This window comes from Anticarsia gemmatalis, chromosome Z (genome assembly GCF_050436995.1).
Source record: "Anticarsia gemmatalis isolate Benzon Research Colony breed Stoneville strain chromosome Z, ilAntGemm2 primary, whole genome shotgun sequence".
NCBI lineage: Eukaryota > Metazoa > Arthropoda > Insecta > Lepidoptera > Erebidae > Anticarsia > Anticarsia gemmatalis.
Window position 1 is genome coordinate 16797463 of NC_134776.1, and position 288358 is coordinate 17085820.

Here is a 288358-nt window from a genome sequence, read left to right on the forward strand (position 1 = left end):
ATGCTATCATTATTTTGTGACAAGTGGTTAGTGAATTTTTAGTATTTAGCACATGAACCATGCTTTTCAAACCAACATCAAAGTTCACAGACATTTGAGTCCCATAGCCCGACAATTTCTAATATTATATTCAATTCAGTGGTCAGTTCACTAATACGTAATATCCAAGGGTTCTTTTTGTGACATGAGTATAAGCTATAGGCGCTTTAAGTCTAGGAAAATAGATTCAATGTCCTGAGGCAGACATGAATTTTTCAAGGTAATTGTGTGTCCGAGGTAAATTGTGATTTCATGTCCTTAAGTAGTCTTGGAGAGACCCCTGTATAAGCTATGTACATACATATATATCTAAGACTTAAAATCGTTCTAGGTACCGTAAGAAAAGTTAGTATTCATTACCTCTTTCTTTGATTCGATGTTACTTTTTATATTTTGTCCCAAAGAAATCACTGGAACTTTTCGTTTTATATAAACTAATTGCTTTACCTATTTATTAGAATTTGATTACTAAAGTAACATTAAAAGCACGCGCATCTGCGTGCCCGTATCTAACTTTATACAGAAATCAGATTATCCAAATTAAAAATATCTGTATCCAATTACCGCTTTCCGTGAATGCTTTGTAAAACAATCAAATCATTCGCGTGTCTCGGCGAATATTATAGGAAAGTGTGGTACCGTACCACCCCTTACTCCCCTCCCTTTGCCTTAATGACACCCATCTATCTGTTCATTAATTTGCATATTACAATTTAACTCCTAGTGCTCTAGGCTAGTTCGAAGCAAACCGCAAACAGACGCTGTCACAGACACAATAAAATTATATTAACACAATAAAAAAAAACTACACCTGGTCCCATTAAGGGCTGAGCACGCGAATGAAAAGTTTTCAGTCTGATTTTAATTCTCAGCTGCGTAGCTGGACAATTTTTTTTGTGATTTTCTAATTAAATTCAATTGTGAAAATAAATTTTTAAGATCAAGTCTAAATTAACCAATAAACATGTTTGTTCACGGTATAAAACCGGGATCCAGTGAGGAAGAAGAGGAAGAAGATGTTATGGACATACTAATGGTCAGACACCGATGGAAAACTTAGAAAAACGTTTGGATAATAATTAAAAGTGTTTCACACCATAAAATTGTGGTTCACGCTATTTGTTGTTCGTTCCAGAAAAGAAGGGAAGAATGCGAGCGCAAAGCAAGGAGGGGGGAGATGGACCCCCGGCTGGAGTTCACCTTCCAGCTTTTGATAGATGGCACAGGATTACCTCGACACGCAATTATGGATCACGTATTCGAGGGAAATATGGTACGGATATTTTACGGTTTTGTGATTTGTGCAAGAATTGCAGTGTTAAACTCGTGATATTGGCAAAATAAAACTTTAATGTAATCATCTCATTGGATTTATTATATTTATAAAGTCTTGATACTGTAAAACGTTGTGCTGAGATCAATCACTAATTTTATAATATATGTCTGCAGCTGGATGACATCAACCAGCTTTTCCTGCCACACATGAGAAACAAACTCCTGTGGTACTACCAAGATGTGGAGGAGATAGAACAAAGGCCTCAACCTGAAGGTACTAAGCCTCGGCAGCAAGGGCAAGGGAAACAGCCACCACCTACAGTTACGTGGAAAAAGAAACTTTTTCTGTCAGATGGATGGGACGTCAGATTTACTGGAGTTTGTATCTACATGTTCCGCATCAATGTGAGCAAACAGCTGCCTGAAGAAGGCTTTCACAAAGACTTGTAAGTGTGATACATCTATTTCATTCTCTTAAACGATTGCTGTATTATTAAAAAAGAAGAAATTACATTACTAACAGCAATAATACAGTTTTTCTAACAATAACTATTTCCTATAAAAAATAATATACTCTTAATCAATGATAGGACAAAATACTGTTAGAGTCTTCTACTAACTGCGATTACTAAATCAATAAGCTTGAGGCAAACTCAAAATAATAAGTCGCACTCCTTTCCACAGATTTTGCGGTATCCTGAACGCTCAGCAGGTGGGTCTAGTGACAGCTATAGAACGTGTGATGGAACATGTGTACATGAACGCTCTCGCACATCCCAGCAGTGACGGAGACGAAGATGAGACCAGATTCCCTATTGTGAAAAACCAACTTTTGCCAGGCCTAAGATCATTCTGCAGTGCTTTAAAAGGTCAGTTAGAGTTTAATGCTTGTATTGAGTCATCTCTTAATTGATTAGACATGAGTTTTTGGTTTCGTGCAAAGTTTTTGTATTGTAGAATATAGTAACTTACATTTAGTTGCATTGAAGATATTTCGAGTAAATGTTTAAATATTAAAATAGCTCTAACTTAAGCTAGAAAAATTTTTATTCGTGTGTTTATTGTGCCAGTGTGTGAGGACGTATGCAACCAAGTGAATTTGTTCGATGACGGCCAAGCGCACATGTCAGAACTGAATGATCATACTCAACTGAAAGACATGGCGAAGAACCCCACTACTATCACAATGTTAGAGGAACGTGTCAATGAATGGATCAAGAAAGTCATGGAGGTATCTATTCTTATGTATATAATTACTAACTGACCCCGCACAACTGCTTATGTCACATAAGAGAGAATGCGTCATGGATTTTTCCCGTTTTTGTAACATTTTTTGCTGGTACTCTGATCCTATTGCTCGTAGCGTGATGTTATATAGTCTATAGCCTTCCTCAATAAATAGGCTATGCAACAATAAAATATTATTACAATTCGCACCAGTAGTTCTTGAGATTAACGCGTTCAACCAAACAAACAAACTCTACAATCTATAATATTAGTATAGGTAAGTATCTGATAAAAAACATCACAATATCACAGTATGCTCAAAACCCCTCAATGTAATTGGCATTTTGGTATCTATGTCAAAGTTCAAGTATAGTATCTTTGACCATTAGTCATGAACCTTTTATAGTAAAATATTAAGTAGTTCCTTCCCATGGCCCATTATTTGTTACCAACCTATGTTTACAACGAGACCATCATCTAACGAACTTGAACTTTTGCTAGAAAGTATTTAAACAATTTCAATGAAAATATTAATATTTATCGACACAATATTCTACAATTAAAACGAAATGACTAGCTTTTACCGTTGCTGCTGAGTAAAAACTATTTAGAAAATGATATTATTCAATATTATTTTAGTAGGACAAAGTGTTCGGGAATTCCCGGTGGCAATTTCCCATAATGAATAAAATTAAAGAATATATAGAAAACCTATCAAGTGATATACACATAAAAAAACCTTTCAGGTTATTACCTGGTTATAAGCATTTTCATGTTGCAATTGGTTCTTTGGCTGAAATGTTTTCCTTTACGGTTTATTAATTTCTGGGATTTTAGGTTAGTTAGCTGTAATTAATTACAGTAGTAGTAGTGTAGTTCAATAGTGAAGTTCAAAAATGGTCACTGTTCACTATCATTTAGAAATATGAACATTATAGTGAAAAGAAATTAAGTAATATATAAAGTAATGTTTTTGGCATTCCTACTGAAATGATATTTTTTTATTTAATAATAATATTTTTTCAACATTCTGTCATCTTGGTTTTTTCGCGAATTCGTCTTAGAAGGTTCAATTAATATTTTCCAGATCTTGAGTGAAAGCGAACAGTTGCGGCGAGAGGTAGACTCCAGTGGTCCACAGGATGAACTAGAATACTGGAAGAAAAGAGGCGCTCAGTTTTCACAGCTCGTCTCTTATTTACTGGTATTTTTTAAATGGAACTTAACATTTTTTTTTAAATACAACTCCCGCACTATCAATTGCTCGTGTGTCGCGGGGAATTTTAAAAACATACAATCAACGGACACAAGGCACAACCAGACCCGACGCAATTATTTGTGGATCGCACAAAAAACTGCTTCGGGTCTGGTCTAATTACACTATGCTTCTTAGTATTATAAAGTATTACTCAGAAAGCAATAAAACGAATACTTCATACTAATTTAATTACTCTACAGGACAACGAAGTACAGCTGACACTATCTTGTCTACAAATAGCTAATTCGAAAGTAATCAGACTATGGAGGGAAACCGATCATAAAATAACATTCTGCTACAACGAGGCTAAGGATAACGCGAAATTCATTCAAGCGATGGAGAAGTGTTGTCATTCATTGTACTTGGACGATCCTGTGAAGATAAAGGACTCGATACTCAGTCTATTACAAACTGTAAGATTGATACACAGCGTGTCTCAGTTCTACAATACTTCAGAGAGAATATCGTCTTTGATGGTGAAAGTAAGTCGTGTTAACACTTAATATCTTCTTCTAATATATTAAAATGAATCGATAAATGTGTTGCTAACGGCTCAACCAATTCGACTTAATGTTTTTGTATAATCATTATCTTTAAGACGAGGTAAGGTTTTTATTAAGAGAAAACAAAAAATGCAATGTAAATTCCTAAGCGGAGCTGCGCGGGGCAGCTAGTTGAAGATAAATTATACTTAATTATTTGAGTCTAAGGTTGGTGTTTATAGTGAATTCTGCACAATATAACACAAATATACATTATTTGCTTCCAGATAACCAATCAAATGATCGAAACCTGCAAACAGTACATAACGTGTCGTTTCAAGGAGACAATTTGGTCACAAGAGCGAAGCTTAGTAAGAGACAAATTGATCCACTGCATCAATTTGAACAAGACCTACAGAGAGACCTATTTGTTTGTGAAGAACCAGCCCTTTCTTCCCAACACAGAACAGTTCAGTTTCTCTGAGAATTACGTGTTCGGTAAATTCGATACATTCTGTAAAAGGTTAAACAAAATTATCGCTATGTTTGATCTAATGGATGACTACAACCATCTTTTTGAAAAGAGGATGGAAGGACTTCTCTTGGGCGAAGGTAAATAACTTGTTTGATATAAAAATTGTTTATTAAGAACATTAAATTCGTAAATGATATTTAGAACAAAAATGTATGAACGTGCATCACATCCCATGAATTTAATATATAAAATTCAAAAACATGTCTATCTAATGTGTTACACAAAATTCCGTGCGTAAATCCGGTCATGTGCGTAAAAATCCTTTTATCCTATTAAATAATTAATTTTGATGTCCGCATTCAACTTTCACTCGCACCAGTATTAGGATATCATGTAGTTCAGGAGGTTTGCGTGAAAGAGAAGGTGGGCAATGTAGTATGCGTGCGTAGCGAGCCCCGCCTCTCTGCTACACTTGTGTAGTATCGGAACATAGCAGTGTTGGCTTCCCTCGCACACACTCACCTAGCTGTTTGTAAGTATTTGTGTTGAATCGGAACTATAGAGTACTCGAGTTCAATTTTTTTTTGGTTAAGAATAACATTTGTTATACATAAATACAGAAAAATATTATTTTTTTCTATTCGTACTCTACGTAAATTTTGCTATCTAATTACATTACTTTAAATTGTTTTCAGACTTAGAAGAGGCCATCCATACATTCGAAGAAGCAAAAAAGGCGGTCACAACTTGTCAGTACGACTATTTGGATTACAGAAACAATGAATTTGACAAGGATTATCATATATTTGAGGACAAAACAAATGCTCTCCGAGAATCTATCGGGAATACGATTGAAGCAAATTTTGCTACTGTTTGGGAAACGCCTCAGGGAATCAAGTTCTTGACAAGATTCGAAAAGGTTGTTATATTATGTTGTTGTTCTTTTATAGTATAGACTGTTATTGTTTACGTGTTTCGTTTTTGCAACAGTGAACATTATTATAATACTGTATCGTGTGCAAATTTCAGGTGAGCCTCAAGATCCAAATCACAAAACTCAGTGAAAAATACGACAGAGTGCTGAGGTACTGCGAGAAAGAGGTAGACAAGATAACGAAAATGTTCAAGAGGCAGAGGGAAGATCCGCCACTACCACGAAATTATTCCCCAGTTGCTGGTAATGATTAGCATATAAAAAAATCACTTATACGATATACTTACGTACATTTGATCGATTTTTAGATAAAATATTTCATATCTTCTACCATCCCCGTAATTTGTTGTTAGTACGCCCTGAGTCACCGTACGTTATCGCACGTTGTATTTTCGTTTCTGTTGCCCACAAACGTCACAGATTGCCGTACTTGGTACCAGGTTCACAGCGCTCACAGAAAGTGACTGCGTTGCCTATATTGATCTGTGATGACATCACTCTTACTTTCTCTTAATATAAACGTATACATATATAGTATACGAACGATAATATTATGAGTAATAAAAATACAAACTATACAATATTATAGGTTTTATATCTTGGGTCCTATAAGTAAAATATCTAGGTATTATTCTAAGAGCTAGCGCTAAAAATAGCTCCGACGAATACTAGTTCATCAGGGAGACATAAAAAGTAACGGGTCTCCGAACACTCAGATGACTTAGGTAGTACATTCGTCTATATTTCAATGTTTTGGCGACCTGTTTGAATGTTTTGGATCCATCCTTCTCGAGTCTAAACTAGGCAACGCACAATGTGGCACCGCCTATCTCTATAATGCTCTTAATAGTATCTCAACTTCAAAGTCCACCGAAAGTATACCTCAAAGAAAACTGGGCTATTCCATTGTAGAAAATATACTTTTAATGATCTGATCGACTAACGACTGGTCATAGTGACTCTAACCACGTGTAGAAGTGAGAGCGCTGTCGTACAGCATCTGCTATCCATCTACTAAGCATTAAGCAATGTCAATAGTCCATAGAATTTGTATTAATTCTCAGGTCGAATAAAGTGGTCCCGCTGCTTGATGCACAATATGACGGAGACGGTGGAGAGTGTATGTGCGCACCCCGTGCTCAGAGCCTTGCCGGCGTCTGCCGACATGATGAGGAAGTATAGCAACACCAGATCACTGATACACAATTACGAAGAAACCATGAAAGCGGTTTGGATGAACCAGAATGTGAGTTAATTAATTTTCACATTTTAATCTCTTAGAAAATAACTTGGGTTGTATGAAATCATAATGCACATAAAGGCAAAAAAAGAAAATTAATTATGATAGTAGTTGACTGGGTTAGTGAAAGATTATTAAACTTGTACTCGTAAAGAGTTCATTAAAATTATGCTAATGATATGTCATATTTTTCGTAAATAATGTAGAAATTATAATTATTACGGATTGAAACATTATTTTAGAAACACATTTAATCCCAACGAAACGACGACAACGAAAAACAACATCGTGACGTCACTTCGTAATAATCCCACACTTAATATATGAATTATATTTACGACATTTCATTAAGAAGTGTAATATGACTGGTAGGCAACATCCCTACTAACGATTCTTGATGTTATGAAACACTGTTATGGCATGTACTTTAAAGCCGCGCCAAAACTTTATGTCAGTATAAAGTAAATCAATTTGATATTCTCCATTAGAAATCATAATGTATCAGTTAAAATAAAACACCATAAATCATACTACCTAACGGGTAAGCAAAAATACGAATATTAATTGTTATTCGTTCCAAATAACCAATTCTTCGTAGACACAACGTCCGGCAGATGGCGTAACAGTCGAAATACGCCACCTATCGGACGGAAAATACCCTCTGAACCTCGTTTCATCGACACAAATGGGAAGTTTTTACTCAGATAGGACACGGGCATCATAAGCAACCAGGAGCTTCAATCACTACAAAATCCCCTCGTATTGGGGTGGTGCGGAGTGTCTACCCTTAACTAGAGGGAGGCGTTTTATTCAATTCGAAGAGAGCCTAACAGGTCGCCTTTCGTTTCGTTTTGGCATATACGTACCATATCTTCCTGTTTCGCTCGAACATAGTATGCGTATTTCATTCATAGAAAGGTTGGGTTCTAATAGATAACTTTCTTTGATTTATGATATCCTGGCGTAGGTGCGGGTAAATGCCTGTTGCGGATGCGGATCTCAAAGCCTTACCAAAAGGCAGGAAATAAGTTTATGGAATAATGCGTGAAAGGCGACCCCCGTACATGGTTCGAGAGAGCACTCAAATACGATGAACAAGTATTACTCCTATTTTTGTAATTTAATGGTAATTTTGACACAAAACAAATTGTTTTGGCAATTTATTTAGGGATTTTCTAATGATAATATAATAATTTTACTGTAAGTAGGAACATCAAGTTTTAAAAAGTGTTATTGTTGCATATATTATTTTATTTTTTCCTTTACAATTATCATGAAAGCGTAATCAATAACGTACATATTATGTATATATAATATATATGTATGTATTACTACAATAAATAGACTATAAGTTAAAAGAAAAAGTATAGCAAGTTCGAGAGAGATTTTGAGACAAAAAAAATACACAGAAGATCCAATGTATAATTTAATAAAAACAGTTATGTATGTGGCGCTGTGTTCGTTCGTTATGTTATTAGCCGGCATTTCCGTACGCGGTTTTGTCTAGGGAGTTTCCCGCGTTTCTCGTTTTTGCGCGTCTGGTTAATGACTAGATTAACCAGTCGCGCAAAAACAAGACTCTTCTTTATTAAAAGTCTTAACATACAGTCATTTTTAGATATAATAAGATGTATGAAGAATTTAATCTTCTTTATAAAGTCTTTTGTTTTCTGGTCTCGCACACGAATCCGCCAATAATAAAATAATCATTATTTATCGCAAAATATTTAATTTGTAATCAAACAATCCTATTGCCGGATGAACGAAAACAAAAACAATATTTATTGAGAATTATTTGTTGAGTGCGTTAACCTTCCCACGAAAATGTTTTTTATTTAACACCGGCGTGAATATAGCTGGCGAACTACGTTGCTGAAATACTAGGACGCCATAATAAGACAGGAATATGAACGTTCAAAATAACTACGGCGTCGAAGTACAACTGCATCGTCAGCCTCAGAATATATTCAACTCTAGAGCTATTGTCATAAGGTTGAATATCTTGTACCAGAAATCACTCTTAAAGCTCTTGAATTGCGAATAATATCCAATGATGGCTCCCTTTAACTTGGTTTTCCGGACTGGCAAATCGAAATTCTAATGATTTGTGACATGACTCGCCGCGGAACTTTCACACAAATTAAACTTCAGTAAAAAACCTTTTAAAATGTCTAAATTTTGAGAAAAGATAATTAAATTTTGTGTCATGATTTGTATGAACTGTGAAAACTGTTGATGTCTATCGCAACCTCCCGGTATTAAGCGTGGTGCGGGTAGCGTCCTCTCGTGGAAGTGGGGTGAGGGATGCGTTCGCTACGTAAACTTACACATTAATACATTTACAGAAACAGGATAATTCTTTAGACTAAACTAAAGAATCAAGGCCTACCTGTTTTAGCAATAGACCAGAAATGTATTGGTAAAAATTAGTCCCACCACAATATATTTTATGGCTTCCATATAGTCGAAACTCAGTCTCTGATTTAGCATTCTAAGAGGTAGTTTAACCTATAAATTATTTAGGTAGGTATTCCAAATAGCCGTCGGTTTCTATTATTTTAATATGTAATATACTTACTTACTTTTATCTATAAAATCTGTACTAATTAAATTAAGGAATAAATATTTGATTAAGTTATTTTGAAACAAAATTGAAAGTACTGATATAGCCACGATAAAGTTAAAATAGAATTGGTTTAGTTATTTTGTAAAATTAAGTGAAATCTTTGAGTATTTAGGCAAACCCATTATAAGAAAATATTTGTTTTCTCCTACAAAATATACTCAATATTTTTTTTAATTGTCCTTAATTTGCGTTATCTGATACTTAAAAATATTTCAAATTAACATAGCAAACAATCCCTCAAAAGGTTCTTGCGCAAAATCCGCATTGAATTTTTGCCCGCACGATTACTAGGATAACATAGCTCGGGAAGAGATACCACAAGCCGGCGGCACGCTGTGTGTGGATCGTGCCCAGATAGAGCAACCTGTACATGGCAATCTGTTTGTTTAACAACACTACAGTAGATCGTTATAAACTACCCTAAATAAATGAATTTCCCTTCTTTGATTTGCTTTACGATTTGTTAAGTTAGGTAACTTGCTATCAAATCCTTATTTATTTTTCTGAGATCCATTGTTCTAATTCTATACAGTTTGTAACAGACAAGCAGCAGGATCCGATCGTAGCCTAACGTAGCAACTGGCGGGGTTAGCTCCACCCCCTACAAAATGGCCGCCAATGTTTCACGCTGATCTCGATGTACAGAGAGGGATGAAAACGTAGCCCTGTTTCAGTCAGAGTTTCTCCTGCATGAAAAGCTTTTGGATATTTTTCTCTGTACGAAACCTCTATCAAGCAAAAGTTTAGTTTTAATTTTTCCAAAAAAAAAAACGGTATTATTAAGACGTCCTATTTTAATTAATCCTCTTGCTGAGTATACAGTTACCGTAGATTTCGGGCAGCTTTGGCATATTCTTGTAATTCATCGTCTTAGGTGAATAATAAAATAGTTTTAGGAAAATTAGAATTTAATAAATTTTCTTTAACAGTTTATTTTCATGATATACAGGATTACCCTCTACGAAGCTACGTCGCTCGTAGACGCGCTACGCCGCTGTGCGTGCGTTACCTTTTTCGTTATTCGTGCGTATGTCTCCTGAATATTATTATAATTTAAAATCTTTTTTTGGCGTGCCAAATGTATATTTAAAATATACATGCCATAAATATGTATTAATAATTATTGTAATTTATTATTATAATTCGTCGCCTTTTATACTATTTTAATGTAAAATATTAACCGCCCACGGAGTACGGTTTTTGCCGTACCGCGGAATCGGCACAAAATACCCGCACCTATACCCGGGTGGCATGAATCCAAGGAGATGCTTTTATATTTGGTGTTTGCACGGATTGTGCGTGCCACTGTTAGAAAAACAGTTCTGCAAACGCAAACTTGCCTCGGTTCTTGTGAACAATGTTGTTTTTAGACAACATAAAATTTTCTTATATGCTATATTCAATAAATAATCATTTTTACAATGATTATAATCAGTAAAAATAATTCTACCGAGTGATGTAGAATTGGTCCGAACGATGTTTACTTACGTGTTTAAAAAATATTTGATTTAAATAATAAATTAATTTTCTCTCGGTACGAGAGAGACGTTAAAACTATTTTTATTGCTAAAAAATTAAGAAAGTAGGTAGCGGTTAGTATGTCACTCATTATTTACAAATAGAATATTATTACTCTATGAGAGAACGCGATGAAACTAGTTACGTATATTTTCCATCCAACTTGACCTTAAAAGGATTGTAGCGCGGAATGGCTAGAAATTTTACCCGCACCTGTACCAGGGAATCATATATGAAAAGGGGCTAGTGTGTCTAGCGCGAGTTTATAGGCCACATTTCCATCAGGACATTGTCATTATGAATGTGTGCTGCATAAGGAAGAATCTGATGTTACACAGCTACGCTACGCATATTTTATAATATCTTAGCTGTCCGTAACTTTACGCTCTTTTTAAAATGCTTTTTATGAACTGTATTAAAAAATAAATGTATACAAACCTATTAAATAGAATTTATTTGTACACCTACATACACTACTTATTCAAATGTTTGAAAATAAATATTTTAGAAAGGATCTTTGCTTGCTCATTGTCGTTATAACAAGCACAAAAATATTAGTACTACATAAAATGACACGGCAGAGATTAAAAATCTTGACACCTATAAACTTTTGTCCTCGTACTGCCCTATAAAGTGAACAAAGGCCACTCTCATCAACGCACAATACAAGGCCAACACATGTGTTTATACGTGTGTATGCCATTCAAGTTCATCTAACTTTCACTTTCGAATAATATCGATTCTCGGTGTCCCTGATACTGAGAAGGCTATTTCGGTATTCTGTAGGATTCTCGTACTAGGGTGACATAAAGAGAAGATGTTCTTTTAACATCCTTCTGTGTACTAACCAATTTCAGGAGTTTAAGGACGAGGGGTCTGTCTTAACGTTTCGCTTGTACTTATCACACGTTTTTCTTAAAGTCCGGAATTTCAGAAAGTCTCTCTATTATCACTAAAAAATAAATTATTATACATTTGCAGTTGTGGGACGTAGATGACAGTTTGAACAATACATTGCTGAGGATCGACGATTCCGGTTGCATTGTAGTGAACTTGGACCATACGGTGCGATTATTAATCCGTGAATCAGACTGTTTGGTCAAAATGGGTGTGGATTTACCTATCGTTTGCCACTCTTTGTACGCCAAGAAGAATTACTTCACGCTTGTCAATGATTCATTACAAGTAAGTATATGTAGAATTTTATTCCGGAGTCTTCTGATTGCAATTTAGGAATAAAAAGACATTGTTTTGAGTAATTCATTGCTGTCGACCGCCGGGAAATAAAGATGATATGCTTACAAACACACACGTACAAGGCATAAACAAACAGCAATGAGTTTGTTTTGAAACTAACAGTGTATACTCGCAACTCATCAAGCATGCTTGCGTATTGTGAAATCAGAGGTGTGATTAATTTTGCACAGTTCTTGATATATTTATTTTAATTTCAGTTTCTCTTAGAAGATTACCTCCGCACCGTTCGTCGCGTGAAGCTTGAAGTGCGTCCGTTGTTTCTACCGCAAGTAGTCCGTCTCTCGTCACTCTTATTACCAGGCCTACGCTCTGTGTGTTGGACCAGTGACGACTGGAGGGAATTTATAGACAAAGCCAACGCTGCCATTAACAGTTTCGATGTTTTGGTGACCAGAGTTCATGACATTTACACCAATAGAATTATTTATATGCTGAGTGGCATGCAAGAAGTTACACTCATAACTTTACCGGGTAAGTTGAATCATTATTTTTAAATTTAAATTGAATCAGAATACAGTTACTCTCTTAAAATACGAAAAATATTAAAGTTGTTTAATTATTTTTTACAGAAGAGACGCCGTGGTCCGTTGAAGAATTCATTGAAAATGTTGAAACTGGGTGTCGGTAAGTAACGTAAAATTTAATACGACCATATTGAAATATATACTAGAATGAAACTAACTTTTCCGTAGTTTACTAAAGAGGAACAGAAAAGCAACAAAAAAAGATTGTACATTCTATACTTAGTTTGCATATGTAATAATACAACTTTATTTATAACATAAATTAAAACTAGTATAGTTTAATTTACCCGGCTTGGCGGGAAGTTGCAAATGTGTGTCTGTAGTGAATGCGAACCACGTGGTAGGGAGGCGTAGTTTCAAGGGGTGAATCACCCTTCCCCTGTCATACCTCCCGGAGGAGCGCGCCGTTAGTGACTATTAGCCTTCTGTTCGTTTATGCTAGCCTAGTACTCGACTTTAATAAATAGGCAACTTTGAGCTCCATAGGCAACATTGGATGTCGATTGGAGTTATAGTGGCGTAGAATGTTACGGTTTCGGAATCCAATGGCTTAATGATGAAATATGAAATGTTATAAAAACTGTTGGGATGCGTAGGTGGTTAAGAGCTCAAATAAAAAGTTTAAATATGTTCGATCTGACGTTTATTTTTCCTAAGCAGCACGTTTCATAGAGTTGAACTTTGTCACGAACAAGACAGCGTTCCCTACTGTTCACTCAAAATAAAGAATACACTGCGTTTTGATATAGCTACATATATGCAGAATATGGACAATTCCTGTTAATAAAGTATTTAATTTCCCAATCTTCTATAAAACTTTGTGAATTTTATTTAATGTTTATCTCATTTGGACTTAAACCAACGTTTGACTATAACTTCTGATGGAGTAGATGTGTTTATTATATTAATGTGATAAACACGAGAACCTGTTCTGAGCCCTGGTTGTGAATTATCTCTGTAGGTATGTATATAGAAGTTTATAAGTATGTTATTTGGTTGCCACAATACAAGGTCGGCTTGGTTTGGAATCAAACGGGCGTGTGTGAGTTGTCCAATAATACTTATTCAATTTCAACGGTCTTATTCCAGCACTGCGTGTGTAGAGCTGAACCGCAAGAGTCTCATGGTGGAAGAGGCGGTGGAGGAAGTTCTCGATCTAGTCAAAAAAGCGGCACAACAAATCAAGCCCACAGAGATCAATCCTGACTTCGAGTTTCTTATTGCCGAAGGTATTATATTTATTTTTGTAAATTATATTTAAATGTTAAAGATGCATTTTTAGAAATATCATGACTTTACAATAGCGGTTCGTTATAATGAAAATTACTTGAAGATGTGCTCGATGTGACATAGTAAGAAACGTAGACTTTCTGAATGATCGTAAACAAGGAAAACGCATCGACCTCCTACTACATCCTGGTCACCTAGTACTCACGGTTTCTACAGTTCCGCATTTTTTGAGCAGGTTACGTCTTCCGCCCGTTATAATTATTCACATGAACCTTGTTCTTTTAGCGGTCAGTGTGAAGCTTTTCACTTTTTTAAAAACTATTGCGGCCATCTTTGTTACGTAATTTCATAGAACGGCATTAACAGATTAAGTTTCTTTATTTTGTTACGACGCGGACGCGTGTGTTGCCTATGTGGCCTCAAATGAATAGCAAGTAAAACGTCTAATAAAATAAATATCTGTGATCTGATGACAAATCCGATGTCTTAAATATATACCTAACGCTTTCTACTAAATATTAATAGACCATACACACCAGACATTTAAAACCCGTAAGTTAATTTTAAAACGAAAGATATTTTTTTAATTACCCTTACCAATAATTATATTATGTTTAAAGAGATTGCAAAGACTTCTCAAGTTATAATTATGTTCGCAACATCTGAAATTATTAGGTGTGTACAGTCAGCTCGTGTGAAGTTTTCACGCGACCACATGTTAGTAAATGCATTTCTTGAAACGTATGATATCCTGGTAGTGTAACCACACATGCTACACGTGGATGCGACGTGCGAGAACGCGACCCTAGTTTCACGTCACATGTAGTCGATATCATGGGGGTGAGTTTGTTCATGCACGTGTGTGCGTGGAACTATGCATTGGCGTACTATTCGAATTTCCACTTCCTGCCGTTTATGATGCACTGGTCCTCAAAACTATTTAACCCCGTAGACTAAACCAAAACGCATTTCGAATAGTTTTCTGTAGTTTAAGAAATTAAGTTTTGTGATAGATTGTTTTGTATATTATTTACCCGTTTCTAAAAATAAGTGTAGTGTGTAATAAATTAGTTAATTAGACCTTTTACAGTTTTATTGTACATATGCACCATTAATGTTTGCATGATTATAGGTACTTTTAGGAATATATTAGTAACAAAAATGTTTTAAATTAAAAATAAACAGTCACATTTTTTAGTAAATTAGTTTTTCTATCCCGACATTTTCTCCTTGTTTTCGTCAGATGAAAGTCACGCGGGCAGCGGTGCTGCGTCAACGATTAATGATTCGACTTCAAGTGGTCAGCAGGACTGGTCCGCGGTGTGGGAATGTTTCGAGAGCCCCCACAGGCTGCTATCTATGCCAGCTGGAGGACTGTCTAAGAGTATGCAGGTGAGAAATATACGTTCCCAAACTTTTTTATTACTGTATAAACATTATTGTGACCTGTGATTAATGTCTACCATGAAGCAGTCTTTGTTGAGAGGTATACAACATTCTTATTGAATACTTACTAGAGGCCGCCCGCGACTTCGTCCGTGTGGAAACCCTTCCCGTATAAATCCCTCGGGAACTCCGGTATAAAAAGTAGCCTATGTGTTAGCTATCGATTCCGTAGTATTGGCGTGAAAGAGTAACATACATCCATACTTACTCACAAACTTGCGCATTTATAACATTAGTAGGATGAAAATACTCATAAGTTTAGTGGTTTAGTAATGTTTTTTTAAATATATTAGGAAATGGTGAAGAACGCAGTGAGTGAGATGCGTCGGTATTACAGCAGGAAAGTAGTGGATGTCCTGATAAAAGTGACTCGCCGTACTCTCGACGTTATTATCAAGCAGTTTGCTAACGACGCTGTTTTTGAAGGTAAGTAAACCTTGCCTCGAACAGAAATTATCTCGTAAAATATTATTACAACCTTGATGAAGTGCTAAAATTTTATTTCCCAAGCTTTGATTTTTACATTTGTATTTTAGAAATAAAAATCATACCCAATATACAAATGACACTAAAATATTTATGCAACAGCAATAATCCTAAAATCGTAACCCATAAAAAACATACATCAAAGTTGTTTTAAAAATTTGTATGACAACTAGCGACATCTCTTGAAGGGTAATACAGCGTGCGTCTGGAAATTATACACGTGCCCGAATTAAATTGATAATAATGTAGTTAATAAAGAGATACTTCGCTGGAAAATACTGCTAAAAGGCTCTTCCTTTTGATAATGTTTCGATTGATGTATACAACCTTGCCATTTTATGTCATTTTCTTTGAGAAAATCTCTGGAGAAAATCTAAACAAGCATTTTACTACGGGAAACTTGGAAACCTGCTAGAATTTATAATGACAAATGAGCAGTAATTGAAAAGCAAAAGTACACCTTATAACTCGTGACAGTAAGTCGAATGTAGTCTGGTATCGAATTGTTATTTTCAGCCGTAAAACCTTCGCTGAAATTCATTCTCGACCTTTTTGGATGCTATGGGTTCCTAGTAGTAAAGCAACGTATTCACGTTGTTTGCAATTTACGGAAAACGGGACAGGAGGCGTGGCTTGCTGCACAACCCTCTACCCCTGTTTGTTTCGTCTCACTCTCAACACGAGAGGTCCGAACACGTGGTTTTTGGAGGAGTTTGAGTAAAAGCTCATCTTGTTGGGTGCTGATATCCTGGTGTATGTTGCGGACGCGTCCACGTGGTCCGTCCGCTTGTTACTTTTCAGACAACTATTACCGTACCGAACTGGTGCAGTCACCGGTCAATTTGCAATGACTAAAAACTCGCTATGGTGATAATTATTATTTTATTCATAAATGTAGTTATTATTAATGTTTTGAATAATTTGATGAACATTATAATTTAAAAATAAAACCAAACAGTAAATCGCAAAAAAAATTAAATCAGTTATTTGTTTTAACTTGTTCGCTTCGTACTTTTGTTATTTTCAAAGTATTGACCGCTATTCGTATTTTATGTTGACGTATTATTTTTTTTGCGCAGATTCAACGCGTCTAGTTTTCCTTGCTATAAAAAAGAGATAATGTTAGAAAAGATCTAACTATAATATACCAAGGCTACGGATTGTTTAAAAATGACACTTCAACACTTGTTTTATTTTTTTTTTAAATTGGGCTAGCCTAGCCGAAGTATGACTTTGCAGCGGAATTTTCTTCTTCCATTGCTGCTACCCATTTGCACATGCGCACTATTAAGGAAACCACGTGGCCAGAAACGACACTCTTAGCGCGTTTGGAATAAGGCTCTAAATGTTCCCTAACTTTGTGGGAACGATTTCGTTCTTGGTACTTCTTCTAGGCAATGCTCTCCTGGTAAAGGTGCGGCAAAACCTCGAGGTTCTGCAGTACGAGCTGACATAACCTCAAACAGATAAAAACTACTTTACTTTAATTTTACTTCAATTTATTTTAAGTTGGTAGTTTTATACTTAATATGTTCTTTTAAAAAATAATCTTTTTTTACCATAATGTATAAATATGGTAAAAGATACAAGGGAAAATCCACTTACAATCGAAGATGTTTATTATTTATTTATCAAGTAATTTCAAAACGAAGAAGGCTAGAATTAGCTGGCATTGATTTTTTTTTACTAAATTTTATTTGTCGTAACGAGAAAAATGATGATTTGGCAAACATAGCTGTCGCATCGATCGGTGGTTTCGGCTTGATACCATGCTCCACATCGTTTGAGTCCCGCGGAGGTCATTCTGGTTCGTTCTGCCTTACGGAACGGACGAGACTACGAGTTGTCTCTGCTAATATAATACTGTAGCCATTTAAACACGCCTACAAAAGTTTTAGTAAGAGAGATGGATGAAAGACGAATTATGGAAAGTTATCGAGTGGATGTGAGTGAGAGTTTATGTTGTGAACGCTTGAGGACTCAATTAACCCAAATCAGTGACGTACTTCATATAACCAGGTGCGTAGTGCTAGCGAAACATGCTCGGCGGGCACTCGCGATTTATAACAATGTTATCATTCAACTGGCATATTATTAAATAATTGTATGTGATGTTGTTACTATAATGACTGCATTGGATATATTAAGAAATGAACTTGTATCACTAACGGCTACTGTATTTGTATGGCTTCGTATACATAACCAGCTGACCCTGAGTTTTTCTTGCGTTACAAACATTTTTATAGTTTCTAATTTACATGGATGTAACAAAATCGAATTTCACGGACATGCGCAAATTGAAATTCTTAGGTCGGCCTTGAATTTAGGGTAACATGTTCTTACAATAGGTGCCGTTTCTCTACAACTTACAGCGTTGCTCAGCAGACAAATCACCCCTCGCTATAATGCATCGTTCCATCTCTTTCTTTCCTCTGTTAACCCCAGAGCAGCACGGTTGCGAGTTGTGTTAAAATGTTGTTGCTTTAGGATGGTGAAAACAAATTCTCACGATCTCACGATTCGAATTTGGTTTCAGCATTGAATTCAACAATTTTGTTTTTGTTAGTAAAATAAAATGCATCCCGTTAAGAATGAATAAATAAGTTACTGAATATGAAAAATAGATGAAAACACTTATGTATTTTGGTTCGCACATTGTCACACACCAACATTTAAAGACAAAGGTCCTACATTAGTAGCTCGTCCAATCTGAATACATTTAGTATCCTTATAGGTATAGATGAAAAACCTGGTAGGAAAATCTCAGTTACATCAGAATTTATCATGTAATGGCTGTCTGGAGCAGATACACGTAAACGATTGGCAGAAGATAACATATGTACGAAAACATAAATCCATTATTATTTTTGAATACCTTTCTATATCAGTAACTATCTTGACATTAGAGTACATGGGTTAAATTTGTCATCAAGCCACTATCATTGTGCGCGGAGTCGAGGGTCAAACTCTCATTTAAGCATTTGTGTGATCAACGAATGTCCAATTGTCGTATTTGTACTTGGTGTCTCTTGCTTATTTCTTTTTAAAACTTAATATACATCTTTGTTTAAAACTTAATGCCAGGGGCATTTTCTGCCAGTCTTCTGACCGACTTATGAGTCTGGATACACATGTCATTAGTCAAATGTTATTTGGATGCAAATGTCATTTTAATTATTTTCATTCATTTTCATTTCATTCATTTCATTAGTTGCTTCCCTATCAAAGTTAGTTAGTTCACACCTTTATTAGTTCCTTCGGAGGAAATATCGTTACTTTTTCGTATCAATCGTTCCTTCTTAAGGACAAAACAGCTAATGAGATAATTAAGCTTTAGTTTTTCTTTCTAGATATTCCGCCGTAATGCTTTTTGTCTTAATACAAAAAATATTAAACTATTTTGTATAAATTAAAGTTGTTATCAGAAATTAAGAGCGATGGCTTTTCATGCTATCTGTAGCACTCAGGTATACGAGCTTAACTTCCTAGCTATAGGAAATCGCTGTAAAAACAAACTGATTGTTTTCATAACACTGTGGAAATATTGATGCCTAAATATTTTTCTTAAATGGGTTCACTTTATTCATGCAATTAATGGTTTGAAGTCGTCGGCACATAGTTCTTGAGACCGCTAGCTTGCAACATCCTTAACCGATGTTCTCCCTATTCAGTATCTAGTAATCCTCTATCCAGTAGATAATTATGAGATATGATGTCGTCCTGGCCGATTTCGACAACAGCGGCCAGTTTCATTGAAACCAGCCAACTGTGCAGGACTTTGTTTATAGTGGCCAAATGTGTGCACAATACACAGGTACACTCTCTCTTCCTTTACTCTATAACCCGGTGGGACGGCTAAACCGACACGACCAGAGTGAAGCACGGTGAAAATACTTTTTGGTCCGACCCAGGATTCTAACCCTGCCTCTGCACCTCTTACGCGGTAGTCGCATACACTACCGACCGCGCCACAGAGGCAGTCAAATCCAGTAGATATGTATGTACTTGGGCCCATAGTAAAAGAGCCTGCCGGGCTCTGTTCTTTATTTACTTCGGATGGTTTTAGAAATTTTTCATTTCATTTAGCCTAAGGTTAAAGGTCATTTATCAGGAAAAAATATTTAGGGTAAAGTATTATTTGTATTTAAAACAAACAATATTTTGCTAATCTAGAACTTTAAACCGTGATCTATCTGTTTCAAAAAACGTACTTAAAAGAAGGTAATCTTCAGAATATTATGAAAACCATATATTTTTAGTGACATTAAAAATATCAATATTACGCATCCTAGGAGATAACGGTAGTACGTGTCATTTGATAAAAAATATGCATTTTAGTGTCTCGCCCGGTAATTGTTCAATGCCGACTATTTTTAAGTTAAGTTTGTGGGTTAACTGCTCGTGTTCATGAAACTTTTGTTCAATAACTTGTCTAAAATAGCTTTATTCGTTCCCGCCGATTTGATCAAATTTTTCATTTTTAGATTTTTAGTGTTCGCAGTCTTGTAACGATCAAACGTGCTTGTTCAGCAATTCAGCAATGTTTATCGTCTCTTCCTCTCTCAATGCGTTTTGCACTGCTAGTTGTAAAGAGTGTGCATTTTCCCTTTGGCCACGTACGAAACTGGAAGTTTATAACTGGTTACGATGGAACAATAAAGTCTCTTTCTTCGTTACCTATTACGAAGGAATGGGTATTTTCCTTTTATTATTATTTTTTTTTGGTTACGTAGTTACCAATAAAACAAAATTTTCTTTGTACAATACCAGTTACGTAGGAATATTAATAAACCTATTCCTGCGTAACTGGGGTCGTACAAAGAAAAAGTAACTGTTTCTTGATATACAGCCTGGTGTCAGATGAATGACAGACAAAAAGACGGACAATAAATATGAAACCAAATATCAAATAATTCCCATATATTTTCATTGCAATGCTGGCAATTAGAACAAAATATAAAATAAGTACACCTTCTTAAGCATATTTACGAAAAAATCTTAAAAGTCCCGTCCTTGCCAATCTTAATGTAATGTTTTTCTAAATTAAATCTTATAAGAGAACGGAGTCATAATCTCGATACAATGACCAATAGATATGTGGTTTTCATTTAGTTGAGAAATTGTGTATTTAATTTAATTATCAATTTCCATATAATTTGTCGATATTTTGGTATTCTTTTTGTACATGTCTTCTATTTTGTTTTCTTTGCTCAAAATATCTGATAAAGCCACAGTCTTTCTTGGCATATTTGTCATCGTATCAAAAGAGAAAAGTATTTCCACTGCTGCGGAAGCTGGTAAAGGTGTGTTGTATTTTATAAATGCTCTTTTTATTTCAGGGTATCTGTTGTGTTTCAGTAGATTTAGTTCTTCACTTTCTTCAGCAAAGAAGTGTAACATCAATAATTCAGCCTTTGTTTCTGGGTTGTTAGTATTAGTAGACGCTGTAAGTGCTAAATAATAACTGTTGTCTGAATCAGAATCAGAATCGAATTCAAACAATATATTTTCTTTGTTCCTTGTTTTTGGTATATTTTGCTGGGGTTCTTTTGAAATAACGGTTTTAAAAAGATTCTGTACTTTGTTCGGTCTTGACTGGTAAAACAAAATAGCCACTTATTCTTAAAACGAGTATAAGAAAGAGCAGCTGTTGCTTCTTGTTCTGCCTCCGCAGTGTAAAGATCAAAATACTGTTTAATCTAGTTTTAATGCTTATTCTGTAGTGTAAACTAAAACACCCTTTTTTGTATATTTCGTATATTTCTTCTTAATGCTAAAAGACATGGCAGTACAATAGGTACCAAAATAGATATTGTTTTCACTTTGCATGATGTCCAATGCTTATGCTACTGGTGCATCACAGAACAAATATTCTTCTAATCGGAGCCGCGCGTCGTCGCGCGGTAAGAGCATTCACATAACATGAGCATTTCTCTTCTTCGGTGATACTTTTTTAACCGACTTCAAAAAAAGGAGGAGGTTCTTATTTCGTCGCGATATTTTTTTTATGTATGTTCAGCGATCATTACTAAACGGCTGAACTAATTTGCAAAATTCTTTTTTTATTTGACAGAGTAACTTCACAGGTGGTCGTATAGGAATGCACTCAGGATCTGACGATCAGATCCTGGAGAAATCGAGGCCATTTCTGAAAAAATGTATGTAACAGAATTTTTTTTAACTTTTTAACAATTGAGAGGGATTTTACGTATAAACATCGTATTTTTATGATGATGAGCTGATGATGAAGAGCATCCCTAATGATGAACATTTCCAGCGATTACTCGAAAACAGCTTGTCCGATTTGGAAAATTCTTTTTTGTTTGAAAGGGTAGTGTGATGGCAAGGAAGTCAGGATCTGATGAAGGGATTCTGGAGAAACCAAAGAAACTAATGAAAAAATGGACAAGCTTAGTGCTCATTCACGTTGACTCGCGGGCGCGGTCGCGAAATATCAAACATATGGCGTAGTTCCCAAGTGTTCACGTACAAACCGTTCGCGCGGTCTAATGTCGGCTCCACATTATTGCCGTGAAGCTCCGTGAACAGACGCGAACGTGAATGTGGACGGTTTTCACGGGGTCCACGCGCGTACACGCCTGTTCCCCGATCAGAGTCGGTATTAAAGTCCCGTGACAAAGGGTTCGCGCGGCGTTCACGCATACACATACACATTCACGGCCCCGGCGCAGTTTACTGTGGACTATAATTATTTATTATATAATTACGATGTATTTCTGTCATCCACCATCTTCTTTTCGAACGTTTTCTTTTAATAACTTTCTTGTTTTTGACATCTATGTAGTGGTATAGGGACTCAGCAAATAAAGTTATCGCAGCAGCAGCTTCTACGTCCATTTCGCGGAGGGCTTCGAACTATTGTGAGCATTCCGTGAATGTGGAGGACATGGAGTCGGTCCGTGAATTCACGGCGAGAATACGCGCGTGAATTCACGGCAATAATGTGGAGCCGCCATAAGTAGCGGGCGAGCTAGCGGAGCCGCGCGCGGCCCGCGCGGCGCGCTCGCGCCTTTATCAAACGCGTGAAGATGTTCGTGTGTGTTCACGTCGAACTAGCGGTGGCGGGCGCGATTCACTCGCGACGTCAAGTAAGTTCAACCAGTTTGAGCCAAACGCCCGCCTGGCGGCCAACGTGAACACAAAACGCCACGTCCCCGCGCTCGCGACCGCTACCGCGCCCGCGAGTTCCAACGTGAACAAGCACTTATGCCGGCTCCAGATTATTGCCGTGAAGCTCCGTGAACAGACGCGAACGTGAATGTGGACGGTTTTCACGGGGTCCACGCGCGTTCACGCCTGTTCCCCGATCAGAGTCGGTATTAAAGTCCCGTGACAAAGGGTTCGCGCGGCGTTCACGCATACACATACACATTCACGGCCCCGGCGCAGTTTACTCTGGACTATAAAGGGGTACGGACCGTATAATGCGCTCAGCTTTTCAGATTATAGAAAAATGGTGTGAGGAACAACAACTTTCTTGTTTTTGACATCTATATAGTGGTATAGGGACACAGCAAATAAAGTTATGGCAGCAGCAGCTTCTACGTCCACTTCGCGGAGGGCTTCGAACTATTGTGAGCATTCCGTGAATGTGGAGGGCATGGAGTCGGTCCGTGAATTCACGGCGAGAATACGCCCGTGAATTCACGGCAATAATGTGGAGCCGGCATTAGGGTTTCTATTGACTTTGAAAAATGTTAGTAGTGCTTAAATTGCAGTATAATCCAAGTAGTGCTCTCTCTGTGTAGATTCAAAACTTAAACATACATAAATATACCCAACGATGAACGAGTATTAGATTTCTTCTTCAACGGAAATAAGATTTCTTAAACGTAGCATTTCTGCTAAGTCTCGTTCATCGTGGGGTTTCGTCAACAGCTTGGAGGCTTCCAAATCCGACAAAGCTATTCCATCTAAAGTTTGGACTTTACTGAGAGCGACGTACACTTGGCCCTTCGCGAAGTTTCTTTTTCCTAATTCTATCACAGCTCTATCGAGGGTAGTCTTCTGTAGCTTGTGCACTTTTACAGCCCAGCACAAAATCAGAGGTAGCATTCGACGCTCAACGTCACCATAACCTCTAGTTGCTTGGAGTGTAGCACACATTGTTGGAATGAATACAAAGCCATCAGAATTTTTTAATCTGCTACCTATTGTGTCGTCGTCGAACTTAATGAGCACAGCGTCAGGCATTTCGCCTTCTTCCAACTGATCTCTGCGTAGTGCTGGCCATTTAAATCCTTTCACAACACCCATAGTCCCATTAACGAGCCGATCAGAAACAGCGATATTCCGCCTCAACATGACGCGTAAACTGACACCTAAAAGTATGGTTGGTAATTAAAGACCACCACAGCTATTAACGTCACTGGGAATAACATTATCCGGAGGTTGTCTTCCATATGTGTCCGGTTCTCGCGATTCGTCAGTTGCGTCTATTTTGTACATACGGTTTGATACAGCATTGGCGGCAGTCATTTTGTTACTATAGTTGTCGACTTGTTTTACTGTGGGATAGATATGAACCACGGCACCATCCGCAAAGTCTCCCGTTAATGGGATCCGTCGTCGTTCACACAAAAGCTCTAGGTCTGCTGTTGTCAGCTCTCCAAATCTAAGATGATTCAGAAGATCTATAAAAACTTGATCATTTCGCTGACGCATGTTGATTGTTAATTCGCAGAAACTAAATTGATGCCACAAGTTGATCTCTGCCGAGCATCATGCAGGTTGCATGAAGCACGAATATCCTTTAACGGGGGGCAACTGCATTATGTCTCCAAAAACAAGCATGTTTAGCCCTCCAAATAATAATGTATTGTTCATCAATTATTCTAGTCTGAGATGGATCATCCGGAGGTTCTCGTACGAGAGACCATCGAGATCTCGTCGATGATCAGCCAACGGATGTGGCGCCACTTCCGTCTCTCTATCTCCAATTTATTTTCGCTCATACGACTGTATGACCTTTTGTATTGGCAAATAGATAATTGAGTGTAAAGTCTTCCCGAAGACTTGTCGAGCGGCCACTCCAGTTAAGGACGCTACTTCTACGAAGGTTGGTTTCAACAATACGTCCACCTTAAAATGCCTAACGTTTCGGCGAGTGCATTTTGAGTAACTGGATACAGGCAGTACCGGATACTTGTAATGTACGAATGAATGTTAAATATTTTTCAGGCGGTCCGAAACTTCACAAAAATTTTGTATTTTTTCGTTTATGAAAAAATTAAAAGCATCGTCAAAGAAGGGAGTCCCAGGGCGAAGAGAATACTTTTTAACAATTTTGATATTAGGAGCTAAAATATTAAATTTTGAGAGGGCCAAATCTTTCTCTACTGACTCAGAAAGATACATTTCGCATTTGCTCTTGTTAAGTTCTAAACCAATTTTTGAAAAATTGATTTTCAGAAATTCCAAATCCTTTCAAACTGTTTCTAAATCTCCTCCAAGAGTTCCGTCATCTAAATACCAAACGTTGAATTTTGAATTTAGCTGCCGAATGATTGGTTGTATTGCCAAATTGAAAATGGCTGGTCCAAGTGGGTCATCTTGTTGACATCCCAGTGCTGATTCTAAAAGGTGGTCTTTATACAGTACTTTTGATGGTTTTCGGTAACATTGACAAAGAAAACTGAACATTTTGGGGCTTCCTCTTTAATTTCGGTCAAAAAGGTATCCCGGTTAACCGAATTAAAAGCGTTTTTAACGTCGACCTTCAGGATGACCTGTCCTTCCTCGCGGTCAAGGTATGTCGCTAAAGCGTGGATGGCAGCCTCACAGCCCCCTCTGGATCCATAGCCGAGCTGCAGGGGCTGTAGTTTATCTGTAAAAGCGTCACGATAACAAAAACAAGCTACTTTGGCTGCCATCCGCCGATATGTGCAACCTACGGCGATGGGACGGATGCCACCATCGCTCTTGCGTAGGGCACACAGATTGGCACCATTCAAGATATCGTGATGCCATCAGTTACACCGCCGCAGAGAAATAAATTAATTAATGCTGTTAACTCCTTCAACAGCGTATCGCCGGCCACCCCGGCGGTTGAACACAGCAGGTCTTTTAAATCCTGTGGCGTTAAACGTCGAGGCCACCGGCGAAGCCACTCCTGAAAGAGTCAACAGCCATAATTACGTCTTTGGCTACAACACTTATATAATCTGAATTAGTGTCTGGTGGGTCTGGGAAGAAAAGGCCATCCCCTGGCAAAGGGTATTTGCTCTCCACACCAGCAAGTATTTCAAAAAAGCAAGGCGCCACCACGTCTTCATCGCTAAATAAAAGTCTAGCTGTCCCCCTTATATCACCTTACCTCAATTATTATTTTGACTCCACGTAAGTAAACATTGATTTACTGCTGAAGGTTGAAAATTTTGGTTCAAAATCACGGTCCGAAAAAATAGAGTTTTCTTTAATTAGGGATGTTAAATATTTTTGGTTGGACCGAATATTTGGAATATGGAATATTCTATAAGGGAAAGTGAGAAGCTGCTTTCAAACTGTGACAGAATTGTCCCGAACGACGAGGCCAATACATTGTGCCAAATTTTTCACCACCGAAGGCCTCGCGCCACTTCGCGTCACGGGAATTCTAACAGAAACGGACACAACACAACTAACTAACAACTTCTAAACAGGAACGGAGTTTTTTAGTTTTGTTTTTGTTTACTAAAAGGGAATTTGGATAATGTCTGTATCAGATTGGCTGTGCTGCAAGGTGGAAGAGTTTGAAGGCACATTCTGGAATTTATTCATTCGACCCAAATGTATCTTCAAACCCCTCACACTCTTAAAGGAGCGAGCTTGGGGGCAGAAAGGGAAAACAGCTAGGCCTTCATCCGATGTGAAAGGTTGACTTGTACTTACCTCCGAGTTGCTGTCATTGTCAGTACACTTAAAACTGAACATACAACTGAAATAAATACAAATTTACAACAAAATATACAACAACACTATCGAAAACTGATGGACTATCAGCAGTTGACAGAGACGTCGCACTCGCGAAGCCCGAGCGTTGCCGAGGGATACGAGAGCGTCCTGTCAGCTTCGTTTACGGTCTTCATTATTCATATTAGGTTCTTTACATTATTGTCGCCCGGGATGAGTGTATCCAAGTAGAAGTTCAAGTAATAGCGAGGATCGTCACGGTTGATACGACCACTTGTAACCGAGATGTTATTGAAAAATAAGGAATTATACAAATGAATGACTAATTGGGTACTTATTGTCACACGACCATAATCACGAATCATTAATTACATTTAGCAATTATTTAAAGAAGAGAAAGTTGTTGCTGTGGCAGTAGCTGTCTTTGTTCTTATTATTATGTCTTTAAGATTCTTTTTTATTATTTTTCTATTTCGTTTTACATCAATACAATGTAAGTTATTTCTTTTTAATTTTATACTTTGAAGTTTGGCTTAATTTTCAGTACAGTTACATGCAAAGTATAGATGGAATTCTAGACATAGACATATAAGTATTTATTGCATCATAGAAACTGTGTACATAAGTTGTTACAATATAATAATAGTTCCGACTAGGGTTTCTCATTTCTCGACCTTTTTTATTTCTCGGAGCACGAGAATTCTCGACAATTATTTCCCGGGAATTCTCGAGTTTTTTTTTATGTGTGGGATTTAACAATAAAACTACACTTTTTACGCAATGTAAAACAACATTTATTAATCAAAAACATTAACTATAAAAAACTTTAATCAAGCGAACAAAATTAACTCTAGTGAGATCTTTTAATCATTAGGTCTACAAGCAATTAGTCTTTTTTTATGAAAAATAAAATATCTTCTAAAAACAATGTCGTCCATCATGGCACCATAATAAAACTTCGTACTTTACATTACGTACTAAATAACTTACTTTAGACTCTCTCTTACTACAAACTTTCTTTTTAATTAGGTATAAAAAATAACAATCATTCTAACTCAATTCTAACCATGTCAATACAATAAAACTTAGAACTTTACATACTAAATAATTTACTTAAGTCTCTTTCTGTACCACAAATTTTTCAATTATCTATACTATAATATTATAAAGCTGAAGAGTTTGTTTGTTTGTTTGTTTGAACGCGCTAATCTCAGGAACTACTGGTCCGATTTGAAAAATTATTTCAGTGTTAGTTAGCCCATTTATCGAGGAAGGCTATAGGCTATATAACATCACGCACGGTCATTAGGAGCGGAGTAGTAACGAAAAATGTTACAAAAACGGGAAAAATTTTGACCCTGTCTCTCTTAAGTGACGCAAGCGAAGTTGCGCGGGTCAGCTAGTGTAACATAAAAGGATAATGTTTTAATTATATATAAAAATAACAATCAGACTAGCTTAATAGTTAGGAGTAAGGAACCTTAGTTAAGTCTTTGTAACAAATATTCAATATAGCTGACCCGCGCAACTTCGCTTGCGTCACATAAGAGAGAATGGTGAAATTTTTCCCCGTTTTTGTAACATTTTTTACTCGTACTCTGCTCCTATTGGTCGTAGCGTGATGATATATAGCCTATAACCTTCCTCGATAAATCGGCTATCTAACACTGAAAGAATTTTTCAAATCGGATCAGTAGTTCCTGAGATTAGCGCGTTCAAACAAACAAACAAACAAACAAACAAACAAACAAACAAACAAACAAACAATCAAACAAACAAACTCTTCAGCTTTATAATATTAGTATAGATTTGTTATAAATAGACAGACAGTCTTTTCGTTACGTATATCAAAATATCAAATTAACAATACTCTTAGTCTTAGACTAATTATAATCACAATATTTAAAGCGGATACTGCTTCAAAAGCCAGCCCACTAACTATATATTTTTATTAAGGAAATAAGCCTTTAAAAATACAAGAGCATTTAAAGCATCATCTGAAAATCGGTTTCGTATTTTTGCCGCAAGGTTTCCAGACAAGGAGAAAACTCGTTCGTTTTCTGTCGACGTAAGCTTTGCTGTTATAACAGCTTTATACAAATTTTCAAGATTTGGTGTTCCTTTGCCAGTGGATTCATATAACTGAAACTCTTTTTCAATCAAGCTTTTCGTTAAAATAGTTCCAATGTTGCTCGTAGTGTCTATGGCTGTCATTTCAATAGCCTGTTTTAGTTTTAGCTCAAAGGATGTGGCTTGCTCGAGTTGGTCGTTTTCTGATGTCTGTATTAGAGTGTCATCTTCATCTACATCTAAATTAGAGCTGCTAGGAAATAAACTATTGTATAATTCTTCTGTAAATCGTATCAAAGCTGTTTTGGTGCAATTACGTGTACTACTTTCATTATGGTTCTGAAATATTGTTGGGTTGTGAAGGTATTTAATAACTGTAATCAAGTTGGTATTGCGTCTATTTTCAATTTTGCTTATCAGATAATCCGCAAACGTGGTTGCTAAATTGTTTTCAATGGGCTTTAAGTTATTTATCAAAACATCTATTATTGCCTCCGATGTCAAAATAGTGGCATCTTTCCGTGATAATGCGTCAACAGACAACTTAACCGGACGTAAAATTGCCAAAAATGACTCTAAAACATCAATGTTGTCGTCTTGCCACATTAAGGACATAGTCAAATCGATCAAATCGGTTTTTGTTGCAGAATGTAGCCAACACAGATAAATGGATAGCGTGATTTAAGCAGAGTACCATTTCAGCTGGGCTTTCACGTCCGAACTTTACCATGACCTTTGGTCCATCACTAGTCACAGCTACAACGCATGCTCCGAACTCTTTTAAGCGATCTTCTACGATTTGCCTCGTCCTCGTTCATTGGTAAATTAATCACTACTCTGTACGTGCAATTTTTGAAAAAATGTGTCTAGACCTTTTTACAAATATAACTGAAATATTCAAGTGATGAAAGTTTGGACATGACAATAAAATATCAATTCATCAATTCTCACATCTTTTATTATTTCCGCACAGTAAACAGATTTGTATACTGAAAAAGTGAGGCTACCTACACACATATTCGGATTAATTGGTCGGCATTAATCGGACTAGCCGGGCGGCAAAACCGAACAAATGTGTAGTTGAGCCTGAACAGCCAAGCCGAATAAGTAATTGAATCGGTTTTGTTGTTCCGAATATGTGTGTGGCAAGCCTGAGACGGACACAAACTTTCATATGATAGATATTTCAATTCAAAACGCTACCAGTACGATATAATTAACCACTAGAGTCTGGAGATTCATAAACATCTTAATTGTCACAATACTACACTGAGATTTTTTAAAACCGTTGCAAAACGATCAAGAGCTTGGTTATATATGAGATTCTCCGTAATTTGAGTCCAGGGTGTTCCACCTTCCTCTCATAGGTGTTTTTCTCACGTGTCTCCTCTTCATAAAGATGACGGTGCTTAACTACAACGACGTACTCATTTGTAGCCCGCTCCAATTTAATTTGTGCTCCGCACTCGAAAGGCAAGAAGCCAAAATACTTATAATATTATTTTATTATAATTTTAAACCATATTCTTATCACTTAGGTAGGTTCTTTTATCGTGTTATTTAATGGCAATCCGGGTATTTAGTCGAGTTTCGCCAATTCCAGAATAATCTAATAATATTTCAAACATAATTTAGACTGCCCAATTTGAGACTGTCACCTTTGACAACTGTCACCTTTATAGAATATAAAAACGTGTTCTTTTTTTAAAGAGATTAAGGTTTGAGTAACTACCTACTTAACTTTATTAGCCCCTTGCTAGGCGGTGCTTGTCCATTGTATATAGGAGACATAGAAAACAATGTAGTAGCTACATACTCTCTGGAATGAGTGAACCCCTACTTTTAAGGTGCTTCAATATTCAAACTAGAGCTATTATACTTGAGTGTCTCTGGCTGGATGAGATGTGCAAGCCATAAACAATAACAAAAAGTGTTTTCGTATTGAGCGACAATCCTCGATAATTTGTACACTTGGCTAGCACATCTCGTTTTCGTTAGTCACATCACTATTCGTCATTGTTTAACAAATGACACTTCCATACATTTTGACAGATTTTTTTCTCCTTTCTCCAGGAGAGAATGTAACATGGCAAGGCCCCCAGATTCCTCAAGATTTAATTTTTTGCTCATTTTGTACATAGCATTGCAAAATGATAGTAGCAATCTTTTACCGTTACATAAGGGAAAACCTCTTTTAGTCCTTTTATTACTGCTAACTCATAATCGCGTTTGTACATATTTATTTTCAACCCAAATTGTTGTTTGAGTATCAAAAACGAACTCTTGTTAGCAAAATTAACCATCATTTCTGGCTACATCTACATGTAAACTAAACATTTAAATATAAGGAGCTGGCACACTTTTAAAAGTAGGTACCATCGCCATACAAGCTTTCGACTGAATTGAAATATTGTTTTAACTCTAAACGTGTAAATACTGAAAATATTAATATTCTTTCGGACAAACTATACTAACTACACTTTGGACTCGTCATATAAAAAAATCATGCACCAAACTATCTGGTAGTTTTTCATTTTAAAAGTTAAAACAAAACGAATGATTTACTAAGTACATATAAGCTTTGTTCGTTTTACGGTCTGAAAGACCTTCGTTTCACACACGATGTGATGCTGATAGGTACGAAGGCCGGCAAAAATCGATGCTGTGGTAAAAAATGGACTGGTGGACTGTTCTGGATTAATATTAAAGTGGTCGGTATCTATAATTTATTAATTTATATACCTATTTATTACCACCTTACACTAACAGTACTTACTACAGATGTAAGTTATAGGTAATAAAATATTAATAGAACATCGTAATCATAAAATAATAATAATCGTAATGATGGATTAACAACGAATAGCGCTAGGGGTTGCGATTGAATGAAGGTAATGCCAATATCTTGTCATGAAATAAATCAAGCTTGACATCAGATAGAAGAATATTATTAATATTGTTAAAGCTAGGTTTAACGGACTATTTAAGTGCAGAGTAGAACTGAAACGAGGGCCGTCCAATAAATGGACGCTTACGTGGCTGAAGTGAGTTTCTAGCTGGTAATGGTACGATGAAAGATAATATTTTTTTCACGAAATTAAAACCATGAGACGGAAATAAAATCAACGGACAAGCCTGAATTAAAATTATTGTCCTCATTTTATTATTATATTCTCTCAACTCTTTTATTTTCTTTAGTACTAACTCTGTTCCTTCTTTTAGTTATGATAAGGCGTGGCTTTTGGAAATGCCAGTTCGCTAAGTTCGCTTGGCACACTCGTGCTTGGAACAGATAAAATTTCAAAGGCCAGTTTAGTTAAGTTGGGCAATGTAGTTCGCTTATTTTTCCGCCACAACATCACATCTGTGTTCTCAGGTTCAATGGATAAATTTAAATAACTATCAATCTCATCTACTGAGGTTCTATCGGATTGTTGTTTATATATTGAAGAAAAATATGATTTTCTGGTCTGCACAAGAGTTTTCGTATTACATTTAATATTCAGACGCGGATCTAATATGGTAGCTATTTCTGCAAGATCAGTTTTTATCAGTGAAGAGTATTCATTTAATTTCGTAATCATAGCATTTACGGATTATTTTAATAAATATTTGTTACTGTAAAAGCCCGAACTGTGGTAAATCCTAAGATTGTCCGGTAAAACCTAAGATTTACCAACTCTCAATGGTAAAAGCCCGAACAAGCCGGAGTTTTAAAACTATGTTACGGTCTTACGGTGCCTATTTAAAAAACTTCTTCTTCATAACTATGTTACGGTATAATTATACACCGTAACATAGTTATAAAGAGGAGTTTTGGGCAAAGCGACATGGGTAGGTTAGGTTAGAAGGCTGAGCCATCGTGGTTTTTTCTTTTAACCACCCAGAAGGAGGAGCCCCGCGAAGCGGGGCTCCGGCGACATCTCGACATCATCAAGTGAATTGAGGTAAAAGTTCGAAATAAAATAATTACTCGGACTTTTACCATTGAGAGTTGGTAAATCTTAGGTTTTACCGGAAAATCTTAGGAGTTACCACAGTTCTGGCTTTTACAGTTACATATCCATTTCAAAATTGTTGCATGTGATCCAACAACGAGTCCATGATGGGAATAACAGAATATACGCTAGGATATTAATATACATTTAACATCACCGTGGCTTCATAGAATTATGAGTTTAAAAATTATAACGCTTGAACGCTTGAGCGCATAACTCGAGCATGAAAGTCTAAACTTTTAACGCTCGCATGCGCTCAAGCGTTTAACGCTCGAGTCTAAAACGCTTATTTTTACAACACTATGTATCCAACTTTGAGCTTCTAGTAAGCTCAAAGTTGGATACATCAGAGAACAAAATGGGTATACTCCATAAGATTATATTTAAGACATAAGATTATATTTAATTTCACGTGGAGCCCAGCTTACTGCGTTAAATTGTAATTGACTCCAAATTAACGCATATATTGCTATGATAGCTCCAATATTTGTAAAGTTTTGAACTGTATGTAAAACTAAACATAATTTCTGAATTCGTTTGGACATTATTATCTTATAGCTATGTGATCCTTAAACTTTAAATCTGATGTGAGAAAAAATCCTAAATCTCTAACTTCAGATGTTCTCGACACAAGTATCTTGTAAATTTCATAGGAGTTGTGAATTGGAGAGTGTGAGCGAGTAAAACTAATAGTAACACATTTTGAGGTGTTAAATTGTAAGCGATTTCCTTGCTCCAGTTATAGTATGGTTGATTGACTTCTTCGTGTGTTCCAAAAGTCCCATGATTTTTCTGCAACGGGGCAATTATAAACAGTGTCCGGCATTTGTCGGGCCACGGACAAGTGGGATAAAATAGTGCCAGTTGTTCTTTCACAACTCAACGTAATTAATGGGAAAGACCCGATATTTTACGCACTTACAAATAGTTTCATAGAAAATTACTATCGAATTTGGAATATACCTGGTTACTCTTAACTCTTTTTTTTACACTATTGTTATTGTTTTAGATTTTCGATTAGTTGTAATAATATATTGAGTAGGTAATATTGGTCAATAAAAAATACGTGCCTCTGATGCTAACAACATTTTTAGAGACATAAGCTAGAAGTAAACCTAAATATAATTTGATTTTGTGTTCATAACCAATATATTTAGACAATAATATGTGAATCAGACACTAAGCAGGTATATTTGTATCTTTCTAGATTCACAAAAAAGACCTATATTTCTGCTGAATGCTGCACTTATGATACCGAACGTGTCAGTCACGCCTACTTTAGATGATATCCAAGAAGTATTGATTCTTGCGGGAAAGCAAATATCTGGTCTTTCAAAGGGAGTGGCGCAGTGGACAGGAGGGAAGACATCTAGGGTATGGAATAGAAATATACTAATGAATGTATTAAAAAATTTTATGCTACTAACCACTTACACACTTTTGTGTTGTTAAATACAGCCGGAAAATACCTAGTGTTTCCAGTCATAAGCTGTATAATCTTATTACTAAGTTCAATTTGGGCTACATGTATAGTTAATAAAAATATAGTTAGTTAAAGTGTAAAAACATATGAGGTTTTGTTGCATATAATCAGAAATATTTTATATGTACTTATCTTCTCTAACTGCAATAAATTATCTACTAAATATTTGCCTTATGTTACGTAAATATTGATTCAAGAAATTAATCAAAAGTTTCTTTCTCTTTCCAACGTGTTGTGTGTTAATTGTATTGTGATGTTTTGTCGCACCTACACCTTGTGAACTTGACTTTGTTCTCGTCTGCGACTGTGTGCTTCTGCCTTATCCAATTTGTTTGCGTTCACTCGATGTGGCTTCTTATATTTGTTGTGGGCTTCGCGTTCTCGCTTCAATGTATCTAGGTTAGCTGGAAGAAAATCGCGAAGCCGCAGTCCAACCAGCTATTAGATGTTGTTACCAAAGTTGACGAACAGGTTCAATCTGTGACGGTGCCGGTGAACCCGGCGCAGAAATCTATGAAAGTGGTGGAAGCGGCCAAGGTCAAGAGGAAGAAACATTACAGATTGGAGTCCGAGGAGAAACCTCAGTTTCCCTTCCAACCAAAGAACTTTTATAATCATGTCATGGAAAACAAGGAGATTGTTAAGACTTTATCTCTGTTGTCAATGTGCACTCAAAATGTAAAAACGGTAATAAATATTACATTTAATTTTCTATTTATCAGTGTAATTGGTCAGTTTAGGTATTAGTTATGCCTGATGAGTATCTTATGAGAACATCTAAATAGGTACTAGATAAATACTACACTGTATTAGCAGGTACCTAGATATTATTTCCTATGTATTTATACTTATTGATAAATAATGTAATTGATTAATGTTTTAGGAACTTAATACTTTAGTAAAACGTTGGCGTCCGTACCATTACTTATGGAAATGCGAGAAAACGCTGCGACAATTATTGGCTTGGAACTTGAACGACTTTGAATCGGCTCTAAAGAGACATAGTGAGCTTGAAGCAAAGCTTGAGTCAGAACCAGATTTTCTATTTATAGGCAATTGTCTTGCGGTGTCCACTGAAAAGTTGAAGTTGGGACTTACGACCGAACTTAAAAGTAAGTTAAATGTACTGTTGAACCACGTATATTTCTTTGAAACTACCGATTTGAAGTATATTAATAAACCTATAGATACTAACGGTTATGTCATGTGATTTTACTGAAAGATTTTTTTTTTCTTCATTTTTGGTTTTAGACGGGACTCACAGGATAAGTCAAGCAATGCGCAAGAAATATAAACGAGAAATGGATTATGTGTATGCCATTATGAATGACTTGGAACGTAAGCTGGAAAGGCCCATAAGAGACCTAGATGACGTTAGAACCGTTATGGAAACCCTTAAGAAAATAAGGGAGCAAGAAGTCGACATGGAGCTTAGAATCGATCCCGTAGAGGTAAAAATGTCGTAGAAAAAAGAATGCAGTATCATTTTACTGCTTTGTTATTATTATCTCAATGTTTTTATAGGAAGCTTTCAACATAATAACTCGCTATGAATTGCCAGTCAGTAAAGAGGATTTAGAACAAGTGGACAACCTTCGGTACACATGGCAGCAGCTTCAGGCTACGGCTTTGGCTTCTCATGTCCAACTGTTGAGGATGCAGCCGCAGTTTGAAGAAGATCTGAGGAATAATCTTGACCGATTCAGAGAAGATAATTCTGAATACGTGCATGAATACCGACACGCTGGACCTATGCAAGCTGGATTGACTCCTCGCGAAGCATCAGATCGGCTCATACTCTTTCAAGTAAAATTAACCCATATTTTTTATTGCATGTTTATTTCATCATTTGCGTTATTTCAATTATATGAAGATTTAATAAAAATAGGTATTACATAAAATTTCTAAAAGTAACAAATTACAACTTATAACGCAGGCATGACAACAGTATAACTGCGTTAATTTTTGTGGGTATATCTAAAAAACTGACTTGATAAAAATATGCGACATTGGTAAATATTTGTATTAAGAGGGTAGGCAGCAATCGTATCCAGTATGAATTATATTATCTTAGGGTAGAAAAAAATGATTTTTTTTTGGTAAAGTAGTGTTATCAAGTAAGTATAAGTAATTGAAAAAACCTTAGTTATTTTATTTTCTTTTCAGAATCGTTTTGATGGCATGTGGAGAAAACTTCAAACGTATCAAAACGGCGAAGAACTGTTCGGCCTTCCACATACTGAATATCCAGAACTAGCGCAAATAAGAAAAGAACTTAATCTTCTCCAGAAACTGTACAAATTGTATAACGACGTCATTGACAGAGTCAGCAGCTATTACGACATTCCCTGGGGTGAGGTCAACATTGAAGAAATTAATAACGAACTGATGGAGTTCCAAAACCGATGCAGAAAACTGCCAAAAGGGTAAGAAAACATTTCGGGAAGTTTATATCTTTCACTACTTCGAAATATATACCTTTCGCGTCGCCTTTTACGCCATAATGTATTTGTATATAATTGTTGTCAAAACTTTAATGACGCCTGTTTATTTGTTTTGTGAAATACTAACTGACAATTTTATGCTTCAGTCTAAAAGAGTGGCCGGCATTCTTCGCACTAAAGAAAACTATTGATGACTTCAATGACATGTGTCCACTGTTGGAGCTGATGGCGAACAAAGCGATGAAACCGAGACATTGGCAACGTATTATGGAAGTTACCAAATACAATTTCGAGCTAGACAACGAAGATTTTTGCTTGAAGAATATTTTAGAAGCGCCGCTGCTTCCAAATAAAGAAGATATTGAGGTAAGCGAATTGTAACGGTAATGCCCCCCTTTACACACACACTATCGAGAACGTTCGCGCGTGAAAGAGTGCGCGTTGAAAAGGTTTGCAAGGAGAAAGGAAAGAGCGCGCACCACGCTTATCTGTCAAGCCCGCGAGGGAACTGTGCGCCATCTTTCCCGTGCGTAATCCTGTACGCTTCTTAAAACGCGCGATAAAGCGTGTTTGTAGAGGTGCCTATTACGTACTCGCCAAAGAACTCACTTAGTATTAGACATTTACACAGACCACCGCTCTGTCTTAGTTTTTATTAAAAGCTGTAAGTCTTTCCCAACTAGCACACAAGCTGCTTATACAGTCGTTATACAGCCTGATAGTTGCATAAGAGTCGTTCAAATGCTGTACAATTCTCTATAAGTTGTATACTAGCTATTTAAAAAACCCTTTAACAGCTAGGCGGGACAGTAGCCGTTTAGTAGGAAACTAATGACTTATAGTGATATATGAGCATGTAATTGCATCGCTAGACAGCCTAGGGAAGTATAGCTGAGTTAAGGGAACTTTCTATAACACCGTTAACTGTATAAGGGGACTTTAGGAGATAAAGGAGTTTAAACGGAGTTATGCGTTGCGCTTATAGCGCTCAAGAGCGTAAATAAGCTTTTTGTAATGCCTTAGGTTCTATAACAGATTTTTTTAGGGCTAGTGTATTACTCATCTATAAAAGAGTTGCGTAGGTCTTTAATAGCGCCTTGAGCGTTATATCAGATATTTATATGGCTTCTGTACGGCAAATAGATGTATAAGGTATCATTCGAAACATTTTTACAGCCATGGGGATTACAGAATTATGTTAAGCACCTAAAGCGCTATAACCGAGTAATATACCTTTATACTAAAGCTTAAAATTATTATCATAATATATTTACATTGGTGCAGTGGTGGTTCAGTCTGTCAACTGTTTTTAAAGAATAAATAAAATAAAATAAAATAAAATAAAATAAAATAAAATAAAATAAAATAAAAAATAAATTTAAAAAAAAAGAAAAAAAAATTTCAAACTATTTTAATATTCAACGACTAACCCCTAAAAGTACGAGTAAAATGCTGGTGTGCGACCAAAACAATTATATTGAAGCACTCCTATACCACAACTGCAGAACCTTGAGGTCTACAACAGCAAACACTAGAGCCTTTGTACAGCTTAAGCCGCTAGAGCAGATGTAACCAACTCTGAGAGGTGCTTGATCGAGACGCCATTACAGCATTTGGTAAACATATTTTTTGAGGTTATTACGATCTTTTGAAGATCATATAAATCTATAGCCTGGTAACGTTAACATAATTAAAATCATTTTTTATTACCTATAACCCTAATTAAACTATCTGTAACACTCAAAGTCTTATTTATGTTCAAAATACAATTTTCAAATCCACATATCTATATAATTTTTGCATTTAAAACTGAATATTTTGAGGGCGCATGAAAATATTGACGATAATATACATATATATTGACAGCAAACTGGAACTCGCACTTTCATATCACGTACACAAAGAAATAAAAGCGATAGACTACTTGTTATTTTTATAATCCAATCCGTAAAAATAAAATGTCTCCTCATTTGTCACTGATGATTCATTTTAATACAATATATTTAGTTTACACCACAATAAACCGACCATATTACTAATTTAGAGCGTTAGCATTTATAACCGTTACACAGTAGCGCTAAAATAAGGTAAAGGTGGTATAATCGCGCTGCAAGAGCTTTTTCGAACGCTCGTGGCGCTAACCACCTCTGTACAACAGCTGGTAAGCGCCACGAAGCTGCGAAAAAGCTCTTGTAGCGCGATTATACCACCTTCATCTTATTTTAGCGCTCCTGTATTACTACTATACTACGTTCTATTATAATTACTATTTACGACCACTGTAGAGCTATAAGCTGGACAGTATGGGCCTATTTGACGCTACAAGAGATCTGTAGCCGCTTATAGAACCACTATACTTCTTACTAAGGAGCCTAAGGCGTTATAAAAATCCTTTAACCGGCCATTGTGCAGCTTGTTATAGCGCTTGTGTGCTAGTTGGGTTTTACCTTGTTCCTAGTGCATCGGACTATCGCTTTGTTATTATCTGTTCACTGGAAACAGATAAACGATGAGACGCGAATGGTATCATCAGAACCCCTCATTTGATATAACTTCACTTGAACAAACTTCAGACGGCAAAATGCGCTGCCTATCTTAAGTTGTATATTTTACCTACTACCATTCATACACTCTAATCGGTCAATTTGGTTTAGCTCCAAGAACCATATTGACCGAAAAGAGCGTCTGTTATTATTATAACGTTTTTAGTACAGTTGTTCATTAGCGGATGATTTACCTATAAGTCGTTTATTTTATGAAAAATATTATACAGCAATCCTAGTTTGTCAAATAGCCTGCAGCCGCAATCCAAAAGCCTGGTCATAAATCCGCTATTGGCTATTGGCCAAGTCTCCTAAATGCATGCGCGTAGCTTTTGTATGTAGCGACTATAAAACATTTTCAATAAGAGTTTATAAAGTTTAGATCTATCGTTTATAGAACTCTATCTTTGCGGCGGATGTGGCTTGAAGAAACAACATTAAAATTTTGTGACAATGTTTATGACAAACTTGGGGCTACACATGTCAGTTCGGCAATATTTATAGAACAACAATTAAATCGACTAACTTATTCGGCTTGTGCCGATCGGGTTCATCTACACATAATGAGGTTTGCCGCCTAGCTAGGCCGATGAATGGCAAACCGTTATGACATGTGTGTGGCTGACTTATTAAGAATTCGTTCTCATATCTGGCGATGAAATGTGTGTACAAGAAGGGCAGCAAACTGTTTGACATAGGACGTGCCACACTTCATACCAAAGACCTGCACATGCGCATTGCATTCTGCGTATTCAGAACTGTTCGGAACACAGCAGCATTCTCCGCGTTTATACCAAGAGCTCATAAGCTATTAGGAGTTGTAACCTTACGTAGTTTGGTTGATGCTTACTTCGTGATGGTTTTCTGCACATGCGCATTTCAGAGAAATACCTTACACCACACTCAGCTCTCTGAACGTAGTTCCGCTCGTGCATTTACACTAGGTTAACGTTCTGTTGCTGCGTGAATGCCAGCCGTAAAGTTAACCCTAACAATGTTAATTTAATGTAAAGGAATGCCACTGTTACGTTATAGTTTAAGGTTCGATGGGATTCAAGATATCAATATTTTTACAATTTATTCACTGGCCAATAAGATTAGTTTTGAAGTTTTATTAATGCTGTATTAATTCATTTCTGGCTACTTTGGAGTCGTAAAACTGCACATGTTTTTGTTTTCACAATATAATTCTACAAATTATCATAAAGAGTCTGCTACTGTTATATTGTTTAATATGGTTGGACGGGAAGTAGTATATTATTTCAACTAGAATACTGCAGATATTATAAGGAAACCGAAACGAAAGCCCAAACACTTTAAATGCCGAAAACTCTATTAGGCAGTTTTAATACGAATTTGTTATTTTTCTTATCAGAAATAAGATCCTCTTCGTTGTTTTGGGGTATTTGAAAATGGCGCCAAATTAATAGCTGTCAGTCTCTTCGGAATAAGTTCAGCATGTTCAGACTGTCATTACAAAGTACGCATGCGTAGATTTTCATTTACAATATGAAGTTTGGCTCTGAAACACTTCTAACTCATGGCTCCCTAGTACTCGCGCGGTGATAAAAACACTGTTCAGGTTTGTTAGCGGCATGGCTCCGCACATGCGCAATAATCTGGGGCCCTAGCACGGGGTACTGTATAGGAAATACGCACGAAACAGTCGAGGCGACTGTGCCTCTTTTGGGCAAGGCCTAAGACCATGGATTTCACTATACTCCATGCTATTAGGATAATAACCTCGATCCTTGACATTAATTACAGAAGATGAAATATAAGTCTTATTTTAAATGAATCAGAGTTTTTAAACGTTGCTCCTTTCTGCGCATTCGACAAACGCTATTTATTAATTTCATGCCGAGAATGTCTAATTAACAACAACTCAAAATATTATTTGTTGATATGCATTTTAACTAACAATTTTTGGATTTTAATATTTTATTTTTTGGAAATAACTGTTACGTTGTAATTTTTACATGAAATCTTTTAAGATTAGAAAGATGCTTCTTCTGGCACAATTATTTAAAATAAAGTCGACGATTAAGTATTTGGGATTTGGGTTAAGTCTTAAATCAAAAGTTTTATTTATGGAGGAACCTATCTATTACTTATAAAATAAACACGCACGTTTTATTGAGAGGCCCGATGCATTGGTTCCATTTGTGTGCGGTAGGGGCGCTGTGCGTTTTCAACGCTGTGCAGTTATAGGGACTATGTTGTCACAAATAATTTGTTGGTACTGGTACCCACCACCATGGTGAAATTCGACATTGACTTTAGCTCCCATGGCACTACATTGTCTGAAAAGTATGGGAAAATTGAAGCAACAGGTGGTTTTGGCACATAGACTACCAGGCGAACATAAACGTGCAGAGGTTTTGGAGTCGAGGGTGATTTCGGGGGAAACCGTTGTGGAACGAGTGGTGTGAGGAAGGGGCGGGTTTAAAGCATGATAACCATCTTCAATACAAATACCGGACAAGGTCCCGGTTTGCTAAATTTATTAAAACGTCAGCTATTTTGACTGCCGTAAAAATTGATACGGTATTCCCATTTGCCATTATATGGGTACAAAGATAATATTTTGTTCTGTTCTCATTACACTATCAGTAAAACACTTTTGTAAGAACGACATCACGTCGTCGTTAAGTTTAACGGCGCAGCTATAAGCCGAAATGTACCAATACGGGCGAAGATTTGTTGTGAAAATACTGTAAAGAAAGTCACTGTACACTTTTTAATGTTAGGAAATTCAAATGTCTAAAATAATTTAAATGTATGGTTAACCTATCATAAGAGAGGGAGAAGAGTATAGCGGATACTTATTTGGTAAAGAGGGAGGGCGAGGCGACAAATTTAAAGTTGTGTTGATGTTTTACAACTGTTAATGAAAGTAAATGTATAAATTAAAGTTAATTGAAGTTATTTAATGTCACATTTCTTAAAACCATGCAAAGTCCTTAACCCGCACTTGGCCAGGTTGGTAGACTCAAGGCCTAAACCCTCCCTTCTTCTTGAGAAGACCCTTACCCAGCAGTGGGACAGTAGTGGTTTAAAATCTAACTTCTCGTGATTTGAATACAAATAAAACTTATTAAATATCGTGCGGAGTGTATCTTTCGTATGCCTCCTGTAGTGCTACATACAGTTTTCATAAAATTAGCAATCACACCAAAGGTTAACGTAGCCAAAAAGTATTAAATAAAGTTATGCATGTATTGAATAAGAATTGTGTAAGAAAATAAAATTAAACCATTACTTTCCCAATATTTCTTGTCCCTTCAATCGTTTGCCGACGTAAACTACGTGCAAATTTTTCAAAAAATCATCCGTAACTGTACCAGGCAATCACGAGTTCATAGGAACATCATTGTTCTTTGGGCGAGTCCATTTGCCGTTCACCCCTCGTATTTAAATTCACGCCCCAGCAACCGGTAGTTTAAGAGACGTAATTAACGAATGTTTCTCTATGTTGCATATAATCATTAGGGAACACAATTTTTTTATCAATGTAGTGTTAACGTGAATAAATAATATCTGAAAAGGGCAGTCATAAGAACAAAGGAGAGTGATTACAGCCAAGAGAATAATAATTTTGAAACGCAAGCAATGGAGCCACATTATTATCATGATTTATAAAATTACATTTTGATAGCGAAGTATAAATTATTTATTCTGTATATAAATTATTATTATTGAATTTCGACACATTCGATAATTTCGACATTAAAGCAGATTAATAGAAATAACATTACTTAAATATGAGGGCATATCTCTTGGACTATAAATGTGTCAGGGGTAAAGGGATCGATGCGCGGAGGCGGAGCTTTGAAAATATCACTACTCCTTTATGCTCATGATATCCTAGTATATTGTGAACGAAACTAGCCTAAACTCGGAGCGTTAGTAGCTCCACCTATACTCCGGGATCGTTTTGCGATATGGTTGCCGTGCATTGGTTGCAGTAAGAATTATTGTTTTATGTTATATAAATATTATCAGCTTAATTTAAAAATCTGTATTTCATAATCGATATCCCAGTAGCTGTAGACAAAGCTGTTGAACCCCGAACACATTTTTTCGAACCGCTTGTTGCGCCATCTGTTCCACGCTCGTAATACATTGCAAACCCAGATGAAGGTTTGCGTTTCTTCTGAAGAGTACTTTTTAGACCTATTTTCATTGTCTTATTGCTCAAAAGTGAAAAACTGGTATTGTAAGACTTAAATTATCATGTATGTGAATATTCGAACCCGAACCAGCTTATATTAATGTTACTAGTGTATATGTTTGTTATTAGGGGCAAAATAATTCAACGATTTATAAAATAAACTTACATGCCTAACTTTAGATTTTTACACAATGTAAGTATTATTGTTCACATCGTTTGTTCTTTTTTATAGGACATCTGTATATCAGCTATGAAAGAAAAGGATATTGAAGCAAAGCTACGTCAAGTAACAAATGAATGGTCAGTACATGAGCTGACGTTCCAAACTTTTAACAACAGGGGTGAACTGCTACTGAGAGGTGATACCACTGCCGAGACCATCGGGCAACTGGAAGACAGTTTAATGATATTGGGCTCATTGCTTTCTAATCGGTAAGGAATCGTACATAATAGGGAAAATATACGAATATAAATTTCTTAATAAGCGCCGGATTTTACTCTTATACAAGTTATATTTTTTTAGCTACAATGCACCATTTAGAAAGCAGATCCAACAATGGTTATACGATCTGCAAAGTACGAACGAAATTTTAGAGAGATGGCTTTTAGTTCAAAATATGTGGGTGTATCTTGAAGCCGTATTTGTCGGCGGTGACATTGCTAAGCAATTGCCTAAAGAAGCTAAAAGGTTCTCTAAAATTGACAAATCCTGGCAGAAAATTATGCAAAGAGCACACGAAACCCCAGGCGTTGTTTCATGCTGTGTCGGAGATGATTTGTTGAGACAATTACTACCACATCTTCAAGAACAATTGGAATTATGCCAGAAAAGTCTCAGCGGCTACTTGGAAAGGAAAAGAACCATGTTTCCGAGATTTTTCTTTGTATCAGATCCCGCGTTGTTAGAAATCCTCGGTCAAGCTTCGGATTCACACACAATTCAGAACCATTTATTATCAATATTTGATAACATAAGATACGTTAAGTTCCATGACATAGGTGAGCATGTTTCTTAAACTTTCAGTTCATGACACATAGCATCAAAGATAAACAAGAAATGCATATCATGATTTTATAATGTTTATTTAGAAGAAGTCTAGTGAAAGTGGTTTTATATTAATTTAAACCATTGCAACAATTCTATTATATTTCATCGGGTTCCAGAGAGTAACTATAGAATGCCCGTAGAAAATATTATAATTTTGGTCGAATACTAGTATTAATAGTTTAAACAACTCACAAATTTTCCAGAATATAATAAAATGATAGCAATCGTATCATCCGAGGGCGAAGAAATTAAACTGGAGCGTCCAGTGAGAGCCGAAGGGTCGGTAGAGACTTGGCTTACATCTTTGTTGCAATCAGCTCAGGGCAGCTTGCACTCCATCATAAGAAACGCGGTGGCCGTCATCAACGACCCTGGCTTCAACTTACTGCTTTTTCTTGACAAGATGCCTGCTCAGGTACGTTCAAAATGAAAGAAGTTCTCATTAAAGGTTAATCTCGTGCGTCTAAAACTAACTCATTTGTGCTCACAGATAGGATTGCTCGGAATACAAATCATTTGGACAAGAGATGCTGAATTGGCTCTCATGCAGGCTCGCCAGGACAAGAAAATAATGATGGAGACTAATAACAAATTTTTAGAGCTACTTAACACGTTAATTGATCAAACTACTCGAGATCTGTTGAAGATAGAGAGGATTAAATTTGAAACGCTCATTACTATACATGTACACCAAAGAGATATCTTTGATATGTTGGTAAGTGCGTAATACGCTTAAGGCCCATTTAGACGGGGAGAGTTTCTCGTCTCGAAGATACGATTATCGAAAGAATATATATCATTTTTTTCGTCTAAACATTCGCTCTCCTCGCTAGTTGCTTTGGGCGAGAATTGCCTTGCAATGGAATATTGTTATGTCCGTGTAAACATAATTTCAAAGCAATAATCGTATTTCGAGATTTTATGCCAGTTGCTACCATGAGTGCAGTGCGCGAGGGTGTTTTAATTATATCTGCTCTTCTAAGGCAAGAATTAGTTAAACGGAAAAAGAAGAAAACGTGTTGGGTTAAAAATGGATAGCTAGATGAAATGATTTGGGAGCATCTAACAGACATTAGGAGACATTCAAAAATATGTTTCGGCTTACGAAAACTCAACTCATATATTTAGTTCAAGAAATTGGACCATCTATACAAAAAACTAACACAAATATGCGTCAAGCTATACCCGCTCGTACAAAATTGGAAATAACTTTAAAATATTTGGCTACAGGAGATTCATTTCAAACATTATCAGAAATATTTAGAGTACCATCAAAAGATCAAAAATAAAGAAAAAAAAAAGATTACCTAAGTATATATTCAAAATCAGTCTTGCTTTAATAAGGTAGATTACAAAACAAATAAATGCCAATTAGCTTATAATAAATCAACTTAATATAGAGATATTTGGAAAAAAATAATTATTGTGCATTGGTTGAATCATTTGGAAAATCATCTTGCATGCTTGAATTCCACCTCTGTGTGTCGCTATCAGTTCTCGAAAATGGAGAATCGGGCATCGGAGTTCACATCGGAGTTCATCGGATCACTAAACTCGAATGACAAATCTCGCACTAAAAACGATTCAAACTGATTTGTACGATACTCGTATCAACTTGAAAATATGTCACACGAGATCGTGTTAATACAAGTTAAGATTCTCGTAAGCAACAATCTGCTTACTATACCTTCGTTGTGTAAACAGACATAGGCAATTATCGCCTAGCGATAAGTCATAAGCGAATCTCGTATGACATAATCGTAGGCGAGATTTTAATTCTTGCCTGTATGTAAACATTTTGATACGATTGTGTTATGGTGATTATTGCTTGTGATAGTAGCGTATAGTTTCTCGCTCGGAACCGTACGAGAAACTCTCCCCGTCTAAATGGGCCTTTAGTCTTATTGTGCTTGCCCACTTCTCGGTTTCAAATGCCATGAACAACATATAACAAATGACAATATTAGTAGCAAAAAACTTAACAATTAAATAAGATCCTAAGTTAAGTTCTTAATAATTTAAAGTTAATAAACTGAACATTTTGTAGTGTCGCCTGAACATACGTTCTGCTAACGACTTCGAGTGGCTGAAGCAATGTCGGTTCTACTTCAAGGAAGACGCGGATAAAACTTGGATATCGGTCACTGACGTCACATTTACTTATCAAAATGAATACTTAGGTTGCACAGAACGGCTGGTCATCACCCCATTAACTGACAGGTAAATTAAATATTCACAAACAACACCTTGCAAAGTGACTGCCTCCATGGAGCCGTGGTTTAGGTCGCCACGCCGCTACCATTGCGTCGGGAGGTCGTGGGTTCGATTCCCACAGGGAACAAATATTTGTGCCATCCACGAATAATTGCTTCGCCTCTGGTTGTGCTTTGTGTCCGTTGTTTGTAAGTTTGTAAAAGCCCCTTGATGCAAGAGCAATTCTTAGTGCGGGAGTTGTATTTTCTAAAGAAAAGAGAATATTATGTAGCTAAATCTCAGTTTTACCGAAAAGCGTAAAATAAGTGGTAATATTTCGTCGTTAATTGACTCTATTGTTGCTTATCATCTTCTTGCTCTCCTTCTCTACATAATTCCGCCAAAACTTACACTTTTTCCTGTCAGCTACGAGGTTAAAAAGGTTTATGAAGAGTTTTATATCCACTTTATATTAGTATGTGAAGAGATTTTAATCGCGAGATAACTCTAAGTCTCGTTTTCAGATGTTATATAACACTTGCCCAAGCTTTGGCCATGAGTATGGGTGGCGCCCCTTGCGGCCCTGCTGGTACTGGCAAGACGGAGACAGTCAAAGACATGGGCAAGACTCTCGCGAAGTACGTCGTGGTATTCAATTGTTCCGACCAAATGGACTATCGGTTCGTAATATGCCTAAATTTTATATTTAGCTTAGAGTTTAATCTTAGATGAATAGTTATGTTGCTCGTGAACTTATTTAATCAACCCAATAAGTGATTATGTAATTGTGCCTAATACGTATTGCCAAAGCTGTACCTGTCGAGGACCTCAAGCGACGCAAATATAAAAGTCTAGTTGGTTACTATATGACTAGGCCCGAGCGCCTAACATACTTAGTACAGAAACTAAGCAATACAACGTAGCAACGTTAAAATTAAATAACACCATTATAATATACTAGATTTGAGGAGTTCAGCAGTTTTTTGTTTCGTAAAAACACTAATCATCTTGCGCTTATTTGGAGTGCATAAAAGACAACGTGCACAACACGTTTTCCACTAATCTATTGAAAAATGCCCCCCCGTTCCAGCGTGAACGAAACCAGTAGGTACAGCGGTTTCGAACTACTAGGAGATTATAAAATGAGAGAAGCCTCTGTGACGTAGAGTTAGTCGATAAACAACCGTATCCGTCTAGGTATTTCAGAAACAGTTATAAGGGAGATATAACTCAGTGGTAGAGTACTCGACTGCAGATCGAGAGGTCCCCGGTTCAAACCCGGGTATCCCCTGTTTGACTGCAAAAAATACCTTTTTGTGATGTTTTAAAAGTTTTAAAATTATTTTTACCCGACTTCGGTACTGTAAAAGTGCATTTTTAAGTTGACAACTATTTATGAGACATATTGTAGATTTTTATCTTATTGTACAACATATATCAAAACATACTACAACTACTTATGTACCTAATTCAATTTTGAAATAGTTATTATGTTATATTTAAATTGATATTATTAACTAAACTATGATTAACTAACAAAAACTAGTTGTATTTTTATTATTGTATTTATTTAATATTGTAGTTGTATTTTTATTATTAACATTGCAGAGGTCTCGGTCGTATTTACAAGGGTCTAGCGCAATCTGGTTCTTGGGGATGCTTTGATGAGTTCAACCGTATAGAGTTGCCGGTGTTGTCGGTAGCCGCACAGCAGGTCGCCGTGGTGTTGGCAGCTAAGAAGGAGAAGAAAAAGACCTTTCTATTTACCGACGGTGACATGTCAGAAATGTGCCCTGAGTTCGGTATTTTCATCACTATGGTGAGTTTTGCAAATAATTTTATTTTTAATCAAGCCAAGGTTTTATAGAACGTTAAGAAGGAGTTCTTGTATTTATATAGTTACGCTAAAACATGTTAGGTTTGCGTTCTTATATAACAATTAACTAACAAAACTAATTTTCAAAATTATTAATTATTCAATTAAGTGGTACATGACTTAAGCTGTAATGAATCCCATTACTTCAAATACATGATTGTAATAGTTACGATTGTTAAAATTGATTTAAGATCGCACGCTCATTTAGAGCAGCCAAACTAAAACATTTCGAAAACACTCCTTAAGTTATGGTTATGTAACCATAGACTACAGAACTTCAGTCCTGAAATATAAATAGTAAATAAGGTTTGTCTTTTCTTTGTTGTAGAATCCCGGGTACGCAGGTCGTAAGGAGTTGCCCGAAAACTTGAAAGTCCAATTTCGGACAGTAGCCATGATGGTGCCAGACAGACAGATCATTATAAGAGTCAAACTTGCTTCCTGTGGCTTTTTAGAAAATATTACTTTAGCCAGGAAGTTCTACACGCTATACAAACTTTGTGAAGAGCAGTTGACTAAACAGGTGGGTAATATTGATTTTTGCTAAAAACTTTGGCATTTTTTCACTTCTGCTTACACTTTCGTCGACAACAAGCTGATATTAAAAAAGACAACTACTTATATTGATAATTCTTGTGTAAGAAATTAAAAAAACATACGGGACAGTTAAGTTAATCTGCATATTTGTAGATGCTTACACCTTTCTGATATGATATATTAAAAACATAAACATGTGTTTTAATAAATTTGGAAAAATAGTTGAGTATTTACAAAAAAAGTGTTGGTAACACCCCTGACGGGACTCGAACCCGTAATCCTCGACTTAGGAGGCCGATGCCTTATCCATTAGGCCACAGGGGCTCCATTTATCAAGCTGGAAATTTTTGTTAGCTTTCAGGAATACTCGTAAATATTTGTTATTATCCTGACAGTCAGAGCTTATTAAAGTTTAGTAAAGCTTTAGCTTATTATAGTTATTTAGGAAATTAGTAGTAAAGTTGATTTTGATAGAAAGAAATTGGCTATGTGTGATTTATTTAGACGCAAACAGAGTAAAATTCTGATGAAACAGAGATATTGATGTTTGCCGATTAATTCAGACAGTTAGCGATTAAGGATGGTTAGATTCGGGCCCACGCCATGGGTAATGCTCCGCCATGTTTTCGCAAACGCGCAGTATTGATCTATTCTGACGAAGCGAATAGTCTGCAACGATGCATAAGTATTGATTATACTCTTAAAATAAGGATTTGTTGTGGTTTCCTTATAAGCTATATCACTTTGGTAACACTTTATAAATATTTTATTTTTATATTGTATTTTAGGTAGGGACTACATCTTTTGTGATAATAATTTAGAAAAATATTAAACATTAATTTTGTAAGAGCGATTCGAATGAATTAAATTAAAAAATATTTATAGGGCATGCTTTTCGTCAAAAGATCATAGATCTACAAGATTGGTCTGAAATATTTTACTTGTAAAGTGTATAAAAAAAGATAGAACAAAAAAGTTTTTTTTTTAATACAAATCTGACTTTTTTGCTTATAACTTCTATAATTTCAAGTTTAGGGCAAAAAGCTATAGAAACATATTTGTAGCCAAAACAATTTGCTGCAAATTATGATCTTACAATTTTTTTTGTAAGACGCATAGTTTTCGAGGTATCGCGAAAAAAGTGTTTTCGCCCCTGTTTCCAAAATGGCGGCCAGGGGATAAGAGTGGCGATCCCTCAAACTTGAGGTTAGGTTTAAATTGACACGTCATGTCCCAAAAATAAAATTGCGTCATCGAAAAAAATTATGCAATCTCTCGTACCATATTTTCTGCAAATAAATAATATTTGGATTTCAATCATGAATATAAGTGTGTGATGATAAATAAATAAATATTACATAACTTAACTTAAATATACTTCATTCGTTTAGATTTCATTGTTTCAATTTAGCTCCACGTTGACCAAACCAAATAAACTGCACTAATATTTACAGAATATTTCACAACCATATAGATCACTGAATTGAATAAAAAAGTAAGCGTAGAACTAGTTATATGTAAATTACAATAATTTAACTGGCAATGATTTTTAGGTTCATTATGACTTTGGTCTCCGTAACATTTTATCTGTTCTTCGTACACTGGGTGCTGTAAAACGTGTCAACTCGAAAGATAACGAAAGTACAATCGTAATGAGAGTTTTAAGAGACATGAATCTTTCAAAACTGATTGATGAAGATGAACCGCTGTTCATATCACTCGTAGCTGATCTTTTCCCAAACCAGGCATTGGAAAAGACCACATATACTGATTTGGAGGAGGCAATTAAGACCGAAGTTGATAAAATTGGGCTGATTAGCCATCCACCATGGTTGCTCAAGATTATTCAGGTACATATCTTTAATCGCATATAATATTGTTAAAGTTTGTATCCCTGTAACTTATTGTTAATTGATGGTTCAGTTGTACGAAACACAACGAGTTCGCCACGGTATTATGACCCTGGGACCGCCAGGCGCTGGAAAGACAGCCTGCATTCATACACTTATGAACGCACTTACGGAAACCGAGAACCCTCATAGGTCAGTTTTATTAAAGTTATATTATTATTACCCATTAGACCAACCTATTAGTAGGAGTGATAAGAAGTCAAGGCAACATTTAAAATTTTCAGGGAAATGAGAATGAATCCTAAAGCTATAACAGCGGCTCAGATGTTTGGGCGGCTGGACGTTGCTACAAACGACTGGACTGACGGTATATTCTCAGCTTTGTGGCGCAAGACTCTAAAGATTAAGACTGGAGAACATATTTGGTTAGTCTTAGATGGTCCGGTTGACAGTATATGGATAGAAAACTTGAACTCCGTACTCGATGACAATAAGACATTGACACTAGCCAATGGTGATCGTTTGACAATGTCACCTACATCGAAGATTATATTCGAACCGGAGAATATTGATAACGCGTCTCCAGCTACTGTGTCCCGTAATGGTATGGTGTACATGAGCTCCTCAGGATTAGATTGGGACCCAGGTATAGCAATTTTCTATTGAGCTTCTTCTCTATAAATTTTACTTCATATTTTGAATACATTTTGTTATTATTCTGTTCCAGTTCTGCGAGCTTGGCTTAAAACCCGGTCTCCGCGTGAAATAGAAGTATTCACTCCATTATTTGAGCAAACTTTTCCTATCATTTATACCTGGTGCACTCAGAATCTTACTTTCAGTATGCGAGTGTTACAAAGTAATATTATATTTCAAATGCTCAATCTTTTAGAAGGACTAGTACCTCCCCAAGTTGTGGAAACTGAAGACCCATCAGCTAGCAAGTCCGTCAATGGTGATATTGATGATGAAGAAGAAAAAGAAAAGGGAGAGGAAATAATACTTTTTACTCATGAACACTTGCATAAGATTTATGTGTTTAGCCTTATTTGGGGCTTCGGATCTCTCTTAGAAACTGGAGATAGAAAACGATTCGATGCATATATGAAGAAAACTTTCACAGAAATTTTGGATTTTCCTAAGCACCCGAACAACAAACCCTGTATATTTTTTGACTTTTACGTCAAACACCCAGGGAAATGGGAACTCTGGGACGATCTCATGATGCACTATCAATACCCTGACACAGCTACACCAGACTATTCAAGTATATTAGTACCTATCGTAGACAACGTAAGAATCAATTATTTAATTCACTGTATTGCAAAACAAGGTAAGGCAGTGTTGCTGCTTGGTGAACAGGGATCAGCAAAGACAGTGATGATGAAGGCCTATATGAAAAATGCTAATCCAGAGCAATTTATAGGTCGTTCATTTAACTTTTCTTCGGCAACTAGCCCGTATCAATTTCAAAAGACAATCGAAAGCTACGTCGAAAAACGTAGTGGCATGACATTTGGACCTCCTGGTGGAAAGAAAATGCTTGTCTTCATTGATGATATAAATCTACCACAAATTAACGAGTGGGGTGATCAAATCACTAACGAAATAGTACGCCAGACCATGAGCATGGGAGGATTTTACAGTCTAGAAAAGCCTGGCGACTTCACAACAGTGGTTGACATTCTGTTTTTAGCTGCTATGGGGCAACCAGGTAAGTGATATATTGCTTACAAAAAAAAAAACGTTTGTAATTTAGTAAAGCAGCCGTAATCATTATTTATAATGCTTTTTAGTATAACTGATTCAACTGATTCAAATTTCATATTTATTTTATAGGTGGTGGTAGGAATGATATCCCTGCACGCTTGAAACGGCGATTCTCCATTTTCAATTGTCCTTTACCCAACAACGACTCTATCGACAAAATCTTTAAAGTGATTGGAGAGGGCCACTACAATGCCAAGCGAGGATTTGCATCTGATGTTAGATCCCTTATAAAAAAAATGATACCACTTACAAGAGAACTGTGGTCGAGGACAAGGGCGAATTTGTTGCCGACACCGGCAAAGTTCCACTATGTTTTTTCTTTGAGAGATCTTTCAAGACTTTGGCAAGGAATGGTAGGGACATTACCTACTGTCATAGAGTCAGAGAAGTGTATGATGCTCTTATGGAAACATGAATGCTCGAGGGTATTTTCCGATAGATTTACTCATCAAGCTGACAAGGATTGGTTCAACAAAGCACTATTCGATATAGCTGAGGAGATACTGGGAGTGGAGTATAGAAAGATGATGGACAAGGAACCGGTCTTCGTTGATTTTATGAGGTAAGTTATTTTCTGGTCATTATATTATCTCCGTAGGGTTTAGTACCTATTGTTTAAATGTATTACGGGATCCTGTTTTCATTTTTATGATCTACGCAAAGGATTGTATGTAGTAAATAGGTAAAAATATTATTCTATGATAAGAACCTGCTTTTGATACACGTTACCATTTTAAAACATAAAATAGCTCTATCTATTGAACTTAGAATAAATTACTCAAGCGTTTGTACTCCGTACGATGTTGTGAGCTATAAGTCACTATGGGGTTGAATAGATGGCGCTTAAAAGGAACTCCTGTATGGACATGTGTTCCTGGTGCGTTCCCTCTAAATTCGAGCACGTGGTATGGCATCGTCATACATCTATAAATATCCAGTATGTGTTAGTTTCAATATGTAGTAGACAAAGGACAAAAGTCAGCCACCAACAGTTCTTATTTAACTTTTACGTTTTTGATGGAATATTAAGTAGGTATCATTTTTTACGGTCTTGTCTTGATCTTTTTTTGGTTTTTCATTGACGTTTTATTTTGCGCTGCAAAGAATATATTTGTTAAAGAAATGAGACGTTGTAGTTACTGTTTTTCTTCCATGAACAAATAGGTGAATATTGATCCACATTAGGGTATATTTTTTTGAATTATGGTTCTTCTCATTCCGTCATGTCCTTTGTATTTACTTGTAGTCGCCCAGTGGTCGACCACTTATACATTCATCTAAATTCATACAACATGAATTGAATGCAGTTCGGTCGCCTAAAGTCACTTCAGATTCAAAATGTTTCGCATTGCAAAACCTGCACTCCAAATCCATTAATCATAACTTAAAAACACATTTGGAATGACATTTACTAAAATGTATCTCGCAAAATCATATTACTATCGAATACTACTGATGGGAAAAAAAAACAGAAAAAGGTCCTACTGATGGGGAACCGTCTGAATTTTTTTAGACACCCTTTCGCAAAACATATTTTGTAATACTTTATTTGATGAAAAATATATTTCATCTATAACCAGCTCGGTGAAGGTTGTTGTATAGCAGGATCTGACTAGATAACTTATTATTTGAAAAGTCTGAGTTGAATATAACGCCATCTATTAAACATTAACGGCAGTACTTAACCACCCCCGTGCAGTCGCGTTGTTGCGGGTCAGTAGTCGCCTGGAACTTGAGTAGATAGCGCTGAAAAGAACTCCAATATATTTATGAGAGCCTGGTATGTTGGCTCGGAATTTGTATGGAGCACCGTCAGAAATGGCAAAAGCGGAATTTCGCATATGTATACAAATATCAGTATCTATATGTTGAATCACGTGACTTTCAGGGCAATCTGAAATCTTCGAAAATTACACCAGGGCAGCATAAACCTGCAGGAGTTCTCTGTTAGCGCCATCTCTTCAGCTACATGGTTACCAATAAGCCCAGTAGCCTTAGCAACTTACACGAAGCCAGGTGGTGCCGGTAGTAGCTCAGAGATGGTGGTAGTTTTAAGTGTCAATACAATTTATTTAATGTTATTTTGCAATTAATAATAATATAAGAAATAGTTTTATGGACGACAATTACCGTCTTTATTTAAAATAATAAATCGTTGGGCTTCGTGTATAAACATTTTTGTATCCACAAGAGAATAAGTGCTTGTTCACGTTGGAACTAGCGGGCGCGGTGGCGGTCGCGAGCGCGGGGACGTGGCGATTTGTGTTCACGTTGGCCGCCAGGCGGGCGTTTGGCTCAAACTGGTTCAAACTGGTTAATCTTACTTGACAGCGCGAGTGAATCGCGCCCGCCACCGCTAGTTCGACGTGAACACACACGAACATCTTCAAGCGTTTGATATTGGCGCGAGCGCGCCACGCGGGCCGCGCGCGACGCCACTAGCTCGCCCGCGACTTAGACCGCGCGAACGGTTTGTACGTGAACACTTCGGTACATCGCCATATGTTTGATATTTCGCGACCGCGCCCGCCACCGCGCCCGCGAGTCAACGTGAATGAGCACTATGTATTATCGTCTGCAATAGTCACGGAGTGAGGGCGCGCTGAGCGTATTTTTCCCTAGCGCCATTCTTGTAATTTTGAACGAAGATAATAAAACGCTTATTAAAGTAATACATAAAAGTAAAGAGAGGTTTAGTATTATAAATGTAGGCTAGTAGCAATGTTTCAAAGTGGGGAAGAGTGCGGCAATATAGTGAAAGGCATTATTCATGTTATAATAATACCTGACACACATTTAATTTTGATTTGGATACTGCCTTCTCTAACCATACCTGTCTATGCAATAGCGTTTTTTTTGTATGAGTTTTAACGCTATTAAATAGATGAACTGCCGCTAAATGTACATCAGAAACCGAGGGTAAGTCACCTAAATTATTGTGCGAGCAGAGAAATTGCGTTCTTATTTGTAACCGTTAACCCAAAGCTCTACGACGTGGCCGTAGCGCCCGTACCGCCCGTAGCACTGTCTACGAAGAACGAGTTCTTTCGTAATTGACATGAAAGTTACATTACAGCCTAATGGAGTAAACACTATAGGATTCGTTTAGACGTGATGAATATTGGTAAAAGACGGATAATTTAACCTATTATAGCCACTGTTGCCACAATTCGAACTGCTTAGAAGAATTTTTGAGATTAATTATCTGGTGATTTATATCAATCGAGAAAGAAGTTGACTCGTTTTATTTGAGCCATGTAATTCAAACCATGTTTATTTGTGAGTCATAGGTTGATCATTTAAGTGATCTTACAATAAGGTTAGTTTGCCATTTCTTTAAGGTTTTTGTCTATTTGTACCTGCTGTGGAACATCCACGTGTACGGGTCGGATTTGAATGGAAATTACTTTGTTGTATACGTATGTATTTATTAAACCTAGGCAATGCATCGGATATGGTGTGTTGCCATCTGAAAGTATTCCTTCGGCCACGTACGAAACCGGAAGTTCGTAACTGGTTTTAATGGAATAATAAAGTCTCTCTCTACGATACCAGTTACGAAGGATTAGGTTTGTCCCCAATACGATACTTGGTTACGTAGTTACGAATAAAACATAATTTTCTTTTTACGATACCAGTTACGTAAGAATAGGAATAAACCTATTCCTGCGTAACTGGTGGCGTACAAAGAAAAAGTAACTGTTTCTTGATATACAGCCTGGAGACAGATGACTGACAGACAAAATCCAGACCAAATATATCAAATAATTCCCCTATATTTTCATTGCAACGCTGGTAATTAGAACAAAAGATAAAATAAATACACATATTAACGAAAAAAAATTTAAAGTCCCATCCTTACCAATCTTAATGTTTGATGTTTTTCTAAATTAAATCTTATAAGAGAACGGAGTCATAATCTCGATACAACGACCAATAGATATGTAGTTTTCATTTAGTTGAGAAATTGTGTATTTAATTTCATTATTAATTTCCATATATCTTTTCGACATTTTGGTATTATTTTTGTACATGTCTGCTATTTTGATTTTTTTGCTTAATATATCTAATAAATGGGCCACAGTCGGGTTATTTTTTCCTATAAATCGATTCAACCTACTATGCCAGCCTTAGAGGTTATTTGTTGTTCGAATCCTTTCAAAACAACAGCAGATCTTTTGAAAATTCGCTCTTTTAGTCCACTATATTGATTCAATTTGGATATTTCTTTGCTTTGTGGACTCTTATTCATTACGTACTTTAGACCACTGGCCAAGTATTGTTTGGGCAATCGTACAAGGCCTACACACCTTGCCACGTGTCTATTTTTCACTGCAGTTGAAATTTTTAAATGTTTGGCTTTTGGGAATAAACAGCGATTCAAATGTTAAAAACATCCCTTTATATGGAATTTTCGATGCACTTTTCATTTTGATGATGATTTTTTTCATCTGCCAATCAGGGAATACAGCTTTTATTAACCTTAAAACAATTTCATAGATGTTTTGTCTTTAATCTGGGAGTAAACAATAAATCAGAGGTATAATTGTTTGCGTATTTCCGTCATAGCCATGAATCGTGTACGCTGTTGCTTGAATGCTAGGGGATAGATAGGGGACGATTTGAATGTGCCATCTCCTATATAGTATATGCTCAAATTCTTGTATAATTGCTCTGACATTTTTATTACAAATTAGAAAAATTTGTTTGCCTTCAAGCTCATACTCTGCTAATTTAAAATTGTGATATTCAAACGAACTCTGCATTTTAATGAGCCCCTGGTATTTCATATCGGAGCGATTCTAACTTCACTGTGCTGGCCGCCTCTAACTTAACCAAATTTAACACTGGTAGTTTTTATCACAAAAATGTAAGAAAGTTTAACTGACATTAAAAAACAACCATTAGATGTAAATAATATTTTATCAGAATTAGTTTCTTTATTCTATACGCGCATAACTTTACAACAACTAAACTAAATTGGAAATTTATTTTTTAATATGTTTGTAACTGTTAGGACAAGGTTTGTATGGGATCAAAATTCTCTCACAAATGGAAACAACATTATAAAATTGTGATATATCCGGACGAAGTAGGGCCAGTTCGCTAGTAATAACTATAAAAATGTTCTGATTAATACAAACCACTTTGCAGAAAGCAAGCACATTACTTTAGTCAAACCAATACCTTTTGGTAGTTTTTTCTTTTTTTAACAATGCTATATTTAATATTCTTTTAAAACCTTAAAAAAAGTAATCTCTGTACATGTTAAACCAAAATAACTCAATTCTATCAAATTTAGTGTAATATTGCAAATACAATCTAAAAATATATTTATAAAAAACTCAAAAAGGCGGCTAAGTCGGATAATGAAGTGAGGGCACTCGGATTCGAACCGAGGTCTTCCGACTCGTGGTCGGATGCTCTACCGCTGAGCTACGCCCCCGCTACGAGAGCCATGCGAAATAATGAAACCCTTTACGCGGCAGACAGTGATCGTTTTTGATAGGATTAATTAAAAAATATAATCTCTGATTGTTATCCGAGATGTAAAATTAAAACCGTGTAATAGTTTAAAATGAATAATTTTATTTAAAAAAAAATGCATGTCTGCTTTTTACTTCGTCGTCTCGTTTAGCATTTAATATTTAAAAAAATTGTCTAGTAATATAATCAGAAATCAATACATCGTATTTTAGAACCATGTTACTAAACTAAACAAGAAAAGTCTGCATTGCATTAGCCAAGAGTTTAACCTTCATCTAGCCAAGATTGGAAAATCATTAGCCGAAATTTTGTAGGAAATTAAATTTCTTTTACATTTCTGGCACCTATTGTTATTTGTTTTATAGTTTCAGTAAACTTGTAAAAATATAGTAAAAAGAAATCAATTAATAATATATGTATAGTTATATTTAGAGTGCATCGAATACATAATTCGCGTAAACCCATCTTAATTTTTTGCCTGTCATACTTAATGCTGACTTTTCTTGTTTAGTTTAGTAACATGGTTTTAATATACGATCTATTGATTTCTCCCTCCCGTCGCCTCGTGAAACTAAAACACACACACATACACAGACGAAGCAACAGGTGATTGAGCGAACGTACACAATCGTATCCTGCATTTTTATGAGCCCCTGGTATTTCATATCGGTGCGATTGTAACTTCACTGTGCTGGCCGCCTCTAAATCAATTCAGATTTAACACTGTTGCCAATCTTCGCTAGATGAAGGTTAAACTCTTGGCTAATATCTTGGCGACAACATTCCGCAATACATTGCGAAGTTTATACATACAATTTAAAATAAAAACACGGTTCTCCGTCGTAGCACGTAGACTCAAGTCCTACGACGTAGCAATTTCATGAAAAGGCAGCAGAAATCAAAGTGTCCGTCATCGATACTGATATAATAATATAATAAACTACACAAGAATGTCAGTTGATCTAATCACTGAAAACATGATTTAAGATTATATTACTAGACAATTTTTTTTAAATATTAAATGCTAAACGAGACGACGAAGTAAAAAGCAGACATGTATTTTTTTTTAAATAAAATTATTCATTTTAAACTATTACACGGTTTTAATTTTACATCTCGGATAACAATCAGAGATTATATTTTTTAATTAATCCTATCAAAAACGATCACTGTCTGCCGCGTAAAGGGTTTCATTATTTCGCATGGCTCTCGTAGCGGGGGCGTAGCTCAGCGGTAGAGCATCCGACCACGAGTCGGAAGACCTCGGTTCGAATCCGAGTGCCCTCACTTCATTATCCGACTTAGCCGCCTTTTTGAGTTTTTTATAAATATATTTTTAGATTGTATTTGCAATATTACACTAAATTTGATAGAATTGAGTTATTTTGGTTTAACATGTACAGAGATTACTTTTTTTAAGGTTTTAAAAGAATATTAAATATAGCATTGTTAAAAAAAGAAAAAACTACCATAAGGTATTGGTTTGACTAAAGTAATGTGCTTGCTTTCTGCAAAGTGGTTTGTATTAATCAGAACATTTTTATAGTTATTACTAGCGAACTGGCCCTACTTCGTCCGGATATATCACAATTTTATAATGTTGTTTCCATTTGTGAGAGAATTTTGATCCCATACAAACCTTGTCCTAACAGTTACAAACATATTAAAAAATAAATTTCCAATTTAGTTTAGTTGTTGTAAAGTTATGCGCGTATAGAATAAAGAAACTAATTCTGATAAAATATTATTTACATCTAATGGTTGTTTTTTAATGTCAGTTAAACTTTCTTACATTTTTGTGATAAAAACTACCAGTGTTAAATTTGGTTAAGTTAGAGGCGGCCAGCACAGTGAAGTTAGAATCGCTCCGATATGAAATACCAGGGGCTCATTAAAATGCAGAGTTCGTTTGAATATCACAATTTTAAATTAGCAGAGTATGAGCTTGAAGGCAAACAAATTTTTCTAATTTGTAATAAAAATGTCAGAGCAATTATACAAGAATTTGAGCATATACTATATAGGAGATGGCACATTCAAATCGTCCCCTATCTATCCCCTAGCATTCAAGCAACAGCGTACACGATTCATGGCTATGACGGAAATACGCAAACAATTATACCTCTGATTTATTGTTTACTCCCAGATTAAAGACAAAACATCTATGAAATTGTTTCAAGGTTAATAAAAGCTGTATTCCCTGATTGGCAGATGAAAAAAATCATCATCAAAATGAAAAGTGCATCGAAAATTCCATATAAAGGGATGTTTTTAACATTTGAATCGCTGTTTATTCCCAAAAGCCAAACATTTAAAAATTTCAACTGCAGTGAAAAATAGACACGTGGCGAGGTGTGTAGGCCTTGTACGATTGCCCAAACAATACTTGGCCAGTGGTCTAAAGTACGTAATGAATAAGAGTCCACAAAGCAAAGAAATATCCAAATTGAATCAATATAGTGGACTAAAAGAGCGAATTTTCAAAAGATCTGCTGTTGTTTTGAAAGGATTCGAACAACAAATAACCTCTAAGGCTGGCATAGTAGGTTGAATCGATTTATAGGAAAAAATAACCCGACTGTGGCCCATTTATTAGATATATTAAGCAAAAAAATCAAAATAGCAGACATGTACAAAAATAATACCAAAATGTCGAAAAGATATATGGAAATTAATAATGAAATTAAATACACAATTTCTCAACTAAATGAAAACTACATATCTATTGGTCGTTGTATCGAGATTATGACTCCGTTCTCTTATAAGATTTAATTTAGAAAAACATCAAACATTAAGATTGGTAAGGATGGGACTTTAAATTTTTTTTCGTTAATATGTGTATTTATTTTATCTTTTGTTCTAATTACCAGCGTTGCAATGAAAATATAGGGGAATTATTTGATATATTTGGTCTGGATTTTGTCTGTCAGTCATCTGTCTCCAGGCTGTATATCAAGAAACAGTTACTTTTTCTTTGTACGCCACCAGTTACGCAGGAATAGGTTTATTCCTATTCTTACGTAACTGGTATCGTAAAAAGAAAATTATGTTTTATTCGTAACTACGTAACCAAGTATCGTATTGGGGACAAACCTAATCCTTCGTAACTGGTATCGTAGAGAGAGACTTTATTATTCCATTAAAACCAGTTACGAACTTCCGGTTTCGTACGTGGCCGAAGGAATACTTTCAGATGGCAACACACCATATCCGATGCATTGCCTAGGTTTAATAAATACATACGTATACAACAAAGTAATTTCCATTCAAATCCGACCCGTACACGTGGATGTTCCACAGCAGGTACAAATAGACAAAAACCTTAAAGAAATGGCAAACTAACCTTATTGTAAGATCACTTAAATGATCAACCTATGACTCACAAATAAACATGGTTTGAATTACATGGCTCAAATAAAACGAGTCAACTTCTTTCTCGATTGATATAAATCACCAGATAATTAATCTCAAAAATTCTTCTAATCCATACGAGTACAATAGGATTGAGCTCGCAATGATAAGGTGGCAGTCTTAGGACTTCCACCTTATTTTTTTTTTGTGAGCTCATCCACAGCGTAATTTTGGTAGTTCGCCTTTACGTCATTAACTTTCTTTAAAAGTTTGGCCGTTACGTCTTTTTCATCGTAGCTGAGTTCTTTATTACGCAGCCATTCTTGAATACTTGCTTTTCCCTATGCTGTGGTGGGTGTTTTTTCTTGGCGTCTTGAGTGGTAAGGAGCATTGTCCAGTACCACTACCGAATTTTCACCAAGTTTTTGTAAAATATTCTCAAACCGCTGCTCAAAGCGGTTCCTTGCAACTTATGTGCTGTAACCGCCCAACATAAAATTATAGGAAACATTGTTCTTTCAATATTTCCATATCCTCTAAGACCTTGAAAAGTTACATTATCTGGCCTTATCAGAATCCACCCATTCTCGTCAACACACTCACACACTCCGGCCGAAAGTAGCATCATCAAATTTACTTGATATAGTTTTTGGAAGCTCCCCATCTTCCAATAGGTCACGGCGAAGTCCATTCCATTATTTTTTTTAGTAACGCCCATACTGCCATTGTCTAGCCCTTCAGAAACGTTTTTGCTCTCAACATGTTGTCCACCTCCATTTGTGTGTGTCCAACGGATTATGTCATCTTTTAAGATGTCTACATAATATATACCGGTCATATGACCGGTGACTTCGCATATTTCTGGAGGTTCAGCTGAGTTCATCCACCCCCAAAAAGTGCAAGAGATACGCCCACTGCGTCTGTTAGGAAGATTGTTTTCTTCATTGTATCTAGTGTTAGTACGATAAAGTGACATGTGCCCATCTTTATCCGACACAAAAATTTTTTCGTCCATAAACGTCACGTTATCATAATTGTGCTGTAAATATCTGTTGGTGAAATTTAGCCGTATCATTTTATGTCGATCATTGAGAAAAGGTTTCCCGGCAGGTTCGCGATAACGGAGTCCAGCTTGAAATAATAAGTTTGATTGTCATCGGTTATTGTAGGTTTAGTTAATACATTTTAAGAAGAAGATAAGTTACTGCAATACGTTTTTATAAACGACGTTTTTTGTTTTTCCTTCCTTGGCCAGAACGTAAAGATTTTGTGGGTTTGAGACTCGTGAACACGCAATTGTCCAGGGGAAAATCAGTTTTTTTCCAAATTTACACCTGCAACTTTAAGCGTTTGCCCCTGAGCTTTATTTATTTGTTGTTGCAAATGCTGTTTTCAGAGGAAACTGCACTATTTTAAACTGAAACGAAAAACGGTTGAAATTATCGAAATACCGCCCCCGCCGCCTGCCTCGTTTACCTCGTGCGCCCCCCGCCCGCGCACTCTCTTTGCGCCTCAGCCGAAGCCCTTCCGGTAACATAGTTCGATTGTACAGTTCAATTGATCGCACAAAAAGGATTTAAAAATACACATCGTTCGATAGATCTGTCGTACCATCAAATGTCAATGATTTTAATCACACGCTCTAACGATCAATCGAACGAACAGTATTTTTCAAACATAATTGTTCGATACATCAGTCGAACTACGAGCAGGCATGATGTAAAGGTGCTTGTTGTTTGATGACAGCTAGAATGAAATACTAAATAAGTCTCAGTAGTAGAGGCAGTTTAAATATTTTATTGAAAGAATGTTTGTTAACACCAACAATCTTCGCCTTTCTCCATAAGGCAGTTGTCCCACCGCCAACGATGAACGAGTAACGAGTAGAGCTAGAATTCGAAACGAGTTGGCGAATCGCGGGGACCGACTTGCACTCACGAATTAAATCAATCGACAAATGCGATGAAAGGTTGTCGCCAATAAGGATCTTGGGGCCATTTTTATCTTTAAAATATCGAAGCATGGTTGTCTTGACCCAATCATTAAATGTAATTGAATCAAACCAGCCAGAGGTGGTACAATTGTATCGACAACCCGCGGGACCGTTCAACCTCCACGTGTCATAAACATGTTGGGATTTATATACAACATAAGGGGGTAAAATCGTCCCATCGGCAACAGCAGCCAGCATGAGAGAAGTAGAACCTATTGTGTGGTTTACGATTCTCTCAGGATATTTCGTGCTCCTTCTCACCAATACTTTTTTTCGGCCAGGATCGTCAGTAGCTATGTATACTGTTTCTGGCCGCCAATATTTCCCTTTGACACATCAATTGATGTGTCAAAGGTATTGATTATTTTCTATTTCGCTGATTTCAGGGTAAATTTTCTCTTTCTCCTAAATCACGATCAACTTCAATTCTATTTTCCTAACCCCACATTTTGAAAATTATGCTTGCAAAATTAGTGTTGTGTTGGCGTCAATGATGAATCGGTGCTATTTTAAAATTGTAATATGTTCTAAGGTGTTCATTGAAATTAGGCGAGGTGTCAAAGACGATTATTTTTGCATAATATTAATAATTATTATTACGTTGATACAACTCTTTTTTTTGCTTAGCTTCGTGGCGATTCAGGCTTTATGCCTAATTCCGCCAATAACACAATATTACATAAAATATATCAAAAAATATTTTATTTATAGTCGAATTTTTTCGACTGCTAAGTAACCATCTTGAAACATATGTCTTAGAGGAATAATTCTTTCAAATATATATTTTTTGAATCTTGAACCGTTTTCACTACGGAAGCCCTCAAGAATGTAATAATTTTCAACGTTTTTCCACATTTTTCATTATTTCTTCGCTCCTAATTGTTCTAGCCTGATGTTATATAGCCGAAAGCCTACCTCGTTAAATGGTCTATTTAACACAAAAATATTTTTCAATCCGAACCAATATCTAGTTCCTGAGATTAGCGAGTTCAAACAAACAAACTCTTCAGCTTTATGATATGTATATTTAGCTTTATAATATTAGTATAGATAGTCGATATAGGAGGATCGACGATCTGGCGAGGTGCAATTGGATGTTGTTGGATGTAGACGATACTAGCTGTTTACTTCGATCTTGTACCGCTCGGTTGATAGTTCCGCGCGATTATATGAACTTAGCCTTAAAGCTTACGATAATTAATCACTATTAAGAGCAAAATATGGTTTTGCAACTGTCAAGTACGAGTCACTGTCAAAGAATGAATCGAATGACGGCTGAAATTTCATTCGGATGTCCCCGCTCTTAAAAAATAAATCATCATGCCAATGTCAACATCAATTTCAAGTAACCTCATGTTAATTTGATTGTAAAGAAATTGACGATCAAACAAAGTGTGCGCCGTTATACAGGGTGTCCCGAAACTCAACGATAATTCGAGACAGGATGAAAGGCCAAGTCATACCGGTTCTAGGAAAAATAAAAAAAAAATTCCATGTCACTTAGTTCAGCAATAATAGACACTTTTCGAAAAAGTTGAAATTCCACACCCTTGATCGCATTTTCAAGTCCTGTGATCAGCAATGTAACAATTTCGCTGTGTATTTTTGAATTTCGTGATCTTCATTAAATATGCTATTAATCGTAATACAAATTTATGCACAAAACATTGTTAATTTCATAAAAAAAGTAAAGTTTTAGTGAGTCATGGTTCACAAAAATATCGTAAGTTAACTTTGACGCTTCATATTGAAAAAAAAATGTACTACACTACCCTTGGCAAGTTATTTCAAAAGTTGGCGCATTTAATCAAGATTTCAAAATGGTGCAACAATTGCCACTATTCTTGCCATTAAAAATGTTATTTTTAATTGAACGACGAGTATCCTCGAAAATGTATCGGACGCAGTGGTACAATTGTATGGCGTCCTCGTTCCCCCGATCTAAATCCAGTAGATATTTTTTACTGGGAATGCATAAAAGAAAAAGTCTATTCGAAATCAATAGAAAATCTATCAGAACTTCGCCAGAAAATTGACACAGCGTCAGAGGAAATAAATGCAAGGAATTTTGTTTGACTGGTGCAAAGGTCTTTTGTAAGGCGTTGCAGAGCCTGTATTCGTGCCAGAGGAAAACAATTCGGAATTACTTTAGTTTAAGGAGAACAATTAAATAAGAACGATGGTTCGTTCATTCTTTTTTTTTATTATTATTACCTATTATGTTTATTACATTAAATATTGGTTAGGGACTGACTCAATTACCTCTTTACTAAAAATAATTGCTTTCCTCTGGCACGAATACAGGCTCTGCAACGGCGTACAAAAGATCTTTTTACCAGTCAAGCAAAATTCCTTGCATTTAATTCTTCTGACGCTGTGTCAATTTTCTGGTGAAGTTCTGATAGGTTTTCTATTGATTTTGAATAGACTTTTTATTTTATGCATTCCCAGTAAAAAATATCTACTGGATTTAGATCGGGGGAACGAGGAGGCCATACAATTGTACCACTGCGTCCGATACATTTTCGAGGATACTCGTCGTTCAATTAAAAATAACATTTTTAATGGCAAGAAAAGTGGCAAGTGTTGCACCATTTTGAAATCTTGATTAAATGCGCCAACTTTTGAAATAACTTGCCAAGGGTAGTGTAGTACATTTTTTTTTCAATATGAAGCGTCAAAGTTAACTTACGATATTTTTGTGAACCATGACTCACTAAAACTTTACTTTTTTATGAAATTAACAATGTTTTGTGCATAAATTTGTATTACGATTAATAGCATATTTAATGAAGATCACGAAATTCATAAAAACACAGCGAAATTGTTACATTGCTGATCACAGGACTTGAAAATGCGATCAAGGGTGTGGAATTTCAACTTTTTCGAAAAGTGTCTATTATTGCTGAACTAAGTGACATGGAATTTTTTTTTTATTTTTCCTAGAACCGGTATGACTTGGCCTTTCATCCTGTCTCGAATTATCGTTGAGTTTCGGGACACCCTGTATACATATTGCTCGACTTGCGGATATAAAACTCAAAGGTGACTGATTGACTGACCTCGTGTGAAATATCAACGCACAGCCCAGACAGACCACTGGACGGATCGGGTTGAAATTTGGCACGCTGGTAGATGTTATAACATAGGCATCCACTAAAAAAGGACTTCCTTTATAATAATATATTAAATGGTTACGAAAACGACAAATTGATTCTGTTTTCATAACTAGTTATGAAGCACGAAAAAAGAATCTTACGCCTAGTTATCAAATATCAGTTACAAACGTAGACTGAAGGGACTTGTCGTGGGCACTGCCTTGCCCCCCCCACATATGTATATAGATTAGATATATTGCATATTATGCAAATCTTCGAAAAAAAACTGAGTTGAAAATAACGCCATCTATAAAACATTAACGGCAGTACCTAACCTCCCCTGTACAGTCGCGTTGTTGCGGGCCAGTAGCCGCCTGGAACTTGAGTAGATAGCGCTGAAAATAATCTCCTATATATTTATGAGAGCCTGGTACTTTCGCTCGAAATTTGTATGGAGCACCGTTAGAAATGGCAAAAGCAGAATTTCACATATACATACAAATATCAGTATCTATATGTAAAATCACGTGACTTTTAGGGCAATCTGAAATCTTCGAAAATTACACCAGGACATCATAAACCTGCAGGAGTTCTCCGTTAGCGCCATCTCTTCAACTACATGGTTACCAATAGCTCAGTAGCCTTAGAAACTTACAAGAAGCCAGGTGGTGTCTGAAATAGTTCAGAGATGGTGACAGTGTATGTTTCAATCACTAGTACAATTTTATTGAATGTTTAGCAATTAATATTAGCAGTTGAACGCCGACAATTACTGTCTATATTTACAACCTTTTCATATATCATTGTCTCTCATCACGGATCCAGGGCACGCTGAGCGATTTTTTTTATTTGGACACTGACTTGCCCGAGCCATTATTGTGCGAGTAGTGAAAATTTGTTTTTACTTGTAACCGTTAACCTAATGTTCTATGACGTAGCCGTAGCGCCCGTAGCACTATCTACGAGGTACGAGTTCTTTCGTATAATTGAAATAAATGTAAAATTACAGTCTGAGTTAAAAAAAAAGGATCCTTTCCAATCAAGTTAATTAAAAGTAACGTCACGTTCCTTTAAAAGTTACAGAAATTATAATAATAAAGATGAAGAAAGCTTATATTTTTTAATATTATTGCTTATAAAGTACATTAGATCAATAAATAGAACATTACCACGCATTTGACATTTGTCTACATACATAGAGCACTGACATAGACATAGAGTACCGTCTTATATGTTTACTGTGGTCTTACTGAATGTCATAAATTTTACTAAAGTAGAATTTCGGGTGCTGGGCGACCACTAGTAATTTTAAAATTACATCAAAGTAAAAAACAATATTTACTAGGTGGTAGGTTTCAAGCCAACTGCGAACTAATAAGAGACACACAAGTTTTCCTAATCGATAACAAATCACAGTTTTAGTTTTGAGAAACTTTAATTAGTCAGCCTAGATATTTTTTTCAGATATACAACTTTTTTACAATTTAATAATTAAGTTTGAGAACTTTCACCAGTGAACTCGCCTGTAGAGCAGTGTTGGGCAAAATGTAAATAACTATAAATGAACAATGACAATTACAAATTTGTAATTAGAAACTTCAATTACAAATTACTTGAATTTATTGAAAAGTAATTCAATTAACAACTACAGTTAGTATTTGTAATTTGCAATAAAATGACTAATAATTCAATATATATGTTCATTTATTAAAGAAGTGATTTATTTTTAATTACACTTTAATACTACTCATTGTTCAAACATTTGATCAGAAAGATTGTGAGATTTTTTAAAATTAATAATTGAAGCATATGAGAATAATCTCTCAACAGGGCCTGAAGATGGCATTAATAAGAAAGGTATTCAGTTTTCCCACACATAAAATGATAGTAGATAGTCATAACGGTTTTTGACAAACCCTGGCATGTCTTTTACGGATCTCAAACATTTTATTTTTTGCTAACCGACTCCCCATTCTCTGCTACAGTCGTATTTTTTATCATGTTTGAAGCTAACAATTTTACGTCTAGCATATCTATGTTCGTAAACTCTGACACTTTGTATAGAGTAGTGTTCTTGTTCTGTCCTTTCGACGGCGTTTTATGTATGATGTCTTTTCATATTTTTTTCTATTCTAATTACAGAATTTGCGTCTTTGTCGTTTTTCTTTTTCGATGGCGCTATGCAATGCATCGAGTCTACCTCCATAAAGCTGTGACCACTTTCTAATATTTTTGATCGCAATTTGTTGGATGTGGTTTATATATTATGCAAAGGTTAGATAGAAGGCTAATCATCAAAAATAAATCAGCTGGTTAATAATTATGACCTTATTTATGATACGTGTTGGAGAGGTACCCGAACTCTTTGAAAAAATCTTATGTTTGTAAGACAATATTTTTCATATCATAAGATAATTATCTCGTTACTTAACAAAAAAGCACATGACAAGCCACGCAACAGTGTTGCGAAATTTAATTGCATGGTAGAACTAAAAATAACAATTGATTAATTGTCAACTGTAAAGTAACAAGTAACAACGAAGGATGTTAATTAATTTTGACTATTGGCACTCCATATTCTCTGTTAAAAATAAAAAAATACTAGTCAAAGAATTACTTCCATACGTTTATTAGTTGTTTTTACAGTTCCAAATTACTTGAACATAACCAATTGCATCATCGCCATATCTGCCTCTTGCCAATCTATAATAAATATAAAATAAATATAAAATAAATGGCCTTACGTATCTTGTTAGTTAACAAACACATAAATAAAAAAGGTTTAGTACATCTGTTCAAAAATCTATACTTGCAATAAAAATAAAATATTTTGGCCTCACGTATTTAGTTAGTAAAAAAATACAAATAAAAAGAGGTTCAAAGAGCGGTACCTTTAAATACATACGTTACCTACCTACCTAAAGCTACAAAACTTTAACACATATTTGTTGTTTTTAACGTACAAAATTAATGTTAAATAGATAGGTACTTTTACTATTTGAGTGTTGCATTCTTCCATTACGACATTAGTTGGCAGTTATTTTGTTTTGATAAAACAATTTAGAACAAATAAACTACATATATTAAGCAGGAAAGTTTACTTACCTTTGCATTTTTATTTCTCGCATTTAGGAGGCAACCAAATCTCTGTTCGTTGATAAACAAATCGTTACCATTATTCCATCTATTTCAGGTGGATTATCCGATTGCACTTTTTCAAATCCTTCATCTATTTAATTAATGATTTAATTAATCGAATAATATTACACTATAAATGCAATAAGCGAACGAAGACACAACAAAATACTGCACAAGCTATTACACCTACTATAACGGCTGGCGACTTGATAATCGTTACGATTAATAAAATGAATTAATTGTAAACTGTTAGTTTTACAATTAATCATTAATTGTTCCTGCAATTAAAGTTTATGTACAACAGTGAATGTCTTTTGGCTGATCTGATTATGTTTCTCGTAAATAAAATAGAAACCAGTTAAAAGTAAATAGATAATATTTTTATTTAGTCAGTCTAACAATACGCAATATAACTAAGTAGATAACGAAATACACACATTTTAGTTACATAATATATTAAATCACAAGTATTATATGTTTTAATAATTCAGATTGAACTTTAAAGCAACTCTTTTTTCAAACATACTGTCAGACAATTAGTGATTTTAAATTGGTCATGGTTGCGAAGGAAAACAGACGCTCCGCGGAGGCAGACGATGGCAATGGTGTATTCAATTTAATACAAACAGCTTTTATCTCTGGATATTGAACTAAAAGCTGAATTTCCTGACTTTCTTCGGCAAAAAAAAATAACGTTCACAACTCGGCTTTAGTCAAAGACGCAGCAGGAGATATAATGTCCGTCATAGGATATGTGTCGGAGTCATATGTGGCTCCATCAAAATTATGATTAATTGTTAGTTTTAATTATTTCGTAAAACAATAAAAAAATTTAGTTTCATTATTTTAATTGTATCTTGCAATTAACATGAGTAAATTAAAATAAATTAATTGCAATATGCAACAAACAGAAAAAATAAATTAATTGCAATGTTTTTTTGATACAATTACTAAGGTGATTAAAATATTTATTGATTAATGCCCAACACTGCCACGCAATTTGTAGGACAATGTGCGTGGTGAACTATGCAAAACTGAAACACGAAGGACAAAGTTGGCGCCATTCCAATACGCTCGTTTAATACTAGGCTGTGATAACTCAGAGGAGCATAGATAACAGAATTCATGAAACCAGAAAGTTCAAACTATTGCGAGTGATTTAAAAATACGTCGTCGTATCCTACTAGTAATAAGGTCGAAATCGTATCAAAACAGGAATAACCTACGCTAGCGAAGCATTGGTAGTGATTGAGCCTCAACCCTGTTAAATCGGGTTTGCGTACTTTCCAGTCAATTTTCTCAATATTTATAACACGAAGGAAAACGATAAATTATGGCAAATAAAACGTTGTTGATTGGTTTTACTGAATGTATAAACTAAAAGTAGAAAATTGATAGTTTAATGTCATAATTTCCAGTTTTAAACAAATGTGGTAACTACAGACGAACTGAGATGGGCGTGTCTCTACCCCTGCCAGTATGATTGCGAGTGTGTGTATTCGTAACGTAATGTAAGCAACTCACACTACCATCGCTGTTGTAGTGTACGGTTATTTCAGTCTCAGGAATGAAAGGACGTGGTGTCATCGGTCTATCGCTTGCTCATCTTCTTACGTAAAAAAACGAATTGTCAAATATGTTAAAACTATCCCGCCTAAAATCTCTATCTAGCCTATCCTGGCAAATATTCACAATATTATTAGGTAATTGCATGATCTACAATTTTTGCTGACATAATTTCACCGTTGGAATTATTGCAAGAGTACTTACCCCTATTTTTAAGCTAAATTGAATCAAAATTCAATATTGATTTTATTGACAATAAATGTCGTTTTTAAAAAGCTTTTTTCGGCCTTCTAACAATTCGACAACTAATAAAACACAATACAACAACAGAGTCAAGCTGAATGTATAATAGAATACGGGAATTAACGCGAACACGCATTTTACCTTAAAATGCCTAACGTTTCGGCGCAGGTTGCACTCGCCGTGGTCCCAGGCAGACTGGGAGACGGCGAGTGCAACCTGCGCCGAAACGTTAGGCATTTTAAGGTAAAATGCGTGTTCGCGTTAATTCCCGTATTCTATTATACATTAAACATGCAACGCGAGAGTTTAAAAGTTATGAGAGTCAAGCTGAGTTAAGAGGCATTTAATTTACAAAGTGGGAGCTACTGACGTGACATTGTAGTACATTTTATACTATAACTTGACGTCATGCGACTTTTCAATTATATGAATCGCCATAATTATATACAACATTAAAAATAGTCGTCATCCCTGTTACATTATTTATTATGCTCATCTTTGGAATTATAGATAACATTGTAATATAATGCTGTTTATTTTTGATCAGTATGTAGTGATAGATTTATAAAATATGTATTCACATATTTTAATTCCTTTTGCATGGTATAAATTACCTTGTTTAAAAAATGAAATAACTTAGCCTAGTTTAATTGCTATATTTTGTCATTGAATATATTTTATTTTTATAAACTAAGTACAGGTTTATAAATCACACCGTATTTATTATCGTTTTAAGAGATTCTTGGAGTAAAATGATAAATAGGAACGTAATGTTTCACATTGCTAACAAGTTGTGTACAGTTGCATACTATGTTTGTATCTTGTGAAAGGGTTGTTACTGAGTGGAAGGAGTACATTATGAATGAAACTGTACTCGACTCTCTCTAGCGTAAGCGTTTTCACTAAAGAGGGTTGAGACTCCTCCCACCCTTCGATTTCGTGCTAAAAGTATCCTTTCTCTTTCCTTCGTGTGGAGCCCATCGTTTTTAATTTATGCATTCCTGGTGCCAGCAACTAAATCCGTAGGCTTCTTTCACGTGAGCACTGGCTTCTTTCAATCGATTTTATTCTATCTACGTCACGTAGGTTCATAATTTACTCCGCCGTTTTATGATCTCCTAGTAATTCAGAACTGTTCCACTGGCTTCTTTCAACCCGGCACAGGCTTCTTTCAATCGATTTTACGAATGGAATACGCATTGCTCTTTCGTTTCGTGGTCCCCTAGTATTTTAAAACTGTTTGACTGGCTTCTTTCATCCTGGCACTGGCTTCTTTCAATCGATTTTATGATGCTATTTCTCTGTCTCTTTATGCATTCCTGATAATTGCAGAAAGTTTTTTTTTTCAATAACCAGCCAGCCCATCAAACCGCCATGTTTTATGGCAACATGATGAAGACTGCATTTTTCGTTTCATTCCGGAGGGAGAAACAACTGTTTAGGTTTATCCGCAAACTTAATGACTGACACTGCGATTTATTAATTCATTATTGCGAATACAAAATATAAAAATATAAAATAATTAATAACTATAATTGTGCTGTAATATTTAATTTGATTATTTTATACTTCTTTGAAGTTATACAAATACAAATTTCGTAAACACTGAACTCTGAAACATTCTACCACAGTCTGTTACTATTAATTCTGGTGTATCGAATAAAGAAACAACATTTGTAAAGAGTAACTTTAACTCATTAGTGTCTTGACCAACCACAGGACACAACGAAAAATATTTTTGAAGAACCGGCTATATACAAGTCGGAATCGCGCAAGAAGGTTTCCATACCACCATCCTACTAATATTATAAACGCGAAAATTTGTGAGAATGCATGAATGTATGTACGTATGAACGTATGTACTCTTTCACGCAAATACTACTGATCTGATGACGAGATACTGCCTGGAGACAAACAGACAGCGCAGGCTTAGCAATAGGGTCCCGTTTTACCCTTTGGGTATGGAACCCTAAAAAGCATCTATTACAATCAGAACATATCGATAACCATTTGATTGAGGTAGAGGGCTTAATACATCTGCATGAACTATACATATATGTCTAAGAGACATAAGGTTTATCCCAAGAGTGCATTGGTTGTTGTGGAGCTCTTGGTACCTTTTTATGCGTTCAACAAATAAGACAATGATTTATGTACTTCTGCACAAATGATCTTAAGCAATAAATAATCAAAAATGATTTCTAACAATCTCTAAAGTCCATGTACATCGTGGAAGATTCAATTAACTGGATTACGATTAAATAGTCTGCGCGTGACATTCATGTCCTTTACCTTACGGTATTCCAGGGTAAAGTTAAAATCATGTATATATAGTATTTTCAATTTACTACGGAAAAAAATAATTCCGAATCGTAATATTTAAAGAAAAACTTTTTAAATATGTACTTCTAACATTAATAAAATATTATACTAAACTAATTTATTTTTTTTTTTTATTTTTTTTACCCATTACTGTCCCACAGCAGGGCAAGGGTCTCCTCCCAAACTAGGGGAAAGGGTTAGGCCTTGAGTCCACCACGCTGGCCAAGTGCGGCCAATACTAAACTAAACTATAAATAATTACCAAAAAACAAATATTTACAATTATACAATATATTTACAATATATACTATGCATACAAAAGATGTGCGTCAAACGTCGTAAAATTTTTCCTCACCATCGTCGACTGGTAACGTAATTTTCTCAATTGTTAAGAAATCATTGTCCTCGTATTGATTCAGGTGTGTATGCGAAGCCTAAATAGGCACCAGTTGCTCTTGCTGAAAGTTCAATGACAAAAAATCCTGGCAACCTGATTTTGCACACACGACGTATTTCACTGAGGCCTAATTATTTATTCTTTATTTATTTATTTATTGTCTAAATATTATAAATATCGATCGTTATTTTAAGAGAAAAGAATAATCAGCTGTTGGTTTGACATTAGCTGTCCTGCTTTTTCCTGTAAAACGAATAATTTTATTTTATTTTAATGAACTTTTACAATACCAACGTTTATCACAATTATTGTAACATAACGTTGACCACTAACCATACAATAAGAAGAAGAAGACACTTATTGTATTGTTTTCCTTCGTTCCACGAATGAATGAAAACATTAGTTGCAGAACTCCGGAAGTAAACTATTGTTAAAGAACTACATGAGGTAATTACAAAAATACTGCCATATCGAGCAATTTATTTTCTTATTATGGTTTGAAACGTAATTAATCTTTCACTACATGATTTAACTCAGCCGGAATTCTTCGTTCTCATTATTTTTCTGTAATGAAAAACACTGTCGATACAAGTACTTCATGTATCACAGACGTCGTTTATTGCGAAATAACCGAAGTGAACTTCGCGCAATCACGAATCGACACTCACCAGGAGCTCATAGCTCGCAAGAGAAACATAGTTCGTATGAGGCTCAATGGATACAAACACCCTTCAAAACACTATCCCTCTCTAGTGTTTGCTCTTTCGCACCCGTACATTGTAGTCTCCACCCCTGTAGAGTAAACGTACGACCTTGAACTTTGAACATTGACCCGAATGGCGGGAGAATAGTATTGACACTGACAGTGCACTATCTTATAAAACTTTTTTAAGTAAAAGGAACACCGATTTTATTAATAAAAACATTTAATGCTTAAAATCTAAAGCTAAAAGTAGGTATTGGGGGATCAATCTGAGAGCGAATTAAACGAAAATACCTCCTTTTGACACACATAATGATTAATAAATTTTCCCAGCTTCCGACAGCTTTTCTACCTGTTCGTCATCCTTCGTTTGTCAACTTGGGATTACTTTAATTTTAGGGCGCGTTCTCACTATGTCGTAACTATTAATTTATCATTGGACGACTGTCCTCTCTAGCTGTTCCCATTAAAACGATTGTTTGTCGTGCTAGCCGTCCCCACTGTCATCATAATCTGTCGTCACTTCAAAAAATGTGGTAGACAGTAAATCGTGTCGTTCGTTCACGACACTTAAAACTACACGATTATCTGTCGTCACGACAAAGTGGGATTGCGCCCTTAGTTTACATTTTCAACGTATAAGTCGCAAAAAATCGAAAAATTTATTAGAAAAATATTCGAAATAAATGCATTAAAAAGGCGAGTAAGTAGCACACTCTATGGAAAGTATGCTATTGCTTAATATTTTAGTTGTACTATTTGAAAATGAAATTACAAGCTAAAAACGTTTTGATAAATAATTCCTAAATAATACTAGCAGCATTACCACGTTGGATGACAATGCTTATCCTTTTACCTCAGTTAAAGCCGACATCCTGGTCACGTGTAGCGGCAACGAGACGATAAGCGATCTCTCGGTAGAGACTACAAACGCTCGGGCATACTTATAGTATCAAAGTTTTAACCCCAAGCGGTGCAAATTCACAAATACCAATAATGTAACTTTATTTGCGCCGTTCGAGATTTTCGGATAATGCGGAAGCAGCGCCAGCACTACGCACCGTGCCTGGAACATTTCCATATTCCAGGCACGTTGCGTAGTGTGTGAATCGCAACTTCGAACTAAAACTTTGGGTATAAAGTTCTCTCACAATTTATGCTGCACTGGTAGTAGTATCCCATTGAATATCGAACTGCGCCGCTGCCGTCCGTAAGCTCCGCCCATATTTAATATATACATATGTGTGCGTGCGTATATGCAACGATCTGCACTGGAACTGTTGAAAGGGGAGCGCGAACCTGTGAGTGCAAAAAACTCTCCTGCACATTCATGATTGCCGTATAGCAGATGCACTTAAATTCAACACTGAGAACCATTCATGTCGGCCCGGAGTGCTAGCTTTTTCAATCGTAATTAATTCATTTTCTATTGGGTACTTAACTTCGTAGAGAAATTGCATAATAAATACGAGTATAAACAAAGTAAGAAAATAAAAAGGAACGCCGTATCGGAAAAATCTCAAAGGAAGTTCAAAGTCGTCACCAGTGCTTATAATATATTATCTTCATTTACAATATCCATATAAAAGATCTAGTAGGATTTTTGTGATTTATTTATGCGTAACACTGACCCTTCCCTTTAAATAAGAATATAAGAATATATTTTTTAAATAAATATCATTGGACAACTCACACACGGTCATTTGATTCCAAACTAAGCAGAGCTTGTACTATGGTAACCAAATAACTGATAAACATACTTATATATTTCTAAATACATACTTATATAGATAAATTGACATCCAGGCTGAGGACAAATACTCGTGCTCATCACACAAAGATTTGCCCCGGGTGGGATTCGAACCCACCACACGCGGCGCTACGGTTGTTGCGGCGAGGTGACCGCTTAAACCACTGCGCCAAACGTGCAGTTGAAAACCTTTGTCTAGCTTAATTAAATGAACTTATCGAGCTATACGTTATTGATATAAATACTCTACAATGTACACAGGTACTCTTTAATATATGTAGTGAAAGCCTTTATCTCTGATTATGTCGACCCACAAACCACTTATTCATATATTTCTTAAGATTTTTATGATTAACTACTTGGTTAATTTATCTGAAAAAATCAGTTGCACCAAAGAGAAGGCCGCCGTTGAAGGACGGATCTTAATAATTAAAATCTACTAATGGTAGACTATTATAACGCCAATTCGCATAAAAGCGACATGGTGCCCTTTTTCACCTGGATATTTGTTGAAACAAATTATACAAACATTTTGAACAAGTTTGTGCATAATAATATGTGATGGCTGAAGTTTTCGACTTTTAGAGTAATGTTTTGGTTAATAAAATGGCCTTCGAAAGTACATATATATCTGTATCAGTAATCATTTAATCATTGTTTTTGTCAAGTCATGTAATTAATCTCGTTTTCTTTAATAACTTATTTACTAATCATGATTGTAGATCTTATTGTTGCTACGTATATGTTGCTACACTCGTAGCTAGAATGTAGCAACATATACGTAGCAACGTAGCGGTTTGCACGTAGCAAATGTTGAAGTTACAATCTCTTCACGTTTATCTTCTCCTGGTTGAATTGGTAACTGTTATTGAACGGGTTCCAAGAAGCATGTTAGTAGCTGTACATTACTTTATTGAGCCTCTCACTTCGGTGACCAGTGAGTGAGAGTAACAGAACATCTAGTTGTTTGGGGGCAATACAGAATACAGACCACTCCCATTTCATTGATGCATCCATTCATATAAACTTTCTCTAGTTGATGCTCGTAACTTCTTTAGTGATTTTTCGGAATGAATCCCTTAGTAACTGTTGCGTTATTGTCGACACTTTTTGGGTTCACTATTAATTTCTTGTAAGTTGTTTCTTGTCTTACCTTTTTTATGAGGTTAACTGTCGTTTTTATCGTAAATTCACGAATGTGACAAATGAAACGAAGCCATATTTTATTTTCCTTTAACTTTTGTTCTTATTGTAAATCATTATTTATTTATTTAGTTAATAATAAAATGTACATAATATATCTAGGAAAGTTTGATTTCGGAAACAATTCACTCTAACAATCTAATATGCAAGAGATTAAAATATGCGAAATCGTTGCCGATGTTGCCATGGTAACCGACTGGCTTCATAGTACTAGGGCAACATTAAAGTCAAGTAGTATCAGTTCGCTCGGATGTTCAATCAGATGATGCGGTGTATAACACGTCATTAATATTTTATGGTGTATGTGTGGTATGTATATATAAAGTTTAGTAGTTAGGTATAGTTTTAGTCATCGTCGCTCCACTCCTCAAAAGCGAAGTGCGCTCACGAAGCCACAATAATTATTTTAAAACATGATTTTTCGAAATGGATTTCGAAAAGACCATCGTTGCCTTGAACTTAATAGTTAAGACCCACACTCAAGAGATATAAGATACAAAAACAATATTGGGTACACCTCTTTTTGGAGCGACCGACCTTGAAGTAAAAAGTGTTCCACCAATTTTTATAGGCTTAGAGAACACCCAAAGATTTTTTTCGAATATTTTTGAATGAATGTGCAAAGTTTTGATTAGGTTTTTATATTTCTACATCTAGGTTACTCTCCTACGAAACTGTTTTTGACAATAGCACCAAAGTCAGCTCAAATTGGTTTTCTCGACCATTCTAAACACAATTACATTTATTATTCCTCATACAATGTACCTATAGTCTAAACGTGTTCCATTTTAAATAATATAAATAATAATAGAGTATTGCATCAAAATCTTCTGATAGAACAATTCAGCAGCAAATATGTCCAATTATTTCGCCCGTAGTTTTACACTACGAAGGGCTGTGACGTGCCCTCATCATGACGACAAAGTCAGGATTTCAATTCTTCTGTACTTAAGTGAAAAGTCTGAGACAATAAAATTTCCCGCGGTCAAAACACTATTTAAACAAATTTAATAACTACGTAATCAATCACTCTTTAGTCTTTTTCGTGGCAACATGTTCACCCAATTGCGAGAAATTATTAAAATTTTCATATACGTTCTTCATATTATGGAAGTTTTCCAAAGTTTCATCTTCATTATTATAGTTTTTTTCACTTTGTATTGACTCATAATATACCTAAATCCTTATGTTATATATGATTACAGAGATGCACCAGAGCCTACAGGTGAAGAAGGTGAAGACACAGATATGGAGTTGCCTAAAGTATATGAGCCGGTGTTTGATTACGCCGAGCTGCGCGAACGTTTAGATATGTTCCTTGCACAGTTTAATGAGATGGTGCGAGGCTCCGGCATGGACCTTGTTTTCTTTCCCGACGCGATGCTGCATCTTGTCAAAATATCCAGAGTTATACGGCATCCTAGAGGAAACGTCATGCTTGTGGGTGTAGGTGGCTCAGGAAAACAATCTCTGACCAAATTATCAACATTCATAGCTGGTTATCGTTCTTTCCAAATCGCACTCACGAGGTCTTACAACGTGGCAAATTTTCTTGAAGACCTCAAACTGCTTTATAGATCTTGTGGTGTACAGGGAAAAGGTACTACTTTCATATTCACAGACCTCGATATCAAAGAGGAGGGTTTTCTGGAATATCTCAACAACATACTATCGTCGGGAGTGATATCGAATTTATTTACTAAGGATGAGCAACAAGAAATAATTTCAGAATTGACACCCATTATGAAACGTGAAAATCAAAAAAGAACCTTAACCAATGAATTGGTGATGGAATATTTCTTAAATAGAACATGTCAGAACTTACACGTAGTATTGTGCTTTTCACCAGTAAGTATACTAAATTAGCGTCTTTTCGATATAATTAATTTAAAAACATTATTTGGTATCACTGAAACATAATGCCTTGTCTGTTTCTATATTTACTGTAACAATTGTTTGGAGGTAAAATACAAAAACAATATAATAGCAATAAATATAATTTTGTGAACTTGTTTTTGAGATAAATAATATATAATGTTTTTACAGGTAAGTGAAGCATTCAGATACCGTGCAATGCGGTTTCCGGCACTTATATCAGGTTGCACAATTGATTGGTTCCAACCTTGGCCCAAAGATGCACTTGTATCAGTAGCTGATCACTTTTTGGCAGAATTCGAAATCGAATGTACTAAAGAAGTTAAGAAAGAATTGGTGACAGTTTTAGGAACTATACAAGATGTTGTGTCTCAAGTATCAGCTGAATATTTTCAAAGATTCCGTAGGTCATCACACGTTACCCCTAAATCTTATCTCAATTTTATTGGCGGCTACAAAACAATTTATCAGATGAAACAAAAAGAATTAGGCGACGGAGCGCTAAGAATGGATACTGGTCTTGAGAAACTACGCGAGGCGTCTATATCTGTAGAGGTTTTGAAAAAAGACTTGGCTGTTATGGAACAAGATTTAGCTTTGGCTTCTGAAAAAGCAGACCGAGTGTTAACTGAGGTGACAGATAGGGCTATGCAAGCAGAAATAGTAAAGAATCAAGTGCAAATTGTAAAGGAGAAAGCTGAGGCTCTTGTAGCTTACATTGCCGAAGAAAAAGAGAAAGCTGAATTGAAACTGGAAGCTGCTAAGCCCGCTTTAGAAGAAGCAGAGTCTGCCTTGAATACTATAAAGCCAGCACATATAGCGACGGTTAGGAAATTAGGAAGACCACCACATCTTATCATGAGGATCATGGACTGTGTACTTATCTTATTCCAGAGAAGATTACACCCTGTTATATCCGACACAGCTGCCCCTTGCCCAAAACCGTCCTGGGCAGAATCGCTGAAGGCAAGTTTTCAAAACCATTTATGTCAAGTATTGAATACCTAATTAAAATCAGCTGTTTCTGAAAACAAACATACGAACTATTGGTTGACTGTTAAAATGAAAATGTTATATAAGTTGATACCATTATGTATCAACTTAAATGTAAAAAACCTTTTATATGATGCATAAATGTTTATTTGTAATAAACATTAAGTAGTTTAAATCAATCGAAACAAAGCACTACTCTTCATAATATTATCGCGGCGTCGCGAGTACTTTCGACTAACTCGCGTAGACAAAATATGAGCAATATGGCCGCTTATCTACGGTCTCATCACATTCCAGACATTTCTACACTGTCCTCGCAGTGTCTTTTCGCTGGGCACACATCCAACAGCGACTTTGACTTTAGGCCTCGCCGTGGTTGAAACTATCTTCGTCATAAGTCCAGTTTTTGAATTAAGTAGTCTCGGTTCTGTCTTGAGGTCAATATTTCTATGTAATTTAAGTAAGTCTTCCGTCAAAGTTGTCCTGAACTGCCTGTGTGATATGGATTTATTGGCAGATTTAAATATAATAAACGTATTAAATACTAGCTGACCCGCGCAACTTCGCTTGCGGCACATAAGAGAGAATGGTAAAATTTTTCCCCGTTTTTGTAACATTTTTTACTCGTACTCTGCTCCTATTGGTCGTAGCGTGATGATATATAGCCTATAACCTTCCTCGATAAATGGGCTATCTAACACTGAAAGAATTTTTCAAATCGGATCAGTAATTCCTGAGATTAGCGCGTTCAAACAAACAAACAAACAAACATACTCTTCAGCTTTATAATATTAGTATAGATAGCAGTGTTAAAAAGTCGTCGAAACACTTTTTTGTATCATATTTTATTGCGCGAACTTTCCATGGGCTGAGCAGATAGGATTTGATCTTTTCTGTCCACTTTTCCCATGGACTTGTTGTAGTTCAGGACAGCGCTTGGCTTATAAGTCAGCCTGACATATTTTTGTCGCGTACCGATTTGGACGGAATGGTATGTCGAGAGCATGCCTACTGGGCTAGCGTCTCGGCATACCATTATCGACGAATCGGAGCAGTAGCTGGCCAAAACTTCACCTTGTCTTAGTTCTGTCTTAGTTACTTTCTTCAATGAATCGGGAACGAATTCCGATTCAGTCGTAAGGTCCCGTAACAGTCAGTCTGTTGTCTTTTTAGACACCGTGCTAATAATGGACTATTTTAAATATTTACCATTATTAGCGTGTGTCCGCGGTGAAGTAGAGGCTCTACTAAGTCGTATACAATCTTAGCAGTAGCATTGCTGGGACGTATCGTTACTGCCGGTTGTAACATCTTCAGTCGTGTCTGTGTCATCAGGTCTCTCGTCAATGTTAGTAGGATTAACCTCGTCAGATGTTTTCTCGTTAGACTTTTCCTTTCGCACATAAATATGAAACTTCCACAGAAACCCAGAGAAAGGTTCTCACAAGTTCTTAAGTCTTTCACTCCAACTTTCGCAGCATTTGACGAAATCGGCTGAGCGAAGCTCAGTCGATTTTTTATCGATTTAGGATTCATCAATTACCACTTCTTGGGAAGGATGATGTAATGTGAGAATTTGCATAGTTTGTTTGGTTCCGATTCTAATTCTGTTCTTTATTTTGTCGGTGTCGACGAATTGGATCAGTGATTTAATTAATAAAAATCTATTTTAAGACTTTATTTTCCGAAAGAAGTACACAATATAGTACTAAAACCATTAAAACTAAAATAGGACTCCTCTTCCAACCGGAAGAGGCGGGTACAGCCCTTGAAGAATTAATATGGCTAATAAACTGACCATTGCGTCTCTGTCAATTGGTGTCCATCAGTGCAGTCTCAATGTCCGGTAAGATGTTTTTCTGGTCTTTTAATAATTTGATTTTCTGATCGGCGTATCTATTCGTTTCTGTGCAAATACTGTCTATGAAGTCAGTGTCAATCATTTTGTAAAAAATATCGACGATAGTTGTCTGGTCTGTGATTGGAAATGTCGGTCCTGGCCACCCAGTAAAAAATTCACGACGTCCTGTAAAAGTCGGTCTGTCTCTCTTCTAGTCAAAATTGTAGCAATTAGTCGGTGTAATTAGTCTAACGGCCAAGTTATTTTGTCGGCATTCTGCCTCAAGTATACGAGTCTCGTATACAGTCATGTCAGTGTAAGTTGCAGGCTCCGCTGTAGCGCCACGTAATGTAATTATAGGTAAACAGCAGTTATCGTTTTCTGTCTCTATGTCACAGTCACTTAAGTCATCTGTTAATAGTTTCTGTAAAATTCTTGTCTGGAAAAAAGGACTCATGGTAAACAACGTCCTGGTTTTCTATATTTGAATTACCTAAATGAATATACTTTTAGTGCATACCAATTAAAGTATCCTGTTTACTTGTGGAAGGGTCACAGTAACGACCAGATCAGATTTGCCTACCATGTTGTTTCCTGAAATAAAATTATGCTATTTACTTCATTTTAAAATTAACCCTAACTTTTACTATAATTTACCTCATCAGAACGCGATTAGAATTAATAAAGAAGAAGTACCTCAGAAAAGGTAGAATACCATAAAAACAAAAAGATTTATAAGAAATAAAACATACTGAAGGCATCAAATGTTTTATCTTCCATCGCCAACCCCTATTTTTTTATTGACTTTTTAGTATAATTTATATGGCATAACAACGTTTGCCGAGTCAGCTAGTCATACTAAAAGTAACATAGAAAGTTTTGTCTGAAGGCTGACGCGTTAGAGAACGTAAACAGAAGACATCCTGCAGATTTATTATATCCTGGTACCATTACCTATTGCGTTGCCAAGTTTGTTTGCTATAGCTAGTTAGCTATTAACTCTTCTCACCCTTCTCCTACTATGTTTGTTACTCGTTGATTGAGGGAGACAGCAATAGCACAGTATTGATTTATAGCGGTAGTGCAAAAGCTATCTGGTAAATAAATGTACATCCTTGATTTTATACTAACCTGGTAGTACGAACTCGCAAATTGCCTACTTCAGTTTGGTTAACCAACTTCAGACAGTTGAATAAATATTCATTTTTATCGACAACGCCATGTTGTGGTTACTTTGTAATGAATTAATTTAGCATCATTACTTATGTTTTTGTTATTCTACGAGGTGTATGATAGAGATTTTTTTACAATACTAAATAAACAACTAAACTAGCCTAAATAGAAATTCAGTGTGCCAAGGTATTTGGTATTTACAAAAGCACACTAACCATTTTTTTTTGAGGTAACTATCTCTTCTTGAGTTTTGTAATTTTTTATTTCATTTTAAAAATACAACTCCCGCACTAAAAATTGCTCTTGTTTCACGGGGACTTTAACAAGCATATAAAGAACGATCAGACCCGAAACAATTAATTTTTATTATTTGTGGATCGCACAAATAATTGTTTCGTGTGGGAATCGAACCCACGATCTCCCGACGCAATGGTAGCGACGTGGCGACCTTAACCACTATGACACGGAGGCTGTCAAAAATAGTAATATGAAGTTAATTTAGTTTAATTTGTAATGTCACCATTCTGAGAGCTGAGTTTTACGCCAACATATATTACGAATGTTGTACTAATATTAGGTAGGACTCTTATGTATTTTTAATTACTTGAAATCTTCGGTCTTTTTCGGGAGCCGGGGACAAGCATAGGATATTTTTTTTTAAATTCAAATTGTATAATAGAAGATTCGCGATAAAGTAGAGAATATAGACTTTCGCAGACAGGCAAACTAAAATTCCCGTTTAAGGAAGTATGTCCACGAAATACTAAGATAATATTGAATTTTCTAGGCTGTCAGTTTCTAGCAATTAACTTTACACTTTTCAGATGATGGCCAGTACAACCTTCTTGTTACAACTTCAAAACTACCCAAAAGATATAATAAACAATGAGATGGTGGAACACTTGGTCCCTTATTTTGAAATGGAGGATTATAACATGGATACAGCTAAACGTGTGTGCGGTGACGTCGCTGGGCTGCTGTCTTGGACGAAGGCTATGGCTTTCTTCCACAGTGTCAATAAAGAAGTCCTTCCTTTGAAAGCTAACTTGATGCTACAAGAAGCCAGACTAAAGGTTTGTCTAACATTTATAGGAGTACACAAACTCAGTAATGAATTGGAACGCCATGTAATATGCCTTTATTTATTTTGTAGGTAGCCATGGATGACTTGGCGTCTGCAGAAAGACAGTTGGAAGAAAGAGAAATGTCATTGAGGAAAGTTAAAGAACAGTATGAATCTGCAGTGTCTGAAAAGCAGCAATTGACTGACGCTGCTAATGTATGCTTAAGAAAAATGACTGCAGCAACAGCCTTAATTAATGGATTGGGTGGTGAGAAAATAAGATGGACTCAGCAAAGTAAAGACTTTAAAGAGCAACTTGGTAGATTGGTGGGAGATGTAGTTTTAGCTACAGGATTTCTCTCGTATTGCGGTCCTTATAACCAAGAATTTAGAAACAGTCTTCTCAGCACGTGGATGGGAATTTTAACAAATAAACAAATACCTGTCACACAAGATTTAAACATTACCAATATGTTAATTGAAAATTCGACTATTTCGGAATGGACACTTCAGGGCCTTCCTAATGATGACCTGTCAGTTCAAAATGCATTGATTGTGACAAAATCTAGTTCCTATCCACTTTTAGTTGACCCACAAAGTCAGGGAAAGAATTGGATAAAAAATAAAGAGAGTTCAAATGAGCTGCAAATAACTTCATTAAATCATAAATACTTCAGGACCCATTTGGAAGACAGCTTGTCTCTCGGCAGACCATTGTTAATTGAAGACGTTGGTGTTGAATTAGATCCTGTCATTGATAATGTGCTTGAGAAAAACTTTATAAAATCAGGCTCTATAGAAAAGGTAATCGTAGGAGACAAAGAATGTGACGTAATGCCTGGGTTTATGCTGTACATAACAACTAAACTTCCCAATCCCGCTTATTCACCAGAAATAAGTGCAAAGACATCTATTATAGACTTTACTGTTACTATGCAAGGTTTAGAAGATCAGTTATTAGGCAGGGTTATATTAATGGAGAAGTCAGACTTGGAAGAGGAAAGAGTAGCGCTATTTGAATCTGTCATGAAAAATCAAAGAAGCATGAAAGAGCTAGAAAGCAACTTGCTTTGTCGTCTAACGTCTTCCGAAGGTTCTCTTGTAGATGACGAGGCTCTAATTCAAGTCTTACAGATAACAAAGACAACTGCAGAAGAGGTAAACGAGAAACTAAAAGTAGCAGAAGTAACTGAAAAGAAAATAGTCAAAGCGCGAGAAGAGTTTCGAGCGGTGGCCGCGAGGGGATCAATATTGTACTTTTTGATTGTAGAAATGAGCAATGTTAATATTATGTACCAAAATTCCTTGAAACAGTTTTTAAATATTTTCGACAGCTCGATTACAAAATCTACAAAAAGTAACGTAACAGAAGAACGCATAAATATAATTTTGAAGTATTTGACGCATGAAGTTTGGGCGTTCACGTTACGCAGCTTGTATGAGAGGCATAAAGCTTTATTCACACTTATGTTAGCCATGAAAATAGACTATCAACAGGGTTTGATGTCCCACGATGAATTCATGGCTTTTATCAAAGGTGGCGCCTCATTGGATTTAAACGCGGTAACTCCGAAACCATTCAGGTGGATCTTGGACATAACTTGGTTGAATCTGGTGGAAATCAGTAAATTAAAGACGTTTAGCGACGTTCTCAGTAGGGTAAGTCATTATTTAAATATTGCAGTTTTTTGGTAAGTACTTCATTTTATTAATTTGTGTTTCCTATACAGATAACTTCGACTGAGAAAGAATGGCGGGTGTGGTACGAGAAAGCAAAACCGGAAGAGGAGCCATTTCCGAGCGGTTATCATGAAAGTCTAGATGTGTTTAGAAAACTTCTGCTCATACGATCATGGAGTCCCGATAGAACCCTGTCGCAAGCCAGAAAATATATTGTTGGTAAGTCTTTTTTTAAATATTTAATTAATGTGATCTATGAGTGTGTCCAGCGAATTGTTTTCCAGGACATAGAAATAAGTATAATGATTGAATGTGTATTAAGTATAGAGATGGCGTTTTCATAATTTTATGAAGAAAAAATTACATCTGATGCTCGTGTCATTATTTCAAGCGTTTTATCAAGATTAGGTGTCAGCTGAATCGTCGTCAACATCTTACCGTGGCAAAATGTCATCTCCTAAGCACAACCGCATCTTTCATCAAAAAACAGCGCCATTTTTCATTTCAAAAATAAGGAAAGACGAAATGTCTTTTTTAGTTTAATTTCGCTAGTTAGTTAAGTTAGTTATTTTAAATACCCACTTATTTTATTAAATATTTCATTTTCCCTGTGCTGTTATGATAATTAAGCAACATTTTATCAAGCCTGACAATATTTGTTGGCAAAATAGGTTATCCGCATTTGCCTAAGTTTCGCGTTGAACAGATTTTACGAACCAAAAAAATCGAAGCAGATTAAGTATACGTGTGTACGTGAGTGCTGGTCTTCATGTGTGTGTTGGTTTTCATTTAGTTACCACCCCCGAGTAAAAGAGAGGGAGAATATCAATCGACGTTTCCCGACTCCCTCTCACAAATACACGAGCCGCGAATTTGTGTGAAGTTGGCGTTTAGCTAATCCGTAGTACCAGAGGAGCATAACATTTAGAATATGTTCGTCTAGACTGTTTATGCGTGTTTATATGATATTTCTCTAGGTCACTAGGCTAGAAATTGAAGGTTGATGTTGAACTTGTCGTAGGTGTCGTTTGTGGAACCAGCTATGATTGTAGAAATGAAAGAAATAAAATATGTATCTTCGCTTTACTTTGTTATTTTTTTTTAGTTATCTTCTGTAATATAAAAATGAATCGCTAAGTGTGTTGCTTAGCGCAAATCTCGAGACCAGCTGAACCGATTGCGCTATTATTTTTATTGTATACTAGCTGACCCGCGCAACTTCGCTTGCGTTACATAAGCGTTAAAAATTTTCCCCATTTTTGTAACATTTTTCACTGGTACTCTGCTCCTAATGGTAGTAGCGTGATGATATATAGCCTATAACCTTCCTCGATAAATGGACTATCTAACACTGAAAGAATTTTTAAAATCGGACCAGTAGTTCCTGAGGTTAGCGCGTTCAAACAAACAAACAAACAAACAAACAATCAAACAAACAAACAAACTCTTCAGCTTTATAATATTAGTATAGATTCCATGTGTGCAAGTATAGATTTTATGGAGAGAATAAATTTAACATTGCCTGAATAAGTCTAGTAGCAACACTTTTCTATATTCTCATATAAAAGACTAGCTGACTGGCGCAACTTCGCTTGCGTCACATAAGAGAGAATGGGTCAAAATTTTACCCGTTTTTGTAACATTTTTTACTGCTGCTCTGCTCCTATTGGTCGTAGCGTGATGATATATAGCCGAAAGCCTTCCTCGATAAATGGGCTATCTAACTATGAAAGAATTTTTCAAATCGGACCAGTAGTTCCTGAGATTAGCGCGTTCAAACAAACAAACAAACAAACTCTTCAGCTTTATAATATTAGTATAGATTCGTAATAGTACTCTTACTCTACTTTATGATAAGATATTAAAGTCAATTTAGAACTTTAATACCTTATCATAAACTTTAAGTGTTAGCGGGCGGGTTCCTGGATGACAAAACAATTGTGTGACGTTAGCAGGCGTTTGGTGAGTCATTGTTTTGTTTTATTTTTGGGAGGAAGAAGAATAATAAACTGTGTGTGATCCGGTAAACTTCGTTTCACTGACATTTACATGCCTATATTATTCTAAGCAATAAGTACATATATGTAATCTACATTAAATTCAACACGGTTACTGTTACACACTTCATAAATAAATCCTTCCTGATTACTCTTTATTTCTTTAAAGCCTTATTTTCGGGTCATAGTGAAGTGTTTCTCGTTTTACAATTAAAGGAATATTGTGTCGACAAAGTCGCACTATAACATTGCTTCGTGCTTGCTGTTGTTAAATGTGGTTTTCTCGTTTTATTCAAATCCTATCATTCATTATTATTTACTATGGAACGTAATTTAGCCATATTGATACGAATGTTATCATTATTTGACTTGATGATCTAAGTTAGGACCTGTTCTCGTTTGCATTTAAAATAATACCGATAAAATAAAGTTAAGCTCTGTCACAGTGATGAACTGATCGTAGATTTTATTAATTGACGGTGTACGTGGCGCAGTGGTTAAGGTTGTGATCACGCCACTACCGATGTATCGAGAGGTCGATTCCCACACGAAAGAAATATTTGTGATCCACAGATGTGTCGGTTCTGGTTGTACTTCCTGTTCGTTGTTTGTATGTTTGCGACTCAAGTGCAATTCTTAGTGCGGGAAGCCTTTCCTTAAAAACGAAAAAAAAACTTAACATTTTAAATTTGTTTTATTATTTATTTAATTTGTTATATAATCCAACAAAACAAACTAAAATTATTGAAAAAACATCTCTGTTGAATGTCTTTTTTTTCTAATGGTTGCTCTATAATATTGGTCAATGTATTCGACAATGTTGTCGTCAAGACATTAGGCAAGAATTTGTTAAGGTGCTTGTGTTCATAGGTTGGATAGACGTTTAGTAACCTTCATCTTGCCTACATTGGCAAATCATTAGCCGAGATTTTGTAAAAATATAATTTTCGTTTACATTTCTGGCACCTATTGTTTATTTGTCTTAGTAGATTATAGTTTCAGTGGGCTTGTATGAATATAGTCAAAAAATAATTAATAATTTATAGTTATATTTGGAGTGCATCAAATGCATAAGTCGTGTAAACCCATCTTAATTTCCTGCCTGTCATACTTAATGCAGACTTTTCTTGTTTATTTTAGTAACATGGTTTTAAAATACGATCTATTGATTTCTCCCTCCCGTCGCCTCGTGAAACTAAAACACACACACAAATACACAGACGAAGCAACAGGTGATTGAGCGAACGTACGCAAACTCATCCTGCATTTTTATGAGCCCCTGGTATTTCATATCGGTGCGATTAACTTCACTGTGCTGGCACAGTGAAGTTAATCGCACCGATAAGAATGATATCGCGCTAAATCAGATTTGACACTGGTAGGTTTTATTACAAAAATGTAAGAAAGTTTAACAGTCATTAAAAAACAAACATTAGGTGTAAATAATTATTTTTAATTCTAATTCAGTCCTAGTTTTTTTAAGTTATATATGTAAATAAAAATGAATCACTGAAATATATGTACGCGCATAACTTTACAACAACTAAACTAAATCGAAAAAAATTTTTTTTAATGTGTTTGTAACTGTTGGGACAACGATTTTATGGGATCAAAATTCCCATGCAAATGGAAACAATGTTGTAAAATTGTGCGATGCCCGGACGAAGTAGGGCCAGTTCGCTAGTACCAAATATAAAAATGTTCTGATTAATACAAACCACTTTGCAGAAAGCAAGCACATTACTTTAGTCAAACCAATACCTTATGGTAGTTTTTTATTTTTTTTAATAATGCTATATTGTATATATTATTCTTTTAAAACTTTAAAAAAAATGTAATCTCTGTACATGTTGAACCAAAATAACTCAATTCTATCAAATTTTGTGTAATATTGCAAATACAATCTTAAAATATATTCACAAAAAACTCAAAAAGGCGGCTAAGTCGGATAATGAAGTGAGGGCACTCGGATTGGAACCGAGGTCTTCCGACTCGTGGTCGGTTGCTCTACCGCTGAGCTACACCCCCGCTACGAATGTCATGCGAAATAATGAAACCCTTTACGCGGCAGACAGTGATCGTTTTGAGACGGCTCATTCAGAATTGTTATCTCTGATTGCTATCCGAGATGTTAAATTAAAACCATGTAATAGTTTAAACAAAGACCGCCTGTATTCTACCTCGCCGTCTCGAAATTTAACAAATCTTGTTGAATTCAAAAGACAGTTTTTAAAATAATATGATCTATAATGAAACAATTATTTGCTTTCCTTACCCCGTGTGTGTCAAACACCTTTAGATTATACCTATTAAGAGTGAGAGATTTGATTATTACCTATAGCTGACATTTATGTATAATAAAATGTGGCCATCATAAGACTCCTGACAATATTTTCTTCGTCACACTTACGCCTTATGGTCTATGACTTAACAAATGCTATATTGTATATTCTTGTAAAATCTTTAAAAAAATGTAATCTCTGTACATGATGAGCCAAAATAATTCTTTAAAATGTTGTGTAATATTGCAAAAACAATCTTATGTTATAAAAAACTCAAAAAGACTACACCTCAGTGGCAGGGGGGCACTCGGATTCGAACCGAGGTCTTCCGACTCGTGGTCGGGTGCTCTACCGCTGAGCTACACCCCCGCTACGAGGGTGATGCGAAATAATGAAACCCTTTACGCGGCAGACAGTGATAGTAGTTTTGATAGGGCTAATTCATAATTACAATCTCTGATTGCTCTCCGAGATGTGAATGAATGAATATGAATAATGAATATGTAAAATGAAAACCAATATTTTAAAATGAATAATAATAATAATATTATTTTATTAAAACAAATACATGCCTGTCTTACGTAGTTACGAATAAAACAAAGTTTTCTTTGTACGATACCTGTTACGTAGGAATAGGATAAAACCCATTCCTGCGTAACTGGTGGCGTACAAAGAAAAAAGTAACTGTTTCTTGATATACAGCCTGGAGACAGATGACTGACAGACAAAAAGACGGACAATAAATATGAAATATTCAATAATTCTATTCCATTGTGAATATTTTAATTGCAATTCTGGTAATTAGAACAAAAGATAAATTAAGTACTCCTTCTTAAGCATGTTAACGAAAAAAAAAGTCCCGTCCTTGCCAATCATAATGTTTAATGTTTTTCTAAATTAAATCTCAGACGAAAACGGAGTTATTATCTCGATACAATGATCAATAGATATGTATGTATTATTATTATTTCATTATCAATTTCTAGTTTATCCATATCATTCCATATTTCCATATTATTATCACAAACCGCAGTACTAAGACGAATGCTCATTAAACAAAGGATATAAGACTGTGAGCGATTATTATAAAAATGAGAGTTGGAAATAGCGCCACCTATGAAACTTTAGCGGCTGTACTTAACCAACCCCGTACGGTGTACACTGTTGCGGGTCAGTAGTCTCCTCGAACTTGAATAGATAGCGCTAAAAAGAACATCCAACATATTTCTGGGAGCCTGGTTTGTTGGCTCGGAATTTGTATGGAGCACCGTTAGAAATGGCAAAAGCGGAATTTCATTTGTATATACAAACATCAGTATCTATATGATGAATCACGTGACTTTCAGGGCAATCTGAAATCTTCGAAAATTACACCAGGACATTATAAACCTGCAAGAGTTCTTCGTTAGCGCCATCTCTTCAACTACATGGTTACCAATAGCCCAGTAGCCTTACACGAACACAACTTACACGAAGCCAGGTGGTGCCGGTAGTAGTTCAGAGATGGTGGTAGTTTAAGTGTCAATCACTAGTACAATTTAATGTTATTTTGCAATTAATATTGACAGTTGTTTTAGAGACGAAAATTTAAATTGATATTTACAATTAAAATTGATAGACCCCGTGTATAAACCTTTTCGTATCCACAAGAGTAGATATATATTATCGCCTCAATAGTCACGGAGTGAGGGCGCGCTGAGCGTAAATTTTATTTTTCTATTGCCATTCTTGTAATTTCGATCGTAGTTAATAAAATTCTTATTACAGAAATACATAAAACAATAGAAAGGTTAAGTATATAAATGTAGGCTAGTAACAATGTTTTACAGTGGGGAAGAGTGCGGCAAGACAGTTGAAGGCACTATTCATGTTATAATAATACCTGATACATGTTTCATTTTGATTCAGAAATTGACTTGCCCAAGTCACCTTCATTATTGTGCGAGCAGTTCTACGACGTAGCTGTAGCGCCCGTAGCACTATCTTAGAGGAACTAGTTCGTTAAATTACAGCCTAATAAAGTAAACTGGTTTTTATTTCATAAATTTTAAACAATAATTATTAAAACTATACATTAAATAATAATTTTATATGTACAAACTTTAAAAAAGGGTATTAAATGAAATAAAATTAAAATAAGGCATCATAAAATATCTCCGCATCGCCGTCCTCGGGTAACGTGCCCAGAAGGCTGGCAGCATTGCCACGTTGAATGGCAACGCTTTTTCTTTGCCCTAAGTAAAGGCCAGCCCTCTGGTCACGTGTCGTGCCGACGATTCGACGGGAAATTTCAGAGAAAAAAATGATACCATGAGTCACACCGCCGGAGAGCATTAAATTAATTAAGGCCGTTAACTCCTTCAACAGCGTATCGCCGGCCTACCCGGCGGAAGGACACAGCAGGTCTTTTAAATGATGCGGTGTTAAACCGAGGCCACCGGCAGAGCCACTCCTGAAAGAATTAACAGCCATAATGACGTCCTTGGCTACAACTTATATAATCAGAATAATTAGTGTCTGGTGGGTCTGGGAAGGAAAGGCCATCTCCTGGCACCGGGTGTCTCCTCTCCAGACCAGCAAGTGTTTCAGGAGAGCAAGGCGCCACCACATCATCGCTAAATAAAAGTCTAGCTGCCCACCTTATATCACCTTCCCTTGATTTTGATTCCACAACTCAAAATTGTTTTATTGCTGAAGGTTGAAAGATTTGGTTTAAAATCATGGGCCGAATAAATAGACTTTTCTTTAATTAGGGATGTTAAAGATTTTTGGTTGGGTCGAAAATTGGGAATATGGAGTACTTATTCTATAAGGGAAAGTGAGAAGCTGCTTCCAAGCTGTGACAGAATTCTCCCGAACGACGAGGCCAATGCATTGTGCAAATTTTTTTGCCACGGTAGGCCTCGCGCCACGGGGAGGCGCTCATAGCCAGGTGTGCTCACTGGTCGGTCAACGATCAGTGGGTTAAGCAACCCTTGGCGCGGTCATTCTATAGATGGGTGACCGCACAGTGGTATTTGAACTGAGCGTCGCCGTGCTTCGGAGGGCACGTATAAAGGCGGTCCCGGGTGTTGTCAATTAAGATAACAGTCGTTAAGCCATGTCAAAGGCCTTTCGGGCGGCTTAAATAACTTTGACACTAGGTTGACCACCAACCATACGTTAGATAGATAGACGGAGAATTCTTATTAAAACCGGAACGTAATTTTTTAGTTTTGTTAATGTTTGCCAAAAGGGAATTAGGATAATATCTGTATCAGATTGGCTAAACTGCAAAGTGGAGGAGCATGAAGGCACATTCTGGGATTTATGCATTCGACCCAAATGTATCTTCAAACCCCTCACACCCTTAAAGGAGCGAGCTTGGGGGCAGAAAGGGCAAACAGCTAGGCCTTCATCCGATGTTGAAGGTTGACTTGTACTTACCTCCGAGTTGCTGCCATTGTAAGTACACCTAAAACTAGACATACAACTAAAAAAAATACAAATTTACAATAAATTTACAACAAAATATACAAAAACACTATAGAAAAATGACGGGCTGTCAGCAGTTGACAAAGACGTCACGGCGGCGCACTCCCGAAGCCCGAGCGTTGCTGAGGGATACGAGCGCGTTCTGTCAGCTTCGATTGGGGTCTTCATGATTATTCATAATATTATTAATATTATACCAATATACAGCGTTACATTGGAGAATAGGGTTTCGCCTCAGGGCTGCCACACGAGAGTTATTAATTTGTATGTTTTTGAAAAATACCGTATTTTTCCATTAGCTTTTGTGATGTCTTGTACTGGCTATATTTATATTATTTATTAATATTTGGCATTTGTCATCATATGTCATCGTTTGTTCTTAAATAAATATATTTTTTAGTCCTAGTTTCTTTACCTATTTAAATGAAAATGTATCACTGAAATGTATGTACTTACGCGCATAACTTTACAACAACTAAACTAAATTGGAAATTTATTTTTTAATATGTTTGTAACTGTTAGGACAAGGTTTGTATGGGATCGAAATTCTCACACAAATGGAAACAACATTATAAAATTGTGATATACCCGGACGAAGTAGGGCCAGTTCGCTAGTAATAACTATAAAAATGTTCTGATTAATACAAACCACTTTGCAAAAAGCAAGCACTTTACTTTAATCAAACCAATACCTTTGGTCGTTTTTAACAATGCAATTAAACAATGCTATATTGTATATTCTTTTAAAACCCTAAAAAATTTAATCTCTGTACATGTTGAACCAAAATAACTCAATTCTATCAAATTTTGTGTAATATTGCAAATACAATCTTAAAATATATTCACAAAAAACTCAAAAAGGCGGCTAAGTCGGATAATGAAGTGAGGGCACTCGGATTCGAACCGAGGTCTTCCGACTCGTGGTCGGATGCTCTACCGCTGAGCTACGCCCCCGCTACGAGAGCCATGCGAAATAATGAAACCCTTTACGCGGCAGACAGTGATCGTTTTTGATATCATTAATTAAAAATTATAATCTCTGATTGTTATCCGAGATGTAAAATTAAATCCGTGTAATAGTTTTAATATTTTTTTAAAAATTGTCTAGTAATATATAATCAGAAATCATGTTTTCAGTGATTAGATCAACTGACATTCTTGTGTAGTTTATTATATTATTATGTCAGTATCGATGACGGACACTTTGATTTCTGCTGCCTTTTCATGAAATTACTACGTCGTAGGACTTGTGTCTACGTGGTGCGACGGAAAACCGTTATTAATAATTAATGCTACTTAAACAATTGTTCGGTTACCTGTATGTTTTTATTTTATATTGTGTCTTATAGATGTAACCTAACCTAACAATACACTAAAAATGCATACTGATAATAAGAACTCCCAAATAAACTTTGCATAGCCGAAATTATCAGCTGAAGAATATCTTAACAGATTTATTTTATTCTAATTCAAATCTTAATTACAGGTCTTTAAAAACACTTAAAACTGTATATTATTATTATATTCTAAAACCGTGTATGGAAGTGTTGAAATAGTTTTTGTCTCTTTTTCACGTAGAACTCGTAGCGATTGAAGTGAATCGGATATCTGTGAAGTATTTTACACCGCGTAGAGGCGTGGCTAGTGCAGTGATTGTTGCCTAGCAACGACGATAGATAAGGATGCAACGTGTCACTCATACTGTACCCCTTACCCTTCTGCGTGTTCATGATATCCTAGTGTCCTACAGTGTTCAATTCACCTTCATTGGCATTTCCTCATAGAAATGACATTGATTAAGGTCATTTTACGTACCTACCGCAGTATATATAATATAACATGTTTGCTATGTTTTTCATCAAAAATAATGTAAAACAGCTGCTTTAGCTACTAAATGCTTGCAACAACATTAATTAGAAATCTACAATAATCTTTCGAATCGTTTTTATATTGTATAAAATAGAATTTTTCAGCACCAAATCATATAATTAGAGCTCTTTCCTTTTTCCGGTTACTATTTCATGAGCCTTAAATTTCGTGTTGAATTTATTAAAATTAGAGTTGTATTCATTTAATGACGCATATCATTAGAGGATGAATAAACATTTATTCGTAAGCGGCCATCCATATTATTATACACTTTGTTGCTTTGACATGCTACTACGGATTTTAACTTTCATTGGCCCAGAATATGTCCAAGAATGAAGCATGAATAAAAACCTCTCACTTTTGATAATTACATTAGTGTAACAAGCTCGCCTAACCACGAGTCGGCCGCTCTTAATGTAAGTTTTACTCACATAATCGATACTACCATTAGAAACCTTTCCCAATAAAATCATGGAGCTAAGTGTTATCTTCAATGATTTTAAAAATTTGTCGTCTAAAGCACAAATGGTTTTCATTTAAATCTCAAGTTTTAATTAACTGTACCTACAATTAAAACATAGGCAGGTTAAACAACCTGTCATGTTCAAGGTTTACCATCCTCTCAGCCGGTCAATTAGGACCCGTTCCGGCCCGAGTGACCGGAGAGAGGATGCATGGAGCGCCGTTGCATCGCCTTTTATACCCTCTGATGCGACGTCAGCGACACCTATGCACGTTTGGCACGCACACACAGGCAAAGGCCTAGAGTCGTGGCTTAATTTTTGTGACACTTCTATTGCAGTGAATTTGGTAGATAAAATTTAATTATCAACCATTTATTTAAAATAACAAAATATCTTTTCATTTTCTGTTTTCTACAGTAAAAAGAGATGTTTTTAAAATCATAACCAATATATTTAGCCCTTCCACTACACACCTTGCAGTTTCACTCACACATTAACAGATAGAGAGCCAATAGCAGTTTATCTGGACTGAAATGTCTCCTGAATGGTTGGATGCTATTGCGCGCCAGTTTTAATTTACATTTGTCCTTTCTTAACTAAGCATGCAGGAGATAGATTTTTGCATCAATTGAAAAAAAATCTTTGAACATGAAATATGAGTAAGGTCTTGTAAATACTAGATATTCATCTTGGCCCTGAAAGGTCGCATAGTAAGCCCTAGAAGCATTGCGCATGCCCAAAACGTACCCAATATCGTATCAAGTGAGCCTAATATCATGTCAACCTGAATTAACAAAAAAGTGTACGTATCTAAAATAAAGTTTATTTTAACAATTCGAGATATTTTTAAATATAAAATTAATAACAAATGAGTATTAAAGCATGTATAAAGACGCCATACCCATCAACAGGGCTGCAAATACAATGTTAATATTAGTATGCATTTAGATTGTGTTGGGGTCTTCCATATTTCATTCAAACATTAGTACTTATTTTTCTTTATTCACATAAAATGTACAGTCCTTCATGCTGGGCTCACAATATTATAAACATTGGAAGGCACGCCCACCAGCACGGACTCTTCTACCTTAGTGTGAATTTAAATCTCGAAATGATAACATAAAACTCTATTTATATTCGTTAAAATCTATACTATTATATAGAACGTGTCAAGATGCTCCATTTGTAAGCTAAATTCGAAATCCAACCAGTCGTAATTCTTGAAAAAAAACACTTTCAAAGTTCACATAACCCATGACACAGGGGCGAGTCGAAATAACTACTCGTATATCAACAACGTAACTGTTTCTCTTGTCTGTATGCGAATTTAAACTCTATTACGTTTGTAATACGGCATTAAGTGTTTTACGATAGTAGAATTACTTTAGACTTTTTACATTTATTGATTTATCGATGTAAAACTCTCTGATGTTATCGTATCCTAGTCTTTGTAAATCGTAATAAACTCGCCTGTGCGATTCAATTGAGGCTCGCAATTATTTAACGCTTTTACCATTACACATTACTTACCTATTTATTTTGTAGCAATATTTTTGTTTTTGTTTACTTCAGTTTAAATACTTACCTACATTTGATTTGCCTGCTATTTCAAAAAAATCAATCAATATATTCTTAAATGTCATGTTTACTTATTTAAATAATATGCTTGCCCAAAGTGTTATTTAAAGCAATAGAAAGACCAGTAATGGGCTTAAGTATTCAGTTTTTTTGTAGTGATCTGGTTAATAACTCTAAAAAAAATGTTTTAAGCGTCCTTTAAAACCTTATGAAACTTCCAGTGATTCTTTGAAGCTTCACGAGATACAAAAGTGGAAGTCTAAGTTGTTTTAATATTTTTACTATTAAAGTAATAAACATTGAAAATTACTAAAATTTACTTAAGTTAAATGTAATTTTTTTTAACGATACTGCTCTACACATTACAGTCAATATATAGCCTTCTCTCATCCCACGTCCAATTTCGGGACGTTGGTCACTCCCATCAAGCACAAGTTCCTCTAGTGTTTTGTTATAAACATTCAACATTATGACATAAAACATTTATATCTTTTCAAAAAGTTTAGATAAACGTATAGACTCGTTCAAAGTCCATTATCTCCAATTAATTATAGTAGACATTCGTGTTATAAATCATGACTATTACGATTTTTAAATTGAGGGAAACCATTTTGCAAGATCTGTTGCTGATAATCTGCTGCAAATAAAAGCATTAACTACACTTTTTTGCACACGATAGTAGTCTTTATCACAGTAACTGTAAGGCTGAATATTTGCTGAAGCTGTTCAATAGTTGTTTCTGCCTCATATTCGCCAGTTTAGTTCATCTCACTCCTGAAACTCATATTTTCCTAGTATTCAACGAACGTGCTGTTATCGGTAGCTATGTTCAAGTCGGTTCAACAAGTTCACTAAACCAAAAATGTTTTTTTTCCGTTCGAGAGGTTTGATGTAATTTGATCATGTAGGTTTGATGTAATTTGATCATGTAGGTTTGTTGCAATCACTCTTGTTTTCAATGGTTTTTATAAGAAAATTCGGGTTATGCCACTTAACTCCAAATCCATTGTTCTCAAAACTATAACATCCCATACATTATTTCCACTTTGACTCCAAAGAAATAAGTTTTTTAACATCCTATATTCTTATTTTAAATGTATTAACACAACTTCTAATCAGATTTTTTTACTTAGCTTAAGTAATATAAATTACGGGTTTTAATATTTCATATGTTTTTTAAGTTATAAATGATCTCAATCAAATTCGAATTACCCGTTTCGTATTTTTGAATTTCAATTTTTAATTCCAAGTCTCTATTTATTGATTGGCGCTTACGAAGGAGTGGTTTGCGATAATTATCGAAGTATTGTGCTTCTTCCATTAATTTGTACAGTAGCTCTAGCAGCCTAGGTTTCTTTTTTATTTCATTAATGAAGCGCTCGCAGTGGTGCCATTGTCGGAGTACACGCGCTGTTCGCTTCGATGTTCTTATAATTTTTGTCAAGTGATGTTTGCTACATAATAAGATTGGATGTTCAACATTATAATTATTCAGGGCCTGACCATCAAAGAGTGGAGGCGCTGTTGCAATCAGCCTTCACCCACCAAGAAGTGAGGTCAGCAAGTTTGCATTTAGAAGGCACGTAGCTCCACGTCTGGTGGACTGTAGTTTCTTGTATCTCATTACTGTTGTAATATAAATTTAGCCTGAACAAAACATAATAAGTATAAGGTATTAAGTTCTGTATAATATAATAAATTGTAAATACTATTTTATTAATGCACTAGAGGCCGCCACGACTTCGTCCGCGTGGAAAATTAATTTTAGGCAGACGAAGGAAGTCGTGTTTGCAGTCAGATCGTCCATCGTCGTGGGAGACAGGAGACGCGAGCGCCGGCAAGGAAGAACGCACGGTGGCGAGGAATGCCCTCGCGCGCCCCACCTGCGCTTGGTACAACTGGTTGGACTCGAACTGCTCCCTCTGCATCCATGTCGTCCGTATTATGAATATTTTAAGCTACTGACTCTACTTCTGCTGATTTCTTGGAGTTAAAGTGGAATGAATTATATTTAAATAAAATATTTATTAAAACAGTTTTGGAGTTAAAGTGGAACGCTTTTTTGGAGTTAAGTGGAATAACCCGAAAATTCCCGTAATTTTTTATTCATTGCTTGCAAACGAACTATTCGGCCATAGTGAAGTTACAAGAAGTCTTACAAGAGGAGTAATTTTTTTCAAAAAGTTTTTTTTTTACTATGAGAGCTTAGAAAAGCTACGTACCTATATAGTATATATTACTATCGTAAAAGTAAAGTATAACTATAATATTTTATAGCATTCTGTTTCTAATTTGTTTAAAAATAAAATTACCGAGAATATAAACAAAATCAGTAAAAAAATAAGATAAAAGAAAACTAAAATTAACGCGGAGAGGGATACAAGGTGAAAGGTGGTCTAATGATGAATCATAAAAAATGTGTTCAGGTGAATTGTTGTCCAACCCATACTCATATAATGAGGTAAATTACTCTAGCCCAAGGTGCGGAATTTGTATTCTATTCGTATGATACCTACCTTTTAATTTTGACGAATTACGATTTACGTTGAAAACGAGACTCCTTTATGAGAAAAATTAAAGGAAGTAATTATTAATTTAAACCAATTTGCTTTAAACGCCATAGACAACTCAAACTATCCGAAATAGTAACCACTTTGCTAATATTAAGCGAAGTGGAAATTCATTACACAGTGTCTTAAAAATTGTAATCTTACTTTCAATTTTGGTATTCAAACAGTCGCACGCAAAAAAACGACCAATTCGATTCTTTTGCGGTTTTGGAATATTTTATTGCAAAAGATAAAGATAATAAAGCTCGTAATAAATATAGCTACTAAATATACTCATATCTAGAAGACAAATGTTGGGAGGAAAACTGTTGGGACCCTCCTACTTCAGCACTGGTTCGCGCTTCGTGAAATATATACTCAAAATCATAACATAAAACTCGATTGAAATTCACTAAAATATGCACCATTATGTAATTCGTTTCAAGATGCTCCGTTTGTTAAGTAAATTTTAAACCCCAGCAGTCATTATTTTTGAGAAAAACACCTTTAAAGTTCACATAGCCTCTAACACAGGGGCGAGGCCAAATAAGTTCTCGCATTTCAATGACCTAACTCTTTGTCTTTCCTGTATGCGAATTTCAGCTTTATTACGTTTGTGACACGACTTAATATGTTTTACGTAAGTAGCATTACTTCTGACATTTTAGATTTATGAATTTTTGATGTTCGACTCTTTGAAGTTATAATATCCTAGTATTTGTGAATCGTAATAAACTCGCCCGCACGATCCAATTTAGGGTCGCAATAGATTCGATGAAATTGTGATAGGCTAGAAAGTTTACCGTTTATCCTATACAGAGTTCGTTCGTTCGTTTTTAGTAATTCGTTTCTAATTTCATATGTTTTGGGATGTTACTTTGATTTATATTTCAAAATCCACAGGTAATCGATTACCCAACATATTAATCATCGACCCAAACATATTAATTTTTAATAATATAAATCTCTTCAAAACAATAAAACATGTGCTGCTAACATCAAATGACAATAATGTTTTCGCCAATGTTGTTGGCAAAATACTCTCGGAATCGAACAATTGATATTATTAATATGTGTACATTATCTACTAGTGTCCCAAAATAAAAGTTTGTAAAATAGCACTAGCATTAACACTTCCTCTTGTATTGCTGTCTTCTGTTATTTCCACATCAATGCTGACACGACCATCATCCTCTATTGTGGGCTTCATTGTATTTTTTTTCCTGTGATTTTGAGGTCTTAATTCTGGAGTAAAAAGGTATGGTTCTAATTTATATCTTGAGTCACCCAAGAGTTTCCCTCCGAAGAGTCTTCGAATTTGAATTTTCTAAGATTTTTTAGATCTCACCTCCAGCTTTAAAAGATGCGAGGTGCAAAATGTCACGTTTCTAATCCTATAGTTTCGGCTGTGCGTTGATATGTCAATCAGTCGGTAATATAAGTAAAAATGTATTATTCCTTGTTTCGTTTAAAAAATATTGAATGCGTGAATTACTTGAACATTCATGGAGTAAAATCTCTTCCTATTGATAGACATTTACGTAGTTTTATGTGTGTGTAGTCAATACAAACAATAACGGTAGGGAGATTTCTGATAGAATGAAACTCTCTAATTATGTGCATTTTTTGGCAAAGGTTGAAGGCATTTTAATGAACGAATGCTAATGTCGCGTCGAGAGCGCGTGCAACTCTTGCACGAATTCGGCTTGTGGTTGCCTGAGACAATCCATGGAGGTCTCCAGCGTCTTTTTGGACCTGTAATGTAAACAGATCACTTAGATAGATGTTTAGAAGAACACGTTAGGTGCGTGTTATAAGAATTTAATATTCGATATAAAGTCGTTTCTCAAAGTGTCGTAGTCCCAGGAAACGTTGACGAAGGATTTAGGTTTTTAAAGATTTTATGAGCTGTCCAACTTTTCCCGCCATTTGGGACAATATTCAAGGTCGAGGGGCGTATTTCCTCTGCGAGGGCGGATCTTTTCCGGTTTACGTGGGAAAGAGAAAGTTGAAAGCTAGCACTAGTGTGCTAGAGGGTGAGAGATATCGACTTGCATTCGAAATAAACACCTCTTGTCAGCTATCAATTCCTGGTGCTTGATGGTTCGTGCTTGCGAAGTTAACGCTTGTCGGACCATTTACAATCAGCGCCATCTGTTGTTCACTTGGTGAAAATACATTACCACACGATCACATATTTTGTTCTGAATTACATTTTGGGATATAGACAGATATACAGTTTGCAAATCATTTAACTTTTGCTATAATTATGTTAAATAATTTGCAATCTGTAAATACATGACGTCAAAAAAAGGCTTTTTAAATCAATTTGAGACATTTGTCATTTCTGCTACGTCGTAGCAGCGACCATCTACGTGCTACGGCGTAGAACCACAGAATCCACAGATAGATTCACATTCACGTACACACCACTCTAATAGAAAGGAGAGCGTCTACCAATTTTGTATTATGTAATAGACGGTTACATGGAAAATTGGGAATACTTGAGCGCATCATTTAGAGATTCCTAATGTGTTTTTTTTTCCTCTAAACTGTGTCCTGTTTGAATTACTAACGAAATTGTGACAAGTTCAGCAATAATATAATAAAAAGCAGAATAGACGCATCAACATTCGGGACCCAATCCTTTTTGACGAATGGAGCCCGGTAAAACTTTATTGGGTACCAACACAAACAAAATGTCAACGATTTAAATAAATAATGCACGCGTGCGTTCGAAAAGTGGTCTATTTTACATGCAGTGTTTTTTAGTGGGGAATTTTGTTACGCGATTTTTTTTTACGTTCAAATTGGCCGCATAATAAAAAATTGCCGCATTGTTTATATGAGCATATATTCAAAGCTCAAGCCAGCTTCAAATGAACATTCACAGTGAACTGATCCAGACGGCGGCTACAGTGTAGTTGAAGTTGCATCGATCCAAAGTACTAGGGGACAATAAAATGGAAGATGTGTTTGTTTACGGTTGTCGATTTTAACCACCTGTTGCTTCGTCAAATACATATTTAAGTATGTATACAGGTCTGGTTTGCCGCGTTGGTCAGTTGTACAGCTCATGGTTAAGTTTTAGATTAACTATCTGTGATAGCAAAAATGTTGTGGAAAGTACTGACAAAAGCGGGTCTTTTGTCTCAGACTATTATTTACCGTTTCATATTATGTCATACACGTCACGTCGAATTACGAATCATCTAGGTGAATACTTTGTAAATTATTTTGCAACTTCTAAAGAGCCTACTACATAAATACACTTCGCGTCAAAAAAAGCAAAACGTGCCTACTTTTTGTTACGAGCTTTTTATGAAAATGCACATGGCACTTTATGCGCTTAAAGATATTCTCAGATGTAACGATGACTGTTTTGTGTAGGGAATTGTGTTGTTACAAAAACTAGGTCAGCTTTGTCAACAGTGCTGATTCCTCCCAAACCATTCACGAGTCGCCACCACTACTTCCTCTTTCTTTAATGTAGCACTTTGCATAAGTTTTTGTTGTCTTTCTGCATAGTTTATTCCTCCCATCATTGGATAACATTAAATATTATTTATTACCTTACATTCTTCGCAAGTCAACTTTGCTTCATTGAAGGTTTCGACCAAATAAATGTTGACGGGCCAACAAAAGGTTTCCGAAAGACTATTGTCAATTTGGGCCCGTACGGTTTTAGAAAGGATTCTTTGCTTTCATTCCTTGCACGTTCGCTTTTCCATTAAGTATCTTAAAATAGCATTAGTTTTCACCAGTGTTGGGCAAATTTTAATTACAAGAACAATTAAAGCTTAACAATTAATTAATTGTTAATTGTTACTAATACAATTAACAATTAATCAATTGTAATTGTGAAAAATTACAATTAACAATTATTTAATTTCTAACTGTATTAGTAACAATTAACAATTAAATAATTGTTGACTGTATTAGTAACAATTAACAATTAATTAATTTTCAATTGTTTTGTTAATTTTAATTAAAAATAACAATTATAAAAATACTGCTGTATAATATAAAGCCGGTATATATAAATATAAAATATACCCGTGTGGTTCCGGGTAGAAGAATAGTGCTCCCCCATCTTTTCATGTAGTTAAAAAATATGTTGGCAACAAATAAAAGACCGATCCAAATAATAATCTTTAATTCAACCTTTAATTGAACATGATTAGACAGACAATAACAAATAAAAATTTCTTGTAATAATTTAAATTACACTTTAGTATCACTCTCTTCTCGAACATGCTGTATGACAGTTTGTGAATCTTTGGAGGATTTGTCATTGTCGCTGAAGAAAAAAGGCGTTCCACTGCAGCCGACGATGGCAAAGGCGTGTTGTATTTAATAAAAACACTTTTTATCTCAGGATATCTATTGAGAAGTTGCAAATCTTGGCTATCCTCGGCAAAAAAATGCAGCATCAAAAGTTCTGCTTTAGTCATGGGGGCATTGGAGGAGCATTCGTTTTTATCTGAGATTGAAATATCCGAGTCTAAGTCAGAGTCAAACTTAAAAAAAATGTTTTCTTGGGTACTTTTTGTTGTTGCTACTGTTGCTATTTTCACTAATTTGTTTAGAAATGCAGGTCTTGAAAATTTTCAGAAATTTAGTACGATCGTTGGGCTCAAAACAAATCAACCATTTATTTTTGAATCTTGGGTAAGATAATGCCGCAATACCCGCATTTTCTGCTTCAGGAGTGCTGACGTCAAACATTTTTTCAAATCTCTTCTCAACACTCTCTGTATGCTTTGATCAACGGGTTGAAAAAGGAAAAGTTGTTTTTCTTTTAAATTTTTTGCAATTTTTTTCTCAGCGCAAGTAGGCACGGCAGAGTTATCTCATAATAAGTGTTAGTCGCACTTTGCAGTATATCGAGTGCTTCTGCAACTGGCGAACTACACATCAAATATTCTTGCAAGTAATCAAATTCATTATCTTTGATAGTATTTTTTATGTTCAATGATCTATGTAAAAGCAAGCTTTTTTCTTTAATGTTGAAAATTTGCTGGAGGGCATCAAACAAGCTATTCCACCTGGTCTCACTAAAAAAAAAAAAAAAAAAAAAAAAAAAGGGGCTACAAAACTGAACTTCGACAAATTTTTGTACGACACTACTCTACTCCGACAAAATGGCACTCCGATGCGTTTTAATTTAGACAATACTAGAGTTCGATATACCTAGTCTCAGACACTATTGTACACCGACAAACCGTTTCTTCGACATAACTTACATAAGAAACAATGCGACTTCGACGACATACTCCTTCGACAATAATGCTAGGTCGATAGCAGTAAACTTCGAAGTACTCTTCTCAGAAATGTTGTGCTTCGACAATATCGTAAATCGACGTGACACATCTAAGCCACCAATATAATATATTACATTTTAAAAAAATGTATTTTAATGAACTATTTTTACAGCATATTTTTGAGCAGTGATAGCCGAGTAGTATATAAGTTGACATCTCCCACGCAAGTGGTCGCAGGTTCGAATCCGAGGCAACACACCAATGACTTTTCGAAGTTATGTGTGTATTAGAAATAATTATCACATGCTCCAACGGTGAAACGGTGAAGATAAATCTTATTTCTTTTTAATGAACATAATATAGACGATGCCTTCTAAGAAATCAATCGTTACTAACGAAGTTTTCATTTTTAAATGATCTTTTAATCTCATGTCTTGTTGTTGTTGTCGGCGGTAAGTCGGTTTTTGGATTTGTGCTCTTATGCGTGTTATTTCGTTTTCTGTATTTCTTTGTTCTTTTTTCAATTCAGTGATAGTCTTAAATATGTTTAATTTTTTTCGATTTAAAAGTGTGTTCCACCTGGAATGCCAGCTTTCGCAAGCGTTCTGTGTAGTTGGAACATTACAGCTAATCGAGTCCGAGATGGACCTCTTTTGTGGTGGAAATCTGGGCGGAAGGTTTTGTTTTGCTATGATTTTATTTGATTTCCATTACAATTATGATCTTTAAACTTTAGTTAATACATCTCTTGGACATTTCATACAAAGCGCTGTGATTTTATTAGGTACCCTTACACTCTTCAGGCAAGTATTTGAAAAATGTTCCATCCAGTAAGAGAAGCCGCGATTGCGACAATGATGAACTCTCGGCAGTGTCGGTTGGTGGCACAGGTGAAACCGTTTCTAATGAATCATTTATGTCCGAAAGAGTCATTGAAATGTTACTGTCTTCGTCCAATTCGTTTATCGACGCCATTTTATGTAAAAAGTCTAGGCGAAAACAATGTATTTTTAACTAAAACACAAACATTTATGTATTCAAAAAGCTTAAACGACACGAGTAAAGAGATTAGTTCACGTGCGAGCGAGCAATGAGCACTGAACGAACGACGCCCCACGCACGCCCGGCGCGAGTGTTACAAAGATTGTATAACTGACGTGTGAGAGCCAGAGACGAGAGCAATGTACACGTTCGGGCCGGAAAAATGAACATGTTACGACTTGAAATGTTTTTGTTGAATACCTACGCTGTAGAAATATTTGACGGCGCTTCACAAAGTTGTCAATGCCAAGAGTGATTTGACTTGTCAAATGTCACACTAGCGGAGCGTCGTGTCGATGGTAGCGGGGCGGTCATCCTAACGTCACTTCACAACGGATGGCGGCCAGCGCACCACGTTTGCGACGAATAATAATAAATAATAATAATAAATTAATAAATATTAGTGGACAACTCACACACGGTCATTTGATTCCAAACTAAGCAGAGCTTGTACTATGGTAACCAAATAACTGATAGACATACTTATATACTTCTAAATACATACTTATATAGATACATTAACATCCAGGCTCAGAACAAATACTCGTGCTCATCACACAAAGATTTGTCCCGGGTGGGATTCGAACCCACCACACGCGGCGCTACGGTTGTTGCGGCGAGGTGACCACTTAAACCACTGCGCCAAACGAATATCTATTAATCGCTGAATATCTTAATAATCCGTGTAGTTTTATTATAATTAGTATTGATTACGTAATTTAAAGTGAATTTTCAACCCTTTAAGCTATAATTTGATTGTTAGCTAGTTTATTTAGTGATAATTATAATTGTTGGATGAAATTTGATTGTTATTTCGACTCCTCGCCCACTTGTTAAAGATGAATTCTGATAACGGTCCTATATATTTATCCATGCAACATTGTTATACATAAAAATAAACACATATTGAAAGGAAATATAATGAATATTTCCTTTATCTACTAGCAGTTTTTTTTCATGTAGAAAGAAAGATTGAGAAAAAATAAAAACCATTTATACCATTTATTTTTTCACCCTGAGAGATGGGCTAATATAGCCACGAAGTGGGTGCCACAAGATGGTCGGCGGCAACGGGGAAGGCCCAAACGGAGATGGCGGGACGACATAGACGCGTTCCTGGAAGATTGGCCGGAAGCAGCAAGCGACCGAGGGGTCTGGAAGTCTAGGGGAGAGGCCTTTGCTCAGCAGTGGGACACAGAAATAGGCTAGATAAAAAAAAAAAAAAAATTTTGTTACCCATAAAGAAACATCACAAATACAGAACTTAATAACTAGTCACTACATTTATGTGCAACAAAGGGCTACAGCTCAGTATACGCTGTGCTAGGCACAGCACTGATTTTCAGCTGCCCCTAACAAAACCTTTAATATTGCACGCGAGAAAAAAAAAAACAACACAGTACTTTAAGATAAAAAAAAAAAAGAAATGAATTATAAATTATTAGAAACTAACAGTGTTAGTGTGACACTTAAAGATAAGTAATTAGAAATAATATAGCAATATATGTAAGTAGTAAAATAAACATGCACATTATGACCATAGAAAAAAAAAATAATGATAACACGTGGGCGGGTATAGAGGTTTAAGTAAAAACAACAAGAAAAGAATATTTATTTAAGTAATTATTGATTCTGCTATTGACACACGTTTATCAAATTAATTTAATTGCAAGGTGCAATTAAAAGTTCAGTTGCGATTAACTTAATTGTGATTAATTTAATTGCAATTACTTTTTTAATCAATTAACAAGACAATTGACTAATTAATTTCACCCAATCGTTTTATCAAAATGCGAGAAACTGAGACGCTTGAAATTACGGAAGCGCAGCTTCCACCATTTACTATATGTAGGAATAGGCCGTTCGCAAAAGCCCCAACCTGTTTTTAAATCTCACCTCTTCACGGCTCATGTGGCCTTGATATTACTGCGGGTAAAATTTCATGCGGATCCAAAGCTGTGATTTTATTACGTTACGTTTCTCAATTCAATTAAAAAAAGCACCTTAAATTATATTAATATGGAAAGTGCCAATCAAAACCTTATCAGAATTTAATTAATCAATATTCCGACTGAACTAAATTACTATTTTGTCTCCATATTATAGGGGGCATAGCTCAGCGGTAGAGCGACCGACTTTCAACCCCACGTAGTACCCCTCGACTTCGACATCGCTAGTGACGAAAGACTCTTACAATATTATTATATTATTATAAAATTCAGAACTTTATTAAATTAAACATTTTCGTTTTCTTCTATCAGATTAAAACAGACGAAGTTGAGTCTGAGGAAAAATATTATAATCACTCAATAAAATAATTCATAAAAATAATCGTGCTTTAAAATGAAGCGTTTTTTAAAATAAATTAAGGACTTATTTGAAACACCCTGTCTTTATAAACTTGACATTATGAAAACTTAGTTTCGCGTGTTTTCAGTTAAGTAGTACTTTTTTCGTTTTTACCCTGTTGATTTTACATGAAGTGTTATGAAACAGCTCCAGTCGACAATTTTCTTGAATGAAACGAAGGGAGAGGGCCCTTCGTTTCATTCAAGAAAATGAGACGTCAGAGATATTGTAGGCGGAGCTTTCGCCGTTTCATTGAAAGCTTTTTAAACTCTTCCCGGTTGATGAGGCCTTGGTACTACTGCGGGTAAAATTCCATGCGGATTCCAAGCAGCAATGTTCTTTGCATATCGGTTCTCAGTTATGCCTGTTATTACTGCATGCAATTTCTAATATTTTTGCCCGACAAATTTTAGAAATTGCATGCAGTAATTTGTTTAATATCAAACATTACATGATCTTACCTTCGTTCAATCTAGCCCCGACAAGATCGTTGATATATGTATATGCGTATCAACTTCAACCCTTTCCCTTTCAGAATATTCTTCAGGACCGACCTGAATAATTCCGCTTTCTGCATCACCAATGTTTTTGATGTTCGTTTTAAATCTTATTAAGGTTACTTATTATGTTTACAGGCAGGCTCAGTCAGTGGCTGTTTCGTCGACATCCATATGCCACAATAATTTTGTGTTTAAGCTTAGTCGTAGCATCGATCTTGTGTCATAAACATACATAATCTACAGGATAAACTAATTGTTTATTACGTTAAACTTTTTTTTTAATTGCAACAACTGATGTTTCTTTTCGTTTCAAGATGCGACTCGCGCTGGTACGAACCATAATACACCAGGAGTTAACGGCTCACAAGAGGTCTCTTTCATTTTGTATAGGAGTCACTCACTGACACCCGTTGGTGTTCTATCCCTTTCAAACATTTTTCTCTTTCATATTTGTAATCTTAGTGTGCGCGAATAAACGACCTTGAACTCTGAACCTTGACATTGAACCAGTTATCGTTTTGTGATACTGTGTAGCGTGTTATTGCAAACAATTGGTTAACGCATACATTTGCGTTGGTAACGGTTGGCAAAAAGATGCAACGAACGTAAATACTGAATCAATTGGGGAAAGATTGAGTAGTTTCATATTTCTTTCGTGAGAAATTAATTTAGTGCCAAAGTGATGCGAGCCTGCGGAAAATTATTCTTTGTTTGAGTGCCGAGCTCCAGGTGGGATTATAGGACGATGGAGATGTCGCGCGTCTCTATGCTACGTCAGCCTATTCCGGGCCGGTTTGAGGGCCTGAAGTGACTTTCAGAACAAGACCCTTAAGATACAGGAAGAGGGCAAATATTTTTATAGGCGCGTGTAATAGTGCCCTTTTTTTCAAAATACCGGCAACTCTGCTGGGACTTTAAGATCCTGGCTTGACAGAGATCACTCTGCCCAAAAGCCGCACAATAGGAGGCACGTTGGTTTCTCTAATTAAGACCATCGTCTCTGGCTTTCGGTATTGTCCGTTAGTGCTTTTCTGCTGCAAAAGCGACACGTACTCTATGGTGTATTGTCGAAAACCAGCTCGAGATGAACGACTCTGACTGTTAAACACACAAAAACACATGTATAAGATTTCGTTTATCTGCAACCTCTACCTTTTCGGTCGGCTATCAGCACTGGCCCAGCGTGACCAATACCTGTGTTGAAGAAAGGAAACTCTAAGTGCGTTCTATCGCTAGTTAAGGAAGGCATTGTTTTTCTTGCTAGGTTTCTATTTGCTAATGTGTGCTAAAAGTAATTGAGGTCCAGCACGCAAAAGTGCGTTAATTTCTTTTTTTTTATATTTACAAAGATATATTATTTACAGTAACAATTAACAAAATTTACACTATATATACATAAGGATAAAAAAACAAAGATATTAAAAATACCAAGTATGGGAAGCGCACTATGCGTCTTAGTACTCTTTTGCTCTTTTTTTTTCTTTATTAAATATGATTTTAATAAAATGGTGTTTACCCGGTACATACTTTAAGAAATTGCTGAACAATGTTAGTCTGGATTTAGAGCCTCCACGCTTTCTTAAAAGCTCCTTCAGTTTTGCATCAGACATATTTGTCAATAAATTAAGCCACAACAAAAGTCCAAAAGACAAATAAGGCGAAAGAAGCTAATAAGCACTCGCTCGTTGCTAATTATCTTTATACAGAAAAAATGGTAAGGCGTCATTAGTCGCGAATAAAGGCTTGGCTCGGTGTTTAGCAATAATTTATAATATAGTAAATATTTATGAAGAGATCAACATGCCTGACCCATATAGCACCATTTTATATTCCTGGGAATATAAAGAAAAGACAGGAAATAAAGGAACGGATGCACACATAAAAAAAATTGCGGCGAGCAGACTAATGGCGACGAACAACGCAACAAACGTGATGAATGTCAGCAATCTTCTGGTATGAAGGCTTGGAAAACCGACTATTAGGCTCCGAAGACCACTGGTCCACGTGGTTGTTACCTTTTTTACCTTATGCCTGGTATATATATGGCAACAGTTATATATATATAGTATATAACTAAATATCATATTGTATACTGTTGGCGTGTCTATAAATAAATAAATAAACAGTTCTACCACTAAGGATGGTGGAAGGTTGTATGTATATTGTATACACCCCTGACTAAACTTTAAATTATAGCAGAAGATGAGATGTGTGTGTGTGTGTAATGTTACGAATTCAGATATTGTATTTGTAATTAATACGTAACAAGAAACGGAAAGAGCGTGGCGCTTTTCTTCGTTGTTTCACGCGCGAAAGAGTGTGTGTGTAAAGACACCTAATGAGTCACGCCTGTGGTGTTACGTCACGTTGGTTTATGATTTTCTCCGTCGTTTTATTATCTCCTTGTAGATCTAACTTGTTCCACTGGCTTCTATCAACCAGGCACAGGCTTCTTTCAATCGATTTTATGCATGCGTGTGTCTCTGCCGTTTTATGATCTCCTTGTAGATCTTACTTGTTCCACTGGCTTCTATCAACCGGGCACAGGCTTCTTTCAATCGATTTTTATGCATCCGTATGTCTCTGTCGTTTTATGATCTCCTAGTAGATCTAACTTGTTCCACTGGCTTCTATCAACCGGGCACAGGCTTCTTTCAATCGACTTTTATGCATCCGTGTGTCTCTGTCGTTTTATGATCTCCTAGTAGATCTAACTTGTTCCACTGGCTTCTATCAACCGGGCACAGGCTTCTTTCAATCAACCTATTTTTGATAGCGCGAGCAAGTAGCACTGGGATTAGAAAGGAACTCTAAGTAGAAGTACGATATATGTATACTGTACGAACGCGTAACATTCATTAACTGGCAAAACGTGGGTTTATTCCGTATACTTCTACCTATACTTACAGTATATAAAATAGTACCAGTTTACATTTTAAGAATCATCAAAATCAGTTCAACCAAAAACTTTGGCGCACAAGTATGATTTCCTTTTTATTTTTTTCTTTATCCATACACATCCTACTGTTGGACAAAGTCAGAATCGAAACGTCAGAAATGATTTAACATTAACATTCAAGTAAACTGGTCCAGTGAGGCAGCCGTTACAGTGAAGTTAGAATCGCATCGATCCGAAATACCAGAGGAAGATAAAATGAAGGATGTATATTTGTTTACATTACATTATTTGTTGCTTTGTCTGTGTGTGTCGACAAATACATATGTATAACTAGAAGATGCAAGGGCTAGTCATATGAATAGTATTCGAAAAAGTGCTTTGGACGTATGTATATTTTACATAAATGTCTCATTTTCGCCAGCATTTTTTTTAAAACACCAAACCATTTATTTTTTATCTTCACGCATAAGTTAAAAAATAAATATCTTATAAATATAAAATAAAACAGTTTAAAAATGTAGATGTGCAATTAATAATTTGACGCTCTCTTATTGCGTACAAGAAAATGAGACACTGAATGTACAGGAGGCGGAGCCTTCGTCGTTTATTTGTGAGTTGGAATGAGAAGTTCACGGAGTTTTCTTAAACCTCTCTGAAAATCTCATCTCTTTTGGTTTATGTTGCCTTGGTATTGGTGCGGGTAAAATTCCATGCGGATTCAAAGCAGCAACCTGCTTTTCGTTTTTTCGATTTACGTGCAACTTAGTAATAGGTTAAATAATCCTATAATAATATTTGAAAATTTCCTCTTTTGAACTAGATATACTGACTTCCATTTAAATTTTTTTTTTATTACAAGATATCAATAACTACGTTCTGCTCCCCGGAAACCCCATTATGTATTTTCCTTTTTATAAGTTATTATAATGATTGTACGACATGTGTACTGAATTTGTACTTACTTGAAAAGAAACCTTATACCTTCTTATGTAGGGGAAGGTAGGCATGAAAGAGCCACGTTTTGAAAGAGCCGCTTGCATTTTTAACTAACCTTACGACATTAACACCACTTCAAATTTATTTTCGGGTGGCGACATTAATAATCTATGACCCACAAAGATTTCACAGTTCACCGAAGCGTAATGGCGGAGTAAGACCCAGTCAAAAAAAATCCTGCTCAAAAGTAAGTTTTATGCTATTATTATAAATGTCCTGACAATAAAATGTTTGGATACAACTTGAAAATTGTGATACAACTTGAGTGTGTATTTATTTAAGCTACTAATTGTGGCATTTAATTGATATACCTAATTCGCGATTTAGTTTCATATTTTTAAAGTTAGTGTTTATTATGGCGACTTGCCATGATAGAGCCTACATAACATGTGACCAAAGAGCCGGCTTTGTGTGGTTTGTAATGGGCTTTACAGTAAAAGCAAAGAGGAATGGTATCAATGTAAGCTTTGCGATCTTTGGGGGCACGAGTCTTGTGGAATAAAAAGAGCACTTAATTATTTTTGCAAGAAATGTTTCCGATTTTATTTTTCTACCTCTAGTTCCTAATACCGATATGAAAGTCTGATTAATGTTAGGCAAGTAAGGATGTTTTTGGAAGATTTTTATTTTGAATAAGTTTTTCACGTTAATAAATACTTTCTAATCTACTATATAAAAATAAGTCGGGTTTTCCTTCCTGACGCTATAACTCCAGAACGCACGAACCGATTTCCACGGTTTTGGATTCGTTGGAAAGGTCTCGAGCTCCGCGAGGTTTATAGCAAAGAAAATTCCGGAAAAAATTCAACAGAAAGGCGAAAAAACAGAGAAAATCATTTTTCTCATACAGCGCCATCTCTGATACATAGCATGTACTACATACCAATATTTGTATCGTATTTCTTTTAATATTTTTATTTGACAGCTACTCATTGTAGATGGTGCCGGTGCGTGATATATTGTTTGACAGAGAATTTCATGTGAAAAAACGGTATTGTGTTCAAAAAAGTAAAAAATATAAGTTATTCGTTTCCTAACATTTTAATTGGAAACCAACAAATCAATTACGTGTATTGTGCAGATTTTTATTCGATTTCAACAGCAGGCATTTTGTCTTTAAGGTGGTAAGTTAAACTGTGTAAATTATGTGGATCGTGCATTTGAGGTTAAATTCACTACTCTGTCCATAGTCCAAAATGCCTAGAGGACGACGTGCGAACATCGGCCGCCGCACAAGACATGCAAGCCAGCAACAAGTGTATTCACAGAACTTAAGCGAAGTAAGACAAAATATAATAAGAGAAAATGCCCGATTAAGACAGCGCGTGAGCACACGAAGATCATTGGCATCATACAATCGCTTGGCATTCCAATATGATCCCACTGCGAACTACAGTAATGATGAAAATTTAGATATTGGACCAATGACGACTGTATGCCGATATTGTAATGCGTTAAAGTTTAAAAGAGAAACGGCTGGATTGTGTTGCGCAAGTGGAAAAGTCAAACTGGATCCATTACTAACACCACCACAGCCACTGAAACAATTGTTCGATGGAAGTGATCACGATTCCTACCATTTTCTTCAACACATCCTTGAATACAATAACTGCTTTCGCATGACTTCCTTTGGAGCTAATATCATTCGAGAAGGCGGCTTTATGCCGACTTGCAAGGTAAAAGATACAACACACAGAACCAATCACTCACACTAACAAAATGAATTGCAACAATAAAAACTACATATACACCAAACACTACACCATCACACGATCAGAAGTTACACCGTATTCTTCAACAAATGATTGTTTGCAATTACAGATACAAGGACAAATATATCATTTGCATGGTTCAATGGTGCCATCACCGGATGAGCCGCATCAATTTCTGCAAATATATTTTATTTCGTCGATGGTGGATCATCAGCTGAATGTGCGTTGCAATATACAGGGAACACAACAGTTAAAGAGACGAATTATAGAACAGTTGCAAGCATTTTTTCACGCTAATAACGCTGTGGTTAATATGTTCAAAACAGCATTGGAACAAATGCCATCTGATACGCACAAATTTGTCATAAGAGCGGATTGTACCCCAACAGGTGAACACGTGCGAAGATTCAATGCACCCACCGTTAATGATGTTGCTGCAATTATTGTTGGCGATCCAACTAAATCGCGAGACATTGTCGTTCAGCGAAGAAGCAATATCATGCATCGTGTAAACGAGACACATCGTTTGTACGATGCGTTACAATATCCAATCATTTATTGGCAAGGGCAAGACGGATACGACATCACGTTGAAGATGGTCGATCCAATTACAGGTAAAATATTCACACACTAATTATATTGCTATTATTGGTTTCTATTAACAATTCATTTAATTTTGCATTTTCAGGTGTATCAACGAATAAAAATCTAAGCGCAATGAATTACTATGCGTATCGTTTGATGATTCGTACACATGAGGAGAATGTCATTCTGAAGTGCCGTCGGCTATTCCAGCAATTCGCTGTCGACATGTATGTCAAAGTCAAGACCGAACGTTTAGCGTTCATCCGATACAATCAGGCAAAGCTACGATCTGAGGACTATATACACTTGCGTGATGCTATTCATTCAGATGGCGATGTTCAGAATGTTGGACGTCTGACGATTCTTCCATCATCATATATCGGAAGCCCACGCCACATGCACGAATACGCTCAAGACGCTATGACGTACGTGCGAAATTATGGAACTCCGGATTTGTTTATTACGTTCACTTGCAATCCGAAGTGGATGGAAATTGAACGTGAGATGGAACCGGGACAAAAACCGCAAGATCGCCATGACATAATCGCCAGAGTATTTCAGCAAAAACTCAAGGTTATGATGGATGTGCTTACTAAGTATCGAGTTTTTGGTGACACACGTTGTTATATGTACTCGGTGGAATGGCAGAAGCGTGGACTACCGCATGCTCATATCCTAATTTGGTTGCTGAACAAATTACATTCAAATGAAGTGGATGACATCATATCAGCTGAAATTCCTGATCCAGTCACTGATCCCCATCTACACGACATTGTGACGACGCAGATGGTGCATGGACCGTGCGGTGCTTTGAATCCATTATCGCCTTGCATGGCTGATGGAAAGTGCACAAAACGATATCCGCGACCGTTAGTTGCTGAAACAGTCACAGGGCACGATGGATATCCAGTTTATCGTCGGCGTTCAAAAGAAGATAATGGTCGAACTATTAAAGTCAAAGTTCAAAATCAAGAGATTGAGATCGGAAATGAATTCATTGTACCATATTGCCCGCTGCTATCACGAATTTTCGAAACACATGCAAACGTTGAGAGTTGTCATTCGGCCAAATCAATCAAATATTTGTGCAAGTACGTCACAAAAGGCAGCGACATGGCTGTGTTTGGTATTGCGTCGGAAAATGCGAATGACGAAATCAGCAACTTCCAAATGGGCAGATACGTCAGTACTAATGAAGCACTGTGGCGATTATTGTCATTTCAAATTCATGAAAGATATCCCACAGTTGTACATTTAGCAGTGCATTTGGAAAATGGCCAAAGAGTTTACTTCACTGAGGCTAATGCCGCACAACGAGCTGAGAGACCACCATCGACAACATTGACTAGCTTCTTTTCAATGTGTGAAACAGATCCATTCGCAGCGACGCTGATGTACGTTGAAATGCCCAAGTATTACACTTGGAATCAATCAACAAAGAAATTCCAACGTCGCAAACAAGGCACCCCAGTTCCAGATTGGCCACAGGTGTTTTCCTCTGATGCACTAGGTCGTATGTATACTGTTAAACAAAACAACAACAAAACGACATATGTGAAGATATCTTGCATCGTTTGCGCATTCAAACGAATAATCCTGACATGCAAATAACCGATGAAATCTACAATGAAGGATTGATTCTGATTGAGGATCAATGCTTGACTATTGCAAACAAGCTACTGATTGAAGTAGGAATGATTGCGCCAAATCGATCGATGCACGATGCATTCAACCAAGAATTAAATCGAGAGCTGCAATACAATGTTGATACATTTCAGGAATTTGTTCAAAATAATGTGCCGTTACTGAATGAACAGCAAAAACAAGTATACGAAACATTAATACAAGCGGTGGACAATAATACTGGTGGTCTATTCTTCCTGGACGCACCTGGAGGGACAGGGAAAACATTTGTCATTTCATTGATTTTGGCCACTATTCGATCAAGATGTGACATAGCTTTGGCGTTAGCATCATCTGGAATTGCGGCGACTCTTCTAGATGGCGGTCGTACTGCACATTCTGCGCTTAAGTTGCCACTCAATTTAAACACAATTGATACTCCAACATGCAATATTTCCCGATCCAGTGCAATGGCAAAATTGTTGATGCAATGCAAGCTCATTGTTTGGGATGAGTGCACAATGGCACATAAGAAATCACTTGAAGCACTTAACTTGACACTGAAGGATCTTCGGCGAAATAACAACATCTTTGGCGGCTTGATGATATTGTTGGCAGGCGATTTCAGGCAGACTTTGCCAGTAATTCCCCGTGGAACGCCTGCAGATGAATTGAATGCTTGCCTGAAGGCATCACCTTTATGGAATAACGTAAAAACATTATCGCTAACCATTAATATGAGAGTTCAACTTCAAAATTATCAAAGTGCTGCACAATTTTCCAAACAATTGTTAGCTGTTGGAAATGGAAAAGTCCCAGTTGATGCGACATCTGGATTAATTACTCTTACCAACGACTTTTGTCGATTTGTAGACTCTCAATTAGCTCTTATTGAAAATGTTTTTCCAAACATTAGTGAGAATTATCAGAATTATGCTTGGTTAAGTGAACGAGCAATTCTTGCCGCAAAGAATAATGATGTACACGCACTGAATTTCACCATTCAATCAAAAATAGCAGGCGATTTGGTGACATACAAATCCGTTGATTCTATAACAAATCTCGATGAAGTAGTAAATTATCCGACGGAGTTTTTGAACTCTCTGGAGTTACCAGGATTTCCACCACATAACTTGCAACTCAAAGTTGGTACAGTTATTATGATATTGCGTAATTTGAATCCACCGCGACTTTGCAACGGTACTCGACTTGCGGTAAAAAGACTTATGTCGAATTTGATTGAGGCAACCATCATTAACGGAAAGTACGCAGGTGAAAATGTATGTATTCCTCGAATACCAATGATTCCGACCGATCTTCCGTTTGACTTCAAACGATTACAATTTCCAGTTCGCCTTGCGTTCGCAATGACAATTAACAAGTCGCAAGGCCAATCGCTTAGTGTTTGCGGGATAAATTTAGAGAATCATTGTTTTTCACATGGACAGTTATACGTTGCGTGTTCACGAGTTGGTAAACCATCCGCTTTGTTTGTGTTAACGTCAGACCAAAAAACAAAAAATGTGGTTTACCAAAGAGCACTTCAATGAATCTTCGAATAATTTGCGGACACGTATAACGCTTCGATTCAGTATTTACTTTGGATTCACTTTCATATACTTAGAGAAGTTCAACTAAATGACACTTCATTTTTGTATTCAAAATGAATTCATTACTGTTGTGAAATGCAATATTTTTTTCCTTTTCAAATATAAAACATAAAAAAATGTTTCTTCATCTCTTAATCACAAAACGAAATGTTACATAAAACGAAGCCATTTGGTGGCGAAACGGAGTTCGCCGGGTTTGCTAGTATTATATATAATTAATGTTTAGGTACTAGTGATCTCATATAGTACATAGTATTGTGATATAAAGTGCCATTTCTTAGTAATGTTGTTCAATTTTTAAAGAGATTTATCTAAATAGTTTGTTATATCGTCTTAGGCTCTTTCATAAAATGTGGTGGCTCTTTCAATGACTACAGGCTATGAAAGAGCCGATTTCCTTTTCTCTGAAAAAGGTGTATTATATTATTAAAATGTTTCTTTAAGGAATAATTGATAACTGTATGTTTAAGAGCAATAAACAAATTTCTAATTTAAATATAAACCATGTAGTTTTAATGAGTTTCAGATATTAAAACGAGTTAGTTTCCAAAACTGGCTCTTTCGTGCCCACCTTCCCCATACCTTATCAGTTTACCGGGTACAGCCAACTGAGTTGTGGGTTGCATAGAGCATCTCCCCAGCAACCCCAAATAAAATTTTAGGAAATTTTACTTACTAACCTACCTATGACGTAAAAAAGCTGTTGAAAGACAATGAACTCTTTTATTTAACACGAGATGTGCTTTGTATGGGTACTAAAACGGGTTTTAAATTTTGGTTCTTAGCGCCAAACTAAAATTAATAGCAAAATATTCAAGCTTTTTCACATAAAATTAGAAGACGTTGTGTGGTAAAATATTAAATACACTATTTTTAGATAAATCATTGTTATTACAAAATAAGCAAAATAACATATTTTTTAGATTGACAAACAAATTAACAGAACATCGTTTTCCACGAATCGTGTTGAAGAATGTAAGTGATCTACAACAAAATAATATCGTAACAAAAGAGAAACTTAAACAAATTGAGGGTAGATATACAATTTACTTTTTCTACAAATCAAACTACGAAACTCGTATATAATTCCTATATACAAATAGAATACAACAACATACATGACAACAGATAAAAAAAAATATCTATTATTATAACAAAGTTTAATTGATATAGAATCAATTAAACTTGGTTATAATAATAGAATATTTTCCTGGTAATATTTTATTAGGTATTGTAGGTTAGTAAGTAAAATTTCCTAAAATTTTATTTGGGGTTGCTGGGGAGATGCTCTATAGCAACCCACAACTCAGTTGGCTGTACCCGGTAAACTGATAAGGTACTTACTTTTTTCTCAAGTAAGTACAAATTTAGTACACATGTCGTACAATTATACATAATGGGGTTTCCGAGGCAGGACGTCAATAACTATTTATTATTTTGAAGAGTTTATTGTAGATATCAACTTTTTTATTTACACAAGAATATTTATACTTGATAAAAGATATTTTGACTGAGTTAAATTAGTGGAACCTTCAGTACCTAACACGAAAAATAAATTGAGGCTTAATACACACATTTGGGATTAAAGAACTAATCAGGATGAAAAAGTACAGAAAAGCTTTTCGCGCGATTTTGAATTGAACTATTTTTTCTTTCATTTCAACACATTTGCTTTAACTTAACGTATCCTGAAACAGCACTACTTTTTACCCTCTCATTTTATCCCGTACAAGAAAATGAGACGCCGGATATATTGGAGGCGGAGCTTCCGCCATTCATTGTACGTTAGAAGGAGAAAGGCTTTTCATATCCCCGACCTTACTTAGAATCTCATCTTTTTATGGTTTATGTAGTCTTGGTAATGCTGCGGGTAAAACTTCGTGCGGATTCAAAGCTGCGACCTTTGCAGTAGGGTTTCTCAATATTTTTTTTATAAATTTAGGCAATAATGACAAAAACATATAATAACATCACATAGGGACGTTCAATTGAGGAAAGAAACAATACAACAAAGTAGGTTTCTGGAAATAAACTAGGTTTATAGTAATACCGAGGCATTCTGCTTTCTTAAATTATTTTATAATGCGCAGTGCAAATTGTTAAAATTACATTAATACTACCGGATTTTTTTTCCACAAAAGTTTTGCATATTTTTTCCTTAAAATGGAATTAAAGATGGTGTGATAACAAGTATTTAGGTACAAAAAACAGATCATTGGCTTTTTAAATTAATTACAATGTAACAACTTAACTCGTTAAACCCGTTAACCCGGTACAGTTTTATTTTAAGAGCATACCTAACTCTGTAATTTTATGATATCCTGGTAAAGGTGACTGGAATGAAAGAACCCTGTGAAAGAAGCCTCGCCGTTTAGTCCAAATATGCTCTCTCTATTTATGGTCTCCTAGTACTTCAACTCCGCGGCACTGGCTTCTTTCAACCCTGCACGGGCTTCTTTCAATCGATCCGTTTGTTACTTCTAGCGAGAAGATAGAAACAAAATGTGAAGTTGACTTCTTTAGTAAATGTTTGCTTATTTTATGGAACGTGTAACAAACAAGCAAAGGCTTATTTAGGTATTCTGACATTTTCGTTTCGATTTTAAGAATCTCGGCCCTCCCAACATCACTTAAACCTCTGTTTAACCCCATTTTGGTATTTATTATTATTATTTGTACGTCTGTTTCGTATCTCGGGACTACAGAGTCCCGGACATTTGAAAGGCGTGCGTGGGGCCGAAACCAACACGTTGGGCGGCTTTAATATTTTAAAATTGTATGGTGTCACAATCCAAAAGGTACTAAAGTAATTAATATGTTATGTTTGAGAGATTATATGCGAAAAACGCATGTCGCCTATTGTGGAGACTTTTCAGACTATATTATACTTAACTAACACTTTTATACTATATTTTCATAATAATTATTTCATATTTATTATGAAAATATAGTATAAAAGTGCAAAAATATCAATTGGATGACGAAAAAGAAAATAAATAAATTTTAAAACAATTTTGACATCACTCATCATTTCGTCATAACTCCAGAACTATATATACTGTTGTTTTAAAATCCCAACAAGAAGACCTGATTAATTAAATGAGCACACGGCATGTGTCAGATAAAGATAACATTGTAATTATACAGATTAGAGGTTAGCTCAGAAGGGAAAATTCAATTAATAACAGGTAATATTACTATACCTGCTATTTTAATAACCTATTACCGTCCCACTGTTGAGCAAGGGTCTCCCGAACGCGGGAGGGTTAAGGCCTTGAGTCTACCACGCTAGCCAAGTGCGGGTTGAGGACTTAACATGCCCTCAATAAATGTGTTAAACAATTTTTAAACAAGCAAGGTTTCCTCGCTATGTTTTCCTTCATCGTTAGAGCAAGTGACAATTATATCCAATACACATACAACTTCAAAAAGTCATTGGTGTGTTGCCTCGGGTTCGAACCATCGACCACTTGGGTGGTAACTTAAAAATGTGAATTATAAATTATTATATGCTATGCTGTTCAAGTAGAATTAGCAGAACGTATCAGGGCAACTGAACCGAATAATTATTACTTTTATATATTAAATAAATTTATAAAACGCTGGCTATTTATCACTTTCATATCATAAAATATGTGGAATCATTAGATTATATGTTGAAAAAAATACGAGAAATTATAAAAATAAAAAATATTTTTTTTTAGTTAGAGAAAAAACTCGAAAAAGTAATCAAAACTATCACCAACACTGCAATACCCATACACCCTTTAGAGGCGGCTGTATGGTTTTTTTTTGCAGTGTTGGTGATTCAGTGGGAATGCTCGGATTCGAACCGAGGTCTCTCGAACTTTTCAGTCGAGCGGCTCTACCACTGAGCTACATCCCCTTGATGCATTGGGACGAAATTCTGATTCTGTTGCGTCGGAATACAGCGAGCGTTTGTATGCAGGTGTAGCCTGCATAGCTTGCAAATGTTTTCCATTTCATTCATACTTGGACTAGACATACGATGTTCTGTGAAAGGTCGCTATGATTCGGCATCTCTTTTTTCCCCGTAGCAAAAGAGCGAGATATCGGTTAGATAGGAGGTGGAGCTATAAATCACGTATAAAATCTATGAATGGTCCCCATCCCCCGATACAACCCCTAACCTCTGCACCGTCTTTGTTATCCTGGTATCAGTGCGGGTAAAATCCCGATGCGGATGGAAAACAACTTCTCAGCTACTATTTACCGTACATTGCACATGGCGGACACGTCGTTTACTAGATTTTTTAAGTTTAAATTCTGATCGTAAGTGGTGGCGAAATAATTGGGTTTGCCACCTCTTAAAAATAAGAAATATGTATATTTGAAGACAGTTTCACACTTCAAGCAAGATACCGTTCTAACTTGCATAAACCTATTTTAACAACTTAGTGGATGATTTTCTAAAAACACTGAAATACGTGTTTATTTATTTCTAAAAAAAATCACAAACATGAAGTTTTAGGATTCCAGTTCCAAAATTGAACAAACTGTCGTATAAAATGTATGTAGATGATTATTGTTGAGCGGGTCTTTTGATCGTTTGATACAGAACATTATGTTAAGTTTTTTATCGTCTTCATCAACAGCTCTACGACGTAGCCGTAGAACGTTTGGGTGCTACGAAGTTTATTTCCTTCTACGTATCAATTTATAACAACCCTTATCACTTAGGAGTATGAAAAAAGCCCACTTCGCAAGCTAAGTAGATATTACGTAGTTCAAGAAAGGGATTTCCTTGCCCGGAAATATCCAGGAAGATGGATAGGGCGTTGGATACTGTTTTCATTTCATTCACTAGGATTAGACATCGTTTGTTCTGTGAAAAGTCAGCAACAGAGCGAGATATCGGATATATTGGAGGTGGAGCTTTAAATCACGTATAAAAGCTACGAAACTCGAAAGGTTCCCATCCCCCGTTACTAGCGTTTAACCTCTTCGTTATCTTTGTTAACCTGGTATCAGTGCGGGTAAAATCCTGATGCGGATGGAAAACCACTTCTCAGCTCCTATTTGCCGTACATTGCACACGCGGCTTACAAATTTTATTTACTAGATACTAAGAGTATCTAGTATATAAAGAGGTATATAATAGGTAGAGAAATACTTCTTCCTAAAAAAAGGTATTAATTGTAGGCTTGTAAAAACGTCTATTATTGCTGAACTAAGTGATATGGAATTTATTTTTTATTTTTCCCAGAACTGGTATAACTTGGCCTTTCATCCGGTCTCCGATTATATAATCGTTGAATTGAGTTATTCCGGTCTGATCCCCCAAACCGATCCACTACCAATTAATATTATTTTTTAATTCCGGTCTGATCCACTTTCAACTTTACCATTCCGGTCTGATCCCCTGCCTTTATTTAATGGATAAGTACAGTCAATAGAAAAACATTTAAAACATTGTAAAATTAATCAGTTTTTAATTCTATAAGGTGCAATCATCGCAAAGGCGAACGGCAGGTTTATATGAAGAATTCGTACAGCTTATAAAATGTCATGTTTAGGTTTACTTTTTGTTTTAATTGGTAGCTAATATGATAGACAAGCTTATTTTATAATTCTTATATTTTTAAAAGTTGGGAGGTAAAAGTTATGTCCATTTTTAGAAGCCCCGATAGTTCGCTAAATTGCTCAGATGCTGTCAAAACCACAATTAAAAAAAACAGCAAATTGGCGGATGCGAAGACGTCAGACGAAAAGTGACGTCTCATGAGATTTTCTTTTTCTTTAGTTGTCAACAAATATAAGCCATAGACCACAAATTATTATTTAAATAAACAAATACTTTCTAATTAATCCGGACTTCTAAAAATAATACTCCCAAATAAAAATAAGTGACTTAGTCCCCTTAATAAGTGGTACAAATTCTGTTACGAAACAACACAAACTTTAAGCTGTACGAAATCTGCCGATCTCCTATATATTGTTTGGTCTTTTGAAATAAAGTTAAACTACTACTATATAAAATTATCACAGTAATCATATATTATGGCTTATCTCTCTCTCAACTTTTCCAAACAGTGACCAACTGTTATTTTCCCATTCAGAAGTTGATCAGTAACGTGTCGATACCACTTATCGGTTATAATTTCTTTCGTAAGTCGTCGTTTTGGATTAGGCATTTCTACATTATATTCAATAACATGTACTCTTTGCAATTTTGCGTCTTCTTTTAAGGCGTTCAAAAGTTGGTATAAATTTGGTCTCTTTGGTAGACTACTGTTCAGTTTTTTATGCCAGGATTCCACGGCATTAGTTGTGCGATGCCGTTGATTATGAGCATACCAAGTGTCAACAAAACTTTCATCTTCTAACCATTGTGTGACCATGTAATCGTTGAATGCTTGTATTTCGTCTGACGCTGGACTGTTTTCCATTATATAACACCAGCCGTCAGATATATATTTTCTTGGCAGCAATGGTAATAATGCCGATAACGATATAAGCATGTCTTCGAAATCGTTTATCTTTAGTTAAATTCAGACTCTTTGCTTTCTTCCATACATTATGGGTAAAGTGAAAGTAACAGCCTTTTATTTTAATTGAGGGGAAGATAGATGTTATGGCATTCATTGCTGCTTGCTCGAAGTCTGTGATGTACTGCAGTGGCTCCCATTCTGGGATATGTTCCTTTATTAATTGGAATAATCTTTTATAGACCTCTTCACTTTTTCTGTTCACTAATGCGTATATAAAAGGCACTATCCTTGTGTGCTCCTCATCACTCCCGAGATCACCGTGGATTGTATACAGTTGGATAAACGGTTTCGGACAGCAGTTGAAAGTTCCATCGCTTAAGTTAAATTTCATGACTGGTATATATTTTAAAATATTTTTATCTGCAAAAATTAATATACGAGTATTGGACGGCACATCATAATAATCGCATAAAATAAAATCTTTAAATTGAAAGGGAATTTCCACTTCTTGAGCAAATTTGCATTGTATTTTTGATATACAAGCTTGTTTATTTCGAGCTTCATACAGTGCAGTTTTTATTTTTGAAAATGGTGGCAGCTTCTTTATCAGATCTAAGCCAGCGTCACTGAATTCCGATTTTATATTATTGTAAATGTTCGGTATTGGAGAAAAAGAAGATGATAACATCTTTTCTCGGCAATCATGTAACTTCTTTGCTATTTCGTTATCCACTTCATTGGGTTCGCATTGATGACATATCTCTTTACTAATGTTGTTTCCCTTGACGTTAAGAGACCCCAAGCAATTTTTTCGCCAGTGGATACATCTCCATAAGCTCCATCCGTTTTTATATTCCTTCTTTTTTGTGTACTGATGACCAGCTCTTAGCAAAACGACGCCACCGTTTCTGTTAATGTATATTAACCCATCAGAACTTGTAGAGGATGTCGACGGTCGACTGCTATCCTCAGACATTCTAGGACCACAAGAATAGAGGGTTAATTGTTTATTATATCGTGTGATAAATGTAAATTTACATTGTAAAATCTAAATATTCGTCGCATATCAGCAAAAAAATTTTTATCAATGTTTTAATGTTGATCTCTGTAATACGAGCAGGTAAAAAAATTAAGACAAAAAATTGGACCTGCAACCCTTTCGTTTCAAGGCTAACTAAATGACCGACCAATCAAATCGTTGCGTTATCATAAATAATATAAGTAATTGTTTGGCTAACTGCACTTTGCTTTGAATTTGAATATTAGGTGAAACAAAATAATAGTATTGAATGCAGAGAAAATTAGATTTTTTTGGAATGTCGGACAAACATATTATTATCGGTCTAATCGACTTTAAGCTTCCAAAACCCCCATATCGCGCGCACCCTCTCACTCGCGCCGTTGCCATGTTACCAAGACAACGAAAAAAAACACGTCAGTCATCTTACACATTAAAATTACATTATATTATTCTTTCTCTAAACATCGTACGTGTTTTACTATTAGCTGAGACCCCCAGAATCTCAGCTGGAGCTCAGCACTCAAATATTAGAGATCTCATATACATAATATATATGTTCTCATAGATATACACACACATATAGCTCGTTTAATAATATAGGATAACTTATTTCTAGTCACGTACTTTATTGAATGCAGCGTTCGCTTAACTTTATCACGATATCATTTTCTAATTATGATTATTACATTTCACTTTACTCGGTCAATTCAGTGTAGAAAAGACTAATATCGTCTCATTGATGACTGATTTGTCAGAACGACATCAAGAACTCAACTCATCAATGATTGGTTACTTTGGAATTAATAGACAATACATGCACACACAAAAAAGGCAACTTAAACTAATCCTATAACATAGTCTAATAGAATCTGTATACATATTTTGTTATTGACTGTCCTAAAAATGTGCTAATAGACGGTCAGGGTATCCGATCGGAATAAAATATTTTAATTTATTATAATACTAGCTGACCCGCGCAACTTCGCTTGCGTCACATAAAAGAGAATGAGTCAAAATTTTCCCCGTTTTTGTAACCTTTTTTACTGGTACTCTGCTCCTATTGGTCACAGCGTGATGATATATAGCCTATAACCTTCCTCGATAAATGGGCTACCTAACACTGAAAGAATTTTTCAAATCGGACCAGTAGTTCCTGAGATTAGCGCGTTCAAACAAACAAACAAACTCTTCAGCTTTATTATATTAGTATAGATTAGTCTTCGCTAACATATAGGCTATTTTCTTTTTCTTTGGAAATTCTCTCTTTAGGGGGGTAGAAAGAGGTGGTAAGTTTGTACGAAACTCCGTTAGTTTTGGAGCTAATTCGATTAAAATTAATATTTGGCTATATAGTTAGAAATTAAGAATGACGCAATAAATATTTTTGGAAATTCTGCCTTAACGGGTGTGAAAAAGTTTCTATGAAACTACGTCGGTTTTGAAGCTAATCTATAAAAATTAAAGTTGTTTAGCAAGCAAGTGGTCATGATCTCCTGGTAACTGTGAAAAGGTTTATAGAGAGTTTTTAGAGTTTATAGTTTTTTAGTTTTTTAGGCCTAATTCTGATCGGAAAATAGATCCACAGCTACCAGGAGATCATGACTAATTGGTATTGTTATTTCTATATTCTGTTCTTCTGGCATGTTCAAACACGGTCGAGCGGCATAAAAAGTATCCTATGTCCATCTCCTGGCTCTAAGCCACCTCCCTACCAATTTTCAGCCAAATCTGTTCTGCCGTTCTTGAGTTATAAGTGGTGTAACTAACACGACTTTCTTTTATATATATAGATTTAAATACGGGGGATCAGACCGGAATAGAAAATAATTTTAAAATACTAGGGTATCAGTATTGGGGATCCGAACGGAATAACTCGTTGAATTTTGGGACATCCTGTATATGCACTAAATGATCTTCCTTGACATTAATTGCAATGCTTAAAAAATGAGAAATAGTTTAATTATCTTACAAACGATTGTTAACAAGGCTAATTTAATTTTGCGAGACAACGAAGATTCATTTCAAATTGCATAGATACATCTACATTTTCAACCGATAGAAACTTAACCAATAGAACTTCTGAAACTGTTTAACACTGATGTATTATTTGGTTTATTAAAATACATTAAATATGATTCACATGATGTTTTACGTCATTGTCAATTTTTATCTGTGCCTTCAACCGTATTATATACGAGTATAATAAGTATGTTTATATTTTTATCTAAAGTATTTATAGCGATTGTATAAACTTCGCAATTATTGCACGTATCCATCTTTAATGATTACAGGCAAACTATTTTTTTTAATTTAATCTCAAATAAAACAAATTACTGTTATACTAAGACTATGACAAAAAAATAAGAAAATATATACTATTATAAAAAAAAACATCAGGATTTTTTTCCTAATGTTTTGAGTCGAAGATTAAATTTCATCAAGAAATTTGTAAATCTATTAGAATTAGCACAAATTATATTTATATGTGTGGAAAAAATACGATAGACAGGGGTATAAATAGCCCCAATACTCACCAACTATTTTTCATTTCATTCACACTTGGTCTAGACATCGTTTGTTCTGTGAAAGGTCGCTATGGTTCAGCATCTCTTTTTACCCCGTAGCAAGAGAGCGAGAAATCGGTTTAATTGGAGGCGGTGCTATAAATCACGTGTAAAATCTAGGAAAGGTCCCCATCCCCCGATACCGTATCTTAACCTCTTTGATATCTTTGTTATCCTGGTAATAGTGCGGGTAAAATCCCGATGCGGATGGAAAACCACTTCTCTGCTCCTATTTACCGTACTATGCACTGGGCAGACACATAATTTAAAACACTCTTACTAGACTTTGTTAATTTAAATTCGTGATTATTTTTATCTTGTCAATAGCAAGTGTTTATGATCCACATGATGTTCTATTTAAGCAATTATTATTTTTTATTTAACAAAAGACTCTGAATGTTTGTTATATGTACGTCATTGTTAATTTTCAACATTCATTATTTATTAATACATTTATTATTAGTATTTTACTTACCTTTTTTTATAACAAACATTTACGTTAAAATTGCCTTTTTTACTTATGGTTTACTTTTTTCTTTATTACTTATTTAATTGCATATTTTTTTTGTGCAATGTAATTAAAAATGGTGCTAGTAGCAACAACGTAACTTGACTCTATGTACAGCTGTCAAGTTTTCCTTTCATTTACGGCTATTTGATGTATTTTTAATCAACCCGGTACAGTCTTCATTCAAAATATACCTACGCGCAAACCTAACTCTATCTTTTTATGATATCCTGGTAGAGGTGGCTGGAATTTTGAGAACCCTGTGAAAGAAGCCTCGCCGTTTAGTCCATAAATATACTCTCTCATTTAATGTTCTCCTAGTACTTCAACTCCGCGGCACTGGCTTTTCAACCCCGTACACGCTTTCAATGGAACTAATTGTTAGCTTTCGCAAAATGGCAGAAATTTTATGTGAAATTGTCTCATTTTTAATATTTCCTTATTTTATGGAACGTATTTATTTCTGATATCCTCTTCACAAACAAGCAAAAGTTTTAAATTATTTATATTAGTACTTTCTATGATATTTAGTAGAATTAGCAAAGTCGTACTTTTTCTTATCTAGGCATCTGAACCGAATATATTATTTCTTTAGGTTAAGGTTATTTATTGAAACAGTTTCCGAGAGAACCGAGGTCTCTCAAACCGAGCGGCTCTACCACTGCTCAGTGTTTAATACACCCCCAAAATAAATCGTGACGAAATTCTTATTCAGTTTCGTCGGAATACAGCGCGGGTTTGTATTCATGTGCTTGTACGGAAAATAAGGAAAAGCCGTTAGTTTATGAATATATTTCGGAAAACTGACTGCATGAAATTATGGAAATTTATAGTTTGAAGCAAAAAGTATACAAAAAATAAAAATGTTGCATTATAAAAATAAAATGTGGTTTTTAGTTTTTACAAATTTTCAACAAACAATATGTTTGTGATACGTTAGTGTTTGTGTAGATGAGAGTCAAAATGGCGGGGGTACCATAGCGAATAAAATTATACCAATTACCAAACAAATGTACCTATAACGTACTAATTTGTACCTAGCTCTAAAAAATCTGTACCTCTTTCAGAACGAAATTATTTCGAAATTAAGGTACACCCGCCATATTGACATCAAGATGGCGGGTGTTCTATAGTATTTCATTATTTAAACATTACTCATAAAATCTGATTACACCAAAAAATTGTACCTAAGAAGTACCTCAAGTAAATAGTAACACAAACTTGATCAGTGGGATAGTTCCTGAGAAATGAAACAACCGTTTCTCGTTTACTTAAGTTTATTATTATTATGAATGATTGATCTAGGTACATATTTTTATATATTTTAGGGATAGTTATTAAATTATAAATCATGAATTTTAATAACGCGCCAAAGTTACGAAGTAGGTACCTCTTTATTTTCGTCCATACATAATGCAATTAGCGATAAGTGAATTCGGAGTTTTGGTTATAAAATTATTGAGATCATCAAAACATTTCCATTGAGCATTACGACGACAATGAGCCCGATAGTGACCAATATTGTGGATGTCTGTAACATCGCCGCCGGACGGTTAAAACTCTATTAATCCAAGAACTTCGTATTTTGTATTATTTAATGTTATTTCCATAGGTATGTCTTTAAGACAAATTAAATCTGTTTGATTCAGCTCAAAAGCTATTGTATTACTTAGTTCGTATTTTAATGTTCGTATGCCGATGCAGTCATTACGTCTACATTGTACAATATTACTTTCTTCACATAACATGGACTCTGTCGATTGATTGAGCATTGATATATTTGGCATGTTAAAATTAAGTGGCAAAAAAGCATTTTTTCTTTGTAGATTGTTAATGCTACATTCAGTATTCGTACATGATTTTCGTACAGAGGCACTGTAAATTGCGTCGATTATAATATTCTCAAAAATATATGCTATATTGCATTCGCAAGAGTGTGACTTTCCTCGGTGCATGTAAAGAATGCAATGCTAAAATAAAAATAGTGATTACATATCCCACAGAAAATATTGCTTCTTGCAATAGTTTAATTACAGATTTTGATAAAAATGTTAAACATAATATAAGAAAAAAAATCAAACTGTCACCCATAAAGCGAATAGCAATACTAATAGGAGCCACGATCAAAGCTTTTACTGAACATAAGTCTACTAATGATTATCTTGTAGAATCGTTCAGGAAACTTGACGCTAATGAGACATCACCCGACGCCTTATATGTTCGCATCGACACAAGCCACTTCGTAAAAACGATATACAATATTCTGTAAGTGTATTTTGTATCTTAAAAACGTAAATGACTATGGAACTGCAAAACAAACAATCCTACTAATCCTACTTCCTACTAATATTATAAATGCGAAAGTTTGTGAGGATGCGTGTGAGTGTGTATGTTTGTTCCACTTTCACGCAAAAACTACAGAACGGATTTGGATGAAACGTTACAGTAATGTAGCTTATATATCAGAATAACACAAAGGCTACTTTTTATTAACCTACCACGCGAGCGGAGCCGTAGCTCTCAATAAATACGATAGTATTGGATCTCCATGGGATGAAGCTAAAACAAGGTTAAAAATATTTGGTAGAACCATGAATCACATCATCAGTTAATGTAACATCCACAATATTGGTCACTATCGGGCTCATTGTCGTCGTAATGCTCAATGGAAATGTTTTGATGATCTCAATAATTTTATAACCAAAACTCCGAATTCACTTATCGCTAATTGCATTATGTATGGACGAAAATAAAGAGGTACCTACTTCGTAACTTTGACGCGTTATTAAAATTCATGATTTATAATTTAATAACTATCCCTAAAATATATAAAAATATGTACCTAGATCAATCATTCATAATAATAATAAACTTAAGTAAACGAGAAACGGTTGTTTCATTTCTCAGGAACTATCCCACTGATCAAGTTTGTGTTACTATTTACTTGAGGTACTTCTTAGGTACAATTTTTTGGTGTAATCAGATTTTATGAGTAATGTTTAAATAATAAAATACTATAGAACACCCGCCATCTTTATGTCAATATGGCGGGTGTACCTTAATTTCGAAATAATTTCGTTCTGAAAGAGGTACAGATTTTTTAGAGCTAGGTACTAATTAGTACGTTATAGGTACATTTGTTTGGTAATTGGTATAATTTAATTCGCTATGGTACACACGCCATTTTGACTCTCATTTAACGGGTTATTTGATCGTTAGATATAAAACAGGTTAAGTCCTCATTATCATCGTCGTAAAGAGCTCTACGACGAAGATGTAGAACATTTGGACGCTACGAAATTTATCCTTCTGAGTATAAATTTATGAACATAAATTAATTTTATGTAATAAAAGATATAAAACTGTTTGTAAAGGCTATCTGGAGATTTAGTATAATATAAACAAAACACATCACGAGCTACAACAATTTGTATGCAAGTATATTAAATTGTAAATCTACTAGCACAAAATATATATTTGGATAAAAATATTAGGTTGCCTGCATAGTTTCCAAATGTTTTTCATTTCATTCATACTTGGAAAACATGCCGTATGTTCTGTGAAAGGTCACTATGATCAGCATCTCCTTCTCTCCCATACTAAGCGAGCGAGATTTAGTTAAATTGTAGGCGGAGCTATAAATCACGTGTAGAATCTACGAAAACACCCCATCCCCCGATACAACCCCTAACCACTGCATCATCTTTGTTATCCTGGTATCAGTGCGGGTAAAATCCCGATGCGGATGGAAAACAACTTCTCAGCTATTATTTACCGTACATTGCCCATTGCAGACACATAATTTAAAACGCTCTTACTAGATTTTTAACGAACTGCCATATAAAATTTATGTAGTTGATATAACAGTGTTCAGCGAGTCATTTGAACGTTCGATGCAAACCATTATTCTAAGTTTTAGTTAATTATCGCCTTCATAAACAGCTCTACGACGTAGCCCGTAGAACGTTTGAGTGCTACGAAATTTATTTCCTTCTGCGTATCAATTTAGATTTATAGATTTATTGAATATTACCAACACCATTAAAAATATTCAAAAAAATATTACTTGTTTTAGACACTGAGTATAGGTTTAGGGTATTATTATTTATTGTTGCTTTAATTTTCTAACATTTGGAAATTAAATGCGAAATGTATCGCTACGCGCCAAAAAATTCGACAGATACGTATATAGCCCGCATACTGTATTTCATTTCATTCATACTTGGACTAAACACTGTATGTTCTGCGAAAGGTCGCTATGATTCAACATCTTTTTTTTCCCCATAGCAAGCGAGCGAGATATTAGATAAATTGGAGGCGGAGCTAGAAATCGCGTATAAAATCTACGAGAGGTTCCCATCCCCCGATACCGGCCTTTAACCTCTTCGTTATCTTTGTTAACCTGGTATCAGTGCGGGTAAAATCCTGATGCGGATGGAAAACCACTTCTCTGCTCCTATTTACCGTATATTACACACTCTTTATAAGATATTTTAGATGGACTCATAGCCGCTTTATTCAATCATATTACACTCCATAAAAGCAGACAACATGATTACCAATTTATACATTTGTAATTACATTCCTAGCTAGTTTTTAACACACTGCAGAACTTGACCAGCTTTTGTTGTTGCAAAATTAATAAAGAAGCCGATCTCTTTATATGATATAATCATTATTATTTTTACTATGTTTTTAACAATAAGTTTAAGATGCCAACGATTAGAGTGCAAAATACAATAGTAAACTTTACGGTTCGCAACTTCAATAACAGATTTTGTTAGACCTCCCACACGGGTTGATTTGACCCGCGTGAACTTTGCGAGGACGAGCCATCACACACCAGGCGTTAATGGTCAGGAAGAGATGCTTATTTCTCACGAAGGTCAATCAATTCATTATATTATATTAAACTTATTCGATAGTAATAAGATTTTGAACCCTACATTTAGGTAAATGTGCTCTAAACGTCATTCCAAATGTGTTTCTAAGATTATGGATTAATGGATTTAGAGTGCAGGTTTTTCAAAGCAAACATTTTGAATCTCATGTGACTTTAGGCGACCAAACTTCATATTGTATGAATTTAGTTGAATGTATAAGTGATCGACCACTAGTATTATATTAAATAAGAACATCGAGGTAGAAGACAAACATGTGGACTGTTTATATGATATATCTTTAGTACGTCACCGATAAACAATCAGAAAATATAATTTTGAACCCTATCAACACGATCACTGTCTGCCGCGTAAAGGGTTTCATTATTTCGCAACTCTCTCGTAGCGGGGGTGTAGCTCAGCGGTAGAGCATCCGACCACGAGTCGGAAGACCTCGGTTCGAATCCGAGTGCCCCCCTGCCACTGAGGTGTAGTCTTTTTGAGTTTTTTTTATAATATGAGATTGTTTTTGCAATATTACACTAAATTTTATAGAATTGAGTTATTTTAGTTGAACATGTACACAAAATTCACATTTTTATTTTAAAGGTTTTACAAGAATATAAAAATTATACATAATATATATTTATATTTGTTAAAAAATTGGCCCTAAGTATAGTAAAAAAAAATTATCAGAGGAATCCTTATGACGGCAACATTTTATTATACATATTTCAGGTATAGGCAATAATCAACGCTCTCACTCTTCTTCATAGGTATATCCTAAATATGTGTTTGAAACTGAAACATACAATAAAATACTAAGAATAACAATTAATTCTAAAATAAAGGCGATCAAATCACGTATCCGCGGATAAAAACATTAATGCTGTATGGTCATGTACCAGAAAACTTTGTTTGACGTTGTGGATTCAAATTCAAGCAAAAGGATTACATTAATGGAATGAGTTTTGAAGGATAAGGTTTGTTGCCAAAAGATATGCCATATGTTATAGCTTGACCAGTAAGCACATCTACAATATCATTACCCGAAACCCTTATTTGAGAAGCAATATTCTGGTCTGGTATAATACAGGATTATAAAAAGTTCTTAAATCAGAATGAGTCTTGGCTCGAATAATTATCATAGTATTTTAATATCCATTAAATTGCAGCTTTGCTAAAATGATGCGGTTCCTTGGCTCGAAGGCCTCGAACTATGTCAGAAGGCATCCATTTATCATCGCTATGTCTGCCGAGTAATCTATTCCTTGTTCGTGAAGTAAAGCGCATAGTGTGAAAAATATTGCGTGGTATCCGCATCGGTATTTTACCCGCACGAATACCAAGGCAACATAACTCTGGTAGAGTTGGTAAGGGAGGATGGGGTGTTGGCGGCCATTACTGTAGGACAAGTTCCCACACGGCAACCAGTGCTACGCAAACTATTTGTTATAGGAAATAATAACGTCACGTGCCTCGTTGAAGCTTGCAATACGTATTTAGATTGTTGTGTTTTTAAATCTTTAAGTATTTTTATAAGAAAATACAATACGATATGTATTTATATAGAGATATATAGTCTTTTTTATTATTATAAACTATACTTTAATATTAAATACACTCTTAATATATATTATAAAAAAATAATTTATTTCATTTGTTAACCTTATGTTTAAATTAGCACGAATTCAACTTTAAGACCACGCAGTTTGCTGCTAATTGGTCGTTAGATCACAATCTGGCTTACTCTACAAATAATACGGGCAAGCTCCGCCTCTAACGTCTATGTGATGTCCTCCTCTCTTGTACAAGATAGACAGAGAAGGTAGTAAGTAGCTCTGTCTCCACTTACGTGCTTGTAAAGCATCGATGCACGAATGGAATAAAAAACACTTTAATTCTATACTTACGACACGTAAATATTTCATGCGAGGTTTTCTTGAGCCTTATATCCTAACAAATACAGACTTGCAGAATAATATGATACACACCAATACCATAGATGACACCCCGTTTAGATACATCTGACCTGTAAATAGTATTTAATTCAAAAAAAATAAACTTGTTAAAATATCTTTCAGCTGACAACCGGCTATGTTGACAATGCAAAGATTGTTTAAAAAAAGCAGCAGAATCCAAACTTATCGACATCAATATTGACATAATACATAATATGATAAACTACGCAACACAAACTTCCTCTTCTAAAACATTATTGTCGACAGTTGTCAGCTAACCTTATCACCAATAGTATAATTTAAGATTAAAGTACTAGATAATATTTTAAGAAAATTAAAATTAAATTCACAATTTTTTAATTCCGAGACGAGGTATAAGACTCAAGAAAGGCATAAATTAATGTTATTTTATTAATTTAAAACTATTACATGGCGTTAATTTACATCTCGGATAACAATCAGAGATGATATATTTGAACAAATCGTACCAAAAGCGGTCACCGTGTACCGCGTAAAGGGTTTCATTATTTCGCAACTCTCTCGTATAGGGGGTGTAGCTCAGCGGTAGAGCATCCGACCACGAGTCGGAAGACCTCGGTTCAAATCCGAGTGCCCTAGTTCATTATCAGTTTTATCATTTTTGAGTTTTTATAAAATATTTTAAGATTGTTTTTGCAATATTTCTCTAAATTTTATTGAATTATCTCAGTTTAACAATATTTCACAGAGATTCCTTAATTTTGATATTTTAAAGGTTTTACAAGAGTATACAAAAAATCGGCCATAAGGTATGAGTTAAATAAAAAAAACAATTGTTTATGAGAGCAAGCCTTATGACGGCCAAATTTTATTAATTTATTTCAGGTATAGACAATAATCAACGCTCTCACTTGTCTTCATAGGTAAATCCTAAATGTGTGTTTAAAGCTCAAACGTACTGTAAAATACAAGTAATTAATTGTTTCATTACAGATCATATATTTTTTACTGTAAATTCAACAAGATTTGTTAAATTTCGAGACGACGAGGTAGAAGACAGGCATGTTTTTGTTTTAATTAAATAATATTATTAATTTTAAAATATTTGTTTTAATTTTACATCTTGGATAGCAATCAGAGAATATAATTATGAATGAGCCCTATCAAAACGATCACTGTCTGCCGCGTAAAGGGTTCCTTATTTCGCATGACATTCGTAGCGGGGGTGTAGCTCAGCGGTAGAGCAACCGACCACGAGTCGGAAGACCTCGGTTCGAATCCGAGTGCCCCCATCCTCGAGGGCATCGTCCTTTTTAATATATTTTAAGATTGTTTTTGCAATATTACTTTTAGTTTGATATACAGTTACACTAGCAGGTATGCCACGAGTCATGTAGTTGATGGCGTTTCTCAGAATTAATAACTGGTGCTTTATTAATGATTGTGCCTGTGAGGTTTCAATAAATTCGACGCAAAACATTTATTTTTAAAGCTACCAATGTATTTAATTACTCAGGTATTAAGCTAACCAACAGAAAAGTAACTAGTTAGAAACTTTTTTGTGACTCCATCAATGATGCTGCTAAATATACACTTGTCAAAATCTAAGTAAATACAGCTATTTTTTTGTATACAATAATTAACTTCTTAATAGACAGTTTTACAGTAAATCAAATGAAAGAAAAGCCGAAACGAGAAATAAATGGCTCAGGAAAAACACTCATGGAAAACGCAAACAATATTAAACATAAAGTGCAGATACATTAAACATTTTATTGTTTCTACCAAAAATATGCGAGCTACGTCACGTTGGTCTATATTTTACTGTGTCGTTTTATGTTCTCCTAGTAGTTCCACCCTGTTCCACTGGCTTCTTTCAGTCCGGCACAGGCTTCTAACAATCGATTTTTACCATCGTGGGCTCTTTCGTTTTATGCGATCCTGGTAGAGGTTACGGGAATGACAGAAGCCTGTGAAAGAAGCCTCACGTAATGTCCTCTCATAGCATTTAAAGTTGAATTACCAAGAAAGTTGTATGCTTGTAAAAATTAAATATTTTAACGAAATATATTAAATAACTTTACAAGGTCAGATATTTAATGACGTGTATATATTTTAATTAATAGAGCAGTGATAGCCGAGTGGTATAAGTTGACACCTCCCACGCAAGTGGTAGCAGGTTCGAACCCGAGGCAACACACCAATGACTTTTCGAAGTTATGTGTGTATTAGAAATAATTATCACATGCTCCAACGGTGAAGGAAAACATCGTGAGGAAACCTTGCATGCCTAAAATTTGTTTAATACATTTATTGAGGGCATGCAAAGTCCCCAACCCGCATTTGGCCAGCGTGGTGGACTAAAGGCCTAAACCCTCCCTCGTTACGGGAGGAGACCCTTGCCCAGAAGTGGGACAGTAATGGGTTAAATTTATTTTATATATTTTAATATGTATATTTAAGTTATGAAAATCATGGTGCTTATGAATAACAAACAGCTCATCGTTTTTAATATCCTTTTTATTCGGTAACATAATTTCCTTTGATCTACCCACTAATTATAAACAGGCCTTTCACTTTTAATTCTGGCCGAAATCCTTGGTGTGCGTTCGCGCAGCGGAATGTTGTTGAATTTAAAGATATTAATTATGCAGATATTTAGTGTATGACGTCGTATAATTGTGTATGGTAAAAAAAAAATTGTGTACGCAGCCATTGTGGAGAAATTCACCAAAAACTGATTCCGCTGGGCGAACGTTGTCCTGGCGGAACTTATTTTAATCCATAGACTTTAGAAGAAAAGAGGTGTGTCCAAAAATTAGTGTGTATTTGTGTGTAATTGTGTATGTATGAATAAAATGAGTGCATGCATAAACTTCGGAGAAATTCAAGTTTCCGCTACGCGAACGTTTGGCCATTAGCTAGTTTTCATATAAAGCGCTTACATAGAGAGCTGTAGATTTTTACATACGTTGTTTTGAATTTGTTTATATTTGTTTAAAAAACAGATTTAGAAAAAATAGTAGGGTTTAAAAGATAAAAATATAAACGTAAAATACACTTAATAGGTCTTAGTTCTTAAAGTATGCACTTTGGGGTCTAGATTTTCACGTTTATACAAACCTTGTAAGTATCTGAAACATGTTGCCAAGTATCAATGATGTTCCGTTAGTAATTAAAGAGTTAAAGGACAATTTTACCATGAATAGATCACTGTTTACAAAACAGTCAAATATCACGACGTTCTAAAGGAATTGCATGGTAAAATGTATGCCAAAAATTAGTTTATTCATTCAACTATTCACATGCAAAATTTCATGTCATTAAATTTAGTAATTCAAGAAATCAATTAAAATACTGACGAAGCATCGAAAACCTACATAACCCGACCAAGTTCGGATAGCTACAAAAAAGCGTCCATGCAATATATTTAGGTAACATCCCAAAATTTACCGTATAATACCGGTATTGAATTGGTATAGGTGATAACACAGTTGTTGTTTCGATATAATTTAAAGGTCATTTATTTTTGTACACCAAATTGTTGTTCAATTGTTCTGATTTTTCAGCTCCAGAATTGACTGGAATAATTCCGGAGTTCCGATAGGTATTCACATTTTTTAAAAGTTAATATTTTGATTTAATTATATTCTTGTGAACGCACGTAATTTAACGTCTGTGGAATATTCCACAAACTGCTAGTCGAACAGGACGCGCGCGGCTTCCCGCTTGAAACGGTACTTCCATCCTTGAAGAAAAGAGAGGGCAATAATATGTAATATACTTAATAAAAAAATTTTTTGTACACGGATATTTAAATAGAAAAGTACTTGTTAATTGAAGATTTGTTTTTATCGTAGATAGTTGGGTTATTATTAAAAAAATATTTTTAATTCAAGAAATGCAATTGTTTTATTTTTTCCTAACGCTTGTGTACGGAACTGTACCATATTAGTAAATACTATATTGGAAGGTTAAGAACGTCTCTTAGATATATGGCTGGGCCGCTTTTTTGTAGCTATCCGAACTTGGTCGGGTTATGTAGGTTTTCGATGCTTCGTCAGTATTTTAATTGATTTCTTTAATTACTAAATTTAATGACATGAAATTTTGCATGTGAATAGTTGAATGAATAAACTAATTTTTGGCATACATTTTACCATGCAATTCCTTTAGAACGTCGTGATATTTGACTGTTTTGTAAACAGTGATCTATTCATGGTAAAATTGTCCTTTAACTCTTTAATTACTAACGGAACATCATTGATACTTGGCAACATGTTTCAGATACTTACAAGGTTTGTATAAACGTGAAAATCTAGACCCCAAAGTGCATACTTTAAGAACTAAGACCTATTAAGTGTATTTTACGTTTATATTTTTATCTTTTAAGCCCTACGATTTTTTCTAAATCTGTTTTTTAAACAAATATAAACAAATTCAAAACAACGTATGTAAAAATCTACAGCTCTCTATGTAAGCGCTTTATATGAAAACTAGCTAATGGCCAAACGTTCGCGTAGCGGAAACTTGAATTTCTCCGAAGTTTATGCATGCACTCATTTTATTCATACATACACAATTACACACAAATACACACTAATTTTTGGACACACCTCTTTTCTTCTAAAGTCTATGGATTAAAATAAGTTCCGCCAGGACAACGTTCGCCCAGCGGAATCAGTTTTTGGTGAATTTCTCCACAATGGCTGCGTACACAATTTTTTTTTTACCATACACAATTATACGACGTCATACACTAAATATCTGCATAATTAATATCTTTAAATTCAACAACATTCCGCTGCGCGAACGCACACAAATCCTTGACGTGTTACGCAAAAAAATCTTTTTAACGAATAATGTATCTTGCCTAGGTCAAAAGCAGATGGCGCTGATTGTCTTATGTCCGAACAGCGTTAACTTCGCAAGCACGAACCATCAAGCACTAGGAATTAATAGCTGATAAGAGGTGTTTAGCTCGCATGGAAGTAAATATCTCTCACCCTCTAGCACACTAGTTTTCTAGAACCTTCTCTGTCTCACATAGGATCCGCCCTCGCAGAGGAAATACGCCCCGCGACACTGACCTTCGAATATGTCAACCCAAATGGTGGGAAAAGTTAGATATATGATAATACTGCACTTAATATTTAAATAAACTCAAATCGTGCTATTTACGCAGCTCTAGAAAGTGAGTATTAGTTCCATGTCTTAACTATCTGTTAAACTACTTCGTTAATTATAATTCGTCGTTAATTATATCAAATTGTATTATCTGTAATTATTTATTTATATCTATGGAGAAATCGATAAAGACTAAGTATTTTATGTAGTGGCAACATTTACCTCCTACATATTTTCTGCGTTTTTATAATAAAAATACTTTTTTTAAATTTATTACGATGACGCTTATGTGTATGTAAAGTTCATAATTTTATTTATTAAAGTTAATGGAATTTTGTAATTTCTCTCAAAAGTAGTGTCCACAATGGGCCAGAAATATAATTGACTAGCTGACCCGCGCAACTTCGCTTGCGTCACATCGGAGAGAATCTATGCCTACGAACTATACTAATATTATAAAGCTAAAGAGTTTGTTTGTTTGAACGCGTTAATCTCAGAAACTACTGGTCCGATTTGAAAAGTCCATTTATCGAGGAAGGCTATAGGTATTATTTCGATCAATAGGAGCGGAGTAGCAACGAAAAATGTTACAAAAACGGGGAAAATTTTGACCCATTCTCTCTTATGTGACGCAAGCGAAGTTGCGCGGGTCAGCTAGTGGGTCATATTTTTGCCCGTTTTTGTAACATTTTTCACTCTGCTCCTATTGGTCGTAGCGTAATGATATATAGCCTATAGCCTTCCTCGATAAATGGACTATCTAACATTGAAATAATTTTTCAAATCGGACCCGTAGTTCCTGAGATTAGCGCGTTCAAATAAACAAACAATCAAACAAACTTACAAACTCTTCAGCTTTATAATATTAGTATAGATAATGTTAGCCAAAATTAAATTTCGACTTAGCTATATTTAAGTTCAACCTCTAATACACAAGTGGCCTCGCAGAGTTTCGACCATTGTGATTATTCTGAATCAAAATTATCGTTACATTATAACTTTTTAGAATTTTTGAGTAACATAATTAAAGATATATTCTCGTTCACATAGGCCTAATAAGTTTTCTTTATTAACTATTCTTGTAATTAGTGCTGCCAAGTTTTTGTACGTTCTCTATAGCCAGTTATTAATTGCTCGACGTAGACCAACGTCAACCAAGATGTTATTAATACTCTGATACAACAAGTAATATTATACAAATAAATGCCTAATTAAATGTTATGTTAATATTCGAAGTCGAGGGAATAAATTTAGTTCGCTACGTAAATAACAGATGTCTCTGATTGCTATTGCTCTCAGAGGCCTTAACTTCGCCAGCACGGGCCATCTAGTACTAGGAATTTAAAGCTTACAAGAGGTGTTCAGTTCACACGAAGGTCGTACAATACACCCTTCTGTATTCCATCCTTTTCTGGTGTTTTCTCATTCACACTCGTGAATTTTAAAGGATCCTCCCCTGAATCCGGACACACCTCTTGACCTTGAACTACATAAATGTTGTTTTATAGTTTACATTCATTATTTATGAGTTAAAAATCTCCGCGGTATAAGATGTATTATTAATTACTTAAAAAAACGAGTAACCGACAATATTTAAAAAAAAATATGTGTAAAGATTATTATGTAGTGCAGCTATGCCATTGTCACGAGGGTCTACGACGTAGCCGTAGCATGAGTCTACGGCTGTGTGCTACGAGGTGTATTTCGCTAGTCGTCTTTATACGACGAAATTAAAAAACAAAACTAAACTGAAAGTGGGCCGGCCACGTTTTTTCATGCATACATTCTGGAAGACGGGTAAAGCTACTCACGAACTAGACATCACACGCCGGATATCTCTGTCGAGGCCGACCAACACGCGGATGGCGCAATGATTTAGCGGCAGCTGGATTTATAAAGAAAAGGACAAGGCCTTTGCCCTGGATAACAAATTATTATTGGGCCGGCTAAAATACAAAGGCTTTGTGGGTAATCGGGCGGCAAGACAAGGGTTTGGTAAATGACAAAATAGTCCGCCACATGAGTAGCACTCGCTTATACAATCACTAAATTTTAAGAGACTTTATAACTCTAAGTTAAAAGGGTTGTACTGATCTAAATTAATTAACATTCCACCTGAACACGTTGCGTACGCCGCAACGATTACCCACTTTTACTTATAGCCGCCTCCGCGTAGCTCGGTGTTATGTCGTCTGTCAACGGGCAATAAGACAGTTTAAACATCAACAAAAAGGTTGGAACCACCAATGAAATCTTTTCACGGAGTCGAATTTGGGGATAGTAAAAGTTTGCCAGGTAGATGGCGCTCATTGTCGCCTTCAACGTCAACTGTTAACTTCGCAAGCATGGGCCATCATGCACTAGGAATTGATAACGCGCAGGAGATGTTTATTTCCTACGCTGGTCTATCAATACCTCACACCCTCCAGCACTCTGTCTGTCATTAAAGTTCTCTCTTTCGCACTCGTTGTTGTGAAAGGATCCGCCCCTCGACCTTGAACTTCGAACATTGACCCAAAAAGCGGGGAATGCCATTGATAACGTTTTAAGAAACTACGTTCTCATTAGTACGGTAACTGATTTTCCCTGTCTAAGGTCCGTACAAGATGGAAAAAATGAACGGGCCATGGAGTCATTACTTTAAATATTGAAAATAATGAAGAAAATGAGGAGGGAGAATAAATTAAGAGATTTTTGATAAACGTTTTAAAGGAACTCTGTCACTTCTAAAATATGTCAAACTGTTTCGATCCGAAAAAAATATTTTGAATTTGTGTTGGCTTAAATGTTACATGTCCGACAAGTACTATAATATTTTTGAGGGAGGTGTTCACGAAACGCTTTACGGAAACGCCCACTATAGTTCCTCTTATGGTTTCTGCATACGAATAAATATAAACAAAATCATGGCTAAAACATGCATCCCTTTCGAAAACTATATACACACATACAATATGTTTAGAAACACTTCATTTGCAAGGATCGTTTACAGCACTTTGTGTCATAAATCAAAAGAACTACGATTTTAAAATTCAGAAAACCGTCTTTACTGGAACTGTTGCCAATAGTTTCAGCAAAATCATTCGTTTATTGCATACGATTTTAGTCTGTATGCCTATTATTTTAAGGGTGAAGATACCTCGAGTATTTCTGACGCTGTTGCAATGCCCGTTCGCTCTCGCATTCGAAACAAGCTCCTGTAAGTTATCGGTTCCTGGTGTTCAAATATCGTGTTTTTTTCGTCAACATTTAGCAGCACAATTATTTAATGAAATGACTATTGTAAAGAAACAACATGTTTCTAACTGGTTTTAACGTTTATCTGATACATATTTAATATTTTATCATAGTTTTAGGTTTGTTGAAAAGTTGGTATTTTTCGAAACTTTGACTCACATTTTTGTTTGGTGGTAATATTGAGGTAACATTAAGAGAGAGTTTGCTATCAAACCGTTATTCACTCGACAATGACGTAATGTTACATACAGGAATATATATACAGGGTCTTTCAAGAACAGGCGTGACACGAAAAGTTGTAATTAAAAACGGATGATATATAATTATGCTATTTAAAATTACTTATAGAAACAAAAAAAGATACCAATAAATTAAAGAATTAAAGTGAGTTTCTTATCTTATTACCAAAATTTATAGTAACTTTGTATTGTCGGTTTGTTGTTAATATTGTTTTGACGATTTTTTTTGTTGAGAATGCCGTTGTTTTAAGGATATTGGTATATGAAGCCTAGCTTTAGTTTTACTCCTCACAGAGACCTCTCTTATTTTAGGATCTATTAAATTAAACAAGTAAAACGAATTTGTTCAGATAATGGTGTAAACCTAAATCACTATCATCATCAATTAATTCATCGAATTTTATCATCAGAATGGGTAATTAAAAATTCTTAGTCGCCAATGATGGCCAAATCGCAAGTGCTTTCTCAATATTTTTTTTCTTCTACTTTATCATTTTGTAGACAAATGATTATAAAACGCATTAAGGGTTAAAAGAGCTAGGCCGGATACTACTGTTTTAGCCCTGATCCCTGTGTATGTTGTAAAATGAATTTAGTAGCAAGATTGTCGTCGAACGGGAGCTCAATGAAACTTACGCATAATCTATTTAATTGTAGAGGTTAAAATCGATTCATTTTTTCAGTCAGACCCTTAAAAAAAAAGATTTGAATTTGTGTTTGATTTCCAATTATATATTGAATTCAACTATTGTTTATGTTACTGTATATTTGCTGGGAGGTGTTTACGAAGTAACGGAAACGCCCACTGCGGTTCCGTGCCTGTTCTCTACATTCGAACAAACATTGACAAAACCATGGCTAAAATGTACATTTTTATCTCACTTTGTTCACAATCATGCACGATATTAGGTAACACTTCCTTAACATGCAGCATTTATAGCACAGTGTGTCACAAATCAGAAGAAAAACTATTTTGAAATTGAGAAAACCACTTTTACAGGACCTTTTGCTAATAGTTTCTAGCAAATCGAAAGTTTATAGCGGACGATTTTAGTCTGTATGTTTATTGCAAGAAGGGTGAATATATCCTGAGTATTACTGACGCTGTTGCAGTGGCTGTTCTCTCTCGAATTGGGGAGAAGCTCCTGTACGTTATCCGTTCCTGGTATACAAATATCGTATTTTCTTCGACACCAGCATCGAGCACTACAATCAACAAACATTAACAGAAGCAGAGAATAAAAATGTTTAATTGGAAATTTATAGTCGGGTGTTTTAGTTATGCTCAAGGTAATTATCTAAATTATCCTACAGGAGGGGAACCAAATTGTCCCATTTTTCCAGCTTAAACGTGTTAGTTTTGATAACCATCTTTTAATCAATTGTATTCGGTGTTATGCAGCGTCATTGATGAAGTCACACAAGAGTTTCTAACTAGTTACACATATTTAGGATATACCAATGAAGAAGAGTGAGAGTGTTGATTATTGCCTATACCTGAAATATGTATAATAAAATATGGCCGTCATAAGGCTTGCTCTCATAAACAATTGTTTTTTACCAAACTCATACATTATGGCAGATTTTTTGTTTTACAAAAATATACAATAATATATATTCTTGTAAAACCTCTAAAATAAAAAAAAAGGAATCTCTGTGTAATATGTGTCACTAAAATAATTCTATTATAAGTGTAATATTGCAAAAACATTCCTATAATATAAAAAACTCAAAAAGATGATGCCTCGGACGGACTGAGGGCACTCGGATTCGAACCGAGGTCTTCCGACTCGTGGTCGGATGCTCTACCGCTGAGCTACACCCCCGCTACGAGACTCATGCGAAATAATGAAACCCTTTACGCGGCAGACAGTGATCGTGTTGATAGGGTTCAGAATTATATTTTCTGATTGTTTATCGGTGACGTACTAAAGATATATCATTATAAACAGTCCACATGTTTGTCTTCTACCTCGAGGTTCTTCTCACTGTTTATTCAGTTCTAAATAAAATTAACGAAACTTAAATTCATATTACGTTAAATAATATGGTAACTGCCTCATTCCTTCAATGTTTATTCCACTGCTTACCACTACTACTGCTATTGATCTTTTTAATGTATATTGGATTATTCTCAATTGTAGTCCGAAGTTTGGTACTGTGCCCGTAAGTATATTTTAATAACGAGCTTGAGATGAGCTGTTTAGTACTGGTTTAGCGGCGGCCTACAGTGTAGTTGAAGTCGCACCGATTCGAAATACTAGGAGATAATAAAATGTAGGATGCGTTTATTCACGTTCAACCACTTGTTGCTTCGTCTATGTGTGTTTCAATTACATTCCCGTCACTGGACGATAGGAATGTACAACAATCGATACACTCATCATCAAAATATAAGACTCAAGGACAAGGGTAGTAAAGCAGGAAATTATAAGATGTTATGATTTAGACACCCAAATACTTTTTATATCCATTTATTATTTTAATAATTAATTAAAATCTAACTGTACTCTTATAGAAAAAAAACAAAGTTTGCAAAACTAAAATAAATCTTTATCAAATGTGTTGGTTTCATATGAAAAAATAATCGAAACTAGTTCAAATTCCCCCGTTCAATGTTACCCAAATGATTCAAAGTTACCCAAGTTAACAGTATATATTTATTTTTAAATATGTTTTATGACAATAGACGTTGGCAAAACACATGAATGACGACAAAACAACATAACTAGAAACTAACTAAAAAATTATCACAATAAATGGAAAAAAAATATACTTCTTACTTAAAAAAAATCGAACTAACGCAATCTTTTCTAATAATAATGAGATTTTTTTTTTAATTTAGTGGGTGTCATCGTACCCTCATAGAGTAGGCTCATTTGATTAGAGTACTGAGTATCAAATAATATTTTGCATCTCCTTCCTGCTGCACTGAATAATGAATTATATATGCGCGTGTCTTGATAGGATTCTTTGTTTAATTTTTACACAAATCGTATGAATGTTGGTTTATGTGGCATCCGTATACTTAATCGCCTGCGCCAACCTTCTCTTCCATTGTTACTACGATGTCTATCGTTTACACAACTTAACTTTGCATCGTTCAATACCAGCCATTATTTTCTCATGTAACTTATAAACTTTTTCATTTTTTTCTGAATCTGGAGCTAAATTTACTATAGACTCAAACAAGGTTCAATTTTGTCCTGTGGTAATAGAGGAAGAGTAGCACATAATTTTACAATATCACAGCCATCTCTAGTCAGACAAGCTTGTAAGCTTTTCTCCATACTGCACTTTTGCAATTTTGAAAACCTCTTTTAAAGCCCTTCTCCCATTACGATACGCCCGCGCGACTCTAGTCTCGGAGACTAGTCGCCACGAAGTATCTCACATACATTTGTATGGAGACTCTCACATTACGATACTGGTATTCTACGCGTTCGTGACTAGTCTCGCGATACCCGCCGTGTTGGTCGCTTGTGCGTCGCGTCTCGCGCGTTTCGTCATGTATAGATGGTTTTAATAATGTAACAAGATGCAAGTAGGACTCTTTAGACATTCGGTAAAAAGATAAAAATTTCTTATCATCGTGTTGTAGTTCTTGTGCGGCTACAAAAACTCTACAATTTATGTTTCTTGCAATATATGGATGAAACCAGTATTTTCTACTCTTGCGTTGACGTCTTCTATTTCTATAGAACAAAAAAACTGCAAGAGCTTCATCGTCACTGGAGTCGCTCGACATAACGTCAGTCTACAAAAAACGAGTTTGCACAAATGATGAATTTAGTAACTTTTAAGTTGCATAATATGCGAGCATCGGGTAGCAAACATGTATCCAACTAGTATTATACTCGAGTATCGTACCCTACAAGTATCGTAATGGGAGAAGGGCCTAACGCGTTTATTTGGGCGTTCTCGTAGTCACATTTGTATTTTTCTATTGTAATATCCATTTTGTCACGTAAAAGGATAAATAGTCTTTTAAACAACAACCTGTAACATAATTAACGCACATCCTGAAATTAGTTAGTTCAGAATTGGTAGCTGAATCCATGCCATAGACATTTAAAAAAAAGTTTCATGAGAATCGGTCAAGCCGTTTCGGAGGAGTACGGTAACGAAAACTGTGACGCGAGAATTTTATATATTACATCAAACGCATCTAGTGGCCAATATGTAAAAGTATTAATACAAGAGGTTTTTATCCAAGGCACTTTGAACACAACAGTATTAGACTTTTGCAAACCAGTCATTGTGATGAATAAGGCATTCCGAATTTCAGGCATTATGGGAAAAAAGGTTTTGAAAATTGTACTTAATGGCAACAGGATATTTAGAGGTTACGTTCTTATGAACCAAAGGGAAAAGTTTCTAACTCGTTACCTTTCTGTTGGTTAGCTAATATCTGAATAATTAAATACTTTAAAAGCTTTAAAACAAATTTGTTTTACGACGAATTTATTGAAACCTCACAAGCACAATCATTAATAAAGCACCAGTTATAATTCTGAGAAACGCCATCAACTACATGACTCAATGGCATACCTGCTAGTGTAACTGTTTCTTCTATCTGTGTACGAATTTCAACTTGATTTTTATCAAACTAAAAGTAATATTGCAAAAACAATCTTAAAATATATTATAAAAACTCAAAAATGATAAAACTGATAATGAACTAGGGCACTCGGATTCGAACCGAGGTCTTCCGACTCGTGGTCGGTTGCTCTACCGCTGAGCTACACCCCCGCTACGAATGTCATGCGAAATAATGAAACCCTTTACGCGGCAGACAGTGATCGTTTTGATAGGGCTCATTCACAATTATATTCTCTGATTGCTATCCAAGATGTAAAATTAAAACAAATATTTTAAAATTAATAATATTATTTTATTAAAACAAAAACATGCCTGTCTTCTACCTCGTCGTCTCGAAATTTAACAAATCTTGTTGAATTGAATTTACAGTAAAAAATATATGATCTGTAATTAAACAATTAATTACTTGTATTTTACAGTACGTTTGAGCTTTAAACACACATTTAGGATTTACCTATGAAGACAAGTGAGAGCGTTGATTATTGTCTATACCTGAAATAAATTAATAAAATTTGGCCGTCATAAGGCTTGCTCTCATAAACAATAGTTTTTTTATCTAACTCATACCTTATGGCCGATTTTTTGTATACTCTTGTAAAACCTTTAAAATATCAAAATTAAGGAATCTCTGTGAAATATTGTTAAACTGAGATAATTCAATTAAATTTAGAGAAATATTGCAAAAACAATCTTAAAATATATAATAAAAACTCAAAAATACAGCGCAGCAGAGCCTGGGGGCACTCGGATTCGAACCGAGGTCTTCCGACTCGTGGTCGGATGCTCTACCGCTGAGCTACACCCCCTATACGAGAGAGTCGCGAAATAATGAAACCCTTTACGCGGTACACGGTGACCGCTTTTGGTACGATTTGTTCAAATATATCATCTCTGATTGTTATCCGAGATGTAAATTAACGCCATGTAATAGTTTTAAATTAATAAAATAACATTAATTTATGCCTTTCTTGAGTCTTATACCTCGTCTCGGAATTAAAAAATTGTGAATTTAATTTTAAATTTCTTAAAATATTATCTAGTAGGTACTTTAATCTTAAATTATACTATTGGTGATAAGGTTAGCTGACAACTGTTGACAATAATGTTTTAGAAGAGGAAGTTTGTGTTGCGTAGTTTATCATATTATGTATTATGTCAATATTGATGTCGATAAGTTTGGATTCTGCTGCTTTTCTATGAATTTGCTACGTCGTCGTAGCACTTGAGTCTACGTGCTACGACGGAGAACAGTTGAATAAACAGATGAATGTTACTCAAACAATTGTTTGATCACCAGTGTGTTTTAATTTTAAATTCCATACAATAAAAATGCATACAAATAATAAGACACACACATACATGTGGTAGAATATGCGCTCTTTCACTTTTCGTATCATCTATGTACACCATATTTGAGTAAATAAATTATTTGATTTGATTTGATTTGCATAGTCAACATAGCCGGTTGTCAGCTGAAAGATATTTTAACAGATTTATTTTATATTGAATTAAATACTATTTACAGGTCAGATGTACCTAAACGGGGTGTCATCTATGGTATTGGTGTGTAGATATCATATTATTCTGCAAGTCTGTATTTGTTAGGATATAAGGCTCAAGAAAACCTCGCATGAAATATTTACGTGTCGTAAGTATAGAATTAAAGTGTTTTTTATTCCATTCGTGCATCGATGCTTTACAAGCACGTAAGTGGAGACAGAGCTACTTACTACCTTCTCTGTCTATCTTGTACAAGAGAGGAGGACATCACATAGACGTTGGAGGCGGAGCTCGCCCGTATTATTTGTAGAGTAAGCCAGATTGTGATCTAACGACCAATCAGCAGCAAACTGCGTGGTCTTAAAGTTGAATTCGTGCTAATTTAAACATAAGGTTAACAAATTAAATAAATTATTTTTTTATCATATATATTAAGCGTATATTTAATATTAAAGTATAGTTTGAAATAATAAAAAAGTCTCCATATAAATACATATCGTATTGTATTTTCTTATAAAAATACTTAAAGATTTAAAAACACAACAATCTAAATACGTATTGCAAGCTTCAACGAGGCACGTGACGTTATTATTTCCTATAACAAATAGTTTGCGTAGCACTGGTTGCCGTGTGGGAACTTGTCCTACAGTAATGGCCGCCAACACCCCACCCTCCCTTATCAACTCCACCAGAGTTATGTTGCCTTGGTATTCGTGCGGGTAAAATACCGATGCGGATACCACGCAATATTTTTCACACTATGCGCTTTACATCACGACTAAGGAATAGATTACGCGGCAGACAAAGCGATGATTTGTTTGAGGCCCTCTAGCCCCGGACCCACGTTATTTTAACAAAACTGCAATAAGGATATAAAATATTAGGTCGGGTAAAAAGTCTTTTTGCATTATACTATGTATGAGCTTGTAATAAAACAACTCTTTCTGATAGAACAACTTTCTGATAATCCTGAAATATAGACCTTTTTAAGGCAGCCATATCATTCCTTTTTTAATATTTTCTTATTCTATTTTTTAGTATAGTTAAGCGCAGTTTGGTTGATATACTTGTAACTATTAAAAGTTCGTTTCATTTGATTTTCATAAAATATATGTAAGTATTTAGGTAATAATATTGCAGATGCGCTTGCTTGTCAAGCTATAACATTTGGCATACCTTTTGGCAACAAACCTTTTCCTTCAAAACTCATTCCTGTTACTTGGACATTTAAGTCTACCAAAGGTCTCCTGTACAGCACCTTACGGCCAACCATATCTCGTTCGTAATTTTTCATGCTTTTTTTCGGGGATACATGATTTGATCGCCGTTATTTTGGAAGTAAATATTTTTCTGAGTATTTTATTGTATGTTTCAGTTACAAACACATATTTATTTATTTATATATACCTCTGAAGTAGAGTGAGCGCGTTGATTATTGCCTATACCTGAAATATGAATAATAAAATGTTGCCGTCATAAGGCTTCCTATGATAAACATTTTCTACTAATACTTAGGGCCGATTTTTTAACAATATAAATTTAAATTACGTCAAATTTTTATAATTTTGTAAAACCTTTAAAATTAAAATGTGATATTTGTGTACATGTTCAACTAAAATAACTCAATTTTATAAAATTAAGTGTATCTAATATTGCAAAAACAATCTCATATTATAAAAAAAACTCAAAAAGACTACACCTCAGTGGCAGGGGGCACTCGGATTCGAACCGAGGTCTTCCGACTCGTGGTCGGATGCTCTACCGCTGAGCTACACCCCCGCTACGAGAGAGTTGCGAAATAATGAAACCGTTTACGCGGCAGTGATCGTTTGACAAGGTTCAAAATTTTTCTTTCTGGTAGTTAAATATAATACTAGTGGTCGCCCAGTGGTCGAAATTCGACCACATACACATACATTCAACAAAATTCATACAATATGAAGTGAATGCAGTTCGGTCGCCTTAAGTCGCATCAGATTTAAAATGTTTCGCATTGCAAAACCTGCACTCTAAATCCATTAAATCAATAATCACAACTTAAAAACATATTTGGAATGACATTTAGAGCACATTATCTCTCAAAATCATTACATTTATACAACTACAGATTAATATAAGGAGTTATAGTGATTTGAATAAATTATAGTAAAATAACTTGGCGATTTCTTATCAGCTGGTTAGTTGAGTATTAGAACCTACTCACCCAAGCTCAATCTCTTGTATGTATGTGTTTTCCTTCGTAGATAATAAATAACTAACTATTGTCCATTTATACAATCCTGATACATGTAACGAGAATAAAAGAAATCTCTGGCGCTAAGTCACTTGATGATCTCTGTTGTTTTATGTTCTCCTAGTAGTTCGGACCTGTTCCACTGGCTTCTTTCAACCTCGCAAAGGCTTCTTTCAAATCGATTTATTTAAGCTCCTCTCTTACTTTATGTTGTCCTGGTAGAGGTAACTAAAAAGTGCCACGTCACGGTTTTGCCTCGTGTTTACTCTGACGGGTTCTGGGCCCCTGGTACTTTATATCCGCGGCACAGGCTTTTGGCGGATTCTTTCTATCGATCTACTTGTTAGCTCCACCCACTGACTGGTGTTTCAGTGTTCAGATGGGTTATTTTCTCCTTTGATTCCTGTTATCTTAGTTCATGGAATGTACTCTAGCTTCCTTCGAGCATGCTGAAAAACTGCACATAGCATTGTCGCTATTAATTTGCACGTATTGACAAAATGTGTGCAATATGTGCAAATTATTATTGCTTATGCTTAGGTAATTAAACACATTGATATATCTCAATAATTTAAACTATAAATTAAAGAAGTAATTAAAAATACTGTAATAAGCCTTATTCCATTGTTTTAGAAGAGCACAATAAAGTTATCTTAAATATAGGTGTTTAACTGCAAATTGAATATGTGGTAAAAATAAAGAGGAAATAAAACGAACTGTAAAAATATTTGTTAAATATTGTTAACTAAACAAAGAAGAATAAAACTAAGTAAGTAACTATGAGTTAATCGTAAGAGTAAAGAAGTAGAGTAAAAGAAATTAAAATAATTAGTCTTAATTTTTTTTCTTTTTTTTAGTAACAATAACAATTAAAAATAATCAAGTGTAAAAACTTAAATATAAGAGTTAAAAACATATATTTTGCTTGTTATAACAACAGTAAACATGCAAAATCATTTTTTTTTTTCACTTATTACACAGATACACTTACCTATATACCTATTAGATACATTTTTGGTCTGATTTCCACGTATCATTTCCCGCAATCAAATGTGCCATCGCAGAAGAAGTGATGCACATTTTTTTATTTCAAACAAAATTTTTTCTGATGCAAATGTGATGATCCTGTCACCGTTTTCATTATAATCTACTACTATAATTTATTAGTAGATTATAGGTAAAGAAAATATTTAATATTGTCGAAAATTATTAGGTAAAATAACTTCAGCTGGCTCCGTAAAACGTGTTCTTTTTACCTTCAGGGCCTTTTCCATTTTTGTATAACGTTTTTTTAATAGTGCTGTAGAATGGAATCTTTACTACTGCTGCATTACTTTTTACTCGTATAAGAATTTTAAAAGGGCTTTGTAAGATATTTAAAAATATACGGAACATCCTCCTTATGCAGAATCCTTGACATACCAATCTGCTTTGGTAACATCTTTTTGGATGTAATTGACACTTCATAAAACTCTTCGTTGATATTACTAGTTGACTCACCAGTTTTAAGACTCGGATCAATGATTTTTGTCACAGAAGTGCGCAATTTCTTTCCTTTCTTTCCAACCGTAGTAAACTCAGATCCCAGAGACTCTTCGTCAATACTGCTAATATCTTACCTAGCTCTTTTATTATTATTTTTTAAATCAACGCAGTCAGAACCTCCATTGTTAAAGACAATTATCGCAAATTTATCATTTGTATATTTAAATAATGGTATTTTTTTCTACTGTAAAATAAATGTTCGCGTTCCTTATTGGTCGTAAAAATGCAGATATGGTAGCCATCAACGCATCTGTTGACTCCGAGAATGCTGAGCTTTGAATAAAATCTAGAAAAAAGACTAGAAACTTTAAAATTATAATATTACCTAGTCTACACATACATATGTATATTTAAATGGGTGCATAATGGAAGGCACTTACTGAAATTTTATTATATTCCTTTTTTCTAAGCACGTTGGAAACTTGATTAAGGTAATTGTTAATTATTTTGACGGGTATTAAAACATCAGTAACTTCATACAAGTATCGGTTTAAGGAGCGTTGTGTAAAGGTTTGGCTAAACCAATCTATCTTTAATATGAGCCAGTCTCGAAGAAAGATAATGCGCAAAAAATCTAAAAAAAAAAACATTTTTACCATTGTATTAGGACAGTCAAAGAAGAATTATTTATTAAAGGAAGAAGACGAAATACAAATAAATTGCTATTACATATTTAGAAGTTCCGGAGACACTAACTAACGTATAAGCTCAATAATATTTACATGCGCTGTTTGAATAAAAAAAAATGTATGGATTGCAATAATATATAAAATAATTAATACTATGATATAATACCAATAAAAAAATAAAAGTATAAAAAAATGTCTTATGTTAACAGTAACCTACCAAAGTATTTTATAATTATCTACTGTGTTGGGCAGTGATATTTTTGAAGGTAGGACACAAATTTACATTACATAATTATGCTGCACATGACGTATCGAATCATTTTGCGTCTATTTTCATTTGCACATGATTTCAATCTTAGGTACTGCCCCATCATTGTGGGCATATGGCCTTTTGAATTACCTGGTAATGTACGCAAGTGATTTCTCGCGCTTTTCCTATTTCTAATGGGTCTCTCTAAAACATGGCTATTGTGATAACGTTATATTATTTGCCGAGTTACGCACACCTGAAAGTCAGCAAAAATTTAATTTGGAGTACCGTTTATCTTTTTAAAACTATAATATGCATTTAATATTAAATATATGGACACCGACTTACATACGAATTTGGATATCTTCTGAAACCCATATTTGCTATTATTATTATTAATACATCAGTATCAGAACAACGAATCGTTACATTTGCATTGAAATCTAATGGGCAAACGTGGAAAATTATTTTTGTGTCAGCTTCTTCGTGAGCTGGACACGAAAGTGGTTTTTCTACCGTTTTTACCACTTTAGAATCTGTAACTACGTACTTAAAACAATCGTCAGCATTGACATAAATTATTTTATTATTAATATGTTGTGCCATATAATTTTTTTCCAATTTTTATTAATAACTGTAGAGTGCTTCTTTAAAGTTGGTATTTTTTAACTCTATTGAAAAAACTTTTTGACGCAATTTCGGACCATCGATACGAAAGTTTGCTTGTTTCTTACCCCGGAGCTTGTGCTCAGTGTCTATAGACGATGGGAAATATATCTATCAAAGACAATGATAATGACTTGTGCTCTGTTTGCACAAATCAAGCTAAGCGGTACATCTTCCATCTGATGTAACATGAAATATCCATCGTATATAAAAACGTCTGCGTTTTACAGCAGGTTCAGATTTATTAATCGAAACATTGCTATAATACATTTCAGTTTGCACATTAAATATAATGTAGAATAACTTTAAGTACGTCATTTCCTCCCAATTTTTTTTTCTACTGATTGTTGATATGATCCTGTAAGATATAAAAAAATCTGCTGGCAGTATGTTGGGGGAAAACTCGTCAGCTGATACATTTTCTTAGGCTTCTTTTGTTTGTTTCCGACAAGCTCCTACGTTACACCTTAAAGGCATCAGGTGACTAACATTCCACCTACATATAACCAGCTGACTTATTTATTTATTAAAAACAATACATAAACTATCATCTGATAAATTTTCTTTTGAGAAGAAGTCACTGAACACATATACTTTTTTCATATTTGTGTGACCAGCTGACGTATAATCCACAGCTGTATAATTAGGTGACAATTTTGGTTTGAAGTCCTTACCGACATATCAAATATCGATTATGATAAGCAACAGCGTGAGCTGGTCGACGCCACTATCGACTCCTAGCCTCACTCCGAGGTAACCAAGAATGACTACAAGGTCCGACTACAAGACCATCGCAAGGACCTGCCCGTTTTAACAGGTAGCGCATTGATCGCCCCTGTAAAAGACCCACAATCCTGAAACAGTTCACCCACCGCCCAAAGAGGCAGTGTGAGCCAAACCACCTTATGTGTAAGTTTGTAACATTAACTGATTGTAAAAGTGCTCTATAACATATTGCTCGATGCTTTACCAATTTTAGAGTTCTTCCCATAGCCTATTCGATTATTAACACAATCCATTAGCAGCTGATAAAACTATTATTCTACAATGGATCCCATCACACATCGGGTAAGTGATAACGAAGTGGTCGATCGGTTAGCCAAAGAAGCTCTGTTGGATGGCTTAATTAAACATATTATTCCTTTTAACACAGATATTTTACCTGTTCTGAAAGCCAATATTCAAAGTCAAAGTCAAATATTCTTTATTTCATAAACTTTAACAAGTATTTGAAATCGTCAAAAAGGACGGGATATATTAGGAATACAGTACAATCTTTGGAAAGAATATAATGCTAGATGTTCTTAAAATAAGGACATCTGGTATCATAATATCCGATCGGTGCCATTTCATTACCCCTGGTTTGTTTCGAGCAATATGAATAGACAAGCTTTAGTGACAGCCTTCCGTATCCATTCTGGTCATTTATTTACCTTTAAACAAAAAAGTATCATCTCCTAATTGTTCTGACTGTGGCATTATCGAGGATGCATATCATATTTTAATGGAACGTGTAAGAAATGAGTCTTTTAAAATTAATATTTTCAATAATATCATACAAGTGCCTTTTAATGTTGGGTGTTGCAATAGTGTGTTGTCTGAGCCCCTACCAATTATTGGACCAATTATACGGAAACATTGTAAAAATTATAGACTACAGGCCCATGTTAAAAAATTGATGGGTCATTTGAACCACCAGGCGACCTATCTAGAACGATGTAAGAGCATAAAATAATAAGATTCAGCACTATGCCGTCACTTGTAAGCTGTCCAACTGAGTGCAGGTGAGAATTCGAAAGTACAGGTAGACTCAGCACATTTTGGTCACATATTTTTTGTACGGCATTTTTACCACCGATAGATCTATTAAAAATAATAAGAAAACGCACAGTGCCGTACAAAAATGGTGCGCCACGAAGTCGGATTTTTTTTTATTTTCCGGCAATTACCGGGGTAAATTTGGTCATTTGATTTTGTACGGCATCTGTGTCATACTTTATATACAATATTCCGCAACGCCGTACAAAAACTTGCGACAAGGGGAAAAATCGAGAGTTGCAACCCCCTCTCTTTCCGTAGTTCAGGGGGTGATTTGACACAACATGAAATAAACTTATTTTGAAAATTATTTTATGCATAGATAATATTTTTTCATGTGCCGTACATTTACGTTGGTTCAAAGGGGAAAAAACCGAAAAAGAAGAAATCAAAAAGAAAAAATCTATATAACGAAATGTAAGGTGAATTTTTCTTTATATTTTTATAATAAAATATGTGAGGGTAGTTTGTTAACTTTGATGTTACCATACGGATTTGTAAGGTGTTGTGTAATCCCTGATTAAAAATATGAATGAATGAATTAAAAAGTATTCGATTGGGTTCACGGCGAGGTATGCCCCCAAAAAGTCTGTGACATAACGGAACCGGATGCGGAATCAGGCGAAGATGACAACGTAATTGGTAAATAAATAAATAAACCTTTAATTTGTACGTAAGGTTTTGATTTTGATAAAGATATATTTATGTTTCAAAAAATAATAGAGAAGATATTTCGGACGTCGATGAAGACGTTGATTCCGATAACAACTCAGCAACTGACTCCGATAATGATTAATTGAAAGAGAACCCGTATTTTGTATTTCTATCATTAAATTTATCGATTTTTTCTAAAAAAAAGTGATTGTTTTATTTATCCACATCATTACAACGAAACAAATTAATTATATGTATGTATCTATACTATACTAATATTTGAAGCTGAAGAATTTGTTTGTTTGTTTGTTTGAACGCACTAATCTCAGGAACTACGGGTCCGATTCGAAAAATTCTTTCAGTGTTAGATAGCCCATTTATCGAGGAAGGTTATAGGCTATATATCATCACGCTAGGAGCAATAGGAGCAGAGCAGCAGTAAGAAATGTTACAAAAACGGGGAAAATATTGACCCATTCTCTCTTATGTGACGCAAGCGAAGTTGCGTGGGTCGGCTATCAATAATATTTGAGGTATATATTAAACCAAAAAGTATATAAAACTGTTGATACTAGGATTAACAGTTTCAATTCTTGGACATAATATATACACCGTTTCAGTTTAGTTAGACGTCATAGTGATTTTATCATATTATCAATTGCCCTCTTCAAAAATATGTTAATGCCGTACTGTATCAGATGGCCATAAAGTACCCACAAAATTGTAGCGTTGATTTCATCAGCCTAAAAAGATATGGTTTGCACAAAAATGTACGGCATCATTTTTACCTAATTCATCTATGTTAATACTATTTAAAACAAGAAATAAAATGTAGAAAACTATTTTATTTCATTAATCAATAATATTTAAAATTTTCCAATATTTTGCAATATTTCAGTTTTTGCATTTCTCTATAATTTTTTTTAGAACGGTTTCTTTTGAACGGCAATACTATGTAACAATTGTATTTTATAATAACACTAGCTGGCCCGCGCAACTTCGCTTGCGTCACATAAGAGAGAATGGGACATAATTTTCCCCGTTTTTGTAACATTTTTCGTTGCTACTCCGCTCTTAATGGCCGTAGCGTGATGTTATATAGCCTAAAGCCTTCCTCGATAAATGGTCTATCTAACCCTGAAAGAATTTTTCAAATCGGACCAGTAGTTCCTGAGATTAGCGCGTTCAAACAAACAAACAATCAAACAAACAAACTCTTGAGCTATATAATATTAGTATTAGTATAGATGTAAAAAAAAAGTTCCCGTACAGGTTCAAATGATTTTACAGCTTTATAAATCAAAAATACGATAAATTTAAAATAATTATTGATATACATTCAAAGGAACAATTATTTTTTGATGGCATTACTTTTAATAGTACTTTTGAGTGTTACAAAATGTTTTGGAACCGATGCCGTACTTATATAACGATAACTACAGAAAAGGAGGGGGTTGCAACTCTCGATTTTTTCCCCTTGTCGCAAGATTTTTGTGCGGCGTTGCGGAATAATGGATTAAAAGTATTATTGAAATAGTATGACACAGATGCCGTACAAAATCAAATGACCAAAATTACCTCGGTAATTGTCGGAAAATTAAAAAAAAAACCGACTTCGTGGCGCACCATTCTTGTACGGCACTGTGCGTTTTCTTATTATTTTTAATGGATCTATCGGTGGTAAGAATGCCGTACAAAAATATGTGACCAAAATGTACTGAGTCTACCTGTACTTTCGAATTCTCACCTGCACTCAGTTGGACAGCTTACAGGTGACGGCATAGTGCTGAATCTTATTATTTTATGCTCTTACATCGTACTAGATAGGTCTCCTGGTGGTTCAAATGACCCATCAATTTTTTAACATAGGCTTATAGTCTATTAGCTAAGGGAATAAGTTCCAGGTTTGAATATTTAAGTTTGTTCAAGTTTTATATAATTTAGATTTAGGTGTTTATTTAGTTTTAGTTTAATATTTGTTTTTATTCATAAGTACCTACTGTATTGTGGAATTACGAGGACGACATGGGCGCTAATTTTGTGTATCAAGTCCTTTTAAAATAAAATAAAGATCTTAAATAAATAAACAAAAAACCCGCTTTTGGTTAATTTTTGCGGACGTCGCTCATCGTAAAATCTTTGAGACTCGTTAACTGGTGTTTGACTTCGCAAGCACGAGCCATCATGCACTAGGACTTTATAACATGCAGGAGGTGTTCAGATCGCTTGAAGGTCATACCTGTAACCCCTGTGCAAAAGGGACAGAACCCCTTCTAAGCACGTTCTCTTTCGCACCTGTGAACATGAAAGGATCCGCCCCTCTAGCGGACAGACACCCCTCGACCTTGAACTTGGAACATTCACCCGATTGAATGGCGGAAAGTAGGTCATCGAATATCTCAACAAATCGATGTAAAAGCTTACGTACGTTTTATTTAACTTGATTTAGAATGTGTGCATGAAATTAATGAAAACAAAATAAAAAACGCGTAGCATGTCTACGGCGTAGCACTGTGTCTATACTTACGGTATAAAGAGGTAAAATTTGTAAGTTTGTATGTAGGAATGTAATTGATCACAGTTTTATACACGGGACTTTTTAACTTTTTATTTTAAGTCAAAACGACATTTTATTTTGAATTATTGATTAAAAAAATATTAAATATATATTATGGAATAATGAAATTATTTACAATACAAATTACTATTATACTAAGACTATGACTATGACAAACAAAATATTTACAATTATAAAAAAAACACGTTTCCGGTCGACAGCGATGCGGACAAATTCTACGACGCCCTATAGCTTTATTTTATTTTAATTTAATTTATTTTCTTGTATGTTGCGGGTAATCTCTAAAACTACAGAACTACATTTGAAAATTATTTCACCTCATATAGGTATTTGCATTAACCCTGAGTGCTGTAGGCATTATTGGGCAAAATGTAATCTAACTACTGATTACTAACTACGACTACATAAAGTAATTAGTAATCATAACTACAAACTACATAAAAAAATCGAAAAATGTAGTTAAAATTTTGACTACTAACTACTAATTGTAGTTGAAATTACGATTACCTGATTACTTTTTATAACTACATATTTAAAATAATTTTGCGTCATTAAAAAAGGAAACACGCGCGATAGTCGTTCATGTAAGTACATGAACGACGATCGCGCGTGTTTCGACTTGTCGTTTGGTAGGTAGTTAGAGCATCGCGTTTTAGTCGCGTGTGTTAGAGTTCAGCAATAAACAAACAAAACAAAGATGACTCTTTTCAATTCGATAGCTCTTCTTCCGATACTGAGGAAGATGTATGCCGAGTCCAAAGGTCAAAAGCAGATCTGATTGTTTCTTGTTACTTATCAGATATGGATCGAGAACTAAATTGTCTTCATAGATATCCAGAAGTGAAAAAGTATTCATAAAATACAATACTCCATTACCTTCTTCGGCTCCAGTGGAAAGACTGTTTTCATACGCAACTATGATAAACCATCCCAAATCCCACAGGCTATCGGATGAAATGTTCGAAAAACGTGTAGTACTAAAAGCTAATTTAAATGATTAACCAATCAACCTTTTTTGTTTATTTATTTGATTCGCAAATAATTTGAATTACTTAATTCTTATTAGATAATATTATTTACTGTTAATTTATTTTTTTTTGATTACGTGTCTATAAAAAGTAATTAAGATCTAATAAGTATAGGTACATAACATCTACGACTGTAATCCTTGCATTTGATTATTTATGAAAATAAACATAGGTATGTGCAATAAACCGTTTTTTTTATGCAGCCCTATTCCAAAACATATGTTACTTTTTACACATTACATGTTTATATAATTGCAAAATATAAGTTCATAAAACTTAAATAATCAGTAATTATATAGATTGCAGCAATCAAATTAACAACTATTCAATGTAGTTTGATTACTGTAGTTAATTATTTGTTAATTACATGTAATCATAACTACATGTAGTTAACTACTTTTAATCGTAATTAGTAACTAGATTACAATATTGTAGTTAACTACGCCCTACACTGGCTGTAGGCTAGATTATCTTTATATCATGCATATCAGCCAGGCTATTAAATCTTTGTCAAGCAATCCGGAAAATTGTACCTCTAAAATATAATTATCTGCATGCTCTGCCTAAACAGTTGCGTAAAACTGAAAACAATGTAATTTGAGACGTCGCACCGGAGGACCCCGATTTATTTTTAACTTCACAAAAATAGTAAAAGTCAGTTTAGCTTAAAAGAATCGTCAGCAAATCATTGTAATCCGAGAATACAATTTAGAGTGTCTCCCAGGGTAATTTAAAATGTTATCTTTTCTTTGCAGATTCTCTTGGTCCGGAATACGGTGAAGGAAGGATCTTAAATTTGGAAACAACTTGGGAAGAGTCGGAGCCACGCACTCCTCTCATTTGTATTTTATCTATCGGATCTGATCCCTCTACACAAATAAGTCAACTGGCTAAGGCCAAAGAAATAGGTAAGTTTACTTGGGGTAATATGTATAAATAGAGATTATTTTTTAATAATGAGTAACAAATTTATTTTTTATGTCACGCTTTTTAGTGTTGAAGGCAGTATCAATGGGCCAAGGTCAAGAAATAGTAGCCCGAAAAATGATTTCAGACTCAATGAATGAAGGTGGATGGGTTCTACTACAAAATATACATCTGTCCCTCCCATTCTGTGTAGAAGCTATGGATGCACTCATTGAAACTGAACACATTCAGGAATCCTTCAGACTATGGTTGACTACTGAAGTACACACTGAATTTCCCATTGGTCTACTTCAAATGGCTATCAAATTTACCAATGAACCGCCTCAAGGTATCAGAGCCAGCATGAAAAGAACATATCAGAATATTACACAAGATACTTTAGATTATTCGTCGCTATCTCAGTGGCCGCCTTTGCTTTATGCTGTAGCTTTTTTGCATACCATTGTCCAAGAGAGAAGAAAATTTGGACCTCTAGGTTGGAATGTGCCATACGAATTTAATCAAGCTGATTACGCAGCTAGTGTCCAATTTATTCAGAACCATCTAGACGAGATTGATCCCAAGAAAGGTATATCATGGCCTACAATTTGCTACATGCTTGGAGAGGTTCAGTACGGTGGTCGAGTGACGGACGACTTCGACAAGCGCTTACTGACAACCTTTACTAACGTGTGGTTTTGTGATGTGCTTTTGAGGCCAGGATTTGAGTTCTACAAAGGATACAAAGTTCCCATAACAAGAAATCTTCAAGGCTATGTAGATTACATCAATCAGCTGCCTTTGACCGATACACCCGAAGTGTTTGGATTGCACGGTAATGCTGATATAACATATCAAATTAATAGTGCAAAAGATATCCTAGACACAATCTTGAGTGTGCAGCCGAAGGAAGGTGGGAGTCAAGGTGGAGAGACTAGAGAAAGTATTGTGTATCGACTAGCTGAAGATATGCTGGAAAAATTGCCCAAACAGTACATCAGCTTCGAGGTCAGAGAAGCTTTAGTTAAAATGGGCGCTTTTCTTCCGATGAACATTTTTTTGAGGTGAGTTTTGAAATCAGTAGCAAAACATAGTAATTCTTAATTTTTTTCTGACGTTTTAAATGGTTTCAGGCAAGAGATTGATAGAATACAAAAAGTGGTTAAAACAGTACAATCGACGTTGTGCGATCTCAAGTTAGCAATTGATGGCACAATAGTAATGAGTCAAGGGCTCAGAGAGTCGCTCGATGCCATGTACGATGCCCGTATACCAGCCAAGTGGCTTAAAGTAAGTATTCCGTTGTGAACGGTTTATACGTGCCAATTGGAAGTAAAAATTCTACTGTTTTATTTATAAAGAACATGACTTTCACTGAAAAACTAGGAATACTACCTACGTTAAATAAATAATCGGTGACATGGAGGAAACACCGCTAACGGGTGGGATGGGGGTGTTTGGGCGCTTCCTCATCCCCCACACTCGCTTCGTGTCCCCAGAGCGAAAGAGACTGCAGCGCTCTCGTTCCAACCCGTTACAAAGTGCAACTATTAGGAACTTTCATATTATTATTTTCACAAAATATATGTATGTTTAATGGATACTTTTAAAAAGCGTTCCACAATATTTGTTAGTTATTACAAAATTTTAATAAAGCGACGATACGAAACACACTATTTGCCCGAACTTACAAGCGGCTCGTTAGCTCAGTTGGTTAGAGCATCGTGCTAATAACGCGAAGGTCGAGGGTTCGATCCCCTCACGAGCCAGGTGTTTTTTTATGTATTTTTTTTGAAACAATAAAAATGTCCTTTCCTGCGATGTTAAAACGCTTAAACGTAAAAGTATCCCTTTGTCTTAAGACGAAACCGAAAGATTTTTCCGGAAATGTGTTCCAGATTACATACATGAAAATCTCTCCTCATTTATCGTGCTCGTAACTCTAGAAAAATTATAAATTGTATGAAGTTTAAGTTACATAATTCTGTAGTTTTTTTTACCTGCACCTACATTCTTTTAAGGCATAGAATTAATTTGCAAGAAACTTAGTCAAAGTAAATTTTAAAAAGACATCTGCCGCACTAATAATAATTAATTGCCCATTTGTCGCGGAAACTTTTACAAACGTACAAACAAGAGTCCCGTAAAAACTATAAGTGAATGAATGCACCAATATTTATATCTTGTGGGAACCGAATCTACAACCTAATTTGGACAGCCCGTCTATGTAGAAAACAACTGCATTATCATGTTCATATTTAATCTATTTTTAAAGTACCTACCTAATATTTTCTGTCAATTATTACAAAACAATTAAAAAGCTCCGAAATACCAAACACCTCTACCGCTAACAAAGTTTAAATTACACTTTACTTATGGTTCATAGAATGTTGTTAGTGCACAAAGAATTACACTTGACTTCAAAATCATTCAATTTCATCTCAGTCAAGAGTGACTTACTTTGAACCAACTGAATGAAAACCAGCATACAACATTATACGTTATACTCTTAAGTCATTACTACTCCCAAGACATGATTCTTCTATGAACATCTTCACGGAGAGTAGGTAAGGTACTTTATAAAGGTACACATAATTTCCTACATGGCTCCTTACTTGGAGAGCCCAGCCGAAAGAAACTTAACTTAAGAAATTTATATTTATGTTTGGGAATATAAATATATGTATATATATATATATAATATAATAATATGTGTAATATTCGTATAATAAATAATAATATATAACAAATAATAATCAGTTCAACTTTCTGCTTGCTATAAACTAAAATAACCACATCTGAAAAATATAAAGTAAAAGTTTTTACAAGGGAAACTTAGTAAATGATATTCATTAGCAACGTATTTGTTATTTTGCATATAATTAAGTTATTGTACAATTGTATGTAAGATGATAACAGACTAATTAGCAAAAATATTAAAAAAGCAAAATAAAGGAAATTATTTTTCACAAAAAATGTGGCCTGTGAGGGCATTGAACCCCCGACCTTTGCGTACCCAAGAACACAACGCTCTATCCAACTGAGCTAACAGACCAACTGATAGTCCAAATGAATAACTTGACTGCTATCGAATCTGCATTCAGGAAACACACACATTCAATTTCAGATTTTCGATGGTCATTCTAGGGTATAAATTGTACTTTGGGTGCTGTCCGTACATATTACATTTCATTATCGGACACCTTTCAGGTATCACGGCGTTTTCAATCATCCGCGCTTTGCATAGACTATAAAATTGCACGTCACTTTTGAATAAATTACAGCACATGTGACATTTTAATGTCTAGCTGTCTGAATGCATGGGGTGCCTTTCAAAGGGACGCTCGATGTTTCTAGACACCTACCTACCTAACTAACTGGTTCAATTGTAAGCTATAAAAAGGGGTCGAATTGGAACAAGTTTATAAAAAATGAGATTTCAATGTGTCTGTTTTATATTTCTGCGTTTTATTTAAGGTATCCTGGGAATCAGCAACTTTAGGATTTTGGTACACGGAGCTTTTAGAAAGAGAACAGCAATACAGGATTTGGCTAAAAAATGGAAGACCAACAGCTTTTTGGATGACAGGTTTTTTCAACTGTCAAGGTTTTCTCACAGCTATGAGACAGGTAACCATACACACGGTCAAATACACAACGCTTACGAGACACGAACGCATGCACAAAATACAATCTCATTCACATACTCATAAGAACACGCCGGCAAGCATGAATGCATGCAAGCACACACGCTGACGCACACCTCATACACGCACGCGGGTACGTGTACACGAGCATGCCAGCATGCAAAAGCGAAAACGAGCTTGTAGGCAAGCACGCAGACACACGCGCATGCAAGCAAGCACGCAGACACACGCGCATGCAAGCAAGCACGCAGACACACACGCATGCAAGCAAGCACGCAAACACACGCGCTCTCAAGTAAGCACGCAGGCACGCAACAACACGGTTTTATTAGGATAAAACAAAAGGCCAACAAATACCAAGTCTACTCTTAGTTGATTTAAGTCACTGACAGACGAAATCTAACCTTTTTGGTTATTACAGGAGGTTACCCGCAGCCACAAAGGCTGGGCCCTGGACTCTGTTGTACTACAAAATCTCATCACGAAACTGAATAGAGAGGAGGTGCACGAGGGACCAGCTGAAGGTGTTTACGTCTACGGATTGTTTCTGGAAGGTATTTGATTTTCCTTTTTTATAATAATATCATCTGGTAATTCTCTGTCTATCACAGTAGGTAAGCTTATTACCGCAACAAAACGTACTTTATTTTACAGGAGCTTCACTGGATAGAAAAACTGGAAAATTAATAGAATCGAAGCCTAAAGTATTGTACGAGCAGATGCCAGTGATCTACATCTTTGCGATCAACACCACAGCCGGCAAGGATCCCAGGCTGTACGAATGTCCAATTTATAGGAAGCCTCAGCGAACGGACGCCAAATACGTCGGTTCCATCGACTTCGAAACTGACAGTAACCCACGACATTGGACTCTTAGAGGTGTGGCTTTGCTCTGCGATATCAAATGAATATATTTTCATTCCACAAAAAGATTTTTATTTAATTAGGATGCCATGACAATACTATTTGCTGTACTTGCTTGTCTTAATAGGTGATATTACTAAAACGACACAAACAAAACTATTCAGTATTAGGCTAATAATTTTTTGAAATCTATATGCTGTAAGCGCCCGAACATTTTGCCATTGAGAGTTAGTAAATCTTAGGTTTTACCGGAAAATCTTAGGATTTACCACAGTTCGGGGTTTTACAGTAACCTATATAAAACTTAAAGACTGACTGACTGACATAGTAATCTCTCATCGCACAGCCCAAACCACTGGACGGATCGGCCTGAAATTTGGCATGCTTCAAGCTAATATCATCTAGGCATCTGCTAAGAAAGGATATTGATAAAATTCATCCTTAGGGAGATAAAATAGGGGGTGAAGGTTTGTATTGTATGAAACTTTGACAATTTTAAGCCGATCGGGCTGAGACTTTTTGCATGCAAAGAGCGACTGACATAAATGTCACTTAAGAGGTTTGACAAATATTACCCTTATGGGGAAAAATAGGGGATGATTTGTATGAAACTTTGTCAATTTTGATCCGATCGGGCTGAAACTTTACATGCGTATTTACGCCATAGTAGCATTATGCATTATGCTACTATGTCGTAAATACGATACTCCAAAGAACTATCAAGCAGCAGCTATCAACGATATTCTGCTCATGTCGTTTGAGGGCGAACAAAAGGTAGGACTTCGATTGATACTGTAGTTAATACAAATGACGCTACTAATTACCCTGTAGTGTTTTTAAATTCATTGTAACTGCCAAGTTTGCCTTATCATTCGCTTATTCTGCGTGTGGGCACTCCAATTATGTTGTTGCGAAATTTAAAACCACCTAAACTTTGTAACGGTACGAGACTGCAAATGAAAGCGTTACATTGCAATATAGTGGAAGCCACTGTATTAACTGGGTGTACGAAAGAGGAAACTGTATTTATACCACGAATCAAAATCAAAAATCAAAATTAAATCATTTATTCATTTAGGTCAAGTGCTGACACTTATGATAGTCAATGATACAGAGAATGAATTTACCGCCAGTTCGGAAGGTAGGGCCAATGAGAAGAGCTGGCAAGAAACTCCTGGCCACTCTTTTTAATCGCCAAATGATTTTAACAATATTTATGCTGGTATAAAACATTGATGATGTAGGTAGCTGCTACCTACCAACACTACCGAACACACTTTGGTCATAACATAAATTAAATCAATATACATATTAAGGTGCTAATAAACAAGATATAAATAGTATTGGAAGCATGATGGGAGCATCTACCCACATAATAATATAAGTAATGAAATCATAAGAGGCATTTCAAGAGCATACTGTGGTAAAGGAATCCCATTTATACCTAATGATATCCCTTTCGAATTTAAACGATTACAGTTTCCCCTGAAAGTCAATGACTTTGCTTTGCCATGACAATAAACAAGTCTCCGGAGCAAATTTGCGGGTATTGACTTGAGAGAACATTGCCTCTCATGAACAGCTTTATGTTGCTTGCTCACGAGTAAGTTCACCCAACAAATTTAATAATTTTAGCGTCTTGTGACAGATTAGTGAAGAATATTTCTTTGTACACAATATTACCACACCTAAAAAACACTTTTGTCGGTTTGTACGCGCTAATCTCCGGAACTACTGTATGGATTTGAATAAAACCTTTTTTTTGTATAGCTAATAAGGCTGGGCAAAATACTTGCTATGTTTCATTTTGATACGCCGCATATAAGCAGTAAATTATAAACAAAGATAAGTTTGTAGTTGTAGAAGAGATTTTTCCATACTAGTGTATACTAGAAGTCTGTCTGTTCAAATGCAAATATAAGCCTGTCATTGCGTATAGGTTACTTCTCTATTCAGGAATTTCTGTGGCATCGGGGTTTGGGAAAGTTCGGGATATACTCTATATATACTCCGGAGCAATCGACGAAATTGCGCTCCTTCGGACGGTAACTTTTTAAAAATGTTATTAATGTACATTGTACAATGTACATTAACTCGCCCATGTACCACTTAAGGCACTTGTCCCACCGCCAACGATGAACGAGAAACGAGTAGAACTAGAAACAATGAACGAGTTGACGATCAGCGGGAAGCGAGTTCGCACAGTGTATAATTTTGGTCAAAAGCGGACATCCTCTTTTATAGTGAATTTCGATGGATATAACTGTTATACAACATAATATAAACCACCAGTTTCAATATATTACTTAATTTTGGTGCTACAATCGTTTTTTCGAAAGGTCAATGAACTTTGTCAAAACCATTTTTGTAGATATTTTTAAAAATAACAAACTCTCGCTTTATTTTTTATTTATAAGTGTTTTATCAATTTCTATGGAAATAGGCTTGTCACAAAAAGGATGAGTTTATTTGTCAAATGGAATTTTTGCTTCCATATATGACAAATGTAGAACGAGATACAAATGTTACACCACATCCTGATGTTTCGATAAGTTTGCAGGAAACGGCTAATACAGATGTTAGCAGAAATTCACCTGAATCGATACCAGCGCCAAAAAGAAGGAAGACGGATGAAACAATTTATGAGGACGACGATTTGTTAAAATTTTTGAAAGAAATGGATGATAATCGAGCAAAACGAACAGCGCAAAGGGATGAGTTACGTAAAGAAGTACTTACATCAGGTGATCCCCTAAAAACTTTTTTTGATTCGATGTACCGTAGCACAAAGCAGATTTTTAGAGTTTTTAGGTTATTTAGAGTTTTATCAAAGAACAATAAAAAGAAAGTTGTTTCAATTGCTAATGGATGCTGAAGACAATACTGCCAACACAAACTACTCATATTCCGGTCACTACTCAAACGATTATGATTACAAATCACGCCCTTCTACGAATCAGACATATAATTCTTCTGAACACGCTTCTCCCGGATCACCTGAACCCAGCGGTTCTGGTTTGCAGCAAATTGGAATCGGAGAATATAGTACTCGTAGCCAAAACGAAGAGATCCAAGATTCAATTCTTACCGATGAAAACATTACAGGTGATGAAGTCTTACCTTAATGTAATGACGAGACGCTCTCTTGTACTAATAGCTTCTCTATAATTTGTATTTTCTTTTTTAATATCATTTTCTATTAAACTGTTAAATATTCAAACTCGTCTCTTGATATTCTAAAATATGTGCGAAAGCGATCATTTGTTAATTCGTAGAATAATTTGAACTCACTGTATTCTTTTCTGAAATAATTAATATTTTCCATCCAAATTCTGCTTTTTTCTTCCTTTTTTTCCTTTCTTTTCAAATTGCCGCTGCCATAACACAAATCCTATCATACAATTCATGATCATCGTCGTCTGAACTAAATAACAATGATAATTGAAATGATTGTTCGATGTGCATATTATTATAAAAGAAAACGTGTACTTTCAGATCCGTTCCGTAGAGAAATGATCCTTGATCATTGATCGAGTTTTAATTTTGACAACTTGTCACTAAGCAACAAAACTAGTGAAGCGAGTGCTCGCCGTCAGTGTGAACAGTCAGCGATCAACTGTTTGTATATGTGTCTCTTTTGCTTACATGGAATACATATCTACTATAAGTAGGGCCGCTGAGTTATTACCGATTTGACACATGACAAATTGACAATACTAGTGAAGTGAGTGAACCAGTAACCCTAATGTCATTTTGGAACAGTTTGTTTTTAAATATTCTAGTATAGAGTATAATTAAATAAAATCAAAACCAATAATAGTTAAAGACACAAGTTCTTCATTAGGTGGAGTATCCTTGATGAAATAAAATAAATATCCATATTCCTTATTCCTATATTCCATCAATATTCCTTGAAATAAAAATCATACCTATTCCAATGAATTCGGACCGAATACTATTAAGCACATCACTATGAAAACTAGACGCACGAATCCGAACGATGTAACTTTGTACAAGCGCGCCAAAGAACAAAAAATAAATGTTTTCATATTATTTACAAACTATTTTAAAACAGTGTTTATTGGAAAATTACTTAATTCTGATATTTTGACATAAAGTTTTATATTAAAGAGGTATTCTAAATAATTCGGCAAATGTGTCGCTCGTGCAAGGTTATATCGAATAATTTAAAGAATAATCTGTCAAATCGGTAATTACTCAGCGGCCGTACTATATACGTTTCTTGAACGAGAAAATAGCCGATAGTTTGTCGTTTTCTCGTCGGCGGTGGGACAAGTGCCTAAGACGACGCTGGCTCCTACATGAGCGGCAATGGCGTTTTAGTTCCCGCCAAAGCCGCTCTATGGTTTTGGTGTGTATTTTCACCTGTACGTCGGTCCCGTACGATAGTGGAGTTCCAAGTGTGGGATGTGCGCGTATGTCGACAGCACCACCAACAAAATTTAAGACTATGATTAAGCGCCGCATGTCCCCTCTTGCCGAGACGCCAGGTAAAACTCCCTTATACGTACGGTGCATGTCGATTTTCGCATGATGTAGGAGAGCCAGCCCTTACGTTGTCCTTTATTATCGGAGCTAACGTGGGTCTCGTTTTGTCGTCGATTAGTACGACAAGCACGTTTTTCGTAAGGCGGATCATGCAGCCAAACATCCAAGTTTGTCGTCGCAATAACTGCCCTCTGTGGTAGGTACTTGCGTGTGAAGAGGTGGGTCTCATCCACCACAACGACGTTCCCAATCCCCCTCGATCATTATCCTATCGTGAGCTTCAGCCATCTCGCACACCCCCCGTAAAAAATGATACACCTGAATGGCTGTCTTCTTTGTGACGCGCACATCAACAGCCGCCTGGGACAACTTATCGTTCCTTAAAAAGTGAATAAGCAGGCACAAGATGTCAAGGACCGACACGTGCGACCGCTCAAAAAAGTATTATAAAGCGGAGACCACTCCGCCCTCAATCCTGCCCAAGCGCAACGCCAGCAACGCGACCGAAAGCTCAACTTTAACTGGCCCGCGTCTCTTTACCCATAATTCGGCAGTTGGGACTTCGTGGTGGGAATAAGCAGCCATGCTTGGGCTGCTGCCACTGCTGCTTCATCATTAAGAATTGCAGCCGCAAAATTCCAAATATTAAAGATTCGCGCCTAAAACAATTGGAGCGGGTTCATTTTTTGAATAAATATAAGAAGGCAAATTAAATAATACATAAATAATAAAATCACTAATCTAAGCTAAATTAAAAACTAACCAAAAAGCACTTAACACTATAACTGTTTAATAACTAACAACTAAAAATAATACAAAACTAAAACTAAAAACAAATTTAATGACTAAAACTACAAAAAAATATTAATTATATTATTGAAATCTATAAACTAAGAAAGAACTATGCTAATATTTATACCGACTTCAAACTCAGAAAACTACGGAAAAGCGCATACGCAAATATAAATTTGGTACGAAATGTTCTCCAAAACGCACGCCCCTTAACACTCCAACCTCTTATGGACTTATTTTTTTATAATTGTCAAATTGCTAAATAAGTCCACCCGGTCTTGTCTAAAAAACGCAATCTTAAGACTTTCAGTATCATATCTGCGAAACGGTGGCATGTTAAGTTAAATGGTATGAACGTGTCGGCAGTAGTCTTGACCTGATATGTGCCCTCGTTTTGACAACCATGTGGCAAGCAGCCTTTACATGAAGTAGCTTGTATTAAGACCGCTATCCGTATATTTTACGAGCATTGGCGTCTTTCCAACGTCTACACAGCGTGTGCGTCGCGTGGCACTTGTTCGCTGACCGCGACGATAACGTCGCACGTGGTACTATTTGAGGTACGCAGTCAGAGCAAGACGGCGTGATTCTATTATATCTCTTGCCAACAAACGCGTCATTAACGTTGGGTTCGCGCGACATTAGCGCTGCGCAGACGTTGGAGGAACGGTAACGCTCGTAAAATGCCAGTGTGATAACGGCCTAATACGATAACGAACATGACTATTCAATGCTAGTAGATAAGTTCCTGCATATTTTATGAAGAAGGAAAAATCTGGAACATGATTTTATATGGATATTCTGACTGATAATTATCGCACAGTCTAGGCCATAGAAGTTAGAAACAAAATTAAGACAATGTAGGCACCCCCTAAAAGGATTTTTTAGTAATCAATCCGTAAATGTATTAAAATAGGGGACAAAAGTTTATAAGGGAGTTTTTTTGAACTGGAAGTATTAAATATTATATTTAGTTACGCTTCTAATTTGAAACTGTATGTGGGTTTTCAAGTAAGGTATATATTATAAATGTGTTTTTTTTAAATCACTTTACGACAATCACAATTATTTTTTCTAACTTATACGCAATCGGAGCGCGGGTTACAATATTCAAAAAATTAAAGGATTAAGTACTTCTTCTATGAAATATCTTACATCACACAAACGTCAGTTCAAGTTCAAGGTCACGCGTGGCTCCTATGCGCACAGACGCAGTAAACTTCTTCATTACTGCGCATAGGCGACACGGTGTTCCGTACCAAAAGTACTAGGAACACATCAAGTGGAAGGTGGTGATACTGTTATGAAACTAATCAATACCTGCACCACCCTCGTGACGTAGTCTCTCTAGTCGCCACACACACAAGATTGCATCGTTGTTATTCGTTGCACACCAGTGCCTGACCTTGGAAGTTAACTTATAGTATCGCTTACCGCCAATTTTACAACTATTGTTGTCATTTTAATTTAACACCTTTTCTTTAACCAATATTTCTAAAAAAATTTGCTACGTCTATGCCAAAAATAACTGTATTTCTATCTTATATAGAATCAAAGTTATGAACATGCTCAAACCTAGCAAGTGCCCTTCGTACTCGGAGGTTACAAAATATAAAACCTAGTAAGTAACATTTCCAAGTTCAAAATCCAATCAAGTACTATACATGCTAGGTTTTTGAATTTGCGAATTGAACTTACTATGCTTTTGAATTTGAAATTGGTATTTTACTAGGTTTTTAATCTTGGAAACGTCCCGTACTTTGAATTAAAAAACTACCGACTCTACTGAGGTATATAGCAAAATAATAGTAAGTCACCACGCGGACCGGTGCGAATGTAAATAATTTTGTTTATTTTATTCTTAAATACAATACATAGATTGCATAGTGATAGATCAAGGCGGATGGTAGCACTCAGCAGCATTCTATAATAATAAATCTGTAGAGGGATTAATTCTGTTATATGAAATATATTTCTAAAATAACGATCAGGGGGTGATTAGTGATCGATACTGATGCCAAAAATGCAATCCGTAAAATGTTTGTCTGTCTGTCTATCTGTATATTCTTTATAGCTGACCCGCGCAACTTCGCTTGCGTCACTCAAGAGAGAATGGGTCATGATTTTTCCCGTTTTCGTAACATTTTTGACGAGTTTAAAACGCCAGTTTCTATGATTGCCAGATTCTACAATTGACAGATTCTACAAATGACAGATTCTAGAAAAGCCAGTTTCTAATAATGCCAAATTCTATAAATACCAGATTCTACTAATGTCAGAATATATATCAACGCCAATACCATTTATTTTTGGTTCAAGTATGCATTTCATTTTCGCCTATTTCGAAATTTTACGCTAAATATTGCAATGGTATTTAGCGACATCTAGTAATACACTTTCGAACTACGATGCGAACATAGAATAGTTTAAATTTAAAATAAGGAATAATTTTCAGCTGCACTATGTAATAGGAAAATTACAAATGTATTTCCTACTCAGTGTGTATAAGACAATTAATTAATAAACTACATTGGTCTATTTATCATAACTACTGGGTACCTGACACATTTGTAAAATAATTATTTTCTTTATGTGGGTAGTTTGATTATGATGATTATGAGTACAACGGGTCTTATTATTTACCAGTTAACTGCGGTCATTTTGTTTCTTGTATCAAATAATATTTGTAGGCGTGTCAACCTTTTTGTTGATTTCAAATGCTGGGCAGTAAGCGTTGACATAAGACATAACACCGAGCGCTGGGGAGGCGGCCATTAGAATAAATTAGGTTGTCATCGTGGCGCACGCACCCATGTGTTCCGTGGAATGTAAATCGATTTAGATCGTTATTATCGTAAAAAAAATGACTGACGAAATAGAATACGATGGAGTTCCACCCACTTCAATGCCTTTATATTTATAAAAGTACTTGTGTACCATTAATTATGGCAAGTGAGTTCGCCATTGACAAGAATCAAAAAGGTAATGATACCCTTTTACATGATGGATTTCGCTATAATAAAATTAAAACTAATAAAACTGGAAATATGAACTGGCGTTGTGTTAATAGAAAATATTGCAATACATCGATTACACTGGATGCGGATTGCAAAAATATTGTAAGAAGACCACAACACACCTGCCAACCTGACTTAAAGAAGAATGAGACTCTTTTGAAGATGAATAGACTCAAAAAAGAAGTATGCGATAATTTGGCACCAATAAAACCCTTGTTTGAAAAAGAGTTTGAAGACAACATCAGACCAAGTACATCAGCAAGCCGATCATGTATCCCGAATTTTTTTGACAAAAAAGTTTGCCTTTATAACGCAAGAAGAAGATTTTTGAGTGCTGAAAAACTGGCAATTAACAAGTTAGAAGACGTTTTTGTGCCTGCTGGATTATCCAAAAAAATTCTGGTAATAGAAGATGGTAGTACTGATAAAATTTTAGTCTTTTCATCGGTAATGTCCAGGAAAATAATGCGTAATTACAAACAAGAGTATTACGCTGATGGTACTTTTAAATGTGTGCCTAGGCCATTTTATCAGTTATTCTCGCTTCATTTAGATATAAATTCAGACGTAAACACTACAAACTTAATACCAGTTTTATATGCACTCTTACCCGATAAAACGCAACTCACGTACACCAGACTATTCACACTAATTAGAGATGTTATAAATATAAAAATTATGACTTTTAAATGTGATTACGAAATCGCCGTTATGAACGCGGTTAGAGATGTGTTTCCAGAGGCAAATATTAGTGGATGCTATTTTCATTTTCAAAAAGCTATTAAAAAGAAGGCTAAAGACTTAAAAGTTACTCAATCACGCGCTCAAAGGAAAATAATCCGCATGGTCTCAATTCTTCCGTTATTGCCAGCTTCTCATATCCCAGAAGGATGGCATACAATTGTAGAAGAAATGGAAGAGGATTATCGTCGAAGTATGGATCGATTTCAAGTATATTTTCAAAATCAGTGGTACCCACGACTACAGCCAAGGCTTCTGAGTTGTGCCGGACAGCGCCATCGGAGATGTGCGTGTGCTCTGAGGGCCACTCTCTCGAATTTCTTTGAAAACATGTTCAGGATTTAGTGAACATTCCCAAAGAATTGTGAAAGTTGGAACCAGATTTTGTGAAAATCAAATAAGGGAATTATGGGCTTTAAAGTTGGACCCTCAATCCGCACATAGAGGATTGAGGGTCCACTTGTACCGGATAAACTAAGGGCACTAAAGAAAAAGTCTTTACGCCAAAATGTAAGATAATGCCAAGCAAAAATTGCGGACACAAGAAATTACAAGAAAAACATTGTATTATTTTCCATACCTGCGTTCAAAATGGACCCTCACGTGGAAAGATTATTACGCTTATAATAACAAAACCATTAACTTTTGGCTACTCTTTGAAACCCTATATTATAGTATATAAATTGTGACATTTTGTGAAAGAAATAACAGATCACGATATCATGTTGGTTAAAAATTATCACCTAGTTAAAATTCGGACCCTCAGTCGTCCACTTTTTGGTTTTCGTTTTGTTTCGCTTAACGTATGATAGCTAACAAAAACACAAAATTGTCTCCTTTTGTGGAAAAAAATGTGCAACAAATTGATATAATTTGTTAATAATAATAATTACGTTAAAACAACAAATTTTAATTTACACTGAATTGACTATTAATGTATGTGGGTAGGGTGACATTAATTTTGTTTTTGCCCACCTTTAATTTTTAATGTAGTGTTAATTCTGAGTGATGTTTTTGTGTTGCACAATAAGTCGCTATTAGTTTAGTAAGCAATATCGTTTATGTGAGTGCATCGGAAGTGATTGGTGATAAGGATTTGTTGCGAGTTCTATGTAACAGTGATAATTACGTTAATGCATTTATAAATATTTAATGTGCAATCAGTTGCGGATTTGCAGTCCTAGCCGCTATAGGCCCCATGCCCTGTGCCGCCCCTTTTTCAGAACCCATCATACATGTAGACTGGACACATAGTTCTTTATTGACGATAAAGAATTGACTAACTATATCCAGTCTTTTAATTGTTTAAACAAATTAATTAATGTTAACTATAAGCTGCTAGTTTATAATAAGTATTTTCCGAGGTTTTAGGGATGATTAGATACTTACATCAATAAAACATTTGAAAAGGTCATAGGATTTATTACTTAATTGTTTACTAAGTTGTATTACGTAATGTTACAAAACTCGTCTGCACTTAAGCGCAGCAAAATTATTTATCAAATCTTCGCAATCTAATTTGGTTAAAAAATCAGCTTCTATGTTAAGCAGGGCAAGATCGTTTAACCTCTGCTCCGTCATTGTGGTGCGTAAATAGTTTTTGACTCTGCGCAAACAAGAAAACGATCTTTCTCCTGTACAGTTACTGGCAGGTGTACACACACACACATACGAAGAGCAACGTCCACGTTTGGGTAAATGATTTCAAGACCTTCAGTTCGTAACCATTTCATTAAACTGACTGCACTCTTTCGCTCCTCATTTTTTATGCTGCAGTGAGAACGAAAATGAAGACATTCTTCTGTAAAATTTTCTTCTAAGTTAGTAGTTAGTAGGATAAATTATTTGCAATGCTTTGGCCTTCTCTTCGACTTCTGAGATGCTTAGATTCGTCAGGTTAATAATAAAGTAAAATTTATCATAGAGCAGTTTATATGCATCCCGGCCTTTTTAGTTCTTCTGACAATGTGTCAATTATTACCAAAAAGGTATTTATTCTAAAATTTTCTCGGCCACTTTTGTGTTCCGTCTCTTCACCTGTATTTATTTCACCAGGAAGCAGCTTACGCTTTCGAACGCGTCGAAAATCTTTTTCATATTCCTGCACGAAGGACAGTTTACTGGCTTTTAACTCGAAATAATCGAATTTTTCTCTTGTTTCTCCAACAAAATGTACAGTTCTATGACAATGGTAATGTCAATATCCACACTCTGAAGTTTTTTACTTGTGGCGTTAATGCGATCCAGTAAAAATCCCCAAAAAACAACCATGAGGGCCGTTTCGTTGTGTGTTGTCCGCCTGTCGGAATTGCCTCAATGCTCTAAACATTATTTCTAAATCTGGTGGGCTTCTACGTTTCTCCGAACCCATCGTGCGCGAGTCCGACACGCAGTTGCCCGATTGTTTGTCACGAAGTGCCGCCCTAGGCCTGGGCCTACTGGGCCTTAGGGCAAATCCGCCACTGTGTGCAATCGTATCTTTGTACAAGCAAGACACTCGCGTTCAAGGAAATCAAACTTTTGATTTAAAGTAAGTCTGATTTCGATATGTACCTACCTAGTCTTATAATTTAACAACTACTATTAGGTACACACTAATTAAATTTCTCCTAAAGTTGAATATACTGCTATGATATTGATTTTTTTCACGTGTATATCTGACCTACACTGATGTCAGATTTTTCTCGCCCAGGTATCTATAATGTTTTAACGCATAAGTGCGTGTTATAGTGTACTATTGTAATTTACCAGATGTATGATGTCTTTATTATGAAATTTGATTACAATCTTCTCTAAATTATTGATAACGTATATTTTATTTGATAATATAATAGGGATTTTTCTCAACAGACCTATAACCATGCCAAGAGGACGCATACCATCTGTTCCAATAGAAGAACAAATATCATTATTTACAAAATATATAGCTAATCTGCAAGATGTACACATTAAATATAACAATCCAATATTTTTAAAAATGTCTCAAGAAATTAATGGATGAATGTCTAGTAAAGCTCTGCACATGTCATTCTTGCGGCATCGCTGTTCTATAAGTACAGAAAACCTGTCCAGCGATGTTATCGACACCAACCCTTCAATAGACACCACAACAACTGCTGATTCTGTGTCTGCTAAAGAGTCGGTCAATAATTCTTCATCATTCTCGTTTGATATTGATGTACATGAGTGGGAAAAAATTAAACCCGTTCGATCTATCAAGAAACGGTGTGATTCTAACCGCTACAGGACTTATTTAACTTTACCTAAATTTAAATGGTCGACAATGCTAAAAGAAAATATTTGGCTGAATTCAAAATTACCGTGCACATGGGTTCTAAAGACGAGCAAAATTTCAAGTGAACAAGTCGTAGTTAAAGGCCACTGTTCTCAGTGCAATGCACAAATCAATGTTAATATTTTTAAAAGGACTCACAATTTTCATACAGCCTCCTGCAGTGTATCGAACTTTTGTCTCGAAAACAAACACAATGTCTTAAAAAAATCTAAGCTGAGCCCGTTTAAGCGACAAAAGTTAGCGAAGATATTAAAACACAGACCGGCTATCGCAGTGCACAAAGATTTAGCTTCTGAGCTATTATCTGAGGGACCTGATGATTTAAAAAATGTATCATCTCCACCGGTATTACCAACTGTTAATGCCCTACGGAAAATTAAGTCAGATGAAAGGATTGGCCGGCAATTTCACAATGATGTAGTTTTATCTTTGTTGACTATGTCTCATGACGACAAATACAAAAATTTATTTCGCCAAATTATTACATTTCCAAATTTTACTGTCCAATTTTGGAGCCAACAACAAGTTGATTTCTACAAAGTGTACTGTGAAACAAGAAATAGGTCAACAATAACTATTGATGCTACAGGCTCAATTTTTTAAGGAGTTTCTCTTCCAAATGGTGCAACTATTACCAAACGTCTGTTTTTGTACCAAGGACTAATCACGTGCGATAAAAATTTGCGTTCCGTCCCAATTTTTCAGATGGTAACTGATTCTCATAGCCATGTATCTATTTGTAATTGGTTAAGGATCTGGAATTATAGTGTAGATGGGATGAAGCCTCAAGAAGTCATAACTGATGATTGTGCAGCATTAATATCAGCTGTGATCACAACTTTTACTGAATTCACTTCTACTAAAACATACATTGAACATTTATTTTATATTTTGAGTGGAACCAATCTAGAAATGCCACCTGTTTATGTTAGACTCGATACGCGCCACTTCATCAAAACGTTGCACAATTTACCATGTCTACAAGGAAATGACAATGAATTGACAAATTATTCTATATTAGATGCATATATTATTTAAAAAAATGTGAAGATTTTGATAATTTGAAAAGTACTATTAAGGACATATTAGACATGTGCTACAGTAAAAAAATATCTTTTACAAAAAGAAAACTCGACAGCATTTTAAAAAATAAAGACGTTTGTTCTCCACCATTAGATGATAATGAACACACCGAGAGTATAGATTTTGTAATTGAGGAACATGAAGTTAATAACGATTTCTTTTCTTGGTTTGATAAAAAAGTTATTTAAAAAAAAAAACAATAACCATAATCACGATGCTGATGCTAGAGAAGACAATCCATTCTATTTGCCGACAATTGCGGCTACACTGCGTAGGATATTATTCAAACTTCCACTATGGTCTAATATATTAGTTTCTCATTTTAAATTTGACAATCTGACTCCATCGTCTGCGGGTGTGGAAAGCTTTTTTAAAACAATTAAACATTTAATCTTCAAAACTAAAACACAGAAATGCAGAATAGATGAGTTCATTCAGATTTTTGCACAATATATAGAAGGTGACCTTAAGTCGTCAAAAGTTGACCTAGAAAATGGAGTTACCAATAAAGTTGTGAAGAAAACAGGTGTTAATAGAAGAAAAAGGAAACATTCTCAGAAAAAACAAATTATAAAAAAGGCCAAGTTAGTTAAAGTACTTAATGAGGACTCCGTTTTTTCAGATAAGCCTTCATTAGTTGAAAATTGGAGAGGAGAAGGTAAAGATGACGATACAGCTACTAAAATACTTAAACAAATTAAACATATGCAAAACGGTAACTTATGTTCTGATTAACATGTTCAGCTCTGAATTAATCTCAATGTACATTAAATGTTTGGCAGGTACAACAATAAAGGCCCATTTACATGATGCCATTTTATTGCACAGAATAGAGTTATAATTGAATGCAATTATTTAAAGGCAATAATTGACCTTCAAGAATTGTAAGCAATTGTTTACACGTTGATAGTCGTAAAAAAATTGAATACAATAATTGAATGCAAATCTAGACAAGAAATAATCGCAAGTGTCTTTTGTTTACATACCATGCGATTATGTTTAGGCGACTATTGCTTTCAAGTCTTGACTTGTCTAAACATTGACTTGTAAGTACGTGTACCATTTACTGGCGACTTGCTTCAATTATTGTACGTATTTGCATTGGCAAATTTTTATTCAATTGTTGAACGTATTAGAGCAAAGGTGTTTCTTCAAAAACATGAGTCAAAAAGTGTTAAAATTCGGTTCTGCTGATTTAATTAAGTTTATTGAGATTTATCGCAGTCATGATTGTTTATGGGATACTGAAAATCTGAACTATAAGAATCGTGATGCACGTAATGCGGCACTAGCCGCATTTGCGCAGGAATTTGGAGTTGAAGGTTTCGGACCGAAGGAAATTACAAATAAAATCAAAAATTTAAGGACGCAGTATCATGGGGAAAGGAAAAAGATTAAAGATTCTATGGGAACTGGTTCTGGTACTGCTGATGTTTTTATATCTAAACTGTCTTGGTATAACCTAATGGATTCGTTTTTAAAGAAAAGTTCTGAACACAGACAAACAACATCAAATATGGTATGTATTTATGTAATTTTGTGAAGTACAGCTAGGTGCAATAGTGTACAATAAAGCATTCCTTCATTTTATCGTATAGGTACCTTAAATAATTAAAAAATGGCATTGTCTTGCCATGGTACAGCATCACCATGGTTAAAATAATGACAATAATTATCACGGATTCTTAAAGCTTCTCTTGTACTATGCCTATTATTCTGTGAAGTTATATTTTCAAAAGCCCCGCTTGAAAAATGTTCTCTCCAAGTACCAAGACGACCTCCACTTCTTGGACATTCTTCATCAATAAAATCTGGTGGTGTATAAGACGCTGGTGAAGTTTTCCTTAGCCAGTTGTGTAATGCGCATGATGTTTTCACTATAACGTCTACTTTGTCTATACTTGTAGTAATTGGCTTTTCGAACACTCGAAATCGGGCTGTTAATATTCCAAAAGCATTTTCTACGATTCTCCTACATCTACACAATCTATAATTATAAATTTTTTGTTCTCTTGTTAAGTCGTTACGACGAGGATATGGTTTCATCAAATAAGGTTTTAAGGGAAACGCTTCATCGCCAACAAGTACTGAATTACTTGGCCAATGTATTGTGTTTTCTTCGATGGCCTTCTTTAATGTGCAATTATTAAATATTCCACCATCAGAGTTTCTACCCTTTGCACCCACGTCAATATACGTGAAACAATAATCGTGATCTACACAAGCTAGTAATACAATACTAAATGTACTTTTATAATTAAAAAAGTCTGAGCCTGTGCAGGGAGGACATTTTACATTTATATGCTTCCCATCAATGGCGCCATTGCAATTGGGAAAATTCCATCTCAATAAAAAACCTTTTTGAATTTTATTCCAGTCCTCTTCACATCTTGGTACCTGTAAAATAATATATGTTTTCAGGATGAAGCTTTCTTCATATCGCAAGCGAATACATCACAAGATGATATCGTTTTTGAATATATCGATAATACAGAAAATAACCCTAATATTCCGAATTCAGATGTACAAGTCCTCCACGCTCCATCTCCGATGCCCAAAAAAACGACCAAAAAGACTTCTGGTTATATAGAATCGGCTTTAAATAAGTTGGATAATATTGAAAAACGGGCGAGACTAGAGAAAACTGATGATGATTTAGATAATTTCGGCAAATATGTTGCATCTTCATTGCGTATATTAAATACCGAAAATAGTATACATGCTCAAGACGAAATACAAGCAGTATTGTCTAAATTTAAACTACTGGATCACAAAGAAAAGGAACGAAAGAACTCTACTCCTATGCCAGAATCTCCATACTCAAAACAAGGCAGTGAAGATACGTGGTGGAACTCATAATTTTTCTATTTTGTAACTGATCAATTACTTTGTAAAACTAGTAAAATTATTATATTCTAAAGACAGCTACTTTTAGTACATACCTTTGTATAATCTTCTAATGCTAAATAAATAGCTTCGAGAACTTCAACCAAGAAAGTACTTATAGTACACTTAGGTACCCTGAATAACTGTGAAAGTGTACCAAGTGAATCTCCAGTTGCCAAATATTTTAATGTTATTTCTAATTTTATTCGAGCAGGAATAGCATTACGCATTGTACTATTTTGCCTTTGTATAGAAGAACCAACTTTATCTAACAAATACTAAAACTGGGTTCTGTTCACACGAAACATGTTCTTGAAGTCATCTTCATTTTCTATTTGCAACTCCAAACAAAGGTTGTTAGATACTCCAAGAATATCTCTCCTTGCTATCCATTTTTTGATCCAACACCTTTTTTTACGTTTTTTTCTCAAAATTTCCTGCCTTAGAAGAGCAGCAACGATTAATACACCCTCACTCACTGCACTCATGTTTACAAATGAGAGAATATAATTGAATCCAAAAATTGCTAAGAAATTATTGTATGTATTGTTTATACCAAGAACATTCTGGCAGGGAAATAGTGCCCAAAAAAGCAATAATGTTGTATGTAGTTTAGACAATGCGAGTCATTTATTGCTTTGATATTATTGTATGCAACAGGCAAGAAACTTGCATCGTGTAAATGGGCCTTAAGTTACGATCCATACAAAATCCGAACAGATTTAGCACTCAAACATTACTTTAAAGAATCTTTACTAAAATTAAATAACGACGTCGTTATTGTTGATTGCCAAACTAATGTGGCAAGTTTTCATGAAACTGTTCTTTTGAATCATTTTTATAGTGCCTTATTTTCAAAACGATGTGTTAACGGGTTTTGTACATCGATTTCAATTGAAAGACAATTTGCTTTCTTACCACTCAATTTGGATATGTTATCCATTTTTGGGATTGAGTCTTTGGAGGACGCGATTTGTTTTGACGAATCATCTAAGTTATGTCTTCATTGTGGCTCTAACGTATCTGTAAATTACGAATTACACGTTATATTTACAGTTGACTTAAACGGTACCGGTGAGCATTGCTTATTGAATATTCCATATACAATAAGAATAAAATCAAAGGTATATGAACTCATCGGAGCTATTGAATTTGTTCCTCCACCCTTTTTAGATAGTATTGGTCATTACAAATGTCATGTTTTAATAAATAGTAATTTCCAATGTTATGATGATAATAAGAGAAAAATCGAACCAAGTTTATTAATACCGATAACTCTACATTTATTAATCTATGCTGCAATTTAAAAGGGTAAATGAAGTCCAACGCTGCTTCCATTACAAATTTTAGACATTTAAAAAAAAACATTCTGAAAAAGTTATTTTTAGTAATAATTTTTAGTAAGTTATGCAAAATGTTGTCACCCTATTTCATTATTTTCATACTAAATTAAAATTGATTTTCTTATACAATAAAAGATGTTTTTATTAACCAATGGTACTGTATTTGTAGCACATTTTTTTCCACAAAAGGAGACAATTTTGTGTTTTTGTTAGCTATCATACGTTAAGCGAAACAAAACGAAAACCAAAAAGTGGACGACTGAGGGTCCGAATTTTAACTAGGTGATAATTTTTAACCAACATGATATCGTGATCTGTTATTTCTTTCACAAAATGTCACAATTTATACTTATACTATAATATAGGGTTTCAAAGAGTAGCCAAAAGTTAATGGTTTTGTTATTATAAGCGTAATAATCTTTCCACGTGAGGGTCCATTTTGAACGCAGGTATGGAAAATAATACAATGTTTTTCTTGTAATTTCTTGTGTCCGCAATTTTTGCTTGGCATTATCTTACATTTTGGCGTAAAGACTTTTTCTTTAGTGCCCTTAGTTTATCCGGTACAAGTGGACCCTCAATCCTCTATGTGCGGATTGAGGGTCCAACTTTAAAGCCCATAATTCCCTTATTTGATTTTCACAAAATCTGGTTCCAACTTTCACAATTCTTTGGGAATGTTCACTAAATCCTGAACATGTTTTCAAAGAAATTCGAGAGAGTGGCCCTCAGAGCACACGCACATCCATCGGACTACTAATGCACTGGAGGGGTGGCACCACCGCATGAATGTCCTGATGTCAAAAAGACCAAATCTGTACCTTTTTATTCAAAAACTTCGTAAGGAAGCAATGCATTTTGATATAATAATAAAAAACAGCTTGTTCCAGTCCCAAAGGAAAAATCGAAAAAATAAATATATTTTATTTGACCAAAAATACAAGCGATTGTTAAAACAGTTACAAAGGGGGGAAATCAATGTAAAAGACTTCTTAAAAAAGGTTGTATACATTCAACTCCTCCAATTAAAACTTTATTTTGTTTATTTTTTGTTGATTAAGTTGAGTTCTAAATCTTAAAGTACTGTTCATTGTCTTGTTTTGTTTAATAAATGATTTCACAAATACTGTTTTTTTATCATCCTTGAACCAAAATAAAAGTTATTGGCATTGATATATATTCTGACATTAGTAGAATCTGGCATTTATAGAATTTGGCATTATTAGAAACTGGCTTTTCTAGAATCTGTCATTTGTAGAATCTGTCAATTGTAGAATCTGGCAATCATAGAAACTGGCGTTTTAAACTCGTCTGGCATTTCTAGAATCTGACATTTGTCGACTAATTCGTATTATAGTATAGATAGAAACAAAAACTACTTGACGGATTTTAACGAAACTTGGCACAGTTATACTTCATACTCCTGGGCAGGTTAAATGCGAAAATGTTTGTTACTCTTTCACGCAAATACTACTGATCCGATTACGATGAAATTTGGTATGTAGGTAGCTGAAGACCCAGAATAACATATAGGTTTTTTATCCCGGAGTTTCCCAGGGATCGGGATTTACACGGAAAGGGTTCCCACGCGGACGTTTATAGAAACCAATTGAAAAACCTAGGTAGAGATGTTACTAGGTTTTTGCTATTGGTTAAGCGTCATACATATTTTGAAGTATCTAAAACAGTCATTAGCAAGGCACATAAAAATTGTCTAATTGCACTAACTATTATGTTAAATTTTACTATTCCGCAAAGTAAAACAATTTATAATTATTCATAAGGAAACAAGACAGGTATAAAGAAAGAATTCTATTCTAAATGGCAGAAGAAAATGTTTCAGGTCTTCTCCTGTATAATTAGGTCAGATGCACTTGCTAGGCTTTGGTTTTGGACAGCCGAGTTGAGCCGAGTAGTCTAGACCCGATATAAGCCTTCGTTTAGACTACTTTATACAACCATCTGGCAAGCAGCCTTTACATGAAGTAGCTTGTATTAAGACCGCTATCCGTATATTTTACGAGCATTGGCGTCTTTCCGACGTCTACACAGCGTGTGCGTCGCGTGGCACTTGTTCGCTGAGCGCGACGATAACGTCGCACGTGGTACTATTTGAGGTACGCGGATAGAGCAAGACGGCGTGATTCTATTATATCTCTTGCCAACAAACGCGTCATTAACCTTTTCACCGCCAGAGTAATATTGAAAATCGGTGTTCCCCACGCCAAGCAATAAATTCCTTCGTTTATACCTACAAAATAATAGTCACGGGAAAAGTGTATATCGATAAAACTTCGATTAATTTTACGTGTTCTTATATTATGAGTAAAAATTGCATAAAAGTACCACAAAATTTTATTGAATTTCTCCCATGTGTCAACTTTACACTACTCAGTACTCATTACCCAAAAATAACAATGATATACACGAACAATTTGCATAAAAAAAGTACTTAATTCAAATATTTTATTCAAAAAGTCACAGCACTAATCCCAGTTGTGACGACACCTTTTGACGTTAAGAAACGCCACTGGCGTGGTCAGCGCTGCGATTTCAAATTTTGCCGCCTTATATTAGAGATGTACCAGTGTGACCCGCTCCTGCTTAGCACGGGTATTTAATAACAATATTTCTCCACTATTTCTTGAATGTAATATTATACATAAAACATTCCTTTTTAATCATTCTATCTATTAAAAAAACGCATCAATATCTGTTGCGTAGTTTTAAAGATTTAAGCATACAAATATACTATGTAGTGATAACATATTTCTAATATTGAATAACGACAAAAGTAGTAACTATACCTAAAAGGTACAATAAACATAGATAGTACGTATTGGCATGATAACTGTGTTTTTTTGTTAGTCCTACAACATTAATAATACCTTTATTGTTTGTTTAATGTATTCAAACAATAACTTACCTCTAAATCGTCACTCCTTAAAGATTCTGCTTCAGAATATGTAACATCATCTTCTACACCTTCTAACACTCTCAACAGCTCTTCTGTCGTCATTTGACTTGAAGACATTTTTGTGGCGCAGATGGTGTACGAAAAATTTATTATACACAAGAATTTATGTACCTATTATTAATAACGTATTGCAACAACACTACGAGTGTCCAGCAGCGCGGGTGACGTCAGAGCGCGCCGTCTGATTCCGTCAGTGGCGTACGAAGCACTGTAAGGGATTCCGCTAATAGAGATGCGCGAGAGTTGCCACAAAATGATCGATTTGCACTTATTTAGTCATGAGTTTATCACTAGATATGGTAGTTTTATTACATATTTAGGTTTGTATTGAATCTAATTTAAAACATATCAGACAAAAAATTTTTTTTTCAGAAAGGAGTGAAGTATTTCAATTTGTTTTCGAAATATTGCATAAAGTGTTTAGATTGTAGTCCTTTTCCTTGCACATCACTAGTTGACGCGTCTTCACGTCTGTGGCGTGGATTTGCGGGCTAAATTTATACATTTTGCATGATGATTTACTTTGTTTTTTTTTCAGGTACAACTGTCTAATTATTATATGTCTTTGTGTAATAATGTAATAAATATGTTTAGGTAATAATAACAGGAGAAAGAAAACACTTGAAACGTATTGTTGTATGTTTATTTTGAACTATAAAAAAGTGATATTTTTGACGTGCTATCACGTCGATGGCGTCGTGAGCGATTTTCAATTTTACGTCTCTTAACGTCCGTGGCGGTGAAAAGGTTAACGTTGCGTTCGCGCGACTTTGGCGCTGCGCAGTCGTTGGAGGGACGGGTAACGCTCGTAAAATGACTATTCAATGCTAGCAGATAAGTTTCTGCATATTTTATGATGAAGGAAATCTGGAATATATGATTTTATACAGATATCCTGACGGATAATCATCGCACAGTCTAGGCCATAGAAGTTAGAAACAAAATTAAGACAATGTTGGCACTCCCTAAAAGGATTTTTTAGTAATCAATCCGTAAATGTATTAAAATAAGGGATAAAAGTTTATACGGGAGTTTTTTTTGAACTGGAAGTATTAAATATTATATTTAGTTACGCCTCTAATTTGAAACTGTATGTGGGTTTTCAAGTAAGGTATATATTATGTGTTTTTTTAAATCACTTTATGACAATCACAATTATTTTTCCTAACTTATACGCAATCGGAGCGCGGGTCATAATATTCAAAAAATTAAAGGATTAAGTACTTCTTCTATGAAATATCTTACATCACACAAACGTCAGTTCAAGTTCAAGGTCACGCGTGGCTGCTATGCGCACAGACGCAGTAAACTTCTTCAGTTCTGCGCATAGGCGACACGGTGTACCGTACCAAAAGTACTAGGAACACATCAGGTGGAAGGTGGTTATTCTGTTATGAAACTAATCGATACCTGCACCACCCTCGTGACGTAGTCTCTCTAGTCGCCACACACACACACACAAGCTTGCATCGCTGTTATTTGTTGCACATAAGTGCCTGACCTTGGACGTTAACTTATCGCCAATTTTACAACTATTGTTGTTATTTCAATTTAATAATACCTTCTGCGTGTAGAAATGTGTAAGTATCAATGATAACGAACAGTGCATGGACTAGAGCAGGTACTGTCACAAACAACAATACATGTAGATTTTTTTTATCTTTTTTAAACAGATACTGAAGTTTAGGGAAAGATTATAAAACCTGCCTACTGAAACCGAATGTCCTCTGCCAGATAAAATAAGTAAACTCGCACAGTTTTCTTAGTTTTACGACTGACGCTACCTATATGCCAGAAAATCCAAAACTATGCCGTAACTAAATAATAGAAATAATCGCTCAAGTATACGAGCTTTATAAAATTCACTTATTTTATCTAGCGTTGGGAGTTCGCCATCATTCGTAGTATCCGGATCGCGAGGGTAATCTGAATAAAACTAAGCTGTGGTCAAATAAAATTGTATTAAATTAACCAAAACAAAGCAGCTAAATGCGCGCGCTTAAAATATTAACATAAAATAAAATGGCACAATATCGAAAAACATCCTGCATATTACTTTACGTAATAGAGACCAATCAAAATGTGTGTAAAGTAAAACGTCAAATAACAGAATGAGAGACAACGGATAGCCGCCATATCGTGGTCACAAGACTTTTTTGATTTCGTCGTAAAGTACCAGGACAAACGCTGCTCCCGTACCTCTGAGAACATTCGAGAAAGCACCTTTGAAGAACGCGCCCGCACCTTCATTCTTCAATATAGTAGCCCAGCAATGAGCGGTGTTCTTGTAGGGCCGTTCGTTCAAGGGCTTGCCCGACTGCATCATCATTCGCCGTCGCACCGTGTCCAGCGGATATGATGCGATACCCGCAAACGTAGTCACAGTCTGTAAGCAATTCGAAGAATGTAATATAATATGTATATAGGTTTACAAAATAATATTGTAATAAATCAACGTCTTGTTTTTGTATGTTTGCGTGAATCGCGGTACCAACTTCACGTCAATCGAGAAACCAGTGAACGAAATCGAAAACGACCAGTGAAGATAAGATGAAAAGGATGGAGGAAGAAAAAAGTAACAAAAACTTTTTTTAGCTATAGGAAAATATGGCAGTAGTTTACAGTAATAAATCTAGATTTTATTTTGCAAAATAACTATACGTGATGGGATATTCTGATAGTCATTTTTAGAATCTGTGACCTTTAAAATATAATTCAGTAAAAATATTCCATGCAATAAAACAAAAATTGGGACCGCTGCTTGCGGGTTAATTTAAATCTAAGCACCAAATTGAGATGAATGCAAATTACGGGATGATATTAATTTGTTAAAACCGATTGTAATTATATTTTTGACAATATAATCCTTTGTAATTTATCTCTTTGCCACTTTGTTAATTCATAGTAAGGTACCTGCGGGTATTAAGGCCTGTCGGGTAATAAGGCCTAAATCACAAAAAACGTACGAAATACAGTAGTTGACGATCAAGATTACTGTCACACAAGCTCAGAGCGTATACAAGTCGCTGCAAAGTGGCGGACGCACTCTAGCACTTCTCCTCCCGCAAATATCGTCGAAATCATTCAGAAGTGCGGTTCAGCAGCACGAATTATAAAAATTGACTCTAGTAAAACGTAAGTTGTTTAGAAAATATCATATTAACAAACCTGTATTGACTGTCCGCTTATTAATTAATGTATGCTTGTCCGTAAATTACCGTTTTAAGAGACTTGTAGTTATAAAAATTATATTATTATTCTTTTCTGTAAATAGGTGGTTGGCGGATATTAAGGCCTATAAAATTTTACAATAGGCCTTATTATACTCCTATTTTTTTAACTGCTATATAAGTAGGAGCGTGTTTTTAAAATGTTTTTTAGTGGTAGTATATACGTAGTTTATATTTTCAATTTATATATTATTGTTTTTAGTGCTTACAGTCACGATGCCTCCCAAACGAGCATTGTGGTCAGAAGGCGATCTGACAAAAATAAATCACAAAAAAAAAATGATCGGTACTGTCATGATTGCAAATAAGATAGAATGGATGATGCTATGAGGCAATGTTCGCGATGCTCTAAGTGGTACCACGAAAAATGTGTCGGTTTGACTGCAGAATATACTGATGATTTTAAATGTCCTGATGGATGCGAATAAGGACATTTTTTTAATTTATTAAGACTACTATGCTTTCTATTGCCTTATGTTAATGATTATTGATGTCAAGAATACTAATTTACTTAGTTTAAGTTGATTTTTTAATAGTTTATAGTATAGGCCTTTTTACCCTACTCTATTATAATAAGGCCTAAAGACAGCGTTTTTTTAAAAGTGATATAATGTTTTAGTTTTAAGCTTTAGAAGCTATTTTTTGTTTAAACTCGGTAGTAATATAAGTACATGACTTATTAGTATAAAAACTGGTTGATTATATTGGATATTCTTCATTTTATTACAAATCTCCCTTAGCTAGGCCTTAATACCCGCGGGTACCTTATAAGTGCTAAAATCGTTTAGTTACCTGTGCTATCATCCAGGTGATGATGAGAGGCGTGTTGTTGGGGTCAGGGAGCATGCCACGTGCTGTATCAAACACGCCGAAGTAGGTAGCGCGGTAGATGATAATTCCTTGCACCGACACTACGAAACCTCGGTACACACCAATTATACCGTCAGTCTTTATAGTTTTCATAACACAGTCTACAAGCCCTTGGTACTCTCTGTCTTTTGCACCTTTGCCGACGTCTGCTGCCAATCTGTTTAAAATAACAAAAGATATATTTAATATCCAAAAGTTAAGGTCTCTTTTCAATAGAATTGCTACAAAACGTTGTGAAATTACCGTCCCACTGCTGGGCAAATTTCTCTCAAACGAGGTAAGGGTGTAGACCTTGAGTCCAACAAGCAAGCCGAAGTACATAACAAATTTACGGCCTGCAAAGGTGTATCACTATGTTTTCTTTCACCGTTAGAACAAGTGATGATTATTTCTAATACACACAACTTCAAAACGTGAAAAACGTCATTGACGCTGCCTCAGTTTTGGATAATCGACCGCTTGCGTGCAATAGATATGCTGACTAATAAATACTGTAGTGTTTTAACTGCATTTAAAATTGTAGCACAAGTAGATGTAGCTATTAAAATAAATATGTAAACGTTATACTACAGGTATATAATAGTAAAATCACCTGGTTCTTCCATAATCTAGCGGATATACAAAACACATAGAAGTTGCACCAGCGGCGCCGCCCGAAGCCAAGTTTCCAGCAAAATATTTCCAAAACTGAGTATTTTTATTTACTCCCTCGAGGAACAACGACTTGTATACATCCTTGAAGGCAAAGTTCAACGCCTGCGTAGGGAAATATCGTATCACATTAGCGAGGTTTCCGCGCCATAGTGATCCGATACCTTGCTCTCGAGGTATACGGATGAAAGCGTCGACAATACCTGAAAAAGTAAATTACATTAACTAATTAAATATCTAAGTAACTCCCTTGTTCAGAGACCCTTGCTCAGCATTGGGACCGAGGAAAGTTTTAATTCGAATATGAGGGCTCAGATGAAAGATTTTGTAGGCAAATGTAAACGAGAAGTTTCAACAAACTAAATATGCGATGCCGGTTTTGGATACATCTCCTGGATTTTCAAATAATGTATGGGGGCGCCCTTAGTGTGGCTTTGAATCTAATATTGGGAAAAAGTGGTAACCAAAGAAACATAAGAATCATGAACCGAAGAGGGAAGACAAAAGAAACTGAAAAGTGACATTGTAGATTACAACAGAGACGATATGCGTTATTGGAGACAATTATAAAAGCCAAATATTAAAGTCTTGTTTCTATAATTTGTAAAATCCTAACCTTTATATCTTTTGTCCGCAGGAATCTGTTTGTTTATATGCTGTACTTGTAAAATAAGTTTCACTCTTTCGATTGGCGCCACAGCAGTTTTTGACGTCGCAGCTGATATACCACCAGCGAGGAAATCTTTCATAAATCCAACCGATTGTGGCTTTCCTCCTCCTTTCTTATCTTTGTCTTTATCTTTTTTATCCCCCATCTTCTTTTCTGGCCTTTGGTTATCCTTTAAACAATACTGATAATTTTATTAAAAACAGCAATCATAATAGACATAATTTTCCCCCATTTCACAATTGAAAAGAATTTTGAGATCACAACAATTTTTCTTAATATTTCGTGTTGACTTTGACAGAAACTTTCAAGATTATTTATCTTACAAAAGACGGCTGCTTTTACTTTGAATTTAGAATAAAGAAAAATATTGAAGTGAATCAAAAAAAGGTTGTAATGTTTTTGCAACAAAATTTGTGGAACTAAAATTAAATAAATTATACCTATGTACGTAATATTTTAATATTTATAAACTAATTAATTAGGATTTTAGTTGAAATTCTTAAAGGCAATGGAAAACTGAAAGCATAAGAAAAATATCAAGTAGTTTCGGTTTAAGTAACCGTGTAGACAACAAGACTATTAAAATTCGGTTAAGACCAGTAAATACAATCTTGTCAGCCTACACAACGGTGCAAAGATTGGTAGGAATTCTGGTAATTAAACGGGTTTGACGTAGAATGGGCACTTTGAAAAATATAAACTCAATAAAAAAATCCGTTAAACATTTGGTGCACGATACAATGGTCACTTCGCAAAACAGGCTTCTCGGAGAATAGACACTTGGCTGGACGGAACGTGAAATGGGCTTTTTGCGAAGTGTCCGTTTTGAGAAGTGCACCAAAAGCAAATTAAACATGGGTACATTTTGCGAAGTGCAAATTCTGCGTCCGATCCAATTAGACAATGGGGTAGGGATAGACAGAGAAAGCCACCTGCAACGATCCCTACAAACTGTTCTACCTTCGTTCACATGTGGCAATACCTGCAGATAGTCTAATTAAGAATAACTTAGCAAACTTGACGTAACGTCCAGTTTGCTAAAGTAGCTAACCATTTCATGAACACGTATCCAACAAATCCTGTATTTCAATTTGGTGCACAAAGACATACGTCTTTGAATTTATTTATATTTTTACCGGAAACAAATAGCTACGTGATCAATTTTGCTATCTGGCCATGCTATATGTACAATTTAGGTAGTTATAAATGCCAGTATATTTCGTCTCTATTTCTAATATGCTTAACTACTTATTTCAAATCAAATGTTAGTAATTGACAGAGCCCTAATTATATAACTTACACTTATAGCTCTTCTATAGTTATGCCACCAAAAATGCACAACACGTAGCAGTGAGATGGAGAAGACTAAGAAATGAATGCTTTTATGCTTCGAATAAATAAGGGACTATATATATACTGTAGACATGAGAAACAATATCAGGCTAAATATTAGACTACATGAGAATGGAAATATAACACCATAAGTATGTAGATACTTATACTGTTCTATTTAAAGAAAATGGTATTTGTATTGTTGTGTTTGAAATAATCACCTCTGAAGGTTTTTCTAATTCTGCTTAGTAAAATTAAAATAGTTGTAATACGGAGTACAAGATATCTTCGATGACAATACGTGACATATTGGTATTCACATATCTGTCAATTTTTGCCGTTTAATCTATGATTGACATCCAGTAGGAAGTATTCAAAATGAGTTCGTAGCTCTATTACAGTCAAAATTATAGGTGTATTTTGAATAGGTACGTATTCGATAAAGTCAATCGGGCTAAACTCTTTCGCTCTTCTGAGAACTACGACCAGAGCCGTAGCTACTGTTGTGGATGTCGTTAACTTTATTCACCGCTAATGACTCACTAACGAAAGTGCATTAGTTCTCTCTGCTGCTACCTTAATCATCTGCAACAGATGAATACCTACAGGCCAATGATGATGATTGGATATGGACTATGAGACTATGAGGCTACCCAAATATAGGAATCGAACCCAGAGCATATGTAAATAAAATAAATTAATATGTGATTTATCAATTTAATAAACGAAAAAATATTAAATAATACAAAATTTACCTCTATCACAGCTTTTATGAAACATATGCAGACATCAAAAACACAGGTAACGAAGTGAAGTCTTGGCCGGGGTCCAAAATTCCTTCATACAGTTAGAGCAAGCTGTAATTACTTAATTCTCGCCACATCAAATTAAATTATATTCTTAATAGACTATAGATATTCGACCTTAAAGGATATTTTTTGTAAATATTTTATTTTTAAATCTTATACAAACTAAATATCTACACGAGACAACGTCAACACAAATGCATACTCAAAAAAGGTTCGTACTTTTTCGACATATAAATTCCGTATTCAAAAACTGATTCCGGAACCACATCGTATAAGTACTTATTATGAAATACTTTTTTCTACCTTTTGGTAAAACGAATAAAATGCTTGATTTATTTGTAGTTGAATTTGAATCATTGAATAACGATATAATAACTATATTTTCGTTCTTTCCAGTATAAAAAAGTTAAAACTAAAATTACATAATATACAGCGACTGTAATAATAATATGTTTGCCAAGACCGAAGAAAGAGTGAAGTTTTTAATATTGTTGAAGTTGTATTAAGAATATTTTGATTTACTTTAATATGTAGGTATGTGGTGTTGTGATCGACGTTTCGGATTTTTCGTCACAGAAGTGTTTTCCCACGCAAGCAAAGCTATAAAAAGAAGGCGGCGGCAGTCGCTGCTTCTTCGGCGGCCACTAAAAAGCTATTTTAGCGATAAGAAACAGACTAATACATACCAAAACTTTAAAAACATCTATAACTTCATTAATCAAAAGCTAGCAAAAGCAGAAATAATGTTTGTAGTGTCCAGTGTAAAGATGTTCGTAAAGGTCACTGGTTTCTTCCAGCGTGAAGAGCCATTGGTTCACATGATTCATGAAGAATTAAAGAAACTCGTGAGAACCATTTTTAATCTTTTTTGTGTAAAAAGCGCGCCTACGTCAGTTGAAGGCCTAAATGAAAAATATTATGTTCCCCTTAAGGATATTGTACTAGAAGATTCAATCAGAGAATTATTGGAGAACTCTCAAGAACATGATAAAATAACATTTATAAAGTAAGAAATCACGTAGCCGCTTGCAAACATCTGCTAACAAAAACATCAATGGATTATTCTTTAATAAAATACTTGGCAATTTTGAACCCCAAAGTAAAAAATAATAAATAATAAAAAAACAGAAACGTGTTTATAAAGACTTTTTAAAAATTGCCAAATCTTTGGCTGTTGAGTATGAATAATCGGCACTAATAAATGAATGCTTATTGTTGATGCGACAACTTCAAAAACAAAATACAGAAGAACAGCTAAGGATTGAAACTTACTGGGCGAACATTTTTAAATGTACTTTGGATACTGGATAAAAAATGTTCCCCAACTTGGAAAACATTGTAAAGGCCGCATTAACACTGTCGCATGGCAATGCAGATGTCGAGAGGGGCTTTTCATGCTCGGGTAGAATTTTAACACCAGAAAGGGCTAACATGTGTCAGAGAACCCTAGATGCGCATTTGACAGTTAAATCGGCAATAAAAAACATGTACGAAAACCAGATTCATTCGGTCCCCTTAACATCTGAATTGATGAAATTTGCCAGAACGGCATATATAAGATATAATTTTTTTTTGCGAAGAACAGAGGCAATATGAAGAAATAAAGTAGCTCGATAAGAAAAGAAATGAGGAACTTGATAGTAAAAAAAATTACTTAAAAGAAAGTATGAAGAAACTAGGACGAGTATTGAAGAAGGTGAGCAACGCTAAAAAAAATAAGAGAAGAAGAAAAAGAAGAGGGAGACAATTGACAGGTATAATAGCATGCTTTGTGATTGTTTCTAATTGGTTTGTTTGTGTTTATTTCTGTGCACGATTTCGCATCGTAGTTATTATTTACAGATTAATTAAAAATGCGAATGCCTTGTTGAAGGGCGGAATTTAATAAAAAGACATGGTTTCCGTAAACATGGCAAAAACTATGCTAGAGTCTGTTGTAAAGGAAAGAACAGAAGAAGAGCAACAGATACAAGAGGGCGAAAAAATTCAGAAAATCATAGATAAAAGGAAGAAAACATTAATAACAAACTGTTTCAACAAAGTTTATTTGAAATGTTGTTTATTTGAGTTATTCACCAACTCGACACAAGAGACTGGACACACGTGTCCTAATGAGTCACACCAGCACATCAAAATATGACTATTAAACATACTGTATTTAATTTGTGTACTTATGCTGATAGTAATAGTTTTTGTTTTATCAAAATCGAGTCAAAATTACCGAAGTTACAGTGTTATAAAGTTTCACTGCTTTTTTAAATTTGCGTTGCTTCGCGCGCTATGCGCTGACGTCTCGTTGCGACAGACACGCTTGTTCGACTGCGGGTGATGCGGAGTTTTGATTTGAAAAGTGATTTGCATTTAATATTTAAAGAGTCTGTGTATGTGTATGTCTTATAAATTGATTAGGACATTATTCTCATTGTATTAATAAAGCGCGATCGAAGAAGGTTTTGTGAAAGGACAGTCGGATAACCTACCAAAAGTCGATATTTTTATGGTTGCACAATATTTGTCCGGAAATGGTGATTATGTAGCAGCTGAAATATATTATATATTAGCTTAGCCTTTCTTCCAAGCTATGTTGGAGTCGGCATCCAGTCTAACCGGATGCAGCTGAATACCAGTGTTTTTCGTGGAGCGACTGCCTATCTGACCTCCACAACCCAGCTACCTGGGATAACACGATACCCTTCGGTAAGACTGGTTGTCAGACTTTCAAGCTTCTGATTACAGTTAACGACTGTCAAAGATCTTCGAAAATGACAGCCGGGACCCACAATTTAACGTGCCTTCCGAAACACGGAGGAACTCGATATGTGTAAGATGGTCACCCATCCACAAATCAACCTCGGCAAGCATGGCTTAACCTCAGAGATCGATCCGGGCGGCTGTTGATAACTAAAGCTCAATGTAGCAGCTGAAATGCGAGGTATAAAACTAAATAGGTAAGTAAGTACCTATACTTAATGTCTAACTAGCTACTCATTTATATTTCTAGGTAGATATTTCAAGCAAGTTGACCGTTTGTTTTTTGTCGGCAGAAAAAAACAATTTTTGGGGTTTTTTTTCACTGGAGTTGGTACACATAGGAACAATACAATATTTTCTAACCATTTTGTTTTTCCACTATAAGCAAAACAAATTATTTAAAGCGAAACCGCGAGAGCGCAACGAGCCTATGTAGGTATCGGCAAGTACTGACGAAATAGCAGTGTCGCGAGATGACGTCACACGTCCGTGCGGCCGCTTCGCCGGAGTTTGGCGCGAAGGCCATACTTTGACGTTTAATATCTCAGTCATTTTTGAAGATACGAAAAAAATAAAAACAGATTTTTTGTCCTTGAAGTACCTAGTTTTTAAATATGCTCATAACAAAAATCATTGGTGTGTCATATGGACACGCCATGATTTTTACGCGTGTCCACATTGTGTTGTGAAACTCAAATTAAATCACTTTTATGTTTTCGTCAACTGGACACACGGTCGTACTTTACCCGAAGTCTTTACAAACTACACAACACACACAAGTCACGCAGGTTAATGTTTTTGACACATTTATCTAGTAAACACATTGAAGACAAGAATTTTTTGAAATGAATGCATTATTATAAAATAAATGAGCAATAAAAAAAATGTTGTTGTTTATTTGACAGATATCGCGTGTGAATTTTTTTTATTGGTTGTTTTATGAGGTACAGTTTAGGTACAGGTTGGGGTGATACACGACTATGCGCGTCAATCTGACGTCAGTGAATATCTATTTAGTATTTTTTTTGCTAGAGGGACAGTTTTTTTCCACATAGGTACAGTTTAGTACAGTATAGGTACAGTTATTTGGTGCAATTTTTGTGACTATTCAGACATGTCTCACGCTATCCTGACGGACACCAATAACTAACTATTAGTAATTAGTATCCAAAGATATCTTCGTGAAGTCCTTTTAGGAAGACAATGGCTTATAATATCTATTGCGTCTTCAGTTTGATTCCCTTTGGGAAATTGGGATTTTATTAAATTATTACAATAATGGATATAAATAGATGGAAGCGTTTAAATAAAAAAGTTCATATAAGAGGAAAGTGCAGAAATCATACCAACAAATGATAAATGTGCCGAGTTTGAGATTTACATCGAGCCACGAACGTTCTGTAATAATTTTAAGGATGTTACAACAGGTAAGACATGGGAAAAAGCCATTACGTTAAATTGTAAGGAGAGTCATTGAAAGGGATTTAGTTGAGTTAAAAAGTATAACAACAGAGAACAACAAAGGCCCAATAATAAAGAAAAGCAATCGCGGTAACAATGTTTTATGTTCAGGTGTATTCATATTATCAAAAAAGAAACAAGACAAATAGTTTCTCACTAATGATGATCACGTAGTAGAATTCATATCAGTTTATTGAATAAAAAAAATAGTCAGACCCAGCAGCGAAATAAAGAAATACGTGGTTATCGTGCAGCAAACTCAAGATGTTTTTGAAAAGCCACTAAAACTTCTTATTTAAACATTTATCAGTGTGATTATGATGAATTCCAGCGCAATAGAGAGGCCAATGTTTTCAAAATTTCAATGATTAAGTGTAAAATGGTAAGTTTTTTTATTGTAGGAAAATGTTGTTCATACAAGGATATGAACAACATTTTCCTACAATAAATTTTCCTTTCATTACATACCCTGTAAATAAAGATAATACAAGTCCTTATTAAAGAAATAAAAGTTTTATTATTTCAAACAACAATAATTTTTGTGAACAAAGTGAGATCAATGTCAGGCTTAAAAAGTTTAATAACTGAGATAATCACGAATAAGGTAATTCCTTTTCTTTTACAATTACAAGTTCATCCACGGCCATCTCGCAGTTTGTAAGGCTCGAATATAGCTTTTAGTCAGAAAAACGGTCAACATCCAGGAATATGACCGTGGTAGTTTGATCACAACTAAAACATAAAAATAGCAAAAGTTTACATTATGTAGAACCCTAATGAATAAATGTATTTTATTACGACGAATGTGCCGGCAATATTAAAGCCAATTTATATTTATTGTAATGAATATTTTTTAAATTCATGACTGTTGTGTGTGTTTTTCGTGGTTATAAACGTTTACCAGCCTGTAATAGACCTGGCCCCGGAACCACCACAAGATCATATTTTGTTACTTGGCTGTCACAAGCATGGGTCAACTCAGAATTCGTCCGTGCTGACATACTTATAAGAAATTGGATAATGAGCAAATATCGAGAATAGTCAGTAATGGTTTAAAAGGATTATGGGAATTTGTGCGGCAGCGGGGCGTAAAAGCAACAGAAATAAAAATATGCTGAAATGTACTTAATTCTAAATACCCCCTTAATATTTTTTAACGCCAAAATAATAACAATTAATTCAAGAATTTCCTTAATATTGATGACAAGCCACAAATTTTTAAGTACTATATATAAACTATGTGGTTTTTAGGATCGGATTATCGTATTTACCACCGTATATCGTACACCGCACCTATATTGTGGTAACTAGGCAAATAGAAAAAAAATATACACGCGATCAATATTATTCTTCAAATCGACGATGGTTAACATTTTCTCACAAACATCCTGATGGTTTATGTGCCCCTGGTGTTGCAATCTGTTATTCTGCAGTTATTGATCCAGAATTGCACCGATGTTCGCTTAGTTAGAGAGAGAATGAGAGGAGGGATATTTGCTGTCTTCTATTACTCCTAAGCCGATTATAGAACAACGAAAATGTTGGATGAGATATTTCTTATCACAAAAAAATAAATAAAAGAATGACTTAACAGTATATTTTTACATGATCATAAATTATTCCAAAAGTTGCAATAATAAGGTAGGTTACCTAAAATTCTCCCGCCTCTTGACAACACCAAAGACCGGCAGGCGACGATTCCTGCAAATAATAAACACAATGTCAAATAATGTTGTTGTTATTTCAATCAATTATTAAATATTAATAATATTAGTAATACTAATATTTTTAATTAATTTATTTTACTTTTGGTCGTTCATGGTTAGTTAGGCTGATCTAAAAGTCGGCGAATTCGCATTAAGTACATATGTTAGCATTATTAAATTTATTGTGATATAACTAGCGAGCTATTATTACCTACACAATTATCTATGTCATATCCATTATTTCAAGCTCGTTAACCTCAGCCCCACGGAGTATACATAGGTGCATAGATTTCAAAGATAACCGCTTTGATCTCATGTCGCCCTGGTAACTCGTATCGCTTAGCGACAAATATTGTGAGACCGTCGCAAATGTGGTACAGGGGCTACGACTACGGCAAGTATTGGCGAATATGGTTAAATAGGATAGATGTATTGGTCATTTTTTATCAAAATAAAATATACTTTCGAGTTTAGGTTCCATTAAATGTAGCTATGGCTAGGTATATAAATTTATGGAAAATTAAATAAATTGTTGATTATAATCAGCAGGTATGAGTTTAAAAGTTTCATCACTGTACATTTGATGATTCCAAAGAAAAACTCAGACAAGCTTTTTCGAATAATAAATAGACATGTTTGTTAATTTTCTACATAGTATTCCATATAGTCCTATTGCACAAAATATTGTTCAAATTATTGTCGTTCAGAATGTTTTAGAAGCAGTATTTTCGTTTTTCATACCATTATTCCTCTCTGAGATTACCATTCTTTTATTGATAGGTAAATTCATTTATAGGTTTTTTGCAATAAATACCTACAGATAATATTTTTGTTTGCTTTTATGCATGTTTTAGGTTACTACAATAAATAACGGCTACACAATAATAATATTTCAAGAGTAGGCCGCGTACCAAATGTCGAAATACGTCGTCGCGCTTAAGTCGTAGATGTGAGTACGCGAATGACCAATCTGAAAAGTCAATGGGCAGGGCACTTGGCAAGACGTAAGGATGGAAGGTGGACCAAATCAGTAACGAACTCGCGACCATGGAACGGGCGAAGATCGCAAGGATGGCCTCCAACTAGAAGGTTGGATGACAATGTGAAATGAGATTTAGATAGATAGACACAATAATAATGCTTAGATAAATGAAAGAGTACGGCATAGTAACATAATAAGATTATAGCAAATTCTTATTTGCCAATGCAAAGATTACGCATTAAACAAATAACTATACAATCGACAGTCACGTCCTTATTCACATCGTTTCCATACCGCTGTATCGTTTGAATGATTCACGTAATTCATTCAGAATATGGCTAGACACGCCCATTAGTCACTATTGCTCTTTCCACCCCATTATTGCATCCCTGTCGCCAGTAGCTTACCAATGAATGGAGTCATATATGTGTTGGTGCAATGGTCAGACACAACCTCTACTAAGCTATGAATTCCTAGTACTTTTCACTGCATTCGATGCCGAATACGGATTCAGATCCCACAGCCCACTACGCAATCGAATTGGAGAATCAAATATTTATCAACTTATTTGTCAGAACTTTATTTTAAACAAATTGTAACTCGTAGAAATGGCCTTCGAGTGACTGTAGTGCAATGCTTCAAAATAATTTGGTTGATTGTGGTCTATTTAAATAAAATTTGAATAACTGTGTTTGTTAGCTGCCTACTGATAGAACTAAATTTAATTTAAACTCAAGGGATATAAAGTATTCAGAAAACATGCAGGTCTTCTTTTAAATTGTGGCTGCACTATTTGATTTTTTTTTCATTATTAACTCCATGGTTATATTTAACTGATAAATTGCAACATCTAAAATGTACTGCTACGCAAAATGCTACGTGTCTATGTTGTCTACGTAAATTGCTACGCGTTTACCTAACCTCTACGGGTCTACGTAAAATGCTACACCAACATTTTGCTACGTTTGTTGAGACGTACAGATGTTCAGATTGACAACGCTTTATTTAAAAAAATATTTTATAAAAAGAAATTTCTTCACCATAGTTATTATTATTTGTAAAAAAGCAAAAAGTAACTAATTTTCATTAGTTTATTCATAGCTTTATTAGTACAACGAATTAATCGACTTCATCAAATGTCAAACCATGTAAATCAAAAATACTTTTAACTACATAATAACAAAAAACAAAAAAAAAATACAATTTGTATCACACAAAACACTATGAGGTTCTATAACATGCGTAACGTAACCTTTGTCCAACAAACTCGACAAGGAAAAAGATGAAAAACAAATCTTTGGATGCATATATGCGTCGGGACTGCCCGCTCATAAGCAGTCTATAGTAAACACGTGATTCACTGATTTACTACTGGGTCTGTTAGCTCAGTTGGATAGAGCGTCGTAGTTAATTGGTTGACGAAGGTCGAGGGTTCAATGCCCTCACAGACCTTAATCTTTTTATAAGCTATATGTTATATTTATTTCTATTCTGATAAGTGAACACCTTACTTCTCCTTGTAATGCAAAAAAATAATCCAGTTTTCATTACTTCCGCCTTTATCTTGGTATAAGTATTAAAATGTTCGTTATAAAGAAAAATCCAATTTGCTCGAAATTGAAAGATATAAGTATACGTCGTTTATTATGTTGTTTTAAGAAAAAAGGGCTTGTCTATTAATGAAAAAAAATATGGCTCGTGAGGGGATCGAACCCTCGACCTTCGCGTTATTAGCACGATGCTCTAACCAACTGCGCTAACGAGCCCTTGCGGAAAATTTCAGATTTCAGGTTCTGCATCGTCCTGAAAATATTATGATTAAATACTGCAAGATTCGGTGAAGCACCTGCAGGTCATAATAGTTCTTATGTAATTAATTTATGACTGCAATGCAATTCTTTTGTAATTTTATTTTTTAACATAAATAAATAAAACTATTTTAAATAATGCTGTATGCATAATTATCACCTGAAAACCTTGTTTAAAATATGTAGTTAAGGGGTTTATTGTTTATAAATACAAACAAACGCTAAAATGTAAGCACGGATTCGTTCATTTTGTATTTACCAGCGCCCTCTCTCTCTGCGGAGGTTCTATCAGAGAACTCAGGTTATATTTCTAAGCTTCGTACTGGCTGTTCGCCTTAGTAATGCTGCTTGCTCCCACTGGGTGGCGTTGTTCCGTCGACATTCGTTCATTTTGTAGTTACTGCATATTAATAAATGAGCATTTCTCAAAATATTTGACCATACTCTCAAAAATAGTCTAAAAATAAAATTCATATATATTGGACATATTACGCTAAATATAGGTAGCTTAAACTATTCAAATTTTGAATTTGTGATTGATTTTCTGTTTTAGAGATGTTTTATATAAAAAAAACTAAAATATTAGTTAAGTGTAAAATAAAAGTTCTTTTTTTGTTACTTGGAAATCAGTGTAGAATCATAAAAACTCACTCAAATTGTTTTGTTTTGATATTTTTCTATGTAGATTATAACATTACAACATGTTGAGAAAAGAAAAATTGTGAATAATGTAATACAATATTTTTTATTGGCACTACATCTGCTTTTTTGTTACCATTAACACTTTCTACTCACAAAGTTTTGTTTTTCTATTAAATTGAAAAGGAATAATGCTATATTTCTTATTTATTATAAAATATATGTCATAAAGTTAATTTTAAACCATTACCTATTGTCTTTAATTTAAATTTAAAATAATAACAATATTTAACATAATTATCAGCTTTAGGGACAGTAACAAAAATAGAAGCTTCAGAACAAAATTGGAAATATTAGGCTTAGCATACACATACTTGACATTATCATAAAATGGAAATAAAAAGTAGTAAAAATCAGTACAGAATAAAAAAAAATACGAATGTTTTAAACATTCCAAAAATAAAAGGTTCATCAAATGAACTAAAGGAAACAAATAAAAACTAGTGCCTACTTATTTATCACTAGTCTTCATACAAAGTCTTATTCTCTTTGGTCAAATCAACATTATGGTATTAAAGACAAAACGTATATTTTTAATCTCACAAACACTTAAAATACTTACTTAAAAGTAAAACAATATTTATAATACTTTAAAAAATCACTTATTACAAAACACACACTCATCCTCAGGGTAGTGGTCGTAAACACAGAAAATTTTACAGGCCTTACACCAAAAGAAATTACTTTCCAGTAACAGTCTGACCTGTTCAACATTCATTGCTATTACAAAATGAGGAAGAAGACTATTCAATGTATGATTAGTTGTACTTCCACATCCGAAACATTTTTCTGACAATATGAAATGTGTTGCTGACCAGGGCCAAGCAATATTATGTATGATAAAAGTACGAAAGTCGGCCTTCTTCAGAAACTTATCAATATCAAGGTAAATCACCATTTTTGACACACACCTAGTGGTATTTTACCTTTAAAATGAAAAAAATAAATCTGATAAATACCCGCTTCAGGCCGCTTCTCATCTGTAGGTGTAGAGTTTACTTGAGTCGAATCCTGACATATCCTGCGTGGCGCAGGAGAATGTAAAGCACGACTGTGCCGTTTCGCCATCCATCACTTATTCTTGCATCACACAACTAGCTGAGGATCCGACTAAGTTTAGCGGTACAACATTAATTTAATCATCTTCAAAACAAAAATCACATATATAATCAAAATATGCTTGTCCTTCTGTGCACTTATCACAGTAATATATTTTGCAAGACATGCATTTTACCAAATGATGCAATGACGTGGGATTTTTGCACTTATTACAAGGCATTTGTCTTGTCACAGAAATCTGCAATGATTTTTGTGCAGGCTTTCGCGTATATGTTTTAAGTTTCGAGCTTTTAACTGGATACGTACTAAATTTAGATGTTGTAGGATACGGATCTATTACATTCAATTCAATATTAGGCGTAACGTTTTCTTTGCTGTTCACTTTCATTTTACTAAAATCCTGACCTACATTTTTTGTCTGACTATTATTTGTTACTACTGAAGATACACTTTTAGTATCGAAATCAATGATAGGTTCCGTGTCATTATTACTTAGGTCTATAACATCACTGTGATATCCAACAGATTCTTTTTCGCTAGCTACGTATTCTTGCAGATCCATATCATCAAAATACAAAACTGGCAAATCAGTTACAGCCTCAGTAACAAGATTTGGTAACTCATTAAATTTTGGTAATAACGCTTGTTTATCTGTAGGCTCGTTATTTTCAGATTCATGGTTGTTAACATGTGAAAAATGTGGGTATTTGTGTGTTTCCGGATCATAACAACTACAGGGATTTTTACTACAAAAACAGCTGAGGATGCGATGTTGAATTTCACCACTACCTTGTACAGAAATAACTTCATGAATACTCATTGTCCCTTTAATGGTCTTTAGGTTAGTAGGTATAAGTTGGTATATCGCATTGATTTCTGTCTCGGATACGTAAAACACTTTTACAGCTACTACAAAACATTCCAACGTCAAGTACACATCGGTAGCGCTCATGATGTCTTTTCCGTATGCGACTTGCCTATCAAGTGCCCTCTTGACGACCCCTCCAATAGCATCAGCCACACCCTTTCCGTGCCCACTTTCAAAAAATGACCACGAAATATCAATCTTATAGAAAATTGAAAAATATTTAATAAGAAAAAAGTTATTTTTCTGCCGGTATTGCGAGCTGGGTCCATCAGAAAAGAAAAAGATTTTTTTAAGGTTAGGAATTAAGGATTTTCCGAGTTCTACAATAGGCTTTAAGTGGGCCCATATGGCATGTGGCTGATGTATACTGGAGGGGGAGACAGTACAAAAAGACTTTTGTCCCCCTTTATAAAATATAACGCCCGTATGTAAAGTGACTTGCACTTTAGAGGCACCGAAATGCATTGCCTGCACTTCTTCTGCCATTTTGCATTCAAAGTTTTCGGAAAAGTCGCAGTGCACAGCTATTTCATTATCATCTAAATTTTCAGTACAAGTTTTATAGTTTCTTGTTTGGTGCCACATATTAAAACTGTGAACTTTAAATAATTTTAAGGATTCTTCATATATTTTGATTAGTTCTGCAATAGTACCTATTTTAATCTATTTAATAGTTCTTTTAGTCTTCACTTCCTGATCATTATTATCTTTTGTTCGTTTTTTATATATGTGATCCTTAATTTCCCACATTTGCCATGTTATTTCCTGAGATGTTTTATTATTGTCCAAATTGTAGTCTAAAGCTGATTTGCATTTTTCGCATTTGCCATACATACATAAGAATGATTCAGTGCTACATACTACTTTCTTGAGGAGATCATGAGTATTACTAATATCAACCACTTTATGATGTTTAAGAGCCGCCAACTTAAAACTCATATTGCTGTGTTTGACACAGAGACAAGTATTTCTGTTATTTAAGTTAGGTGAAATGACGTAGAATGGCCTGTACCGGCAAAAAGATGCAAAAGATGCAGAGCCACCTTCTGACTTATACTTTTGGTATAGAATTTTTAAAGAATTAATAAGGAATCTTATTTGTTGTTTGTTCTTCTTAAAAGTTTTACATTCTCGTTTGCCAGAGGTGGCTCTGCTTACATCATCTCTGATATAAAACTCTGTTATAGATTTTTTGAATTTCAAAATCTTGTTTTTTGTAGTCTTATCTCGAACTCGTGCACTTAGACCTAATTGTTTTGAAATGAACGACTTGGCTTTACTATTTTTTACGAGATCATCTGTAGCGAGTTTCTTTATAACGTCTCTCTCCTTATTAGTTTCACATTGTTTATAGGTTGACTTTAGAGAAGCTTCTAAAATCTCATTCCTAGCTTTCAACTTGTTAAGTTCAGCTGCACACTTTTCCTTTTCTTGCATTTGGTTTTGCTGTGACCGATATAATCTCTTCCTCATGGTTTCTAAAGCTCGTTGTAAATATATAATACGACTAAGGGCGGCAGTGTATTTTTGTTTATAATTAATTCTCGATTTCCTGGAACTGGAATCCTTTGATGTGCTTGCAGTATTCGATAAGGTGCCCCGGGGCAATAGCAACCAAGGGGCTATTGTAACCAAAACGAATATCTCCTATAATAATGCTTTTTTAAATATAACGCCATCTCTAGATTACTAAGCATACGATACAGTTGCATTAAAATAATAGGTAGCAGCACAGTAACATAAAACGACGATAAAACAAGTAGATCTGTCAAATCGCCATTTTAAAACAATTTTGTACAAAGGCAGGTGGTGACAAAAAATTATAAAAAATATGTTTTAGTGTGTTTTATTGCTTGTGTTTTATGTGGAGTATATTGTTGACAAGGGTAAGTAACTACATTAATTTTTGCTTAGAGATCCGATAATACTATAAAAAAATATGTGTTTAGTTACATTTTCCCTGATAATAACCTAAAATGAGGTAATTGCAACTTTGAGGTTAGTTGCATTTCCCCCGTGTTGGTTTCTATGAAATCATGAAACCATAGTGATGTACCATGTCGATGATTTAATTCTATGAAAAATAAGTACTAAATTAGGTATCAATAATGATGATATGATAAATACTAGATGCTGTTGTTATATTAAGGACATCTTAAAAGTGTGTTTTTCACAACATAACTGTTGCATAGATTTTTAATATTTTTTTTATTTTTTTTATCAAGTAGTAAAAACGCAACCTTCGCGAACGATTTTAGCCCCTTAGATTCATAAATCAGTATAATCTATTGTTTTAGATAGTCCGGCATTATATACGAAAAACAGAAATCAAATATTCTCAAGATCAACTAAATTTAGCATTGGAAGATATCAGAAGCAAAAAATTTACCACGTATCAAGCAGCCGAGGTCTATGGAATTCCGAGGTTTACTTTGGTACACCGACTACGCGGATCACGAGGAGTGAAAAAGTCGTATCGCGGTAGGCCTACTGTTTTCACCAAAGATACGGAAGCAAAAATAGCAGGTTACATTCATGTAATGGAAAAAACTGGTTTTCCTCTAACGGTACAAGAAGTCAAAGTTTTGATATCCGATTACATAAAAAGAAATGGCCTTATTACGCCGTTTAAAAACGACACCCCAGGTGATGACTGGTGTAAGGGATTTCGGAGCAGAAATAATCTGTCCTTAAAAAAACCTCAATCCGTAGAGACTGCAAGGCGAAAAGCTTGCAATCCTTTTATTGTTTATAAATATTACGATTTATTACAAAAGACGCAGCAGCAATTAGACCTAACCACTAAACCTCAAAATATTTACAATTTAGATGAGACCAGTTTTTGCTGTGATCCATCGAAAGCCAAAGTAATGGGTCAAGTCGGATACCGATCAACAAGAACTAACTCACCTGGCAGAAGCAATACCACCGTTCTCTTGGCTGCAAATGCCCTGGGTGGAAAAGTTCCATTATTATTAGTATTGATAATTTTCCAAGGTAAACATCTTTGGAGTGAATGGGTATACCAAGATGAAACAGTCAAAACAGCTTACGCAGTAATCAAAAAAGGGTGGATGGAAACATCTATATTTGAAAAGTATATTAGCAGGGTGTCCACAGCTAATGTTCAAAATAATTCCCTGACTTTTCCCTGACTTTCCCTGACCATTTTTTTAAATTTCCCTGACCAAATTTAGGCCGTGTTCAAACCAAACTGACTGTAACTCCTTTTATTTCCATACATATTCAGTTTTTCGTTTACATATAACCGACAATACGTTATTACATGTTCTTTAGTACACTGGGACTCATAGTAAGCCTGCTCACATTCGGCGGCTTACAGTTAGTTTGGTTTGAACGCGGCCTAATCATTCAAGTAGGTATGTTTTATTTGTAAAGTAGTTTATAAGTTGAGTAAAACTGCATACAGGTAATATTTTAATTTCTTTTATTTTATATAGCAAATATATTGAGATCGGTATTTATCACTTAGGAACTCTTTCTTATTAACAATTTTATAACATAAGACATTGCATAAACTGCATAAGACTTAAAACAAAATCAACAGTTTCAGTAGTAAAATTATAAGACTTAAACCAAAATCAACAGTTTCTGTAGTAAAATTATAAGACTTAAACCAAAATCAACAGTTTCAGTAGTAAAATTATAAGACTTAAACCAAAATCAACAGTTTCAGTAGTAAAATTATAAGACTTAAACCAAAATCAACAGTTTCTGTAGTAAAATTATAAGACTTAAACCAAAATCAACAGTTTCAGTAGTAAAATTATAAGACTTAAACCAAAATCAACAGTTTCAATAGTAAAATTATAAGACTTAAAACAAAATCAACAGTTTCAGTAGTAAAATTATAAGACTTAAACCAAAATCAACAGTTTCAATAGTAAAATTATAAGACTTAAAACAAAATCAACAGTTTCAGTAGTAAAATTATAAGACTTAAACCAAAATCAACAGTTTCTGTAGTAAAATTATAAGACTTAAACCAAAATCAACAGTTTCAGTAGTAAAATTATAAGACTTAAACCAAAATCAACAGTTTCAGTAGTAAAATTATAAGACTTAAACCAAAATCAACAGTTTCAATAGTAAAATTATAAGACTTAAACCAAAATCAACAGTTTCAGTAGTAAAATTATAAGACTTAAACCAAAATCAACAGTTTCTGTAGTAAAATTATAAGACTTAAACCAAAATCAACAGTTTCTGTAGTAAAATTATAAGACTTAAACCAAAATCAACAGTTTCAGTAGTAAAATTATAAGACTTAAACCAAAATCAACAGTTTCTGTAGTAAAATTATAAGACTTAAACCAAAATCAACAGTTTCAGTAGTAAAATTATAAGACTTAAACCAAAATCAACAGTTTCTGTAGTAAAATTATAAGACTTAAACCAAAATCAACAGTTTCAGTACCAGTAAAATTATAAGACTTAAACCAAAATCAACAGTTTCAGTACCAGTAAAATTATAAGACTTAAACCAAAATCAACAGTTTCAGTACCAGTAAAATTATAAGACTTAAACCAAAATCAACAGTTTCAGTACCTAGTAAAATTAAACTTCGAACTTAAATGAACAAAAAAATTCTAACCTCCACATATAATTATAAAACAAAATTAAATATCTGCTGATATAGGTAGGTACAAAATTATTATCAAGTTATAATAATTGCCAAGTTATGCCTAAATTAAATATTTTATGCTTATTATAATCTTTGAAAAATGAGATCGACAAGTAGGAAGGTATCATTATTAATCACATATTCCTTTTCTTCATTTGTAAAGCCCTTTTTAACGTCTGTAATTCCACGAGTTCTTTTTCCTTCTGTAATTCCAATTTTTTATTTTTCTCTTCTACTTCTCTTAGCTGTTCATCAATTTTCCTTTTTTCTTGATTTTCTTTTGTTCATCTGACATTTTTTCTTTTTTTTTATCCAAGTTTTCCTGATATCTTCTTCGTGAGTTTCGTACTGAAGTGATCAAAGATTTTGTAACAGCGAAATTTTGAGGACCACCGATATTTTTCAAGGCGTCATATAAAATTCTTTGCGATATAAGTGAATCTTCCAGTTTTCCACCAAGAGAGATTTGTTAATAGAAAACCCGCCCTCCACACTCGCGTTTCCGTGAGAGAGGATGAAACAGATTTTCATAACGCTCCATATGTCTACATATTGTTTATCACCTCCAATAAGTGAATGGTAGAACTCATCAACACCGATTTTATCATAATCAAAATCTTAAAATTTTTGGCTCCAGGTATTTTGTGCTTAGTAAATTAGTTTTTGATATTGCCTTTTGGCACTGTCAGCGACAAACCCTTTTATCTTGTCGGATTCGTGCAAAGCTTCCAACACGACATCCACACGCTTATTGGCCACTTCAGATTGATGCTTTATAATTTTCGGATCAAAGCATGTTAGACCCCTTACAAAACTCTTCTTGACAGGACTTTTCTCCAGCATCTTTTGAATACAAGCTGTAACAAATTTTCTAAAATCGTGTTTGAACAGAAGTTTGTCTTTATCTGTACATTTTGCATCCTTTAAAAGCCGCTTTGCTTCGAATCCAATTTGAATATTTTCAGTAGATACCAAATTTTCTGTTAGCTTTAAGTCTAGATTTAGAAAATCTTCGTTTAGTTTTGTGGGTTTCACGATCTTCATCATGAGAGATTTTAACAATTCCATCAGAGCTGTGTACAAAAACGGTGAAAGTGGTTTTTCGCTTTGGAATCGTCTTAAAAACGGTTCGCATTCGGATATAACTGACCTTGCAGCTACTAATTTGACTTTCAACAAAGGATCTTTCATAGTAGCACTTAACTTCTTCTTGTTGTGACTTTCTGGGACAGATGCGTTAGTAACGAAATTCAATACATTATCATAAACCTTTACAGCCCGATCTATGCAAGGGCCATTTTCAAGCCATCTTATCGATGTGAACTTCTGCGGGAATTCTGTACTTCCAGTAATTGTAGTATATAAAGCTCGACGTGCTGGTGAATCTTTAAAATAATTGTACATTGTTCTTAAAAGTTCGTATATGTCCCAGTTAGTTTGCTTATGTCCAGTTTTAACAGCGCCATTTACGGTGTGTAGACCACAAACTCCGATGTCTATTAATGGAGTTTTCGATTGTTCTGCCTTTAGTTTTTGAATAAAGCTAAGGTTTACATTGGGCCCGTCCATTGAAACCTGCAATAACTTGTCACGGTCTAGATTTAACAACCCTTCTAGAAATCTATTCAATAGATCAATAGCAATTGATTTTCCAAGAAAAATGCTAGTCCAATACCTTGTGTCGACTCTTGCGGTACTCTTGTTCCAAAATCTAATGACCATATCCATTTGGCATTTCTGGGAGACTTTATTCAATGATTCGTCAAAGGAAATTACGTAAAATGAACAATCTTCAACTTCTTTCTGCAAACAGGATCTTAAATACGGTGCTATTCCGTGATTTATATTTCATTCATTTGTCATTTGTTTTACGATTTGGTGGCAAATTGAAAATTGTCTGTGTCACGTCAACATGAATTTAACACGAGAAAATTTTCGTGCAATGATTTTTTATTACTTTCGATGTCATTTAAGTGAACAAGAAAGTTATGATAGACTACAATTGGCCTTTCACGATGAAGCCCCATCTCGTGCGACTGTTTACAACTGGTTTAATGAGTTTAAACGTGGTCGCACTAATCTCATTGATGATTTACGTGAGGGACGGCCTTCTACGGCGACGACTGAAGATAACATCTGTGTCGTGCGGCGTATGATAGAGACTGACACAAAAGTGACCTATCAGCAGATTCGGACAAGCTTAGACATCAGTATGAGTCAAGTGCACAAAAAAATCCTCTACGAACATTTAGCGGTCAGGAAGCTTTGCGCCCGGTGGATCCATACTAATATTATAAATGCGAAAGTAACTCTGTCTGTCTGTCTGTCTGTCTGTCTGTCTGTCTGTCTGTCTGTCTGTCTGTCTGTCTGTCTGCTACTCAATCACGCCTAAACTACTGAACCAATTTGCATGAAATTTGGTATGGAGATATTTTGATACCCGAGAAAGGACATAGACTACTTTTTACCCCGGGAAAATGACGCATTTCCCGGGAAAATTCAGGTGGCGAACGAAGTCGCGAATAATGAATAGTTTAATGACATTAAATTAACAAATTCCGTTGTCATGGCAACTGTTTTAATGGCGGATATGCCTTAGCGCGACTTCGTTATATTAAGAGATATAAATAATTTTGAGAATATTTTTCGTGAATAAAAAGCATATTATAGTTATATCATTACGCTACGACCAATAGGAGCAGAGTAACAGTAAAAAGTGTTACAAAAACGTGAAAAATTCTGACCCATTCTCACTTATGTGACGCAAGCGAAGTTGCGCGGGTCAGCTAGTACCTCATAATTTGACTGAGGCTCAAAAACTCCATCGTGTGGATTGGTGCCGTAAAATGATTGAAAAATTTAACGGAGGTGACTCAAATGCTGTGTTCGACATACTAACAGGTGACGAAAGCTGGACTTACTGTTATGATCCTGAAACCAAAAGACAATTCGGGCCCTTCGGGGCGTCGTTCGGGAATCTTCGGCGGCATTCCGGAATGACACTTACGTACGAATTTCAAAATTTGAATTTGTATGCATGTGTGTAGATTATTCCTGTGAAGTACAGTCGCTAAGTTATGCGATGAGCCGTTTTCAATCTATACATATTATTATAGGTAATAAAATCGTAGGAAAGTCAAAACTGTAGATTGCATATTTTTTTATATAATCCTGAGGGCGCGATCTACAATCAATATCGAAGCCAAAAATATTGTTTTTTGAATTTGTGTCCATTTGACTCTATGTATGTCCGGATTAAACTCAAAAAGTACTTACAGCATGGATTTACCTACAATTTTGGATGCATATGACTAACAGTTTGGGTCAACATAATATATATATATATATATGTATGAGTCATATAACGTAATGTTATCAGTTATGGGTTAGATTTATAATAGAGGAACATTAATAACAGATAACAACTGAACCGTATAATTTAGAAGAAATTAGTTGTGTTTGTTTATTTTTCACAATTATTCAATTACTTTATTTTAAAAATGTGTTATCCATACTAATATTATAAATGCGAAAGTAACTCTGTCTGTCTGTCTGTCTGTCTGCTACTCAATCACGTCTAAACTACTGAACCAATTTGCATGAAATTTGGTATGGAGATATTTTGATACCCGAGAAAGGACATAGGCTACTTTTTACCCCGGGAAAATGACGCATTTCCCGGGAACATTCAGAAAATTCAACGAAGTCGCGAAAAATCTATATTATAATGACATTAAATTAACAAAATTCCGTTGTCATGGCAACTGTTTTAATGGCGGATATGCCTTAGCGCGACTTCGTTATTTAAGAGATATAAATAATTGTAAGAATATTTTTCGTAAAAAAAAAGCATATTTTATATCATCACGCTACGACCAATAGGAGCAGAGTAACAGTAAAAAAGTGTTACAAAAACGTGGAAAATTCTGACCCATTCTCTCTTATGTGACGCAAGCGAAGTTGCGCGGGTCAGCTAGTAACTCATAATGTATAAAGGTCTGAACTAACTATTTATTAATAACAAGCATAAAATAAGAAGACTAGATTTCTTTTATAAAGTTTTTCGTTATGACTGTCCCTGTGCGATCACCTGCGTAATGCAACTTAAGGACAATGCATGCTATTATGTGATCTTACGTTCGTAACGTTACCTTGACACCCACTCCGTGCCCCATTTTTAGAAATTGAATATATTTTTTAGCTTATTACTTCGTCTACTGTCCCTGTCGCGTCGTTGTGTTTGCGTAATAGAAAGTTAGAAATAGAGTAATATTATTATTAGGTATAAATTAATAGGCATAATTAAATAGTTAATAGTGTTAGTGTATAAATATAAAAATAATAGTTTTGTTAGGTCAGTTGTAAAATAGTGTAATTTTGTAAATAACAATATACTTAGGGAATATCTATAAGGATTATTAGGTAATAGATTTAGTGGTGATAAGTGAAAATAATGCCGGCTCCACATTATTGCCGTGAATTCACGCGCGTATTCTCGCCGTGAATTCACGGACCGACTCCATGCCCTCCAAATTCACGGAATGCTCACAATAGTTCGAAGCCCTCCGCGAAATGGACGTAGAAGCTGCTGCTGCGATAACTTTATTTGCTGTGTCCCTATACCACTATATAGATGTCAAAAACAAGAAAGTTATTAAAAGAAAACGTTCGAAAAGAAGATGGTGGATGACAGAAATACATCGTAACCGATCAAGGTATGTGTGTTGGTGTAGTACATTTTGTATAGGCTTTATAAAACAGTTAATTAACTGCGTCGGGGCCGTGAATGTGTATGTGTATGCGTGAACGCCGCGCGAACCCTTTGTCACGGGACTTTAATACCGACTCTGATCGGGGAACAGGCGTGAACGCGCGTGGACCCCGTGAAAACCGTCCACATTCACGTTCGCGTCTGTTCACGGAGCTTCACGGCAATAATGTGGAGCCGGCATAAAATGGCAACGCGAAGAAAAACAAGCGCCCTTTGGGAACATTTTATTGAAGAGAAAGATTAAAAAAAAGGAAAGTGCAATTACTGTTCCGAATCAATATCCTTCACCTCTGGTAGCTTAGGCAATTTGTCCAGGCATCTTAAAAGGAAACATCCTGCAATTACTACTGCACCAGAAAAACGGCATCGCAGTGAAGAATTCGTTGAACCTACCGCAGGCGCAGAACGTGAATCAACCGTTTCAGGACCATCTACATCGTCGTCATCAAATCTCCCAACTCTTGTGCATACAGTGCAATCCAGGCTGGACGGGTTTGCACAAAAGCCATTACCGCAAAGTAAAAAAGCTAAAATTGACGAACAGTTAGTGACAATGATAGCGAAAGAATATCACCCACTAAATTTAGTTAACGACATAGAATTTAAAAAATTTGTTACTTTGTTGAATCCTTCCTATAATCTACCAACCAGAAGGACGCTCTCCGAGAGTCTTTTACCTCAGCAGTATCTTCGACTTAAAGAACAGGTCCGAATTCAAATTTCGAAGGCACACGCTATTTGTATCACTACAGACGGCTGGACGTCAGATAACAACGAAAGTTTTATGGCTATTACCGCGCACTATATTGACCCCGATGCAGGCAAGTTATGTTCTAATTTATTAGGTTGCGTTGAGTTCAACGAAAACCACACAGCCGCAAATCTATGTACATTTTTAAAAGAGGAACTGATAAAGTGGCAAATTCATAATAAGGTTGGAGTGATAGAGACCGATAATGCAAAAAATATTATCGCAGCCGTACAGCAAGGCGAATGGAGATCGGTGAGTTGTTTTGCCCACTCCTTAAATTTAATCGTGCAAGCTGGGCTTCAAAAAATTGCCCTTACCATAGGCAAAGTAAAGAAAATAGTCGAGTTTTTTCAAAGAAGCACAGCGGGTCTAAATAAATTAAAAAGTGTGCAAAATCAAATGGGCATACCTGTGCTTAAATTAAAACAGGACGTGTGCACACGTTGGAACTCCACATGCGACATGTTGGATCGCTGTCTAAAGATTAAGGAGGCTATAATAGCAACTTGGCACTAGTCAGGGCCGACCTCACATTATCCTCGGAGGACTGGGCCCTTATTGAAAAGGCTCTACCTATACTCAAAATATTTTATGAGGTAACGGTAGAGATATCGACAGAAAAAACCGTGAGTCTGTCGAAAGTAATCGTGTACGTACGGTTGCTTATGCGACAAGTGAGGTGCCTTTTGGTGGAAGCTGAAGGTGACAATGACATAACTATGTTCATTAATACATTAAATGAACAATTGCATTAGCGGTTTGGTTCCATTGAAGCACACCAACTTTACGCTGAATGCACGTTGCTGGATCCACGATTCAAGAATAAGGGGTTTCGCGACGAAAACAAATATAAGAGCGCTTTAGTTTCGCTGAAGGCGAGAGTTGGTGTTATGCGTGTCTCGTCGGTACCTGAGCCAGCACCATGTGTGACGCAGACTGTACCGTCTGCACCAGTCCTACCATCATCGTCTATATGGAGCGATTTCGACGCTGAGATATCGCGCCTGGTGCCAGATAATACCACCGCAGCCGGTATTATCGAAGTTAATAAATACATCCAGGAGCCCATAATCAGCCGGTTCGAAGATCCATTAAATTGGTGGCATAGCAGAAGATCGGTATATCCTCTTTTATACCAGTACGTTCTCAAACGGCTAAACATCGTTGCCACATCTGTGCCATGCGAACGTGTTTTTTCAAAGGCGGGGCTTACGATGTCCAATAGAAGAAGGCGGCTTAAAGCGAACAAATCGACGGTCCCTACGTACATTCCCTCAAGTGGTACTTACGGGATTTGCCTTTTTTGTTTCCGTGACCTTCCGGGGGTCATACACTTTCGATTGATTAAAAAAAAATTAGTAAAAATGCTTTAATTCTACCCTAAATCAACACTCGACAAACCCCAGAACTACAACACTTCCAATGTAAAATGTCACTAGTGAGAGTTAAGACATTTTACATGGGCAAGTCAACAACACCCCCGCGCGCCTTCCCCGTAACTCCCACATGCGGACTTGTTGCGCTCGCGCAAAAAAGAAAATGAAAAATGTAAAACATAAAGGTAAAACCATCAAAATATCATCAGGTAAGCTGAATTTGACGTTTTATTTTATTGTACCTTTTTTAAATTTAATTATTAATCAGTAAAAAGTATATTTTTAATTACATTATCAACTTAAATTACTTTTTTGGTAATCTAAACAAGCTTTATTCAATTCCGACGTAATTAGTCGCTTTTGGTAGTTACGTTATTTTACTTGGGAATGTTTTGAATCAAAAAGTCTTCAGTGTTACATAAGTGTTCTTACGTGGGAGAACATATACTACTGTTTTAAGTAACTGCCACTTAAGTTATTTTACATCGGGAATATTAAATAAAAAATGTAAGTAATTACCATTTCTGTTATTTTACGTTGTTTTTTGTTATTTTTTTCGGGTCCATTTTCGCTAGCATCAAAAGATGGACACTAAGATCTGGCTCAAATCCATGCAAAAATGAGTCCCACGCCACCCTCGGCTCCATTAGATTCAAATTTGCTCGGTGATAAAATACTGTCAGATTCAAGTATAGTAGAAATATTGGAATCGCCACAACGGACGTCTTCTCTTTGGCTCCAGGGGGTTTCTCAATCACCTTCCAAACATCGTGTTCCTTCATGGACTCCAACTCCCGCTTCATCGCTGCTATCCACTCATGGCTATCAGGTCTTCGAAGGACTTCTTTGTACGAACGTGGTTCTTCCTCTAACTTGCATGTGCTGTTGTAGCAATATAGTCTACTTTGTGCGCTACGAAGCCTATTCCTCAGAGGATACCTAGGCTCTTTCTCGATATTCACACCTACTGTTCTGACTCTTGTATCACAATGTTCAGCATCAGATTCATTTGAATTCACAGGCTCCACAGATTCAACACAAGGATCTGTATCCACATATGCTGAGTCTGAGCTCTCCTCCGCATCTTCAATACTGTCTGGGTCTGTCAGACGTGTTTCGTTCTCCACATGCCTCACGAAGTCTTTGAAAAAGTTCAAAGCTTGAGACTTCTCCCTGAGAAAGAAATTTACTAGTGAAATCGTCTACTATTACGAACATGTTACGAGCTCCACCATAAGAACGTTCCGACATGGGACCACACAAATCAGCATGTAATAAACTGAGTTTGTCTTTCGCTCGCCTTGCTCCACCCTTTGGAAAAGGTAATCTATGTGCCTTACCTCTTATACAAGCAGCACAAGGTTCCATTACACTTTTACCTCCAACCTCGATATTAGGCAACTTCCGTAAATCATTCAAGTTAACATGCCCTAATCTACGATGCCAAAGTGCCAACGAGTCTTCAACTTGAACCGTAGCCAAAGCACCATCTACATTAGCAAAACAATCATCCAACTTATAGATACCTGAGACTTCACTAGCAGTTACCACAAGTTTACTCGTTATCTCGCTTATCGATTGGTGAAACATCCTACAGCCATCAGAATCAAAAATAACTCTCCATCCATTCTGTGCCAACTTAGATACCGACAAAAGATTAACTTTCAAGCCAGGCACAAAGGAACAATCTTTTACAGTTAACAAAACTCCTTTCACATTAACTATAATATCACCTTTGCCTTCACTTGACATTCTATCATCATTTGCACACGTCACAACATTCTTATCAGTAACCTTAGAGTCTCTAAACCACTGCTTCTGAAAACTCATGTGTGTCGAGGCTCCACTATCGAGATAAAACGTCGAGGGGCTGAAGGATTCGTGCACCGACAGTGAACACTTGAACGCCATAACGCAACTTTCTTCGACTTCTAGGAAGCCGTTGGTAAGCGTGCACCACATCCTTGTCCAGCATCGGGCAATCGGACTTCTTATGACCTTTCTTTCCACATTAAAAGCACTTGAGCCTTAATACTGACTGTTGTTTCTTCACTACTAAAGCCGAGTTCGACGAGGAATCATTTGAAGAGCTCTGAGCGCTATCTTCTTGTAGTAGCTTTTGCCGAACATTTTGAGAAGTAATCTTCATTCCTGAATGCTCTAGTGCCATCCGTCATGGTCGGTAAACATCAGGCATACCTCGCAAAAGTACCACGGCAACCAAATCGTGATCGAAACTTTCATTGATTTCTTTACGCTTTTGAGCCTGACTCATGACAGCAGATCGGTGGTTTTCCAGCTTCTCATCCAAGAGACAATTCATCAGAGTTATGCCTATTTATTGCCTTGTCTTCAAAAGTTATTGTCAATGCATCCCACACTTCTTTTGCGTAAGTAAGATTTTGAACATACGGATACAGATGAGATTCTAAGTGAAGGCATATTAACGTGTATGCTTCTTGATCCTTCTCGATCTCGGCTTCATCATCCTTCTTTGGAAGTGTTGATGTATACTTGAAACATTTTTCTCGAGAAACCATATTCAACAAGTACCTAATTATGATTGCTCAATATTATTACTATGTAATATTTTATATCTTTATGATGAAGAAAAGGGTTGCCTATTGAGAATTTAGTAAAAAAAGTTTTTAAAATATTTATTTTTATTTTATTATCAGCCCTTACCTCATGGCTCTCAGTATGAAAACACCGTAAATCAATATTATACTCAACGTAAAATTTTGTAAAAGGCAGTTACAATTTAGATCGTTGTTCAATCCCCCAAGTAAAGATCAGTAAGTACCACTTAGGTAAATGCTAGTCGGAATGTTTCCGATCTAAAATGACGGTTGTGACCAATGGTACATAAAATGAATATATTTTAGCGTTTTTATTTTATTTTCTCATAAAAGACAACAAATAAAGACTTCGTGCAAAATTTCATAGCTCTGCGATTGATAGAACTTGAGATACAAGTGTTTGAAACTTCAAACAGCTCTCCTGTAAAATTTGCCTTTTGCAATTAGGTTATTGTACGTAGGGACCGTCGAAATTGTCCATGTTGCTTTTTATTGGCAGTAACCAAAAGTAAATGAAAAGATATTAAAAAAAACAAAAAAAACTGTATATAATGTAAAAAGAATAACAAATAATTTAAATAGAATCAGTTGATTTATAAATACGCCCACCAAGAGTAATTCATTAAACACCTAAACGGATTAGACTGCGACTATATTGTACCTATTCAAATAATTATTACCTAGTTGGCCGTCCTAAGCCTGTGTAAAGCATGAAGGTAAATCAAGGGATATTTTTGTCTACATTTATACAGTAACAAATAATGTATAAACTATAAAGCAGTTCTCAATTTCTCACAGTTTCTATAGCACCTAGGAGCTGTGAGGAACTGAGGAACTATCTATATTATCAAATGTTAGATTCTGTCAAAATTGAATCGTGGTGGAACTATATAGTTCCGCGAACATGTTTCCTGAACATAGTTCCAATTAGGAAATGAATGATTCCATGTTCAATCCGCTCCCGAACATGTTAAGCGCATGCCTATTCGCAACAATTGTGTTAGAGGATCAAAAAACAGTTTCTGCAGAATGGTACACTACCAATTGTTTGCCACTTGTCTTGGAATAAGTTCGAGAGAAACGACCTCGCAGTAGGATCCTCCTTCACCACGACAACGCCTCGTCGCACACCGCCAAGCGAACGATCGACTATTTGGCGACATCAAACGTTGAATTACTGGTTCACCCGCCGTATAGCCCCGACCTCGCGCCTTGTGATTTTAATTTATTTCCAAAAATTAAAGAATAACTTAAAGGAAAGCGGTTTATGTATGCTGAAGAAGCGGTGGCTGCGTATCGCGATGCCATTGAAGAGACCCCTAAGGACGAGTGGGCAAAGTGCTTTTCCCAGTGGTTCCATCGCATGCAGCGGTGTATTGACGTGAATGGACAATATTTTGAAAAGATATAATAAAACTAATAACTGGCTAATGTAATCAGTTTTTTATTTTCTAAGAACTTTCAGTTTGACCCTCGTACGTATTCTACGTAAGATCGTGTATCTTCCCTATAATGACTATAATTCTAATCTATAGTGACGCCTAATATTATTCGTTGGTATTTGCTGATTATAAAATGACTAGCTGACTCGCGCAACTTCGCTTGCATCACATAAGAGAGAATGGGTCAAAATTGTCCCCGTTTTTTAATCATTTTTTATTGCTACTCTGCTCCTTTTGGTCGTAGCGTAATGATATATATCCTATATCCGTCCTCGATAAATGGACTATCTAACACTGAAATAATTTTTCAAATCGGACCCGTAGTTCCTGAGATTAACGCGTTCAAACAAACAAACAAACAAACTATTCGTTTTTACATAATAAAAGACTAAGACGAAGAAGTAATATAGTATTCATACTCAACCGGAACTACTCTTCCTGTTTGGAAGAAGTATTTTTTTTTTTTATTTCTTCATGATGTCAGTCATGACTAATGACAATACTGGTTTCGGATATCCAAAAAAGGGAAACAATTTCAACGTCGAACTTGGAATGGACTGCTCTTATTTTTCCTAGTTATTAGTTAGTTTAGAATCGGTAGGCGAATCCATCCCACTTCTTTCCAAAAATTTTTTTTTTTGTTTACAAATACTTGAAAGTTAGTAAATTGTAGACATTGTCTTCATAAATCACGTTTAAGTCATGTTTAGGTAGATACCTAGGTAGGTACGCCAGCGCTACTCGTGTGCGCCTGTGCGTGAGTGCGTAGGTTTATTGTGACCATAGAATTTGCGGGATATTTTAAAAACAATATGTTCCATAAACAATATCTACAATAATCAAATTATTATACTGATGCATTAATAATTGTGAATGAAAAAGGATTTTCTTGTTGGGGTGTCTGAGGATGTGCGTTGTTTCCGTTACACGTTGTATAGGACAATCTTTTGCCATTTTTGGTTGGTGGTTAACAGGGTGACCCTCTTGGACCGGTCATTTTTAGATTAGCCATACACCCAATTATTAGACAAATAAATTCAAATTTTAATGTCTGGTACTTGGATGATGGAACTGTTTTGCAAGATTTAGCATTTTAAAAAAACAAATTTAGCGAAATTGGTTTAGTATAAAATTCAAATTTAAGCAAAATTTACCTTTCCGATAAAGTAGATAAACCTTTAGCTATTTCGAAATTAAACTCTTTGGCCCCGAACATCAAAATTGTGCAAAACAGTTCTCTTCGCCACCTTGGGGCCCCCATCCTAGAAGAAGGTTTCGTGCCATTCATTGAAGAAAAACACAATAAAATTAACCCACATTCGGCACTTCCCATTATCCGGTATTGTCTTTTTGTCCCAAAATTTACTCATGCACTAAGAAGATCCCCTTTCTGGAAAAATCTAGCACCTCTGGTCAAAATTGACAGTATCATTAAAAATATACCGAGAAAATTCTAAACGTGGCTTTGGACGACCGAGTGTGGCTTCAAGCCGCCTTACCCATCCGTTTGGGTGGCCTCATTATCATCAAAATTTCCGATGTCAGCTTACCTGCGTTCCTGGCTTCGGTTCACAACACGGAAGAGTTAACCAGAAAAATTTTAAACCCCACACTGGTTGACCCAGAAATGTCGTGCAAGGCCGACGTGATGAAACGAAAAAAAAAGTAAAAGAAAAACACGAAAAAACGATTATTCTCCATGAACTCATGGAGAATGATCGTTCCAAATGCCGAGTTGCCCCGAAACCTGTCCTCCCAGAGACAATGGGACTAGTGATGCGCCGTTCCCAAATTCCCTTTCCCGGTAATATTTCCAGTGGAAAAGTTCCAGGGAATTTTCCGGCATTCCCGGGAACGTTCCCTCATAGTGGGAATTGGACATTTAAATTAAAAGCAATATTATTACGTTGCTATATTTTCATAAAAAATAAATATTTTATATTTGAATCAATAATTAACTACTAATAATACAAGAATATAATATATTATACAAGTAAAATATATAAAAGTAAAAAATATATTCGTTACTTATCGCTAGGCCCCTAGTCATAAATAACATATTTATTTTAAAACAGCAAGATAATTATGACATTGTGAACAATATTTACAATCTATTGTAATGACGGTAAAAGGGTTTCACTACTTGCTATTGTAATAATTGTATTGTCTTTGGAAGTGCGTCGGCTTCACTATGTATCCCTTCAACAGATTGTTTATTTGTTTTTTCTTTCTCACACATTTGCTTTTGCAAAAATAATATATTTTTATCACCAATTTTAGTTGCATTTCACACTTTAACCGTTTCGAGCGCCTATTTTGTAAAAACCATGAGCAAGAAAAGTGCAATTTTCGATCATTTTGTGATTAAATCCGTGGATGAAAAAACTATTTACGAGTGTATTTACTGCCGTTTTGTGTATACGTTTAAAAATGCGACTAAATTTGCTCGTCACATATCTAAATGCAAAAATAGTCCAACAGACATAAAAATAAAATTTCAAAGATATGCTCCCAGTGCAAAGGTTGTGACCTCTAACTCAAGTTTAATATCTACGTCCATAAATACAATAGGACCACCAGAAAATCCCTCATTGTTATTAGATTTTTCATCCTAATATTTTTTTTCATTTATTTTAATACTTTTATGTATCTTATAGAATTTCTTGGTTAAAAACCGTAATGGGAATATCTATATATAACGATCTGATGTATTCAAAAAGAAAAAGTTGACGCTAAAATTTCTACTACTACTACCACTACTGAATATTTTCAATTTAGATTGCTCCTTCTATATTTTGACTGGGCTCTCTTTACTTCTTTATCTAATTTATTCATATGACTCCATAAACGTAGGCTTATGTTTATGCTGTATGTTTTATTTTTAAGTAGTTTTATCTAACGATTTTGCATGATCGTGTTGTTTTGTTATGCATGAACGATTTTTGTTGTTTTGTTGCAGACAAATATACATCAAGCAATCGCAAGAGCGGTTTATGTGACCGGTATACCATTTTCTACTCTGCAACATCCTTTATGGACCGAAGCATTTGAAATGTTGAACCCCCAGTTTACCATGCCATCTAGAAAGCTGTTAGCAACAACATTATTAGATCAAGAACTATAAATTAAATTAAATTATATATATCAAAGTTTTTCTTGATTAAAATACTGAATAAACACTTTGTTTTAATTCATATAATGTCTTACTAAAAACCTTGGAACGTGCCCATCGATTCCGGGAACAGAGGAATATTCCCAGGGAATATAGGAATATTCCCAGAGATTATCGGGAAAGTTTTCAAAGCAACGACTTAATTGAATTATGTCTATGTATAAAGGTGTATTTGCTTTTGCACATAGTGCAAAAGTTATTAACAAAAATATAAACAGCTATTTAAGTCAACGTTTCCAGTTGTTCCCAACGCGCCCGGGAGCGTTCCTGGGAATTAGGGAACGTAGGAAACGATCCCGGGAACGGCGCATCACTAAATGGGACGCGCCACTCTGCAGTTTATTAAGACAGTTTTAGAGACATCATTCTCTCCTGCGGAGCGTGTTTGCCAGCTGGCTGTGGGAGACTGGGAGTCGGGCCTTTGGGTTCAAGCACTTCCATCGTTTAACGTGAGCGCGATGATGGATGATGCTACCTTTCGCATCGCCACTTGCCTCCGTTTGGGTGCTCCTTGCGTTTCTCCGCATCGCTGTCTCTGTGGAGAAGCCGTCGACCGTCTTGGGTACAATGGTCTTTCCTGCGGTAGCAGCTCTGGCCGTAAATCCCCGACATGCACACCTCAACGACATCATTCGTCGGTCTCTTGCTATCTATAATCTATTTGCCACAACATTTATTCCTCTGCGGATAAAAACTGAAAGTGGTGAAGTTTTATGGCTAAATCCGACCCCACAGTCATATAGGTATTGTCGGCCTCTTCATATTCAGTATAAAAAAGAAAACAAAGAGCTCATTATGTCCGAAAAGAAATGGGTTGAGGACCAAATTACAAATCTGGCCACATTTAAAATCAACACTTCCCACGGACAAACATTAAATTTCAGATTCCAAATATATCTAACATTAATAGACGGAAAAGTTTTAAATATCATTACAAATACGAACTCTCAGCTCCGTTGTCTTTTTTGCAAAGCTTCGTCTAGCCAATTTAATAACTTGGATTTAATGTATTCTAGACCCTTCCCGTGACCAGAATGCTGGCATTTATTTAGCACAAAGAATTAGCATTGCCATACAACGTGGCAATGCTGCCAGCATTCTGAAAACGTTCCCGGTAGACGGCGATGCGGAGGAGTACTTCGACGCATAGGGCACTCTCCCTTTCTTTTACTTTTAATTTTCGTTTTAGATTTTGTATATATGTATAATAGTAATTTGTAAATATTCTTCTCATGTTTCATCTTGTTATAAATTTTTCGTTAAATGCAAAATGTTACTTGATCACTTATTATTATCAAATAAATAAAATAATGGTTTTATTCGTAAATTATTATTATTTATTATTAGTTAAGTACTTTGTAAATAGTTTTACGAAGCACAATCACTAACAGCGAAAGCTATTTCTAGATCCAACGATTACCGAATACCCCTGCCCTTTTGTGCCACAAACACAGAATACTGAACATACCCAAAATATCCTCAATACTCTCCATACCTCCCATAAACTCCATACCCACAATACCCAGCAATCATGGCAACCACCGGTAGCAATAAAATGAGATTGATGGAAAGTGAGAAGAGAGCGAGAGAGTATAATAGGAGACGGGCTGTGATAGTTAATCGGCTCGAAAGAGACAAGCTAAGATTGCGAGAGGGAGAAATAAGATCGCGAGGGTAAGGGTATGTAACAATCAATATTTTATGAGTTTTAATATTTAATACTCGGAAATGAGATAACCATGCTGTGTATTATTTTTAGTCATGGTGACTTAGCAAGACCTCAGCTCGGAGTTCAGGAAAAGGCACGAGCAGATCGTCTTTGGCGGTACGTGGGAAGTCGTCTCAATTCAAGTCGCTTGGGGTTGAGGAAGTCTATGCAGAAGTGGAAAAAATGATATACACGCAAGACCTTTTTTAGCCTTGCCCGCAGTGTGTAATTGAATAAATTAGTTTAATATTTATTACGAGTATGTTGATGTATGGGCGGACTGGAAAACCAAAACTAGAAAAAGGCTCTTCAAATGCGACGAGAAGCTTCAGGGACTGGTCGCAGTCCCAGCAGCCGACCAACCTTGACGGCTATGGAGCATCGAGTCCTAGCCATCATAGGTTTGGGCTCTGTTCCGGGACAGGCTCAGATTGAGGAGCGAGGATTTGAAGTTAGTTATTTTCGACTTAATTTACCTACTATATAGATTCTTTTTAAACTTCAATTTTCTAATTATAATTTATTCTCAGGACTCCTCTCCACGACCACAATATGCCAGAAGCGAAAGTGATGTACCTACAACAATAAGTACAGCAGAAGGTATTTTCATTTTTTAAACATGAAATAATAACATTTGATATAATATATAACAGTTTATTACAATTTAATAGCTGGAAATTCATTAATTAATCTAACAATAGAATTTTATTACATATTATACAGTACAAAACTGTTATATAAGTGCGAAACCTAAAAGAAGAAATCTAAATATTAAAATGTAATTATAGTCTTAAAACCAATATGGTTTGATTCTCATATATTAAATACACAAGTACGATACGAAATATATAATAATAATAATGATATATTATTTATACGAGGAAATAGCGTCATTGCAACCAATGACAAATGATTTGTCGGCTTGAATTATGTCGTGTGTTGTTGTGTTCTGTACAAATCATAGTGAATAATAATAAAGGTGGACGTGTTGTTTACGATTTGATACATTTTTATTGTAAACTACAAGATATTATCAAAACAAAACCAAGAATATATACATCGATCCCGATGACAGGACGCCGCCGTCGGCGCCCTAGGCAACGGCAAGCGCCGTGGCGCCCCCCGGCCACACCTGTCAGCGCTTCTTTTTGACAGATTATTTTGACTTTTATGTTTAGTTTTAAGTGAAATTTCTTTGTGTTTTTAGTGTAATATATATATGCAAGGGACGTGCAGTCCTGGTGGTGGTGCGAAAGTAAGTACCGGTCAACCTACTCCGTCGCGGAGTGATCTAGTGCGTTGCCCCCACTGTTCCCAGGCCCGGTTTTTCAAAGGTGAGAGGGGTTTGAGAGTACATTTTGGCAAAGTTCACAAAAACCAAGATGTACTTTCAGGCCCCCAATCACTTAACAATACAGACTCTCCTCAAATTCCCTTATGGCAGACACTATCAAAATTAAAACATTCGGTGCCGGTTTTAAAGCGAGTTCCTCGGGGTGCGAGGCCTGTCGTGGCCCAAAGTTTGGCGCGCTGTATTGGCCTTGTAGTCCGAGAGAACTCACTAACCGCCTGGGAGCAGTTATTAACCTTCCCATATAGGATTCTACATGTTAAGAAAGACCAAAACAATCTTAATAGTTTGACAGCCAAAATTAAAGAAAATTGCCGACAAACCAGCCACGTTTTTGACTCAAAATTTTATATAAACAATAATCATTCGGTCTTTCATTATGTAGAGTCCAAATTAAGGGAGGGTGATATTGCGGGTGCTTGCTGTTTAGTACGGATGTAGTGGCGCCTTGCTCTCCAGAGACACTCGCGGCTCTGCAGAGCAAGCACCCTACAGCCCCGGATGACCTCTCTTTTCCAGATCCTCCCGATCCCGACTGGGAGCATATCGTTGTCGCAGCCAAAGACGTCCTCGCTGCCGTGAGCTCTTTCCGGAAGGGTTCCGCCGGTGGTCTCGACGGCCTCACACCGCAACACTTAAAGGACCTTATGTGTCCGGGCGCCGGGGAGGCTGGTGTTTCGCTTCTGGAGGAGCTCACGGCTTTAGCTAATCTAATGCTCTCCGGCAATGTGTGCGATGCCATCATCGACGTCTTGTATGGGGCAAATCTTTGCGCTCTACGCAAGACGGATGGTGGTATTCGGCCCATTGCCGTAGGGTGCACATACCGGCGTATGGCAGCCAAAATCTGTTGTAAGTAATACAGTCAATCATTAACAGAAAAATTCCAGCCCCTTCAGCTTGGTTTTGGCTCAAGAGGGGGCTGCGAGGCTGCCATACATGCCCTAGCCTCATACCTTGGTTGCGGTCAAGGAGAGGTCATCCTGAAGGTTGACCTGAAAAACGCCTTTAACTCGGTTAATAGGGACACCCTGTTGACTCAGGCAAAATTAGAAACCCCAAAATTATACAAATTTCTTTATCAGTGTTATAGACAACCTACAAAATTACTATATAAGGACAATCTTTTGGCATCTTCGGTTGGTTGTCAACAGGGTGAACCTCTTGGACCGGTCATTTTTAGTTTAGACATACACCCAATTATTAGACAAATAAATTCAAAATTTAATGTCTGGTACTTGGATGATGGAACTCTTGGAGGTGATGTTGACACTGTTTTGCAAGATTTAGCATTCTTAAAAACCAAATTTAGCGAAATTGGTTTGGAATTAAATTCAAATAAAAGCGAAATTTACCTTTCCGATAAACTAGATAAACCTTTAGTTATTTCTAAATTTAACTCTTTGGCCCCGAACATCAAAATTGTGCAAAACAGTTTTCTTCGCCTCCTTGGGGCCCCCATCCTAGAAGAGGGTTTCGTGCCATTCATTGAAGAAAAAACACAAAATTTTAACGAAATTTCGGACCGCCTACTTAAAATTAACCTACATTCGGCATTCACTATTATCCGATATTGTCTTTTTGTCCCAAAATTTACTCATGCACTAAGATCATCCCCTTTCTGGAAAAATCTAGCACCTCTTGTCAAAATTCACAGTATCATCAAGAATATACTGAGCAAAATTCTAAATGTGGCTTTGGACGACCGAGTGTGGCTTCAGGCCTCCTTACCCATCCGTTTGGGTGGCCTCGGCGTCCGCAAAATTTCCAATGTCAGCTTACCTGCGTTCCTGTCCTCGGTTCACAACACGGAAGAGTTAACCAGGAAAATTTTAACCCCCACACTGGTTGACTCTGAAGTGTCGTGCAAGACCGACGCCATGAACTCATGGAGAATGATCGTTTCAAATGCCGAGTTGCCCCGAAACCTGTCCTCCCAGAGACAATGGGACGCGCCGCTCTGCAGTTTATTAAGACAAAATCTTTTAGAGACGTCATCCTCTCCTGCGGAGCGTGCTCGCCTGTTGGCTGTGGGAGAGTGGGAGTCGGGCCTTTGGGTTCAAGCACTTCCATCTTTTAACGTGGGCACGATGATGGATGATGCTACCTTTCGCATCGCCACTTGCCTCCGTTTGGGTGCTCCTTGCGTTTCTCCGCATCGCTGTCTCTGTGGAGAAGCTGTCGACCGTCTTGGGCACCATGGTCTTTCCTGCAGTAGGAGCTCTGGTCGTATACCCCGACACGCACACCTCAACGACATCATTCGCCGGTCTCTTGCCGCCGCTGGAATGCCAGCCATCTTGGAACCCAATGGGCTGGCGCGCGATGACGGGAAGAGGCCGGACGGTATGTCGTTGATGCCTTGGAGGATGGGACGGCCTTTGGTGTGGGATGCAACTTGCGTCGACACCCTTGCGCCGTCTCATCTTCCAAGGACGGCCGTTGCTTCTGGAGCTGCTGCTGCGGCTGCCGAAGACCTCAAGCGGCGCAAATACAGAAGTCTTGTTGGTGATTATGTGTTTGAGCTGTTTGGGGTCGAGACGCTGGGACCATGGGGCCCGAGCGCCCACTTACTTTACAAAGACATCGCCAAACGCCTCGTCGACAGTTCCCGTGACCAGAATGCTGGCATTTTCTTGGGACAAAGGTTAAGCATTGCCATGCAACGTGGCAATGCTGCCAGCATTCTGGGAACGTTCCCGATAGACAGCGATGTGGAGGAGTACTACGACGCGTAGCGCGCTTCCTTTCTTTTATATTCTTAATGTTTTTTTTATATATTTGTGTTTTTTTTTTCGTCAATGTGTATATATAGTTTTAATTTTAATAATTTAATGTAAATATTTAGTTTTATAAGTTTTGTACTGTATAATATGTAATAAAATAATAACATCATTAGTGCCCATTTAGTTAAGTGAATTTCGTTTCGTGTATTTATTTTACTGCAGACAGTCTCTATCAACTCTCCTGAAGTAACTCCTGCAAGGACGACCGCGGTGTCGACATCAATTCGGTATCCAAGAACACCTTCGCAGGCGATATCGTCCTTATTGTCGACGTCACGGCGTCAAAGGTCAACTCCAGTCCGAGCTCGTAGAGTACAAACTACCTTCGAACGAGCTACCAGCGAGTTTGTTTCAGTTGAAACTCGCCGATTTGTACTTGAAGAGACCCGAGAGAAAAACGAGGCTTTGGTCAACTCATCCCACTCGACCTCATCCCGCGGGATGAGATGTCCTAGTACAATTTTTGAATCGGACAACTCATCCCGCTGATATATTTTACGATTTGTACAGACTTGAAAAAAAGTGGTTCACGCGCATTAGGGCTAATTAATTCTTAGTGTGGCAACCGACTCGATAATGTTGTAGAAATATGGAACGGGCTTATCAAAAAATGTATTAAATCAAAACCGAATATTGCTCAATTGTTGGCTTGGGTGATAGTGGTTGGTGAGGGCTTGAGCAAAGACATACATTTCTACGCCTCCATTATAAAAAAATCTACAGGCGGCATCAAAATTTTGAAGCGACTACCTGAAACTATGGAGAGCAAGAAAAAAATTGACTATCCCATAAACTAATTGATCACCGGGAAAATTTCAGTAGGACATTTTTTGGAAAAACTAAGAAGATGATTTTGTATATTAATTTATTCAGATTAAAATTTTAAGTTTTTTTTATATTCGTACATACATTTTATATTTGGCACTTATAATAGTTATAGTTTGTGATTTTAGCTTTTCGACCGCCACAGAAAAAACACTTCGCCGTGCCCTCCACGCCAAGACACAAATTCAATGTCCAAAATGTTATCGATTAAGCATATTGATTTGAATGCCTCCGTGGCGCAGTGGTTTAGGTCGCCACGCCGATACCACCGCGTCGGGAGGACGTGGGTTGAGTTCCCACACAGAACAATTATTTGTGCTTTCCATGAATGATTGTTTCGGGCCTGGTTGTAATTTGGTTCCGTTGTTTGTATGTTTGTAAAAGTCCCCGTGACACCAGAGCAATTCTTAGAGCGGGAGTTGTCCTTTTAAAAAGAAAGTAAATAAAATATATCGATAAATAAGTGAGTAATAATCAGACATCAGAAATTTTTGAATATAAGTACAGCTTATAACACAAAAAGAATATTTATTTAACCTCATCTCCTACTGTAATAACCTTAAGACCACATTTATAGCTAACAAACAAACACTCTTGTTCACGAATGTACAAATATTTTAAATAATACAGTACATTTTACCTTTTGTTTAAAGCGGGATGAGTTGACTAAAGAAAAATAATAAAAATATTAATGTGGACAACTTATCCCGCGGGATAAGTTTTAAGCGGGATGAAATAACCAAAGCCTCAGAAAAACACGCATGAGAGGGAATATATTAATTTTAATAAAAATTAAGAATAAAACCGGGGTTAATATTTTTTTTTAATATAGGTTTAGTTATACTTACACGGAGCGACTGCCTAACTGACCTGCACAACCCAGTTACCTGGGATTTAACACGATACCCTTCGGGAAGACTGGTTGTCAGACTTTAAAATTTCCGACTACTGCTAACGACTGTCAAAGATCTTCGAAAGTGACAGGCGGGACCCACAACTTAACGTGCCTTCCGAAACATCAACGCACCAACCCACAGAACAACCACGGCAGCGTGGTTTAACCTCAGAGATAAAAAAAAATAAACAAAAATATAAATCAATCATAAATATTGAAAATTCAGTATTAATGCTCTTACCTTTTTGTGGCTCTTAAGTATTTTAATATTATTTTCAGATTTATCGTGTAAAGTCAATATTAAAAGGAATCCCAAGAGAGTAGAAATAAAGATAAAGAGAAATCGTACAGGGAACGTTCCGGTAGAAAAACGTCCAGAACTGAAAACCTTATGGATATTATGAACCGATTATTTATATCATCTGACCCCGTCATAAACCAAATATCTTTATGCGAGTCATAATTTTATAGGTAACGTAGGTAAACGTATTTGCCTGTGAATGGAATTAGGTGTCTATCTAACATTTCTATGCCAGGAAGTAAAGTCAAAAAACAACTTGAAGTCCAAAACAGTGCCCATATCAATGGTATGGCTCATATCAGAGATTAGTCGCTATGGCGAAAAACTATTCACAAAGTTCTGTAAGTAGATTCATTCATGAGGTCACCGATGCTTTATTAAAAGGAAATAATGAACAATTACATTGCGTTCCTCAATAGTCTAGAAGAAAGAAATATTATAAAAAAAACCCAGTAAGTACCTACCAGTTGTGCACCCATTGTAAAATGTATATCTAATTATTTCAAATACAAGCTAAGATAACCACTTTGCTTTAATTTTAAAGGTTTGACTCAAAATTCGGCACTCCCGGGGTTATCGGATGATGATTCCCATTTCCGCATTTATACACCCAATAAGGAACGCGAACACTTGTTTTACAATAGAAAACATTACTATTCCTTAAATGTGCAGATTGGTAAGTTTTCGAAAAATTAAAAAAACCGACAAACTTTTGTTTGATAAATAATTAGCAGGTTGTTAATGTTGTCCAAAATTTACGGGTATATATATATATTATATGATAGTGAGTGTCGAATACTAAGCGTTTCCGCAAGTATGGTAGTACCACGCAGGACACGTTTGTATGGAAATTTCGCAATGAGAACAATTTTATGAAAACGTTGCACGAACAAAAGGAAAATGTTTGGTTACTAGGTAAAAAAGTTCCTACCAAAACCGCGGAGCTCCGAATCACGGGCCTGGACGACTCTGCCTCCTCAGAGGAGATCAAGGTCGCTCTCTCGGCGGCCGGTGATTGCCCCGAGGACTCTGTCCGTCTGGGCCAAATCCGTCTCGGCCCTCATGGCGGCGGATCGATATGGGCCTGCTGCCCAGTACCGGCGGCCAAAAAGGTCATTGATGGTCGCAATAGGTCTCGCCCCGCCTTGGTCCTCGGGAACTTCAATGCCAAATCAACGGCTTGGGGTTCCCCGTCTGAAGTCCCAAGTCGAAGACTGGATGGCGGCCACGGGCCTTGTTGTTTAGAACCGGGGTTCTGTGAACACGTGCGTGCATCAATGGGGTGGGTCCGTAGTGGACCTCATATTTGCCACCCCCGCACTTGCGCCGCGTGTCCAGTCCTGGAGAGTCCTCGAGGGGGTTGAGACGCTCTCAGACAATCGATATATCAGGTTCAGCGTCTCCCTGGTTACTACCTCGGGGGGCCATGCGTATCCAAGACACCCCGGTCGAAGTAGGACAGCGCTGGTCCCTGAAACGCCTCGACATGGAGGCGCTCGTCGAAGCCTCCATCGTTGACGTCAAAAAAATAAAAAAAAGCTATCCCAAAGACCTTGGCTAATGACACCCATTCTTGGCGCTGACGACGGAACTCTAGAATCTTTAGACACGGCTGTGCATGGCAAGGCGCGGGTTACTATAGAGAATACGTTCGAGAGGCTAAAAAATAAATGGAGATGCCTACACAAAGATAGAACACTTCATTACGCTCCACGTACGGCAAAACAATCGATTTACGACGACAAAAATATTTATGATAAAATTATAATTAAAAAAGAAAATTCACAATGTTTTACAGTGAGTTTCTAAAAAAATAACATTCATTGAAAGCAAAAAAACTAAGTTATAATTTATTTTTTGTGAATATATTATTTTTGTATTTACATTTTTTTAATATTTTATTTGCTTTTTAATTTTTTTTCACTTGTATTTTTTTGTCATTTATGTTTTTTTTTATTTATACTTAAATATACTAATTGTTAAAAGGTCATAACCGCAAAACAAAAGCCATTTAATTTATTGAGTAAGAGTTAATTACTTAAACATATGTTTGAGAGGCTATTACCTATCCCATACAGATAGAAGTTTCTTAATCAACCTATGGATCCATAAGTAGATCATTATCACAGAAAAGGGATTAAGATATATAACGTTAAGTTCCTACGAAAAAAAATACGAATTATCAAGTAAGCAATACTAAAATGGTAAATCTTCGAACATAGAAAGACAAGCTTTAGTTTGATAAATAATTAGCAGGTTGTTAATATAGTCCAAAATTTACAGGTAGATATATGGTAGCGAGTGTCGAATACTAAGCGTTTCCGCAAGTATGGTAGTACCACGCACGACGCGTTTGTATGGAAATTTTGCAATGAGAACAATTTTATGAAAACGTTGCACGAACAAAAGGAAAACGTATGGTTACTAGGTAAGCTAGGTAAATGTCTTTACCTACTACATATTATGTGCAATAGTTAATGCATAGATAAGGGCTAGGTTGATTTAAGAAACCGTAAGCACTGGTTACTGTTTCTTAAATAAAAGAACAACTACGGTTGTGGAGACAAAAAACTTACCCATAACCCTTAACTCTAAATGCCTATATAATCATATGATTGACTTTGCAGGTTACTCAGGATATCCCCAAAGACCTTGGCTGATGACACCCATTCTGGACGCTGACGACGGAACCCCAGAATCTTTAGACACGGCTGTGCACGGCAAGGCGCGGGTTACTGTAGAGAATACGTTCGGGAGGCTAAAAAATAAATGGAGATGCCTACACAAGGACAGAACACTTCATTACGCTCCACATACGGAAAACAATCGATTTATGACGACAAAAATATTTATGATAAAAAGGTCATGTCCACTCATGGTCAAATGGTCGGTTCAAAAATGCTTTTTGTAAAAAAAACGAATAGTGGTAAATAATGCAGGTATAACCCACTTTTCACTATATGTATCAATAAAAAAATATTCAATGGAGAGATTGTTCAGAAGACCCCTAAAAATTGGATAATAATTAGCTGCACAAGCGGTTTCGCACGTCTGTAAATTATTTTATCCCATGGAAATATCTCATTAGGATAAGATGGGGGATCTTCATAGAACCAATAGCAGCCAAAAATAATGTTTAATATTTTTTTGTCTGTCTGTCTGTTTGTTTGTTTGTTGTCCGCTTTTCACGCAAAAGCTTCTGGACGAATTTTGATGAAACTTTTTAAAACTTTTTTTGTTACATAGCTATTAGTCCTCGCAAACATATAGGCTATCTTTTTTTGGAAATTCTCTCTTTAAGGGGGTAAAAAGAGAGGGGTAAGTTTGTATGAAACCCCGTGACTTTTGAAGCGATTCCGTTTAAAATTAATATTTGGCTATTTGGTTAGAAGTTAATAATGACGCAATAAGGATTTTTGGAAATTCTGCCTTGACGGACGGGGGTGAAGAAGGGGGGTAAGTTTCTATGAAACTTCATCAGTTTTGGAGCTAAAAGCGGAGCTGCGTGGGTCAGCTAGTAGTAAATAATTACATCACTTGCTATAATAATCGCATCGTGCCTCGTTGAAACTTGTTACTGTATTAGATCGTTAAGTTTGTAAATCTTTTACTATTTTTACAAGAATATATACCATATGAATTTATATCGATATGAATAGTTTTTTTTAATGTTAAACTATACGAAGACATACACTTAATATAAACTAAATATGAACTATTTTTTTAACCTCTTGTTTTAATTAGGACGAATTCAACTTTTAGACCACGCAGTTTGCTGCTAATTATTCGCTAGGTTGAAATGTGGCTTACTGTGCAAATAATACGGGCGAGCTCCGCTTCCAACGTCTATGCGATGTCCTTCTCTCTTGTACAAGATAGACAGAGAAGGTAGTAAGTAGCTCTGTCTCCACTTACGTGGCTTGTAAAGCATCAATGCACGAAAGGAATAGAAAACACTTTAATTCTAAACTTACAACACGATACCCCGTTTCCATCTGATCTGTCAATAGTACCTATTTGTTTTAAAATAAAATAAATCTGTTTAGATATTTTTCGGCTGACAAGCGGCTATGTTGGCTATGCAAAGTTTATTTGAAAGTTCACTGTCTGCTGCATAAAGGGTTCAATATTTCGCATGAGACTCATAGCGGGGGTGTAGCTCAGCGGTAGAGCATCCGACCACGAGTCGGCAGACCTCGGTTCGAATCCGGGTGCCCCCAGTCCACGGACATCATCAACACTTTTTTATAATATATTTTAAGATAGTTTTTACAATATTGCACTAAATTTATTATACCTAATTATTTTAGTTGAACACTAAATTACTTACTTTTATTTTAAAGGTCTGACAAGGAAGTACAAGTTATCATTTGTCAAAAAATCGAACTTAAGGTATTAATTAGTTTGACAAAAAAATGTTTATCAGACAGAGCAAGTCTTCTGACGGCCACATTTTATTGTGTATATAATTATGTATTGCGCTCACCCTTCTTCATAGGTATTTCTTTATAGGTAAAGGTGTGTGTTGAAACTCAAACATACAGTAAAATACCACGACAAACAATAAATTCTAAGAAGGTGAAAAATAAAATCGGATGCTCTACCGCTGAGCTACACTCCCTCTACGAATGGCATACGAAATAATGAAACCGTTTACGCGACAGACAGTGATCGTTTGATAGGGCTCCTTCAAAATTAATATGATAATCTCTGGTTGTTATCAGAGATATAAAATTAAAACCATATGGTAGTTTAAAATGATAATTATTATTTTATAAATAAATATGTACATGATGCCTTCTGCCTCGTCGTCTTGAGATTTTAACAAAACTTGTTGAATTTAATACGTATACATTTTTTCAAATAATGTGATTTAGAAAATTTCTTAAATTATATTTATGGTGATAAGGTTAGCTGACAACTGTCGAAAATAATGTTTTAGAAGAGGAAGTTTGTGTTGCGTAGTTTATCATATTATGTATTATGTCAATATTGATGTCGGTAAGTTTGGATTCTGCTGCCTTTCTATATATTTGCTACATCGTCGTAGCACTAAAGGAGCAGCTGGGCCTTTTCTGAATGCATAAGTTAGCAGTGTAAAAAAAAAATGAATGCATCGACCGTGAACCGAACCCGGGTCACCCGCGTGTAGGCGAGCATTCTACCACTGAACCACCGACGCTTGTAGTTATAAAGGTAGTTCTTTACACTGCTTTAACGCCTCCCTCTTTTTTATGGTATATTCCCGTTGTCCACCCCCTGCTTGTCCACCCCGGGTGGACAGAGACACAAATCTTTTAAAAAGTTCTCGGTGTCCACCCCTGGGGGACAGTGAGAATTCATTTTAAATTATTCCCGCTGGCCACCCCGGGTGGACAAAGACACGAGTTTCATATTACTACTCTCGATGTCCACCGCCGGTGGACAAAGCCACTGCTTAAATAAACATTCTCAATGTTCACCGCTTGCTGGAATTGGGTGTAAATAATTATCACAAAATTAATTGAATAGGTAGTTTAATCATATTATCAACAACGTCAAAGACCTTCGGTAAAAGTACTATAATACCGCTAAGTACTATAGTACTCATTGGTATTTTCGTTTGTATCTATGCTATAGAGAATGTTAATAAGTCAAACATCAAATTTTAAACACGTCATCGTTAGGCCTAGCGCAGACAGAGCGGAATAATCCTCGCGCGGTCTCGGGCATTTTCTTTACGGCTCGCGTATGCTCGAGCATGCTCGCGACTTCGCGAGCCTGCGCGAGGAAAGCGTTCTGGGTAACCACTCTACATTAAACATGCCAGTTTTTCGTGAAAATTCGTCAACGATGGTGGACTGGGCCATGATTATGATTGCTCTTTTGGCTGAAGAAGAATAAAAATGACGTTCTCCCTCTTTAAACTCAGTAACAACATTGATAATGTTCGCACGGTGCCGGCGCCGGCGGCGACGCGATGCCGCGCGGGGATACCCGCGCGTCCTCGAGGACGCGCGAGCATTTTTTGTCAGGTTCAAGCACTTGTGCACTTTATTTTATTAATAATTTTAAAGTTGATTTTCGAATGCGTTAAAAAAATCCTCTCCGTTGCGCTCCTCTCGGTCTGCGCTGACCCTTAGTCAAACATCTCATGTGTATTTGTGGTAGGTATATTAAAAAAAATATTACCGAGTATATGTGTCACCATTTCGCATTTACACTACTTTCTGTGTTTCTTATGATAACATAAGTATTCGCTATCCTTTAACCATGTCGTTTGCAAACGCGGCTGCCGGTACTTCTTCTGGTGAAGTACATTTAACATTTGTGCATAGGAAAGGTGGAATAATTTTATTGCATGGAGGGCATGAATATTGTAAGAAGCGAAAATATAATACTGGTTTAGAAATCTGGGAGTGCACTGAGAGAAAGAAAAATAAATGCAAAGGACGACTAAAAATAAAAGTAAGTAGATAATTATTTTAATACCTTTTATATTTTAACCCTTTTAAATTTAATATTATATTTATTAATTTGTTGGATATAATGTTCAAGGGCCCGCGGTAATTTTTTTACTTTTTTTACAGAACCAGAATATTATTGAAGAACAGCCTCATTTTTGTCTACCCAATTTTGCAAAAAATTCCATTCAGGAAAAAATACAAGAATGCAAGGATAGTCTAGCGTCTGGTTTGACATCGGTGCCAAACACCTATAATACAATAGTGAGTGAACTCAAAGATTCTGGCATCGACTTGATTGAACATGTACCTTCATTTTCGAACATTAGATCGAGTCTGTACCGACACAGGAACAAAAGTGTAGGTATGAAAAAAACCCAGTTCAAAAATGTGGAAGAGTTTGAAGTGCCCCCGAGATACAAGGACTTTCTTTTAGCAGACTATTATAATGACGGTAATCGAATTTTAATATTTTGTATCGAAGAAGCTAAACGTTATATTAGTGAGACTCGAGATTTTTTTTGCGACGGAACATTTAAATGCTGTACAGCACCTTTCACGCAACTTTACTCCATACATGGAGATATAGGCAGTACTGAAAATAGTACTAATATCATACCATTGATGTACGCATATATGACTCGCCGCGATGTCGAATCGTACACAATTCTATTTGACCTAATTAAGAGTCAGTTACCTGGATGGAAACCTAGAATGATTAAAATCGATTTTGAGACAGCTGCAATAGAAGCTATCAAATCTACTTTTCCATTGGCTAAAGTCAAAGGGTGTTTTACTCACTTTAGAAAGGCTATATGGAAAAAGGGTCGTGACTTGAAACTGACCACATCCGGAGATATTTATAAAATAATTGGTTGCACTGACTGCCGTGCTTTCGTTGCTACCCGAATCGGGAGTAATGAACGGGTGGCTGTATATAACCCAGAGAAGCACTAGTGATCCTGACGTCTTGCAATTTCGAAATTACGTAGAAGATTACTGGCTACGTAATGATTTTATTTCCATCTGGTGTGTTTTCGGCGAGAGACATCGCACAACCAACACGGTCGAAGGGTGGCATAATAAACTTAATAAAGCCATGGGGAAGAAGAAACCAAACGCACTCTTGGCACTAAAGATACTTAAAGAAGATGCGAATTATTACGTAGTGCGTAAAAAGCAAATTAACCTAGGGATAAGTAAACTCAATAAACGTAAAAAAATATATATTTTAAGTGATCAATTTATTAACGAAATGCAAATGCGATTGCTAAATGGGGACTTGACTATTGCTTTATTTTTAGAAAAGATGAGAATATAAAAATATTTCTGTGACTATGACTAGATGTTGATTAAACTACCTATTCAATTAATTTTGTGATAATTATTTACACCCAATTCCAGCAAGCGGTGAACATTGAGAATGTTTATTTAAGCAGTGGCTTTGTCCACCGGCGGTGGACATCGAGAGTAGTAATATGAAACTCGTGTCTTTGTCCACCCGGGGTGGCCAGCGGGAATAATTTAAAATGAATTCTCACTGTCCCCCAGGGGTGGACACCGAGAACTTTTTAAAAGATTTGTGTCTCTGTCCACCCGGGGTGGACAAGCAGGGGGTGGACAACGGGAATATACCTTTTTTACTGTAGAGTAAAAAAATATGTACCAACATTCAATTACGTCTTCAGCTATATTCCTAATACTAGTATGAGAAATCCCGTAAAGAGCTGTATAAACTGTCAAATTGTAAAATTGGATAATCTACCGTAGCTAAGAGCGTAGCAAATCTTGCTCCAAAACCTTTAGTAAAAATATATGATTAAGGTATAAATGATGTATTAAAACAACAATTCCTTATGTAGAAGCACATTTGAAATTAAATAAAACCCTGTTACAGGCTTGTAATCGTATTATTATTATGGTTTATATTTTTTGTGTAGAGTTGACTCCATTTGATTGTCTGCAGCGGCACTTTAAATATTTAACAAGCATAGGTAAGTGTGTTCGTTACGCCTATAATATTTTGACTCATATCTCACATGCGGATCACAGCACTACAGCGCCACGTCTTCGTTGCAACTTTGGTTTAATTGTAACCTCTATCGCATTTAGTCTAGACTGTAGGGAATATAGCTCCAAATAAGTTCAGACAGCTTTTAATAGATGTCGTTTGGGAGCACGCTCAGATCCCTTTAAAAGCTCAGCAAATAGTTGAATTCCTCAGCTTCCTCCCGTCAGTCTGGCAGCTAGGACGGGTCCAAATTGACAGGAGGAAGTGGATAAAATGTTGAAAGGGTGGTACATCCCATAAAATGTACAGATCTGCACGCATGCGTTGTGGCGCTGTTACAAGACTTCGTTTACTCCTCGACCTTGCCGCGCTAATGTTTATGCTCACACAAATGTAATATGATGACTTTTCCGAAAAGTTATATAAATATGTAAAGTAACAATTTGTTATAAATGTACTTTTTATATTTAAAGAACTGACACAATACATGATTGTCTTTTTTTTTAGTCATTGTTCATTAGTTATGAATAAATAATTTAAACTTAATCATCGATCATCAATCAAACTAAATTTTGCCAAACACTGATAACAAAGGATATTTGTACTCGTATGTGACAAAGTGAACATAGCATTTAGTCCTTTGTTGTGCCTATATACGTATAAAATAAACGAAAACTGTTATTTAGTCGGAAACAACAATATTAAATAAAAACAAAATAGAGAGGATAAATATCCTTTGATCGGAGACAATCAGATCAATTTATTAAATACCTAACTTAAATTTGTACAGAAAGTCAGAAAGAAACCTGTACACAACAAAATTAAACAATATTATCTGTGCTTAAATAAAGGAGTAATTCAATTTTATAAAATGTTTTTTATTCTTCCAAGATATTTGCTTTTTCTTAGGACACAAAAACGAGAATAACAAAACTTCTGACACCACCGGATCGACTCACATTTGTGATGTTAGAAAACGGCGGGCAATCGGGATCAAACCGTATATACATATAAATATTTAGTTTTATTTACAAACGCGCGGTATTTAGGTATAAATATTAAATTCCATTTGCCATTTTACTGTAGTACGTTTGCACAACGCTATCTGACGGAATAATAAAACAACAAGAGAAATTGGGCAGTACAGACCTGTGACAAAATCCATACGATGGCGCTACTTGTTTTGAGACAGCATAAAAAAGTTTATTAGAATATAAATACTGTTTGTAGCGAACACCTCTTTGTAAATGAATAAATTGTATTGTAAATTTAATAACTATAATAAGCACAGAAATATACATAGGAAGTATACTATAAAATACAGCGGCATCTACCAGCGAAATCCTGCAATATCGTGTAAAGGGATGAGAGGGAACCTGAAGTCTGAAATTTTCCACAAGGGCTCGTTAGCGCAGTTGGTTAGAGCATCGTGCTAATAACGCGAAGGTCGAGGGTTCGATCCCCTCACGAGCCATATCTTTTTAACGCCAAAAGTATTCAACTTTTTACACAATATATAATCGTTCCTATATCCTTGTATGAGGTAACGTCTGCTCACTTTCTCTTGACACTCAAATCCAAGGGAATCGTGAAAGATTCTTCTATTTCCAGTCTCACTCACACCAAGAACTTCTTAACATATTGAAATTATACTTAATTGTTTTTAATAAATATTTAAAGTCTGAACCATCTGTAGAGTAACTGTTGATGTCAATCGGCTAGATAGTAGATACTGTAGATACGAACATTTTAACTTAGTTTAGAACAAAAAATATGTAAACGTAATGGTTTGCTTAGCAACTGCATCATCTACAGCTGCTTTTTGCCCAGTATTGCAACATTAATGATAAATATTATGCACTAGCAACGCCTATACTACTATACTACCCCATAATAGGTTTGTACTTACATTACATCAATATAACTTCAAGCAGTTATAGTTCAATTCAATAGTAACGAGAACTTACCTTTAGTTTTATTTTTAAACAAATACTATTTACTTCCGATCTGTAAATAGTATTTGTTTAGAAATAAAACTGTCTACATTATTTTTTGGCTGACAACCGGCTATGTTAAATATGATATTTTATTTGAAAGTTCTTATTACATGTTTGCATTTTTATTATAAGTTTTGAAGTTAAGTTTATGGATAAAATATATTACTATAACTGCACGTTTGACGCAGCGGTTTAAGCAGTCACCTCGCCGCAACAACCGTAGCGCCGCGTGTGGTGGGTTCGAATCCTACCCGGCACAAATCTTTGTGTGATAAGACGAGTATTTGTTCTGAGCCTGGTTGTCAAATTCTCTATATAAATATATATTTTGAAGTAGGTATACATATAAGTATGTTTATCAGTTATTTGGTTACCATAGTACAAGCTCTGCTTAGTTTGGAATCAAATGACCGTGTGTGAGTTGTCCAATAATATTTATTTATTTAAAATTGAGAATTAAAACATACTGGTAACCAAACAATTGTAAAAATAGCATTCATTATTCATTACAGTTGGCCGTCGTAGCACGTAGACTCAAGTGCTACGACGACGTAGCAAATATATAGAAAGGCAGCAGAATCCAAACTTACCGGCATCAATATTGACATAATACATAATATGATAAACTACGCAACACAAACTTCCTCTTCTAAAACATTATTTTCGACAGTCGTCAGCTAACCTTATCACCATGAATATAATTTAAGATTAATTTTCTAAATCACATTATATAAAAAAATAATTTATAGATATTAAATTCAACAAGTTTTGTTAAAATCTCAAGACGTCGAGGTAGAAGACATCATGTATTTATTAAATAATATTTAACATTTTAAACTACCATATGGTTTTAATTTTATATCTCTGATAACAACCAGAGATTATCATATTAATTTTGAAGGAGCCCTAACAAACGATCACTGTCTGTCACGTAAACGGTTTCATTATTTCGTATGACATTCGCAGAGGGAGTGTAGCTCAGCGGTAGAGCATCCGATTTTTTTTTCACCTTCTTAGAATTTATTGTTTGTCGTGGTATTTTACTGTATGTTTGAGTTTCAAACACACCTTTACCTATAAAGAAATACCTATGAAGAAGGGTGAGCGCGCTGATTATTGCCTGTAGCTGAAATATATACATAATTATATACACAATAAAATGTGGCCGTCAGAAGACTTGCTCTGTCTGATAAACATTTTTTTGTCAAACTAATTAATACCTTAAATTCGATTTTTTGACAAATGATAACTTGTACTTCCTTGTCAGACCTTTAAAATAAAAGTAAGTAATCTAGTGTTCAACTAAAATAATTATATAAAATTTAGTGCAAAATTGTAAAAACAATCTTAATATATATTTAAAAAAGTACTGATGATGTCTGTGGACTGGGGGCACCCGGATTCGAACCGAGGTCTTCCGACTCGTGGTCGGATGCTCTACCGCTGAGCTACACCCCCGCTATGAGGCTCATGCGAAATATTGAAACCCTTTATGCAGCAGACAGTGAACTTTCAAATAAACTTTGCATAGCCAACATAGCCGCTTGTCAGCCGAAAAATATCTAAACAGATTTATTTTATTTTAAAAATAAAACTATTGACAGATCAGATGTAAACGGGGTATCGTGTTGTAAGTCTAGAATTAAAGTGATTTCTATTCCTTTCGTCCATAGGTGCTTTACAAGCACGTAAGTGGAGACAGAGCTACTTACTGCCTTCTCTGTCTATCTTGTACAAGAGAGGAGGACATCACATAGACGTTAGAGGCGGAGCTTGCCCGTATTATTTGCACAGTAAGCCACATTTCAACCTAGCGAATAATTAGCAGCAAACTGCGTGGTCTAAAAGTTGAATTCGTCCTAATTAAAACAAGAGGTAAAAAAAATAGTTAATATTTAGTTTATATTAAGTGTATGTCTTCGTATAGTTTAATATAAAAAAAAACTATTCATATCGATATAAATTCATATCGTATATATTCTTGTAAAAATAGTAAAAGATTTACAAACATAACGATCTAATACAGTAACATGTTTCAACAAGGCACGATGCGATTATTATAACAAGTGATGTAATTATTTCCTATAACAAACGGTTTGCGTAGTACTGGTTGCCCTGTGGAAATGTGTCCTACAGTAATGGCCGCCAACACCCCACCCTCCCTTACCAACTCTACCAGAGTTATGTTGCCTTGGTATTCGTGCGGGTAAAATACCGATGCGGATACCACGCAATATTTTTTAAGTTGTAAATTAATATTGTTTTTTCGTTATTTATTCCTTGGTGTTGTTATGGGAAATGTGAAAGTAATTATAAATTGAAAAATATATCTAGATATAATTGGAATATATGAATCACGTGAAAATGCTTCGGTCACTTCACGACTAAGGAATAGATTACTCGGCAGACAAACCGGTCATAAATGGATGCTTATCTAGACATTTTTATGACAGCCATATCCATTTTTTTTCTATAAATTATTGATTGTTTATTTTTGTATATTATAGCGTTTTCTTATCCATATCTATACTAATATTATAAAGCTGAAGAGTTTGTTTGTTTGTTTGTTTGAACGCGCTAATCTCAGGAACTACTGGTCCGATTTGAAAAATTCTTTCAGTGTTAGATAGTCCATTTATCGAGGAAGGTTATAGGCTATATATCATCACGCTACTACCAATAGGAGCAGAGTACGGGTGAAAAATGTTACAAAAACGGGGACAATTTTTACCCATTCTCTCTTATGTGACGCAAGCGAAGTTGCGCGGGTCAGCTAGTCAAAAATAAGGTTTGGTCCATTTTCATAACTGTTTTTCATAACTAGCCATGAACAAGGAAATTTCCTTCACTGTTTCAAAACTAGTTATGAAAATGTACCTTTTTTCCTTTTAAATAACCGTTTTCATAACTAGCTATGAAAAAGGCAATTTTCCTTCACTATTTCATAACCAGTTATGAAAATGGACTCTTTATCTGTATTATCGGTTTGGTCCATTTTCATAACTGTTTTTCATAACTAGCCATGAACAAGGAAATTTCCTTCACTGTTTCAAAACTAGTTATGAAAAATAACAACAAATAATGATAAATAATATGAATAATAATAATAAAATAACCTGCCACAAACAACAAACTAAGAAAAGCAACATCTATAAAGAAATTGACCACGAAATCGCTTCCGCGATCGATGATCTAACAAACAAAGAAATTTCAGTTGGCCATTGTTTAGAAATAATAAGTCCTTTTTATTTTAATTAAATGTTCTAAATAAAGTTATTTTACGTTTTATTTTACAACAAAACACATTTTCACTCATTTCTACGAGAAGAAATTCAACCATTTTCGTAGGTAGTTATCAAAACAGGCATATAGGGATAATACAGATAAAGAGTCCATTTTCATAACTGGTTATGAAACAGTGAAGGAAAATTGCCTTTTTCATAGCAAGTTATGAAAACGGTTATTTAAAAGGAAAAAAGGTACATTTTCATAACTAGTTTTGAAACAGTGAAGGAAATTTCCTTGTTCATGGCTAGTTATGAAAAACAGTTATGAAAATGGACCAAACCAAAAATAAACATACTTGTTATCTATACATATAATAAAATTGAAGAAAAGTGCTGTCTGTACATTGAAAATAAAAATAAAAAAAATAGCAGGGGTTATTGTTCTGTCCATGTCGAACCCAAAAATGCAATTAACTTTTTTTTGTCTGTTTGTCTGTTCACGCTAATCTCAGAAACGGCTGATCCGAGTTGAATGCTGTTTTCACGAATATATTGTGGTATGCTTCAGTTATGCTTTAGTGTTTGTTTCATGTCAATCGGTTCATAAATAAAAAAGTTATGTCAAATTAAAGAATCACGTCGAACACTATTCTATGCTTATACATAGGCACCATTAATCTCCGCAACTAGTTGACGGGATTTGGTTGAAATTTTGTACCGACATATTTTAGAGCCTGGCGCAACATAAAGAGTACTTTTTACCGCGGGAAAAGATCTGTTTCCCATGGGAATCGGTAGTTTATTGTTTTTTTAACGCCTGTTCCGGTCAACGAACGACTTCGATCATTGTTACTAGATAGGTAAATTACAATCATTAATAGATTATGTTATAGCTACTTATTACCTTGGAATTGACTGGATTACCATGGGGAAAAAATTAAAAGGGCTCATCTAAATTCTCTGAAACTGTAAATACGTATAGGTAAGTTAGGTCAAGTAAATTTTTACTTTGCTGGAATAAATATTTTTTCTTTCTAAAAATCGGGAAGTTTTGTTTGTTTATATAGTTAGTTAGCTCAGGTTAGGAAGAAGTTTAAAATAAATACCTTAATCTATTGCACGTCTCTTTTGTTTTAGATAGTGAAAAGGTTAGGGTTACACGTTGAAACTTATTACTTAAACTGTATAATCATCTGTAAGTACATATTTACTAAATAATATTGCGTAAAGTAGTAGGTACTATTAATTGTAAGGATGCCACGAAAAAGGTCCAACCTTTCTCAGTGCAGCAGAAATGCTAAAAGGATGAGATTAGTTCGATCACAGGAATCTGAAGAAGATCGTGAGGCAAGACTTACAGCTGATCGTGAAGCTCATACACTCAGACGTGAATCTGAGAGTTTCACAGATACAGAAATTCGCCTTAGTTCTCAGAGAGTTCAGACAGCAAATGCCCGGTCTCAGGAGACACAAGAAATGCGGGAAACACGTCTCACTGCCGATCGTGAAGCTCATGCACTATCGCGTGAGTCTGAGACCTTTACTGATAGGGAATTTCGCCTTAGTTCTCAGAGAGTTCGGACAGCAAATGCCCGGTCTCAGGAGACACAGGAAATGCGGGAAACACGTCTCACTGTCGATCGTGAAGCTCATGCACTCACACGTGAATCTGAGACTTTCACTGATAGGGAAAATCGCCTATACTCTCAAAGAGTACGAACTTCGCATTCCACGAAACGACCAAGCAGCAGCAATAAACGCTGAAATTTTGAGCTTAGTTTCGGGGGATAATGTAGAGTATATCTCTATTAACAGAGTTATGGAAGAAGGAGAATCTACCAGCTACCCAGTAGAATTTTTAGAATCTCTTAGTGCTCCTGGACTACCAGCTCACAAAATAAAATTAAAAATCGGCGTACCCATAATGCTCCTTAGAAATTTAAGCCCGCCAAAACTTTGCAACGGTACTAGATTAAAAGTAACAAATTTACAACGAAATCTGATAGAAGCAGAGATTTTAACAGGGTGCGGAAAAGGTGAAAGTGTTTTTATTCTTCGGATTCCTCTCATTCCAAACAATTTTCCGTTTAGTTTTAAACGAATTCAGTTTTCAGTGAGCCTATGTTTCGCCATGACAATTAATAAAGCTCAAGGTCAGACTCTAAAAGTTGTGGGTGTAGATCTAAGTGTCAGCTGTTTTTCGCACGGTCCATTGTATGTGGCTCTGTCCCGTGTTAGCAATCCCAGCAGCCTGTATGCTTTCACCCCCGATGGCCATACGTCTAATATTGTATATAGAGAAGCATTACAGTAAAGTAGGTTTTTTAGCTACCCAAAATGACTGTGATTATGATCCAAAATAAAACAATATTGCTTCTCATTAGTAAGGATTTCGGGCAACAATATTGTGGATGTGTTTGCTGGTCAAGCTACTTAACATATGGCATACCTTTTGGCAACAAACCATATCCCTCAAAACTTATTCCATTATTTAAATTTTGTTGCCTCGACATTTGAGTCCCCAACGTTGACTAAAGGTATTTTTATGTGTTTCCGTACTATTTTAATTTAATTATAATATTTTCCTTTAAAATAATATTTAAATTGTTTTCGTGGTATTTTACTGTGTATGTTTGAGTTTCAAACACACCTTTACCTATAAAGAAATACCTATGAAGAAGGGTGAGCGCGCTGATTATTGCCTATAGCTGAAATATACATAATTATATACTTACACAATAAAATTTGGCCGTCAGAGGACTTGCTCTGTCTGATAAACATCTAATACCTATAACTTGTGTTTCCTTGTCAGACCAAAATAAAAGTAAGTAACCTCTGTACGTGTTCAACTAACATAATTATATTAAATTTAGTGCAATATGAATTTTTACACAAACAGCGCATGTCAATATGATTAAGCCTATCGTCTTTATGAAAATGCGGAAGAGAACACGTAAATACCTACCATACATACAATAATTACTCTTAGTATGTAAGCACAGAATAATTATATCAGGTACATTTTAATTTTAAAATGCTTGTATACCAATTATTACGAATAGCTAAAGGAACTACTGCTGCTGAGCTACATTCATTACCTAAGTACATACACAATGTTAATTGAATGCAAGTAGGACTAATAGGTATCAAATACATAGACAATATGTATTTATTTGATATAGTCTACCCATACATTTAGGTATACGTGTGTGTGTGTGTATATACATATATGTGTGTGTGTGTGTGTGTGTATATATATACAGGGTGTGGCGTAAATAATGGATAATCCTTTACCAGCGGATGGGTGACTTCCCGACTAATCTAAAAATCAAAATTTACCTCTGGCACAAGTATCATAGTTTTTGAGATTTTGGCCATTTTGTGTGTTTTTTAAGAAAGCGATTTACTCTCTTAGTTTTTGATGCTGTGATCACAAATTAAGGCTTTTTTTTAATCCGTTTTTTGCAAATAAATCCTGAATAGATGTGCTATTGAATCTACAATCTTGTTTTGTTATTACTACTTGTTTTTTATTTAAATTATGCATTCAAAGTAAAATTTTATAATCTTTTACAACTTTCGTGCAACTTTGAGCACTTGTGGTGAAAAAAAAATGTATGGTGGCTTTACTGCCCACGTCATAAATAATTTCTAAATTTTATTAGAATTCTAAATTGGTATAACATGCAGCATTAATACTGATTATTGTCAAAATATTACAAAGAACTTAAATTATTAACACTTTTGCCGGTCGACTAATTTTATTTTTGCACGCGTTTAAGCTAAGTTTGCTTTCAAATATTCATGTCTATAGGGTTATTACACTATTAAAGATTATTTAGATGATAAAAAGCTTGGAACTGTGCTGCTTCTACCAAGTCTATTTCAAAATAATGTATTACAAGTTGATGAAAAATTTAACTTTGAATGCATAATTGAAATAAAAAACAAGTAGTAATAACAAAACAAGATTGTAGATTCAATAGCACATCTATTCAGGATTTATTTGCAAACAATTTTGGCCATTATGCGTGTTTAAGAAAGCGATTTACGCTCGTACTTTTTGATGCTGCGATCACAAATTAAGGCTTTTTTTAAATCCGTTTTTTGCAACTAAATCCTGAATAGATGTGCTATTGAATTTTCAATCTTGCTTTGTTATTACTACTTGTTTTTTATTTAAATTATGCATTCAAAGTTAAATTTTTCATCAACTTGTAATACATTATTTTGAAATAGACTTGGTAGAAGCAGCACAGTTCCAAGCTTTTTTATCATCTAAATAATCTTTAATAGTGTAATAACCCTATAGACATGAATATTTGAAAGCAAACTTAGCTTAAACGCGTGCAAAAATAAAATTAGTCGACCGGCAAAAGTGTTAATAATTTAAGTTCTTTGTAATATTTTGACAATAATCAATATTAATGCTGCATGTTATACCAATTTAGAATTCTAATAAAATTTAGAAATTATTTGTGGAGTGGGCAGTAAAGCCACCATACATTTTTTTTCACCACAAGTGCTCAAAGTTGCACGAAAGTTGTAAAAGATTATAAAATTTAACTTTGAATGCATAATTTAAATAAAAAACAAGTAGTAATAACAAAACAAGATTGTAGATTCAATAGCATATCTATTCAGGATTTATTTGCAAAAAACGGATTAAAAAAAAGCCTTAATTTGTGATCACAGCATCAAAAACAAAGAGAGTAAATCGCTTTCTTAAAAAACACACAAAATGGCCAAAATCTCAAAAACTATGATACTTGTGCCAGAGGTAAATTTTAATTTTTAGATCAGTCGGGAAGTCACCCATCCGCTGGTAAAGGATTATCCATTATTTACGCCACACCCTGTATAACAGCGCACACTTTATTTGATCGTTAATTTTTTACATTTAAATTAGGTTACTTGAGATGGAATTTGACATTGGCATTAAGATGATTTAATTTTTTAAGAACGGGAATACATACCCGAATGGAGTTTCAACTATCATGGCGGATGAGTCGTTAGTCGATTCTTTGATAGTGACTCGCACATGACAGTTGCAAACCCATTTGCGTGATTTACTGTTGTAATCTTTAAATATCTTTGGTCATGTACTATCGAACAAACTGAATCATGACCCACCATGTGCTCATTTTCTAAAACACGTCTATATACACGTAGGTCGAAATTCGCTTGAACCTACGTTTCCTTGGTAATGAATTTGTTATCTGTCATTATTGCGACAAATCTTTGTGCGCCAATACAATAATGCTTTGTTATCGTTTTCAACAGGCTCCGTGGCGCAGTGGGTTGATGTTACGACTGCAACGCGTCAGGAGTGGTTTCGATACCCACTCAGGACATGGCTAAATCGGCCATTACAGAAAATAATGTAACTATACAAATTAAAATAATATAGGGTAACCAGCATAGTTATTACCCGGTTAAGGAATTGATACACAATTTTGGTCAATAGTATTGATACGCAACTTTAATATTCTTTCTAAAGGAACGTCAGTCGTTTGTTTCAATAAATTTGGAAACATAGAAATAAATTACTAACAAAAAAACGACTTCTAAAATCACAGTTATTGCCCACCCCATTTTAAAACTCAACGAAAGAAGTAACAGTTAAAACGGTTTGTTATATAGGCACTACGATAGATTCAAATGTGTCCTTCAAAATCCTTAACAAAAATTGCAACAAACTTACTTTTTCTTTTCTAACTACACACCTGTCGCACAAACGTCGGACATGAGTTCTACACATTAAAAATGCTACCAATATTCTAAAAGTGACATATGTATATCGCAACTAATTTGAATTGGTTACTTTAGAAATTAAAATAAACGTATTATTGCTTTACGTTGGCAAATATTGTTTGCTGGGCAATGACTATAGTGGTTACCCTAATCGTTTCACAGATTTCTAAATGACGTGCTATTTGACATTTGACAGAAATAGATTTTTTCATAGTGAAAAGAGTTTAGACTATTAACCTTCTAGATTCAAATTAAGAGCGATTTATCAAAAACGTATCTAGTGCTGTAATAACAAAGGTCAAAGTTGTCTGTAATCGTAGATACATCATAACACCGCCGTATTCATGTTTAAAATGTCCTAAGTGCAACTTTGACGATAGATATGAAATTCTTACTGCTTTGACGGTGTCAAGCGAATTATCGGCAAAATGGGTCATGATTCAGTTGGTTCGATAGTACATACATACGCACCGTACAACGCGCCGTACGGACCTCTTTGAGGTGAGCGACATCGAATTTAAAAAAAGACGTCTCGGAAAATATTGTTTTTACATTCTCATACCAGGAAATAAAATCAAAAACCAACTTGAAAGGCTCCAAAACAGTGCCTCTGGAGCAAAATAAATGAATATGATTAAGTATCAGTGTGTATAAAATAGTTTTCGAGGTTTCATGCGCACTATGTTTTTCCGCGACTGGCTCTTATCAAAGATTTATAATATTTGTATAGTTTATTTGGTATGGCCAAAAACTATTCACAAAGCTCTGTAAGTCGGCTCATACACGAGGTCACCGATGCTTTATCGTCAGAAGGAATAATGAACACTTACATTGCGTTTCCCAATAGCTTAGAAGAAATAAATATCTATACTAATATTATAAAGCTGAAGAGTTTGTTTGTTTGTTTGAACGCGCTAATCTCAGGAACCACTGGTCCGATTTGAAAAATTCTTTCAGTGTTAGATAGTCCATTTATCGGGTATATATCATCACGCTACAACCAATAGGAGCAGAGTAGCAATAAAAAATGTTACAAAAACGGGGAAAATTTTGACCCATTCTATCTTATGTGACGCAAGCGAAGTTGCGCGGGTCAGCTATTATAAATAAAAACTCAGTAAGTGTCTAACCTACCACTTGTGCAACCAGTGTAAAATTTATAGTTATTTTCCAATATTGTTAATTTAAATAGAAGAAAAGTTAACCACTAATTTGGTTTTAATATTAAATGTTCCGGCACTCCCGGGGTTATCGGATGCGTTGATGGTTCCCATTTCCACATTATTACAACCAAAAAGGAACGCGAACACTTATAATATTGTCCAAAATGTATGGTACTCGAGAGCGTGACGTTAGTACCGAGTGTACAGAATCGAGCTACAGTATGTTGAATAATAAATATTTTCAAAGCGATAGCAAGTTGAAATTATCTATATACAAATAATCTTTCATTGAAATATACGTAACGCCTTCTATTGGAACATTGTAGATTGTACTGGCATGTTGAAAGTGTGTGTTTATGAACGATATAATAAAAAAAATTGTCAGTTCAGTTCAAATTTCGTAACCTGCGTTTTATTATAATCAAAAATCAAAATATAATCCAGAGGCGGCCCACCACAGTGAAGTTGAAATCGCACGGATACGGACTACTAGGGGCTCATAAAAATGCAGGGTGGGTTTGCATACGACCTGTTGTTTCGTCTGTGTAGGTGTATGTGGTATGTGTGTGCTTTAATTTCATTTAGGATATTTATTGACCCACACAAATGGTGAAATTTTTAAATGAGAGTGGATTGTTTCTTGACGGTTTTTTCAAATTCAATATTTCATCAATCAAATAATGATAACATTCGTATCAATATGGCTAAATTAGGTACGTTTCATAGTAAATAATAATAAAAGATAGGAATGCTTGATGTGCCGCACAAAAAAACGTTTAACGCGGTATAAAGACTGCTCAAAATTTATATATCTATATATGAAAAAATACCTAAACTTAATAGGTGGTCGTTCCAGAAGGTAACCTAGCACGACCACGATCTATATTATAAGTATAATAAATTAAGTAGGTACACTTTTTTTCATGAATATGTACCGCATTAAAATTAAGTTATCATGGGTTATGGTCGTGCTGGGTAGGATCACACAACGCCTGCTAACGTTTGTTTTGCCTTCCAGGAACCCTTCCTTTAACACACAATTTATGATGTGGAATTACATTTCAATTTCACTTTTAAGTATTATGTCAAATATTTTGTATAGAAATAAAAAAGGTGGTTAGGCGTATTTACGTGATTTTAGATTTTTTTCCACCATAAGAATCATCCTTGTAGTTCATAGAATATTCCAAAAAAAAATAACGTCAAGTTTCACATCAACCTTCATTTTCTAGCCGAGTAACCTATTTAAATAGCATATACACACGCATAAACAGTCTAGACGAACATATTCTAAATGTTATGCTCCTCTGGTACTACGGATTAGCTAAACGCCAACTTCACACAAATTCGCGCCTCGAGTATTTGTGAGAGGGAGCCGGGAAACGTCGATTGATATTCACCCTCTCTTTTACTCGGGGGTGGTGGTACATGAATGAAAACCAACACATACACGCACACGCACACAAACACACGCGAAAACCACGTACAGACGTATACGTAACCTGCTTCGAATTTTGGACCCTTGGTATGTAAAATCTGTTCATCTCCAACTTTGGTGAATGCGGAGTACCTAAAGATAAAATGAATATAACGGCATAGAGAAAACGAAATATTTTATATAAAAAGAAGGTATATAAAATAACTTTGAAATTAAATTAAAATAAATGATTCAAGATAATTTGCTGTTCCTTTTTTTTAACTCATTTAAAAAAAGCGGACGATGGAAAATAGGCACTTTAAAAACGGCGCTTTTAATGTGCCTATTTTTCCATTTACGTCCACGTCCCGGTGCTCAGAAGTTTTCTAAACGCATCTAGACTCTCATGATAACCGCTCGGAAATCGCTCCTGTTCCGGTTTTGCTTTCTCGTATCACACACGCCATTCTCAGCCGAAGTTATCTCTATAGTATGCACAAATTGATATGTTTATACCTCTTCCGCAGTTTTTTTTGTTATCTGTAGGACTTTGAATATGAGCCTCGTCATCTACTGGAGAACCTACGGAAACGTTAGACGACAACAACTGTCTGAAGTTGGTTAACCGAACTGAAGTAGGCATTTTGCGAGTTCGTACGACCAGGTTAGTATGAAATCAAGGATGTACATTTATTTACCTGAGAGCTTTTGCACTACCGCTATAAATCAATACTGTGCTATTGCTGTCCCCCTCAATCAACGAGTAACAAACATGGTAGTCGAGTAGGGTGAGAAGAGTAAATAGCTAACTAGCTATAACAAACAAACTTGGCAACGCAATAGGTAATGGTACCAGGATATAATAAATCTGCAGGACGTACTTCTGCTTACGTTCTCTAAAGCGTCAGCCTTCAGAGAGCACTTGCTGTGTTATTTATAGTATAACTAGCTGACCCGCGCAACTTCGCTTGCGTCACATAAGAGAGAATGGGTCAGAATTTTCCATGTTTTTGTAACACTTTTTACTGTTACCTACTCTGCTCCTATTGGTCGTAGCGTGATGATATGAAATATGCTTTTTTTTTTCACGAAAAATATTCTCAAAATTATTTATATCTCTTAGTATAACGAAGTCGCGCTAAGGCATATCCGCCATTAAAACAGTTGCCATGGCAACGGAATTTTGTTAATTCAATGTCATTTTAATATTGATTTTTCGTGACTTCGTTGAATTTTCTGAATTTTCCCGGGAAATGCGTCATTTTCCCGGGGTAAAAAGTAGCCTATGTCCTTTCTCGGGTATCAAAATATCTCCATACCAAATTTCATGCAAATTGGTTCAGTAGTTTAGACGTGATTGAGTAGCAGACAGACAGACAGACAGACAGACAGACAGACAGACAGACAGACAGACAGACAGACAGACAGACAGAGTTACTTTCGTATTTATAATATTAGTATGGATAAATATTAGGTATATGTACCAACACCGAATTTGGTCGATACCTGACTGTAAATATTTGGACTTACTATTGGCAATTTTCTAGGACGGTAAGAATCGAATACTTTTGTTCGCTACTACAAAAAGCAAAGAAGAACTTGCCACAACGCACCATCTCTATTGTGATGGTACTTTTTTAAATCTGCGCCAAAACCTTTTCTTCAGATTTATGGTAGGTATTTATGGCGATGGAGTCCTAAAAGAAAATTGCCGCTGAAAGGAGCTCATTCATGGCGTCAAACATAAGCGCGGTAAAGTGGACTGTTCGACAGCAATGAGTCACACCAGCACATCAAAATATGACTATATACTGCATTTAATTTGTGTACTTATGCTGATAATAATAGTTTTTGTTTTATGAAAATCGGGTCAAAATCACCGAAGTTACAGCGTTATAAAGTTTCACTGCTTTTTAAATTTTGCGTTGCTTCGCGCGCTATGCGCTGACGTCACGTCGCGACAGACACGCTTGTTCGACTGCGGGTGATGCGGAGTTTTGATTTGAAAAATGATTTGCATTTAACCCTTAAATGGATAATGTTGTTTTTAAAAAACATACTAAACATCACAGATAAAATTGACCTTCTATTAATGTTTTGTTATTTTTGACAACCAGTTCTTATTTCTGAACGAATTTTGTACTTTTTTTAATGTTGGCACTATCCAATATTTTTATGCATCTGAAAAAAAGGTAATGTCAAATGTCACTTTGAAGAAAAGTTTTCTAGTGGCGCGAAACTGAGTTTTGTAGCTGTGTTCGGACTAGGTTGACACCTCCCACGCGAGTGGTCGCAGGTTCGAACCCGAGGCAACACACCAATGACTTTTCGAAGTTATGTGTGTATTAGAAATAATTATCAAATGCTCCAACGGTGAAGGAAAACATCGTGAGGAAACCTTGCATGCCTAAAATTTGTTTAATACATTTATTGAGGGCATGCAAAGTCCCCCCCAACCCGCACTTGGCCAGCGTGGTGGACTCAAGGCCTAACCCCTCCCTTATTACGGGAGGAGACCCTTGCCCAGCAGTGGGACATTAATGGGTTAAATTTATTTTTTATTTAAGTATAAAAAATATTTTTAATTGCTTGATTATATCTTCAATTGCATGTTTATGTTGTAAAACATTGAAAATAACTTGATGCACCTGTTGAATAAGGCGAAATATGGTATGTTGTAGGAAAACTACAATGCGCATTGCCTGCTAAATAAACGCATGTTTGGTGAAGGATTTTTATTTTGCTTTTCAGCATGCCGCGATTACTAGAAAGCGAAATTACAAAATATTTAGAAACTCTTGAAGATTCCGAAGATGGCTTAGACGGGTCAGACTCCGAAGTAGAGGATGAAGGTCACTATTATCAAACAGCTCGAGATGTTCTTCGAGACCTTGAAAATAGTGATGAAGGTGAGAATGCCCAGTCTGATAAAGTGGATGCTGATCCTCCTCTTGTCATCGACAACGATTAAAATATGCCAGACCCTCCTATTTTGGAAGCCGAAGAAGCAGCACCCCAGAGTAGATCACAAGGGATTTCTAAACGACCTCTGGTTTGGCGAAAACGGAATCTTGTTACTGCTGAAGACAGCCTTATTTTTAGGGGAGAAACTCAGATACCGGAAGCATTGATGTCTTGTAACACGCCGTATGATTTTTTTTCATTTTATTTTACATCAGATCTAAAAAAGCAAATTGTAGAACAAAGTAACTTATACGCAGTGCAGAAACAAATCTCCAATCCTGAAGTTATAAATGAAAATATCCTAAATAAATTCCTAGGCATTCTGATTTACACCTCAGTTATAAAATTTCCAAACACCAGGGCTTACTGGAGTGAAAAATTTGAGTTATTCCGTTCGGATCCCCAATACTGATACCTTAGTATTTTAAAATTATTTTCTATTCCGGTCTGATCCCCCGTATTTAAATATTATAATAAATTACAATATTTTATTCCGATCGGATACCCTGACCGTCTATTAGCACATTTTTAGGACAGTCAATAACAAAATATGTATACAGATTCTATTAGACTATGTTATAGGATTAGTTTAAGTTGCCTTTTTTGTGTGTGCATGTATTGTCTATTAATTCCAAAGTAACCAATCATTGATGAGTTGAGTTCTTGATGTCGTTCTGACAAATCAGTCATCAATGAGACGATATTAGTCTTTTCTACACTGAATTGACCGAGTAAAGTGAAATGTAATAATCATAATAAGAAAATGATATCGTGATAAAGTTAAGCGAACGCTGCATTCAATAAAGTAAGTGACTAGAAATAAGTTATCCTTTATTATTAAACGAGCTATATGTGTGTGTATAGGTATCTATGAGAACATATATATGAGATCTCTAATTTTTGAGTGCTGAGCTCCAGCTAAGATTCTGGGGGTCTCAGCTAATAGTAAAACACGTACGATGTTTAGAGAAAGAATAATATAATGTAATTTTAATGTGTAAGATGACTGACGTGTTTTTTTTCGTTGTCTTGGTAACATGGCAACGGCGCGAGTGAGAGGGTGCGCGCGATATGGGGGTTTTGGAAGCTTAAAGTCGATTAGACCGATAATAATATGTTTGTCCGACATTTCAAAAAAATCTCATTTTCTCTGCATTCAATACTATTATTTTGTTTCACCTAATATTCAAATTCAAAGCAAAGTGCAGTTAGCCAAACAATTACTAATATTATTTATGATAACGCAACGATTTGATTGGTCGGTCATTTAGTTAGCCTTGAAACGAAAGGGTTGCAGGTCCAATTTTTTGTCTTAATTTTTTTACCTGCTCGTATTACAGAGATCAACATTAATACAGTGATAGAAATTTTTTTGCTGATATGCGACGAATATTTAGATTTTACAATGTAAATTTACATTTATCACATGATATAATAAACAATTAACCCTCTATTCTTGTGGTCCTAGAATGTCTGAGGATAGCAGTCGACCGTCGACATCCTCTACAAGTTCTGATGGGTTAATATACATTAACAGAAACGGTGGCGTCGTTTTGCTAAGAGCTGGTCATCAGTACACAAAAAAGAAGGAATATAAAAACGGATGGAGCTTATGGAGATGTATCCACTGGCGAAAAAATTGCTTGGGGTCTCTTAACGTCAAGGGAAACAACATTAGTAAAGAGATATGTCATCAATGCGAACCCAATGAAGTGGATAACGAAATAGCAAAGAAGTTACATGATTGCCGAGAAAAGGTGTTATCATCTTCTTTTTCTCCAATACCGAACATTTACAATAATACAAAATCGGAATTCAGTGACGCTGGCTTAGATCTGATAAAGAAGCTGCCACCATTTTCAAAAATAAAAACTGCACTGTATGAAGCTCGAAATAAACAAGCTTGTATATCAAAAATACAATGCAAATTTGCTCAAGAAGTGGAAATTCCCTTTCAATTTAAAGATTTTATTTTATGCGATTATTATGATGTGCCGTCCAATACCCGTATATTAATTTTTGCAGATAAAAATATTTTAAAATATATACCAGTCATGAAATTTAACTTAAGCGATGGAACTTTCAACTGCTGTCCGAAACCGTTTATCCAACTGTATACAATCCACGGTGATCTCGGGAGTGATGAGGAGCACACAGGGATAGTGCCTTTTATATACGCATTAGTGAACAGAAAAAGTGAAGAGGTCCATAAAAGATTATTCCAATTAATAAAGGAACATATCCCAGAATGGGAGCAACTGCAGTACATCACAGACTTCGAGCAAGCAGCAATGAATGCCATAACATCTATCTTCCCCTCAATTAAAATAAAAGGCTGTTACTTTCACTTTACCCATAATGTATGGAAGAAAGCAAAGAGTCTGAATTTAACTAAAGATAAACGATTTCGAAGACATACTTATATCGTTATCGGCATTATTACCATTGCTGCCAAGAAAATATATATCTGACGGCTGGTGTTATATAATGGAAAACAGTCCAGCGTCAGACGAAATACAAGCATTCAACGATTACATAGTCACACAATGGTTAGAAGATGAAAGTTTTGTTGACACTTGGTGTGCTCATAATCAACGGCATCGCACAACTAATGCCGTGGAATCCTGGCATAAAAAACTGAACAGTAGTCTACCAAAGAGACCAAATTTATACCAACTTTTGAACGCCTTAAAAGAAGACGCATAATTGCAAAGAGTACATGTTATTGAATATAATGTAGAAATGCCTAATCCAAAACGACGACTTACGAAAGAAATTATAACCGATAAGTGGTATCGACACGTTACTGATCAACTTCTGAATGGGAAAATAACAGTTGGTCACTGTTTGGAAAAGTTGAGAGAGGGATAAGCCATAATATATGATTACTGTGATAATTTTATATAGTAGTAGTTTAACTTTATTTCAAAAGACCAAACAATATTTTGCGATGATTGCACCTTATAGAATTAAAAACTGAATAATTTTACAATAACAAATGTTTTTCTATTGACTGTACTTATCCATTAAATAAAGGCAGGGGATCAGACCGGAATGGTAAAGTTGAAAGTGGATCAGACCGGAATTAAAAAATAATATTAATTGGTAGTGGATCGGTTTGGGGGATCAGACCGGAATAACTCAAAAATTTGGTTATGATCACATAAAAAATACTATGCCGCTAAAAAAGTTTGAAAAAATAAGATCCACTCTCCATTTTGCCGACGATACGCTGTGCTTGCCCAAAGATCATCCAGACTATGACAGGCTATTCAAAATAAGACCTCTTGAGGAAACGCTCAACTGCCAGTTTGGGAAGGTTCCCTTAGACCAAAGGCTTTCCATAGACGAGCAGATGTGTGCAACCAAAATGAGCAATACATGCCCAATAAACCCCACAAGTGGGGGTTTAAATTATATCTCATCTGCAGTCTACAAGGATATGCTCATATATCTGAGGTTTACAGTGGAGGGGGCTTCAAAAATAACATCTTACCTGGTGAGCCAGATTTGGGAGGGTCTGGCAATACAGTCGTCAGGTTAGCTAGAATGGTACCACGCAATGTGAATCACATTATATACTTCGATAACTTCTATACTTCTGTGCCTCTCGTCACCTATTTAGCTAAGGAAGGAATTTTCTCACTGGGAACAGTAAGAGTAAACCGATTGAGAAACTGCAAATTGCCTGAAAAAAACACTATAATGAAAAAGAACGTACCCAGAGGATTCTATGAGGAAAATGTGGCGACTGTGGATGATATTGACGTAAGTGCTGTTGTGTGGAAAGATAACAAGCCCGTTAACCTTCTTTCCACTTACGTAGGAGCAGGACCAGCAACCACAGTCACACGCTTTGATAAATCGAAGAAAGAGAGAGTTGCTATTCCATGCCCCAAAGTAATCAAGGAGTACAATGCCCACATGGGAGGCGTGGACTTATTATTAAGATCGCGTGATTTAAAAATTCATGTAAGGACAAAGAGATGCGGAGCTTCAGTTACAAGCCCTGTGGTTGGAAGTGGCGAAAACGAAGTTAAGCATCATACATATTTTGAAGTATCTAAAATAGTCATTAGTAAGGCACATTAAAATTGTCTAAATGCACTTATGTTAAATTTTACTACTCCGCAAAGTAAAACAATTTATAATTATTCATTTGGAAACAAGATAGGTATAAAAAAATAATTCTATTCTAAATGGCAATAGAAAATCTTTTAGGTCTTCTCCTGTATAATTAAGTCAGATGCACTTGCTAGGCTTTGGTTTTGGACAGCCGAGGTATTGATTACATATTTTTAACACAATATCTTACTACTTAAGTAAAAGCGAGAACGATTTAAAATTGTCAATAATAGGTTATTATTATTTTAAATAATTTTGTGTGATAATTTTTTGGTGTTTTAGTACCTTTTATAGAAAACAGTATCTAGTATTAGTATTTTGGTAGCTCCGTAAAAGTGTATTTGGATAGATACACATATCGTGATAAAATAGATTAAACATTTTTCGGCATACCTATCTATTATTGAAAACGATGCATATTTAAATCAATCAAATTGAATTAATACGTTATTTTTCTTTTAGTATGTATTTTATTACATACTTCTCAAATATTTATAGTCACATAAATTGTAAGTAACTATAAAATGTAGTTTTTTTTAAACAAAATTAATATACATTACAAATGTATGTAACAAACGTATTACGTTATTATACGACCATATTGTAAAAACGTAATTTTGTATGTTAGCGCTTAGCTTTATATTCGAGATGAATTCAGTAAAAAACAATAGGGAAATCAAATTAATGAAGGGCTGACGAAAAAAATCGAAGCGATTGAACGACTTGCAGTACACAACCAGAAACAACCCGTTTTCATTTAACGTCATAGCTACCTACAGTAAATCAAGGGCAACTTTCATAGGAAACCTAACACGTGACGACCTAAAACTAGGTCGTAGAGATTAGGGTATTTCTCCCGAAATCTAGGTTTTAACTGCAATGAGATGTTGGGTCAAGAGGCAATTATCTTTAATCTTATTGTGTCAATGTATATTAGCAACACAAGTTATAGAAGATAGAGATAAGAGTACACACTTTTATAGAACGTTCTATAAGCCTATAGAGCATTCTTACTATGAATGATTTAAACCTTCGATAAGCTTTTTTATGGATAACACCGTAACTGTTTTATAAATGATAATAACTATCTATCTCTCTATTACTATCAATAAATTAGATGATTCACATTATCGTATACCGTAACCTTTTCAAAATTACAAATAAAAATACCACAAGTTTTAAGGCTATCCTTAAATTAAGTTTTAGGAATACTGCCATCGGCTGCATGGAGTCTCACTTTCGTGAATAGGTATTGCTTTCATTGCAACTACTAGGGCACAAAAATATGCACAGAGGTTTAAATACTGAGTATTTTAATAGCCCCACTATGTAAACTAGTGAATCTTAAGAGAAACCGACAGAATAAGTTACCTTCCTTTCAGACACATTCGTTACCAAATCGCCCTGTTTCTTTCAAACACACCCCACACCCCAGGAAAACTCACACTACCCTGAGCGAGTGTGGTACGTTTAATATCCTCTGAATTATTATCGCCTGGTAAATATGCGGGTAAATTTCTGCTGCGGATAATACAAAGATAAATGATAGAATATTTTATACACTTCTTAGGCAAGGTAATTTAAAAGGTTCTTTGGATTAATTATTCATTTATGTTTTTATATTTCCTGAAGAATGTTTTTAGCTGATATTGAAATTGTAACAAGGGAACGTTATCCATCGAAGGGAAATTTGTTGATATTTGCCTATTCGGTTATGCGTTTGTTATGCCTGCAAATAATAATGCCTGCAATTAATATGGTTAGCATGAATGTTGACATATTTTGCTGTCACATGAGTGAGTTGACAAAAATTATTATATACACATTGTCATATTTTAGTCCCTAGTTAGTATGTAAGTAGTGTTATAAGTTAAATGTATATTTGTATTTTTGCTTTTGTGTTCATTACTTTATATTTTATTTTTTGTTTTTAGTAAGATTAAGTAAGATGTAGCGCACTATCGAATTGGATTTACCTGTAATGATAGTTGTAAGTTGTAAATAAATAAATAAATAAATAAATTGAAACACTACGAAACTTTCGAATTCTTAGGTTTTATATATGAAATCACAACTTTCTAGTTAAATTCAGACCTTTGAATATTTAAATCAAGAACGTAAGTGTAGACATGTCAAAGTAATACACTTTATCATTTGAAAAATGGTCCCGAAATTATGAAATCATTAAAATTATTAAATATGTCGTGGGTTGGTTTGGGTTTTATACTGTTACTCAAATACTTACAATGAGAATGTTTGTAACTAATTTTTAAATCTGTGAAAACGAACGCCTTTGGTTTATCTTAATATTGTAGATAGTTATGGGGGTACCCCAACAAGCTCATTTGGAAAATTTGTTATTATCTAGAGAAGTAGAATACCGGTATTAGGGTCGATATTTGTTGCGGTTACAGAAACGATCCATAAAAATCTTAAAAATGGTTTACAATTGCAATGCCTAAACTGGTTTGCTGGTGAAGAAAAAATACGCTGTTCGAATACTAGGACGTGATAACTTGAAGGAGTATAAACGAATAAAACTACCGATACGAATAAGTTCCAACTGTTAAAACGTTCACAGGGCACACTGAGCTTATCTTGAATAGTATTAACGTCCAATATTGCGTGCCAGTTAGGTAATTTAAGGCTTTTGTGCTCATAGCTGCTATAAGGCGTGGCCACTGAAAAATGAGGTCCGCAATCTTTTAGACCAAAAATTCTTACGATTTAAGACACAAAATATTACAAATTTCGTATACAAACGAAGCATTGAAAAACGATCTTTCTGTTTGTCTATAGTTTATTCCATGATATGATAGTTTTAAGTCACGATTTTCTACGTCAAAATCAGTGATAGTGGAAATTACATGTCTGATAGGCGTGTCCTACCAACACAGTTACTCGCTGGTAACTTATGTCGATGTGTGAATATTTTGTTCCTGTAGTGGTAGACTCATTGACTAGGGCGCTAAATTGTATGGAAGCAACTATTAACTATTATAAAGCTAACTTTATTTAATTCCAAACGCATATATTTATTGCTATTTCTAGCAAGCCTATTAAAATAAATGATTACGTAATAAAATGTCATATATGTATGTTAAAAATAATAAATAGGTATCTCTGTGTCTTTGACTTCTTAAGCCAAACGCAATACCATTTATATTATTGGCGACGATGGGATACAAACATAAAAGAACGAGGAAAATATTTTTTTTTGAATTCGATTCTGCTTCAGATAACAGTAATTATTTAGCACTTACAGCGTCTACTAATACGAACAACCCAGAAACAAAGGCTGAATTATTGATGTTACACTTCTTTACTCAAGAAAGTGAAAAACTAAATCTACGGAACAGATACCCTGAAATAAAAAGAGCATTTATAAAATACAATCAGCTTCCGCAGCAGTGGAAAGACTTTTCTCTTTTGCTACGATGACAAATTTGCCAAAAAAGACTGCAGCTCATTTATTAGATACTAGCTGACCCGCGCAACTTCGCTTGCGTCACATAAGAAAGAATGGGTCAGAATTTTCTACGTTTTTGTAACACTTTTTACTGTTACTCTGCTCCTATTGGTCGTAGCGTGATGATATAAAAAATGCTTTTTTTTTCACGAAGAATATTCTCAAAATTATTTATAAAAATATCTCCTAATATAACGAAATCGCGCTAAGGCATATCCGTCATTAAAACAATTGCCATGACAACGGAATTTTGTTAATTCAGTGTCATTATAATATTGAATATTCGCGACTTTTGTTCGCTACCTGAATTTTCCCGGGAAATGCGTCATTTTCCCGGGGTAAAAAGTAGCCTATGTCCTTTCTCGGGTATCAAAGTATCCCCATACCAAATTTCATGCAAATTGGTTCAGTAGTTTAGGCGTGATTGAGTAGCAGACAGACAGACAGACAGACAGAGTTACTTTCGCATTTATAATATTAGTATGGAAGTATGGATGACTACAAAACTGAACGTCGACAAATTCTTGTACAACACTACTCTACTCCGACAAAATGGCACTCCGATGCGTTTTAATTTAGACAATACTAGAGTTCGATATACCTAGTCTCAGACACTATTGTACACCGACAAACCGTTTCTTCGACATAACTTAAATATGAAACAATGTGACTTCGACGACATACTCCTTCGACAATAATGCTAGGTCGATAGCAGTAAACTTCGAAGTACTCTTCTCAGAAATGTTGTGCTTCGACAATATCGTAAATCGACGTGACACATCTAAGCCACCAATGTGTATTAAATTTTTAAAAAATGTATTTTAATGAACTATTTTTACAGCATATTTTTGAGCATATTTTAAATTTATTAATTAAACATATTTAAGACTATCACTGAATTGAAAAAAGAATAGACCACTTCAACAAAATTAATTATTGTTCCGAGCAGTGCGTAGATGTTGAGTAGTGAGTGAAGTGTGTGTTTTTCGGAGCAACAAAAATGTCGTAAGTACTTACTATTACTAAACTTTGTTGTAATTATTATACACAATATTAATGGCAGTACAGTAATATAGCAGTTATATTTCACGAATACATTAAAGAAAACAATGTGTTAAGTTGTAATAATAATTTTCTAAATCGGACTATTGTACTTCGTCATGTAAACAAATGACATAATTTTGAGTATTTAATGGAAACCTTTGCATATTTCGTTGATAATATTCAGTAAGATATGGTGTCTGGAAGCTTGTGTATCAACGTTGGTAATAATGGAATTCGCGTATTTTAAAGATTATGTAAAAAATATGATCGTGTTCAACAGGTTAAATTGTACGGGTGCCATACTCCCCTCGGACCGTTTGGTAAGATTACAAATAAGGGCATGTAGATACAGCCGAGAAAGCAGCGCTTAAATATTTTGTGTTGTTTTATGGTTTATTGTGACTTATATTTCATATTCTTTCGTATGTTTTTATGTTTGGTATAGGTATTTCACTTATTATTTCAAAATAACAATTAATATCTACAATTAACATACTATATTAATGGTTATTTCTGCCTGTAACGTATGAATTATTATTGATTAATACATTTTATAGTTAAATATTCGGTAAACAAAATATAAAAAATGTTTTATTTAATTTCGTTTTTCTCGAGGAATTCCATAAAATATATTATTTAATAATTCGCATTACATTTAACACTCCTTTAATTAATTCTGTTGCGTGTGCAAAGAATAACTTATCTTTTATTTTGTGGATTGTTTTTGCACTGGCTTGAGCATAATATTTTGCATCGCACTGGTTGAAGAAGCACTGACACCGACAATTTTTCGCTATTGCCATTTTTTTTCTATATTTAGGACTCAAAATGTGGAAGGTGGTCGAGGTCGTGGAGGCCGTGGACGTGGTCGTGGTAGAGGAAGAGGGCGTCAACCGACAGAGCCCCAAAAGCCGTAAGAGCGATTGCCGTATTTTACTCGATCCTGAATGTATGAACTATAGTTTATTCATATTTTGTTTTTTCTGGAAGAAATAAGGGCAGAAAGGCGGTTGACACAACGACGCATGTCAGCCCTGTCCCCAACTGCCAAGAAGGAGTTGTTGAGCCGAAAGAGGGTGGCTCAGCTGAAAAGAGTACTCCTTCCTGACGCCCCACCGCGGAAACGACGCACACGGTCAGTTTACGTATCCATGGATAGCTCATACGTGTATATTACGTGTATAATACGTGTGTTATTTTTTTAGGAATACCTCTCCGGAAAGAGAGCCCTGTGTCATGACGGACCAAGAGCTCGTTGTAACGCCGCCGTCACAGGAAGCCATTGCAAGCTCATCATGGCAGCCAGTGGCTGGGCCATCATGGCAGTTTGAATCAGGGTCGGTAGATGGGTCAGTTGCGGGACCTTCACGGAGGTCTGGGCGGGTGATTTAGACGGCTTAGTAGCCATAGTCTCCCCGGCCGCTGTCGGAGTTCCGCCCCTCGTACCCACAGCGAGGGGCCATGGTTATGTGGCGGTCACATGGGGAGACATAGTCGTCGTCGGCATCTACTTCTCGCCAAACCGGAGCCTGGCCGAATTCAAGGCGTTTCTCGCGCGGATCGGCACCGTGGTCGGCCGTGATAGGTCTCGCCCCGCCCTGGTCCTCGGGGACTTCAATGCCAAATCCACGGCTTGGGGTTCCCCGTCTACGGACGCGCGGGGCGAGGAAGTCGAAGATTGGATGGCGGCCACGGGCCTTGTTGTCCTAAACCGGGGTGCCGTGCACACGTGCGTGCGCCAGCGGAGTGGGTCCATAGTGGATCTCACATTTGCCACCCCCGCACTTGCGTCCCGTGTCCAGTCCTGGAGAGTCCTCGAGGGGGTTGAGACCTTATCTGACCATAGATATATTAGGTTCAGCATCTCCCCGGTTACCTCGAGGGCCTTGCCTAACCAGGATACCCCGGTCGAAGTTGGACCGCGCTGGTCCTTGAAACGCCTCGATAAGGAGTTGTTGATTGAAGCCTCCATCGTTGACGCCTGGACTCGTCACAGGCGTCACAAAATGCCATAGTCAGCGTGGAGGTGGAGGCAGACAGGCTCCGGGCAGATATGACCCGCGTCTGCGATGCAGCGATGCCCCGCGTCCGGTTCTGTCCCGGACGGCGGAGGGTATATTGGTGGTCGGCGGAAATCGCGCAGTTGCGCCAAAATTGTACAGTGGTACGCCGCCGCTACCAACGCCTCCGCAGGAGGCGTCGCCGACCCCCAGACGCGGAGTCGCAAGAGGCGGAGCTATACGAGAGGTACAGAGCGGCGAAGAAGGCCCTGTGAACCGAGATCAGCAGGGCCAAAACCGCCGCCTGGGGCACACTTCTGGAGACGCTGGATTCTGAGCCATGGGGGCGCCCGTATCGTTGGGTCAGGGGCAAACTTCGCCTCTGGGCCCCCCCACTAACGCAGAGTCTCCAGCCCCAGATGGTCGAGAACGTAGTGTCCGCTCTGTTTCCTCTCAGGGCGGCACACATCCCCCCGCCAATGGCTCCGCCGGGCGAGACGCCGACGACGGCGACGTAAGAAGACGAGGAAATTCCCCCCGTGACCCGGGAAGACCTGAGGGTGGCGGTACAACGCCTCGCGGCAAAGAACACCGCCCCAGGGCCTGACGGCATTCCTGGCCGAGTGTGGGTCCTGGCTCGTGAGGCCCTCGAGCCCCGACTACTGGGACTGTTTAACGCGTGCTTAGAGAGCGGCGACTTCCCGGCACCTTGGAAGACCGGGAAGCTCGTCCTACTGAAGAAGGAAGGGCGCCCCGCGGACTCGCCGTCCGCGTACCGGCCCATAGTGTTGTTGGACGAGGTTGGCAAGCTTTTCGAGCGTATACTTGCAGACCGCCTCGTCACACACCTGAGTTGTGTTGGGCCGGACCTAGCGGACCAACAGTTTGGTTTCCGCAAGGGGCGCTCAACAATCGATGCGATAGGGCCCTGGCGAAGAACGCAGTAGCCCAGGAAGAGGTCGTCTTGGCGGTGTCACTCGACATCGCCAACGCCTTCAACACCCTCCCCTGGAGCAGCATACGGGTGACACTCGAATACAACCGAGTGCCACCCTACCTCCGTCGCATTGTCGGGGCCTATTTGGAGGAGAGGATATTTAGAGGAGATAAAGGAGGTATCGTGTGGGGTTCCACAGGGGTCGGTTCTAGGCCCACTCCAGTGGAACATAGGATACGACTATTTTCTGCGCGGTGCGCTCCCGCCGAGCGTCGGCATATTCTGCTATGCCGATGACACGTTGGTCACAGCCCGGGGGAAGACGCACCGCGACGCGGAGGTGCTGGCCACAGCTGGGGTCGCACAAGTCGTCGCTCGCATCCGGCGGCTGGTTCACGGTTTTGTTGTCACGGTCGCATGATATTCGGCCGTCGTGAGCTTACCGCGCGATCGCGGACAGTAGAGCGTTGTCAAAGTCCGCGCGCTGGACAGTTGAGTGGCTACGTAACCAGACAAAAATAATAATAAAAGGAAAATACCCATTGCTACGAAACTGGTACCGAAGAAAGAGACTTTATTGTTCCATCGTAACCAGTTATGAACTTCCGGTTTCGCACGTGGCCAAAGGGAAACTGCACACACTCTTTACAACTAGCAGTGCAAAACGCATTGAGAGAGGAAGAGGCAATAAACATTACTGAACAAGCACGTGTCGTATTTGTTGACCTGTCGGCAGCATACGATACTGTCAATACCAAACGCCTACTGGCTAAAGTCGAGACTCATGTCGTTATTAGTCGTGTCATGACTAGCGACAAAGGCTTCGTAGGCATCCTCAGGGAGATGCTCAGTAATCGTCGCTTCCAGGTAACCTTTAACAAAAACACAAGTAGGTGGCAAAATCAAAAGAATGGCCTTCCGCAGGGTAGTGTGCTGGCTTCGACACTATTTAACATCTACACCAACGACCAGCCAATACTAAGGAACACTAGACATTTTCTTTACGCTGACGATCTCGCACTGGCTACCCAGACACGTTCCTTTGTAGAAGCAGAGAATATTCTTCAGGAAGCTTTGGAGGCACTCGACCAATACTATGACGCGAACTCACTAAGACCCAACCCGTCAAAAACACAGTCTTGTGCCTTCCACCTCCAAAATCATCAAGCCAACCGCTCACTTAAACTTGCTTGGCGAGGCGTGCCAATAGAACACTGCCCTTACCCTCGATACCGTGGGATAAAATTAGACAGATCACTGACGTCTAGAGCACATTGCAATAGTGTCAAGCTTAAAGTAAACACAAGGAATAATATACTCCGCCGGCTCACAACCACCACATGGGGAGCAGCCCCGCAAGTTCTCCGTTTAACAGGGCTCGCACTATCCTTCTCAGCAGGCGAGTACGCCTGCTCAGTGTGGCACCGATCTGCACACTCGAAAGAAGCTGATACTGCGTTGAACGAGACCTGTCGCATAATTACAGGGTGTCTTAAGCCAACACCATTAGTCAAAATATACCCTCTGGCGGGTGTTGCTCCACCTTGCGTCAGACGGGAGGCAGCCTGTGCGGCGGAAAAATTAGCGCAGGAAAATGACTCGCGCCATCCGCTTTATAACCACAACCTGCCCGAAGCCCGTCTCAAGAGCCGCAAAAGTTTCCTACGACATACCGAACCCATCAACTCCCACCCAAGGGAAACAAGGCTGAAGCTCTGGCGTGAAAGGCATCCACCTCCATCTGACTTTATACAGCCAGCCGAGCACCTCCCGCCTGGACACGACCGGCAATGGCCTGTCTGGAAGTCCCTTAACCGATTGCGAGCTCAGACGGGCTGCTGTCGAGATACTATGCGCAAGTGGGGTTTAACCAATCAAGGTGGCTGTGATTGTGGTGCCCCATCACAAACCATGGCACATCTGCTCCAGTGCCCTCTCTGTCCCACAACCTGCACAATTGAGGACCTTAACTTGGCGACGGATAAAGCAGTTGAGGTTGCCAGGTTCTGGTCAACAATTGTTTAGGCAATACCATGGTGAGTCGTTGATACGACAGAAGAAGAAGAAGACTAAAACTATCTGAAGTAAATAAAGAACAGAGCCCAGCAGGCTCTTTTACTATGGGCCCAAGTACATACATATCTACTGGATTTGACTACCTCTGTGGCGCGGCCGGTAGTGTATGCGACTACCGCGCAAGAGGTCTCGGGTTCGAATCCTGGGTCGGACCAAAAAGTATTTTCTGAGATTTTCTGTTAAAATATTCTTAGCGATTGCCCGAAGTTATGAAGTTGAGGTCAAAGACCTCAGTGCCTCGGAGAGCACGTAAAGCCGTCGGCGTCGGTGATGCGCCTGACCTCTCTCTGGTCGTGTTGGTTTAGCCGTCCCAACAGGCTATGAGAGTAAAGGAAGAAAGAGTGTACCTGTGTATTGTGCACTATAAACAAAATTAAATACACTTGGCCACTATAAACAAAGTTCTGCCCAGGTGGCTGGTTTCAATGAAACTGGCCGCTGTAGCCGAAATCGGCCAGGGCGACATCAATGAACTATTAGTACCTAAGCTGATAACTTTATCTTTTGCTATTCCGATACTGCCGCTTTGTACTTTCTAACATCTAAGTTACCACCTGCTGTATCTCATCGGGAGAGACTAGTGGAACAGTGAACAAGTGGAAGGATTTTAACACGTAGATCTGCCGAATTTTTGCATCAAGCACTGCTTTTTCACATAACTCACAACAGATGTCGCTCATTGAAAAAGCTCGGGGAGCAGTTTCGCAAGCACGAACCATCATGTACTAGCAATTCATAGCTTGCAAGAGGTTTAGTTCGCATGAAGGTCATACGATACACCCTCTGCACACCATCCCTCTCTAACATACTGAGTTTCGCACTTGTAAAGGAACCGCCTCTACGCCGCTCTGTGACGCCCATCGACCTTGAACTCCGAACGATGACCCAAATTACGAAAACAGTGTGGTTACTCACGCTAGTATACAATTTTCTATATCTAATATTGAGTATGGATTAAAAATATTAGAAACTATTATTATTTATTGCCTACGCCGTAGTAGGTGCTACGAATGTCTGCGATAAAACTACGAAAAAATATACCTAGGATTCCCAGGTACCCACAGATACAGGTAATACTTAGGGTTCAAGCTGTGCACTGGAGAGTTATTAAGCTCTTATGATAGATAAAAGTTTATTTTGCCTAGGAATTGTCTCACATTTTTCAGTCTTTGGATCTGGATTTTTTTTTATCAATATTAGATTGTCTTTCAGTGGTCTGACAGAATTACGTGAAAAATATAAAAAGTCGAGTTACTCCAGAGCACAAAGTACGAAATCAAGGTTATTGTGTTACACCTCACACCTGTAATAAATGAAGCACAAAGTTTAGTTCAGTCCTGCCAATGTGAAGATTGTGCAGCTTCTGAAGGTAAAGTATTACAACATTAATGAATAATATATAAATACTTAGGTACAGTACCAGCAATAATAACAAGTATTCGCCAACTTACGTCAAAGTGGTCTTCACAGCAACGAATAATAGTCTTTGGAGAATAATAGTCATTCCTCTTTGCAGCTTGAAACCACTTTCTTCTCAGTTTTGGGTCAGAAGGTCCAGTCAAAAACAATTTATTTGGAAACTTTGTCGAAGTAGATGGCACATTGGCACAAAACATGAGTCAACACGACTTTTTATCGGAATTTTATGGGTATTATTGTGATCACCTGATGTTGATGGATACTCCATTTTAAATTATTACAAAAAAATAAGTAGAAAGTCGAGAAAACTTGCAATTTATGATAACATTAACCGACGAAGGCAAGCACGACCAGTGACAGACAGGAGTGACGTCATCGTGAGTGTAGGTCTGTTTTGGCGCAAAAATTTAAACGATCCGTTTAAAACCGCATTTTTTTACGATAAATTAGATTGTTTTAATTTTTTAATATGGTTATGACCTATTTTACATGGAATTCTTTAAAATGAAATCAAAACTAAAAATATTGCATGTGCCCTATTATACACATCGTTTCTTATAACAATAAACAAGTGTGTTGTTTTAATTATCGCTGGATTGTAATTTATCGGGTCCGGCCATTACGCTCTCATTCCACGACGCCCTCGGCCAGGACGCTCTCGAATAGAAAAAAACTGTTGGTCCACCACGCTCTCGGCCAGCATGCTCTCACTTTTTATGTTTTTTGGTAGGACACTTGAGTAAGTACAGTTTAGAACAAAATTGTAAAGAAGTTTTAAGAGTGTGTAGTAAGTAATAAAATCCTACTACTATTATAAAGGCGAAAGTTTGTAAGTATGGATGTATGGATGTTTGTTACTCTTTCACGTAAAAACTACTGAATGGATTATGATGAAATTTGGTATCATATCACCGGGCCAGTTAAAACTTATTTTCCCATGTGGCCCGGCGCCGGGCCAAGTCACCGGGCCAGATGGGATACAGTCTTAATTTTAAGTAAAATAAAATTAGAAGCAATATATTCAAAATTAAATTAAATTAAAGAAACACTTTCGTTTTTAACAGTACTTGCTTCAGCATCCTATTAAAAAAAGGTTTATATAAAAAGTGAGAGCGTGCTGGCCGAGAGCGTGGTGGACCAACAGTTTTTTTTCTATTCGAGAGCGTCCTGGCCGAGGGCGTCGTGGAATGAGAGCGTAATGGCCGGACCCAATTTATCACTAAGAAAATTAACATTACAGCTTATCCATTCACATATCAAAAGAAGGTTACCGGGGTGGTTTTTAGTGCCAGTACCACATAACCCGGCTTTTCCCCCGAAAAGTCGGGTATCCGGAAGGGTTTTCCCCTCGAAATACAACAGCGCGTGACTTGATTAGTACACAAAATATTAAAAAAATATATGCTTTTTTTATATGCGATAAAGGATCTATGCACCTTTGCCGTGAATCGCACTCAAACTCACTAAAATCATTGTTTTATGAAATTAATCAATTAGTTAGCTAATTAAATGGAGGATTCTTTCTGTTTACAATTTTACATAATTAACATGTTTTAAATCTTCAACACTCATCTTGTTAAGTCCTAAGAACGATAAGTTGGTAAAAATAGTCATCATCAACAAATCCTATACATTCCTGGACTAGTGTATATCTGCTCTGCCTGTCAGTAGATGAATCAAGGGTTTAAGAAAAAGTAACATGGACATTTTTCGAAACAACGCCTAAGTTCGTCATCACCTTTGAGATAACGAAATGAATATCCTATTCCTAGTCAATGTATCAAGTAGTCGCGATCGTTGTGTCGAATTATTTATCGAAAAAATCTAAATATCGTCTACTGAACCGTTTTTGCTATCAGTGGCAGTCAAAAACTGTCACATCCGTTACGACGCGCGTATCTATATTAAATTTTTTTATAAGGGATTCTTTTTATATAAAATAAAGACAATATTTCGTTACTGTTTAGTTAATAGCGTATTAGGGCTCTCACACATAAACTCGATACGACGTCGCATCGTACAACGATGTGGCGTTGTTTCACAATACGACGTCGCGTCGTGGAAAAATTCGACACGATGTCGTAACGTGTCGCTGTACGATACGATGTGGTGACGTTAGAGACCCACGATGCAATCCTGCGCAGTTATTATTCAAAATTCAAAAATGACGGATGGTATTATTGAAGTCCATCACTTAATTACTCTCATCGAGCAGCATCCCGTACTATGAGAAAAAACATCAGACGAATAAGAATAAAAACGCAAAAACAACAGCATGGAAAGAGGTTTGCGTAAAGGAGAATGCTCAAAATGTACGGGAAAAAAACCCAGGCCGTACACAAACGGTGTGTAACTCAGAATTTTAGTGATACTGAGTGATTCAATTCCAGATATTCGCCTTTATCAAATTCGATGGCGAAATACTATTTTTTGCTATTATCTACTATTTAAAAGGTGAATTTAAAATAGTCGAGCATTACTGCTCATGCATTCACGGGAAAAGAACGCTTGGAAGTTGTGCCCACGTTATAAGTGTAATATTTTATTTGGGATGGGCCCGATATGAAGAAAACTTTAGTCACCCTGCTCTTATATTAGACAATGTAACACTAGATATAGAAAGAATGTAATAAATGCTAAAAACATTTTTATTGTTTTTTATTTATATAAAACTTGAGTTCACCTTGACTCGAAACCGCACTACGGGCGCCAGCTAGTAGTGTGGGCGGGTATGTCTTTTTTATATTCATGATAAAAAATATTGAAAATATATTAAAAACCCCTACTGAAAAGTAATAGCAATATAAAATTGTTTAGCTATTGAATTTGATAGAGGTAAATATCTGGAATTAATTACACAGTATCACTCATTTCAAATAATAACACTATTATTTTTTTCCCCATTGCTCCCATGCTGGATTGAGAGCGAAAAAAAAAACATAGAAGGTGCCAGCTGCATTTCTTCCCTTGCATACTGCAAAAGTCAGTAGAGGGATGGAAGGGTTTGGTGCTTCATAGGCTATATGCTAGCAATCTACCACCATGACAACACTTTTCTACCTTATAATAGCCCTCCAATTGTCTGCCAACCCGCATTAGACCAGTGTGGTGGACTAAGGCCTGATCCCCCTCTTTGTTAAGAGGGGAGGCTCGTGCCCCTCGGTGGGGACATATATGACCTGGTGATGATGACTCATTTTCAAAAATATATTTTTAAAATTTTTAATTTGTAACTCAGTTACATACCTATATTAAAAATGTGTTTAAAAAAAGATTAAACATTTATATAGGTAACTTATTTAAAAAATATAAAAATATATTGAAAACCCCTACTGAAAAGTTATAGCAAAATAGTATGTTCAGCCATGGAATTTGATAGAGGTAAACATTGGGAATTCAATTACACAGTATAACTAATTTTTTGAGTTACATAACTTTTGTGTACAGCCTGGGTTTTTTTTGAGCATTCTCCTTTATTTCCTAGTTTTGAAGAATTAAGTTATCGAGAAAATAATAATATTTGTCAATTTGTGGTGCAGTTTCACAAGTTTCAAAGATGTTAACAACTTAATTTTCAAAGAATGGCTGATGTAGATATCGACTATTTAATTACCTTGGTGGAAGCACGTCCCGTTCTATGGGACAAGTTAAGGGAGGATTTTAAAGATAAAAGTCTTAAAACAAAAGCGTGGAAAGAAGTCTGCCACAATATGGTTCATTATAGAAAGATACGGATTTATCTAATATTTTATTTTGTTTCTGCTTTATTCTTCGTCTCAATAATAACAGGAGCAGAATACGTTCGCGGTAGATATCAAGACTAAACTGTTGTTTTGACACGATGGTTGCTATCGTATACTGATTTTCGAAGATCTCGTGGGCAATTAAATCATTTATTTCATTTAGGTCAAATGCTGTCACTTATGATAGTCGATGATACAGGGAGTGAATTTACCGCCCGTTCGGAAGGTAGGCCAATGAGAAGACGTGGCAAGAAACTCCTGGCCGAAAACAAAACGAATATTAGTTTTCATTCAACAAACAAGTGCTGCTTATCAATAAGTCTGCTCTGTCCAGATAAACTTAAAAGCCGAGCTACGTTAGTACAGAGTAAGCGTGCAATAATATTTTATAAAATTATTTTAAAGTCATCTACTACCTACTCGTAGTTTATGGGATCCTAGTAAACGGGGGGAATAAAACTGCGTTTTATCTATTTATATATTGAAGAATAAATTATATTTTATTTCGAAAATCAATATTTTAATATTCTTTTATTTATGATTTGAATTAAATAATATATTTATTTATTTAAATTGTAGAAAATATTAGTACGTATATTTATATGCACCGCTACGATTGGGTGAGAGGGGTGCAGGTCAACCCGCCCGCTCTCCTTCCCTTCTGGCTAGGTGGACTTGTAAAGCCCGTATAAACGCGGGGATGAGGTGCCTCCTCACACTACCACTGAAGCGAGGAGCTTGGTCCATATGTATATTTCTTTTGATTTCTGATATTCTGGTATTCATCAGAGCTAGTTCGATTGATAGGTAGATTCATTGGAACGGGAATAGGTTTTTAACCCCTGCCGAAAAAAGGGGTGCAGACGTTATTTCAATGTGTATCAGTGGCAGCGACTGGCATCGTAGAACTCAAATGGGTGAAGCGATTAAGATGCGGTTTTTGAATTAGGGAACATATTGTGTTGTGCTTAGACTTGTGAAACCGCTACGGAACAAATGGGAGAAAAAAATATGATACTAGTTGTCTCGTCACGGGACTAAAAACCGGGGTAAAACCGACATTGAAACGAAAGATTCTAAAAGAATCGTGCCATAGGTAAGTTGGGAGCATTTAAGATATTTGTGCGACTAGTATTAGGTAGTTATTTAAAAAGGGAAGAAACTTTGTCCAACAGTCGAATACCCACACTACTAAGCCGCGCCACATACGCATGGCCAGCATTGCACATAGCACTGTCAGCTTTACGGAGAATAATAGCTAAACTTTATCAAGTGTCGCATTTTAAACTTGAAAGGAAGAATCGTGAATAAAGCAAAAATTGAAACATTATCTAAGTGTCATTAGCTATTCTTCATTGCAATTCACTGCCGCCGAAAATATTTCTCCTCGTACCAAGAACGACGGCGCACGCGGAATAACGTCTGTAGCGATGAAAATTACCAGAGATCTATAAGTAAAGAGGAGGTAACTTGTACTATTCGGAACGGCCCGCTAATATTGATCGTTGAATAGTTCCGTACCAGGTTTCCATAACTCAACAGGAGGGAATAATAAGGAAATGGGAACGCATCAAGATAAAAGCACTAGGTTTATTATGCACAACTTAGCAGTCGAGTTAAAGGCGGTTTTTATGTTTTAGGTCGGACTAACCGCTCGCTAATATGAAAATACATGCTATTAGCGAGCCGGCAAATCCGGGCACCAGCTGTCAGTTATGTCAATCAGATATAAAAATATTTTTTAACAAGCAAGATGTTTCAATTTATAATTTGTTCTTTTTCATATAAGACCAGCCAAATGTTTGGAATCTCCCAATTAATATTCATGCTGACAATCATATTAATGAAAACTAGATGCAAGTGTATTAATTGTATTTGTAGAATGACTTTTTGATCAAGGCAACATTGCAAATGAAGCAGAAATGTCTACTAGAATATGTACAAGAGTGGTTTAAGGTTTGTGGTTCAAGTGTTATTGTAGTAAGCCGCTGCAAAACATAATATATAATACATATAATAGTTCTTTAGTGGCGCTTTGCTGTCACCAGGGCCCTATTTAATAATCGTGACAATTCGACAACAATGTCACTGTTTGACAAATAAGCCAGTGTCGCGACAAGTGCCGCTTAATAAAGACGACAATTATGTATAAATGCGGCAGGTAAAATACTGACTAAATTGTCAGAGTAAAACACGTTTAACAAAAACGACAATTATTGTAAGATTTTACCTGTCGAGACTCTAAAAATATTTACGAAATACCTATTTGTCACATATTTTGCCGTGACATATTTGTTACAACACAATATCGAGGCATGCATATGAGACAACATGAGGGTAATATATAAAAGTATGTACGTAACATCAATTTTACTTTTATTCTTGATTTGAACTTTTTTATTTGCTATTTGAAATGGACGCCAAATAATCAATTTTAGGCCTTATTTATGAAAACAGAGAGGCTTTTTTATCAGATTTATGCACGGTTTCTGAGGTTCATTTAACGGTAGTTTATCTGTTCAATAGCCTTATCGGTTTGGTAAGTTCACATATTGCATTTCTGAACAACGGAGTGTAAGTTAAATGAATAACCAATCTGGTCGTTTAAATGTTCCATAACTTTATGTTGACAGTTGACATTTTAGTTATCAAACCTTAGTGGAGTGCTAATTAAAGATAAATTTACAAACTAAAATTAAAATAATACTTACATATAATTACTACCATACATACTGAATAGTAGTAATTCAGATTTTGGAGTTTTGGATTATATCCACAACATAATATCGATCCCAAAGAATTAGAGGCAAAGAAGAAATCCTTTCGATATCTTTACAGATTCTGAATTGAAAGCCAGGTATTGTTTGATTGAGGGTACTGTGGTACAATATTTTGAAGGTCTGTGCTAGTTCTTCTTTCACAGCGCAAGTATAGTATATTGACAGTTATGGATCAAATTTTGATTGCTTTAGGATTTCATGCAACGGGAAAGCGTTGCATGAAATCTTTCCAAAGCGTTAAAAGCTTCCAAAGCGTTAAAGCTTCAAGAGTTGTTTCCAAAGTGAGCAAAGAAATTTTGGGCTAAACAAGGTAAAACGTAATGTAATATACATGCCAAATAGCGAAAAACAGTCAGAGATCAAAGCACAATTTTATTACATAGCAGTGATTCCCTCACGTTATTGGCTGTGTAGATGGAACACATATTCGAATTAAGTCACCTGGAAGTGAGAATGCGGAGTTATTCAGGAACAGAAAAGGTTTTTTTGTTCATTAAACGTTCAGGTGATTTGTGATACCAATTTGATAATTTGTGATACAGAATTCTGATGCTCACTGGCATGGTTCAACTCATGTTATGACTTGAGTTTAATGAGATAAGTGGGCATCTACCGGGTGATAGTGCTTACAGTTATTAAGTTTTAAAACGCCACCACAGATCCTGAAAAGGATTGAATGAAGCAAAAATAAAAACTAGAAACAGCAGAAAGAACGTTTGGACTCTGGAAAAGGAGGTTTGCATGCCTATCGCATTGTATTATTGAAACTAAAGTTGGACTATACCTTAGTTGTGGTAGTCACAGGCCTTATTCAACCAACCATTTCCTCTGTGGGCAATCAGTTCCGTCGGTTACTTATAGAGAGCAATATTTTAGGTAAGTGACAACAGTGGTAAAAACACAATCTTCAGCGAAACCGAACCGACCAATACATATCGTCAATGAACGAAGAATTTTGATGATTACTATGTGAATGTTCCTAACTTGTTACCAAGACAACGGAAATAACACGTCAGCCATCTTACACACATTTATATTACTCACTACCTACTAAGTAAGCCAAGACCTCCAGAATCCCAGCTCGTCACTCTAACAGTGAGTTGTATTGTAATAAATGTAGCTATAGTTAATAAGTTCTTGAGAAAGAAGATCAAGAGTCATACCTCATTAGTTTTATTGTTATTGTTACATTTATTTTATTTTGAATTAGAATTTTGTTATATTTTCTAAACTTTGCATTAGGTAATTGACCAACATTCAATTTTTTATTAAGAAATTAGTGTTTGTTTATTTTATTAATTACGTTTCGGTTTAGTCGAGTAAAACCAATACTGATTGATTAGTCTAATTGTAATTTGTGAATTACTTAAATAAATCACAATCTTTAATTAGGTACTATCTCTAAATCAAGTTATATAGGTACCTACGTGACAGTCAACATAAACCTTCAATATAAACAAATAAATAAACCTTTCCATAAACTCAGAGAGCTAAAATTTGGTATAGAGTGAGGGTTTATTGGCTACATACCTAATGGAAAACTATAAAAACTACGATTTTGGAAGATCTAGTAGAGTACCTGGTGACCTTGATAAGAAAGCACCTGATTAGAACCCAACCAAACTATTGGAAATATTGACATACCGCCTTTGCAAAACACTTGATGGGCCGCTTAATTTGATATCAAAAATTTAAGGTATTGGCGTATGCCTAACAATTCGCAAGAGCCAAGGTTTAAAAAACGCCCTCATGGACATTGGCACCTCCATATTCTCTTGTGACCAAGCCTACGAGTCGCTTTCACTAGTAACCAATATTCTTGCGGTGCATCTAATAAATATTGAGTAAAAGATAAAACCTCAAGCTTCAGCGATCACCAAATACAACCAGTTAAGCGTACATAAAAGCGTAAATACCGCGCCGATTTCTTAGAAATTAAGCCTTCTAAACCATCTAAAAAAATAAATAAAAAAAAAGGTGATTTGGCCGTTGACCTGTACCCACTAACGTATAAAGAATGTTCAACGGCCAGTTATATTACATTAACTATAATAAACTAGTCACAAAAATTAAGGGATATAAAAAAATTCCAAATTTTTGGGTGATTTTCAACAAGCTGTAACTCCGAGGAAAATAGTCGTACCGAAAAAAAGCAAATTGTAACTCCAAGTGTCTAGTTTTTAGATATGACCATGAAAAATTTTTGTCATGGCCACGTCTGGAGAAATCCTACGAAAACTACTGTAAAAAAAATTCCAAATTTTTTTCCGTCTAAAAAAATGTCCACGGGCCTGAAAATTTTTTTTTCTTGTTTCGTTCAAGAGCCCTTTTAGAGAATTTAATCCTCTTAAATTTGCTGTATTCAAAAAGCCTGTTCGACGATTTGCCGCGGAGTTATCGTCAATGAAAGCAAAAAAGTTATTTTTGACTGAGATATTTAATAACTCCGGAAATAATGATCGTACAGGAAATCAAAGGAGGGTTTTGAAAACGCACAATATTCTCTATAAGAAAATGTACCTAAATGTTTTCTGACCGCTACAACTGCCTTAGTTTCAAATCTTATTTTAAAAATTCAATAAAAACTAGTTGATAAACCCCCGCGGGTTTCGGCTTTTCTTCACACAAACTTAATTTTTTTGTATTCTTTCTTGCTTAAATTTCTTTCGTGAATTTTCTGTAAACTTTTCTTTGATAATCACCTTTGGCATTTTGATATGCCTCGCCGACATACACATAGTTTAATGAGATAAGTGGGCATCTACCGGGTGATAGTGCTTACAGTTATTAAGTTTTAAAACGCCACCACAGATCCTGAAAAGGATTGAATGAAGCAAAAATAAAAACTAGAAACAGCAGAAAGAACGTTTGGACTCTGGAAAAGGAGGTTTGCATGCCTATCGCATTGTATTATTGAAACTAAAGTTGGACTATACCTTAGTTGTGGTAGTCACAGGCCTTATTCAACCAACCATTTCCTCTGTGGGCAATCAGTTCCGTCGGTTACTTATAGAGAGCAATATTTTAGGTAAGTGACAACAGTGGTAAAAACACAATCTTCAGCGAAACCGAACCGACCAATACATATCGTCAATGAACGAAGAATTTTGATGATTACTATGTGAATGTTCCTAACTTGTTACCAAGACAACGGAAATAACACGTCAGCCATCTTACACACATTTATATTACTCACTACCTACTAAGTAAGCCAAGACCTCCAGAATCCCAGCTCGTCACTCTAACAGTGAGTTGTATTGTAATAAATGTAGCTATAGTTAATAAGTTCTTGAGAAAGAAGATCAAGAGTCATACCTCATTAGTTTTATTGTTATTGTTACATTTATTTTATTTTGAATTAGAATTTTGTTATATTTTCTAAACTTTGCATTAGGTAATTGACCAACATTCAATTTTTTATTAAGAAATTAGTGTTTGTTTATTTTATTAATTACGTTTCGGTTTAGTCGAGTAAAACCAATACTGATTGATTAGTCTAATTGTAATTTGTGAATTACTTAAATAAATCACAATCTTTAATTAGGTACTATCTCTAAATCAAGTTATATAGGTACCTACGTGACAGTCAACATAAACCTTCAATATAAACAAATAAATAAACCTTTCCATAAACTCAGAGAGCTAAAATTTGGTATAGAGTGAGGGTTTATTGGCTACATACCTAATGGAAAACTATAAAAACTACGATTTTGGAAGATCTAGTAGAGTACCTGGTGACCTTGATAAGAAAGCACCTGATTAGAACCCAACCAAACTATTGGAAATATTGACATACCGCCTTTGCAAAACACTTGATGGGCCGCTTAATTTGATATCAAAAATTTAAGGTATTGGCGTATGCCTAACAATTCGCAAGAGCCAAGGTTTAAAAAACGCCCTCATGGACATTGGCACCTCCATATTCTCTTGTGACCAAGCCTACGAGTCGCTTTCACTAGTAACCAATATTCTTGCGGTGCATCTAATAAATATTGAGTAAAAGATAAAACCTCAAGCTTCAGCGATCACCAAATACAACCAGTTAAGCGTACATAAAAGCGTAAATACCGCGCCGATTTCTTAGAAATTAAGCCTTCTAAACCATCTAAAAAAATAAATAAAAAAAAAGGTGATTTGGCCGTTGACCTGTACCCACTAACGTATAAAGAATGTTCAACGGCCAGTTATATTACATTAACTATAATAAACTAGTCACAAAAATTAAGGGATATAAAAAAATTCCAAATTTTTGGGTGATTTTCAACAAGCTGTAACTCCGAGGAAAATAGTCGTACCGAAAAAAAGCAAATTGTAACTCCAAGTGTCTAGTTTTTAGATATGACCATGAAAAATTTTTGTCATGGCCACGTCTGGAGAAATCCTACGAAAACTACTGTAAAAAAAATTCCAAATTTTTTTCCGTCTAAAAAAATGTCCACGGGCCTGAAAATTTTTTTTTCTTGTTTCGTTCAAGAGCCCTTTTAGAGAATTTAATCCTCTTAAATTTGCTGTATTCAAAAAGCCTGTTCGACGATTTGCCGCGGAGTTATCGTCAATGAAAGCAAAAAAGTTATTTTTGACTGAGATATTTAATAACTCCGGAAATAATGATCGTACAGGAAATCAAAGGAGGGTTTTGAAAACGCACAATATTCTCTATAAGAAAATGTACCTAAATGTTTTCTGACCGCTACAACTGCCTTAGTTTCAAATCTTATTTTAAAAATTCAATAAAAACTAGTTGATAAACCCCCGCGGGTTTCGGCTTTTCTTCACACAAACTTAATTTTTTTGTATTCTTTCTTGCTTAAATTTCTTTCGTGAATTTTCTGTAAACTTTTCTTTGATAATCACCTTTGGCATTTTGATATGCCTCGCCGACATTTAGCTGCCACAGATGTGGCTCGCATTGTTACCCTGCTTCAAGAGGGCTACAGTCAGGTGGAAGTAGCAGCTTCTGAGTCAGTCTGTTGCCAGTCGTGCCTATGCCGGATTCAACGCGACTAGTTACAATCGTCGTCCGGGTCAAGGTAGACGACGGATCACTACCGAACGTGATGATCGAGCTATCATTCGCGAAGCTCGTCGAAACCCTACTTGCCCATGCTCACACGATCGCTCCTCAATTCCGCAATCGTCGACAACGTACTTCCTAACAACACATCTCGGCATCAACGGTCCGAAATCGCTTTTGAGAGCAAGGACTACGCGCGCGACGCGCAAATCGCGTGCCTATGCTCACTCCACGACATCGTCGAGCCCGATTTGCATTGCCATTGGCGCATGACCATCACCATTGGGGTCGTAGACAGTGGACCAGTGTCTTATCGACTGACGAATCATGATTTTGTCTTCATGGCAGCGATAGACGATCTCTCGTTTGGCGCCGTCGTGGGGAACGTGATCGGGATGGTTTTACGAGACCAGTTACGGCTTTCAATGGTGGATCAGTCATGGTGTGGGTAGGTGTATCCTTCAACACCAGAACCCCGTTGGTCATCGTTCGTGGGACGTTGACTGCCGACAGGTACGTCGACGAGATTCTGAGACCACACGTCCTGCCTATGCGCACACGCATGGGAGCAAGACGGTTCATTTTGATGCAGGATAACGCTCGTCCTCATACTGCAGTTCGCACGCGAACTTTTCTCCGCGCAAACAACGTAACAACGCTTAATCATCCAGCTATGAGTCCTGATTTGAACCCAATTGAGCATGTTTGGGACATGCTTGGGCGTCGATTGCGGCGAGTTATTATTTTGTTTTAAATTTAAAAAAAAAATCAATCTTTTTTAAGCGAAAAATAAAGATTTTAGAGGAAAAATTCTTATTTATTAAAAAAAATGAACAAAAATCTCAAAATTGCTTATAATGGTGATTTTTGCAAAAACAAAGAAATTGAAGCTTCGGGGTTACATACAATGCAACAAAAATCGCAGCGCTTTGAATTTTTGAGGGATTTTAAGGGACACCACTTTGAGGTTGAAAAATTACCGACGATGATATCCAAGTTATCCAAATATCCCATTTTTTCTTTTTCAGTTCGAGTTTAAATTTTTTTTTTCTAAAAGATGTTTACATTTCCTTATGGAGAATATCGTGCAGTTTTCAAAACCCTCCTTTGATTTCCTTTTCCTGAGTTATTGAATATCAAAGTAAAAATGAACTTTTTTGCTTTGATTGACGATAACTCCGCGGCAAATCGTCGTACGGGCTTTTTGAATACGGCAAATTAAAGAGGATTAAATTCTCTAAACGAGCTTTTGAACGAAACAATCAAAAAAAATTTTAGAAGTCCGTGGGACTTCTTTTAGACGGGAAAAAATTTGGACAACATTTTTCATGGTCATAATAATATCTGAAAACTAGACACTTGGAGCTACAATTTACTTTTTTTTATTTTTTCTGTACCTCCATTATCCTCGGAGTAGCTAGTTGAAAATCACCCAAAAATTTGGATTTCTTTTTACTAGTTTAATAATGAAATAGCAGTAAGGAACCTTAGACTTAGCGTGACTCTATATCTACATTTCATTACTTTTTAAAGAAAAACAAGCAGCTCCATCGAGACTTGGCCCTCTCAGATCTTATTCATGTGGGCCTTATCCCAGTAGACACTCAATTGTTTTATTAATTGAGTCAGATAATTGACATTTCAACATTTTTAAGTACATTAATTAAAATACTGTTTCTTTATTTTTCCACCCTGAATACAAAATATATATTTTTTATTCTTTTGGCTCAATATTTCTGGAGAAATAAAATAAAAATCAAAAAATGCACTGTGACGTCACATATACGGAAGACTAACTTCTTACCTTTGCGTTTGCAATTTCAATGAAAGTTGTGAAAAATGACATTTGAAATGTCATTAATGTTTTAAAGTAAACAAACACGAAAATACCACAATAAATAAGTTAATGAAGTATTTTGCATCATTAATTACCTTTAAACATTATAGATTTCTCAAAATGAATCCTAGTGAAGAGTATAAGTTTGGTTATGAAGGATCTCAAATATTGTTATGTGCCATCTTGCAAATAGTTCTAGAGACGATCAAAAACAATTTCTTGCTGTGCCTAGCTCAAACAAGCAAGAATGGTGTAATGCTGTGGGTGTTATGTGTCTGTGTTTAAGATACTCAAGCCACACTGTTATAAATAATAAACTCATTCAAC

General features: G+C 35.7%; 3 protein-coding genes and 17 non-coding genes across 22 annotated transcripts in view; 8 read left to right on the plus strand and 12 right to left on the minus strand.

Moving 5' to 3' along the window:
* The first annotated feature begins 1003 nt into the window (after positions 1 to 1003).
* On the plus strand, positions 1004 to 168516 carry Dhc1 (dynein axonemal heavy chain 1). The gene is made up of 49 exons (XM_076135322.1): positions 1004 to 1075; positions 1175 to 1312; positions 1489 to 1760; positions 1999 to 2183; positions 2385 to 2545; positions 3629 to 3745; positions 4000 to 4281; positions 4569 to 4893; positions 5452 to 5675; positions 5786 to 5933; positions 6755 to 6936; positions 12056 to 12259; positions 12529 to 12802; positions 12901 to 12955; positions 13945 to 14084; positions 15329 to 15477; positions 15825 to 15957; positions 34204 to 34443; positions 34530 to 34543; positions 34879 to 35166; positions 35363 to 35591; positions 35731 to 35930; positions 36004 to 36285; positions 36646 to 36905; positions 37070 to 37289; positions 43873 to 44072; positions 44164 to 44639; positions 44892 to 45103; positions 45179 to 45403; positions 46736 to 46908; positions 47406 to 47561; positions 48490 to 48700; positions 49086 to 49280; positions 50848 to 51144; positions 51218 to 51336; positions 51429 to 51790; positions 51872 to 52858; positions 52984 to 53476; positions 79371 to 80013; positions 80212 to 81006; positions 84871 to 85119; positions 85200 to 86768; positions 86840 to 87008; positions 163808 to 163960; positions 164047 to 165022; positions 165092 to 165248; positions 167436 to 167588; positions 168027 to 168159; positions 168260 to 168516. The coding sequence occupies exons 1-49, from the start codon at positions 1004 to 1006 to the stop codon at positions 168511 to 168513; spliced, it is 14151 nt and encodes a 4716-aa protein (XP_075991437.1). The 3' UTR covers positions 168514 to 168516.
* Positions 48101 to 48172, plus strand: TRNAC-GCA (transfer RNA cysteine (anticodon GCA)). The gene has a single exon. It is a non-coding gene; the product is annotated as a tRNA-Cys (tRNA).
* On the minus strand, positions 49546 to 49618 carry TRNAR-CCU (transfer RNA arginine (anticodon CCU)). The gene has a single exon. It is a non-coding gene; the product is annotated as a tRNA-Arg (tRNA).
* On the minus strand, positions 58290 to 58360 carry TRNAR-ACG (transfer RNA arginine (anticodon ACG)). The gene has a single exon. It is a non-coding gene; the product is annotated as a tRNA-Arg (tRNA).
* TRNAR-ACG (transfer RNA arginine (anticodon ACG)) lies at positions 59618 to 59688 on the plus strand. The gene has a single exon. It is a non-coding gene; the product is annotated as a tRNA-Arg (tRNA).
* Positions 91367 to 91437, minus strand: TRNAR-ACG (transfer RNA arginine (anticodon ACG)). The gene has a single exon. It is a non-coding gene; the product is annotated as a tRNA-Arg (tRNA).
* TRNAR-ACG (transfer RNA arginine (anticodon ACG)) lies at positions 95426 to 95496 on the minus strand. Its single transcript has one exon. It is a non-coding gene; the product is annotated as a tRNA-Arg (tRNA).
* TRNAF-GAA (transfer RNA phenylalanine (anticodon GAA)) lies at positions 123394 to 123467 on the minus strand. The gene has a single exon. It is a non-coding gene; the product is annotated as a tRNA-Phe (tRNA).
* TRNAR-ACG (transfer RNA arginine (anticodon ACG)) lies at positions 135414 to 135484 on the plus strand. Its single transcript has one exon. It is a non-coding gene; the product is annotated as a tRNA-Arg (tRNA).
* TRNAR-ACG (transfer RNA arginine (anticodon ACG)) lies at positions 138168 to 138238 on the plus strand. The gene has a single exon. It is a non-coding gene; the product is annotated as a tRNA-Arg (tRNA).
* On the minus strand, positions 147305 to 147375 carry TRNAR-ACG (transfer RNA arginine (anticodon ACG)). Its single transcript has one exon. It is a non-coding gene; the product is annotated as a tRNA-Arg (tRNA).
* TRNAR-ACG (transfer RNA arginine (anticodon ACG)) lies at positions 150887 to 150957 on the minus strand. The gene has a single exon. It is a non-coding gene; the product is annotated as a tRNA-Arg (tRNA).
* On the minus strand, positions 153360 to 153430 carry TRNAR-ACG (transfer RNA arginine (anticodon ACG)). The gene has a single exon. It is a non-coding gene; the product is annotated as a tRNA-Arg (tRNA).
* On the plus strand, positions 165654 to 165727 carry TRNAI-AAU (transfer RNA isoleucine (anticodon AAU)). The gene has a single exon. It is a non-coding gene; the product is annotated as a tRNA-Ile (tRNA).
* TRNAK-CUU (transfer RNA lysine (anticodon CUU)) lies at positions 166937 to 167013 on the minus strand. Its single transcript is given in 2 exon segments — positions 166937 to 166972; positions 166976 to 167013. It is a non-coding gene; the product is annotated as a tRNA-Lys (tRNA).
* A 14549-nt stretch (positions 168517 to 183065) lies between the features above and the next one.
* LOC142986619 (uncharacterized) lies at positions 183066 to 184778 on the plus strand. Its single transcript, XM_076135155.1, has 2 exons — positions 183066 to 183429; positions 184353 to 184778. The coding sequence occupies exons 1-2, from the start codon at positions 183066 to 183068 to the stop codon at positions 184763 to 184765; spliced, it is 777 nt and encodes a 258-aa protein (XP_075991270.1). The 3' UTR covers positions 184766 to 184778.
* Positions 184779 to 191063: 6285 nt separating this feature from the next.
* LOC142986585 (ADP,ATP carrier protein 1-like) overlaps positions 191064 to 288358 on the minus strand; it is a 104375-nt gene continuing 7080 nt past the window's right edge. Inside the window, exons 2-6 of one of the 3 annotated variants that reach the window (XM_076135100.1) lie at positions 202537 to 202587; positions 194480 to 194714; positions 193805 to 194066; positions 193135 to 193369; positions 191064 to 191498 (exon numbers count right to left, since the gene is read on the minus strand). In XM_076135100.1, coding sequence (XP_075991215.1) covers positions 191256 to 191498; positions 193135 to 193369; positions 193805 to 194066; positions 194480 to 194678 — 939 coding nt within the window. In that variant the 5' untranslated portion in view covers positions 194679 to 194714; positions 202537 to 202587 and the 3' untranslated portion in view covers positions 191064 to 191255. Of the gene's footprint in view, positions 191499 to 193134; positions 193370 to 193804; positions 194067 to 194479; positions 194715 to 196086; positions 196188 to 202536; positions 202588 to 288358 lie in introns of those variants that run through there. The other 2 variants (XM_076135098.1, XM_076135099.1) reach the window with 2 other exon arrangements.
* Positions 205267 to 205340, minus strand: TRNAI-AAU (transfer RNA isoleucine (anticodon AAU)). The gene has a single exon. It is a non-coding gene; the product is annotated as a tRNA-Ile (tRNA).
* Positions 244466 to 244539, plus strand: TRNAI-AAU (transfer RNA isoleucine (anticodon AAU)). Its single transcript has one exon. It is a non-coding gene; the product is annotated as a tRNA-Ile (tRNA).
* Positions 246450 to 246520, minus strand: TRNAR-ACG (transfer RNA arginine (anticodon ACG)). Its single transcript has one exon. It is a non-coding gene; the product is annotated as a tRNA-Arg (tRNA).

What these genes read in the sequence shown, in the direction of transcription:
- Dhc1 (XM_076135322.1), top strand. Translation starts at nt 1,004, where the DNA reads ATGTTTGTTCACGGTATAAAACCGGGATCCAGTGAGGAAGAAGAGGAA. An exon ending in GGATCAAGAAAGTCATGGAG is followed by an intron (nt 2,546 to 3,628) that starts GTATCTATTCTT and finishes AATATTTTCCAG; the next exon opens with ATCTTGAGTGAAAGCGAACA. An exon ending in TACAAGAAGCCAGACTAAAG is followed by an intron (nt 85,120 to 85,199) that starts GTTTGTCTAACA and finishes TTTATTTTGTAG; the next exon opens with GTAGCCATGGATGACTTGGC.
- LOC142986619 (XM_076135155.1), top strand. Translation starts at nt 183,066, where the DNA reads ATGAGTCAAAAAGTGTTAAAATTCGGTTCTGCTGATTTAATTAAGTTT. An exon ending in AACAACATCAAATATGGTAT is followed by an intron (nt 183,430 to 184,352) that starts GTATTTATGTAA and finishes TCATATCGCAAG; the next exon opens with CGAATACATCACAAGATGAT.